This window comes from Triplophysa rosa, linkage group LG9 (assembly GCF_024868665.1).
Source record: "Triplophysa rosa linkage group LG9, Trosa_1v2, whole genome shotgun sequence".
NCBI lineage: Eukaryota > Metazoa > Chordata > Actinopteri > Cypriniformes > Nemacheilidae > Triplophysa > Triplophysa rosa.
The window spans coordinates 5,979,280-6,267,637 of NC_079898.1; the positions used below are offsets into that span (position 1 = coordinate 5,979,280).

Consider the following 288,358-nt stretch of genomic DNA (forward strand, 5'->3'; position numbering starts at 1 on the left):
TGACAAAAACTGTGCAGAAAACTGTAATGTATGTTAACAAAGTGTACTAATGGCTATAATATAGAACAGTTTACTATAATAAATACTAAAGCATCCTACTGGGTTTTTCATGTGGGATTATGTGTGTGTGTAACTATAGAATGTGTGCGTGCGTGCGTGCGTGTGTGTGTGTGTGTTGTTGTAGAGGTGTATGTGTAAGTGGCAGAGGATCGCTTTCATAGAAAACTTCAGAGTTTGTGACATGAAAAGAACATTTGTTCATACTTTTAAAATGTACTAATGTTACTTTTGATTTGTTGGTTTACTCTATATGAAACTCCTAACATGTTTGTGTAGTTTTCGTTATTTTATGTAGGCTTTCTTTACTTATGTATTTGTGAAAGTCTCTGCATTTCTGAATTTCAAATGCATTTATTTGTAAATATTTCTTTGTAAAAATAAGAATGTGCCCTGCCCACACCAAACCTTCCTCAGTGTAAACGGTTATTAACCCTCACACTGCTTGAAGTAAATATTTGCGTCCAGCAGGAGGTGCTGTTGCTTGTCATGTGCACATGCACTGACTGACGTATACCGTGTTAGTGAAATATAATATTTTCTGCGAACTTGTGTAAATATCTGGTTCTGTGAATCATGAAGAACTTCAACAAACAGAGACTGACGCATTTATTTCTGTGGTTTCTGTAATCAGGTTAAGTAGTACTGTTTGAACTATTTTAATATCTACACTGTAATCCTTAGAGGATGCAGTCTAAGAGTTTCTTCACAATGTTTATTTACGGAGTAGTATTTGCTGTACACCTGTGTTACCTTAATATTTTACACCTGTTTACTCAATCCATATTACTCCATGTGTCAGTGGGGACAGTGAAGATGACACATAAAAGCAAGTGTTATTTTAGGAACAAGAGTCAAGGAGAGATTTGGAGGATTATTGATAGATCTAATGGGCTATATCTATGCATGACTTCCGCGTTTCACCGGAAGAACCCTAAGCATTATTTCGTTATAATTTGGCCTGTCAAACGATTAATCGTGATTAATCGCATACAGAATAAAAGTTTGTGTTTACGTAATTTATGTCCGTGTAAGGCCTACTGTGCTAATTCATTTTGTAATTATGAACACATACACATAAATGCATTTTTTAAGAAAGATATAACATATAACAATTAATAAACATTTATTTAGAATTTCAATTATTGGTAAATATAAATTAATACATTTCAATATTTCCTAAATATATAGAAAAGTATGTGTATACAGATTTATTTTATGTAAACACAAACTTTTATTCTGGATGCGATTAATCGCGATTAATTAATCGCAAAATGACTGTTTTAATGCATTTACTTATTATGAATGATATATTATTACATTCTAAAGAGAAAAGAACATTTGCTTTCATAATATTTTCTATTTTGGATTATGAAGCCAAACGTTTTTTTTTAACTATGGCTTTTTCGATAGGCTTTCTTTAGTATATTTAGATGTCAATATATGCTTCGTTAAAGTGGTGGTGTAACTTGTAATTGTATGTCAACATTTGTTTTATGAACCGAGAATGCTTTTTTGTGTGCACAAAAAAAAACGACTTCATGTAACAGATTTCTCTCTTCTGTGTCTCCAATGAGCATTCATGAGAGCACATAACGTGTGTGTGGAGCTGACACTAAACATTTCTATTTGCACTGGTGGGCTCATGATTAAATACATAATGCGACACGGTTAAAACGGCTTGTCTGACAAAAGTCAGACAAAAATCAGCACGCAGCTTTTATCATGTTTTTACTTGATATCATGCACTGCACAATTCCTTTGTATGTATTACATTTATTTTGCTTTCAGTTTCGTTATTTTTAATAACTGTTTATTCCATTCTAAAGTTAGGATATTTGGGTATGCCTTCTAAGATGAACGTACACTAAAACATAATAAATATATGAAACTTGCTGTCCTATATTATTTTATTCTCTTCTCATTTAAATACACCAACGTAAACATTTAAAAGTAGACATTCTTAAATAATCAAATTAAGGGATTAAATTAAAAAAGTTAAATATTAATCAAGAAAAATATTTTCATATAAACAAATATGAAATGAGGACAGTAACCCTTAGAATCATCATGTAATTTTAACAATCTTTAGAAAAGTTAAAAAGGAGGAATGATGGAAAATGTGAGAGACAGAGAAAACAAGAAGCTTTTGAATGTGTGTCTGTTGAAGCTGGACTCATTAGAGACATAATCAATAAATCCAGGCTCATAACCAATTGTGTGAGACTTGATCCAGTTCTCATATTTAGACACTCTTGTGTACACGCCAGGACACGACGGTGTCCCACAGCCTTCACCAAAACTCACAATTCCAGACTGGATCCACTGGGAGCCCTTCTTACTAACCAGTGGTCCTCCGGAGTCACCCTGAATAGACAACAACATAACATTTACACTTTTACAATAAAAACAATCCACTGTAGCTAAACCAGACATATACAGTAAGTGCCCAACAGATGTGGAAGCGATGAAGTCATTACATAAGAGCTGTGTCACCAATGACCACAGGATCAGGTATGTAAACTCACTTCCACCTGAAATATCTCTGTTGGTACTTAAATAAAAAATGAAAGGAATGTCTGATATTGTACCTGACAAGCATCTACTTTTGACTTATACATCTCTCCAGCACATATCATGTTGTCTGTGATCACTTTGAAACAGGAATTTTTTCGGCAATCACTGTCATCAACGATTGGTACGCTCCCCTCCTGCAGTGTGGGGGCATTGGCGCTGGCTATAAGAGCATAATAGTTTTATTAGAAAATAGTTTTTTTCTCTGAAATTGCTGTGATGCTTTGAGGTGAGCTTTACAAACCAGAACATGTTTTCAACTTGTGTTTACTCACATCCATATTGGACTGCTCCCCATCCTGTGACCCGACTCTCAGTACCTGCAGCAAATGAGCTGTTGGCACCAGCCAGAAAGACGGGTCTGATATAATCCGTGAAATACACAGTAGAGGAGAGCTGCACTAGAGCGATGTCGTTGTCTTTTGTAGAACTGTTATAACTATGATGAGGGTACATGTCACTCACACCTGTGCTCATCTCATTTGGGTTTGGAACTGTTTGACCTTGATGTCCCAAGTATACCTTCATGAATGTTTTCTCAATGCTGTAAATTAATTAAAGGGTTAATTCCTCTATAATTGCGTATACTGTATGTCTTTATTTAAGCTTTAAACATCATACCCTTGGAGGCAGTGAGCTGCAGTCAAAACCCATCTTTCACTGATGAGACTTCCACCGCAGTAGTGCTCGCCGTCGGAGAATTTTCGAAGGCTAACTTGCCAAGGCCAATCCTTTTGTTTCGCATTGTTCCCTCCAACAATTTTTGGTCTGATGGGGGCTGTGCCACACACAGATGAAATACGGGAAAGTGAAGGTTCCTTGTTGAAATGCCTCACAAACACACCAAAGCATTCTGTGTGAAATATACTGTAAGTTTTATGGTATTTACAAGAGACTTACCATCCAACTGACAGAGAGAGCCTGTGAAAACACCCAAAGGACATTATCAATAGAGCAGGTGATGTTGATGAAAATGATTCAGGAATCAGTTACAAAAATAATAATTCAGTTAAGATGTCAAGAATTAAACAGCAATATGGTTTTATTTGTATATAATTGTTTTGGTAGATGATCTTACCTGTTATTAGTATGACTCCAGCAACACACAAACACACCGCGTTAAACCTCATCTTCTGGTGTCTTCCGTTCTTCAATTTGTTTGTTATGTACCACCAAGGGTGTGCTCCTGAAAAGAAAAGTTTTGTGACATTTTGTTATCATTATTATCTAGCTTAACCCTTTAATGCTTGTATTTACAGTCTTTTACAATTGCTAGAATAATACTCAAGTCACTTTTTCACAGCACAGTCTATGTGAGCTAAACTGTGGATCAATTTTCATTGTTTTGATCACAAAATGTTTTCATTGACGATATCTCTCAATTTACGTAAATTCTTTTCTCACTTAGACACAAACACTACCAAAACTTGATGTGCTATGAAGGCCAGTATGCAAATGTATATATACTCTTTTCAAAACTGTTCAACTTGAGTTCAAAACCAACCAGGATACAATATGAATAAGACAGAAATGTGTAACATTCCAACAATACAATAACACCACATTGAAATATATTCTGCTTTTAAAAAATCAAAGACTATCAAAGCAGTTAGATGTAACTCAACAATTACACAAGTTATAGTTTTTTAGTTTCATTACCATACAAAAGGTGAAAGTGTGGGAATAATTTTGTACTGTGATGTAAGCATAAACTGAATTCTAATTTTGTTCCTGTTTTGTTACAACACTTTTACAAAAGAAAACACTGTGTAATGCTGTTGCTAGTATTATGGAAGAATGACTTGATTTGAGTGTGAATGGAGTGTTTTGATAGTTTGAGTGCATTTTGAATGTCAAATGAACTGCTGTGCTAAGTTGAAAGTTGGTATGGAGAACTGTGTGAAGAGTTTTGAAAAAAATAACCCGATGTCACGGCTGCGATGTCTTGTTGCTTTTCTGCCGTGTTCTTTGGATTCCGCCTGCGGGCGTGGTGTGGCCACTGCGGGAATGGTCGGCCGGGTTGGGAGCACCGGGGCATGGGAGTGCCCGTGCCTTTAGAGGCAGTTTAGATTCCTTCTGAGGGGGGCATTGATCTTGAGACTCCTGGCGTGCGAACATTGCCGGATTTACTCTGGAACGAACGAACAAACAAACAAACAAACGAACAAACAAACAATCCTCTTGGTGTCTTTTTGAATCGTTGAACTCAAAATGACTTGGTGGCCTTTAAATAAAACCATTTGTTAAACATCTCTTTCTCCCCTCTTTGTTTTGTTACTCTCCCTTCCGAGGGCGTAACACCCGAGTACTGAGAAATGTGTCCTAGCGATTGTGAAATAAACTGTAAGAACCTCAGAATGTGTGTGCATGCTTGTGTGTGTTTCCTCATGTAAAACAAAAACAACATTTATAAAAGAGATGTGTTGTTTTTCTTTACAGAGATACAGTATGTGTTGTGACCATACGCGTAATGTCCATATAGGTTTAATGACATCTTTCAATCAGCCATATTGTTCTTTTGAATATAATTTATATATTTCATTTGTAAAATATACATTAAATACTGCCATTAACTTCTAAAAAATGTACTTTTAACTAAACATTTTACTAAAACTGAGGGCCTGGTTTCACAGAAAAGGCTTAAGCATCTGGATAGCATCCTGGATAGCATCCTGAAACATCTGGATAGACCAGGGACTATCCAGATGTGAGGATCCTGTTTGTGGACTTCAGCTCCGCTTTCAACACCATCATCCCATCACTGCTCCAGACAAAGTTAACCCAGCTATCTGTTCCTGGCTCTATCTGTCAGTGGATCACCAGCTTTCTGACAGACAGGCAGCAGTTAGTGAGAATGGGGAAACTCACATCAGCACCCGCACAATCAGCACTGGCGCCCCCCAGGGGTGCATTCTCTCCCCACTGCTCTTCTCCCTGTACACAAATGACTGCACTGCCCAGGACCCTTCTGTCAGACTTCTGAAGTTCGCAGACGACACCACACTCATTGGCCTCATCCAGGATGGTGATGAGTCTGCGTACAGACAGGAGGCTGAGCAGCTGGCTGTCTGGTGCAGTCATAACAACTTGGAGCTGAACACGCTTAAAACAGTGGAGACGATTGTGGACTTCAGGAGAAACCCCCCTGCACTCCCCTCTCTCACCATCATGAACAGCACTGTGGCAGCAGTGGAGTCATTCAGGTTCCTGGGCACCACCATCTCTCAGAACCTGAAGTGGGACAATCACATTGGCTCCATTGCTAATAAAGCCCAGCAAAGGTTGTACTTCTTACATCAGCTGAAGAAGTTCAACCTACCACAAACTCTATTAAAACAGTTTTACTCAGCTGTCATAGAGTCTGTCCTCTGCACATCCATCACTGTCTGGTTTGGCTCAGCCACTAAGTCAGACATCAGAAGACTACAGAGGACGGTTCGGACTGCTGAGAAGATCATTGGTGCTCCCCTGCCCACCCTCCAAGGACTGTATACATCCAGAGTGAGGAAAAGGGCTCAGAAAATCACCCTGGACCTCTCACATCCAAGCCATCAGCTCTTCACAATGCTGCCGTCCGGTCGGCGCTACAGAGCACTGAGCACCAATACAACCAGACACAACAACAGCTTCTTCCCTCAGGCCATCTACCTCTTGAACAGTTAAATGTTTTTACACACCGTGCAATTAATAACTCTGTGCAATAAATAATTAAGTGAAATATTAATTATATCCTCCAGATAATACACTATCTATTTTTTATACAACTTTTTCTGTAAATTATATTTCATTCATTCTGCTGTATATAGCACATACCTTGTACTACAATAGTCTATTCTTATTTTTTACTTGTACATATTTACATACATACATAGCTTTACACTCTCTATATCTTTATCTTATGTTTATTGTATTGTATTTCTTAATTGTTTATACCCATACGCCCTTATTTAAATCATTGTGTACTGTATTCTATTGTGTTATGGTCTCTGTGTACTGTTGTTGCTGTTTCTGTGTTCTGGATGCTCCTGTCACCAATACAAATTCCTTGTATGTGCAAACATACTTGGCAATAAAGCTCTTTCTGATTCTGATTCTGATTCTAAGGGTAGTCCTAAACAAAAATGAATGTGTGACCTGTCTTATCTGAATATAACTTGCCCTTAAACATCTTAAAATATATCAGTGCCATTGTTTTGTCTCAAGATGCACACTAGTAATGTATTCTTCAAAGGCGTTTTTATAAAAGCAGCGACATAAATATTTTACAGTAATTCAACTAAGCAATAGTCCTGGCTTAAGCTAAACCGTGTATGTGAAACCGGGCCTAAATGTAATATGTAATTAAATCTGTTGCACATTTTTAGTGTGTACTGTATTTAAGGTTTTTTACAGTTAACCAACTAACAGGTTTTTACCACTTTAAGGCAGTGGTCATCCTCACTGAATCTCTACTAGAAACAGATGCATAAACTCACCTGCTAGGTTAATCTGTTTTGATGTTCCCAATTGTTGAACAGACTGATATTGTCCTGGTCCGGACTAACTTCATTTTATGTAACAATGTAAAGAAAAACAAATGAAGCAGACTCATTTCTGTCCAATGTCTCCTGCATTTCCATATTGTAACACAGATTCACATTGGAAAAATATAGGACGTTTGTCTTAGTACATACATTAACATTCATAATACATATTGAAAACTACTGTATGCTTATTTAAAATACAATCACTTGACTTTATGACTTACAAAGATGCTCCACCAGACCCTGCAAACAACTCGGGTGGCGGCTTCATCTGTATTTTTCTCTTCTAGTAAAACAACAAGTAAGTGAAAGTGAAAGTAGTTGCCTGTGGGTACTGTATGCAAACCCATTCTTGTCTAAGTCAACTCTTCCAGTGAGTAGTGAACACACGCACTGCAAGTGGTGAACACACACGAAGCAGTGGACAGGCATCAGTGCAGTGCCCAGGGAGACACTGGGGGGAAAACTGGGGTTCCTTGCTCGAGAGCACCTCAGATGTCTGGGCACCTTGCTTATAGGCTCTCTAATATACACTCACCTAAAGGATTATTAGGAACACCTGTTCAATTTCTCATTAATGCAATTACCTAATCAACCAATCACATGGCAGTTGCTTCAATGCATTTAGGGGTGTGGTCCTGGTCAAGACAATCTCCTGAACTCCAAACTGAATGTCAGAATGGGAAAGAAAGGTGATTTAAGCAATTTTGAGCGTGGCATGGTTGTTGGTGCCAGACGGGCCGGTCTGAGTATTTCACAATCTGCTCAGTTACTGGGATTTTCACGCACAACCATTTCTAGGGTTTACAAAGAATGGTGTGAAAAGGGAAAAACATCCAGTATGCGGCAGTCCTGTGGGCGAAAATGCCTTGTTGATGCTAGAGGTCAGAGGAGAATGGGCCGACTGATTCAAGCTGATAGAAGAGCAACTTTGACTGAAATAACCACTCGTTACAACCGAGGTATGCAGCAAAGCATTTGTGAAGCCACAACACGCACAACCTTGAGGCAGATGGGCTACAACAGCAGAAGACCCCACCGGGTACCACTCATCTCCACTACAAATAGGAAAAAGAGGCTACAATTTGCACGAGCTCACCAAAATTGGACAGTTGAAGACTGGAAAAATGTTGCCTGGTCTGATGAGTCTCGATTTCTGTTGAGACATTCAAATGGTAGAGTCAGAATTTGGCGTAAACAGAATGAGAACATGGATCCATCATGCCTTGTTACCACTGTGCAGGCTGGTGGTGGTGGTGTAATGGTGTGGGGGATGTTTTCTTGGCACACTTTAGGCCCCTTAGTGCCAATTGGGCATCGTTTAAATGCCACGGCCTACCTGAGCATTGTTTCTGACCATGTCCATCCCTTTATGACCACCATGTACCCATCCTCTAATGGCTACTTCCAGCAGGATAATGCACCATGTCACAAAGCTCGAATCATTTCAAATTGGTTTCTTGAACATGACAATGAGTTCACTGTACTAGAATGGCCCCCACAGTCACCAGATCTCAACCCGATAGAACATCTTTGGGATGTGGTGGAACGGGAGCTTCGTGCCCTGGATGTGCATCCCACAAATCTCCATCAACTGCAAGATGCTATCCTATCAATATGGGCCAACATTTCTAAAGAATGCTTTCAGCACCTTGTTGAATCAATGCCACGTAGAATTAAGGCAGTTCTGAAGGCGAAAGGGGGTCAAACACCGTATTAGTATGGTGTTCCTAATAATCCTTTAGGTGAGTGTATATCCTATTTTACAGAATTGTATCGTATTTTGAAATAATGTTATTACAGAAATAGACCCTTTTTAGGTAACAAATTTACAAGTCGGTTTAAAAAAAATCATTAACGGCCTATTTACTTTAGTGCACAAGTATTTTACTGTGTGTAGTATAAACGGTGACCGTGATATTTGTAGTAAAAGTACACTGTAAAACTTTGCTGTAGTTTTTGCAGCTGGTTTGCCAGTACCTTACTGTAGATTGAATTAGTACTTGATATACTTTCCAATTAGTCGTTTTTCAATTACTTTAAAGCACTTTTGAGATTCAAAATGAGCAAGAAGAGACTGGCATTAGTACAGCAACACTACAAAAAATTGCATTTTTCTCTTGTTTTCAGTAAAAATATTTAAAACGTCTTAAATTACGATACATTTACATAACAAGAAAAGTGACCCAAGATATTTAGTCTTGTTTTATGAAAGAAAAATATATAAACTAGGTAAGTTTATGCATAAAACAAAAATGTACATTAAATCTACAGTAAGTTACTGGCAAACCTGCTGCGAAATTACAGCAAAGTTTTACAGTGTACAGTATGACAATGCAGATGTTATTTATCTGCCAAGAAAACCGGGTTACTATAATAAAACCAATATTAGTTTTTCATAAGGGTGTCAGCAGTTGACACCACAACTTCACTTTGACCTAAATTAACGTTCATTTGTTTGTGAATATAAGAACCCTATAGCCAATCATCTAGCGCATGGGGGGGGGTTTCTTGCCAAGGACCCCCAAATTTGATAACCTTTTGTTAGGGACACCTGTTTCAAAAATACATATCCATAATTTTAGGTATGGACGGTTTCAAAGCGACAACATAAACAGGAGCGTCATTTGTGTATGGCAGGGGCTGGCGGCTGCCACACCATGGCTGTCTGGTCAGGTCAATTCAAAGTAATATTTTATTGCAGGAGCATGGGCATCGGAAGCACGAAAAAATGTAGGTGGTTTATTTAATAAAATTATTATACAATAAAATAATAATATTAATTAATATTAACATAAATTAAATAAAATATGAATAGTTATATTATTAGACACTAGACAAACACAGGTTTACTGCAGTCCAGGTGCACGATGAAACGGTCTATAAAGAAGCATTTAAGCTGTTAGAAAAATAGTAAGTGTGATACTATTAAGGCTATAAAATTTTACAACTTTTGGGGACCCCTTGCAACATTCTGGAGGCCAGCAGGAGGCGCTATTGTTTGTCCAGTGCACATGCAATGATTTATAATACCTTACTATAATACAATACTACTCGATCTATATTAAAAATATATAAACACAAATGTACTTTATTTTTATTTAATTGACATTACTTTTGTAGAAAGCTGTTTTCACTTTGACATTAAAGAGTTTGTTGTATTTTTGTCAAAAATCCAAATTACACTGATTTGTAAAATCAAGAAAAGGGTTAAACATCCAAGGGGGTGAATACTTTTTATGGGTAATGTATGTGTGTGTGTGGGGGGGGGGTATCTGACTGACAGCACTAATGATAGAGCACTCATCATATTAATAGCTGGTGTCTCTCATGTCAGCCAAAATGTAGTTTGTACAATCTGCACTTTTGATGTCAGTGATATTACAGTTGTGTGATAAGCAAATGTGTGACTGCAGATTCAATAACAGAAAGCTCTTTTATATAAAAATACAGAAGAAATTTATATTTAGTGTTTAAGAAGCATTGAAAACATAACTGAAACGTTTACCGGATGGAACTATTACCATTTTTCCAATATATTAGAAACCTTATCAAAGTGTGGCAATCCAGCATTACTTTACGCAATCGTTATTACCATGATTAACATCATTTCACGTGACCATGCTCATTTCAGTCATAGGTATGAAACAACAACGCGGCAAACAGAATTGGTTCAGCTGAGAGTCAATTGCAAAAACTGCAGAAACACAATAAGCCCAAGTAGATAAAAGCATTGTGTGTAAAGAAGAAAACCGTGGTCTTTATGTCACATAATGTGAACTGCAGATAATGAAAGCAAGAGAGTGGATTGCAAACAGGGATGGTGACTCTGATTCACAGAGAGAAGAAGAGATTGGAGGTGACCTTTAACCCGAGCACCAGTCAATGCTTTGCTGTCTGCTTGATCTAATCACAGGTCAAAGTCTCTTCCACGAATCACTATCAACACTGTCTGTTTGAGCTGTCTTTTCACCAAAACCCTTCGCTACTATTCATCTCACCTTCTCCTCGGGCCCTTCAGATCGTCTGGGACCCTCGGCCGCATCATGTTGTCCCGTGTTCTGGTGCTGTTCCTGGTGTGTGTCTCCACAGGCCTGGCCGCCACGCTCATCCAGGCTGCTGTGGATTCACCAGCTGACGGGTCTGTTTCACCTGAACCGCAGGCAGACGGGAGCCCAAATGTAGACCATGCTGGGGAGTTTCAGTCAGAAGACGTTATAAAGGGAGATGCCCCTGTTGAAGAAAAACCAGCAGAGACTCAAAGCGCTACTGAGGAGTCTGAGGACGATTCATACTGGGGACTCGGCTCCATCAGAGACAGCTTTCAGTCGGTCAATGGATACTTTGACTCTGTACTGGAGCTGATGGGAGGTCGGGATGGTGTGTGTCAGTACCGCTGTAGATACGGTAGGTGAAACACCACTGCGGTCATTTTAGGAAGCGTTTGGCACTTTGTTTACTGCACATTTGTGACCCTGGACAACAAAACCAGTCTTAAGGGTCAATTTTTCGAAATTGAGATTTTTACATCATATGAAAGCTGGATAAGTAAGCTTTCTATTGATGTATGGTTTGTTAGGATATAGGACAATATTTGGCCGAGATACAACTGTATAAAACTCTGGAATTTGAGGTTTTGTGATCCAGGGTCACATTTAGTTACATTTTATTAAGTTATTTGACATTGAGTGATGTTGGCCAAGATTGTGACCATACTGACAATGGCTGAAAAGACAATGTACTCACTCTCATGTCCGTGTGATTTTCTTCAGAGGAACACAAATAGACAAATTCTTTATAGAATGTTTAAAGTGTTTTTTTGTGACCATGGCTGTCAAAAATAAAAAAATGAATCACATTGAAAAATGCTCATATTGTACATCATGTGCTCTGTATTTAGTTTTTCTAAATATATTAGTTTTGTGTGAGGAAATATTAGAAATGTATGTTGTTATAATCTTATATAACAGTCCAATGAAAATCCTGCAGAGAATTATTCAAACAGATAGTATAGCTAATGTACTACAGCTTTTGGAAGATTTGTAATAACAGCCTACTATGTATTGTGTATAATACAAAATATCCTTTGTATATACAGTATCTTTTCATTTTTTGTGTGTTTATAATTTATTTAAAAACATTTGAATTGGTTAAATTAAATACAAATTTCACGCGACCATGCTATTTTCATCTTTAAATCAAAGCTGTTTTTATCAAAAACTAAAAACAAATGGATGTGGATAGTCAATTGTAAAACTGTTGAAACAATGAAACCATGACCTAAATTATATATATTGTATATATTATAATTATATTTTGAAAACAAATACTGTATATATATTCCCCGTTTTCTATATTGTTGTTGTTCTTTCTATATGTACTGTATATTTATGGTCCATTTGTTTCACAATGTGTTTTCAGTACATCTGCTTTGCAACAACGCAAAACACTATAGAATGCACTATAGAAATGAACTTGGCTTGACCTTCACCAACGCATTTTTTTTTAAAGAGCTTGGCAGCCATACAGCCATAGTCACTGTAAACTGCTGACCTGTATGGAGGCATGAAAAAATGACAGTATTTTATTTTCTTGGGGAACTATTTCTTATGAAAACATTAATTGTGCTTTGCAATAGATCTTTTATGATTTCATTTAAAAACAATAATTTAATATTTCTTAAAAAGTAGATTTAATGGTTTGATAGTGACACTCTTTTACTGACCTTATGTTTGATGTAATGATTTCCAATGGAATCCAGTGTTTCCAGGTGAAATGAATCAATGTCAGGACAGGGCCCTCAGTGGCCTCAGTTTTCTTGTTGACAGAGGCTCAACAGCTGATCGCAACACGCTCATGAATCTGAACGTTTCACAATCCAATAAGAACTTTTTTGGCTTTATCAGTGACCATGTCCTTTGAACACCAAAATAAAGTCTTTTTTTGTTTCTACATTAAATAATCCTACATAATGTAAAGAACATTGAAAATATAATCTTGATATCGTTATTACTTCAAAACAATACATATCTGCCTAGTTTTACCCAAAACAAACAGTCTATTACTTTAACCTTTATGTGTATGTGAGTGTACGTACCTTAAAGTCATATCTTGTGGAGGCCAGAAATTGTTTAAAGTATTTCATCCGTTTATGTCTACAGTACAGTTTGTCATTGTACATTTATTTCTGTAATAACTGTATAATAAATGTCATGCAGCATTTAAATGCTGACTGAACATATGGCAGATATCAGATAAGGGATTAAAATAGGTGTAGCATTTAATCTTGCATGTACAGGGTTTTTTCTTCCAATGACAACAGGGATGAACCAATAGGAGCTTTGGGATGTTTTCTCGTGTGCTGGTCAACCTGTGGTCTGACTGACAAAACTAAAATTGGATACAAAGTAAATAGTCAAAAAGGAATTTAAAGGGAAACCTTGATCGTAGCTCTGAATTGCTTAAGATATTGGACCTGAAAGACATGATACTGTGCATTAAATTCATGCTACCAAAACATTTACACGTCACCAGCACCTGTTCAGAAAAAGTAATGTAATATTGTGGAAAAAAATAGATAACATTATTAAACAACAGAAAAACTAATAAGAGTAAAACATTGGAAGATTAACCAAACTTTGTTTTGTTTTTGGCTGTTTGTGTTGGGCAAAAATAAGCAGTTCAATTTTACTTTTAACAAGGTCTCTGGTCATTTCAAACATCACTTTGAATTGTTTTTGAAGTGATGTGACAAGTACACTTTAATAACTTTTCATTTTTCAGTATGTTTATGTTTTCATGGTACTGAAAGGTTTATAAATGCCGATCATAATTGATATGTATTTATTCTCAGGTAAAGCTCCTCAGCCTCGTCCTGGCTATCAGATGCCTGAACCTGATGGCTGTAGCACCACACTGCTTGGCTTCCAGGTACCGGACAGCGTATGTGTCTCTTTCTATCTACTAACATAAACTCTAATACTTTCTTTACATCCACCCCTGTGCATGTCAGAAGATAAAGGGGTCGATTAAAAGAGTTGTTTACTCAAAAGCTAACATTACTGTTCTGTATGTCATCATTCACTGACCCTCATGTTAATCCAATTCTGGGTGATTTTCTTGCATCTATGGAAAACGAGAATTATGTTTATACTTTTTTTTCGTGGTCACCAGGGGCTGTTAAGATCTATAAATAAATTAGTGCTTAAAAAAGTGAAGGGTGTAATTTTCTGGTGTCAAGTTATTTTCTCCTATCCCAGTTTTTTAATGTGCAGTGACAACTATTAGTCAGATATTCTGCAATTTACTTAAATTTTGCAATTTATTAAATGTGGCTTTGCAACAAACTCAAAGCTCTACTTTTTAGCTCAACAATAGCTAAATAATAGAGCTTTATAAAAGCGGTAGTGTGAAATAATCTCATTGCCATCAACTGAAATTTGGGCCAAAATTTGCCATAAAACATTGACGTTAAAATATATTAACAGGATGTGATTTTTGCAGTTGGGTTCGTTTGTTGCCTCTGAGTTACAGTTTTAATGGTTTCAGATAACTTTTATAGTAACAGTCATATTAACTACTTTAATGATAGTTTTATGGTGTTCAATTGGAGCTTGCACTTAGTCACCCTTAAGGTGTCCTAAGCCCTATATTAACATTGTCCCTAACATCCAAAAAACACATTTAAGCTTGGAATATCACAAAATGTAAAGAATTTTTCTTTTTATTGTACTGTGTTATTGTGCATTCAGGCATTTTTTGTGTGGTTTCTTATGTTGTTGTTTCGTGAATAAACTGCAATGTGGTCCAGACCTTAGTTAGAAATCAAACGTCAGGCCAGGTGAGACTAGTATTCCACAGTTTAGCCAAACTTACAACCGAAGAGGTTAGACGTTAGAGCCTGAAGAGACGGTGAACGTCTAATGGGTTTTAGTTAAGCCGATTGAGAAAGTCTGATGGCGACCAGCCAAGCAGCTGATGGGAATGCTGTCAGGATAAAAGAACTCAAATGAGCCAATTAAGTTCCACACAAAGACTCAAAGACAGCCCTGTATGCAATTTAAAGCTCTAAAATAAATTTGGCGTTTAAGGTGTCCACTCAGAAAGCACTTAATAAAGACTATATATCTGTATCCTCCACTAATATTGGCTGCAAATGCAATCGTCTGTTTCACCTTGAACAAATTACGATCAGACTCTAACCTCCATTATTACATTCCATAAATAACTGATGCTCTGCACAATAGAAACATTTATTATCCAAATGCAATAAATTATTTTTGTAGTAGCTGAACTCTTCCCATATGAATTATATGCTGGCAGAGAGAATTGCCTGGCGTCACCGTGTCTGGAAAGACAAATAGATCATGTGCTGTAGATGAACATGTTCTGTCATAATATTATTTTAAGAGATGGAACGGTAATCTCAGCACAAGATATCCAGAAGACCCCATTGACTACCATAGTAGGAAAAATGAGAATGGTAGTCAAAAGTGCCCCAACTGTTTGCTGTCCTACAGTCTTCAAAATATCTTCTTTTGTGTTCAACAGAACAAAAAAAATAAAGTAATTTTTCCTACTATGGTAGTCAATGGGGTCCAAGAAGTGTTTGGTTACAAGCATTCTTCCAAATATCTTTCTCTGTGTACATCAGAGCAAAGAAATTTATACAGATTTGGAACAACTCGAAGGTGAGTAAATGATGACAGAATTTTTATTTTGGGGTGAAGTATCCCTTTAATATCCATTGTCTACAGTCTACATGACACTGTAGTGACCTGTAGATTTTGCTACACTGTATTTTTGACACGTTTGTTTTAATGTTGTGAAATGTGCTGTTTCTCCGCAGTTTGATATGGGTGTTCCAGCCATGACCAAATGTTGTAACCAGTTGGACATTTGCTACGACACCTGTGGATCAAACAAGTACCGCTGTGACACCAAGTTCCGCTGGTGTCTCCACAGCATCTGTGGCGATCTCAAGAAGAGTCTGGGCTTAATGTCAAAGGTTGAAGGTGCGAAATGCTCTCAGACCAACACACCTCAACTCGGTTCCAAAACCCAGCAAGCTGCCTGTTTTTAACATTTACACATGTTTTGAAAGAGTTGTTTTAAGAGACCAATTTCTTGGGAAGCATTGCAGGTATTCGCTGTGCATTGCATCAGGTTCATTACATAATGATGCATAAAAGGGGATGAAGCAGGAGAAATGTCAATTATAATTTTAATTCATCCTATACTAAAAAGTAGATTACAATTCTAAAATTAAAATACACTGTAAAAATTGATTTGTTGTTTCAACTTAAATTATTAAGTTATGCTGCCTTAAGTTTTTGAGTTAATTCAACATAAAAAAAATATTAGTTGTTACATAAATATGTTATGTTAACTAATGTTTTTAAGTTGAATTAACTAAAAATTTTAAGGCAGCCGGGTAACAATTTTTTTTAAGTTAAAACAACAAATCATTTTTGCAGTGTACAAGATTTTAATATTCTATCCATTATTTGTATTATTTTTATGCTTATTAGAGCCTAATCACAGAATAAACATAAGAAAAAAAACTAGGGCTGTTAAACGATTAATCGCGATTAATTGCATCCAGAATAAAAGTTTGTGTTTACATAAAATATATCTGTGTACAGTGCATATTAATTTTGTATTTATAAACACAAAACATACACATACTTTTCTATATATTTAGGAAATATTTAAATGTATTAATTTATATTTACCAATAATTTAAATTCTAAATAAACGTTTATTAATTGTTATATGTTATATCTTTCTTTAAAAAAAGCATTTATGTGTATGTGTTCATAAATAGAAAATGAATTAGCACAGTACACCGACATAAATTACGCAAACACAAACTTTTATTCTGGATGCGATTAATCACGATTAATCGTTTGACAGCACTAAAAAAAACATAACACCAAAATCTGTTTAGATTCATTGTAGGCAGCTTTCGATGTTCTTTAGAACAGAGGTATTTTTCTATTGTGGCATAATTGTTTATTATTGATAAAAGATTCAGTGTGGATTGTTATTGTAATAACCTCTCTTCTTGTTTATCTTCAGCATGTGAGACGTTTGCAGACACCATGTATAACACTATATGGACTCTGGGCTGCAGGCCCTTCATGAACAGCCAGAGGGCAGCATGTTATTGTGAAGGAGACGAGAAGGATGAACTGTAGACACCTGCGCAAAAACACACCATCATCAACACCTGTTCACACAACACCACAGCAGGCATCAGTATTAACATGAATACACTTTCCAGTTCATATTTCACTACAACATCTCTCTTTTCTCACACACACTTTGTCCTTTGCATAAGATAAATTAAGGATATTTTAGGACCATTAGGACAATTTTGCAATGTGTGGTTTTCATGACAATTAAGCATATTTTCACATAATAGTTGTCATTATATTCACATTACTGTAATGCGGTTATTTTGAAGGTTTTTTGTTTTTAATCACCATCAAGTACAAGTCCAAAACAAATGCAACACAAACCTTAAATTTCAATAATATATCAATATATTGTTGTGAAAATGCCACAGTGCCGGTTTGTTAATTTAATTTTGTTCAAGAAATTGATCATTTCTTATTAGTCTTTTTTCTTCTTTTGAATTGTGTCTTGTGAAAAGTGAACATGTGAAGTGCGTGGATTGTTGAAAGAAAACTAAAGAATTTAAGTTAATATTGTATGTATGAAAGTGTCTGTCACACATATTTGCATTGTGTGCAGTTTCTACCTATGAGAGGACAAAATATCCATCATTATTCCCAGTCCAGGTTACGTGAACATGGGTGCCAAAATGTTTGCTGTTGTCATGATTTTTGCTTTGAGTTAAGTTTTCTTTTGTTTCGTATATGTATAATTAAGACAATAATAATAACTTTCTTAAACCCATAAATACAAAAAAGTTGTTATGCTTTTTAATAATTAAACCTCAAATTTATATTTTACCTGACTGAACGTTAATAATAAAAATGCTTACGACACTGTGAAAGGTAATAAATGACACACTAAAAATCATTTGATTGTTGGCAGTTTTTATCATTTATTTTTTTCTTAGTAAAACGGTGCCGAACATATTATAAACATTTAAAGGATAGTTGAAATCTGCTATCAATTATTACCCTTATGAGGTTCACCTGCATATGACTCTTTCTGATATGGAACACAAAAGAAGATATTTTGAGAAATGTCTCGGTGGTTTTGTGTTTATACAAGGAAAGTCAATGGGGGTCAATGTCGTTTGGTTACCAACATTCTTCTGAGAACACAAAAGAAGATATGCATACAGTCATATAGGTGTGGAATGACATGAGAGTGAATAAGTGATGAAAGAATTTTCATTTGGGTGAACTATTCCTTTAAACCCTTTTTATTTAAGACCCAGCAATTTCACAGATGGTGTCTTGTTAAAAGCTTTATTGAAATCCTCAGGTTTATTTGTGAACGTTTTGTATTCAATTGTGAAAGCTATACAATAAAAAATTATATGTTTCTGTGCTCACATTGGCAGATATGCATTACTATACACACTCTATACTTCACCTAGATTTTCAGAATGAGTTAGAATATGTTTATAGTCTCTAAAGGATTTGTAAATGTTGTTTCAAAAGCAGTGGAAAGCAAAAAATCATTGCAGAATAACAGATATATGATCAGCACGGCTCAGTTTGACCTCTGGGGTTAGTTAGTGAGTAAATGAGTTACTGAGTCAAAATGAATTTCTGTGTTTTTTGTTATTATGCCACAAATGCTTAGAGCTTATCTTTTTAAGGATTGGGCAACTGTGCCTTGTTACTGATAAATGCCAGATTACTGCAGTTATACTGTATGAATGTGTGTATATAAACTTATAGCCTGTAGAGGGCGCTGTTATGTTTGTGTGGCTATGGGTTATTAGCAGTAATGCATGTTGGATGGTGGTTGTGTCTCATGGGTCTGGCAGTATGTGAATGGGTCCACTTGACAGAACGTCTTGCTTCTGGTGCTGATCGACCCAGAGATCTCTCCTCAACCGCTTTCGACAGCCCTGTGTACAACGAGTCTCGCCTTGAGCCTGTCCACACACCAGCACACGGCAATGCAGGAACACCTCCTTATACACACACGTATAACACACGGAAATGTAGACAAAACCATAACTGTTGTAGATTCACACTGCTTATACAGAGACAGGCTAGCACATTATCACCCGAAAGCATGCACGCATGACACAGGAGTCAGCTGGATTTCCCAGCATGCACCGCTTACTCACTTTGTTGTCCTTGCCAATGAACTTGAAGACAGGGACCTGGTAGTGTTTGGAGAGCTGGTCTTTAGCTGAAAGCTGACGCACGGTTTCATCTGAAATGCAGCTGAGAAACATATGGCCATTAATACACAAGAGCTTCCAAATATAGACTCTGCTTCTTTTTAAAGGCGCTGTAAGCTTTTTGTTTTTAAATGTCAGAAATTGTACCTAATACCTAAATATCATATTACAGGAATAGGTGTTCAACGAAATCACAATCCTAAAAAAATAAGTAACCTGGATGCCTTAAAATTTTGAATAGATGCAACTTAAAAATATTAGTTAACACAGCGAGTTTGCATGAAATTCATTAGTTAACTAATATTTTTAAGTTGAATGAACTCAAAATTTTAAGGCAGCCAGGTTACTTATTTTTTAAGTTTACCCTAAACATTTTTTTTTTAAAGAGGCCCTCGAAAGCAACCTGTGTTCTTTTAGCCAATCAGAGAATTCTCTCTGACTTTTACATGCTTGGATTGGCTGACATGTCCTTGAAGGGTGGAGCTTTGGGGAATTCAACCACTACGTTAAAGCTGCAATCTGCAAACTTTTGGAAGGGAGGGTAAAAAAAAAAAAAGTACATGAAAAGGTCTCTTTATCTTAACCCGATTCACAACAGTGAGCTTATAATAATGATTTTTATTTTGAGTTGATTTCACTGGAAGTTTGAAGAAAATTACTGCAAGCAACCTGCAATGTTAGGTTTCAAACAGAGATGGCGATAGAGAGGCAAAAGTTACAGATTGCAGCTTTAAGCAGAAGTTAGCAAAACAGCTGAAAACTCTTACAGCACTTTTAATGGAGGGTACACTATCGAATTAACATGACCTGATTGCTTGCGTCAGCAGATACAACTCTCTCAATACATACCCATCTTTAATGAGGTAGTATTTTAAGGCCTGGTCAGCCTTGCGGCTGGGTGTTGCAAAACAGCTTTCAACAAAAGCGCTGAGACCATCCACCCGCTCTAGAGGTTCCACGCCAAAGTAGAGCGAGTCACGCAGCCGCAGTTGAGGAGGTTGGCTGTAGGGTTCGGAAAACTCAGCGTTTTTAAAGAGCTCCAGAGTGAAGGGGAAAACTCCTTCACTGTGTCCTGCTAACTCGAGTGCCGTGTTGCGTAGGCTGGGCAGGTAACCGTCGGACACTTCGTATTGACGTGGAAACTCGCAGGTAATTGGCAGGAGTAGTTTACTGGTGCGCACGATCAGGTCCCCATTACTGCCAGGACTTGACCTCGGCAGCCCTGTCACCAAGTTAGTCCCAACAATTTTATCATCAGTGACCTGGAGAAGAGAAAAAAAGGTTAGGGTCAACATGAAATAACATTTGTAAGAATCTCTAGGCATTTTACTAATGTGATGTATTCATACAAAACCTACAATAGGAGCCTACAACAATGTTGAAATATGATTTGTTTGTTAATTAAAACTGCAATCTGCAACGTTTGCCTCTCTATCGCCATCTCTGTTTAAAACATGAAATTGCAGAGTACCTTACGTACTTATAAGGTTACATTTTGGTTTCATGCTGTGTTTAAGACTGAAAAGAATTCAATTGCAGGAGTTTGTGCCCCATAATGAATGAATTTCATTACACCAAAGACTATTTTTAGACGCACAGTATAAGTTTTACCTGCACTACAGTGCCGCAGCTCTTCAAGCTAAAGCGGAGGTTAATGTGGGTGCCATTGGAAACGCCACGGCAGGAGGAGTTTGACAGAAAGAGCTCCAGCCCTCCAACCAGATCTTTGGGAACTGAGACCTCTATGGAGCTCGGATCACACTGGACAGGGACTGCGCACAGAACAGTGTTTATGTGAGATCTACAGATCCAAAGAGTAAGAATGTAAAAGATGTGAGTGAGCGAGAGACTGGTTATCTTACCCTGACAGCTGCGTTTGTCATCTCCCAGCGTCAAGCCCCGTGGACAGTGACAGTAATACGAGTCGTCCCCTGAGGAGCATCCATGACTACAGCCTCCATTCACGTGTTCACATCCAGCAATCTCTACACAATACCACAGATGTCCACAACGCATAAGTAGATTGAATGATTACTCACATATACTGTATGCTTTACTCACTGCTCTTACCCTTACAGCTCTTTCCATCCACGTCCAGCACTTTACCCCGGCCACACTCACATCGGCGAGAACCCTTGGTGTTGATGCATATTTCTGCACAGCCCCCATTCTCCTTCTCACACTCATTTACGTCTGGCACAACACACACCAGAGCCAAGTTAAAGACTGATGGGTAGATGGAAATGGAAACTGTGGCTCTGTTCCAAAACCTAGCGAGCTGCCTTGTTGTCTACATGGGCAGCATCCTACTTAAATCTGATTTCAATAGAGTTTGGTGTTAGCATGTTGCGAAGCTAACATTATGATACTCTAATAACCATAAACATACATTGCACAGACAAATATTGCTTTAATATTAAATTGTTTTTCAATGACTACTTACTATAATTAAAATCACACTTTCACTGAACTTGGCACAATGCATTCTGGGATTGTGTCTTCCAGAGAAAATGTAAGCTCCTTATAATTCATAGTAATGATTGACATTAAAAAGATTGAGAAACACTACAATAATCACGTAGAGTGTATAATAATCAACCATCATGTTGTCGACCTTCATGTCAGGGGCCTTTAAATACTCTCTATAGTCAGTTCTGGGTTTTGGAACAGAGGCTACTGACATCGACAAGTAAAGTTTACTTTCATTAAAAAAAAATGTTAGATCCAACTGTACATCCAACTCCAAGTAATTGACCACACATCCATTAAATCGCACTAATTATGTTCTCTTGATTGTCCTCCTGTGGCTTTTTCCTCTTCTACATAGGATTCAGTTCTTACATGCCTAAAGCAAATATAATATATTACATAATAGAAAAAGTCTGTGTCCAAAATTAAAGACAACTAAACTGCCCTGCTGCCTCACTGTCAAGACAGTCGATTGTTTTTGAGGCAGTGTTTGGTTCCTCAAAACTAAACTGGGTTCAAACAAGTGTGGTTTAGACGAAACCTCAGACATTTTGAAACGTTACACTGAAACCAAGCCTTGTTTGCGGAATTCTTGGAACTTGGCCAATTTAATGCTCTGAAGAAGTGGTTCGTTGTTATATTGTGAAGCTTTGAGGAGCAGTGTTTCGAAAGCGCCAATCAATATTGGCAAGAATGAATTTTAACACACATTATGTCATATAAACATTCATAAACACTCAAACAAACATTAAAAATGATTAAAAATAAAACAATTATTTAAGTTTTTTATTTAATTAACTTCTTTTAAGTATTTCATACTTTTATTGTTATTTTATATATTATTTTATATTATATGTTATTGTATCCAAAAGTGTATTAAGTATTTCATTAGTTTATTAGTTTATTGTTTTGATATATTATTTTGATATATTATATATTTATTTACTTTTTTAGGTTTTAGATACATACATATAGGTAGTGTTTATACCTCAGGAAAGTTAAACAGGGTTCATACTTATTATTATGTTTAGCTTGAAAAAATAACATTACATGAAATACCAAAACGACATTATTTTTGCATTATGTTTCGATCTGTAATGTTGTCTTATATTCTAGAATGTATACAAATGTATTCTGAAATACAGTATACTCTATAAAATAATGTCCAAAAACGTTTTGCAATCTTTGGAATTCATTTTCCTTATAACTGAGGTTCATTACAGCCAATATTTAGATGATTCAAACTCAGCAAAAGTTTTTAGTTATTACAACTCTTTCACTGGAAAAATGTAACTTTTGTTTTTTTAGTGTTTAAAACTCAGAATGTGTTTCTGAGTCAAAGTGACTTAGTTTGATAGCAGAGCAGGTTTATTTTGCGCAGGCCTTACCCAGACACGTCTGTGCATCAGTTCCCAGAACAGTCCCACTAGGACAGCGACATTCAGGCTCAACAGGACAGTCAGCCCCATTACACTCCACCTCATCGCATATGTCATAGAAATCTGTAGAAAACACACATCAAACCAGTCATACACAAAACTCATCAGAAAGACCCAGTGAGACATGAGGAAGACTTACGGCCACAATAGACGTGGAAACAGACGGAGGGCTGGGGAAGGCGGTAGACGTAATAACCCTTAGCGCAGGCCTTCACGTCCACACTAGCGGTCCAGTGACAGCAGTTATTATTGAAGCTGGCACACGCGGGCACGGTGACAATGCCGTCACGGAGCAGTGGGTGGCTGCCATTCAGCCAAATGGGGGCATGAGTACCACAGTGATTCTCTTCAATACAGAAGGTGGGCATAGCATCGCCGGCCATCCCCGTGAAGCGATACCATTCTCCGGCCACATGCCGGTCACACAGAGGGACTCCCGCTGAGTTGTTGACGTGGTAGTCGGTGTTTCGCCAGGGCTCGTTCAGACTGATGTAGGCCGAGCAGGGATCTATAGCTGACCACGGTAAAGACAGGGGTGAAGACAAAAATATGTTGGTCTCCAAATTGTGTTTTTAATGTTTAATGTTTTCATTTATGTGCACTCATAATCTTAATTTCTATCAATATCTTGATTCAGTTATAAGTGTTGTTGGTTGTATTTTCTTACATTTACATTTAGTCATTTAGCAGACGCTTTTATCCAAAGCAACTTACAAACGAGGTAAACAATGGAAGCAATTGGAATAACATAAGGACAACAAAAAGCATAAGCACAGTAAAACTGGTCTCATATAGCCTACCACAGTATACAAAAAGCCAAGGATTTTTTTTCTTTATTTTCTTTTGTAAGGATAGAAAGACTAGAGAAGAAATAGAAGTCAGTACTAATCGGTCAGGTGTTGACGGAAGAGATGTGTTTTCAGACGATTCTTAAAGATGGCTACAGAATCTGCTGATCTTGTGGCAGGGGTCAGATCATTCCACAAAGGAACAGATCCAGAGAAGGTGCGTGAGAGTGATTTTTTTCCTTTTTTGGGATGGCACTATAAGACGTCATGCGGTCGCAGAGCGTAGGGATCTGGCGGGTTCATAAATCTGTATTACCGAGTGAAGGTATGGGTGTGCCGAACCAGTGGTGGTCTTGTAGGCCAAGAGCAGAGCTTTGAATAATAACTTTCTTATAGTCGGTTTCATCTTAACAACATAAATGCGCATGCGCACTTTTGTGACCCCAACTGAACTCCCGGTACACATTCACAAACAATAGAGTGCCTGTAGATTATTTCTGATAACAAGCTAAATAAACCGAGAAGAAGCGTTACTTGGCTAAACTTGTCTCTCCAATATTTTAAATTTAGACTGCGATACCAAACTCAACCACTAGATGTCAGTGTATCATACGGTTTGTTTAAATGCGTCGAAACTAAAGGACCCATTCAACAAATTGTTTATTTAATCAAATTAACATACAACGAAATTCAACGAACCGTTTATTTAATACAATTATTATACAATACAATAATAATATAAATGAATATTAACATAAATTAAATAAAATATAAATAGTTATGTTATTAGACACTAGCCAAACACAAACCGGAAGTTCACTGGGGGTCAGGCGCACGCGCGTCCGATGAAACGGTCTTTTATGTTAAAAAGTGAAGAGATAATTTGTAAAAAAACAGATAACTGTGTTTAAAAAATTTTTTTAGAAATCATGATTTTTATTGTGCGTTTCAATTCATATCATACAAATTGTGTTTGGGTTTTGTTTTGATTAAGTAATATTAACTCAAACATGATTTTTAAATATTTGTAAATCTGTTTTTGCAAATACACTCTTCAAGTGTTTCTGGACCAGTGTTGTTTACATCTTGCAAAATGGTCTATAAACAAGCCATTCATTGATTCCATGGTACAGTAGATGGGGAAGAAAATGTTCAAAACAGTCTTAACATTTGTCATTTTCTTTGATTATACTATTGGCACAATATTGACACTTCACTTTTTATTTTAACTAGCGAATCTTTCTCAGCTAGCCAACATCACAACAATAGAACCGGCTTTACCAGTTAAGTTTTGTTGGTGAACAAGATGTCTTGCACCCTGGAGTAAGAGAGAGCTTGGTCTGTTTGTGGAGAACCTGATTCACCTCAGCTGGTTGACAGAGTTAAAGGGAAGTCTCTGTTCAAATGGTGCTGAGTGATCAATACCACACACTGCACCCTTTCTCTCACATTCTCTATACACATAATTAGATCTTAATTTAAAGTTGGGCTGCTCTGCCGGACCATAATACGGACATAAAAAATGATGAAGCGTAAAGCGAGAATGAGCATTGGTCAGGAGGTGTCAGCCGGATGATGAGGCATAGAGGGGAAATCCTTTCCACAGTAAATGATCAACAGGCATAAAAGAAAAATCAATGCTGGCAGCAGCACGCTGTTCCTCATACAGCACACATCCAGGTGAACTCACCTCATCATCTAAACTTAAGATGTTCAAACGGAACAGACCTTTTGGTTCAAACACACTATTGGCAAGTGGATGAACGCCTGAAGAGTTTGCTTCCTAATGAGATAACTGCGCTTTAAAAAAATGTTAAAAAATCTTGCTTTTTTATTGTGCATTCCAGTTAATATCAATCAAACTGCAGTTGGTTTGTTTTGAAAAATACAGCTAACTAACACAATAAAAACATGATAACATCATAAAAAACATGATTTTTGAAAAAATGTGAATGCAATCTCATTTTGGAATCAAATTCTTCACTTACTTTCACATATTCTCATCTCACAGTCTGTGAATGCACTTCAATGTGAATTAGATGTTCATATTCTGAGGAAATGGTTTTCACAGTGCTGATGTGAGTTTGACCCTAGTCAGAGGAGACCACCCTTAAGTCTTTGTGACGTACTGTCCCCTGGGCAAGCCCTTAAGAATGCTGATGTGAGGTATCGTTCATGCCCATCACAGAAACTGTGAGGGTTGAGTTACCAGCTGAAGTTTAATAAGGCAGGTTTGGGGTCTAGATCACGAACCTAAAGTGCGAAGATTTGTTATAGTGATGTTTGCCTTCGCTCTGTGAATGTCAGAGTGTGTATGAATTTTAATAGCATTGAATCACAGGGCTCTTGGCACAGACGGACTATAGATAGGTTTATCTTTTAAGGATGTTCAGCTGATACAAGAACAGCCGGAGGCCAAGGATAAGCGGATGTTCAGGTCAAGACTGTTTGCTGTAAACACTGTATTCCTGGACACCGCTACAATAAATCATCTTCGGTTGCTTCAATCCACTTTTTTATTTGCAATTAAGAATGTTTCTTAATAATTATGCATGGATTGGTAATGTGTTTTTAAAAACGCAGTAGAACAGAATAACAGCAGGACTCTATTTATTATAGATTGAATATTATTCACTTTTCTTATTTGCTGAAAGACAACGTTAACATGAGATTTTGTAAAAAATTCTTCAAGAGTTTGGTTCCAAAATGAGATAACTCCGTTTTTAAAAAAATTCATAAATCATGTTTTTTTATTGTGCATTCCAATTAATATCAATCAAACTGCAGTTGATTTGTTTTGATTTAAGGCATAACAACTAAAAAAAATACTAACACAATAAACACAATAAAACACAATAAAAACATGATAACATAATAAAAAACATGATTTTTGATTTTTTTTTAAAATTTTGTTATCTCATTTTGGAACCAAACTCTTCATATATTTAAGGAACAATTACATATTCATTCTGATCGTATTCACACGTTTTCCAAAATCACTTACGGTATACTGCATACCAGCCATATCGTTTACATTGCTCGTACTGTTTTTTTCAGGCAAGCATCATTAATATTTGGACAAACCTCAAACACTAATAATACGCTATGTTGAGGTGTGCTATTAGTTTTCCAACTGATCAGACTGGAGGCATATGACATACATCTATTTCGAAGGAATAGAGAATAAAATATCATAGACACTGTATCTAGAATAACGCAAGTACTTTTGTGCCAGTACCACCCATAAGACCCCACATCACAGCGTTTTCGCACAAACACTTCCACACTTTGTCTTTATATTACCGTATATTAAAACAACAACTCCTCAGTTGTGCAAAAACTGTTGACCTTCTTTAAGCTGTATCAGAAAGAAACATAACTGGTGTCTTTAAGAATGACCATTATTATTTTAGCAGAACACAATGTATGCTTACCCAAGGCCTTGGTTTTACACACAGTATGTAGAAGAATAAACAGGGTGAAAAACATGTCCAGTGGTCGAGAGGATCGTACAAACGTCAGAGTGTGTTTGTCAAATAAAAGCCACGTGAACATCTAGTCACTCCAGTCTTGACACTTCAGTTTGAGGCGAAGAGTTTTCGGGGTTTTTTAGTGTGGCATGTTATCTATGCTAATATGAAGGATGGGTCTGATAATGCAATACTTGTAAATATTGTATTTATTGTTCATCTTATGGACCGGACAACAGTCTCACCTTGACCTTTTCTTCTGTCCTTTGTCTGAGAAACATTCCCGTCCGGATGGAGACATGATCATCCTCTCATTGTTTCTGGAGTCTGGCTTATCCAACCCACCCTGATATGAGACATCCCTGAAGGTTGCAACATCATCAGGTTGACCAATTAGAAATAAGCTAGTGGGAAGAAATTACTACATGTCAGAACTTGCACATTTTACATCTTTATAATACATTTCAATATAATTCATTTGTTCATGTAAACCTGGTATCGTTGTAATCAGCAGGGTCTCTTGTTTAATGTGATGTGTAACAAATACAGTATTTTTATTCACATTTTCAACATTGATTTGAACACTTCTTTCTCTACTGGAGCAAAAAAATGTTTCATCTTTTTATAAACATTACCCTGCACTTAAAACTTAAAAGGTTCTTCACGGCGATGTCATAGAAGAATCATTTTTTGGTTCCACAAAGAAGCATTCAGTCAAAGGTGCTTTAAAGAACCACCTCTTTCTTACCTTTTTATAATCTGAAGAACCTTTTGTGAAACAGAAAGATTCTTGGATGTTATCGTTTCTTTATGGAACCATTTAAACCAAAAAGGTTCATCTATGGCATCGTGAAGCCCTTTTATTTTTAAGAGTGTGTATGTATTTTTCATATATTTGTTCTGTATTTGCGGATTTCTTTTCGATATTTGAAAATAATATGTAAACAACATCAAAGAATATGTTTCCTATACATTATACATTATTTCCAATAATATAAATGAAAGTACTGAAAAATGAGTTTACCTCAAAAGTGCGATGTTTAATATTAATGTTACAGTTAAAGGGGGGTCTTTTTTTGTACTTGACATTACTTTAATTTATAGAAGATGTATTGTAAACATCATTTTGTCTTTTTACTTATTGTTGGATCTTAACCCTTACGCGAAGCAACTATATTTTCCCATACATTGACTGTCAATATATCAAATCATGTAATATAATATAATATTGAAAGTATATACAATAATAAACAATATATTGCAATAAAACAATAATGCATAAGAAATCGCAGCTTATCATAGATTGGCCCAATATGGAAATGTATTATTTAATATAGGCTATTGCATTTCCAGCCTATTCCCGTTTTTTTTTTTCTTAAAGCAACACTTTGTGATTTTTAAAACCTTAAAATAATTCGACCTTAAAATAAAGTCTCTAAAATGATTTCAGTGGTAGAACTCTTAACTGGATGAATTCTGCTGCCGCTGCTACCCGAGCAGCGTCGCGGCTACAACCACACTCTGTAAGTTCTGTGTTCGGGTCGTTACACACAGCCCCGCCCTGCGAAAGAGTTTCCAAACGACGTTTCTGCATTTGTTCCATCGTTTCTGTTCCCTCAGCTTAGTCAACAAATTCACGTGTATTGCACTGACCACGGGGAATTTATATAGCGACAGTATTTACGACACTAGTAACAGATAATTGCGCTTATCAACCACACGAGCAAATATTCCATAGTGTTGCTTTAAGGTAATGATTAATGCTCCCTGCTTTGCAAGTTGCCTTGGATAAAGGCATCTGCTAAAAGCATAAAAGTCGAATGCATACGCGTTAAGTATTAACATTAAATCTTGACAAACAGCACAAAAATAGAAACTGAAACAGAATTCCATTCATCTCAAGGAATCTCATCTAAGAGTCGATATTATTTCTGGTAATTTAAGTAGGACAACAGACGACCTGTCCACCAGTCAAACTTAGCTTTGTACTTTTTCAAGTTTGCTGTCCTTCACAGGAGCACAGAAGAGACAGAACAATGTGCTAATCATTGATATCATTAACACAGAGTAAAGTATCTGAAGGTCAGCACAGGGACTCAAGTTATTTACATGACTGTCTAGAGGAGATTGAAAATCTCACAGTCGCTACTGGCCTTATTTTTCAAGCCGGAGAACCTGACAGGCATAGATATTTCAATCTAGACGGAGGGAGATTTCTTCTCATTTAAGTAAAGGAGTTAAATGGATGGGAACGTGTCAAATGCCGTATAGAGTAACGGAGCTGTCCACTAATCCTAAACCGTTCTTTATGATCAGTGACAGAATATTGGAGTAAATGCAGTGCAGGGAGGAAAACAGTCTAGTTTTCAACTGTGAAGTGCAAAAGAGTATTAAGATTGAGAGTACTGGATTGCATAATAATGAAGTTGAGAGTGTGCTGCTGATACACTCCTATCTTGGGGGAAAATGGGAAACAAAGCGTAAGGATGTAGAGATGAGCAGGTCAAGGCTGTAATGATCAACACTATTGAGGGAGTAAACATAACTTGAGTTCACTTAAAAACAAATCCTTCAATATCACAATATACACAACGACATATAAGTCTGAGACACATCTGGAAATAAAGTTTATGAATAAATATAGTTATTGAATAAAAAAAATATTTGAGAAAGATCGAAATTTCCTGAAACAACTAAGCACATCTGTGAGATTGATTGTGTTCACTACTTTGTACAAACTGTCAGTGTTTTGATTTCATTAAAGCATATTAAAGTCAAAGGGGGACTTAATCAAGACTAATCAATTCCCTAATTTTTACTTAAAATATTATGCTGCTAGTATAATTAATAATAAAAATATTATAATATATATTTAAAAACGTTTTTTGAAGAATGCAGCCTTCTACGTGCAATAACAATAATAACGATAATAATAATGAACATTATAATAATAAATGAATGGATAAATAATAAATTGACAACCATTTCCAAAACTGGATAAGTATTTATTGATAATTGAATTACATTTCTCTTTTATACACATTTCATAAATGATACAGGATTTTACATTTTCATTTTTAAAGTCTTCTAACATTACAGCATCCGATGGCATTGAAAAAATGCACGATAAACAAAGAATATGAATCAAGAAAAAATGTTTCATGTTTTCCATTCAACATCACTCTTATTTCCTTTTTCCCCGAAATATAATTTTCATTTTAAGTGCACATGAAAAACTTTAATATACCTATCTAAAAGGCAATCAGTGTGGGAGTATAATGGTGAATAAAGAAAGACAGGAAAATGGGCGGAGCAATGATGGCGTTTCATACTCTGTGTCATCTCAGGGTTGAGAATAAAGGCATCACTGCAGCTCTCTTGACCAGACACGAGTCATCGAGTGGCAGTTTTGAGAGATGAGACCGCCGGGTCGTGGAGGATTGGAGCAAAATTAAACTCTTGATGATTTCATTCCTCTGCAATCAGCATTCATAATAATCTTTGCTTTTTTGAGTCGTTTTTTATATAATTTCCCCATGTAAACATACATTCATGCAACACCCGCTTTAGAATAAGTCCCATATATTTGATATATTATTATAAAACCCCTGAACAAACAGAAAACCCTACAAATGAACTATAAGAAAAACTCATCAGATAATGATCAGGCCCAAGACCTGAGAAATAAACAGATAACAAGTTATTGAAATGTCTAAGAGAGAGATGGGTGAGTTTTTGAAACCGCAGTGCCCTGCACTAACATTTCTGAGTGTTTGATTTTATGAAAAGTGATTCATTGATTTGTGAGCAAATTTTGGACTGGGCTGCTGTTAAACTATCCATGAACACAAAATTCATGAGCATCTATACTTCGTCAAGGTTAAAAAAGAGGCTTTGCACCAAAGATGTATGGTATAATGATTGTTTTTCAAATGAGGACATCTTTAACGGTCCTGGAACAACATTAAGATCATCCAATCAGATTTTAGATCATCCAATAACATTTCAGGTCATCCAATCTGATTTTAGAACAATATTCAGATCATCCAATAAGATTTCAAATCATCCAATCCAATTTTAGAACAACATTTAGATCAATCCGATTTTAGAACAATATTCAACTCATCCAATCAGATTTTAGATCAAAACTCTGATCATTCCATCAGCTTTCTGATCATTGAATCAGATTTCATATCATTCAGTCAGATGTTAGATTTTAGAACAAAATTCAGATCATTCAATCAGATTTTAGATCAAAACTCAGATCATCCAATCAGATTTTAGAATAATATTCAGATTATTCAATCAGATTAGATCATTCAATCAGATTAGATCATTCAATCAGATTTTAGAACAACATTCTGATCAGAAGGCTTAGGTTTAGTTTGGGTACATGGCTGGGGAATGCTGTTCCAGGACCAACAGCAGATATTGATCCTGAACATTTGGCAACACCACAGTCATACACTGCGTCCATTCGCTGTCTTCATTTGTTTGATCAGACAAACTCAGATTAAGCAACATCTCTACTTCAAAGCTGCTGGGTCATGTTCTCTCGAAAATCACCTACATTATAAAGCCTTGCAGTGTTAAATGAGTTGAGGGCCCTCTTGAGAGGCCTTCAACACATCACATTCATCCCAACACATTCAGTCAGACATGCAAAATGAGATTCTTGATCATTTTGCTTTGAGAACAAGGGTACATTTCACATCACTCTGAATCGAAGGTGACCGTTTCTCTTGGAACAAAAGAAAGACCTCTCATACTGTATATAACTGTAATGTTACATAATCAATGGACTGAAGATGAAGCGAGACAAAACTGTTGAAAAATCATGTTGAAATTGATGCTGCAAAGGCCTTTCTGCTAAGAACACCACATACAGACAAAGGATGCGACAATCTCTCTCTATAGCATGCCACAAAGTGTGCAAAACACACGCTAAATCTAGGGTCTAATATATTACACGTTCTCGGCATGGTCCAAAAGACTCTTGGCATATTGAGGCAGATACAGTATATGCAGCTGAAAACGCCACACCATTGATGGAAACTTGACAAAAATGATTTAAAAAAGGATTAAAATTGTACACAGTGACTTTTGCATTGGATCGGGTCGATAAACAAGTGTTTGATCACACAGATGATGTCAGGCACTGTGGGAAAATGTCATTGATGAAGTTTAGAATCAAAACGATTAGTAGAGAAAAAAACGTTTTACTGGAAAACAAAGTAACTTTGGTTAGTAAGGTTACTTGTGTATTATCATTAGATTCGTTTTTAGACAACGTAGCTTGTTTTGGGTATGTTTTTCTTACTAAGCATATATCAAATACAATTTTGAGATGTTTATGCCTAAAAAAAATCAATGAAACAAAAAATAAACTCAACTCAGGATACTTTTTTTGAAAACATGTCATATACAGCACAGTTATTATAGTTTTGATTTTTGTTTTATTCATGTTTTCAATTAGCTTCAAATTTTTAGATTTTGATGTTAATTTTAGTTAAAGGTTTTATCAATTTTGGTATATGCTTTTGTCATTTTATAATTTATTTGTTTATTTTTTATATTGCTATATAAGATTAATTCATTGTTTTGTTTATTATTATAATTTTAGTGCTTTAACATTTCAATTTTTCATTTAGTTTAAGTTTTTCCAATCATTTTTAGGTCAACATTTTATTTGATTTTAATGAACAGAAGCGTATTCAAAGTTTTAATTGTAGTAAACTAAAATAACCTTGATATGCAGTTTTGCTCATTTATCTTGATATTGATTAAAATGTGACGAAGGAATCTAAAAAAATCAAAACAAACCTTTGCACATTTTGCAAAGCATTCACGTGCATGTGTGTCTCATCACAATGTAAACTAATGGTGTGTGCGTGTGTGTACATGTGACAAAGTGACCATTTGAGCTTCACTTGAGGAATAAAATAGCAGGGCATTGCAGGTGAAATGTTGGGTGATTGACTAAAAACAAACAAAAAAATCATTACGTTTCATCACCGTAATATCAAACATAATATGGCTTCAAAAATAAAAAGTGCCAAAATTTCTTTGATTCTTTTTTTTGTATTTGGAATAAGAGAACACAGTGATATTTCAGCTGTTAGATCTGTCTTCAGCTTTATCAGGTCCGTACAGAAAGCGAGAAGGGAAGTCAGGAGGGGTTTAGCTTAGGCTGTTAGGTGCAGGTGTCGACGTGGCGTTTCAGCCGTAACAGGACTGGTTCGATGGTAAACACATCTTTCCCGAGCTGGAAAAGAGCAATGCATCCAAAAATCTCTTCTGCAAAATCAGGAATATCAGAAGTACTCCAATGTGGAAAAAACTGTTCAAGGACAGATGGTTTGTAGACCTCAGAGTCATGCAAGACGTGGAGGTTGTCATCGTCTCGAGCAATGTACCGTCAATGTCCCAGCTTTCTGCTCAGTAGCAGGGAGGTTCTGGAAGCTGCGTGTCTCTCTGCGGTCCTGTGGCGTTATAAATGCACTCTGACTAGCAAGCTCAAGTCATCAGCATTCTGTCAGGGATGTCGTTTTTCTTTCATTTAATGGTGCCCCCTTCTCCTCTGCATAGACTTGGCAATTTAAAGAAACGAGAGAAAACAATCGAAACGATAATATAAAACTCCAAAGCTTGCTGTGATTATGGTTTTACACAAAGGTGGCAGAAATTAAAACGGTAAAGAAAAGGAATCGAGAGGAGGGAGATAATGAAATCAAGGTGAGAGCTTCACGTTGTCATCAGTCCTCGCTGGCATCGACTTGCTGGATGGGGAGATTCAACTGCAGCGGGTCCCGTAGACGCTTTAGATCCAACTCCGTCTGAGGAAGAACAGCAAGAAAAGAACAAACATGATTAACTCATCCAAAAATGAAAGTAAATGACTTATCATCATTCTGAACCCGCGTGGAAAATAAGATTGTTTTGACAATGTTCACCCTGCTCTTTTCCATTTACTAAAAGTGCACAATGACCCAGGGCTGCGCAGCTCTAAAAATGACAATTAAAAAAGAACATGAACAATTGGTGCACTGCAAAAAAATTCTTGGAACTGTTTCTTGAAACATGAAAAAAAATACTATGAATTCTTAAATCAACATTCATTTACTAAGGCAGCAAAACTACTTAAAATATGACGTCTTGTTTTCTGAGAAAAATATTAAAAGTTCATGTTTGTTCTGTTTGCATTTAAAACAAGAAAAATATCTGCCAATGGGGTAAGAAAAATAAAGTTGAAGTTTTTTATGTCTTTATTAGGTATTTAATTCAAGTTTCTTACTCTGTTGCCAGATATCTTTTCTTGTTTTAGCCGTAAACTTAATTTAGCCTTTCTCCAGAAAACAAGGCCTTAATACCTTAGGTCATTTCGCTTCTCGAGCAAATGTATCCTGATTTCAAATTCTGAATACTGAAAAAGGGACAAAATACCAAGTTTGTGCTGTATTCTTAATATATTTGCTCTATATCAACATCGGTTGACAAGCATTGACATGTCTTTCGAACTGTCAATGTAGCGCAAAAGTCACGTGGACTACTTTTATGTATGTTTTTCTTGTCCTTGCAAATGTCCGTGATGTACTGTATACACACATCACATTAAATCAAAATCATTCATGGTTTACTGACTTTTTGCGGGCAGTATAATAGCAAAGCTTTAGTTGCAGACTAATAAGGCTTTTGAAATTATTGTGCCATCTGTAACAAACATACTGTAAGTAGCATAGAAAAGAGAAATGTTTCATATAAATACACATGCTGGAACAGTACACAAGGACAGGCAGCAACAGGTTAAAATAGATTGCAGATGGTTAGTGTAAAACACAAGAATGTGTGCTAAAATAGACAAAAAAAGTACTGTACATATATTTTCATCAGATCAGTAGGAAATGCTGCTCGCAGTGCGAGTTTGAGTCACTTATAATGTGCATTTTAAAAAGCAACACCCGTCACACATGATCATTATAAATATACTTTATTATCATAAAAATACCTGATGAGGCTTGAGTAACAGTGATAAAAAGATGGCCATAGGCATTTCCTAGATTCTAGAACGTGTTATGGTCTTCTTCAGCAGTGCGTATTTGGAGTTTCCGCACGAGAGCGCCCTCTGGCTTTGGGATGCAGCAGCATTTTCCCATACTTCACTCAAAAGCTGTGCATAAATCACGTGATATTTATCGTCGGTTTATCGCGACAGCCCTAGGTACGCCCACCTTACTTGCGTATACATTTGGGCGGTCTTAGTCAAATCATACCAAGAACTGACGTAGATTTGTGGGGGTGTGGTTACACGAGGCGTTTCAGGCAGGTCTGGGTGAGCATTCGCTTTTAGATAGAATGCATCTTTTGTTCCCACACTTTCATTTGTGCAATTTTACGTGTCTAATACATGCATGAGCAACTTATAACACACCAAAGACACAGAAAAACACGCATTCGTGCCATACGACCCCTTTAAGAGAATGTAGTACAAACATGTGTTCATGAGCAAGCTTACCTCAGCAATGGTATCCTTCAGTTTGTTGTACTTCTCAATGTCAAAGCGTGTTCTCTTCGCACCCTTATGAAAGAACAGCAGATACTGTCTGTCTCTGGCGTCTGGGTAAAGATATTCCTGTGTGATGGGACAACAGCAGAGGTCAGAGAGATATCTTCCCGTCTGCTATTCATGGCGACCTAATGAAACTTCACTCAACTTCAACAGAGATTAAAAAGTGTAAAGCCGCTCACCTGACGTGTCAGCACAAAGTAGGCGTACATGCCCATGGCTGTGCCATAGGTGATAAAATATGTCACAGGCTCCATGATATCCCATGAGTACTCCCACCAGGTCAGACGTGCCAGAATGCCAAACTGTGTGGCCATGTAGGCCATGCCACCCCAGAGGACCCACGTGGTCCTGCGTTCTGCTTTCTTACTCAACTCTTCTTTAACCTGGTGAAGAGATTATCAATAAACATCCCAGTAAACGTGATATTCACAGCGTGCAGCGCAGTTATATAATACACTGAAAAATTTTGGGGGAGTGCAAACCCCGGAAGCAAGTTAGCATTTTAGGACTTCCGCTTCCATCGCTCCAAAGTCTATGGGTTTTTTGAATGGGTTTTTGGTATAGGTCTGTGGTAAACAAAGCCTCTAAATATTTTCACGTTTTATTCTATGACACAAAACACACCAATTATAACCCGCTCTTGATTTTTTTAAAGCCTTATTGTGTCTTAAAAACGGTAGTTTCTAGCAAGTTGCTGAGAGCAACTACTTCCTTTGGCAGGGATGTAAGACGTCATCGCGCATATAAAGCTCACAAATAATGCAACATGGGCACAAATCTCTTAAAACATAGATGCGGATTCATCCACAGAGTAATTATAATTTACAAATATAATAAAAATATTTTATTGGGTAGAAATTTTGAGTTTCTTTGAGTGGGAGATAGGGGGACCCTTTAAATATTGTTGAAAACAGGGCCCTTGGAGTCGAACAGGTTGAGAACCCCTCGCCAAAAAATTTGAATGCATAGGAGACAAAGTCTACAATGTACAACAAAAGACACCAAAGTTCCATTAAATAAACACCATTAGCCCAATATAAGCACAGGCACCTTCTCCAATGGGCGGAGCTGAGAGTTAAGGTCCTCCAGTCGTCCAATCAGCTCTCTCTCTTTGTTCAGCTGATGGTCTTCTATATGCAGAGTGGTGTAGAGATGCTGCACTAAGAACTTAACATCGTTCAGTCGATCCGCATCCTCGTGCGGGAGCAGATCTGTGATGGACACCAACGGAATATTAAAAACACAGCACAGCGTCACCGCTATGTCCTGCATGTAATGACCCATAATGCAACTGGCCACACTCACCTCTCCTGGGCGGCTGCACTACGTACGATGTGTCATTAATGACTAGCTTAAAGTTGTCCAAAAGTAAAATATCAACTCCTGTAGAGGACGCTATCCTTGCTCCGTCTATAGAGAGAGAGAGGGCAAGAGAGATATGACAAACAGGCCTAAGACGGAAGATGCAATCCTTTAAACAGCAATGCTCGTAGGGAAAAAGATCAAAGATATGAGCGTTAATCTAAATGCTTATCACATAAAGGTTTCTTGCACATTACAAGTGTGCCCACCAAGAAAAACTGAAGCATTTTCCTATCCGAGGTGAAACAAAGTGAAGTAAAAACAGCACAGAACCTCTCACATCTAACACCAGACTGCACTAACCAGTATGGTTCCTGAATAACAGTAATAAGATTAACTATCAATGAAATACTTCAGGTCAAGCTGCAGGTTTGTGTGTGATTTGTGCATTAAATCAAATATTTGATAGCTTTAATTGTACAACTATAGCTGCCAAAAAATAAATGGCTTTATATGAACCACACACAAGAACTGTGCATAAGGGAATAGTTCACAACACCAATGATTTTCCTTCTTCTGTGAAACACAAATGGGGATTTATACCTCCAAGCTACAAAAAGGCACCATTAAAGCATCATTAAAGTAGTTTATGTAACTTCTGCTATATTGCAAGTTTTTTGGAGGCACATAATAACTTTATGTAAAGTACAGAAATGTAGGTCTTTATTCACAGATAATCTTATCCTCTGCCGCAGCTCTCAAATTTTATCTGCGGTCACATTTTTCAAACTTGCTGATTCACGATTGGTGACGTAGCACAAAAACCAATGGCACATCTGATGTCAATTAAACCTGGTGTGAGAATGGGAAATCAGAGGATATTGGCTTAAATATCACATTTAATGTCCAATCAGATTTGTTCCCCAAACACATCTGTTTTATCCATTTGAAAAATGTTGTGCATATGGATTACTTTTATGCTGTTTTGTTTGTTGTTTTCTTGGTGGTACACTCATTTTTCACAAAATAATAATTAAAAAAACATTAGAATGAGATGAGTAAATAACTGACAACATCTTCAGTTGAACTATTTCTTTAATAAGCCAATTATTTATAAGGTCAATGTGTAAATGTCTTAAGCTCTGTTCTTTTATCAAGAAAAGGTCAAAAACAATTAAGGCAAAATCTGACTGACCTCAGATTGTCCATATTTCCCTGCTTCTGCATTTCATGTAAATGCCTTTACTGACATTCAGTACATGCACAAGATATTAATAAGACAGTTAGGGCGAATTCACACTGATCCAACAATGACAACAAACACCAACAAACTCTAACAAATGCCAACAAACACAAATGAATACCAACAAACATTAACAAACACCAACAAACGCTAACAAATGACAAAAAACATCAACAAACTCTAGAAAATACGAACAAGCATCAACAAACTCTAGCAAATACCAACAAACATAAAAAACACCAACAAACTCTAACAAATGCCAACAAACACAAATGAATACCAACAAACATTAACAAACACCAACAAACGCTAACAAATGACAAAAAACATCAACAAACACCAACAAATGACAACAAACATCAACAAACTAGCAAATACCAACAAACATAAAAAACACCAACAAACTCTAGAAAATACCAACAAGCATCAACAAACTCTAGCAAATAACCAACAAACATAAAAAACACCAACAAACTCTAACAAATGCCAACAAACACAAATGAATACCAACAAACATTAACAAATACCATCAAGCTCTAACAAATGCCAACAAACATCAACAAACGACAACAAACACCAACAAATGCTAACAAACACCAACAAACATTAGCAAACACCAACAAACTCTAAAAATCCCATCAAACTCTAAAAAATGCCAATAAACATCAACAAACACCAACATTATAAATTCTCATCCACACTGAGCCAACAAACTTATTTACTGGATCAGATGAATAAGCCTTTATAAGCAAAGACAGTGAAGTCGCAAACAATGTTGTTGCATTGTTCCTTTTTAAATTTATTGATAATTCTAAACCAGTTTATAATCTTAAGCCAGATAATATTTATGCTTATCAGCATTTTGCATGTAAATGTGCTGTAAAAAGAAAAGAAATTCATAATGACAGACATCTGTGTGTTTGTGTGAGAGGGGTTGCATTAGTTTACCTGTAGAGTAGATGGCGACTCTATCGATGCCTCTGTCTTCTGCCTGCAGATGCTGAAGAAAAACACCCACCGTGTCAGTCAGGGGTTTGAGGGTGAACTGGCAGCGCTCTCGTCGGGACGGCAGGCGTACAGAGACCACCGGCAAGCCGTTCTGATACACCACTGTAACATCTGTGAAGAAAGCCAAGCAAACAGCCATCAAATGTAGCCAAACCTCACAGTCATGTTATCAACCCTGAGCTACTGCATCCAGGGCCGGTCTAAACACAAGTACCTTATGAACAGTCCAGTGACAATAAACTACAATACCAACAAGTTACAAAGTTTCCTCATTCTGCCTGCAAGAACTGTCAAACCTGTGGTTAACTCACTGCAAAGACACCTGTGATATATTTTTGGCCAGCAGGGGGCAGTATTGTTATTACAGTAAATGGTTCTTTTGCATGATGGGAGATTTCATCATCGGGACTGCAGCACTAGGACAGTCCAACCAATGTTATGAATGATCCTCCATAGCTAACGGTCACGGTGGGTAACTGGACCTCGCTGTACACCACAATGACACGTTTAATGTCCATGAATCTACTACGAGCTGTCCCGCACACCACACCGTTCTTGTCTGTGTAGCTGTCGAGATGATAAAGACCGTAAGAGTGTCACACAAACACATTTTTACAGAAATGGTGCTAAGGCCACTCAGATAGGAGATCTGAGAACAAAAGGCATTCAAAAAACTGCTTACAAGATATATCGGAAACTTAATTTCAAATATAAAGTAATGTTATTTAGCATCTTTATGCCAACACCATGCCATGTCCATGCAAAAAACCACTTCAACATCAACAAATATATCAGCCTGGCTAGAGACCAGCAAACCAGTTTATTCTGGTTTCAGCTCATTTGTTGAGCAGTGTGGCCACAAACATTAGTGGTTTTGTTTTATAGACCACCACATTCAGAACTGCTTTTCTGTAATGAAAATAATGATTTCATAACGGTTTCGTATTCAGTTATATACAGTAAGAAATTTTAAAAGACAAGTGTAAATAAGATTCTTGGTCCTTTGTATACTGTAGCTTTAATGTAGTTAAGAAATGGTCAGGCCAGCATGTAGTCCCACCTCACACACTTTGCACACCATTAGTAAAGCTAATGTTGCCGTGTCTGGATGGATGGGACCATTAACACAATCAAAGCAATGTTTTAATAGTGCCACAGAGTCACTGCGTTTCCACTTTTGTGCAGAATTTAAGTGGGACAGAAGGTCATAATCATAAATCATACCAAACGATCTTACATTGTATTACATTAGAAAACAAGTCGTTTCTGGAGATGTGTAGGTCTTGAGCAGGTCATGTACACAACAGCACATCACAGACTGATATTGAGAGTTTGTATTACTGGCCACTCTGATGCACGGTGGGATATTATCATCCATCTTCAGTCTCCTGCCAAATCTTCTTGTCCTTGTTTTAAGACAAATTTCCTATCTTACTTCCTCTGCAACCCAGTGTGTGATGATCAGACTGTCATAATGAAACTGTTATTAAAATCTACAGTGAAGTAAATCACTCTCTACAGTTGCATATATTCTCTCTCTCGCTCTCGCTCTCTCTCAGCCCATCTGAAGTATCCGAGCATCATTTTCTCCTCAATGCACTGAGGTCAATTCCTCTCCCATCACCCATCCATTTAGACACCACTGTGATCTATTCCACAGCCCTTGGCTAGAAGCAACAGAACGACATTACCTATAATGCAATGCAAGCGGTGCATTCCAGGGCGTCTATAATATTAGCATTCCCATTCATCTTAATGGCAGCTGCTGGGCTTGCACATGCTGCCCCATAAGGCTTGCATACTGTACGTTGCTATTTTTGCTCATGGCCAGTCATGACGTATATACATACGTACATTTATTTATATTGAAACAATCAGATTCAAATTGAATTACAGTATTTTTATATCTGACAGCATGTACTTGCACTAAGGCAGTGGTTCTCAATTCAGTTTTGGGGACATACTGGTACGCAATAGCCGTGTCCCGATTTAAATAGCCGTGTCCCGTGCTAGTTGCATCACCTCCTGCTCCTGCTGCGACATCAAATTAACCAACTTAAGGATTTGAACCATTGTGTGTGTCAATCACTTCGAATAAAATCACCTGCCAAATGCATAAATGTAAACGTGAAAACTTCCAAAACCGAGGCTGCTGAAAAGAGTTAGAGGTCATTGCAGAGTTGTATAGCTGGCAACGCATCTGAGGGATGCAAAAAGCTCACACGCATTTGCATATGTTCAAGTAAACAGTGAGTACACATGACCACTCACCTTCTGTAGCAGCGGGTGAACACAGTAGTCTTTGACCCTGCCATGACGGAGAGCCTCTCCAGCCCTAGAGAGAGAGAGAGAGAGAGAGAGAGAGAGAGAGAGAGAGAGAGAGAGAGAGAGAGAGAGAGAGAGAGAGAGAGAGAGAGAGAGAGAGAGAGAGAGAGACAGAGAGAGAGAGAGAGAGAGAGAGAGAGAGAGAGAGAGAGAGAGAGAGAGATCATTTGTTTCGCTTAAAACAAACATTGAAATCTACCACACTGCTTACACAACATACTCGGTTCAGAGATCGAGACATTCTCAGTTTGTTCAGGCTTGTTTGTTTGCAGTGGCTGAGGTTTGAAAGCATTCCACACATCTTTGCATGTGATCTGCAATAATAATTTTGGCCATAGCAAGAAATGTGTGCTATTGCAACACGCTATACACTCAGACTGAGGAGACAGAGGAATGAATCATGGAAACTTTGAAGTGATTGACCAACGTTTGATCCACTTCTATTTTGCATCGACTCAGAGCAGCGATACAAATTGTGAGCGAGTGGCTGAGCTTCATCCCGCCGGGTGAATGAAATCTAAAAACATTGGTTGTTAAAAATGTCGACTGTATTCTTTGCTAGGATAAATACTTTATTGGAATTAGCCGATATCTTCGCTTGGTCGGTCAGGTCTGCTTTTCTACTGTAAGAGGAGTTTTGTAATTCATACGAACGTCAGCTTTATTAGACCCCAGACCAGCAAAGCTGGGTAAGATGTTATTTTCAGCAGGCACATATTTGCAAATGTAATGAACACATCAGTATGCAAACGAGAGTTTGACGGAAGAAAACGAGTACTGTAACCTGATGGAACGCCCTCTCCCGCTCCCCGTTGGGCGTTTCTCTAGTGAAAGGCGGCCAGACGGGAACCACATGTTTTGAATTTGGAGAAAAATGCTTCACGTTTTCCACAGTGCCTCTGGGGAGGATTCTGACCACAGACAGAGAGATGAAGCGAAAGAAACGGGCTAGAGAGAGGATGACGGCACAAATGAGTGGCGTTTCTATATTGAGAGCATGGGAATTCGAGGGAGGTTTGCCTTACGCAACATTACAAACACGCTGAGGACAGCAGTAACAGTGTTTGCGTGTAGAATGTCCAGAGATGTGCTGCGTGGCTGTTTTAGCGTACACCTGCTGTTGTGGTGAACAGGTCCGATCGGGACTCTTCTGACAACATGTTCACAAGCCGCCCCAGTTCAGTCTGAAATGGAGCATTGCATGCATCCGCCCACCCGTGGCATATTCACACACTAACTCCCGCACACTCTGTTCCACAAACCTGACAGCAGTCTGAAAATACTCCACGGCAGTTATGAAACGTTTACTCGAGCCGGGTCACACCGGTACACTTGTGACGTCCAGTAGGAGGGAAAGATCTGGGTTGGGATGAGCAACTGACAGCACTGTGTTCTTAACCTCAAGGACGCTCCAGGTGGACTTCTCAGGGAATAAGTGTATTGTAAATGGCTTTGGCTAAAAGCATCTGTTAAATTACTACGTGTACTATTTACTGTCTCTAAACATCTGAGTGCAGTTATGCATCTGATCCTCCTGTAAGCAGATGAGTGACTCAACGTGTCCCTGATACTTGGATGCGAAACACAAGGAAATGAATAATGATTACGTAATGAGTCGTACAATACCTAAAATATGAAGCCTACGAACTTCAGACGTCATTTTAAACACTGTGTGATGGTCCAAGATGTCCACGTTCAATGTGTAAATCAACCCTCCTGACACACAAGGACAAGTGACGTGGCAGAAAGGATGTGTGAAGTTTTTAATGAGTGAGTGGGTCGAGCCTGAGGGGCGATTGTGAGGTCGCTTCAGTTGTTAGGTTGCCGTTTAAATGTAGATTTCAGACGAGGAGTGTCATTCATTAGTAATGAAGAGATAATGAGTCAATTCTTCCACAGAGGAGATGTCTGATTTCATTAGTACAGCTGAAAAAGGTGTCGAGGGCACTGCAGGTGAAAGTGGCTTTACACAAACACACAAATGTGGTGAGTTTGAACTGTACAAACCATACGATTGGTCACCCCATCGATGTTTTAAAGCGGCAATGAGTAACTTTTTGACCTTAAAATAATGTCTCTAAAATTATTTTAGTGGTAGGACAACTTTTAACTGGACGAATTTTACTGCCGCTGCTACCTAAGCAGCCTCCTATTGGCTGAAATTGCACTTGTAACTTTGGTGTTCGGGGCCGGTACAAGCCCCGCCTATCCCCTGCTTTACGGCATACATCACGTTTTAGTCGTAGCCTGGGAGAAGTTGGCCAACAGCAGAGCTAACAGTAAGATGAAACTATCCAAAACATCACCATGGCAGAGCTAGCCAAAAAAACAAAGAGGGTATTGTCGGAGGAAGCAAAGAAAAGAAAGCAAGAGAGTGATCGGACACGAGGCCGGTCACGAATCAATATCGGACGGGCTTACACTTGGTGGCGCGAGCAGCAAGAGGCAACGGGTTGCAAAACGGATGCAGACCTAGCGGTCCTGCTCCTGGATTTGTAAGTGTTATTTGTACATTTTTTGTTACTGTCCTGTACTTTTGAACGTATTTGTTATTAGTCTGTGTCATTGGCGCAACACCGGTTCACACTTTATAAGCATAAGGTAGCTGAGAGATAATATATGGTTGCCGGTGTCGATAGCTAGCATGTTGTCGTGTCTCGTCATGAATGTGTGTAGTGCTTGTAAATAAAGACTAAACAACCACACTTAACGTGTTGTGGTAAAAAGTAGCAGATTATTTTGTTCAGACCAGTAAACTACGTGAATGTTGAACAGTTCAGTCGTTGATTAGGCTAATGTTGTCGTTATATATATGTACATGCTATGCTCTGTTTTCATACCGAGTTGACTGTAGTTATAACATATTTTACACAAAGCCTGGTCGCGATTGTGTTTAGTGACTTCCGATATAATAACAAAAGAAAAGTACTATAGGTTACAAAACACATTCAAGTGTTGTGTTTCGGGTAAATACAAATGTTCCATGTAGCTAGCACGCTCTGTGCTAACTTCTAACAATCAGCTGCTACCCCCGAGTCTACTTTGAGGTTGTAGTATATAAGAACATATGGTAACACGGACTACTTTACCTGATCGGTGGACATAGTTTGAACGACGTATCTGGGTCCGTCGGCTTAGTAAACAAACTCACGTGTATTGAGCTGCCAGCGGGAAATCTTTGCGACAGTTTTTATGACACTGCATACAGACAATTCCGCTAAACAACCACGTGGGGCAACAGTAAGCAAAAGTTACTCGTTGCCGCTTTAAGAATAAGTTGACAGCATATTTGAACACTTTCAAAACTCAAATGGCCTCCAGACTATTTTCTTCTTTGAAACGATGTACATGCAATTTATCAAATAAAATAATAAAACAAAACATATGCTTTAAAACGCAGGTATGTTTCTACAAAAATACAAAAAAGTTTTTGTAACTTTGTCAGAAGAAAGCAAGTCATACAGGTTTGAAATGACAAAAGGGTGAGTAAATGATGACAGAACTTTCATTTTTGGGTGAACGATCACTAGTCGAAAGGTTTGCTATTACAGTGTTTCTAAGGTTTGTTTTCATCAGAATTGTTGAGGAGTTGCTCCCACACAACAATCCTTTTTGGTTTAAGTTCATTTATTTAGACTCTTGTTTGTTAATTACAGAGGCGGGCGGACTCCGGTGCACAGCTATCATTGACTAACTGCTTAACAAACAATTAACACTGACACACAAGTGTCCTCCCTCATCTAAAGACATGAGTAAAGATCTGCATCCACCAAGCAAACACACAGAGAGGGCACACAATCTCTTTTACCTTGTACCCATCATAGTGTCGCTTTTGTCATGTCCGCAACATGGGTCTACTATACATTCCTGCTGTAACCGCAGGCACAAATCACAATACATTAGAAGAAACACATCCCTGTTCACCTACGCTCTTCTTTGTACCACCGAATTCTCTCTGCTTTTGGTTTGCCAATCAGCTGTCAACAATGCCGACTTGATTTCTGTCTTTGCCAGTAGCTCAATCCTCAACGCATCCCGATAATCCATGTCACAGTCCTCTTGAGCTTTCTCCACCGGCTGTCTAAAGCTGCCTTTTAGGACGAGGGCTGTAATGACCCATCAGTCTGGATCTATACATTAATCAAATATCCAACGATACAATATCAATGAAATCCGTACACGTCAATGTTGTCTTTTGGCTGTCACATCCATAAGCATTTCCAATTCCTCTTTAAATTGGCAACAAATGTCAGGCAAAGCAGCGACGTTCTAATGATTGATTGATTCCCAGATTGAAGACTATACTATAAATTCTACAACTTCCTACTTAAACGTTCATCCACAGATAACTTGTACATGTTCTGAAGATAACTGGAGGTCAACGAATGAGCAGCTGGTGGTGCCATCATTGCTTCAAACCCGTGCAACCCCTGTGGACAATAGTGGTACTGCAGGAGGGCTGTGGCTTAGGATAGGATTGATTTTTAAATAAAAATATCTCATATCAATGAATCTCAATAGATACACCCGCACACACACACAGCAGCAGAGTTATTATAGTTTTATTTAGTTTTACTAATATTCAAAATTAGCTTTTATTTTTTATGTTAATTTTAGTTAAAGTTTTAGCAATTTTGGTATATGCTTTTGTTATTTTGTAATTTATTTGTTTATTTGTTATGTTGATATATAATATTAATTCATTTTTATTTTAGTTTTTGTTAATTATTATAATTTTAGTGCTTTAAACTTATTTCAGTTTATTTTTGAGGAAACATTTTTTCAATTAGTTACATTTTTCCCCATCATTTTTAGGTCAACATTTCATTTGATTTCAATGAACAGAAACATTTTCAAAGTTTTAATTTTAGTAAACTAAAATAACCTTGCAAAGCAGTGCATGTGATCTTATAATAGGCTCAGTTAACAGTTAGACAGCATGAAGTGAAGAACAAACGGAGATAAAATTAGAGCCATGTTCAGATGCTGCAGTAAGAGGCATTACAATAATAACCGGCTACACACACGCACACACACAGTTCTTTTGGGCTCAGCAGCACTAAAGACTGGCATCACGTCCTCAATCAGTTTAAACCGTCAGTTCTAGAAATAAATAAACCACTGCTCAGCTGGCACAGACACAAACACATTGAACCTGCATTATACATTGAACCTGCATTATACATTGTAAGGAATCGATGTCTCTTGTGTTGGTCGGTTACAAGAACAGCTTGTGTTAGATTAAATAAACAGACCCGCGTTTATGTGGTGTGGATGTCCTGAATACAGTGTTCAGTGTTCCTGTGTAGTGAATGTGAGGGGAGCAGAAAACCCCTCCTGCCCGCCCGCCACAAACGACTTCACACACCAGCAGATACCCATACTCAACAGAGGGCTGTAGTCAATAGCACAGCAACTGCAGAATCAATGACATTCAGATTGAAAAGAGAGAAGTAAGAGAGGAAATGTAGACAAAAAGACACAAGGACAATTCAACATAAAATCCAAATTGACCATAGTAAACAACAACAAACACCATTTCTCACAGGAAAACTTAACGAATTTATGAGGTGGTTTTGTATGAAATCATACAATGTGAATTGTACAAAAATGTATGATTATTAGATAAAAGCAGAAATTAGGCCAAACCCCTAAATCTGTCACTGGGGTGAAAGCAGATAGTAGCCTACTAAAGTGCACAAATGCATCACAATATTTCAAACAAAATGTTAAAAAACTGAATTCGATTAACAGATTTTTTCCAAAACATAAAAATTAACATTAATGTAAATTCTTTAAGTATTCATCAAATGTAATGTTAAATAAAACCTCCTAAAAAGTGATTTTTCACACACACACACACACACACAAAATTAGAAAAGAAAACAAACTAAATTCTAATGGATTGCTTCTTAGCTTCTAAAAGCACCAAATTAAAACAGTACATGTTTACGCAGGTGATAAGTTTACAGCTCAACCAAAAGGATTAAACAGATGTCATATCACGAAACAATACGCAGAGCTCTAGGATGAATTTTTTTGGGTATCGATACACCGATATATTCTTACACCCCTAACTCATATGAATTCATCGAACTAGTCACCTTGTAAAATAGTCACGAAGTGCCATGAAATTACACATTTATACACATTTCAGGTCACATCATGCACAATTTATCAGTGCACGTTTTTTAAAACAGTACAGTAAGTTGTCTTTCTTATCTCTTACAAAAATGTAACAAATCGCTCTGCCACTGAAAGAGCTTCTTTGCTTTAAAAGCCCTTTTATTTTTCAAACCCCTATACTGTATACCACCCACTATTCAAGATCTACTCGATTCAATTTATTTTTTCGCACAAGATATCCTGTTCCACTGCGCAATACATCAGATTACTGGAGTGAAATGGGTTTGCGAACGCTATTTCATGTTGACTTTAAATACAATACAACTCTGAAAATCATTGTTCCATTTTATATCCATTCCTCATTTCTGTACGCAATAACACGTCTTTTGTGAATGGCTTGTAACAGCAGAGGCAGAAAAAAAAGAGTAAACCCGAGCGTGAGGTAACTGATGGCGAACACGTGTGTGTGAGCGTGCACGCACGATCTCAGACTGCAGAAAGAGCCGATTACTGCAGTGGTGGAATCCCTCGCGTGGAGAGCAGGGTTACCCCCCCTCCCTCCCTCCCTCTCCACCGCTAACCGGTATCCCCTCCCTATTAATGCCAGTGTTTCCCTGTTTGATATGCGACGACGCCCCCGTCTTCCCCCGCACTGCGCTGAAAGAGCTCAGCAGAACGCATGTCTCACGCTGTGCACGTGCCTGCATGCGAGGATTTCTGCACAGGATGTGAGATTTCTGTGGTTAACATGTTACACAAAAACGCATGGCATAAAAGCACCTTGACACAATCGGTCACACATGTTTGAGTGTGTAGAGTTAATAAATCCCTGCCGCAGCGTTTCAGAGTATTACTGCAACCGTGGCCATCTGGGTTTCTCTCACGCAACATAAAACCGTCACACATTTTTCACTGCTGATCATCATCATGAACATTAAGAGGCATGAGATGGTAATGCCATCATTAAAACATACAGCCCCCCAGGCATTTGGTCTGCTGAGAGTCCACACGCACGCACGCACGCACGCACGCACACACGCACACACACACAAATACTGGACCCTTGTCACATTGATTTCTATTGGTCATTGTATTAATGATAAATTACTCCAACTATCCACTGCACAAACACACACTCATTCTCATACTGTAAGCAATATTTACATCTTCATCATAATAATACAATAGACTGATGTTGGTAATGCGTCCGAAATGTCCTAGTTGAGGTTTCCCTCTATTTGTGTGGAGTTAAGATAAAGCATTGAAAACAATCACATTGCTGACTCAGTCTAAATCCATTCCTGTTTAACTCTCTACACATTTAGTGAAGCAGTGAATCACACAGTGAAGTTATTATGTCCATTTAGTGTCAGTCTTCCATAAATCTTATCACATCTGACAGTTAAATGTACTGTAATATTACGTATTACTCTGGAATCACATTATTACCAAAACTCTATCCCGCTTTATCTATACATTAATTGTAAACAACTTACAAAATGACTACATTTACGGTCATCACTGTAAAACTAATATACAGTAATGTACTGTATGTGTGCTCTAACTGAAATAGATTTTGAGAGCTTTCTTCACTGCTTGTTACTTTTAGTCTTTTTTAAAAATATATATTTTATGTTAAATTCTGTTCATTTAATTCAATTTTAAGATGGCATGAAATCAAACATGATAATTCGAATAGTTTTACACAGTGTTGCAGTATTTATTATCAATTATTTATCCGTGCACATCATTATTGTTTTTTAATTCATTTACACTTCTAATCTTTCATCAAAAACATTAACCTACTTCCCTCCTCGAAAGACCTCTCTTCACTTCTGGTCAAGAGGAATGCAACAACTGATCTATATAAATGACTGGATTGCACTTAGAACGCTAAACCAACGGCAGGAGGCGAAGCCACCGGAAGCGATTGCGCCGCCATCTTGGTATGCCCAACTGACAGAGAGCGCCATTGACTTACAGTCAAAATGACGATCTAAAATAACAGGTTTTTCAGCGTATTAGGCGCGCGATAAGTTTTTAGTTCACATGTGTGTTTAAATTAATTGTTACTTCTGATGTTTTTCCCATGTTTATTTTGGGCAGAATACTGACGTATAGAAATCAATGTATAGAATGCGAGTGTGTATTGCACACTGTTGTAATGGCACATGTGTAAATGTTTAGAAATGAAGCTTCATGACTTACAAATAAATACAGTCTGTACATGTTCTTTATTTAGATTTCAGAATAAGCACATTTGTCATATGTTGAGGTGTCTTGTTAGTCTGCTGATCTGATATGTACGCTACTGTAATGAAAATGAACGTAACTCACTCTATATCTAAAAAGACGGGAAAATTCCGACTTTAAATAATTAACCATTTACATGCTTAGGGTATTTGCGTTGTAAGAACTTACTGTGAGACTTTAGATATAAAAACGGGGACTGGTAAGTTACCATTTTATCATTAATATGTGAACGTTTGGGCATACCAACATGGCGGCGCGGTAGCTTCAGTGTAATGACGTCATGAGCAGGCCAGTCATTTATATAGATCAGTGAATGCAACGCTCAATATGGCCACTTGAAAAAGGTGATTTTAGCTCTATTAAAGCTTAGCAAACCAAAGTTATGGTACAGTTCATGTCAGGTTTAATTACTGATCGCAAATATTCTATTTAATTCTGAATTTTGCCAGCGATTTTATAAATATCATCCTGTGGTCTTACTATGACATTAATAGCTGCCCAGAGGCGTTGCAAACATGGATGCCGACCTACACAACTTCTACAACCTGACTTTTTATGAATTCATACGAATTAGCTACCCTGCAAAATAGCAACAAATTCCTGTGAGATCAGGCTGGGATACATGTATGTACGTATTTATATACGGATGTGTGTGTATCAGTCTACATTAGAAGGCATGGTATAAACACACTTGAGTTGTCTAGCAATTTTTGACTTTTTATTATATCACTTATTTCTTCTTTGGAAGATAATATTGTCACGATGCATGAACTTTAGTATTTACAGACTTAGCACTACATTGCAGTCTTGCAGGCAGATATAGTTTTTCTGCATTAGATTTGGTTTCAAGTCAGTGCTGCTAAATCACCCTGTGTGGACCAATTTACTGTAATGTTTCACTTCTGCTTCTTTCTGCAGGGAGATATACGGTAGTGAAATAGAAAGGTACTAACAGTACAGCTTTCTGTATCCCCAAGATAATATCACAGATATTCATTTTCACATATTCACCTACAGCGAGACACCCACAACACTGGCTGGTCACCATTAACCAGAATCATTGTGAAGAGCTCTTCTCTATCCACAAATAACCAGTACTACAGTTTCAACTAATCCACAGATAGCATCCACCCACGCTGTAATGAAACGAACTGAATGGATTTGACAGCAAAATATAAACCACTCAAACAACTCCAGCACCTCTTAACCATCTGATTCTGAACCTGTCACAAGTGGAATTAATAACACTACAGTACATCAAACCAGTGATAGAGACTAGAGAGTATTATTGACATGATGCTTGTGTGGTAATTGTGTTTATTTGCATCACTCAGATTCAGACGCCACTATTGTGATTAACAGATAAATCTTTGAAAATAGGTATATTGTGTAGAACCATATTTTTCACCACAAAGTTTTTGTTACTGAAGCATTTTTACATTATTTTTCAGCTAAATTTCAGAACATTGTTGAAAGTGGACTTATTTCACAAAAAAGCACCAAACATGTGGCGCTGTTCGGGGACTATTGCCTTTTTTCACTTTGTGAGTCTCTTGATCACAATGCATTCAGAATGTAAAGAAACTGAATTACATTTCATTGGCAAATGAATCCGATTTATTCACAAATGGTTTCACAATGCGTGAAGTCATATTTCTTAGTTTTTAATTATGAAACAAAGCATCGGGAAATGCAAATCCCGTTATGACTGATTGATGCGTACTGACAGGACATCTGCTGCAGATTCAGACTGTTCTGTTTAATAGAAGAGATTTATGACGACTGCAAGTTGAGAGACAGACTGCAAAAAACACACTATTCAACACCAAACGGACTGATGATTTTGCATTCATCTTACAAACTCACTGAAAACCAAAACCACTCAAATGCTATGAGAGCAGCATCCCTGAATGTACAAACATAGTGAATTGAAAGTATATACAGTACAATGAATGCTTGTTGAAGTGAACATAGTTGAGAAGTTAATGTAGCATTATGAATTTCATAATTTAATTTGTTGATAAATAACATAGACTCCACACTGTAAAAAACTTTTTCTCTTTTTTTTTACAGATTTTTTATGGTTTTTTAAAATATGGTAAAAAATGTCAAATTAAAGAAAAAGACCTCATATTTACCAAAACAATGGGGGGATATGCAATTTTACAGGCGAAAGCTGTTATTTTACCTTTATTTCTGGCGTCCCCCTTGCCTGAACATTTTTGAAAAAGATTTTTTTGTTACAGTTTATTTTTGAAAATACATTCAAAACCGTAAATTCACGAGAAAAATGGGGGAAACATGTAATTTTACAGGGAAAAAAATATATTTCATGATTTATTTCTGGCGACCCCAGCTACCAGAAAATGTATGGTTTTTTTTACGAGATTTTTTTGTTACAGTGTGTTGTAGAAAGGGAAAAGGGATACAGACATTTATGACTGGTTTGCTAAATGAGCTGATAAAAAAACAGCTGCCTCAAAAATAGCTGTGGACATTGGTTACTGCACATTTTAAAACCAAATGAAATTAGACTTCACCAGTTCATTTTGTTAAACGACCCCTGGTCACAAGCTGAATAATTAATCTCTCCCTCATTTATAGGATTCACGTTTCCCATAACCATTCTTTACTGCTGTCTGTTGTAGCTGTCAGCTATTGACTGTACGTCTCAATGTGTGTTTTCTCTATAATGTTTAAATGGTCATATGACACGGCTAAAACGAATATTATAGTTTGTTTTAGATGTAATGCAATGTGTACAGGCATACACGATTTAAGGTTCAAAAACGCTGTATTTTCCACATACTGTGCATGTTTGTATCTCCTCTTTGCCCCGCCTCTCTGAAACGTGTGGATTTTTTACAAAGCTCATCGCTCTGAAAAGCGAGGTGTGCTATGATTGGCCAGTTAACCAGTGCGTAGTGATTGGTCGAATACTGCAAGCGTGTGACGGAAATGAAATGCCTCTTACCATATTTGGAACATCAGGTTCCAGAGCAATTGCATTGACAGGTACGCCCACCTTACTTGCGTATACATTTGGGCGGTCTTAGTCAAATCATACCACGAACTGACGTAGATTTGTGGGGGTGTGGTTACACGAGGCGTTTCAGGCAGGTCTGGGTGAGCATTCGCTTTTAGATAGAATGCATCTTTTGTTCCCACACTTTCATTTGTGCAATTTTACGTGTCTAATACATGCATGGGCAACTTATAACACACCAAAGACACAGAAAAACACGTATTCACGCCATATGACCCCTTTAATGTAAAAACATGTAACAGTGTTAATGCATGTGTGTATGAGATTTGCCCACCCGGTGTGTCAGGGTCTGATTACCTGCAATGTTTACTGCACCACAGCAAAAGAAATAATAATTTACCCGAGTTGTAAGCTTGTGGTCTAAATTGAATGTCATGAGATAGCTAAGTGAGCCCTGTGAATTAATACAAAGGCATTGTGTAGAAAACACATCTTTTTTTACCGCATCCTTGCTGACTACACACAAAGACAGCATTCAGTGTTACCAATGTGGTCTACAAATAAATGAACTAAATCTTTTGTAATGACATGGTCAAAAAGATCCAAAAGATAACATTTTCAGTTGTAAATAAACTTATAGAAAGAAAAACAAGAATTTATATATGTGCAGTGCACACAAAGGCAGGCCCACTTCAAACACCCCGGAAAATCGATACAACCCTGACCCTTGTCTTTCTTTTTTCCTATCGTCTCTATCCCTCTCTCTTCATCTCTCTCTCTCTCTCTCTCTCTCTCTCTCTCTCTCTCTCTCTCTCTCTCGCTCTTCTTCTCCCTCTCTCTCTCTATCTCTCTCTCTCTCTCTCTCTCTCTCTCTCTCTCTCTCTCTCTCTCTCTCTCTCTCTCTCTCTCTCTCTCTCTCTCTCTCTCTCTCTCTCTCTCTCTCTCTCTCTCTACATCTCACTCTCTCTCTCTCTCTAACTGAATGCTGATGTCTCCAGAGTCAGAGCAGGGTCTGTGTGGAAGCGTCACGCTGGCAGGCACAGCTGGGCTGGAAGGGTGGGAATTGGCCCTGTCTTGCGGTCCCTCTGTCAAAAGTTCCCACTGCCTGTCTAACTTCTCTCTGTGGCTCGGGTCCCCAGTGTGGATTTACTGTAACAGGCCTGAATAACAGCCAAAACAATGGACAATCACAATATTTTTGAGCCCTTTTAAGATATTTATGTATTTGTACTGAAATGGGCTAAAATGTTAGTTTTCTAGTCATGTCAAACAGTTATTGTAAATTTATTCAAAATGTAAATGAATCCAAAAATAATATGTGGATAGCATAAAACTAAAAGAATGAGGGAAGCAAAGATGCTAAAACGAACTTTTTGTTTGTTTTTGTCTTTCTTCCTGTCAAGCTGCTTTAACATTGTATAAAGGGCTATAAAGTTTAATTGAGTTATAATCTATAAGTGTAATAAATGTTTTTTTATTAATTACTTAATTTAATGGAAAATTTGGGATTTCCATGGCAATTCTTAATGGAAGTTTTCAATCAATTCACACACAAAAAAAATGGACTGATCCACAGAAATGAACTTAATCTAGTCTAAACATTCCCATACTTCCAAATGACCAAACAAAGAAACATGGCCGAACATGGTCGAACATGGTCGAACTAAACTCATCGCAATATTTTAGATGCTTTTAGTCCTCCAATAATATAATCACACCCAAACCAAACAAAAGCTTCTCGGAGAGACGCCGAACAAATGAAAAACAAATGATTCGCTGAAGTGAATCAATGAACACACAAAACCACACAGGTTTGGAACGCAATCACCCATGAGTAATCTGTATACCCTTTGTCCCCCAATACACAAGCATTGTGACAAATGTTGCTTTTTACTAGCTCAATGAAACCAGGAGCAAAGATTAAAATGTCAAGACCGGTTCAAAATCAATATTCCTCCAAATCTTCAGCTTCCCTGGATCACTGTAGCTACAGTAGTTTCTATACGGTTGAATGGTTGCCAATAGCTCTTCTCTGCACTGAAGAAGCTGATAGTCCACCATCTGAAAACGCACAGACGCTACAGATGGAAAATATACTTCCCACTGTAACGCCAGCCAAACGATGCCATTAAAATAAAAATCTTATCTTTTCAATTCGCAGTCGTGGCCTACTTCCGTGAATCACGCCGTTCCTCTTCGGCAAACACGCCTCCCAGGAGATCCGATAAAAAAATTCCGCCTTAACCAAACAGAGCAAGACTGTTTTCGAGTGTTGAAACTGTACCGTCCTCCTCTATGAGTGAGATGATGGTGCCACTTCACCAGCGGCTTCATTAAGGACTCCAGGAATGTCCAAAGTGCAGCACCAGTGATTTGGTACCGTTAATACAAAATAGCTTCAGAGGTAGCCTGTTAGGAATCGAGAAGGTCACCAACTTCATTGGTTTGTGATGAGCACACACAGGGTGTTTATCAGTCCGCCGGGACAGTCATGCTTACAAGGTACAGGGGTTGAACAAGAGCTTTTGAGAATACAAATGATCAGTGGATTTGCCGAAGCTTCACTGGATAAGATGAAACATGGACCAGATTGGATTCCATTGAGAGATTAAATGTGGTCAAATTTTGTAGTATTTGATGTCAACTATTCTGGTTATCATATGCGCTTTATGTAAGTATCTAAAAGCGATATCAAATATGTGCATTATGTCTTGCAGTACAAATGCAACCAAACGACCTGCCAATGTATGTGTCATTACCATTGATCTAATAACAATACTGACAAACAAACAGTTACTGCTCTTGGCTCAATGACTTACTGTGGGCTAAGCAGTAAGTAGTGAAACTGAACTCTGAATCAGAAATTGAACACAACATTAAGCCTAAAAGCTAGAAACTGTACAGCTCATTTTTAATAAAAACTTGCTTCTCAAAGCCCAACAGCATTGTATCACTATTCTGTATATTAGAATTGTATAATTTTTCAATTTATGTTTAATTGAAAAACTTCAAGCACTGTTTAGTAGTATCATTCATTACTCTATTGTTTTCATTTCTTTTTCAATTTCACTTGTCATTTATTCTTCTGCTTTCGTTTTTCTTTTTGTTTATATTTCTGTTTATTTATTTTATATAGTACATTATATTACTATTGCTGTTTACTTGTTTCGAAAACACGAAACACTGAAAATGCTTCAAAGCTACATGCTATCGTTTTACCCTCAAGTTGTTCCAAATGAGTTTAAGAACGATATTTGGAAGAATGCTTGTAACCAAACAACCATTGACTACCACAAAGGAAAAATTGCTTTATAAATGTCTTTGTTCTGTTGAACACAAAAGAAGATATTTTGAAGAATGTAGGAAAGCAAAGCGTTCTGGGGCACATTTGACTACCTTTGTCATTTTCCTACTATGGTAGTCAATGGGGTCCAAGAACTGTTTGGTTACAAGCATTCGTCCAAATAACTTTCTCTGTGTTCTTCAGAACAAAGAAATTTACACAGATTTGGTAGTTGAACAACTAATGGGTGAGTAAATGATGACTGAATTTTTATTATTGGGTGAACTGTTCCTTTAATCAATTTGTTAGTTGCACGATATGGCGCTGGTGAGCTTTTGGGATGCCAGAGTCGGCAAACTAATTTCTGGTCGTATAACACTGTATGGGAAAAGGAGGATTTTTGGCTGGCAAATACGGGTGTTTTTAGATAAAAAAGAACAAAGTAATATCATATGACAGATATGAAAACACAACTCGATAGTGTTATATGACCGTAAATTAGTCTGCCGACCCTGGCCTCACAAAAGCTCATCGGCACCATCTTGTGCAACTAGCACATTAAAAAGCTAAATATTTATATAAATTTGAACAAGTAGTGTGTCAAACATTGGCTGCTTTTCTATCCAAAGTTACAAATTTTGGAATATCACATGAAACATTTGCAAATAAAGCACAAAATCGTAACGTCCCAATAGACTGTCAGCAAATATCACTAAGGAAAATAACATTTTCTGCCATAACCCACAGTTATGATAAATATAATATATAATAATTATATATAAAATACATAAATAATGTCAAATTACCTGTGCCTCAGACCACATAGATGAAACACAATAAACAATGCTTTCGGGGGCGGATTCCTATTCTTTAGGAACGCAGTCGTGTAAGACAGTTATGGGAGGTAATACCAAACCACTTTCATGTCAGACTTTGGCTGAAGCACTTCAGAACCACATTCCAGATGCTGTGCAACCAGACCGGACCTGGTTAGTACAGTTATACCAACCACTGAGGCAAAGTCACGTGACTTTTTGATGCGCATCAAGGAATTTATTCAGTAAAAATATTAACATCAGATTTTTGTGCATTTCTTCTTAATAGATAACTACAAACCCGATTCCAAAAAAGTTGGGACACTGTACAAATTGTGAATAAAAAAGGAATGCAATAATTTACGAATCTAATAAACTTATATTCTATTCACAATAGAATATAGATAACATATCAAATGTTGAAAGTCAGACATTTTGAAATGTCATGCCAAATATTGGCTCATTTTGGATTTCATGAGAGCTACACATTCCAAAAAAGTTGGGACAGGTAGCAATAAGAGGCCAGAAAAGTTAAATGTACATATAAGGAACAGCTGGAGGACCAATTTGCAACTTATTAGGTCAATTGGCAACATGACTGGGTATAAAAAGAGCCTCTCAGAGTGGCAGTGTCTCTCAGAAGTCAAGATGGGCAGAGGATCACCAATTCGCCCAATGCTGCGGCGAAAAATGGAGCAATATCAGAAAGGAGTTTCTCAGAGAAAAATTGCAAAGAGTTTGAAGTTATCATCATCTACAGTGCATAATATCATCCAAAGATTCAGAGAATCTGGAACAATCTCTGTGCGTAAGGGTCAAGGCCGGAAAACCATACTGGATGCCCGTGATCTTCGGGCCCTTAGACGGCACTGCATCACATACAGGAATGCTACTGTAATGGAAATCACAACATGGGCTCAGGAATACTTCCAGAAAACATTGTCGGTGAACACAATCCACCGTGCCATTCGCCTTTGCCGGCTAAAACTCTATAGGTCAAAAAAGAAGCCATATCTAAACATGATCCAGAAGCTCAGGCGTTTTCTCTGGGCCAAGGCTCATTTAAAATGGACTGTGGCAAAGTGGAAAACTGTTTTGTGGTCAGACGAATCAAAATTTGAAGTTCTTTTTGGAAAACTGGGACGCCATGTCATCCGGACTAAAGAGGACAAGGACAACCCAAGTTGTTATCAGCGCTCAGTTCAGAAGCCTGCATCTCTGATGGTATGGGGTTGCATGAGTGCGTGTGGCATGGGCAGCTTACACATCTGGAAAGGCACCATCAATGCTGAAAGGTATATCCAAGTTCTAGAACAACATATGCTCCCATCCAGACGTCGTCTCTTTCAGGGAAGACCTTGCATTTTCCAACATGACAATGCCAGACCACATACTGCATCAATTACAACATCACGGCTGCGTAGAAGAAGGATCCGGGTACTGAAATGGCCAGCCTGCAGTCCAGATCTTTCACCCATAGAAAACATTTGGCGCATCATAAAGAGGAAGATGCAACAAAGAAGACGTAAGACAGTTGAGCAACTAGAAGCCTGTATTAGACAAGAATGGGACAACATTCCTGTTCCTAAACTTGAGCAACTTGTCTCCTCAGTCCCCAGACGTTTGCAGACTGTTATAAAAAGAAGAGGGGATGCCACACAGTGGTAAACATGGCCTTGTCCCATCTTTTTTGAGATGTGTTGATGCCATGAAATTTAAAATCAACTTTTTTTTCCCTTAAAATGATACATTTTCTCAGTTTAAACATTTGATATGTCATCTATGTTGTATTCTGAATAAAATATTGAAATTTGAAACTTCCACATCATTGCATTCTGTTTTTATTCACAATTTGTACAGTGTCCCAACTTTTTTGGAATCGGGTTTGTAATTTGAGCGCATAAGTATTTTTTAAATTTATGCACATATCCAAAAATGGGCATAAAAATGGGTGGGTGGAAACATAACTAGTATATCCAGTATATTAAAACTGTATACATACAGCAGTAAAATTTCATGAATTTTCTAACCAGTGAAATGTTGTTACCATGTGAAGTGTGATTGGTCACAGCACTGGTCCCCTCACACTTGGCCCATCTGTCTAACAGCACGACATTGGATCTCCATTCCGCCACTCACTTTCATCTGTGAGTTTTGATTTCAGCAGCGGCAAGCAACATTACAGCCAATGTTTGTGTGTGTGCTGCTGAGGGTGTGTGTGCTATATACCTGTGATGGGTTTCTCATCTCAGGGGGCCAGAGACCATTATCTTCCAGTTTTCCACGGGGAGAAAGAGAATCTCCAGACGACTTTGATATCACAAACACAGCCTGAACAACACCGCTCATCTTCATCACCACAAAAACAACTCTTTGACAAAGCATCTATTTACAGTTTCAAGTGTTTTCTTCAGCTCTAAGAAAGCAGAAAGCACCTTTCTGACACAAGGGTAAGATCGTGTGTAAGAAATCATTAGCGTTTTATTTATAGCAAAATAATGGAGAGTTTCCAGCTCATTTAGAAGGTAATTTGTGTCTATTAAGGACAGATAAGAAACAATGTAATGATCCTGTTCCCGATTCTGAAATGACTGTGGGAAAGATTCCTCAGAACGTTTGAGGAAAACCATCTAGCTTTGTTTGGAAAGCATCATCACACTATCCCCAATAGCCAGCTGTTGCAACGTTAGAACATTTGTCTCTGTGGTTGAGCACAAATATGTCCTGCCGTTCATTCACATGTGACTGGCTGAGACCAAACACAAGCCGTGTTGTAACTTGTAAGTACAGTGGAGTACCAATTGGCACCAAATTATAAAACTGAACTGGTTCAAAATGATTCATCTTCAAATTGGAGATCATTAGATTGGAAGCTAGCAGATATAAGCCGGTCACACAGCCTGACAAACAGTATCCTCACTGCAGGCTGAGGGAAGCGAGTCTTTAGTCAATGTTCACATCTACTCGCTGTTGTCACGACATGATCAAACTCAGCACACACACACACTGTCTGGGGTTGACTCTTATTCTGTTTCCGCAGCGTTGCATCATTGGCTTAATCCCAGAGGAACGGTCCAGAGAAACATTTTCTGATTTTAGCAAACTGCAGTGTAACCAAACCTCATTAAACTCCATAATATATAACAAAGAGACTTCTGGTGGAAAACAATTACCAGAGGTTCTTCCTGACAACAGAGCGTGCGTTAAAGTTTTCCAGGAGACAACAAAAAAGGTCAATGTAACAACAGTTTGCTTTTTGTGTTATTAACAGCAGGGGTATATAAAATGTAAATATAAATGTGAATATATAACTGGAATGTGCCAAATGAATATACCTGTATGTCACTGCTGTCATTGTGAATTATAACTTTTTGCCATAAATCATTATTAATCACTCTTTATGTTTGTCTCTGGGTTTTGCAAATATCTAACCACTAAAAACTATTAAAAAAAGTGTTTTTTGAACATCCAAGACTTTGGAAGGACAGTGTATTTTTTTAATGATTCATGTTAGGATTTTTATGCACGACGTGGAGGCAAAGAACCACCCGACAATAAAATCCTTTAATGCACGGCTAGCTGTGAATTATCCCGCTCATACCATGGTCCTTTGCCAAGTTAAAGCTGTTATTGATGTTTATGTGACATTTTTGATCAGACAGGTGAAAATGATGGTTATTATTGCACAAGATGGCGCCGGTGAGCTTTTGGGATGCCAGGGTCGGCAGACTAATTTCAGATCGTATAACATTGTATGGGAAAAGAACGATTTTTGGTCAGCAAATATGCGTGTTCTTTTAGATAAAAAAGAAGGAAGTAATATATCAGCGACATGACAGATCCTCTTTACATTGCTGAGCACTTCATTAAGTAAGGGATAATGTACATGCAGCCAGTTGTTATCGCAGAAATAAGCCCCGACAGTGTGATCGGAGCGGAGTGAAGCGGAGGGTCTTGTATCACACTGAAGGGGCTTATTTCGCGATAACAGCCAGCTCCCGCTTACTACACGGCTACTTGCCACATGAGAAAAAACTGGACATGAAATGTGACTATTGAAATATTTTATTAGCTCATTTTTACCGAATGCAGACCTTCAAAAATTTGTCAAAAAACCTGTCAAAATGATTTGCTGCATCCGGTGTTATTAGTTTTGAGCGGTTGTTATCTGGGAATAACGAACCTGCAAATGTCACGACTGGCCAATCAGAATCAAGCATTCCAACGAGCCGTGTAATGAGCCAAAACAACTCGATAGTGTTATATGACCGGAAATTAGTCTGCCGACCCTGGCGTCGCAAAAGATCACCGGCGCCATCTTGCGCAACTAGCCCATTTCAAATCCAACTGACTGGAACTAGTTCAATGCACACTTTCCAGCCAATCAGAATCGAGTATTTAAACAGACCATGGTATAAGATAGAAATGATTAATCCTTACAATTTTGCTTTAGTTCTACAATAAACAAAGCTCATTTTTTTCAACAGAATTTCGTTCCATTGTAAAATGTCTTAAGATAGTTCATTTACCACCCCGATTGTTTGAATAAATATAAATGAGCTGTTAGATTAATGATTCAGTCAAATAACTGAATGAAATAAAGAAAATCTCGTAAGAAGTGATTTGTGAATTGGAACAAACTGCTCATGATTCTTTCACCGAGTTAAACAAATCACTTCATGAATCAGCCATCTCTACAAGGAAACACAGCCAGATTCACTCCAATGCTTCAGAATGACGAATGCTGACATTCATGAACCACAAACAAAAAATAAACATCATAAAAACTCATTCAGATCCAATACTAAGAAAAACACGGATGAATAAGAACCGGTTCTCAATTTCCACTCCTACTATCTAGTATAACACAAGGACAGAATGTGATGCATCACGTCTCTTAACACACACCCCCACACTCCAAATGTCCCCTTTCTTATTTGTGTTACAGAAACTTCTCGGAGGAATTCAGGACATCTGTAAACAACAGTTCTCCTGACGTGTCTCAGACTAATCTAATTGAAGCAGATGCAGTGAGCACCACGAGGAATTGGATTGTCAGAGTCCTCGTTTCATTTAGTTGTAGTAACCCGTTTTTCTCAACTGCTCTTCGAGATGGGAAAACCTCATGACTCTGCTGTCAGTAAGATCATCGATGCAGCGTTTGTAAGCGCTATCCTACATGTGGCCTTCTGCTTTTCTACTTCTGGGCCACAGCTATACGAGCGCTTCACAAATACAGGTTCATACAGGTTTGGAATGACATGAGGGAATAAACGATGAAAGAAATACTCATTTCTCTCTCCATTTTCTCTGTAATTGTTTAATACGTTTGTGTTTACACACGAGTAGCTATAGCAGAAAAAACCGCAGGGCTTTTTGATCAGGCATTACAAAGGGCCACCCAAAGGGTGGCAACAATTTCAGCAGGCTCTTGAATTTTGCAGAACTCATCCTTCACACACTTGTTATTGGGTCTCATTCATGAAACACGAGCGGAACAAATTTTTGTGTAAATCGTTCGTAAGGTCATTCTAACATAAATTTTAGGATTCATGAAAATGTTTGTACTTTCAAAATGTTAGTTGGTACGAAAGAAATGTACACCTGCTCCATACCACGTGTAAATAGTGCCTAAAACCGCACGTGACATTCTGAATTATTTTAGACAAACTGATGACACTGAATTTTGCTGCACTATGTGTATTGATATTTAACGAGTTCTTTTGCCCTGTCTTTGATCAATTTTTACTTTTTTACACAGCCGTCCAATCACAGTGAAGAAGAGGCGGGACAAGCATTACATTGAGCAACCATCATACACAACAATGGAGAAGTTAATATTAATGGTTACTTCATTTTCAAATTAAGTAATATTCTTCAAAATAAGATGCTAGTAGCAAGTAGGCTAACTGTTGCGTTTATTCTAAATCACAGCAACCAACACATCTCCGAAAAATAACGCGCAGTGCCTCCAAAGCGTTCTCAGGCGCCACCAGCTGGTCATTTTCAGAAGAGCACCAGGTATTATTATTATTTTAGCTGGATAAAAACGGTGGACACAGCTTCGGTGGACACAGGTTACGTGATTAATTTATTGGTAAGCATATAGCCTATTAGTATCTTGTGCATTTATGCAATATAATGTAGCCAAGCCAGAGCATGAAGTCCAGAGGATGCCAGCATTCTTAGACATGTAATTTGCGTAGCAGTAATTCATAGGCAGGGATTATGCTAATTGTGAACGAGCGTGCATGCGCGCCCTGTTTAAGAATGATTGGAATTCATTAACATACACACATTTTACTATCAAATTTGAAGTTTATGAAGTATTTGTGAATCTGGAGGAATGTTTTCGGGAAGGTCTGTTTTACGCGCAAATTACTCGGAATTTACACATACATATATTTACGAATGTTTCATGAATGAGGCCCATTGTTTGCAGCGAATTAAATATCACATATACACTGACTTAAGTCGACAAACAAACACTCAGATGCCTGAGACAGACAGACAAACAAACAGCACTGCCACAGCCAACAGTGACACAGTTTGCAGGGTCTGAGTCTATCACATGTGAGATATACTGTAATAGGATCCTATTAAATGATCGGTGCCTGATAGGTAAGCTCTCTCACCGGGCACCAGACACTACTGCAGCGTGCCTGCTTATGGCAAAAAACTCCCGCAGGATGATTGAGAGGCCCGCTGAATGAGAGCGAGGGTTCTTATTAATATCCCGTTTGCCAGCGTGACCAAGCATCTGTGTGTGCGTATAAAAACCGAAATAGACAGAGCTCAGAAAACACAGCTATGAAGAGCTTTCTGTGAGGTGAAATTTTCCCTCAAGTCAGTTTCTAATATTGCCCCCCAGCATACAGAAAGAGGTATGTGCAGAAGACAGACTGATAAACGTGTAGAAAACAGCTAGAAATTAAACAAATCACATTTCCGAGTGAAATGGAATTTCTAATGAGAACAATAGTGGGCGTGGTTTTCGTCTGTCTCTGCGATTTGATTGGATGTATAAAATAGCCGTTGCATTTTGAAATGGAACTGGCAGTAGACTGACAGTTGAAGGGGAGGAGTTAACGGACGCCCCGCCCAAGCCGTCTAACATACGTTATTTAAGATGGATGGTCAATACAGGACGGAAGTGCATTTTCAGATTTTAACTAAAGATTATGAGGGCACACAAATTTAAAAAAGAAAATGACCCACATTGATAAACTATTTACAATAAACGCTGCAATATTTCATGAAAAAATAGGCATTGTAATTTTTTATTTCACTGGGACTTTAAGATGGATAGTAGTTATAGGAAGGAAGTGCATTTTCAGATTTTAACTAAAGATTATGAGGGCACACGAATTGTAAAAAGAAAATGTCCCACATTGATAAACTATTTACAATAAACGCTGCAATATTTCATGAAAAAAATAGGCATTGGAATTTCTAATTTCACTGGGACTTTAATAATTGTGGCAGGCAGAAATTGTGAATATAATTTTACAATATCAGAATCAGTTTCTGGAATTCATTCAAGAATTCATTTGCAAAAATATATTTGCTTGCTTCTGGTCACACTTATAATAAAATGCGTACACTACAATGCATTTTTCAAAGCTGCTTTGTTTGTCTCTGCAAGAATCACAAAGATGGTAATTTATTCAATGCATCCACAGCAGACAAATGCAAAAGTTGCTTGGCGCACAGAAAGTTTTGGTTGTAAATCTAACACAAAAATAAAAAACAGAACATTAAAGATGCCATCTCATATTGTTACATATAGTTACGGTCGTAAACAGGTGCTGTAAACTGTAGTAAATTCATGTTGGTACTTGTGGAGATGATGCAAGAACGACAGAAAAATGAGCAATGGACAACCTTTAGATACTGTATATAACTACACTTAGTAAGCCCCCTGGTGTGCAGTAAAATATGATAACAGACAGGAACATTCTGTACGGATCTGGATCATGACAGCCAATCACAGATGGAGCCAAAATGACTGAGGAACCTCGGGCCGGCCATATCTGGTGCTGCCATAACTGTTCATAAGGAGTAAAGTCGGTGTGAGAGAGTACAGATGGGAAACTTCGCTCCGCCAGTTCCCTAATGTTTATAGTCAATCAACCTAAATGGGAGATATGGGTTATAAAATTGCTGAGCAGGGTTCATAAAACCAGACAGAGGAAAAACATGCAAGTCCAGAGAGAGACTGTTTGACGTGAATACACAAGAGCGCAAAAGTTTTAGTCAGTTCTCCTGTATAAAAAGAGCAAATACAATATCAGGTGGGGAACGGGAATTGTCACAGTGAGGGCTGAAAAATCTGCATACAAGATTCAAGATTCATATTAAGATTTAATAATCGAAAAAATACAGTGTGTACCCCCTGTGGGTACCATCAATATTGCATTTATACAGTTCAAGAGATGAAAAGTATTAACATAAATACGGAGAAATAAGAAAGTGCTTTTTTACATTTTAAATAGTTAAAACTATGGTCATTCTATTTTTATATCGTTTCACATTTTAAACTTGCTCAGATTTGACCCGGGGTTGAGTGTTAATCCTGTGAATTTATAATCTGTTATAATTTTACTGTACATTACCAAACCCTGGGTTAATGTTCTTATTTGCATATGCAATGACTGGGAAAATATCGTTGAAAATATGGGTTGAAATATCTGTTTGCCAAAAATGTCTCCATTTAAATTCATGTTAGTTGTTTTAACCCTCCTAGGACCTTACTAATCCATTTTACACGTTTTCTGCCAACACTTGACATGATGTTTTTGCTTTTCCCATAAATGCCTAAACAACCGTTTACACTGAACTGCTTTCATACTTCCTCCAAGCCCACAATACCAGCAAGAACTCACGTTAGAACTAACTAACTAACTATAAATTTGGTTGTTGGAATACATGTGGTTTTCATAAAAAAAATAAAAAACGAGTTGTCATATACTGTACTTCAAACAGGTGGGAAGGTGCTTAGTGAAAAGTCAATAGTCTTATTGTCGCACACAGTCTCACGGTCCACCTTCATCACCCTCTCCTGTCCAATCCCATCTGACTGCAGCAGTTCACCAATCCCACATCCCTCCCAGAGTGTCACGCTGTTTGCTGAGGTAATTCCCCGGCCCTGTGACTGTGTGTGTGCGAGAGATAAATCATGTCTATGTGAGAATAATGCTGAGTACAGCTCTCTCTCTCTCTCTCTCTCTCTCTCTCTCTCTCTCTCTGCTGTTGCTGCTGTTATAATAGTTAAATAAACAATGGCGCAAAGAAGCGTCTGATGTGCATTTCGGGTTAAAGAACGTGTTTCTTAATGTGACAACAAAAAATCAACAGACTGATGAAAATGCGGGACATTTTCTCAATATGCGACGTGTGGGACAAGGGGTGAAATGCTGTGTGGTACAACGCAAAGCGGGACGGGTGGTCACCCTAGATGAGAGACAGTAAAAGAAAGTCAGAGAGAAATGCAGTCTTACAGAAATGAATTAATTTGGCTTTACAAGGAAGCAGAACATGAATTTTGTTGAAATATTGTCTAAAATGTGGCACTATAAGATATAAAAAATCCTGATATATTACTGCAAATCCTATTCGGTATTTCATCTGATATGACAGAACTCTTAGTTTCTTGCTAACAGGGTTTGACTCGGCACACACTTCATATTAATGTCATTTATTGTTTGTTTTTCAATCTTTAATTAAGGTAACTTTTGCAGAAGTTAAAAAAAAAAATCTTTTCCTTTATAGATAATTTTGAACGACCTTCACAAACCGTTTTAAGACGTTTGTTGCTCGAGTACCTCCGAATACACTACAGCTGCTCTTTTCATAAAAAGCTCAACAAACATTGTGCATTGCAGAAACGCAGCCGCAGTTTCAGAACCACAGCTACAGGACTGAAGTGAGGGGCGGAGTTATTGACAATGAGATAATGCGGATAGCATTTATTTGCTAAATATAGAATTTGTGCGTTTGTGGGGTTGTTTTTCTAGAAATGTAGTAATAAAATGGGTCTAAGAGTGAATTGTAATTGTTATTTAATTATTCGTTGTATAATGTTTGATTGTTTCTTTTTAAACCATGCGGTTTGCTTTTTTATACAACCTAGTTATATTTAAGTTATATTTGTATTAAAATTTCTGTTTTCATATAGAAAATGCATGCTGCAGATGCCCATAAAACAATTAAACTTGATACAAAATGCCCACAAGTTTAAAACATTATTTCTAATATCAGGTACAAGAACACATGGGCTAATAGAACAAAACACATTACATTATACAATAATATAGGGTATATGTCCAATGTCACATGACTAAACCGTTAAACAGGTCTCATCCGCTTGTTGGAAATAGTGTTAACAGCAGTATTAACTATCAGCCATGTTTCCATTTTTTTATGCGTTTTATTCTCTTCTATTCAAATTTCTTTGAGAAGAATTTTTTTGTTATACATAAATCTGTTTATGTGATGGACATCGATTTTGATCATCTTTGGTTAACTCATTTAAAGGCATTTTGAGTAAAACAGATGGCTCTTACGTAATGAAGCGCATACAAAAGACTTAAAACCGGATGCAATGAGACCTGTTTTCAGCATACGCGTGACGTTTGGCATAAAGCCTATTACACAAGATTAATGTTTTATAAAGCCCTTTGTACTGTCCCGTAATGTATTACTTTAACTTATACATGTACGAACTGAAAAGTGGCCTTATGTAAAAGTACGAATGTTTGCGTGTTACAAAAGCAAATCCCAAGCTCCGCCCCACTGTTCTGTGGCTGCGGTTCAGAAACTGCTGGAGGAGCTGCGGCGCTGCAGCTGGATACTATTGGTGCATTCAGCAGCAGTACAAGATGAAAGAAAAAATGAAGACCAGCGGCACTCGTTCTACTGTCCTAAAGAGGCTGATAAGTGTCGGTTATCTGCTCCTTCATTAAGTCTGTCGTCTGGGAAAGAGAACACACTCAACACTCTCGAAATGGGACTTTTTTTAAAGGTCATACCACTTTTTTTTCATTTTAATAACCAGAAACACACACACACACACACAAGCAGCTGAATGCTAAATGTACAGCCAAGAAGATAACAAACATTCAATACAGCAAATATTCACCTCTGACCATACATTTTTCATGTCCCATGCAGGGGCAGGGAGAAGATACACATCCCTGTTTGAAAGATGTGAACGCTTCACCTGACAGGGATGTTTTTAATATCGTATGTATGCCTCGCTGGATGTGCCAACCGAACTAGCGTTGCAGAGAAAGCCAATCCTAATGCTGCTCAGGGCAGATTTAACAGAATTGATCTCCCTGTCAAAGGGAATTACACTGTGTAGACACTGAAAAAATGGACATACGCTAAAAAATACTACCAGTGAAGGCAAAAGATTGAGTATGCAGGAATTGCTTTCCAGGAACTAAAATGAAAAATGCTGAATCGCAACGCTCTGGGAGTCTAAATAAGAGTAAAAAGATTGATACACAAACCAGACAGTACAGCTTTCTGGGTTTTTTTTCAATGTAAGATCAATATAAAATGTAACTACTGTAATCTAATATATTTGTGAGTAAGACGGGATGAGATTTTAAATGAGAAAACAAACAAAGGTGCTTGACTTTTTTTATCAGGTAATCATCGAAAGTCGACCCTCGGTATTTGACACTCAAAAATATATGTTTCTAATAATGAAGGACGAATGGCCAGTAAGGAGGACAAGAAATGACTTTAAGGGATTCGGTAGTTCACCCAAAAATGAAAATTCTCTCATCATTTACCTACCATCTTTTTTTTAACTGCATGGCTTTCTTTCTTCTGCAGAACACAAAAGATGTTTTGAATCACATTGGCAGAATTTTCATTTTTGGGTGAATTATCACTGCACGTGTAAATAAATATATACATGCATTTATACCTTATTAACGTAAGGACACATAAATATAGAAATAAATGTAGAAATGCCAAAATAAAATGTAGAAATACATGACAAAAGGTACAAATAAATGCAGTATTACACAAATGGTACAAAGTTGATATTTTTGACAAAAGTATTTACAGTATGTATGAATTTATTTATTTATTCAGGCATGTCTTTATTTTTTTAGGCGTGAATTTATTTGTTTATTTATTTAGGCATGGATTTTTTATCTACTTATTTATTTAGGCATGGATTTTTTTATTTATACTTAATTTCCCATTCTCTATAGGCCAGCACAGTGAATAAACAAAGTAAATCCACGGTAACACTTTAGTATAAGGACCAATTCTCACTATTAACTAGTTGCTTATTAGCATGCCTATTATTAGCATATTGGCTGTTTATAATCACTTATAAAGCAAATATTCTGCATGACCATATTCTACATCCCTAATCTACCTAAACCTAAACTACCTTACTAACTATTAATAAGCAACAAATTAAGAGTTAACTAAGCAAAAGTCGTAGTTAATAGTTTACTAAAACCGAGAACTGGACCTTAAAATAAAGTGTGACCAAATCCGCTGCTTACCAATATTGTTTTTACTGTCATTTCAAAGCTTTCGACTCATAAACTTCATAACCGGTTAATGAAGAAAACTTCATAACTTCATAAAAACAGTTAAAAAAGTAAGCCTGGTTACTATTGCTTGGCATCTTTACAAAAACATCAGACAAATAAACAGAAGAACGTCATGTAACAAACCACAATGTCTTTGCAAAACTCACTGGAGCACGGTGAAAGATTTGAAGAAAAAAACATTTCTTACGACACAGCCATGTAGGTTGGGTGCAGAAACACGTTGTGTTATGTTGAAACGATGGCCCATGAGTCTACCAGTCCGCACTATATTACATCACTAAAGTATGGACTCAGAAGAACACTGCAAGAGCTGAAGACGGTGTTGAGAAGATTTAAAAAGCTAAACGGTGTCAAGTGTAGCTTTGCACGGTACTTATACTAAAAACCTCTTGGCTAAGCCTATAGTTGTAACTAGCAGAGGTGGGTAGTAACGCGCTACATTTACTTCGTTACATTTACTTGAGTAACATTTTGGAAAATATGTACTTTTTAAGTAAAATTAAAAGTGTGTAATTTTACTCTTATTTGAGTAAATTTGTAATAGAAAATCTGTACTTTTACTTCGTTACATAACTTACATTGCGTGACGTTCCTTCGTTCCTTCATTTTAAAATATGCTTTTTAAAACGCGTTGTTTATTTCAAGGTTGTCGTCTCTTTTTACGGGCATTCCCGAGTGATCGATTCTTTTGAGTCGATTCTTTTGAAAGCATTAATTGAACAATGGGCAAAACCATTTGAATAGGCTAATGAATCAGTTCAAATGATTTGTTCAGTTCGCAGCACGATCTGAATCATCTGAAGCAGGATTACTCACTCCTCGTAGCGCGAAACTTAAGAACACGCAGAACACAAAGAGCGTTGGATGAAGTGGATATTAATCTATATCTATACAGTCAAAACTGCAAATGTGTCATATTGTTTGCCAGCAATGATAAATGCCCGCCATATGCGCGCACCCGCGCGACCTTTTCGTCAGACACAGCAACATGCGCGTTACCTGTCAGACACAGAGACGTGGGCTTGCAGAAATATACATTTGAAGAACATAAGGAAGAAAACGTGTTGATGGGCGTGTGGTTCACTGTTTACTGTTTGTTTACAAGTAAGAGCGTTTCACAACACACACGTGACACAACACGAGAAAACATGAACTTTGTTCAAAAATGTGCATTTCATTTAAGAGAGCACTGCAGATGTTCTAGATCATCTTAGGAAATGCTCTGAGTTTAGTTCATGCTTTAGTTTGACATGGTCTAGTATTCTAAATAAGTTGTGTAAACTACATTGACATCAGGACTAGATGAAATTTACAGAAATGCTTGTCTCTTCTGTGTTTGTCTATTCTTTAGTCTCTCTAGTATATTGCAAAGATATCTGCTTATGATCATTAAAAATATTGATTAAAATGTAATATTAAAATATTGGCGTTAATATTAATTCTGTGTAGTAGGCCTATATAATCAGATACAAAGTAACTAAGTAACTAACTACTTGAGTAGTTTTTTCATTGCATACTTTTTTACTTTTACTCAAGTAATTTTTAAAATAGTGACTTTTACTTTCACTTGAGTAACAATTTCTCTAGTTACTTGTACTTTTACTTGAGTAAAGATTTTGGCTACTCTACCCACCTCTGGTAACTAGTATAATGTGCGTAAACACTGACCTGGGCTGTCAAAGTTTTCACACCATGCGCTCTCCTGACAGTCTGGTGACCTCCAAGAGGAATAGATAGTGCCTCCTGTAGGGATGGAGGAAACATGGGATATTAGTTACAGGCATAAAAGGTTGTGTGAAGTTTCTTTATTTTTTTGGAGGCAGAAGTTTCATTTTGGGTAAGCTTCAAACACAACATGAGGACTAATATCTCATTTCAAGCTTTTCTTTCACGCGCCGAACCTGGAAACAACAACCCAGTGAAACGTACCGTCCTCTTCTGGTGTTACGCAGCATTCTGCAGCTGTTCTCTATTCAATAAAGTCCATTTACACTCGCTACACAATTAATTATGCAACAGCTCAATGACAGAGGCAGGTAACATGTCGCATCAAAGAGGTAAAGAGCAGCAGGGACAATGTGTGTGGGAGTATGTGGGCGACGTTTAGCGTGTCTTGCACACGGTTGAGAGATCATATGTAGACAGGGCTCATAAGAAAGAACAATGACTGATGAGATCTGTTTTTAATCTCAATTATTTCTCCTAGACATCAATGAGATGAAATGGAGAGCAAATGGAAATATTTGCTTAAGTCTCTTGTGTCTCAGATATTTCTCCTGAGAAAAAGACCCGGAAATATCACAAACGTCGAGTTTCAGATGAGATCTCAGCTATGTCACAAACTGAGCTCAGATGAGTCAAGTCTGCAATTAAAAGTCAATATTATTAAAGATCTCATTTAATAACAATCTACATTTATTTTACCTTAGATTTTAACACAGCGTCGCTGTCCTTCTGAAACCTTGTATGTCCAAATTCTCTGTTTTTTATGGAAAAATGGAAAATGGAAAAAACTGTGTTGTCAAAGTTGACAATCACTTTTTAATATTTTTTATTGGTTAGAAAACCCAGTGGCAACAATAAAGGGTGACTAATAATAATGGTATCCTGAAATATGGAGATACAAGGTTTCAGAAGGACAAGAGTTGATTGTCCCATTTATTTCTATTTTAATTTCCCCCAAGCAATTTTAGGAGAAACATCTATGACTAAGTTGATATTTAATGGGGTCATATGAGATGGCTAAAACGAATATTATCATTTGTTTTAGATGTAATGCGATGTGTATACACGATTTAAGGTTCAAAAACGTTGTATTTTCCACATACCGTGCATGTTTGTATCTTTTCTTTGCCCCGCCTCTTTGAAACACGCAGATTTTTTATAAAGCTCATTGCTCTGAAAAGCGAGGTGTGCTATGATTGGCTAGTTAACCAGTGCATAGTGATTGGTTGAATACTGCAAGTCCGTGATGGAAATGTAACGCCTCCATATTTGGAACATCAGGTTCCTCTTCAATTGTACTGACAGGTACACCACCCACCTTACTTGCGTACACATTTGGGCGGTCTTAGTCAAATCATACCGCCAACTGATGTATATTTGTGGGGGTGTGGTTACACGAGGCGTTTCAGGCAGGTCTGGATGAGCATTCGCTTTTAGATAGAATGCATCTTTTGTTCCGACACTTTAATTTTTGCAATATTACGTGTCTAATACATGCGTGGGCAACTTACAACACACCAAAGACACAGAAAAACACGTATTCGCGCCATATGACCCCTTTAAATGAAACACAACTGAGAACTCTTGAAAATCCCTTGAGTTCAGCGTTATAATTCTAAGGCTCTGACTCCCAGAGTGACAGATAAACGATGTTCACTCCATCAGAAATGAAGAGAAGGAGGTAATAGAGGGAAGATAACAGGCCGGCAGAAGCCGAGCGAGACATGAGGTCTCAAACACGTTGTGTCACCAGAGTTTGAACAGTAAGTAGTGGCAGGTCAGTCCATGAGAGTAACTAAATCATTCTGTTAAAATGACACAGGCTCCAGACATCAGTGAAGCTCTTGACAACTCAGCCATGACAGTAGCAATTAGTCCTGCGTCACCTGTGAGGATTTACTTCTTCACCAACTCACAAAAACGCATCAAAACTCCATTAAATTCTATAGTTCTGTAGCATTTTTATAGGAGAGTTTCTCTGTCAACCCCACGGTCCATTTATAGGCCATGTGACGCATGCCACACAATAAAATGTAAAGCACTTTCTCTCTGGGCTGAGAAAGAGCGAATCACTAGAAGAAGCCTTCAAGCCTTGCCGGAAAAACAAGCCTCAGGTTCACATGCAGCCGAGGGATAACGGAAGCTGGACATTATTGTTAATAGCGCTGTCAATATGGATTTCTCTTAAACACATCGATTCCCTTCTGAAGACCTTTGTTAAGACCACGGAGCCATGTGTCGAGCAGTTCTTTGATCGATGGATGCACTTTTTGGAGCTTCAAAAAATCCCCCCCCCATTCACTCCCATTCTACCGCTTGGAATATAAAGGATGCATGGTATTATAACTCCGACTGCATTATTCTTCAAGAAAGTCATTTTCAGTCAGGATGCCTTGAGGGTGAGTAAAACATGGGGATGTTTTGTTTCTTGCCTGATATATTCCTTTAACTTCCGGTACACATTTGAACATAATAGAGAGCCTGTAAATTATTTCTGATAACAATCAAAATAAACTAGGGCTAGGCGATATATATCGCGATCCACGCTAATTATACATGTCTACGTCGATTCCGAAATCGATTCTGTTTTATGCACAGCTCTTCCGTGAACTGCGGCTCTTTGATCAGTAGGAAGTACTGCTCGATCTAAAATCACTACGAGATCGAGTCGTTTATAACGTGCATTTGAAAAAGCAACACTCGTTAAACATCATCATTATAAATATACTTTATTATCATGAAAATACCTGAAAAGGGTAAAGAACAGCGATAGAATATGACCATTGGCATTTCCTGGAACTAATCGTTCTTCTTCTGTTGCCCATATTTGTAGTTTCTGTGCAAGAGCGCCCTCTGGCTTTCAGATGTAGCGGCATTAACTGTGATTCATTGAGAAATTGAGAGCATAAGAATCATACGATACATCGCCCAGCCATACCGAGAACAACAGTTACTTGGCTAAACTTGTCTCTCCAATATTTTGAATTTAGACTCCGATACAAAGCTCAACCGCTAGATGTCAATGTACCATACGGATACACGGATTTACATGCGATAAAGTTTCAACAAATTGTTTATTTAATCAAATTAACATACAACAAATCATTTATTCAATACAATGATGATTGCACAATAAAATAAATTAATAATAACACAAATTAAATAAAATATAAATAGTTATATTATTAGACACTAGCCAGACCGACAAACAAACACAGACCGGAAGTTCCCTGCAGTCCCAGCGTGTGCGTCCGATGAAACAATCTATAGCATAAGTAGGTGAATTGGGATGCTGCATTTGTCGTCACTAAATGTATCCTCAAAATACTTGAATACAAATTCAAAGATAAATCTGGAGGTGCATTGAGAGTTCAAGGCCTGTTGGAGATGACTCAAAGGTTTTAAGTTGCATGCGGGGTAATGGAGCATGTAGGTGTGGCGAACCTCTTTTGCCTGCTGTTCAGTGTGGGCAAAGATCTTGTGGAAATTCAATGTAGAGCCATGAGACTCCAATTAACCCGGCACACTAGCGGTAATTGTTTACGGTGACTTGAGGTTAAAAGTGCACGCTTGGTGTGATATGGTAATTGTACCCTGCGGATTCATATGCAGGAAAATAAAATGAACAGCAGTGTAGTATAGGGGAGAACTTGAAAAAAAAGAGATACTAATAATTTAACTGCTACAAATCAAATGACAGTTACACTTCCAACTGTGTCTACAGAGCCAGATATTCTGCTCATCATTGCAAGAGACTGCTACAAAAAGCCTGACATCCTCAGACTCTGGGGGGTATCCAAGAAACGAGAAGTTACAAAGTTATCTTTCTGCAAAGTGTTGAAACTTTATTATCACCCTCAATATCAAGTTTTATGGTCATTGCTTTTGTACATTTTCATCTGTGGAGTGTTGCCATCTCTCTTACCAAGACGCCAGTTGTCATAAAGTAACTGTGTGTGTGTTACTATTGACTGTCCGGAGATGAGATGTCCATAAAATTGCTGTCATTGTGCCGAGGAAAGAAAACCTGACGCATGAGTTGTTGTGTTGTTGATCTTTGGGGGGTATCTTGCTGTTAAACGTGACAAGATACCCCCCAAAGATCAACAACACAACAACCCATGCATCAGGTTTTCTTTCCTCGGCACAATGACAGCAATTTTACGGACATCTCATCTCCGGAGACCTGTAGACACTGTGTCTGTGAGCAAAGACTGACAGACTCGAAATCTGCTGTGTAACTAAACATTCACAAGTTCAAAACTTTGTTGGGGGTTTCAAAATAGCTCAAATATATTTCTATGCTCATGTCAAGAAATCAAACTTTTTCAACTTTATTTGAAAATATATCACACCAACACAACAAAGGTTACATTTCAAACACTTGGCATGTGTTTAACGGCTAAACTACTTCCTCTCCTGTCTTAGTTATAGCATCTCGGACACTCCTATTTGTCACTGAATAAAGCCACAAGTAGCTTGTATCCGGACAGCTGAAAGAAAACAGCTGACAGTTTAAAGACAGTCCATTCGTTATAAGAAGAGAGTTATTTTATCGCTGCAGAAACTACAAACCACAGGAGAGTCGCTCGCGTTAACTGTGTCAGAATGTGAAGTCGTAACTTATGCTTTAGTGACTGGCTAAATATTGATGTGTAGGTTGATTTACTAGGGCTGAGCTCATCAGGAATTGACACGGCAAGAGACACGCAGTGAGAATTTTCTAAAGATGCCTTAGGCCCTCTATACACCCAACTGTCTCTCTTGCTAATGGCTTCTATACTTTTTATATAGAAGAACATTACAACTTCTAAATTCTTCCCCTCCCAACCCTGTCATGTTTTGCCATTAAAGGGACAGTTCACCCAAAAATGAAAATTCTGTCATGAATTATTCACTCTCTAGTTGTTCCAAACCTGTATCCATTTCTTTGTTTGGTTGATTACAGAGAAAGATATTTGGACGAATGCCTGTACCAAACAGTTCTTGGACCCCATTGACTCCATTTTCATTCTGGGATGAACTATCCCTTTAAAGGGGATATTTCACTCAAAATGAACATTTATTTATCATTTACTCATCCTCATGTCATTTCAAACCTGTATAAATGTCTTTCTTCTGCAGAACACAAAAGAAGACATTTTGACAAATGTGGGTAACCAAACAACACTGACCCCCATTGACTTCCATTGTATAGACACAAAACCACCAAGAATTTCTCAAAATATCTTCTTTTGTGTTCCACATAGGAAAGAGTCGTATGCATGATTTGAACAACATGAGGATGAAAAATTATGGCAGAATGTCTATTTTTGAGTGAACTATCCCTTTAAACCAACTGGTCAACATCACTTTATGAAATTGACATGCCAATACATGCCATTATCAATGTAGGTTGTCAAAAGTGTTCCTAGGATTGACACAAGGTTAGTTATGTGCAACAAAAACTAAATACAAAATAATAAAAGAATCACAATAAAAGATGACAGTTTAAACCCTTTCGTCTCTCAAATAGACTATTTACACTTTAAGAAATGAGATTCTCTATGGTCCTGTTCTCTTATAGAGATGAATAACAACCTTAAAGTTACCATACGGTCACACACAAAACACAAGCCACACAAGTACAACGAGTACAAACAAGTACACTATAAAGGGCCCCCTTGTGGTACACGCGATCCAAAGTACAGCATTTCTAAATATGGACGCATGACTGGGAAACACGAGGAGCGTAACGCAAATAAAGTCATGCAGCAAGCTAGTAAACACCCATTAAGACTTGGACTATAGCACTGGACACACACACACACACGAGACGCTCCAGTCTCACTTGCATTAGCAGTGAACAGGCCTCAGCATCATAGAAATCTCAGCGTGCCTTTCTCCGTATTTAAGCTGGAAATCGAATTAACTTTCTTTTCTCCATATGGTGTGAGACTGTGACTACTGGAGTGTGTGTGTGTCTGTAAGAGGAAAGAAACACTTAAATCTTACATTCAATGCAATCTCGCTGTAGACAGCTGCTGGAACAAAGAGTCCAAAAATCAATGTAAATCTCACTGCCTGCTGCATGAGGGATATGAATGAGGGATAGAGGCGCTTGAGCATACACGGACTAATGAGAGAGAGGGTCAGACAGGTACGCTTTGTTGGAAAGTTGAGCCCTCTCCAAGCCATCAGGCTCCGTTTTGTTCCTGTTCTTTTAATAGCGGGATTGCGAAGGCCTCGGCATGGGGATTGGAACAAAACCCAAACTCTAAGTACTAGACGTGGGTGCTTAACTCAGAGTTTGTTATGGACACCTCAATGTGGCCTAAAGGGATACTTCACCCGAGAATGAAAATTCGGTCACCATTTACTCGCCCTCAGATTGTTCCAAACGTATACATTTCCTTGTTTTGCTGAACACACGGGAAGAAATTTGGAAAAATGTCAGATCTCGCCCCCCATTGACCCCCATGGTAGGGAAAATAAATACTATGGGAGTAAATGGGGGGCGAGATGTGACATTCTTCTAAATATCTACCTGTGTGTTTAGCAAAACCAAGAAATGTATACAGGTTTGGAACAATCTGAGGGTGAGCAAATGATGACAGAATTTTCATTTTTGGGTGAACTGTCCCTTTAAGGGAGAATTTCGCGCTCATGGTGCCCTGCGGATTTGCACTGTAATGTCTTCTAACTCGACTGCTTTTCCATTGTGGCGCCACTCGTTTTCTTGTTACGCTTCTTACCGTCTCCAGTGCAAGTACTTTTCCTTTGCATCACATAACCGACTTGAGATGGACACTTATGAAATGCACAAACGCATGTATTGCACGCTCAACAAGAGCGACATGAAAGGAGAAGTGAAGGAGAACAAGGGATGCATGGTGAGCAGGGAAGACCGAGTGGATAGAGAGTAGAAGCGAGCAGGCTCAGTGGGAATAAGTGTATGTGTACATGTGCAGGAGAGCTGAGGGAGGCCGGCTCAGCGAGCAGCAGAACAATAGTGTGGCAGGACTCGTGAAGGGATGATGTGAGCTCTGCGATTGAATTGGAAATGAAGGGATTCCCTTCTTTTCAGCTTGTTGTTGTAGGGTATGGAGGCTTGTTAAGTGGGTATGGAGGACACAAGCTGTGTAACAGTAAGCCGCAAATACAAATATGTCAAACTCATACAGTAAATATCCTCTGAAATGACAAAACTGGCTCACTGAGGAAGCCACAAGGTTTTCATCAGAGTAGACATATTATACAACAAAAAAAACCCGGAAAACGCAAGTAAAGTCAATGTGATATGTTGTCCTGTTTTATCTGGGTGTGGTCCTGTTGTACCTTCATTGTTTAGCAGGAAGAGGAAAGGACGGCATCTAATCATTTTGTAAAGCCACAGTTCATTTGTTTCCATTACGCAATGTTTAAGGTTTGCCATTGAGAGAGAGAGAGAGAGTTGCGACAACGGAAGTTCAAAAATGTTGTGTGTCACGTGATTCACGGAGCCTTCAGATAGTTCCAGGAAGTTTTTAAGTTTAAGTTCGTTTAAGTTTACCTCAGTTGGTCTGTTTAGCTTCAGCTCGATGCATTTGAGAGGCTCCATGAATGGCCATTGCTGTGAAAAAACTGTTCTCTCTCTCTCTCAATGGCTCTGAATTTACCCAAGTGAACTTTTTATGTATTTTAGCTGTTCGTTTACACCGTGGTGTTTTAAGAGTCACTCATTTTTGAAAAAAGATTTTGTGAGTTTTTTTCCGAGCTAAAAGGATGATTGGTAAGATTGGTTATAGGAAACTGCACGTGCTCCTCCTGAACTTTGTTAATAAAACAACATCATTTATATTTTTACTACATTTTGTTATGTTAACATACATTCGTAAAAGAACGATAATATTTCAGTACTTGGGCCGTAAAATAACAAACATAAAATAACATTGTCGGGAAATAAAATTAAAAATGTTATTTTACGTACGACTTGAAAATATTTGCAGTCTATTTCTGTATTTCGGCATTTTTTACCGCATTTCAAAAATACGTGAAACTTCGGTGAAAAAAAAGCTAAATTCCACAAAATTCAACTTTTCTCCGTGTACCCTGGAATATTGAATAGCACGTTAAAAGACTGCCGTTCAAATCAGAAAAGTAGACTCTATGATCAGACTTTTTACGTATAAAATAAACGTTTCACAAACAAACAGAATAAACAGTTGTGCACGTGGATATTCTGTTTACCTGCCAAGTGCCTTAAACAAAACTGATCTTTATAAAGATCTTGATGCCATCAGGCACATTTTGATAAATCCTTCTCAAAAGTCATTGTTTCAACAAGATGCTGAAAGATCAGAATGGGTGGTGGTTATCACAGGGTTACTAAACATCCTTATGCTCTCTGAGGCAGAGACTACATCTACTCTAACTAAGGTCTACATACTAGCGCCACACACTTTCTCTGCATCGCATCAATCAATATCAATCTTTCAATGCAGAGACTCCCACCACAGTAGTGTGGTGTGTGGGTTGCAGGCTCAATGACAATGCGGTAGCTAATCTCTCAAACTGGCTGTCTCTGAAGAAGCCGAGATGAATGGCTTTCACTCTTCTTCATTCATAATAAAAGACCTGCAACATGGCAGCCGTACAAATAGAGACACGGCACGCGATTAAGCAGATAGGCATTTCATCTACACTCCTAACGTAGCGAAGCATTATGAAAGGCAGATTATTATTCATATTTACAGCTGTTGTTCGCACTAAAGTCCTCTCAAAGGGGGAAAATGGGCACATGCTGTGCGAATACTGTCGCTAAAAGATCAACAAAGGCAGCAAGAGCCCAGTAAAGCTAAGAAGTCCTTACGATGTCAATATATTCCAAAGGACTTTATAGCGCTTGAAACGATGCCTCTGCTCGTTGTAGCAAATTACCTTTTACTGTCTTTTATTCTTTCCGCTTGGCCCTTTTCTTGGGCTACGGTTACCTGACATTTTCCGGATGCACTTTTAGAAAGGAAAAAACAAGAGCACGGTTGCCAGGACGTTTTTCTTCCGTCTCAGCTTTCGCACCTCAATGAAGCAGGTTAGCCGGGGAATTACAGTAACCAGTGCACATGAAAGTCAAAATTTTACTATCGAGCGCCATTCCTTGTTCTAATGAAACTGCACTGGTCACAAAAAAATGCATACATGTGACGTCGGGCATCCCAAACTTTCACGAGGTATGAGGTAAAGCTGTTTGAGTCGTGACAGGATTGTCTTCGATGTGACTCCTGCACATCAGCAACCGACATTCATTTTTACACTTCAATTCAACACCGTGTATTATGTTGCATTTCCTAATAACGTTACCGGACAACTGGCAAGTGACTTCATTTTATTTACTCGCCAAAGCCATTTTTACTCTCATTTGGCACTCGAATGTTATTTTAGACCTTGCGTAGGTGTGTGGGGGTTAGACAGACACACACACAGACGTATTAGGCAAGAGAGAATCATGACAGATGGCGAAGAGATAGGTAAAGGAAAGTGCCAGTAAAGCGAATGACAGCGAAAAGCATCTCTGCGTATGCTAAATGGGGAATTAGACGCTTCACACCCCTGAGAGTCTCTTTACCACCTCATTTCCATTCAACCCCAGTCACGCATCTCATCTATTAGCAGACCTCGCTTTGTCAAGACTGAAGTTGTTCCAGCAGAGGAACATTAGCCATTGCTATCCATACAGGTACATGTATGACCCTGGCTCAGTCCATTTTCAGCGTGTGACATTTGACATTGAGGAGATCCATAAGAAATGTAAAGGGTTGATGAGGTTTCCATGGTAGACGTCTTTCTAATAGACACACATCTACTTCATAAGTCCTGCACTGCTGAGAGCTCCAATTATATTACTGGTCACTGGATAGTACTTACCACGCTGAGCCATCTGAGAAGCAAATCCACACCATCAATGCACTGCAGTCCTGAGAATTAAACCACATCCTCTTTGCTTGAGCTATATTTATATTGTGATGCAACTCCATGTTGAAACACCAAACATATAATTACTTATAACTACTTTCTGACATGTTCCTCACACATTTGTATTCTTTTTGCAAACTAAATTGTACTAGTTCCATCAATTTATTGTAACATTTGCTGTGTCCAAAATCGCATAGTGTGACAGTACGTAGTACATTTGAATAAGTACCTACCGATCAACCGTAAGACAGTACGTTCTATGTAGTATGAATACCAGTGTTTCCCCTACCATTACCTTAGGGGGACGCGCTTTCGGGGGACGCCTATGACGTATTAACACCAACCTGTACGTTGGCGTTGGTAAAAACACAATTTCGTTTTTTTGGTACTTGCATATGAAAATGGACATCCGCCTTAGTACGGAAGTAGGTGATTTCGGACGCAGGGCATGTCTGTTACCAGTTTCTAAGGGATGTAACGATTCACTCAGCTCGCGATGCGATTCACGATACTGATCTCACAATACGTTTTTTTCCCATTCTTTTTTACAAAATGACTCGACAATCTAAAATCTTTTTTTCTGAAGTGAACACAGCGCCCCCTGCTGTTCAAAACGATTCATTTAACATCTCAATCGACTTGAATCGTCACATATTACAGTATAATCGATTTTCAACCGGCTCACGGTGAATCGTTACATCCCTACCGGTTACTGTACTTTTTGTTTCTATTTTGTTGTGGAGCTTAACAGCCGTAAAAAATCCTGCGTGCCAAGCACTCGAGCCGTTCTATGACATCAAAACTCAATGCGTTTTATTAATGCGCGGCCCCACACAGCATACAATCAAATCAATCTGAAAAAACATCTGATATGAGCTGAGCAAGTCAATACATGAGCACATTAGTCTGGGACAGTTGAACGTTAGAGAACACCTTGACACGACAGCTCAGTTCATTGCTGCTAGTGCTTTTAATGGCATGTGTTAAGAGTTCTCCAGCTTGCTGTAACATTTCACGTATCACACATAAGAAAGGAAGCGTGTCAGAGTGGGCACATTCAGCAGGGTGAATTGGAACTTCTTGAAAAACCCTTGCGTTTCCACAGCAACTCCATGGCGACTGGCAGAAGTGTGAGGTCATATGCGCTGTGAATGCCATCGCCGTTTGCTCATCTGAAAGCAGCCTGACCTGAATGCACACACTTTCCCCTTTCAAACTGCTCGTGGAAGACTTCAGTCCAGATTTACATGTCTTTGTGGAGTCGCGCAAATTGTCTGTGAAACAAAGCTTTGTGCTCGTTGACAGATTTTTTTTACCAGTGACGGAAAAATCTGAAGGCCGTCCGTCATGTTGACGGATTAGAATAAGGGCGATTTGGAACTCCACGTTTTGTCATTTCCCTTCATTAGAGCGTGATTGTTGGCTACTACCCCTGCCCTGAACACGCTCGCGAAGGGACGTGTGTTTCCCATTCATTAGCTTCCTTACAATGCCTGGTCCGTTTTGGAAAACGCGTGCGCAGTCAGCGGAGAGTCTCGGTGCAGATGCATCTGTCACAGACCCCCGCGTCGCGCAGTGGAGTGGTGTTTACAGAGTTGTTTCCTTCAGAAAAGCGACTAGCGTCTTTTTGGATAAACCTTAACTCTCAGTGAGTGGAAAAATGCCTCTCTTGGCGTCTTCTCTGTTCAGTGAGCGACAGAAGCAGCACATTCATGACCAAACCGCAGCTTACTTGTGAGTGAGTGAGTGAGTGAGTGAGTGAGTGAGTGAGTGAGTGAGTGAGTGAGTGAGTGAGTGAGTGAGTGAGTGAGTGAGTGAGTGAGTGAGTGAGTGAGTGAGTGAGTGAGTGAGTGAGTGAGTGAGTGAGTGAGTGAGTGAGTGAGTGAGTGAGTGAGAGTGAGTGAGTGAGTGAGTGAGTGAGAGTGAGTGAGTGAGTGAGTGAGTGAGTGAGTGAGTGAGTGAGTGAGTGAGTGAGTGAGTGAGAGTACAAAACACCATTTACAAGCACCTGTCATTGTTACTGACTGGACAAATGAACATAAGCATTTGTCTGTAATTATTATTTTATGTCTGACAACAGAAATTTTAAATATATAAATGAATATAAACAACAACGGCTTTATTGGGCATTCCGTTGTATTAAAATACAGCAAGTTCCGAGAGTAAACGCAAGTACAGCGTGATGATGTTATGAACATGCTAATTACTAGGGCCGGAATATTCCGTTACCGCGGAATAAAATGTCAACCGTAAGAGATTTTTCTATTCCGTGTATTCCGCGGAATGTAAATAAGTAGGCGTGGTTAACTCGGCGCTCTGCAAATTAGGCGCTATTCTGAAAAAAACGAATGAATTAATCCACCCGTAACAAATGAACGTTTTCAAACATTCTTTTGACCTTCTTTCAGTCTGTAGTTTAGTGATCCGCTCCAGTCCGGCGCTTCTCTCACCCGCAGTGCTCGTGCAGGGATCTGTGCCAGCATTTAAAAGAGCTCATTCTCAACACGTATTTCAGAAGTCAGGTTGTTTTGAAAACCTGTTAATAGTTTTATAAAGTTTAACTTCAGGCGAGCCAAGGTGAAACTTGCGTTGAAATGCGCGATGATGCTCGCGAGCGCGTGAGCGCTTTGATGTGACGCGCTTCTTGTGTGAGGAGTCACCAGAGACTCGCAGTGCAAAAACAAGCCCGAGAATAAACAAACCTAAAGACAGAGAGTCGCAACACACTATAAGTGCTCATCTAATAGAGAGTGAAGAGCGATAAAGACCTACAGTACAGACCCCATGAACACCAGTTTAGTCATATACTGTACTCTCATTGTTTGTGCATATTTATACTTTATTGTTATATATGTTGTCTATCTTCCTACTGTATACATATGATATAGCCAGAAGATAAATATGAATAAACAATACATCTGATTATCAGAACTTAATTTGATATCTTTAGTAGGCTACATTTTCATAACTTGCCTACATTTTAACTATGGTGAGTATTTAAATGATTCTGTAATGAATAAATTAGTTAAATCAATCTAAGAAAAATGAGGTATAAAATATAGAATTATAATGGGAGATTGTTTCATGAAATATATCGTTACCGTGAAATAAAATTACTCATTCCGTCAAATAGATTTTTGGCCATTCCGCCCACCACTACCAATTACCACGTGACCAGTAAAAAAAGATTATGACAGATTTTTTATGAGCCTGTCCTAAAGTCTAGCGCAACCTTTGCCCTCATACTTTTTCTTTTCACGGTTTCCACAGGTGAAGTATGGGTATCCATGAGAGCGAACAGTCATCAGTTTTAAATTAAATCTAATTGGTTCTTATTTTGCTCTTACCTCCACCTTCCCTTTTGTTTCTCTTCTAAAAGAAAATGACCAGAAGACTGTAGGGGTACCAAGAATTACCCACCTCTGCTCTCAGCCCATGAAATATGATATACTTCAAAGATATGTGCTGGCAAACGGGTCTATTCTCAGTATCAACCCTGGTGGACTTCATAACAGCTTTACCATATTTTCTTAAAGGAACAGTGGCAAATATCCCCCAGTGAAAGACTGCTCCAAGCGGCTCAAAGCTACAGTATGTCATTTATGAACCAAAAGCAGCAACTATAAAAATCAAATGGTCCCTCTGTCTCCACATGTTACAACATCACACCACTGGTTAAGCCAGAAGGTAACATGTCGGACCACTCATTAAAAAATATATATATATTTTGGATGCTTCACTTCGGGACGTCAACCTAAAAATGAATTTCTTTGTTCCATATTTTTTGTTCTACATTTATTCAGTTTCAGATATAATCGTATTACAGTCTGGAGGTGTATCAGTTGCCAAGGAGACCTGATGCGATGCTTCTGCACCAGGGTTACCCTCACACACTCTGCTCTGCCTACTTACACCCACCGAGGACTCAAAAGCCATTAATGAGTTTGCTAAGATTTCCTATACCCTGCCTTTGTTACATTTCCCTTGAGGCAGACAGAATATCCTCAATGCATGGAAAACACTGCGAGTGTGTATTTTATTAGAGTGGGGTTTAGTAGCCCTTCAGAAAAACACTTAACTGGTCTGTAAGTCAATATTTATCTTGCGTACAGGTAAATGACTCATTGCACTCCATGAAGCCTCAGCTGGCTGATGTTAAGTTAAGATGATGCAGTGACATCCATTGTAAATGAGCAAGTTTCGTCATATACTGTAGTATTTTTGCAGGAACATTGTGAAAGTTACCAGGTTTAGGTAGGCTTTTACCAGTGACCAAGTTGAAAAAATGTATAAATTCACACAAACAGGATTATTGTTTAATTATCTACTGTCCAATAAGTTAAACCCAGAACAATCCTTTAAGGCTCTCTCATTTGTACAATGAAATCTCATATTATTACACAAAGACATTTCAATTATACGGTACATAATAAAACGTTTCCAGTTGACTACATTCTTTAAATGTTAAATACTATGTGCCATGCTAAAATTGCGCAATGTAATATAGTCGACGAAAGTGAGAAAGCTCACAGATGGTAAAGTGTGTTTATTCGTCAGTATTGTTGAGAAAGCCCGTATCATTTTGACAGCACAACGCTGGAGCACGGCTGCAAAAATCCTGCCACAACAGCCACGGCTGACAGATCCAGAGCCGAACTTCCCCATCAGACAGGCCATTTTCGCAGCTGACAAACAACACAGACAGCTTTACTTTAATGCCTGTGGCATACTTCTTTTTTTCACGTGAATGTACAGCCGAACGCACAGCCTTGCAAAGTATACTGCTTTCGACTTGTACGCGTACACGCGGGTATTGACGCAACTAGGGATGCTCATATTGACCGTTTAACCGTTAACTGATCGTTAAAATTTTGACCGATTAATACTATCAGTTAAACGATTTAAAAGGTATGTTTATTTTAAGTTTAATAATATTAATAATATAATAATAAAAATAATTTAATAATACAATTTTAAATTACTATTAAATCGTACATGTTTTTAGTTTTCTGTATGGTGAAAGAAAAACATGCTAAGCATTAACTCACAGAGCGTGCAGACGTGTGCGACTAGGTGTAAATGCCCTCCGAAATGTTTTCGAGACCGATTAAAATCCGATCACGCAAGTCACTTGACGAAACAGGACACGTGTAATTCATCTGATTGTTGAGGCCACCTTTGTCAGGGCTTTACTCCTCCAAACGGAGTGCCACTGGCAGCCTTGCTCAAGTTCTTTGTTTTAAATGTAGACACGGGACAATCGCGCTCACAATGCGCTGTGACATTCTCTGTCCTCCCGGCGTGTCTACGGTTCAGCAAAGCTAATAGCGGAGCTACTGCAAGGGAATTTCGGTGCTAGCCATCAATTTATCCTTTACATAAACTTATCTCATGGATGCTTAGCATCGGCTGCCTGTGCGCTTTGGAGAAGAAAATGGCACGACCGGTGGTTTCCCTGCCTTCTTTTAGACGTGACGTAAAAATACGAATGTGAAATATGTTTAGCTAAGGGCAGTTGTGGCCTAATGGTTAGAGAGTCGGACTCGTGACCAGAAGGTTGCCGGTTCGATTCCCAGGGCCGGCGGGTAACAACTGAGGTGCCCTTGAGCAAGGCACCTTACTCCTACTTGCTCCCCGGACGCTGCAGTGATAGCTGCCCACTGCTCCGGGGGTACGCGTGTTCACTACTCTCTGGATGGGTTAAATGCAGAGGTCACATTTTGTTGCCTTGTACCTTCGTACATGTGCAATGACAATAAATTGAATCTAAATCTAAATCTAAAAAATCTAAATCTAAATCTAAGACTGGCTGGTGGAAAGCAAATGTGACGTGCTTCCCGAGGCGTTATCTCTTCATTCCCAGGACATCCGTGCCATCTGAAAGGGTGTTTTCTGCCGCGGGTCTAATTGTCAACAATCTCCAGACTGTCACCACAACACATAAACATGTTACTTTATTAAAAACTCCAAGCTTTGGATTGAGGTAGGCCTGCTATTTTTATTTGATGAAAAAACTTTCTGACGGATATAAACTTTGCCGGTTCTTCTGTGTTTTCGTTTTGTCATATTTTGTTAATTAATTCATTTTTTTTCTTGCCTGTTTATTTTATGCTTTGGATTTATATATTATTTTAGTTTTTCTCCATTGTCCAAAATGCCGCAGGTTCGTGAAAATGTGATAATATGTGAATGCAGGTGCTGTTGTTAATGTATTCGTTATGCTGCTGTTTGCATGTTAAAATAAATCTGTGAAAAAAATGTTTGTATATTTAACGTGTCACAGACCCTCGTCAACTGTAGCTGTGTCTCATTTCGAAGTCTGCGTCCTCCGGATGTCGCATGTGAAGGCGTATGCGGTGGACAAACGCGACCTCCGGAGGACGCAGCCTTCGAAATGAGATGCAGCATGTATTTTTTAATTCCAATTTATTATTAGAATTTTATCGGTTAACGGTTTATAACGAGTGTCGGTTCTCGGTTAAGGAAATTAACCGAAATGAGCATCCCTAGACGCAACCGCATTGCGACATATTGCAATACGTCTCCGGGCCTACAGGGGTCAGGTTTTATTCTACTACCTTGAATCAATGCCTCCAGGACACTGTTGCCACCTGGTTGGTAAACTAATTACTGCGTATGTATGCGAATGCGCGACATGCGCGTACTATGTACGCGAGGTAACAAAATTCCGGTGGTGCGTGTACTATTCTGATGACGAAATTTGTATCACACGCACGGTACGCTGTCCCTCGCGTACATGTAAAAAGTAGGGATGGGCATTTCTGATCATATTTCATTTTGAGTACTGGACAGGTTTGAAAAACGAGTACTCGATTAATTGTGGGCGGGGCATTAGAGGGGGCGGGGCGTGTCCCCCATACCATGGTGACAATGAAAATATTTTAATTACAACACTGATACGAAAATTTATGTTAATAAAACTATAAGATTGAGTAAATAATTAAATCGACACAGTGAATTTTTAATAATCTAACAATCAATGTTTTTGAAAACAAAGTAAATATTTAAAAGAAATATCTGCATGAGATGAAACGTCATCTCTGCCCTGTCACATTTCTGTCTGTCAGTGTCTGACGGTAAAGTCTCTTATGCTCGTCTGACAAGTCTGTCTGATAGTAGTGGTCTCACCTGACATTTTGTCTCCAAATATACTGGTGCGGAGCAGGGTGAGCGTTTTTAATCCATTCAATTTCTTATGAACTTCAGCGCACGTTCACGTGACGCTCGCGGAGAAGAGGAATACTCGCTTTGCTCCGCGAGCGCAACGCGAGCTCAGCTTCCATGGGAATGGATTGAAAATGCTCGCCCTGCCCGCGAGCGGCGCGAATACAACAAACAGAAATTCTGTGCACACTGGATGCAGCGCAAAGAGACGCAACAAACGTCCAGTTTCTTTTTTACACGGCGCGTGCGGTGTAACGTTAGACAGAGTGTAAGATGATAACGGATCAAACTTGTAGTAGATTTGTATGTTTTGTATGCTGCTTGGCGCCGTACATTTTGCACTAGACTGTATTTTCGTCAGGTTTATCAAAGTGAAACCAAGCATCGCTGTGCGCTTTCAATATGCCCTTCTGTGCTCCGGACTTGACTCTGGACTGCAAACTCTTGCAACGCAACAATCAAATTTCTGGGCACAACCCGAAATGCCAGCATAACCAATCAGAAAGAAAGAAAATAATTAAAAACTGTATTTAAACCCCCAATCGATCATCGTTTTCACTATCGATCGTCGCTGTCGCGTTCGAGTACTCCAGTAATCGAGTACTCGTGCCCATCCCTAGTAAAAAGGGAACTATACTTCAGCCTTAACCCTCCACAAGCCTTGACACACTGAGCAACCTCACACTCTCCCTGCTATTATAAAACATCAATTCATTGACAGTGAGGATTATGTGGGGTTCCAACAACTTCAAACAATCTTCAAACAAAGATTTTAAATTAAACTTACATTTTGGTTGGTTCCTCACACAAAGCTCTCATAATGACATGTAAAATAATGTAAAAGACATATGGACCCTTTAACTAGCTACTCTCATTTTGGTGGTCGACAGCCACATTACAGTCTAGGACAGCTGTATCGCACACCGGACACATACAGTGGCTTGCAAAAGTATTCATCCCCCTTCATTTTATTCACATTTTGTTAGCTGCTGCCTTATCTTAAACTACTTTAAATGATTATTTTTTTACATTAATCTACACTCCATGCACAATAATGACAAAACAAAAAACTGATTTTTGACAGTTTTGCAAATTTATTAAAAATAAAAAACAAAAATAAGTACATTGCATAAGTATTCATACCCTTTTCTGGGACACTTGAAACTTAGCTCAGAAGCATTAGTTTTGCTTGTTGATGTTTATACAGTTCGAGTGGAGTTAACCTGTGCCAAATTCAATTGAATAAGTATGATTTGGAGTGGCACATACCTCTCTATAAAGGGTGCAACAGCTGAAAATGCATATCAAAGTAAAAACCAAGACATGAGGTCAAAAGAACTGCCAGTAGAGCTCTGAGACAGGATTGTATCAAGTCACAGATCTGGGGAAGACTTCTGAAAACAATCTGCTGTATTGAAGGTTCACAGAAGCATGTAGCCTCCATTTATCCTCAATGAAAGAGGTTTGGAACCACCAGATCTCTTACTTGAGCTGACCTCCTGTCCAAACTGAGCCATCGATGGGGAAGCGTCTTGGTTAGAGCGGTGACCAAGAAGCTGATGATTACTCTGGTTGAGCTCCATGATCATATATGGAGATGGGAGAAACTTACAGAAGGACAAACATCACTGCAACACTCCACCAATCTGGGCTTTATGGCTTAGTGGCCAAACTCAAGCCTTTGCTCAGTGAAGACATGCACATGGAAACTTGAAATATGCAAAAACGTACTTCAACGAATCTTTCAAACTGTCAGAAACAAGATATTCTGGTCTGATGAATCTCAGATTCATGCATCATGTCTGGAGAAAAACAAGCACTGCTCAACACCTGTACAATACCGTCTTAACAGTAAAGTGTAGTGGAAACAGCATCATGATGTGGGGGTGTTTTTCAGCTTCAGGGACTGTACACAAAATACGGAGATAATGATCATGAAAACCTAGCCCAGAACATTCAGAACCTCGGACAGGGCAGAAGGTTCATTCTCCAACATGACAATGATCCTAAGCACACAACTGAAACAATGCAAGAGTGGCTTATGGACAACTCTGTCTATGTCCTTGAGTGGCCCAGCTAGTGTTTGAACCCAACTGAACATCTCTGTAGAAACCTGAAAATGTTTGTCTACTGATGATCTCCATCCAACCTGACAAGAGTTTGAAAGGATCTGAGGAGAAGAATGACATAAAATAGCCAAATGCAGATGTGTAAAGCTTTTCACATCATACCCAAAAAGATCTGAGTCTGTAAAGGCGCTTTAACCATTTTCTGAGTTGAGGGTATGAATACTTATGCAATGTACTTATTTTTGTTTTTTATTTTTAATAAATTTGCAAAGCTGTCAAAAATCAGTTTTTTGTTTTGTCATTATTGTGCATGGAGTGTAGATTAAATAAAAAATATATAAAAAAATAATAATTTAAAGTAGTTTAAGATAAGGCAGCAGCATAACAAAATGTGAATAAAATGAAGGGGGATGAATACTTTTGCAAGCCACTGTATACTATATGCAAGTGGCACCAATTTTAACTTAGCCTATTTATATGTTATTTTTATTAAACAATATGTTATTTAATGAATAGGCTCTTTATCACGTTGGTAAATCGGTTATTATTGTTCTGTGTCTGCCATTAATGTGGTAGAATTAAGTAACAAATAAAGCTCTGTATTAATGCGCTATTTTTTCCGTTATTCCCAAACAGATAAATATATGTTGCAATCTCTGTCATGAATTTTATTTGTATAATAAAGACAATTTTGACAAATTACATTACGTACGTGGCGCTCTGTGGAGTCCAGAGTTGCCACCACAAGGCGCTGCATAGCAGAGCTGGTGGACGTGTGTACAGTTACAGATAACATAAGGTAAGGTAAGGTTTTATTTCTTACCATTAGTTACCTACATTACTAGCATGACCAAAATACTTATACAACATTTGTTCATCTTACAACTGTTATCAAACAAATTAGACAAATTGTCTTTGATCACCATTTCTTATATATTCAAAGCATTATGCTTTCTCCTCTTCAGAAATGATTTTTATGTTATGTGTAAGCAGATTACATATACTGGACAATTATATTGAGATATAATTGAACGTAATTTTAAACAAATATGTTGATATGGCACAGTGATTACCAAGACAAAATTAAACGGCATGCCATGTCAAAAAGGTTGCCGACCCCTGGGCTAGAGAGTCGAGTAATGAAACAGTGGGAAGCGGAGTCATCCACATCAGAAGCTCCATTACTCAGCACAGACACAGCGGCACATGTTGAATTAAGAATGAGAGCACGAAACACAACTGGCCTTTATTATCTAACTCACTCTGGTTCAACCAAGAGAGCCTTTCAGTTCTCATTTACTGGCTGCATTTGCCTCGTATAAGCCGAAGGCGAATTAAGACGGGTAGTAGAGAGCCATGCAGAATCCAGAAAGAAAATCACAACCACACAGCCTTAATACAATTAGCCTTTAATTAAATGGACGTCATGTACAACCAGTCCCCCAGAAAGACACATATGTTAGCAGAAGAGGTAACTCATGACTGACAATACCAATTAGAGAATGTAGAGGATCTCTATGTTTCAACCAAACCCCCCCCTCGACCACAATGACCTGAAAGAGACTATATCATGTACAACGACAAAGACGCCAATGTTCGACTGACAGCAGATGAATTAAAAGCTCATTCTGTGATGATTTGAGTTAGTGTAACATTCACTGTAAAACAATTAATTTGAGTGAATTTTACATTTTGATTTTACAGAATTTTCACATATGTTTATGTCAAATTACAGAAATGTACTGCATATTTACAAATTGGATGTAAAATAACATGAAAAATGTGTCATTTTACTTGTTTCTTTAAGATGCACCAATACTATATTTCTCAACCGATAGCTAATTTTTCAGAGTTATATCTGCCAATAACAATTCTGAAGATTAAATTAATATTTCTTAACTTTCTGAATGTTATTAATTAAAATAATGACTATTAATATTGAACATCAAACTGGTGAGGTTTCTTTACATTTTCAATATACAGATCACAAATTAATTGCGTTTTCATGTCCTTTTTTGACTGACAGGATATATATCGGCCCAGATCATGCATGAGCTGCCATCATCGGTAGGCGATAGTGTGAAAAATTGTATTAATCACCCGACTGCGATAATTGGCCGATATATCGGTGGATCTCTATTTTTTTTGTCGCCCCAGCTCCCAGATTATTCCATTGTTTTTACGGGTGTTTTTACAGGTGTCACTTAACATGGCAGTCACCTCTTAAAATGGTTTAGAGGCAATGGGACGATGTCATTTACATAACCTGTGCTGTGCGGACACAATCATTCATCAATATACTATTCTGTTATTCCAGATGGTTCATTGAAAATTTCAATCCGTATTGATTTTTTCCTACTGTTCAAAATTCATCCTCTTGGATTCACTCACATTTAAATTCCAACATTTGATGCTGGTTTTTGTGTGTAATTTAATTGACATACGTATCATGATGTGCACTGCATCATTATGTTAAATGGGAAATTAGCTTAAGCTAGTGTCTCACTAACCAAACAACTACAGTATATTTCAGTAAAGCATACATCTTTCTGCTTGTTCTCTTTTGTATGAGGTCTGTCACAGTCACAGATTAAGATTAGAGATACGGTAAAACAAGCGACTGCCTCTGACATCTCACACCGACTCTATCACACAAAGCTCACCAGAATAAGAACAAGCTAATGACTAAAAATCGGCAAGTGGGCGACAATATCAGTCACCTCCTCAATGGTAGATCACAGTTTCAATCCATTACAAAGCTGTTTACCTCACCACGCCATACAGCCGAGCCTTAGTTTTCCAATGCTTCTTCTTTAGAGAAGGTTGGAACGTGAGGTTGCTTTGTTACAGTTAATAAAATCATGCCCAAAGGTTAACCAATCAGATTGAGGAATGGTTTGTTGTTTTGTTTCTTCACCGAGTTTAATTTCCCCCATTCTTTCCCGTTTCCACAATTACCTTTTCTCCCGCACAACCTCCCACTTCCCAACATGCTTAGCTGCTGTATAATTATATCGATTTCCTGTTGTGACAGAGCTTAAGTGGACGAGATCAAGCCCAGTGAAGCCTGCCTCCCCTCCTGTTCGCTTTCATTCAGCGGGAGGGGGGTCTTGGCGCAGAAGCCGTCGAGAGCTTGGCGACGGGCCTGCAAGGGCGAGGAATCAGATGGGAGCCGCTAGGTTTTTTCAAGATTGCGTCCTTGGAACAACTGGGACGAATACATACGCACAAGCATACGCACACACAGAGATCAGATAGATGGTGTGAACCAAATGAGAAGCGCGTGGTTTGGGTTGGTGTTTGTCCGTTGTATGCTGGAGAAACGGGCAGTCGGGTAATCGAGTAGAAACACAACAGAAGCTATGTTAGCACGGCAGCTGGTCAGAGCTGGACTCATGTGTGTGTGTTTATGGAGTTTTCAGAGCGCCTTCCAGTAAATTTAGCATACTGCTGTTGTTGTGGTAACTAATGACAGTATAAACACAAATTACAGGCCCTTCAAGTGTGGACAGACACCCAGGCATCTTCAGGCCATTTTATTAGCCATAAATTGCCATTATATTATGCAAGTCAAGATTTTCTTTAATCGCTCTGTCACTGACTTTGTTTACATGTGCACCAATAATGCAATTATTTCCAATTATCAGAGTAAGGACTTTATCGCAGTAACATGTTTACATGACATGGGAACACCCCTTTGCGCTGATTTACATGAAAGTTTTATTAGTCTGATTATTCGCTATAATACACAGCACAAGTGATGATCTCAGATACAGTAGATGTGTGTTACTGGCTATCGCTTTATTATTTTTGCGTCAAATGCAAATCACCATTATATGGACGTATTTTATGGTTATTCGTCGGCATGATATAGAAATGTAATGGAAAATACTTCCGCAACAGTGGTATACGCTGTCATCGCGTTCACGTTGTTTCTGTGTGAAAATATGGACCAGAGACTGCTGACAGCGAGTTGTGTTGACGGTAAAACTTCAGACTGTCGAACATTCCCCTAAAGTTAGTTTTTGGTTCCCTTTTGGTTATTTTTTGGGAACCAAAAAATAACGTTCTAAGAACGTTCTTTTCAGGTTTCATTTTTGCAACCAGAAAATAACGTTCCAGGCTGGGGTTTTTTAAATAACCAGAAAATAACCAGAAAGTAATGTTCCCTGATGGTTGTTTTTTGGTAATTTTTTTGCAACCAGAAAATAACCAGAAAGTAACGTTCACTGATGGATATTTATTGGTATTTTTTTTTAAACATAAAATAACCAGAAAATAACGTTCCCTGATGGTTCTTTTTTGGTTACGCTCACGTCCCTCGTGCACTTTCTGTGTATCTGTATGTATGAACATTACTGTTTCTGCTTGTTTCCGTTTCTGATTTTTCTTGCGTCTCTGCATTTGTCCTCATATAGTTCAGGTCAGTTTTAAAGTTTTCTATCTCCATGTTGTAATGCAAAGTTGGAATGTGTAGAGAAAGAAGTAAAATTACCAGAGAAAAGGACTGACATGAAGCAAAAGATGTAATACTTCCTTCGAGTTTAATAAGGCTGCTCACAGTCATCGGCATACATGCAGATTCAAGCTACAAAACACACTGTAAAAGGTATCCAACTTCGGTCACAGAAACAGAAGCCGGCGGAGCAGTTCTCTCATCTCACGTTAGTTCTCCCCCTTCGTCTTGACATGCCGTCTCACGCATGCGCAGATCTTTATTACTGTAAATACATGAAGTGACCGTACACTGTCTACCCCGCACGCGAGCAGCACGGTGTTGGGTTAAGAGCAAGTGTATGACCCAAACATCAACAACACGTTCGTTCACAGAAAAATCGCCAATGTTAAAAATGGTCAAATGAACTCTCACAGTGTATATATAAGATATTGCTGTGTTCGGATATAAAATCACACCCCCACCATATTTTCAAACATAACTCCGGTTATATTGCAGCTATAAGGAAACGTCCGCTTGATGACATCATATTACTGGTATTTTGAGACAGCTGTGTGAACGGTCTTACCGGTAAATTAACAGAATGCCACTGCTTGTGTGAACAGCACATTTGTGTATTTACTATAAATTTACCAGAATGACTTTACCAGTCATTTTCCAGCATTGCTGTGTGAAAATGAGCGTGCAATCTTTGTCAGTGTTTTCAATTGACTAAAACTGGCTCGATGAAGGTGACTTACACAAACTGTAGAAGTTTGTAAAGAGCTGTTTGCACGCTTCACTGACAAGCAAAATTCGCCCCTTGAGGAATAAATCATCCATAAGTGAATATTGGACATCAAAGCTAATATTGAGCTCTATCCAAAAACATACATGTATCGCAAAACCTGCAAGGTTAGCGCCAGTCACTTCCTCTCTCATATCCCCTGCTGACCTCTCACACTAACACTTTCATTGACTTTGGTACTTCCACATTCCCTGATGTCTGGGTTTCATTAGCATGACCTAACAAACTGAGATCTTACAGAATTTCTACTACTAAACAAATATACGGCTGAAAATGTCAAGGTCCTGTGCTGTTAAGCCCCACATCGATCATTCCGGTCATGGGGAAGCCCTCATACGCTTAGATCTCAATCCAGATGTGAAACACAAAGCATCTTTGTACACCAAACCCTACATTAAAAACAACACACCACATTTAGTTACACATGAGCAGGGGTGTAGAAGTAAAAATGGGCGGGAGGAGCTAGCAAGCTACACTGTGACTATACGGCTGCATGTTCAAGCAAGATAAGCAAACAAAATATTTTGATAAGAATGAGAGACTGGAAATGCAAACAAGCTAACAAAGTAATCTTAGTCATAACCTCAGTGCTATGCAAACATTTATTACACCATCGATTTGATAAATCTGTACATTCCCTGTCGCTGTGTGAAACAACACTACTGTTACTTAACAACAGTCTGATGATGTCATAACACATCCAGACTTGTGTAAGAATAAAACGAGCAACGAGAAAAGCATTAAAGAGATGTTGACATAGGCAAGGGGGCATTTACACTTACATTCACATAAACTTACAACACGCATATTAGAAATACATTCATAAAACCGTTGTGTCATTGTCCGTTTCAGTGAAAAAATAATCAGCTCTATTAATTTCTTTTAATAATGCCACGCTTTTGTTTTCCAGTCTGGACACTGAAAGAAGGGGTTTAAAATTTCCAGTAGCCTATGCCAGACAGGCAATCCCTTCATTCATCATCAACATTTCACACACTTGCATTACAGTTCGAACAGGATGGTGTTTTTTCCTGAACTCTTTATGATGCTGAAAATGACTACTTCAAATCACATCAGGCATACCTCATTTGATTGTTTTGAAATTAAATAAATCTAAATAATAAAAACAACCAGAAGAGGATAAAGGTCTAGTAAGAGACAGCAATACGCAAAAGCCAGATGGAGAAGTGAGGGGTATAGTGTTGGCATGCATCACACGTTTGGAATATGACCTCCAACGACCAGAAATATACATACCTGCATAAACACATTTTAAAGCACTGCTTGAGGAGTGTGTGGTATAGCCAAAATAGTTTCAGGGTATGAGTTACTGTATATCATGCACTGTAAAAAAACAGAAATTTCTGGGCAGCTGGTAAAATAACTTTTTCCCCTGTAAAATTACATGTTTTCCGTGGTTTTCTTGTAAATTTGCAGTCTTTTTCTGTAATTTGACATTTTTTTCCATATTTAAAAAAATACATGAAAAATCTGTTAAGTAATATTTTTTTTTTAACAATATACTACAACTCTATTATTTTTGCTGTAACTCCATTGACAAATTGTTTATAATAAAATAAACAAGTGCCAATGTCTTTCTAGGATAATCCAGTGAATTGCATTTGTTACAAATAAAAGGTACTTTATCTTATTTGACTATTTCTCGCTCTCTTCATCTGGAACTTAATGGATATAAACTAAGAGATGGGATTATTCGTCAAAATAAATGATAAGCCAGACTCAAAAACAGTTTTAAATTATGTAACGCTTGAGTTAAAAACAAATGACTCAATGCAGTAGACTCAATACAAAATACATCGGACAAGCCACATTCAAAGTTGTTGACCTGTGATAACACGTATCACTTAAGAGTCGCTGCCTTGATCATACCTACATTGCATCATATGCTTCACATATAAAACTACATGCAGACAGAGTTATAAACCCAAATCCACATTCATTCTGCCCCTTTCAAATCTATAGTGAACAGCCATTATAGCGCAACTCTCTGACTGGGATCTCATATCACGGGTCACCTTCATCTAAAAGTTTAGATGAAAACTTCATTAGTCATCTAATTTACTGAGCTGATGCAGATTCTCAATGGAGAGAGATTTGTTTTCCTGTCAAAAGTAATAACATCCATGGTGCGTCCGATAGTAACTAACCAATGAGAAGGCCGGGTGTTTGTTACAGTCCAAGAATCCAAGGGAAACATCAGGGGAGAGACGTAACCAACCAGCCCCTCATCCATCATCATAGTTCTCTCACCGGCCTCCATTATCAAGGATGACTTGCACCTACGGGCAGTCGGAAAACACAGAGAGATGCCCGGTGCGACTGCAGAGGTCGACTCGTGTACGTTCACTTATACCCATCGCAGGTCTAGTAACTCTTGATCATCTGCTCATCAACATTGTCAGCTTCAGTTAAAAAAATCAACACTGTCCGGTCCACACTCAAGATCTGCTGCAATTTAATCCACTTGAGCTGATTAAGTATTGAATAGATTTGAAGACAGCTATGAGACAGTATTGCCAATGGGGGAAAGTGGAAAGAGCCTTACACTGTGCGTTTTCAAACGGAAACTTAAATCAAACCTAATCTCTCTATTCCCAAAAATAGAGAGTTGCCTATGTAGGTTGAATTTTAGGGTATAATAGTAATGTAATTCATTTGATAAATTGACTATTTACTCGATATTTCTATGTGAGCACTATTGTATGCTCAAAGTTGCCGGCTGTTTAGAAAATTCCAACCCGGTGACTTGTGGGATTCCATTTCAGGATGCAGCCCAAGACAGCAAGGCAGCTGACTGGACTTTGGAACAGAGTCCACATTCACATATTAATATAATAATTGAATAGAAGTCAATGTAAACAGGCTAAACCCCCAGCTCTAAGTGCCCCCTGGACTTTCCTTAAATTTCATAATGACTAGATAAAAGGAAGAGTTGGGGTGGAGGAGGAATGAGGAATGCCAAATGAATGGCATCATCATGTCCTGAAAGAATTGATTCATGAGTATGCTCCTCCCAAAACCTTGTTGGAAAACCCATGAAAAACAATGAAACCTAAAGCACTTCTAGGAGCTTACACAGGAAGAAACGCTTGAATAATGTCATTGACCTGCTCATGACTAGTTGGGAATCCCTCGGTTTACATATTTTGTGTTGATACATCTATAGGGAAAGATACACAAAGACAATGTTGAGCACACACACAGGGTTTTTCCTGGCTCAAAATGAGGTGGAGGTGGTGCCATCCTGATCTTTTACACACACACATAGGCCTACCAAAACCAAACCAAAGTGACTTTGAGTTTGACATTAAAAGTTCTAATAAAATTAGACAAAAATGACAATTATTAAGTTATATAAAACATTACTTTTATTCAACCAAACAGAAATGTTTTTTTAATCAAATAAAGCTTTTTATCATTTTCAAATAACTTTTCAGCCCACAATAGACAACTGAATTAACCAGTCTTTCTAAATGAGCATAGCTCATTCACATCTTGCATTCTCTGTGGTTCACTTTAAATGATTCAAGGATCTCTTAAATTCGCTAGTGACTGAAAAGTTCAATAGTTTAAATGAATCGGTTCAAATGAGTCATTCGTGTGCGAGTCGTTCTGAACGCAATGTGCGTTCATACTGGCGAACTCGCTGTGTACAGTATACGCTGATTCAACGATCCAACTGCACAGCTAAAGACATTGCAATGATGTACGTCATGTTAATTTAATACATTTCAATAAATTAAACGTACTTGGATGCAAAAACAAACAGCTGTGAAACACAGGCTGGCTCTCGTTCTGGATCTCTTTTTAGCGCCCAGTGTGCTGATAACGAAACAGCGCCTCCACTGTGGCGTAATGTCGCAACTGCAGTTACAAATGACAGTCTGTTAAATGCACGCAGCATTTCTTGTGAAGACTCACAACATAATTTTGGGAGAGCCTGAGGCGGCACGACAATAGATGGAGGCGGCCGCCTCCAATTTCTCTATGCAGGAAAAACCCTGCACACATTTAACCAAACCCAAACATATGCTATAGAACTTTGCATTACTTGAAGGATTTAGAAAGATTAAAGGCACAATTGTACCGACTACCGAGTCATAATTATGTGCATTACCATGAACACTAAACCAACAGATCCTTACTCTCTTTATTAAACACAACGGAACCGTGTTGCATAAGTTTAAGCTTATTATTCATCCAGCTGTTTGCCCTTAATGACATTCCTCCAGGCTGAATAAATGACACCATCCATTGTCAACTCAGAGACCCTCCAGTTAGTAGACTGATCATTTACCATAACAAAAAAATCTAAAACCCTTTCATCTGTTGGATTAGCATCGATATATCTTGATTATTGGTTTTTAAAACGACATGCAACACTATTACTGCTCATCTGTATACAAAAGAATGTCCATCTTATAGACTTTCATTAAAAGAAGAAACCTGAGCTATATCTGATGACCATACTATCATAGAGACTTGGTGATGAGCTCTTTTGACCTGGGTCAATATGAAATCACCTACCAACTGCATTCTAAAAGAAACGGAATGCTTCTATGATCTCATAGCAACAAACCCAAAATCCAGATACATTTAAAAACTGTGTTTTCGCTCTTTGTCCAGTTTTTCCAAAAGCTCCTAATCCGCCTTGAAACGTCTGAAAACACTTACGTTTATGTACTGTGCATGAGTAAAACGTAAGACACTTTGACGTGCGTCAATTCTGTCCGGGGTATCTTTCTTTCGGACTCATTGAAATTTTGCGGCAATGTAAAAAAATGGCCCAAAGTGTTTGGAAAATTGATGGAAAATGTGTTGTAACACAAGACTATAAAGTGGCAAATGTAATTGTAAATATTAATACACTATATGCACATAGGGTGATGATGTACTTTCACTAGAATCTCAGCCGCTAAGCCACTTCCACTCTCATAGCACTGAGGTAATTTGCCACCAAACATTAACAATATGTTTACTAAAAAAAAACGTTCACATTCCAGCGAACCGACAGCTCTGCAGCTGAGCATTGTTGAGTGCTTCTGTGATCAAGCCTCGAGTGAGTGCAAAAATTTACTTACAAGTTTTTGTCTATATTTGTGAATGCAACTTGAAACGTATAGCTTGAAGCCTTGGTTGTCAAATGTAGTGGTTTGATAATTTGTCTCACATCTTTGACATTGACAAAACGCGAAAGCGATCGTGCATATAGTCTATTGGCCAAAGCAAATCAAGTGAAATATTAGACTACTTTTAAGTAACAAATTAAATAAATGAAGCAATAGTGGTGCATCATGTGACCAAAATTGTGTCATCGTTTTCTAAAGCATTAGTTTTCACTTTTTTGTTTATTTATCCAGTTTGGAAAGCGTTTTCAAAACGTTTCATTTTAGTTGCCAAAAAACAGACCTCGGTGTGAACGAAAGGCTAAAACTGAGAGAAAAAAGATGGCCCCACACTGGCCCCGGGTCATATAGTTCGGCAGAGAAACAACGGTCGCATTTTATTAGTTCCTCAAACAATAATGCACAACCAGGCACAGTTTTAACTTGTCAACATTCTTGTCACAGCAGTACTCTCTCATCAACAAAAGATAAAAGAGAAACATTCAAAAACCTGACAGAGAACAGAAGAGAAAATGGTTTACGTTGCTGTCTAGAGAGAGACAAGCAGACTCTAGATTTAATACTCGATGGCAGAGTCAGTATTAAGCTTATATAGCCGTATAAATCAGACAAATACAAAGTCATCCTTAGTCACAAGAACACGTCAATCCTTTTTGATGGCTGCAGAATCTGCAGCTCCAGAAGCATTACATATTCAGTCAAAAATGCATAAAACATGAACACGTTCAAAAGCCGGTGTTCAGGTCTGTTCCAGAAACAGGACAATAAGAGGTGTGAATGTCGACTCACGCTTTTCCTGCTAATCCAGATCACTGAAGCCGCCCAGTCAATCACAGGCGCGTTTAATTGGTCCATTAACATGCTGATTGGAATAAAACGCCGGGTAGGGCTGAGATCATTCACAATCGGTTTCACTTAAACAACGTTCATGCCATTCAGATCTGCTAATGGTTTCTTGAACATCTGCATTCTTCTACCAAAGCAGATGGAACACTACTATAAAGACTTGAAGCTGTGTAATCAAGATAATAAAAAGACAACATATTTTATTGCGTTGTCTTCATTGGTTCCAAGCAATAACATACAGCATGACCAATGTGGTCTGAATCACAAACGAACACGTTTGTGAATAAATCAGTCAAAACAACTCACAAATGAGTTTCAACCTCACTGGATCAATTTACCCAAGTTAACACTTGAGCCCTGATGTATTCACACACGCATCAGAATTTATAGAAATTATGTCTTGGCTGTGTGCGCACACTTTAAAGGGACAGTTCACCCAAAAACGAAAATTCTGTCATCATTTACTCACCTTCAGATTGTTACAAACCAATATAAAAAAACAACGGAAGATATTTTCAAGAATGTCAGTAACCAAACAGATCTCATTCCCCCCCTGACTGCCATAGCAGGGTTTTCCTGGCTCAAAATGAGGCGGAGGTGGTGCCATCCTGATCTTGTACACACACACGAAGGCCTACCATAACTTTAAGTGGCTTAACCAAAGTGACTTTGACATATTGAAAGTTCTAATAAAATTGGATGAAAATGACAATTATTAAGTTATATAAAACATTACTTTTATTCAACCAACAGAAATGTTTTTTTAATCAAATAAAGCTTTTTTTATCATTTTCAACTAACTTTTCAGCCCACAATAGCCAACTGAATGAACCAGTCTTTCTAAATGAGCAAAGCTCATTCACATCTTGCATTCTCTGTGGTTCACTTTAAATGATTCAATGATCTCTTATATTCGCTAGTGACTGAAAAGTTCATTAGTTTAAATGAATTTGTTCAAATTAGTCATTCGTGTGTGAGTCGTTCTTAACGCAATGTGCGTTCATACTGGCGTACTCGCTGTGTACTGTATACGCTGATTCAACGATCCAACTGCACAGCTAAAGACATTACAATGATGTACGTCATGTTAATTTAAGACATTTCAAGAAATTAAACGTACTTGGATGCAAAACAAACAGCCGTGAAACACAGCTAGCTCTTGTTCTGCAACTCTTTTTAGCGCCTCAGTGTGCTAATAACGAAACAGCGCCTCTACTGTGGCGTAATGCCACAACTGCAGTTACAAATGACAGTCTGTTAAATGCACGCAGCATTTCTTGTGAAGACACCAGACATAATTATGGGTCGAGAGTCTGAGGCGGCACGACATGTGACGGAGGCGGCCGCCTCCAATTTCTCTATGCAGGAAAAACCCTGCATAGTAGGGAAAATAAATACTATGGGAGTCAATGGGGGGTGAGATCTGTTTGGTTACTGACATAATTCCAGATATCTTCCTTTTATACAGGTTTGTAACAATCTCATGTAAATGATGACATAATTTCCATTTTTTGGGTGAACCGTCCCTTTAAGAGCTAAATCTATACAGTTTTATACATTGGGCCTGTCATCTGCTAACTAATCCATAAGTCTTTACAAAATATCTAGTAGCGTGACAGTAAGACACACTGGAATGAACTACACGGTGTGTCTCTTATATATCAACGCTGCCCAGACTGATAACAGATCTATGCATGGACCCCAGTGAGAACCACAGAGATCTCCTAGAAGATGATTTACTTCTTCAGATATTGTGAATGTTTTGGCATTTCTCCTCATTCAAATAGGAAGCTTTTATTGAACAGGTGAGTCAATAGGGAGTCAACATGAGTTAAGTATTTACCTCAAGAGTCCAACAACAGATTCACTGTGTGACCGACATTTCAGAGCTGCTTTTGCCTTATAATGACTGGTTTCAGCCAAGAATTATTTCCTGTATGCGACTAAAATGTATTTATTTGTTTGTAGTTTGGACAAATAATCTTGGTCAAACAAATTCAGAATGGTCGTTTCTCAATTCCAAGAACGAAAAATGGACTGGGAATTGGGATGGACGCACCGCAGCGACTTCAAGTGGGTTCAGTACATGCAAGTCTCCATTCAAGAACCTCATTTCTATACTTCATAGTCATATTTTCTCAAACAGTGAAATGTGGGACGAAGTTTTACCAGGAATTTAGAAAATACACTGTAAACAATCAGTCCTTAGTACAATCAAATTGGAACCAACTTGGATTTGTGTGCAGTGTGAACAAAGCAAAAGTGTTTTTAGGCAAAGTGAAGCCTTGTTGGTTTTGCTGAAGTGCAGTATTTAGGGAAACTGTTGAGGAATAGCAATTGGTTAAACACCTCACATCTGCTCTCTGCATGTTTATGATAGAACGGCGCTTTGAGACTCGGTGCCCCAGAATGAACAGACGAAGGCAGCACGGCCTTACTGTCAAAAACCTGTCACTGCTCACTACCAGTTTGACAGGTTTGTGCTAAGCATTGCAAGTCCCCACGCAATGTTGGTTTGGGGAACACTATAAATGCCAACAGGGCCACAAATACTACTGCCCAGAGGGAAATAAATAGATGACACACAGAATTCATGATCAAACTGAGATCGTTTAATCCACAGAAAGGGTCGGGGGGCAATTCACAGAGTCCGGTGGTGCGAGTCTTATCGCAATCTAGTGATACGGTGCACCGCAAAACTAAACGATAATTTATTTGCATCTCATCTAAAGCAAATACTAGGAGGAGCTCAGGCATTACATTTCAAATCACTCACATCTGTGCCAAGACAAGCCTTACAAATAAAGCCTGCGGGTTTCAGGTGCTATTTTGATATATGACAATATACTATTGGATGACCATATTGACGTTATATAAAATGTATACTGTCAGGAACTTATGAAACTGTACTATCGTGTCTGAAAAAATGGTATTTGTCTGGTATTTTGTCCACAAACATGCTAATACTGTACCAAAGTAGTTTTTAAGGGTGGATAATAAAAGTACTGCATAATGGTAGTTTAGTATTCACTTTTTTTCATTCCCTAATAAATCCAATAGGTAAAAAAATGGTATTACCACAATAGCTTTGTATAAGCACACTGAAGTGGACAATGAATAAAGTGCATCTCTTTATTTGTGGTACTGTAAGGTTCTTTAAAGCATTCAGTTCTATGGAAGTGGCATGCTGTATTTTGCACCATAGTGCTAGCTAGTAAGGGAACTCCTTCACTCTCCCTCTCATGTTCATTTCATTCTTGAGCAAGTCATGAATGTGTGACAAATGAAAAGCTATGACACAAAGGAGCTTTCCCAAACATACTGAAGGGCTATTGAGCAATGCGCACTGGAGTTTGTTTGAAAGGAAAACCCGGAGGCTTGCCCCTGGAAACGGGAAACACCCGCAGAAGGAAAGAGGGGGTGAGGGAGTCAAGAATGACATAATTACTCGAAGAACACAAGTCAACGCGAGATCGAGTAAATCCCTCATTTCCCACTGATGGGGAGGCCCTGAGTTCACACTTAACGCGTTTGTTCCGTCTGTCCATCTGTGCTGTTTTTCAACATACGTTTAACGTACGTACACATGCGTCAGGCAGACGTCGCGTCGCGGGCGTTGCGTTTTAAACACGTCGCGTCAAGTTCAGAATAGTTCGACCTCGTTCGGTGTCGCTGCTGTGAACGCCCCTCAAGACCAGAGTTTTGCCGCACTGTCACTCTCTCACCTCGCGTACGGTCTCGCACGCGTTCAGTCGGACACTGCAGAGAACCGCGGTCCGTCCGGTTTGGAAAAGCCTAGGAGAGCACGCGCTCAGCGGCGAATTCGTTAAAGTGATTCAGTGCCACGTAATCGATCGCTCAAAGTGGATGAAATCGGCCGTGTGTCAGAGTTGCGCGTCTAGTCAGCGTTAAAGTTGAGACCACTGTTGCTTTCAAGGTTATTCTGGAAATGGAGCGCGCGGAACCCACGAGCGCGTCCGATCGCCCGCGTTTACGCATGCAAACTTGAATTGTAAGTGGGATGATCAGACATTGAATAGCTGAGCGAAGATATCACTACACCGTACACGAGTAACGTTAGACGCCTTCGGGACGTCTCGTACCGATGGCACACTGGAAGTGCACCGCTTCATGATGCAGCACTGCCGTTCTTCGCTGTACAATGCGGAAAGAAACGTCCCAAAAACGATGCACGCACGACACTTCCTTATCGGGATCTTTCCATCTTATCCTTTCCAGACAGAGAGGAACCCAACCCCCTTATCGCTCCCTTAACAACCCTCCCCTTGCCCAGAAGCAGCAGCCCGTGCTCGGTTTTCATTCCGGGGACTCACCGTTCTTGTGCTCCGGTGATGTCGATGTGAGGAGACACCGAATGCGGGAAAGGCAGAGGCTACGGCTCCGCTGCTCCGGGATAGGAGGAGGACCGATCTACACGCTTTCGCAGCCATCTCTGGAGTGAAACCCGGCCGAGGGAACGCAAGCGCTGCGGGCGAACCGACTGAGAGTGTTAGAGGAAAGGGAGGGGAATAGGAAGGGCTGTTGGGCTGGGCTAATATTTCATACACACACACACTCGAGCACACGACAAATGTTTAAAACGAAAGCTCGCATTACTTCCGCATTCGATGCAAGGCTGAGACTACTGCTTTTTAACGAGTGAAACTCTGACACGATTTTTTTGGGTCTTCTATTTCATTTCACACTCTGAAATCGGCAATATAAGGAAGAATGAATAACCCAGTCGTTGGGAAAACATGAAAGTTGTGTTGTGATTGGTCTAGCGGTTACCTGCTGGCAACGCTTGAACACGTTCCATCCAATAAGAAGACGAGCAGTTCACTCGTTGAGTTTGACAACTTGAAAAAAAACTTGAAGACGACGTCAATTATACGCGATTCGACCAATCAGAACGCGCGGGACGCTCTGGGCACGAGTGTGTATCTGACGTTCACTCTTAATGAAAGAGAAATAGTACATAGTTAGTATTTTATTTAACCATACTCCTTCCGATTTATAGCATAATGTCACTAATTCATTTGTATTCTAAAATATTCTAATGTGTGTATGTACAGTACCAAGCAGTGTTACATTATTGGAATTAATTAGGAACTACAGTATTAACAAATACTGCACGAGACGTATTTTGCTATCAAACTGTCTGTACCTCCATGGTACCATAACCGTATTTTTAATAAAGGTTATACATTCTTCAAACAATGTACATGAGTAGAAATGCGTCTTTTACCGTCACCTTGACTAGCTAACGCTCCTCTGTGTTACTATGTAATTTATTTCTTTGTCTTGGCAACTGATCTATCGTGTGCATTATATAATTATATCTCTATTATTAGTTTGTCCTTCAAACAATTCTCTGAAGGTAGGGGATGAGAAAATGTCAATGCACATTCAATACAGTCTCTCTAGACTTCAAATAATAACAAAAAGCACACAGGAATTCAGTGTACTAATACATGCACCAAAATTGTTTCTCATTTTAGGACAGTTTTAAGTCCATCTGTGGGTCTTGTTGTTTGACCTCAAAAAGACAGCAAAACACAATTGATTATTTCAAATATTGTTTTTGCTCAAAGGTTGCATAAGTGGGGTCACACCCTGTGTAGCTCATATTTGCTACATGTTGCTACACATTACAAAGTCCAACCAATAGACGGTCTTTAGCTGTGTGTGTCTTTAACACAAACGATTCTATACTACAACTTCATTGCAATTCAAAAGATCAATCATCTAATTATTTAACCATTGAGCCCAACAATTACTATTATTACGATCTAAATCATCTTTTGGGGGGGATATAATTTGTTACTTTTTCAGAGCTTAACTCTGATTTGTTAAATTATGTGTAAAATGACATATTTATATTTAAATTCTATGAAGAGTCATCTGTAAGCAAGCCATGTTACTGTAAGTTGTTGTGAGTGTAAATACAATAGCTAGTTGAAGTTTTCAAAACATTGCACTGTTTGTTCAAAGTCTACATGAGCGGGAAGTTGTTAGGGACTTCAGTATTGTTTTGTGACCTATTTTTGAGTGAATATGGAATGAGAAATGGGGGCGTGGCTTGTTTGACTGGATGTAGAAAATAAATGAAGCTGATAGTTGGAGGGGAGGAGTTAGCAGATGACTTGCCCAAACCATCAAACTGAGGTCATCATGAAGGATCCCCATTTCAGAGCGGAAGTACGTTTTCAGATTTAAGATAAACATTTTTCTTCACCACAAAACTGGTAATGTGAGCTAATGAAATAAACACATTTTGATTTCATCGGGACTGTAAGAATCCCAACCAACCAAACTGTCTCAACCAAAGTCTTGCGCAGTACTATTCATATCGCCAACCAATGGCAGATTAGAGTAGTCCTTTGAAAAAGCTGTTAATTTTTGCAGTTCCATATAGAGGCACAGAAATGACACAGCATTTACACATCTGTCAGAACATGCTGATTGTTGTTGTTCTTCGTTAACAATTTCACAGACTGTAGACCATGAGATGCATACATCAGATCTTGCAGAGTGATCAGATGAGGAGAACTACAACTACAACCGATTGTTATTCAAGAAGTCATTCTTCAAGGTATAGGTCAGAGGTGACCTGTATTACCTTTGAGCTCTGGTTCCACCCAAGGTTTCTCCATAACACCAAGGAGTTTTTACCGCCACTGTTTGCCTTTTGCAACAAGCCATACATAAATAAAACCAAACTGCTGCCTGTAAAGCTGGTTTTTTAATTTAAATAAAAAAACGTTACAAAAAATTGAGAAAAAAGTGAACTGATGTGTTGCAAAGTTCAGTTTCAACTATATAAATTAATTTACTTTTAATGTTTAACCTTATGCATGACAACAGTAGGTTGAAAAGTTATTTTCATTGTTTTATTCAATTAGAAACTATAATTAAACAAACTTGATCTATAATTTGATCTATATATTGAACATTTACAGATGGTCATTAGTGCTGTAGAGCAAAAACAGCATGTGCATTCAACAGCTGTAAGACTTATGCACATTGTTAACTTGAACCATGTGATTGCAGCAGAGGCTAAAAAAGGCGCAGTGAGTTTATTCCCTCACACCTGTTGCTCAGTCACACACTGCAAAAATGACATACTAAGTGTTTTTGTCTTGTTTTGTAGTACAAATATCTAAACATTCTTAAATCAAGACTAAATATCTACGGTCACTTTTCTTGTCAAGTAATTGTATATTGATTTAAGAAGTTTTAGATATGTTTACTACAAAAAGACAAAAATGCTTAGTAAGAATGTAATTTTTTGCAGGGCAGATTCCTAAAGGCCCATTCCTAACAACCACTGCTGCCTGAAAACAAGCTTGACATGCTGATTCTCTGCCTACAACTCTTTCCGGGCTGTTCCTCTGTTGCTGCGGGAGTGTACATTTTGAGCCGGTTCCACCTAATGAGTCTTATCAGTGAATCAGCATGATTAACATGAACTTCATATGAACGTTGACAGATACGTCAAACAGATAAAACAAAACGTCTCTGGTTACTGTCGTAACCTCGGTTCCTTGAGAGTGGGAACGAGACATTGCGTGAAACGCTAGGGCAATCCCCTTCTCCAAACCTTTACTGAGTCTTTATTGCACAACGCCAGTAAAATGAAAATTGTAACTGGCCAATGCTGGTCAAGATGGCGCTTAGGGGTGTGGCGCCACCCCTATATAACCCGCCGCCTGGACCGCATTCCTTCAGAATCTTACAACTGAACATTACAGCGTGACGATCTGAGAACGGCGGTTTACGCAATGTCTCGTTCCCTCCTCTCAGGGAACCGAGGTTATGACAGTAACCGGAGACGTTCCCTTTCGAGAGAGGTCTCTCCACATTGTGTGGAACGCTAGGGGAACCGAATAAAATCACGCTGTCGTGATCGTGGCAGAAGAACCCAAATGCAGGCAGGCAGTGAAGGGGTTAACAGACAAGACTTTAATAAATAAAGAACAAACAAAATACCCACGAGGGGGTGACACGAAAACAAACTTGAAAATAAAAGACTTCCCACGAGGGGGACAAAACGAAAACAAGAAAAGTAAAAACTAAACTAAAGGACACGACCAAACGTCTTAAATCAAACACACGACAAGGGTAAAACACAACACTCACGGAACACGGGCACGGCTAGGAACAAGGAACACTCGACGAGGTAAACAGAACATACAAAACGTAACATAGTACATCCAAGCGACATGGTACAGGGATACATACGTAATACACGAGCACAGGACAATGAAACATGAGGGTATATAAAGGGAACACAAACGAGGGATAACGACAAGGGGCAGGTGTGGTTAATCAAACACTCAGGGAAAGATTACGAGGAAACGAGATGGCGGGAACAGAGACGAGACACTGGAGAGAACGCATATTATTGTCAAAAGGACAATAATATGTTTCTCTCCACACATAACCAAAGACTTTGCCATGGCTCTGCTACAGGACCAAGAAAAACATGACTAAAGAAGCAGAGCCATGACAGAAGCCCCCCCTTTAATGAGCACCTCCAGGTGCTCACCAAGGGGTAGACGGACAAGACAAGGCAGACTGAGACAAAGACAAGACCAGACAAAACATGGAGAACAGAATCAGTGGAAGACAAGACAAAATAACAATGGGACTAGGGTGGGACATCAAAAATAACAAACATGGGAGGGGGGGTGGGGCCAAACAAGGGCCCATAGGGGGCAGTCCATGGGAGTGGGGAGAAGTCCCAGTCCCCGGCTGCGCTCGAGGGCGCGGAGTCCTGGGGGACTTAGGGGGAGTCCTGGGGGGGACAGTGTTTGGCCCTGGGAGTCTCCCAGGGACTGGCTGGAAGGCCAACTGGAAAGGGCTTGACGCCGGCTGGAAGGCCGGCTGGACAAGGCTTGACGCCGGCTGGAAGGCCGGCTGGACAGGGCTTGACGCCGGCTGGATGGCCGACTGGATGGCCGGCTGGATGGCCGGCTGGATGGCCGGCTGGAGGACCGACTGGATGGCCGGCTGGGACGCCGGCTGGAGGACCGACTGGATGGCCGGACTGGACGCCGGCTGGATCACCGGACTGGACGCCGGCTGGAAGGCCGGCTGGACAGGACTTGACGCCGGCTGGAACACCGGACTGAACGCCGGCTGCACCGGACTGGACGCCGGCTGGACCACCGGACTGGACACCGGCTGGACCACCGGACTGGACGCCGGCTGGACCACCGGACTGGACGCCGGCTGGACCACCGGACTGGACGCCGGCTGGATCACCGGACTGGACGCCGGCTGGATCGCCGGACTGGACGCCGGCTGAATCGCCGGACTGGATCACCGGACTGGACGCTGGCCTGGACGCCCGCTGCACCTGACTGGACGCCGGCTGCACCAGACTGGACACAGGACTGGACACAAGACTGGACACCAAACAGGACGCCGGCCGCACCGGACTGGACGCCGGCTGCACTGGCGTGGACGCTCCTCCGCTGCGCCTCTCCCTCCTTCTCCGCACCACCTGATCCATAGCCGACCTTGGCGAATCCGTGGGGACCGGAGGGAGTTCCGCAGCGGAGGAATCAGCCGACGTCATCCCCGGATCCCCTCCCTCCCGCTCGCTACCGGCGTCACCAGAGTGAACGGGGACCGTGGAGCTCAAGCCGGAGGGTACCGAGTCCCCCCGGGCAGCGGCAGTCAGGTCGAGGCCCTCCGGCGTGATCGACCGTGATGTGGAAGTCCCACGTGGAACCCCACCCCCGGGATCGTCCCGGTTGGCCACGAACCTGACCATTGCCGCGAACCCTAGGGGACCCAGCAGCCTCTTCTCAGACGGGGTGAGGCGCTGAGTGAGGCAGCAGTTGAATATCGTCTTCAACTCTGCCTCGTTGAACTCAGCCCTCTCAGCCACCGCCGAGAATGCCCCGGCGAACTCCCGATTCCCGTAGTTCCCCTGGCGGAAACCTAACAGCAAGCGGGCTTGAGCGGACCGTGAGGACGACGCCGTGCCGTCCATCTTGCTGCCTGCTGGGTTCTGAATTGGCTCGTGTATTCTGTCGTGATCGTGGCAGAAGAACCCAAATGCAGGCAGGCAGTGAAGGGGTTAACAGACAAGACTTTAATAAATAAAGAACAAACAAAATACCCACGAGGGGGTGACACGAAAACAAACTTGAAAATAAAAGACTTCCCACGAGGGGGACAAAACGAAAACAAGAAAAGTAAAAACTAAACTAAAGGACACGACCAAACGTCTTAAATCAAACACACGACAAGGGTAAAACACAACACTCACGGAACACGGGCACGGCTAGGAACAAGGAACACTCGACGAGGTAAACAGAACATACAAAACGTAACATAGTACATCCAAGCGACATGGTACAGGGATACATACGTAATACACGAGCACAGGACAATGAAACATGCGGGTATATAAAGGGAACACAAACGAGGGATAACGACAAGGGGCAGGTGTGGTTAATCAAACACTCAGGGAAAGATTACGAGGAAACGAGATGGCGGGAACAGAGACGAGACACTGGAGAGAACGCATATTATTGTCAAAAGGACAATAATATGTTTCTCTCCACACATAACCAAAGACTTTGCCATGGCTCTGCTACAGGACCAAGAAAAACATGACTAAAGAAGCAGAGCCATGACACACGCCGTGAGAGCAGCAAAGAGCGAAAACCCAGCGCTCCCCCGCATGATCAGGATAAAAAGAGGAGAAAACCCCCTCAACCAATGGGCATAGCCACGTGCATGAGTATCAAGCCCATTGCATGCCACGCAAGCGGGAGCCAATCCGAATGGTCCTAAACTTTGGCAAAAATTTGCATACCCACTCACATTTAATGCGAGCTGAGCTGTGTTGCCGCGCTAGGCTCAGGGCGGCAGTTCACACAGCAAAGTGAAATTGTTATTGGCAATAGATAGCAGTGCACGGTGTAGCCGGGCACTTGCTAATAATAACTACCAGCAGGCAGGTTTGCCCCCCTCCGGCGAAAATTAGGAGACCTAGTAGCTCGATGAGGTGAATTGAACGGGGCGAAAACAAGAACCGTTCACTCCGCATCACCGTCCCAAGTCGCAATGCATCACTGATCCAAGCGATGCAAAAAGCGAAGACGTATTCTGCGTATTCTGCGAAGACCAGCCCGCTGCCGCACAAATGTCCTGAACAGACACCCCTCTCGACCAAGTCCATGAAGAGGCCACAGCTCTAGTAGAGTGGGCCCTAAGATCGATCGGGCAGTCCTCACCCTGACTGGTGTATGCCAGCGCTATCGCGTCCGTTATCCAATGAGACAACCTCTGCTTTGAAACGGGACGTCCCTTTGCTAGTCTGCCGTAGCAAGCGAATAGCTGGTCATACTGTCTAAACGAGGCAGACCGCTCAATGTAAATCCTCAAAGCCCGCACCGGGCACAGTGCGCGCTGATCGTCATCCTGCAAGACTGGCGGCTCCGGGGAGAAAGCAGGCAGGGATATAACTTGAGCTCTAAACGGTGTCGAGAGCGACTTAGGCACATAACCCACTTTCAGTTTGAGCATGACGCTGCAGTCGTTAGGTCCTAACCGCATGTAAGCGGCGTCGATAGACAGGTCCTTAACGCCATCCGGGTTAGGTTCTTCCCCGTCCAGAGAACGCAGCAGCTGAGCCTGGAAGACCTGGAGGACCACCATGGTGTGTAGAGCAAAGGCAGCCTCTCCATAGGCGGCATACGCCTTCTCTGCTATGTGGGCGGTCATCCGGCATGGCTTAGACGGCAGCACCGCCTCGGACCGCAGAGATGACGAAGATGGGCCAAGGTGCGCCGCAATCGCTTGCTCGCGAGAGGAATGCTCGCATAGCCATGGGCTTCCGCCCCATCCACCAGGGTGAAAATGGCCGATCCTGAGGCATGGGAGTGACCCGACTGGGGTGCAGTCCACGCTTTCATGAACTCCTTGTGGACATCGGGGAAAAAAGGTGCGCGTTTCTTCTAGGCGGCGGACGGCTGAAGAAACCACGTGTCCAGCTTACTCCTCGCCGGCTTGTCAGGGGAGTCCCACTCGAGGCCAAGGTCTTGTACAGCCCTGGTGAGGACACGGACAAACTCCTCGTGAAGCGCTGGGGGGGCATCCCACTCCGCCCGCTCCTTCTCTGACTCCGACAGATCCCTGTCCGAAGCCGCCAATGACATGAGCTTGTCCTCATCTCCCAACATGCCAAATCGGACCACCTCCACGGCTTCATCAGCGGGACAGAGGCTCTCATCCGTGAAGAACACAGGAGACCCGGGGGGCTGAGAGCGCTGACGGCGGTCCGGCTCTCTATCTCCCCGGGGGGGAGGGGCGGCGGGACGCTGCCTAGCAAAATCTTTGAGGGCTGCGACTCTCTGAGCCTTCAGCACCCGCACCAGAAGGTCGTCGCAGTGCAGGCAGTTAGACTCTGAGGGAGCCCCCTCTGCATGGGCCAGACCCAGGCAGAGAACGCAGTATGCTCATACTGCATGTCCTGGGGTCGATGGGCCCTGAACATAAGGTACAATTCGGCATCCCGGAACACACGAGCAGAAGGATCCGATGAATTCCTCTTCTCTGGGGCGTATCCTCAACAGTATGCAAAGGTGGGTGAAGGAGAAAGATTCAGAGGGAATGCGGTCCATGCGGCGGGTTATATAGGGGTGGCGCCACACCCCCAAGTGCCGTCTTGACCGGCATTGGCCAGTTACAATTTTCATTTTACAATGTTGTGCAATAAGGACTCAGTAAAGGTATGGAGAAGGGGATTCCTTCGTTTCATGCAATGTAGAGAGACCTCTCTCGAAAGGGAACCCAAGCTCTGTTCTTAAAGCCCTTCAGTAATGTCAAGGGATTGTATTTTGTTGACAATAAACATACACATTCAGTATCGGGGACTGAATGTAGTATGTGCTCTAAGGACGTTAGACTAAGACTAGAAGAAAAGAAAACATCTCCCCTCCCATGTTAAATAAGGGCAGTGCTCACTCTAACCCACCCTTTCATATGCACACACACAGAAAACTGCTAATACAACTAGAAACATTTCCTGTAGGAAATACTAATGTTTACAATGTCAGAAAATAGTATTTAGATAAGCTAAAACAAAGAAAAGTTTAGCTTTCACGTTTGACACAGGTGCTCAAAAGGTTCTTCACGGCAATGCCATAGAAGAACCATTTTTGGTTCCGCAAAGAACCATTAAGTCAAAGGTTCGTTAAAGAACCATCTCTTTCTTACATTTGTATAATCTGAAGGACCTTTTTTACCACAAAGAACCTTTTTTGAAACAGAAGGTTCTTCAGATGTTGAAGGTTCTTCATGGAACCAAAAGACTCTTTTATGGCATCAAAGAATCTTTTGATGCACCTTTTTTTTAAGAGTGTATGCAAATATTATTATCACTGACTGTGAGTTATTTCTGAACGTTTCCAAAAAAAGCCATGTCACATCAATCTTGTGTTCAAATATTTCAACATTACATTCATAAATCTGCATATAAATGTATTTTGGCATTATTAGCATTGCCATAAACAATTATGTCATTTGTTAACATAAAATAATGTTTGAGAACATCATTACAGCGTTGCCTTGTAAACATTTTTCTTAAACAACCTTGGCACAGTAACGTCCCATTTCAATTACGCTTAACGCCCCATTTCAAGGTCAAGTTCCAAGCATTCAGTCAGGTTTGTAACCACAGCGACACAGACAACATTTGTCAGCACCTGTATGCACCACTCCTACAGGTCACAACAGAATCAAGAGAGGGAGTGAGCACCGGACATATTTTGTACTTCACTAACCCATGTAAAAAAATCCATACACACCAAGGCACAAATATTTATTAGAACAGGTTGCAAAAGAAGATATTTTGAGAAATGTCTCAATGCTTTTGTGTCCATACATTGGAAGTCAATGGGTTTCGATGTTGTTTGGTTAACCAACGTTCTTTAAAATATCTTCTGTGTGTTTTGCAGAAGGATGAAAGACGGGCCCAATTTCATAATGACATGGGTCAATACATTTTTTTTGGGGGTGAACTATCCCTTTAACAGGCACATGTTTTTAATGACTTGTCTCTCTGGTATGGATTCCACACCTGATGACTTGGCTTTCCTGTCATGCCAAACAGGACAAACACGCGTGCCGACGCAGTGATCGGGCAAGATAAGCAGAAATCTGAACCTGCATTACTTGTTGTGTAGAAACAAACACACACCTTCAATTAGCACTGTATGTCTGGGCTGTAATCTGAGTCTTGTTCTTTCATTCATACACACACCGATGAAAGATAAAACAGCAACAACTACTTCTCTACCGCTATGAAGATAATATCTGCTGCAGAGCTCATGTTGACTGGTTTTTAAATTCTGAACAGAAGCGTTGCACCTTTGTCCAAGAGTTTTCAATTGGTCCAAACATTTATAATTCAGTCAGGGCACAACCAGTTCTCAATGAAAAATTGGACTTTCTATACATTGAATTAGAAATATACGTATAGGATTCAACTGATAACAAATGACTGATAAAACGGAAACAAACTATGAACTACTTAAAACAAAACAAATATACTATAAATAATCATATGCTTATGCTAACACTAATATACTCACACTTAACAAATTTAAAATGAAATGTATCTTTAGTGTATCCCAGTAACGTAATGTATGTACAGTATGAACAAGACAGAACATGCATGATCATCAACATCACCTACATGATACAACCATGTGCTTTTCTCTACGATATACAAACATCCAAACAGATGATCAACGAAAGGCATATATGCCACCAATATGGCTAGCTCGGTCATGCTGTAGGCGTATGGTACTGAATAGGTCTATTGTGATAAAGAAAACTTGCGTGCAGATGTTATCAGAATGCCCACTCTTGCCTATGGCTTTCGCTCTAAACGCCAGCCAGAAAGACCCTAAACTCTGAGGAACCAGACTTTATCTCATGGAAATGCAACATTAAAATAAGCTTGGGGCATACAAAAAACTGCTCCAAAATCCCAAATACATTTTAAACATCAAAACTTCTTTGCTACTTTTTAAAGAAAAGAATGTCCCTGTACATTCCCTGTTTACAGACGTTTTGTATGCATACCGTTTGACAGTGCAAAACAAAAGATCATATTTTATTCTAGCTGTAAGCAGCCGCTTAGAAACTCTTTATGATTTGAAGAGAGATTCTGACAGCCTGACATCAGAGAGATTAGATATGCAGAACACTGAACCAGTGATCTATTACTGATAGACTGAAATAGTCTCAAATATAGCAGTAAGTTATTATTTTACACATTATAAATGGCTGACTTGCTCTCAATGGATTTGAACTCAGATCTCAAAATTGAATGAGACGATTTATAGACATACAACAAGAAATTGGTAAAAATTGGGCAAAATAGAGACGTCTTCAGTCTGGCTGTACTTTCCTAAATGAATGTGAGAACAGTCCGTTTTTTCAGTATCAGTGCTGCAGTTATTTTTGCACATCACTGATACGTACGCATGAATAGATTGCAAGTGCACTAAACACTGACTATATTATGCTTGGCTATAAATATTAATATATTTGCAATAACTGCAAAATATTCATGATTTAAGGCCATGCAGAGGTGATCCAGTATATCTCTTATATGCTGTGTCATCATCATATTACATTCATAATGTCTCCCATAATAAACTTTGGTTAAATGTGTTAATCAGATAACTACAGTGAATTTGTTTTTGTTTTTTTAATGCCATGAAGCTGTTTGAATTTTTTTTTTTTGCATTTGTTAAAATATTGAAAAGAGGAAATTTTTGGGCAACACGCAGAAAGAGCCATCCTCCTATTTGATGACCAATATAGCCTTTAGTTAAGGTGAAAGCTGAAAAACCATGCATTTACTATCTACTATTGTAAATCTAAGAGACAGAGTGCTTTATAATACCTGGAAAAAGCTTTCTGCTAACATTCATCTCAATGACTGTTGCTCAGCTGATTGAATTCAAATCGATTTCTGCCATCCAACTCATGGGCAGTTTTTTTTCGGTGTGCTCTCACTGTCTTCATAATGTCAAAAAGCATAAGTATCCATCATGAAATTAATTGGTTGTGACTCCAGTGGTTAAATAAATGTCTTCATAAGCAAAATAATTATATTTATAACTATTTCAACTATAAAAAACTATAAAAAGTGTGACTTTTGTCTGAAGTGTGACCTCAATTTTATTTAACAAAAAAGATTACATTACCATTTAGACAAGATGCATATTTTATTCCAATGTCTAGGAGAAGGCTTTACATTTTAAATGCGTTTACAGCTGAATATTTCCTTTCTCAACTTGTAAATTAAATCTAATTCCATTCCATATGGCCTTGGGTTTGTTCAAAAGATCAATAGACCTGAAGCACAATGTTTAGTGAACTTGTCATACAATATTTCATGTGATTATTTAATAAAAAATAAATGCTCATGTTCAGTCTGCATTTTATAAAACTAAATTTGTTTTTCAAATATATCTGTGTCTTCAAGATCTTCCAAAATAGAATGGTTTGCATGTACGAATCATCTATTCAACCAGCCTGCTCAGATCCTGTTTCACGGTTGGTTGATCCAGAGTGGAAATTTGTCAAAGTGAGTCTATTTTGCAGGGAGTGTGTACTATAACACCAAAAGATGATATTGTATCAAGAAACACGACAGAGAGGGAGAGTGAAAGAGATGATTGGGGCTAAACAAAGAAGGAATGAGAGGAATTTAGCAGGTTCATACATGTCGGGGTGACCCCAAAAAATAAAAACATTTCTGGTTCTCTTATCATACTTTCTGCTCTTTGTAGTGTGCTGGCAGAGATGCATTTCACTTCTTAAATTATTCTTATATCCATCATAAACAAGAACGTTTTCAAGATACACAAAAAATCTAATTAACTGAAAATCTGAATTAAAACAGGATAGGGCCAGACATTTTATGCTTATTAGAAATAATGAGTACGCTCTTGAGTGTGTAAGGAGTTACAAGAAATTATAAATATTACCAAAAACAAACCTCAATAAGATGAAAATTCATGAATAACATTAATTTACTTAATATAATATTACAATGACACCATTGAAAATGTATATCCATCCATTATTTAAATCACATTTACGACCTTTCGTAAGTAATTGCTCTTATTTACTACATATACTCTAAATAAAACACTTCATATCTGACCAAATCTACACAAACTCCAAGCAGCTCGGTCCTGAACCAAACGAACTCGCGTTGCGCAGACCGATCGGTGTATGATACTGAAGTATCGCGAGAAAGCTGTGCTATCCAAGTGCTCTCGCGATACTTTGGCGATCGGTCTGCGCACTACGCAGCACCTCTTGTGTTTACTCTCGTGTGATCGGCCTCCGTAGACGCGGAACTTTAGCGGAGAAAGTGAGCACGGCACTTATTCAAGGATAATCGGAGGTAAATCTACACCATTTGCCGGAGGTATAACCCGTGCAGGACTTTATTTGGCATCGCCGGGAGTATAAAAGTGAGTACATGATCTATACCGATCCCTTTAACAGAACTGACAGCTAGAGACCGAGCATCTGCAGCTAGCGTTTGAGTGTAGCCGATGCCTGTCTGTGTTCAGATACCCGGGCTGCCCTGATGTCAGTTGATTCCAGAACCTTAATAATCGCCAAATGTACTGTCCTTAGAATTCTCAGAATACGGTTTAACATAATGGAGGATAACAACGATTAAAGCGGGGCTAAATGTAGCTCAAGCTAATATTACTGCACCGCTTCTCTGGTGATCGAGATGCTGAATGTAAAATGTAGATGTTTGCTGTCTGGATCTCTCATAATGTCTTATAATATTGCCTACTTATTATCTACTTTTTTTTAAAGGTTGTTGTTAAGTTTGTGTTAGAGAGGGGTTTAGAGGTCGTTTTACTGACATATTTTAGGTTGCATATCAAAACACTAAGGTAACAGTGTTATCAGTTGGCAGTACCATGGTACTTTGAAGTACTTTGTGAATACAGTAGTGACACCATGAAACGATTGTGGTACAAAAACAAGTTAGAGATATTTAAATCGTTAAGTTACTGTAATTTGTTAAATAATATCCGTTGTTATTAATAGACGAATTACTAATCTGTCTACCTGTCTTGTTGATGTGGCGTGTTGCTTTTATTTTGATCTATTTCACACAGTATTCATAAAACTGCATGGTTTACTATAGTAGCCTATGTTTATGAAATGTTCATAGTAATATTTTAGATGGAATGACCTCAAGATGGAGAGTTATAGCATGTTGTGTTATTACTTTCTACTCAAACTTGAAGTTACTCTACACATTGTGTATACTGTGTGACAATTTTAGGTTACAATACAGTATGTCTCCTAACAACCTTTCTGGGTTTATCTGGCTAATGCAAAAGTATATGCAACTGCAATAAGTAAGGAACATTTGACAACACGGAAAAGGGTAATAAAAACAATAAGGTATGTTTTGTAAATTCACTTGAGTTCACTATGGGCCGGTTGCCTAAACTGCTTAGACTGGTCTTAGAAGTTAGTCATCTAAATGTTTTCTTCAAGACTGGTCATAACTTCTTTAAATCAGTTTAGGGATGAAACGATTCCTCGAGTAACTCGAATACAAAAAAATCATCGAGGCAATTTTTGTTGCCTCTAAGCTTCGTTTAATCCATTTAACTACAGTACACACGGAGCACTGCGTTTCCCCACGGACCGTTATTACTGACGCACAGCCCGCTAAACTCTATTCATGTTACAGGGCTCTCAAGTCTCACGCATTCACCGTGAGACACACGCACTTTAGTCTGTTCTGCGTGTCTGAGTGAATGAACTGAAGTTTAACGTGCTACACGCGTGATGCTCATGAATTTGTCCGCGTCTGTGCTGAATGAGGACATGAACACATGAACTTCACCCCCAGAGTTGCTCTGAGAGTTTATTTCAGAACATTTTACTGAGTGAAGCTAACACTAAAAAATAAGCGTCTTCCGACGACCTGCCAAAATAAAAGTCGGGTTAACTCGGTATTTTTATGCGGACAAATATATTACTATTTAAAAGTAAAAAAAGAAACTAAAACCAATTTAGATAAACTAAATGCATCATGCATAAGCTGAAGTTAGTTGTTTACCTTTGAAATTATTCTTTCTATTTTTATTAATGTTTCTTATTTATACATTTGTATTAGGCCTATATTGCATTTTGAATGTAATATGGCAATAGAATGTACTAAATGGGTTTAGTTTTCACAGATATTAATGTATGCAATTTCAGCAATAAATATAAATTTTCCTAAAAAGGAAACAAATTAGTTGTTCATTTTAAGAGACCTGTCTTATTTTCTCTTGTATATTTAGTATAGCTTTTTATAAAGAAAAAGTATTTATTATCCGAATACCCAATTAATCGATGGAGAAATCAGTAGAATACTCGATTACTAAAATAATCGATAGCTGCAGCCCTAAATCAGTTACATAACACGGTAGATTGGGCTACATAACACGGTAGATTGGGCTAACTTGAAATATGAAAAGTAAGACTGATTAGTCCTAACTAGGCATGGGCTGAATACCGGTTCCACGGTATACCGTGGTTTGGGGAAAGTCACTGTTTAAAACCCACTAAAAGTTTCTGTTATACCGTTCCAAAGGTATGAGCTGTTTTGTGCAGGAATCCATCATATTTTGTTTATCCTTAGTTAGTTGTTTGCTCATCTGCATTTAATTTATTTATGTATATGTATATATGTATGAATGAATGCATGTAAGTTTAAGTACTGGAAATGCATTTAAAAGAAGACTAGAAAGGGGTGCCATGCTTTTAAAATGTTGGGGAAGTACTGATTTAACCTGACATACTGTTCATGTTTACTAATGTACGAAATATTTTGTGTTGCTTAAAAAATCAAATCTATTGTGTTCAATGTTTTTTACTCAGACATTTAAAATAACACATTTAAAGCTGCAACCGCAATACCGCGAAACCGTGATAACCTTAATCCAAACTATCATACCATCAAAATCTCATAATGGCCCATGCCTAGTCCTAACTAATTACTAGTCTGTGAGACTTGTTAAGACGCAGTCTTAACTTGGTGGCTAAGTTTATGCAACTGGGCCCATGTCTAGACTCTACAGTGAGACAGTATTTGACGTCTTCATTTTTTAAGTACATGATTTCAACATACTGCAAAAAAATTGGGACAATCAAGTTTGCCACTGGTGAACATCTCGTTTTATTTAATAACACATATTTAAGATTCAAGTTCTCAAGAGACATGTTCAGCAAGCAGAATTTTCCTCTGTTCATCATAATTTGCTTTTGTAGACTTTCTTAGCTGTATTTTTTTGTCTTCGTAATGCACTTTGCATTCTTATTTGGAAGCATCAACTACCTGTGTGTGTTCTGCTTTGCATAGTGGCCTGAACTTGGATCTGTTGATGCAGCAATGAATGGTCTGGACGGACATGGGCTGTATTCTTGAGTCCATGTCATGATATCATTACAGCTGATGATGTTTTTCACATCTGTGCAGCCTGTACTGTTATTTGGCCAGTTTCCTTTCATCTCTGAGCAATTTTGTGCACCATAGAGGGTGAAAAGCCCCAAATCCCAAAAAATCCTTTCAATTAATTTTTGGGGAACATTGTTCTCAAGGTGCTGAATTATTTGCTGATGCATCTGTTGGCACATAGGCGAGTCGTGACCCATCCTTGCTCTTGAATGACTAGACTTTTTTGGAGGCGCACTGATACACGATTGCTTCACCCGTGCAGCATCACCTGTTTTACGTCTTATTTCAACTTTCAATTGTACAGCTTGACTGCACTGTCAGCCCCTTTAGGTAAAAGCATCCAGATCATAAATGTAAAATAGAACACATGTAACAGACAATACAGAGCCAACTACAGAAAAGTACTTGTAGTACTCTGTGTGCCCCAGGTATTTCAACCGAGCAAAAGTTTAACACAGAGTGTTGTGATAAAGCCATCTGCCAATACCATTGTTAAAACATGTTCCGACTACTTGTGACAATCCATTCTGTCATTGTAGAAAATTGTATAAAAGTCATACATCAAACATGTGCCACAGTCATTATAAGTTTTATTTGTGCTGCTGTAACTTGCTTTTGATGTACACCTGAGATCATTTATTCTGCTTTTTTTTTGCTGGAGGTATTGTCTTACAAGTTGAGAAAATGGCATTCCACAACTTGAGGTTATTTACTCAGGTGTCACAGATTTATTTCACTTTATTTGATGATACAAATATGATTGCAGATAGGGACGAGTGCACCTCCTGTGATTCACGTCTTTTTCTAAATGTACTGTAGGATACAATTGAAAATCAGCCTAAACCACATGAACACATCTCATCTTGTTCTTCCTAAAATAACAAAAGCATTAGGGATGTACACTGAAAAAAGGTTTTCATTCAACCAATTAAAAAAAATTAGGGTAAGGATTCACATCTATATTTTATGACTTGAGCCAATGAAAAATAAATAACTTGACCTAAACAATATTTTCTATGTCTATGAAAGCTATTTTATAAAACCTGGCACGAAGTATATTTTTCTTGTTGAAGAAAGTCAATTAATTTAAACTCTGTTTTTGGTCTATAAACAAAAATATATAGATTTAATCAAAACAAAAATTCTCATTAATATTAAAAATGATTTGTTTTTTCATATCAAATAGATATAGATTTAATGAAACAATTGTTTCTCATTTAAGAAATATGTATCAGAAATTATTTGCTTTATTATTTGTTTTAAACAAAAAGATATGGATTCAATAAAATATGATACCCATTAGTGCTGGGCGATATACCGGTTTATACCGAATACCGGTGTGTATTTTCTATTTTTGTTATGATATGAATCTTTAATATACCGCATTACCGGTGTATGACACTTAAACAACGTGCGGAACGTGGCGCAGCACACTATATCATCATTTTTCTATATAAACATGCCTTAAACGGAGGCCTTTGGATGTTCGCATGCGTCTCGCATGAATGCTAACGTTACATATTCCGTTTGCATTGCATCGCAATACAGCAGATGACTGTAACACAGGTTTAGCAATTGCAAGTTCGCATTACGTTATATTAAATACACTCACGAGCAAACATCTTCAAAAAGCAATCGTGTTCCCCTCATACCTGCTCAACATAAGCATATAACATGATGTGTTTTTAGTTTTAACTTTGTCTCTCTGTATGCTATGATGAGAATTTAGGGTCAGTAGTAGGGGTGGGCAGATACCCTGGATCGGTATCGGTATCGATTTTTTTGCTGAATCGGGTATCGGAAGTGGCGGGACGATCCAAAATCCGATCCTGTGCTGAATAATATTATCATGCTTTAAGAAGGATGAGCTATTAGGAAACCGCTGTAAGAGTTTTCATGCGCTAAATTTAACATTTTCTTCTGTCATGCGATAGTTTTATGTGAGGAGAAACCTCACATAATACCTCACGGTATCCACGGTATCTAGTCCGGTGCAGCCGGTATCCAGTCCGGTGCAGCCGGTATCCAGTCCGGTGCAGCCGGTATCCAGTCTGGTGATCCAGCCGGCATCCAGTCCGGTGCAGCCGGTATCCAGTCCGGTGATCCAACCGGCGTCCAGTCCGGTGATCCAGCCGGCGTCCAGTCCGGTGATCCAGCCGGCGTCCAGTCCGGTGATCCAGCCGGCGTCCAGTCCGGTGATCCAGCCGGCGTCCAGTCAGGTGATCCAGCTGGCGTCCAGTCCGGTAATCCAGCCGGCGTCCAGTCCGATGTCCAGTCCGGCGTCCAGTCCGGCATCCAGTCCGATGTCCAGTCCGATGTCCAGTCCGGTGTCCAGTCCGGCGCCCCAGCCGGCGTCAAGCCCTGTCCAGCCGGCCTTCCAGCCGGCGTCAAGACCTGTCCAACCGGCCCTCCAGCCGGCGTCAAGCCCTGTCCAGCCGGCCCTCCAGCCGGCGTCAAGCCCTGTCCAGCCGGCCCTCCAGCCGGCGTCAAGCCCTGTCCAGCCGGCCTTCCAGCCGGCATCAAGCCCTGTCCAGCCGGCCTTCCAGCCGGCGTCAAGCCCTGTCCAGCCGGCCTTCCAGCCGGCGTCAAGCCCTGTCCAGCCGGCCTTCCAGCCGGTCCCCAGTCCGGCAGCCAGGACGGCCCCTGGGAAACTCCCAGGGCCAAAGACTGTCCCCCCCAGGACGCGTCCTAAATCCCCCAGGACTCCGCGCCCTCGAGCGCAGCCGGGGACTGGGACTATTCCCCCCAACCAGTTTGGACTGCCCCCTACGAACTCTTGTTTTGCCCCACCCCCCCTCCCATGTTTGTTATTTTTGTTATCCCACCCCAATCCTGTAGTCTTGTTGTCCTGTCTGCCCCTTGTCATGTTCACCATGTTTGTCTGGTTTTTGTCACTGTCTCAGTCGGTCTTGTCTCATCCGTCTACCCCTTGGTGAGCACCTGGAGGTGCTCATTAAAGGGGGGGCTTCTGTCATGGCTCTGCTTCATTTAGTCATGTTTTTCTTGGTCCTGTAGCAGAGTCATGACAAAGCCTTTGGTTATGTGTGGAGAGAAACATATTATTGTCCTTTTGACAATAATATACGTTCTCTCCAGTGTCTCTTCTCTGTTCCCGCCATCTCGTTTCCTTGTTATCCTTCCCTGAGTGTTTCATTACCCACACCTGCCCTGTGTCGTTATCCTTTGTTTGTCTTTCCTATATATACCCTCTTGTTTCTTTGTCCTGTGCTTGTGGATTGTACCGTGTATTGTATTCATGCCTGTTCATCTTGATTCCGTGCCTAGTGCTGTGTGTTCCTGTTCCGTGAGTTTAGTGTCTGTTAGTTTTTTGTAGTTTTTTTGTAGTTAGTCTTTGTATTTTAGGTTAGTGAGTTTATGTGCCTGTTTTGTTCCTCCATTTATTATCGTGTTTTGTTCCCCACTGTGGGTTTTTGTTTTGCGTGTTTTGTGTAAAAACAAATATTTCTTGTTAACCCCTTACTGCCTGCCTGCATTTGGGTTCTTCCACGCACCAGTCGTGACAGCATTCAAGTACGTTCATTTTCTTGAAATTTATTATATTAACATGACGCACATCATTGTAGTGTCTTCAGCTGTGCAGTTGGATCGTTGAATCAGCGTATACTGTACACAGCGAGTTCGCCAGTATGAACGCACATTGTTGTCATGGCTCTGCTTCTTTAGTCATGTTTTTCTTGGTCATGTAGCAGAGCCATGGCAAAGTCTTTGGTTATGTGTGGAGAGAAACTTATTGTTGTCCTTTGGACAATAATATACTTTCTCTCCAGTGTCTTGTCATTGGCCCCATTCCTCTCTTTTCCTTGTTATCTTTCCCTAAGTGTTTGATTACCCACACCTGCCCTGTGTCGTTATCCCTCGTTTGTCTCTCTCTATAAATACCCTCTTGTTTCTTTGTCTTGTGTTCGTGGATTGCGTTGTGTATGTGTTCATGCTCGTGTTGTCGCCCGTGTTCCTGTTCCATGCCTTGTTTGAGAACTGTGAGTTTTGTGTTTTTGCTTTAGTTTTATCCTGCCTTGTTTTATTTAAGACGTTGTGTCGTGTTTTTTAGTTAGGGTTTTGCTGTTCTTGTTTTTCCTTTTGCCCCCACGTGGGAAGTCTTGTTTGTTTAATACAGATTCTTAGTTTTGGTTTTCCCCCATCGAGGGTGTTTTGTTTTGTGTTTTTTTATATAATAAATACCCTTGTTAACCCCTTCATTGCCGTTGCCTGCACTTGGGTTCTTCTGCCAATCCGTGACACATTGTGTTCAGAACGACTCGCACACGAATGACTCATTTGAACCGATTCATTTAAACTATTGAACTTTTCAGTCACTAGCGAATACAAGAGATCCTCGAATCATTTAAAGTGAACCACAGAGAATACAAGATGTGAATGAGCTTTGCTCATTTAGTAAGACTGGTTAATTCAGTTGGCTATTGTGGGCTCAAAAGTTAGTTGAAAATGATAGAAAAGCTTTATTTGATTAAAAAACATTTCTGTTTGGTTTATTAAAACAATTTTTTAAATAGTTTTATATAACGTAATTATTGTCATTTTCTTCTAATTTTATTAGAACTTTTAATATGTCAAAGTCACTTTGGTTAAGCCACTTAAAGGTACAGTAGGCCTTCGTGTGTGTGTACAAGATCAGGATGGCACCACCTCCGCCTCATTTTGAGCCAGGAAAAACCCTGCCTAAAACAAACTAAAACTCTTCCATGTTTCTGTGCTGGGAGTTGATTGAATTAGAAAATGCTGTAAGTTGACTGATGTATTTAAATTGAATCACATTTATCACTAAAGTGAATCTTCATGATCTGTGAAGGTTAATGTTGAGTAAAGTATTAGTAATTAGTCTAAATGAGGCATTTGGCCCGGCAACTCATATATTATCATACTGTAACTGTACACAAATGTGTCAGTTTTGCTTCATTAAAGTTGGCAACCTTGAATGAGTTGTGAATGAAACTTAAGTTATTTTTAAGTGAAAAACATTGCCCGCAGCGCTAAAAGACCTTACAAGGTCTTTTCTGTGTTTTTAGCATGGTAATCTTGCGTAAAATGTCACTAACTTTTGAACCACCATAGTTGTAATGCTTATGAATGCCATACTACATTGTTTGCAGAGTATTTTAGGTGTAAAACTTGTTTTCAATTTCTTTTCACACCCTGATATGTTTTCAAATGTAATTCCATTAGACCAGCTTTGACTCCTGTTGGATTTTGAATGCAAAGCTCATCATAATTGCAGTTGAACTACACAAATGCACATCATTAACATTGTAAGAAGTTATAACCAAAGCCTTATTTGAATCTGAAGGATATGAAGTGTTTGTCAAGAAAGCTTGGACCACATGCAACACTCTGATAAAACCCACTTATTTGCTGGGCAAAGGCAGTTTTCACTCCGTTTGAACAGTTCCACACCACTCCCAGCCAAAGTCTGACTGTCCAGAACCCCAGAGACCAGAGTCCCCATAGACTTCTATGTCACGCACAAGTGCACACTTCAATTAGCATGTAGCGCTTTCTCTCTCATTAAGTTGTGCTGAATCAGGACCTCAGTCAAACCACAGTCAATATTGAAGAACAGACAGGTGGCTCTTTCAGTCTCCACGGAGTGTTTGGCTTCCCTTCTAAAGAACAAGAAACAGCACAGAGGGATGGTTCGTCATTCACTGCCTTCGGTTTGATGTCACAAGATGTGTGTGAAATGATAAATTGGCTGTTTTTAATGGAATATGAGCAGATGCTGGTTCAGGAGGGGACTGGAAAATTGACACGAAAGAACATTAAAAATCTGAAAAGTCAATAAATGATGTTGATTGTACATTATCCCTGGTTTTGAATAATAAAACTTTACTTGTATATTCTTTGAAAAAATAACATTCATTTAAACTTTGTACTTTAAAGCCTTTGTGGAATGGGTTGATGAGTAAGCTTTTTTGTGTACCATATGTCCTGTTGAAACAGGAAGGGGCTATCATTTTTTAAGTAGCCAATAGCCTTTGGTTTACGGTCCAGCCTTGAATCTTGGTTGTTGCAAGTGATTGTGAGTAACTGAATCCCTTCGTGGAAGCCTTTATTTTGTAATTGAGTTCAGCACTGTTTAACATTGAGTGGAATATTTCGTATTTATTCTATTTTAAACTTTTTACAATTAATTGTTTTTTGACCTGTTTTCTAGAGTTATTGATTGGTATTGGCAAAAAAAATGCTTTCTTTTTCCAGCATTCAAATTATTTAATGGTTTTAAGGACTTCGAATACATACATTGTTGTATTTTGATATATTGTTATATATCACATATTGCATTATTTAAGCTCCAAGCATACCTCGCATGTCCATGTTCTACTCCGGTGGTCCATGTATTTCTGTATTTAACTCGGTGTGAGGAACACGAAAAAGAGAAGTATACCTCTACACGTCTAGAAGTATAACCAAAGTCCTTTTACGGAAGTCGTGCCACTCGGCGGCCATGTTTGCAACGCCTCTGGGCAGCTATTTACGTCATAGCAAGTCCACAGTCCTATCTACTTGAATGGGGGCAGGCAGATATTTTTTAAATCGTTAGTAAAAATCAAAATTAAACGGCATATTTCTTATTAAGAATTAAACCTGAAATGAACTGTACCATTACTTTGGTTTGCTAAGCTGAAATTGAGCTAAAAATCACCTTTTTCGAGGTTGTTTCATCTACTGCGCATGCGCACAGACTGGCAAGCGCCGCCGAGAGCTCACGAGAGCCCCGCCCCAGAGAATAGTGATGATTGGCTCGTTTCACTGGAAGGCGGGACTTCCTTGGCTAGAGCGGCCATATTGGGCGTTGCATTCCTCCCCATTCATTGTAAGGGAGTGGCACATCTTGTTAATTTTAATATCTTTGGTATAACTAAAGGTAGAAGAATACATTAAATGATTGAGATTCTTTCATTTTTAAAGAACAAGTTTTCTTCAGCAAGTGTTTTTAGCAACTCATGTAATGATTTGATATAGTTGCATAAAGATCTGATATACAGTATGTGTTATACTTCTTTATTCTTGGACCTTATGAAAGAAAATTCTTAAAGGAGTAGTTCACTTTCAAAATGAAAATTCTGTCATCATTTACACTTTTTTTTACACTTTCATCTTTTGAAAAATGTTGGTAACAGAACAGCACAGCCCCACATTCACTTCTATTGTAACCAATGCAAGTGAATAGGGTGCTGTTAACGACATTCTTCAAAATATCTGGTGTTCTGCGGATGAAAGAAAGTCATGCAGGTTTGAAATGACAAGAGGGTGAGTAAATGATGACCGCATTTTCTTTCAAAGGTGAACTACTCCTTTAAAGTCAAGCTTTTTGGGGTTTTTTTTGGGGGGGGGATTTGCAGGCTCAGGGATCAGTCTACAGTGTCAAGTATTCTGAACAAACCCAGAACCCCCATATAGCGTTTTACGTTTAGACCCCCAAACATTTTAATGTGCATTTGACATCATCCTAAATATACTTCGGCAATGTGGTGTTACAGTATGAGGTAATGAAAGTATATTTCCCTCCCCTAAATATTTGCAGTTATTTCTTATGTTAGCATTTTATTTGTGTTATGGTGCAATCAGTGAACCATTTGTATGGGAATATAATTGATGTTATGAATTAACCTGTTATTTCATAGTATTCACTTTCTTTTTCTCTTTTCTGACAGTATGTACCGCTTGCGGGCACTGACAGCTGCCACCGTCGGTATGGTGCAGTTGTCAAGACGGCATCACAGCGGTGCGTTCCGTTCCCATCAGCGGCGTAGAGTGATGCTGGCCGCCCTGGCAGGAGTGACGGGCATCACGGCCAGTGCTGGACTAATGTGGACGAGGTACAAATCAAAGACTGCACTCAATCATATCAGCAGCTGTCATTGTTTTATGTCCATTAGTTTGTTTGATAAAGATATTACCTGAAATTATTGTCCATTTAAAAACCACCACAAGCCGAACCAAATGCATTTGCGAAACAATAACCGTCTCCCATCAGGTTTCCCAAACACTTCTACTATAGTCCTATGGAGCGATTTTAGTCTCATTAATTATTCACGCGTAAAACAAGATACACACATGCGTAAACAGTTTCACATGAACAAAACCTAATTTACGTGCACAAAGTATACATATACATTTACAAAAAGCAATTCACGTGCGTAAAACAAAACTATTTTCTCATAAAGTACGTTTCGCAAACATACGACTGTGCGCAAATATTTCGAAAGTTTAAAATGTACACGTTTATCGTGTTATGTGAATGTGCAAATCGTCACTCACGTGTGAATCGGCTTGGATGTGTGTGTGTGTTTTTTGAGACTGTCCTGGCAGCGCAACCCCTCCCACATGGGTTGTCGTACTCTTTAGCCAATCAGATTCAACCTTACCATTCAACGAATCATAAACGCGGAGAGAACCATATCCATATAGTCCCGCCCCGAACTCTTTTCATTGAGCAATGTTTTGAAAGCTGCACGATGTTGCAGTGTTCACAGGTGAATCGCACACTGAAGATCTTAATATTTTGTGTAAAGTCGTTGAACCTTGAAACCTGTATATGACTCGTTCTTCTGTGGAACAAGAAAGAAGATATTTCGAGAAATGTCTTAGTGGTTTTGTGTCCATACAATGGAAGTCAATGGGGGTCAGTGTTGTTTGGTTATCAACATTCTTTAAAATCATCTTTTGTGTTCTGAAGAAAAAAGAATGTGAAACAGGTTTGAAATGACACGAGGGTAAATAAATTATGAAAGAATTTTCATTTTTAGGTGAATAATCCCTTGTATTATATTCTATTGTATTATACCAGAATGTTTTTTGGTAAATCACATTCTCATTTTCAAGTTTTCCCTTGACATTTGAGTAAATTCACCTGTGGCCTCAGCTTACGAATAGCTTATTTCACTAAAGGTGTTTTAACATTGATACACTTGACCTTTAACACAAACGTTTGTAGAGAGCTGAAATCTGCATAGAATCATCTGCAGTCTGGGTGATGGCCAGTCCAGCGCTGGATGTGTGTATGAGTAGAGGAGCTGATACTATATCAGCGATGCGGTGAAATGCATCTGGGAGGTGATCTATAGAATGAGGGGGTTATGGGATGAGGTGACGTTTCAGTGCAGTCATTTTCCTTATGTCTCATTAAATTGAGTTATTTGACACACCTTCAACACCCATCCCATCACATCAATGGCTGGGCTTTTTTCAATTACTGCATTGTGTCCCGAAGATATTGACCTGGCTGTACTCTTCATTGACTTTTAGCATGAGGAACACATCCATAAACTAGATAAAAACACTCAATGACAGATTTAACTCTCAAATATAATGGATTTCCCAACAAAATTCAGAGTGTGCTTTTAAGTCAGCATACGATCAGAAAGGACCCTATTTTGCTTGCTTAGTGCTAATGGTTCTGGTCTTTTATGTCTAATTGGTATGGTTAACACAGTCTGTGTCCTGATTGGCAGAGCATACGCTGAGGCGGGGTCTTCAGTCAAGCATGATAAACAGATGCGGGAGGAGGAGACTGTTGACGATATGGTAGCAGAGGAGGCGGAGCCAGAAAACGCAATCGAGTCGAGTAGCGGGGAGGAGGACGAGGAGGCGGGATCAGAAGGGAAGAAGAAGAAACCGAGAATCGGCTTCCGTGACCGCAAGGTAATCAATGTGTTTATTTCATATAAATCTCATTGGGATGAGGTCAGTCTCATTCACTCAGTCTGAATTCACAATGTGCAGATGAGACACGTGGGCTCATCCCGTCACATCACCATGCAAATCACAGGGATGAAATGAACCTGCATATTTCTAAAGCGGATTTTATATGACGTGCCATCAGACGGAAGGTGGCAGAGCAACAATAGTCGACTTAATGATTTGCAGCTGACATTAACTGTGGGGAAAACGTAATATGAAGGAATAAATGTAGAAGTCAATAGCAAAAATCTTCCCTTAAAAGAGGACATATTACAGCATTTTTTTTATTGTAGAAGGGTTCAACTTTCTTTGTAGACATGCTGTAATGTTTACAACCAGTAAGTGTTTTAAATTAGATGAATCATTTTTTACCAAACAGTCATTGTTGCTATTGAGGACCAAACCAGCGATAATTATCAATAACTAACTTATTAAATCATAGGGAAATAAATAAAAGAATACATGACTCGATTAAACGAATACAAGTAATTTTAATTTGTTTTTGTATTACATTGTATCTGCTTGTTAAGTCATGAAATAAGGAATACTGTTTCCAGTTTCAACCCTCCGCACATTTCAAGCACTTCGAGCGCTTTTTATACGTATCACACATTTACGTGAAATGTTAATAAACCCACAGTGCTTACTAGTGTCTCTCAGAATCAATATTTTAATAAATTGTAAAAATGAACGGTTTCGTTATATGGGGATAAAGGTTAGAATCGTGTTTTTGTGATAGTTTTAAGCAAACCCTCTGTGTATATGAGTATTTATTTGTTGTTTGCCTATGTCGTTTGGAGCCGGAAAGGAATATGACCTTCCATATATGGTGGTACGTGACGTCAGGCTTAACAAGCGGATTATGTTTCATTTTTTAAAATAATGATTGTTTTCTGTATTTAATTAACTTTTTATTTATGATGACATCAAGTGGATTCGCCAACAATTAAATAAATACAATTCTACGATCAAAATCAAATTCTACAATTACAAAATTACCAAATGGCTTTTTGGGATTAAATATTTGATATGTTTAATAGGGCTGTGTATTGGCAAGTGCCTCCCGATACGATACATATCACGATAGATGGGTCACAATACAATATATTGCTATTTCGATACGATACACATTTGCGATATATTGCAATACTTTAAATAGAAAATGTCAAAAGTAGAGCTAGAAATACAACATGCTGTGCACCGCCGGGGGTTTTCTGTAAGGATAAGTGTAAAAACATCCCTTACCTCTGCAGAGTGGCCATGATGTGCGATGCATGGACCTTTAGATCAGAGGTTTGGGATCTGTGGATTGCGCTCCTCAAGTGGGTAGCATAGGGGAATAAGGTGGCTCACGCAAGTCACTTGGCTGTTGTGGTGCATTACAGTTAAAACACTGAACATGGGCAGTATAAACCCCTGCTCCGTCACATCCGTGAAAGCACAATAAAAGTCATTGTTACTTTTCTTAATAAACTTTTTGTCTAATGCACTGCAGTAGTCAAGTGACTTGTGTCATGACTTGCAAAGCCTACAAACAGCATTATTTTATATAACTCATTACTCCATTACTTATTTTGAAAACCTAAGCACACCCACACATCAGCTCTGAGAGCTCCAAGCGATCTTATATTTTTCACCATGCTCGCTTCCACTTGCTTTTGGCTGTATGCATATGACACGATTTAAAAAAAATTATCAATAGTAGAGGTATCACTATCGATACACTATTGAAAAAAAAAATATTGCGATAGTTACATGTATCGATATTTTTGCACAGCCCTAATGTTTAATATATCTTTCGGTGCACGTTGTCATACATACATACACCATTAATACTCTGCCAAATTCCCCCTGAGCAGATTCGAATTGTGGCATCATTATTTGTGTTGTCTAAATGTTTTTATAGCGTGGTCTGTCAGAATGCTCCATTGTGATTGGCTCGAAGGTGTGCATTAAAACCGCTTTGATCACCATTTAAATTAATGCGCTTTCTGTAAACATTTCTACCGTAATCATATTACACACACAGATTGGAGAATGCACTGCCTGCATACCTGTCAACATTTGGGTATCAAAATCCAGGAGACCTGTGCGTTCGCATTCTGGGAGAAAAAACGGGACTTGATTATTTTAATGCACTTCACTTCGCGTCGGGTGGTTCTTCGCCTCCACGTCGTGCATTAAAATCCTAAGGCAAACCTAGCCATGGTTTATCCCTCCTTAGTGGTTTTGTTTGTTGCGTGCCCTGTAAACCGCTGCATCGGTAAAGCCAAGCCAATTCATCAGTGTTATTGACTTTGGCATTTACACATTTATGAGGATCATGTGCTGAATCTGATTGAATTTCTTATTTGCTAAGCCGGACTATGTTTAGTGTGAATATGTTTTTCATAAAAGGGCAGAATTTGACAGAATGATTTATTTTTGCTACGATCCGCCCTGTAATAGCCAGACGTGGCGGGAAAACCAGCGTGTAGGTGTGTTTATCACCACCCCTCTATTCCTCATTTTTAGTCGACCTAAAAGCCGGGAATTACGTTTTTCCTATAAATTATGGATGCAGCACTACAATAAACAGCATAAATCATACCAGCAAAAAGTGAAAATTGACTCTCATGATAGGATGGCGGGACTGTGCCTGTGATGGATGAGGTCATTCATCATGTAGCGGCTACATTAGACGGCTTGTTTGTGTTTTGAGTTTGTGTCGATATAGAAGCAAACGTTTTGGACTTCGTTGTGAAGTGGGTTTTGTTGTTTATGGATGCTTTAATGTTGGTTTTAATATTTAATATTCATAAGGTCATAGGACACTGATGTCTGGTATTACACAACAGAATTAGTTAAGTTGTTAAATAAGTTAAGTTAAGTTTTTAAATAAAAAAAAAAGTATTTAAATGAAAAACACAATGTTCATTTATACCAATTGATCCTCCTGACTAGGGTTGGGAATCGAAAATCAATTCCAATTTGGAATCGGAATCGAAAGGCTAGGAATCGGATCGAAATCGAAAGGAATAGGATACTTGAGATTAAAATTTGAATTCCTCTTATCAATTCCTATGTGCATATTTTCAGAAAAGTACACGCGTTGCATGATCTGCTGATATCTCAATAAAAGCCCTTATGAAAATTATCGATATTTTTTACTATAGTAAGCATAGGTTAGCTATAGAATTTGCATTAAAGCACAGGAATCACAAATTAACCATAGTTGCATTATAGTAACTGCAGTTTAACCATGATGTAGTTCAACCATGATAATACAAATTGTAATAAATCAGAAAAGGTGTGTTTCTATGTGTAAATATACACAAAACGGTGCTCATATATATATATATACTGTATATATATATATATATATTGCAAACAAGTCAATAAGCAGGCTAAATGACCATACAGGTTGATATCTAAATGTTTTACTTCAACTGTGGAATCGAAACTGGGAATCGATAAGAATCGAAATCGATAAGTAGAATCCGAATTGGAATCGATAAAATTGAAACGATTCCCAACCCTACTCCTGACCCGTGGATTATCAGCATCACTACCCTGCGCTAATTTGCGCAATGTTTAGTAGATTGCGTTGGTCATTATGGGAATGAGATATTGCGCCTGTGTTTTTTAATGTGCGCCTTGTTAGTAAATCACCCACAGAAATTTCCACTCCCATCGGCGAGAATTTTGTGAGACTATGGGGGCTAAACATATTTTCCTCTAAGGGGGTCCGGGGGCATGCTCCCCCGTAAGAAAATTTAGCATATTTTAAAGGTAAATGCTGCAATCTGGTGCATTTTAAGAGCAAAATTAAGTGACTCAATCTATAAGAATACAATAGCTATAGTAGTAATTTAATCATTGGCACCATAGATATAAATGGGGATAACACATGGTAAAATGAGAGTTCACAAACAAAAAAGTCAAAAACATGTAGAGCATGAGCCATCAAAAAATGAAGCAAAAAAGTGTTTAACAGTTGAAATAATTTATATATTACCATATATTAAAACGCAGGCCGGGCATCAGGCCTTTTTCACAGTGCCGTTGTCCCACTCCCCCGCATGGCAGTAGGCCTATCACTTTACTATCCGGACCAGAGCATTCATACATTATTATGATGTGGCGACTGTTTAGAGTTAACCCGTAAGAAAAGCACACACTCTCTCAGCACAACAGAGTAATGTTAAGTTTGTGATTTATTATGTTTTCAACTTTATGCGCGCGTTGCGCAGACCTAACACGAGAGCAATTGATGACAGACGCCTATCGGTGTGAGCAGCACTGCTTGATGTCTGACAAACCAAATATATTGACACATTTTGGACTTGGTGACACACAGGGCAGCATGTAATCGTGTGTGGCGCGCCCCCGTATCATTTATTTTTCTTACGGCGACAGCCGAAGCTAAAGGAGGGATTTAAGCAGACTCATGCCCATCATGCATTCAAATCATTAAAATTGGCAGTTGGCAATCAAACTACATTCTGTGCCTGAGCAACAAACAAATATACTCAAAACATTTTTCTAACCTAATAAAGAAACTAAACGAAATATAACCTTTGAACTGTTTATTTATTCTAAACTATTTTAACAGTTTAAACAGTGTCATTCACATCATTAATTCAAATTCGTGCTCCAGCATCAAACTATGCCTTCTGCACGTGAGCCACAAACAAGAAAATACTTCAAACATTTTTCTAAATTAACTTAATATCGAAATGAAACGAAACATGAATAATTTGCCATTAAAAACAAAACGGAACTATTTTGGCGATTTGGAAAAGGTTTCGAAGTGCTTTTGGCACTAAATAAGGACGGATATTAGAGATCTAGTGCCAAAAGATAATCATTATAAATGTCATGGGTGCGCGTGCTGCGTACAGCTCCGTTGTGTAGACGCGCTGCTCATTTTAAACGACAGAAATGGTGTATGTCAAATGTCCCTATATGCAGACTGCTATTTTAGCTGGAAATAATATGATGCTGAAGCTGAACATAATGATGTTAACGCCATGAGGTAATGCTATCTGTTTGCTCTGTCGTACACTGATAAAATCATGTTTGTACTGTGGATAACTGCAGTGAATACTGAAACATTAGATTTTACTTCCCTCAAACGATGTTGTATTCCGTATGGCTTGGCGACGTTTTAAATCCTGGCCAGTTGACGTGTCTGCGTTTCAACCGCGAAAGCTGAAACAGTAGCGAGCGAGTGTGCGTTCGTTTGTACAGTGTGTTTCTGTGTGTGTGCTGCGCACATTGCGCTGAAGCAACAGAGAGGGGGATGCATTTTTAGCCGTGAACAATGGCACAACAACGAAACAGCGGTGCAGAATTCAACGTTACAAATAGTTATGTTGTTGTAAGAAAAACAATTCGGCTCGTTTTAAGACTGTGGCGGAACAAAATAGTCTATGGCGGGCCGCCATAGTCTCGTCAATGAATGGGAAACACTGCAGTAGGTCCAAAAATTTTAAAGCTCCATAAAGCACATACATCTATCATAAAAGAATTGCAAATCACTCCAGGGTATTAGTAAATGTCTTCTGAACATTGTGTGTTAATATCATGAGCTTATTTAGCAAACTGAAAATGAAAACAAACTCATAAGAGCGCTTTGGTAACTTCAAATGTCATCATTTTGGGTGAACTATTTCTTTAAAGAATGGTCAACATGAATGGATGAAACTGCTGTTTGGTGTGTGTAGCTACAAGCAAACGTGTACAATGATACAATGGGTTTGATTCACAGAAAACACACGAGCTAATAAAATGTCCACCATCAATGCACTGTAAGTCACTGTGCGCAAAAGCATCTGACAAATGTTATTTTACAATAACTAGAATGTACAAGTAGTTCCACTATTCAAGACACAGCATTGTGGTGTCTATACTTCATTAAGCATCAAAGCCATTTTCAGCTGTGCTAGTAATAGGAAAAAAGGATTCTCAAGATTAGCACATTTGAAGGATTTCCTGAGGATTATATAACAGTGGTGTTAGTTTGACTGGAGTTGCTGTTAGAACAAGACTTTTTAAACAACATTGGTAAACAAACGCGTCCATTTCTTTCACAATGTCTAGTGATACCAAACATTTGAACGATACTATGAATGTACCAGCTGGCATCAATAACTGCCCACAGTGAGTGGCAGATACATCAGCCAGTTTCTATGGCACTGACAGTGACACAAACACATCTCTTTCTGAATGATGTCGTGTATATTTTTCAGCATGCTCTTAGTAAACTGAAAGGCGTGTGAATCATATTCTCTTTCCAGTTTTGACAATACACATTTGAGCTTCCCCCACAAATGTTTGCCTGAACAAGCTTTTTATCATTGTTATAGCATCTTCTAGCTACAGGCTATAGAGAGTCACGTACCCTAAAGATAAAAATAAAAGCTTGATTTATACATTTTAGGTTTACAGATTTTTTTAAACAGGATTTCTAAGATTTCAGATTTATTTCATCAGATTCAAGTATTTCCTACTTCCTACTGCTCGCAGGCCAAATACGATTCTGGTGTGAAAATGACAATCACCTGCTGTTATGCATGAGAATCAACACGGCACTGTCGTTGCTGTGTAGACCGTTTCATCAGACCCCCAGCTAACTTCCTGTTTGTGTTTGGCTAGTGTCTAATAATAGAACTATTTATATTTTATTTCATTTATGTTAACGTAATTTGTATTATTATTTGACTGTATAATAATTGTATTAAATAAACGATGTGTTGAATTTTGTTGTATGTTCATTTTATTAAATAAACAATTTGTTGAATGGGTCCTGTAGTTCGGTTGCATTTATACAAACTGTATGGTACACTGACAACTAGCGGTTGAGCTTGGTATCGCAGTCTAAATTCTAAATAATGGAGAGACAAGTTTAGCTAAGTAACGGTTCTTCTGGGTTTCTTTTGATTGTCATCAGAAATAATCTACAGGCACTCTATTGTTTGTGAATGTGTACCGGAAGTTCTGTAAAGGTGGCGCTTGTGCGTGGCTGACCTGAGTTCAAGTCCAGGGTTACAATCTTCATCTTAACATGCCGTTTGAAGAGAATTAGAGCGCATTCACACAGGATGTGTTCTTGCTTTCAAAACAGCCAAGACCACAAATGAATTTAACAGAAGTCAGAGGTTAACCTGCTCTTGACACATCACCTTTAAAACACTTCTTTCTCAACACCAAAAACAAGATGTGCTACAGCGGTCAACTGTAAATTGACACATACAGACCAACAGTTAGATTAGCACAGATGTGCACCAAACCAAAGTCCGTTTACGGAAGTCGTGCCACTCGGCGGCCATGTTTGCAACACCTCTGGGCAGTTAATAGCAAGTCCACAGTCCTATCTACTTAAATGGGGAAAGGCTACTTGGGTTTGCTAAGCTTAAATTGCGCTAAAAATCACCTTTTTCGAGGTCGTTTCATCTACTGCGCATGCTGGCAAGCGCCTCACGAGAACCCCGCCCCAGGGGACAATTGGCTCGTTTCACTGGAAGGCGGGACTTCCTTCGCTAGAGCGGCCATATTGAGTGTTGCATTCCTCCCCATTCATTGTAATGGCAGTGGCGCATCTTGTTAATATTAATATCTTTGACCAAACCCACTATAGTACACAGTGTATGATAATGACAGAAATATGATTGACCTGTAACTTGATGTAACTCAGGTCAGTGTTTGATTGACAAATAGAAATGTTATTAGAGTCATTACGCGTAACAGATGTTCAATATCCTAAACTTCAAATCATCTTGCAATTACAATCACTTCTGTCGTCGAGCTGACAGTGAATTAGCATAGAAATTAATACAGTTGTCTGCATAAACAGAAACACTCACAAACATGAGCATTTGCTAGAGATGAAACATCTGCAGCAGCTGCATGGATGCTGCGAACAATTCACTTAATGTTTCCGAGTCAATCCCTAATAGAAAGTTTGGGGAGAAATGCTCCTCAGGCTATCAATAACAAACATTTATACTGCTCATAGTTCATAACTCTGAGCGACACTTTGTGAGGATTCATAATGGGTTAGAGAGTCGGACTCGTGACCAGAAGGTTGCCGGTTCGATCCTCAGGGCCGGCGGGTAACGACTGAGGTGCCCTTGAGCAAGGCACCTTACCCTACTTGCTCCCCGGGCGCTGCAGTGATAGCTGCCCACTGCACCGGGTGTATGTGTGTTCACCACTTGCTGTGCGTGTGTTCACTACTCTCTGGATGGGTTAAATGCAGAGGTCACATTTCGGGTATGGGTCACCATTCTTGACAAATTCACTTCACTTTACTTTACTTTACTTAAATGTCCTGTCAAGACACTTTTCTTCAGTTTGGCACTCCCTGTCTGTCCAGCAGGCTTTTATATATTTACCTGGATCAAATATCACCATATTCAATATGCAGAATCACAAAGTGCAATGTTGGTCACAGTTTAACTATGTGTTGATCTTCTTGTTACTCTGAATTTCAACTAAACACACGATTCAATATAATGTTCTTTTTCATGTAGGAGAGAGCTTGGTTATTGTCAGTGGTCTCTTGGATATACAGCTTTACTCACAATGCTGTAATTTGATTTAGTCACACCACATTGCTACTTGTAGATAAAGTAGCTCATCACTGTAAAACCTTAACCCATGCTACTGCCAAACTACCTTCACGCTACTGAGAAATGTGGTTTATTGTTGGTAGATGAGCTTCTTTTGGTTAATTACTCTTCTGTGTGTTTGTGTTATTCAGGTGATGGAGTATGAGAACAGGATCAGGGCTTATTCCACCCCAGACAAGATATTTCGCTACTTCGCCACGCTGAAGATCATCCATGAGCACGGAGAGGTGGAAGTGTACATGACACCACAGGACTTTGTGCGCTCGATCACGCCCAATGAGAAACAGCCGGAGAGTGAGTATCAGCCCTGCTCTCTATCTCTATCACCAGGGTTAAGCAGAAATAAGAAGTCACACTCTATAAGTGTAAATATATGTTTTGAATTGACCCAATGCTGCTTATGCTGATAGAAAGAGCAATTAATTGAATTGCAATTACCATAAATTTTGCAGAATGAGATTTCCGATAAATTCCAAAATTTTTACCAGTAAGATACCTCTCACACGCCATAAGATACCATTCACACCTAGCAAAAAAACAATAATCTTTGTGATAGCTTTAACAGGAATTTTAAACGTCTAAGCAGCTGCACAAGCGCTGGTGTTGGGTTATTATAGTGAACTAAAACTAAAATAAATAAAAAATCTGTTAATTAAATAACATGCGTATCAGCCTAAAGATTATTTGATAAACTTAAACAGAAGGAAAATTAGAAATGTTGCCAAAACTGAAGTATAAGTTGAGACACTCAAATTATTAACTGAAAATAAATAAAAGTTAAAATAACAATTGATTACATTGATTAAACTTGTATAGTAACATAAAAAGAAACAACTAAATAATAAAATCTTACAAGGACACACCATAGTCGCTAAGATTAAACTAAAATGAACATAAGAACAAAATACTAATGAACTACAATAATACTGAAAACCAAACTGTGATAACTCTGGTCTGCAAACATAGCGAAAGATGACTTTGTATCTGAATATTAGCATTTTTTTGTATTCATTTTTGTGGCAGATCTTTAAATTTATGGAGTTGCTGTCCATGAACTGTGCAAAGTCAACGCATCATGTTATGATTGGCCCAAAGCAGACTAAGCATTCTGACCGTGTTTGTGTTCATACTGGTAATTTACTAGTAATGCTAGAACTTCACATACTGGAAAACTGCCAGGACTAATGCTGCCTTCACGTGCTCTCAGAAATGTTATAATTCCCACTTCTGATGTCATGATTCCGAGCTGGTTGTGTTCTGGTGCTTTGTTGTTGGATAGAATGGAGGACGCCAGATTCATGCTTGCATGTGTCTTGGGAAAATGTTATATGGTAATAATAGTTTTCAACCGTACATCTTACTGTATAGTTTTACTAGTCAGCTTGCTTATTATTCTGGAATATTGGTGAAATACATGCTATTTTCGCAGTGTATAAAACATACATGTACTAATTTAACGACAAGACAAGGCATTGGCGCTGTTGCGGAAAAATGAATAAATCATATCTGTCACAGCAGAAATCCTTCTCCCATCCGCCATGTTGATTGTGTAAGGCCTGCCCATCTCAGCAGGTATCAAAATTATTTCCCAACTTCCCAGTGGGAAACGCGACATCAGAGGGCGTTTAAGTGCAATTTTTAACTCGGAAACTCATATTTCCGATAATTCCGAGAGCACGTGAAGGAAGCATAATATACTGGTGTTTTTGACATGGCGTTCAACACATGATCTTTTACCCATCATTTAAATTATTCTCATCCTGTTTTTCACTCTTGTATAAAGCACATTTTTCTAAAGTAGACATGTTTTCCAACTAAGTTCAGTGCTTAACTACCAAACAGATTTAGATTTTATCATATAGCATAGGATTCTCAGTTCAGTTCTGAGTGGCACACACACTCATAAACACAAACACACATCAGTCATGTTCATTTCCTGCTGAGCCTTGTTTCTATATCTGTAAATAGCTGCAAGCTTGGCACGCTCATAAATACACTAATAGCCACTGGCCTCTAGCTCACTTCTGAGTCTGCGAGTCTGTTCCTGTGCGTGTTAAAGCCGTGATATGTGATTACTGTACGTCATGTGTCTAACACATTAGGCCGTGTTCACACTTGACTTCTTTTTTAAGCTACTAGCGTCTGTTTTACATTATAATCCTATGGAGTAAACCGTGTTTTCAAAAAAGTCCTGATTGCTTTTTTAAACGCCAACGCCAGCGTCTTTTCCTGCAGCTCAGAGCGTCTTTTGAGGTTCAAAAAAGTTCAACTTCTAGCACCTTTTTCACAGCTAACCAATGACAGAGACCTGTCGTTTCCATAACAACATGCGAGGAACGTGATTGGTCGAGAAGGCTCAAGCTCGAAAAAATAAAATGCTGGCCGAAACACCCGTTGGAGCATAGTTTTGTGTAAATGTAAGTTTAATTTTCACTTTCATTAACTTCTGATTGCATTTCTAGCGAGAAATTAGTATTGTAGTCTTTAAATATGTGATTGGTTATTGCAAAGACGCTCTGTGTTTATAATTCAAATAGACTTCTGTTACGCTGCCTATGAAGCCTGTCTCTCTACAGGGTTTTTCCTGGCTCAAAATGAGGCGGAGGTGGTGCCATCCTGATCTTGTACACACACACGAAGGCCTACCGTAATTTTAAGTGGCTTAACCAAAGTGACTTTGAGTTTGACATATTAAAGTTCTAATAAAATTAGATAAAAATGACAATTATTAAGTTGTATAAAACATTACTTTTATTCAACCAAACAGAAATGTTTTTTTTAATCAAATAAAGCTTTTTTTTATCATTTTCAGCTAACTTTTCAGCCCACAATAGCCAACTGAATGAACCAGTCTTTCTAAATGAGCAAAACTCATTCACATCTTGCATTCTCTGTGGTTCACTTTAAATGATTCAAGGATCTCTTATATTCGCTAGTGACTGAAAAGTTCAATAGTTTAAATGAATCGGAGTAATTCGTGTGCGAGTCGTTCTGAACGCAATGTGCGTTCATACTGGCGAGCTCGCTGTGTACAGTATACGCTGATTCAACGATCCAACTGCACTGCTAAAGACATTACAATGATGTGCGTCATGTTAATTTAAGAAATTTCAAGAAATTAAACGTACCTGGATGCAAAACAAACAGCCGTGAAACACAGCCAGCTCTTGTTCTGCAACTCTTTTTGTGCTGATAACGAAACAGCGCCTCCACTGTGGCGTAATGCCGCAAGTGCAGTTACAAATGACAGTCTGTTAAATGCACGCAGCATTTCTTGTGAAGACTCACAACATAATTTTGGCGAGAGCCTGAGGCAGCACGACATTTGACGGAGGCGGCCGCCTCCAATTTCTCTATGCAGGAAAAACCCTGTCTCTCAGCTGCCTTTGTGTACAAATGCTATCTTTGAACATTGCTTCGAACATTTCTTTGAAAAGCCCCATTTTTTCTTTTCAACTTTTTCTTGTCAAAAAAGAAGTCAAGTGTGAACACGGCTTAGTGAAGAATCATGTTCTCCTACAGACAGGTGCCACTGTCATGTGAAATTCAAGCTCTTGTTACAATTTTAACCTCCTTTGAACCCTTGACATGATATGATGATATGATATTATACTTAATTGTAAGACGAGTCTGAAATTTGCCTTGATGACAAAACCATATTTGCACAAGTCGACATCTGCAGAAACATTAGACCTACACATAACAATCTTAACAGGATATTACCATACAGTAACAACATGTACCAATACCTTCACACCATCACAAATATTTCCATCACAGTGACATCTTAAACCTTTGTTCAACTCTGATATTGCTTGGTATACAAATGAGTGTTTAAGCCTCAGTTTGTTGAACCTGGGAACTCTGTATATTTAGACATTGCATTGGCTAAAGGAACGTTTTGGCTTTTCTAAATCCATTAAATCCACTGGGGCAGTGATTCAGTAAAGCAGTTGTTGTATGTTTAGAGATGATGCTGACCTGAAGACAGACAGTCAGTCACAGTCAGAGGTGAAGCTGATGGGAGAGATTTGATCAGTGGCCATGGATAACTAAAAGAAATGCTGATGGTAGTAAATTTGTGAAAGCATACACACTTTAAGTTCCTTTTTGCACCAGTATGCAGTATATATTGTTTTAAATAGCTCATTTGAATAATTTACATGATGAACTTGATAACGCACATCAATAAGGTTACACATTTTTTTATGAATTACACAACTCTGCGAATTACACAAGTACATATTCTTATAGAAAGAACTTTTGCTGGTCCTGTAATGTCATTTCTGTAGACAGATCATTGAAGTTTGAAGTTTACAGAATTCTCTTGGTGTGTCCTTTGAGTAAGCGCCTAGAACAACATTACTGTCGACCAATCGTTTTCTTTTTAGTTTAGATGTAGATTTAATGTCAAGGCTGTGATTGGTTGGGGAAATCACCTTGTGCTGTGCTTTTCTGTAAGGCATTAAATTCAGATTTGCCATTAGCACAAGCGCTGTCAGGAAGACCATGTAAAGAAAAATGGACACTATTACAGCACTGGTTATTAGAAAAAGCCCTCTTAAATAAGCACTTTGGGGCATATTTTTACTGGAATCGCACATTCACTGTTCTGGCATATCTTTCTTTTTTAATAAGGAACTCTTATCTTCTTTTGTTGAAGTCTAAATAACGGTATAGTGGAGGTGACCGGCTGTGAATACATACTGCCCACCTCAGCACTCCTGAGATTTATCCTGAGACCTTCATATTCTAACACGATCTCATGGCATTTCAAAACTTTTCACAACAAAGCAAATACGATATATGCACACGGGACGATGACGTACTTCCGCTAAAATCGCTGCCAGCTAGGTCACTTCCGCTCTCATAGCGCTAAGGGCATTTTCACAAAGTGATAACGATGTGTTTAGTAAGAAAACGTTCAAATTTCGGTGAACCGACATGACATACGGGATAGACTCAAAGGGCCCTATTTTCATGATCTAAACACATGGTTTAAAGCGCACGGCACAGGCGCACTCGGGGCGTGTCCGAATCCACTTTTTCTAATTTAACGACGGGAAAACGGTCGGCGCGCTCGGGCGCGTGGTCTTAACGGGTTGCCCAGATTCTCTTCATGAGTAAGGGGTGTTTTGTGGGCCAAACATGCAGTAAACCAATCAGAGTCTCATCTCCCATTCCCTTTAAGAGCCAGTTGCGCTCGCGCCATGGCGGATTCGCCATTTACACGGCGGAATTCTCCAGGAAGGAAACGCGTCTGCTCGTGCGAAAAGTTAAAGCGCGCAAGCAGACCGTCTACAGTACAAGCCGGATTTTTATCTTTGTCCACAATAATAATATTTTACATTGTAATCCATTTATTTGTAATATTTGGCATTATTGTGTGCTGCTGCGCGTCCCTCTGTGTGTAATAAGCAGAATGTACGAGCGCTGTGCACCCGCCTATAGGCACATATTCCTAATGCACTCTTCAGGTAACTAAAAAAAATATTGCGCCATTGATTTTAGACCAGGTTTGAGTTGGTCTATGGGGCAGTCTATTTTCAGTTCCTCAAAATAGCAACGAGCCAACTGAGCACACCTCTTTTTTAGACCGCACAAATGAGCGCAAATGAATTTGCTATTTAAACAACGTGGCGCAGGACGGGAAAATGAGAACTGCATCGGGTGGAAACTAGCAAAAACACTTGCGCCGGGTGTTCAATAGGGCCCATACTGTAGACTCACGTTGTTGATCGTAATCGTATATGCATCCTGAAGCGAAACGCCATTGTTCCCTATGGTGCTGGATGTAACAGAGCTGGCATAGATTTTAGTGGAAGGACGTCGTCGCTCCGTGTGCATATACCCCATTGGTGGCAGATTTACATGACATGTACTGTACATGTACATTTACATTTATGCATTTGGCAGACGCTTTTATCCAACGTGACTTACATTGCATTGTACTATACATTTGTTATACATGTGCAATCCCTGGGTTCAAACCCATGACCTTGGCGTTGCTAGTGCCATGCTCTAACCACTGAGCCACAGGAAAACATGAATATTTACGATTGCATTCATATGTTTTTGCTTCTCCTCAGTGATGGTTGTGTTTAGTGAAGGGCATAGGGATGGTCCTTCATACTTGCTTTTTCTGTATGATTTACATTGTTTGAAATAATACCAAATCGACACCTTATGAAAACTTTCTCTGTGAAATCATGTAGTGTCTGTCTCTCTAGTCAGTCTCCCCTCATCTGTCATTCTACCTGGCTTATATATAGTGTGTTATTTTTTGCCTTTAAAAACTTTATTGCTAAAGCTCAAAGTTTATTGATTTGATTCTGAGAAAACACGCATACTGAGAAAATGTACCTTGAATGCACTTTTAGTCACTTTGGATAAAAGCATCTGCAGAATATGAATGATCTTTTTTCTCCATAACGCAATAGTTAAACTTGACAAATGGCCTCTTCTTTTACATGTCAAGGAAATTCCAACAAAAAAACACTTGCATGTCAAGATTTATAATGATAAAAACACATTTTAAAAGTGACCCATGCTACTCATGCGCTATTATGCGGCAAGTATTTTAGCATTGTATGCTTTAAAATGAATAACAAACGTTTGGAGACCACACAAAGATGAAAAAGAGTACTCTCTCAGAATTTGTGTATTGGACTGCAGACATAAAGTGAGTACAGCAAAAACTGAGTAGAAAATGGCATGAGTTGGATGCCAATTCATGGGCTCTCCACCTAACCGAACGCCTTTATTAGAGTTCACTGGCTCGTTGAGCTTGAATAAAGAGTTCTTCTGTATTCTCCTCTGGGTGACACGTCCAAAAACAAATAATAGTGAATAAATAATTGTTTTCTGTAGGAGCTTTTGAATAACTTGTGGTAGGCTATATGAGGTGTGCAATAACATGGGAATTTTCATAAATTCATCACAAAGCGCTGCTGTGGTTTAAAGAATACCACTGACTGTTGTGTAGATGTGTTGTGTCATTCATTTGTAGTATCATTCATTGTAAGAACACAGTATCTTCACTGTCATTTAGAAAAATTTAGGCTTTTATTTCTGCATTTGTGGATGGGATGGCAGGACACACACAGCTTGCTACAGAGGCGTGTGATGGCAGTTAAATAACTTTAAAGAGTCTGGCTTCCCTTTAGGGAGAACGAGAAGGGACGTGAACATAAAATGTATTATTCATCTAGCTGCGAGGAAAGCTGATCCATAATTCAACCTTGTTTCAGCAGCAGAATTAGAGAGATACGCTCGGCTCAAAAGCAGTTTGGGTCGGGTGGAGTGGAAAGTGAGAGTCAGGCCCGGCTCTTTGTCTCTTATCTCTTTGCTGGTGCTATCTGATTGTCCAAACAAGGCAGACGGTGTGTATTTTGGGGAAAATGTCTCCAATTTCATTTTTATAACCTCATTCTTAGTATATGAAAAGTATTGGTTTTAATTTTCTTAATGTATTTAAATTATGCTATGACCATTAGCATGACGCTACCAGTAAGCTGTTTTTGAATTTCATACTCTGAACCCACATACCAGCTCGTTTAAGAATCTAGTTAGGGGTCAACGCGCCGTTCAATCACTTAGAAACTAAAGAGGAAAGTATAGAGACAATCTGACCCCGGATCAGACACAGATTCCATTCGGCTTAATTCAACCCACTGACCCTTAATATTAAACTCAGCCCTCTGTTGTAACACAAGATTAATGTTGGAACGACTGGATGCTCAGTGATTCTGGCATTTATTTGGGCACTCTCTAAAATGGAAATGAGTGTGTAATAGCTGATATTAATCACTTGAACACATCAGTAATGGCCTAGTTCCTGTAAGGACGTCTAAATGCTAAAGTCACTAGTGAGATGCATGCACAAATAGGCCTGTTTATGTGTGATAAAAGCTCTGATTCAAAACTTTACGCAGGACGTCATTGAAGACATCATAAATTCTAACCTAAGGCAAATGTTCTGTTTTCATCTTTATTTTGACAGAATTTCAAGGCAGCATGAAATGTTTTTCTGTTGTGCAGCTGTCAATCCCATAATGCATTGTGACTGGCTCGATAAATAAATTCATCCAGGGTGGTGTGAGAAAAAAGTCAATTATGAATGTCATTAAATGTTAGATTGTTAGTAACCTTCTCTCTCTCTCTCTCTCTCTCTCTCTCTCTCCTCACAGACCTTGGTCTGGATCAGTTTGTGGTGAAACGCTATGATGGAAAGGTAAGCAGTGAGATGTGGGCGAGTGAGTGGGAATGAATCTTTACTTTGCCATTGTGCAGCTCGATAGAATGACGCAGGATGGAGCCATTTGTTTTTATTCAGTCATCATGAAGTCTCTCTCCACAGAAACTCATCCACTTTAGATTCTTCTGAGCTCATTTTAAGACGTTCTCTCTTTTACAGTTCACCAGGAAAACTCTCTGCGCTCTTAAACCGTTTTGCAAATACCCTCATCAGGGACAGATGTCCTTATGTGTTGTGTATTGTCTGTCATGTGCCAACTTTTGCTTTGCGGTATCATCTCTGCTCTTTGTTATCATCTCTCTTAAAATACTCCCCCGCCGGGGGTATCTTTAAACATGTCTGTCCTTGCTTCACTAAACTTTTCTTTTTCAATTTAAAATATGTGGCTTTTTAAATTTCTGCCGATATTTACAGCCAATATTTATGTTTTTTGTGATTAAAGGGATACTTCACCCACTCTCTCATAATTTACTCACCTTTGAGTTGTTCCAAATCTGTATAAATGTCTTTCTTCTGATGAACACAGAGAAAGATATTTGCAAGATTGCTTATAACCAGACAGATTTTGCCCCCATTGACTCCCATAGTAGGAATAATTACTTTATCTTTTTTTTGTTCTGTTGAACACAAAAGAAGATATTTTGAAGAATGTAGGACAGCAAACAGCTCTGGGGCAATTTTGACAACCATTGTATTTTCTCCTACAATGATAGTCAATGGGGGGAAAAATCTGTCCGGTTATAAGCATTCTTCCAAATATCTTTCTCTGTGTTCATCAGAACAAAGAAATTTATACAGATTTGGAACAACTGGAAGGTGAGTAAATGATGACAGATTTTCTGCCGGGATGTTTCAAATGATCCTTGTGCATGTAAAGTACAGGTGAACCTTGAACATATGGCTGATCTTTGTACTGGGTTTGTCACCTAATCTGTGTTTGTGCTGTTTCCACACACTTTATGGGACTATTTGTTAGCACATTAATAGTAATGAGTTGGTTGAACACACTGTTAATCAGCCTCTGGTCAGATGCTGAAACACTCTTCAGTTTCTCAGTGTTAAAATCCAACAGCTAATCGAACCAGGTGAAAAAGATGTTGGTGGTTTAATACATTCAGGGTTGGACACTTGCTCCAAAATAACGCCAAATGACACCCCTAGTGGCACCAAACGGAACTGCAAAAATGAATTGTTTCCAACAAGTCCTGCCCCAGTGCCATTGGTTCAGCCAGAAGTGGGATCCTGGCGATAAATGTACTTTAATTGACTGAAATATTGGAATATAATTTGCTGCTTGCTGAAAAAAAAACGTTTTATATGTAAAGAGGCTTTTTGCCTACTTCCCCATTAGTCACCCTACAGTGCCTGTCTGAATGTAGCACTACTGTGCATCCTAGGGTTGGGCGGTATGATGGTATACACCTTTGCGTCAAATGTCAGTCGCAACGGGTTTTCAGTATAATGCGGTATGTACATTTGTGGGCGTGGCTAACTCACGTGCATCGCTTTGCATTTTAGACCAAGTGAGACGCTTCACGTGATGAAAAACCACACAAATCGAGTGCACAGATAACTATATCCTGATCTTATTTTTACACAATATCTGTGGTACTGTGATTTTTATTATTACCATAAAATTACTCGTACCCTGAAACAGATTTTTAATCATACCGCCCAACCCTTACCACATCCTTTCGGTGTTATTTTCCCATTAAATTTCTTAAATTTTCCTTCTAGTTTATTTACATTTCTCTGTTTGTTTTCTCTGGAGGTTCTCAGCCAGAAGGATGCGGAATACATTTCTATATTTCTTCGTTTCCATTCCATCTGAGCTTGCTCTTGGATTACTCTACAGTATACTGTCTCCCGGCAGGACTGTTGGGACCATCTTAACCTTCTTCCTTGTCGCCATTAGCCACTGAAGTCTAGATTTTATGATATAATTCCAGGAAGAGTATTTTTAGCACACAAGCGCGCTATGCTAATAAACACTGGTGTGTAATTGTTTTGTGTTGTGAGAGTGTGAACACACCAGCACTTTTAACCTTCGTGTTTATCATACATCAACAGTAATTTGCAGGTCATCGCAGCTGGTGCTTTGCAAGTGTGATTTTCACAGCTAAATCTGGTTGTGTGTGAGAGAAGGAAGTGTGTGCGCTCACTTCAGTCCACTTTTAATGTGCACGGGTGTTTTACACATCTCATGTTTTCTGCTGTTTGACAGTCAGTGTCGGGGAAGCTCATTTAAAATGTGTCAAGAGAAATTTAAATTCAAATTTTTTAACACAATTTTTCATCGTGGCATATTTTCATAACAATTTGGCACGTTTTCCACCAAAAACATGTTTACTGTAATGTTCGCAGACTGTTTACTTTTCATTATTCTCAGTGGTGGGTTTTATTAGATTATCATTACTGTAATAAAGTATGTGAATGAATTACAGTAAAAATACTGCAATGCATAGTTTGTTTGAATCCGAGTAAATTAAATGCAAAGATGTTAATAAGAGTTTTGGCTGCTCACTGAGGGGTTGTAAGGAACTATTTGGCGAGTTAATTAAAACTTTTTTTGTGTAATGCTGCTTTGAAACAATGTGTATCATTAAAAAGTAGAATTACATTAAATTAAAGGCATAGTTCTCCCCCTCACCCTCAGATTGTTCCAAACCTATAAAAATGTCTTTGTTCTTCTAAACACAAAGGAATATATTTGGAAAAATGTCAGTAGTCAAACAGATCTCATCCCCCATTGACTCCATAGTATTTATTTTCCCTACTCTGGCAGTAAATGGGGCATAAGATCTGTTTAGTTACTGACATTCTTCCAAATATCTTCCTTTGTGTTCAGCAGAACAAAAGACATTTATATAGGCTTGGAACAATCTGAGGGTGAGTAAATGATGACAGAATTTTCATTTTTGGGTGAACTGTCCCTTTAAGTTAGAATTACATTAAATTAAAGCTACTTTAATATGGTGCATAAATGCTTTGTATTGGTAAGAATATGTACTTTTTCCCCATTGAAATAATGAGAATTGGGGATGATTCTTAAAAATATATTATAAATAATAGCTTTTCTTACTGTATGTCTAAGGGGATGTTAAAATTAATATAACATATTAATATTAAAATAGTGACACTTTTTTAAAACACCTTACACTTTTGTCAGGTAGGTTGAGTTCCCCAGCTCTGATATGAATGTTGAATTCATATTTGTATGGAAATGTATAAATTGTATATCAATGTTCCATCTTTTCTATGTCTCACTTAACACACAAATTCATTATTCCTCCAGGTCTCAAGATGTCCTACATTGTTGTTTGCATTTTTTAGGGATGTGATACCATCGTGTCGTTGTGTTGACTGTTATTAATATGTGCTCTCGGCTCTTTCATGCGTCCCATCTAACCAATGACACCCGTCATTCTCTTTTCTGCCATCTCTTTACCTCTCCATCCCCCCTTGGAACCCTCTCCCCCTTTCTGTGCGCCCCTCCCTCTCCGCAGGACTTCTGGCAGGTATGGGGCGTGTGCCAAGCTGCATGGGTCTACGTATGCGTGTACAAGCGTGATTTAGCTTCTTTAGCTACTGAAAACTTCTCTAGACCTCTCCTCTGTCCTCTTCTCCTGCGCTCTCAATCTTCTTGAGTTGTCAGAGTGAAAATCCGCCGGAGTTCCCGAGCGCGGAGCTCTGGCCAAACAATGCATTAAATGGCTCTAAATTTCATTAAAAATCACTGGATGGGTAATAAAACTTGCGAGCACGGCCAGATGAGCGGAAGAGAACTTGAGATCAGCAGAAAAGAGATTTGAATAGAGGAAAAGTGAAACCGCATTCTTACTGACGGTGCATTTTCACGGCGATCATAGCAGAGAAGCTGATAGTGTTTGTACTGCTAGAGAGAATATCGTGCTGGATCAGATGTCTCGGTGCCAGACGTGGCATCGGTGTCGAACCAGGCATTCCCTTTTTAACGAATACCTTCTCGGGTTCATTCGTGGGGTGTGTTCATTTTGCGGATGACTGACATGCTTGAACGTGTCTTAAAGCTGCTGTGTAATTTTCTGCACCAATAGCAAGACCAAATAAAACTGTGAGAACAATGACAGACAGGTTTTCCCCCAGTCTGCCATTGTTCATTACAAAACAAATAGACCCGCACTAAACTCGCCCTATTGGTTGAAACAACAGTGCTGTTATAAGTTTTAATAGCACCAAAATGTTGCTTTTCAGGTAAATCGACCTATGACTGTCGTATTTGTAGTTAACAAATGACACTCATCACCTTTAGGGCTAGGGTAAACAGTGGTAAGTGGGCGGTATTGATCTTCACTCAATGGTTAAACAAGGCACACCCCAACACACACTGCATGATCCGTGAGGCTAGAGCCGGTGCGTTCAGGCATACAGTATATGCATACTCAACGAAACACCGCTTGTACAAGACGTTTCTTGTGCACGTTACTTCATATTAATCTAAATCGATCTAGACGATTCTGCCCACGCGCTCTTTATTACCAGCACCTGGGTCTAATGTTTGCACATGTGCAGTAGGGCTTGTTTTGTACAGTGTGGAGGAAAGCCAGCTGTCGTCTCTCCCCGTTGAATTATTGAGCATCGAGATTCTCCTTTTGTTTGTCCTACAGATAAAGCAAGAGCGCCTGTTCATCTGTGCATGCATGTGAAAATGCTTATGTACATGAATAATGCAGCACAGTCAGGGGATCAGAGCAGTCATCCATCGGTACATGTTTGCTTAATACTGTAGACACACAGAATGTAATGTCATTTGCATGAACCGTGTTTACACTTAATTGGTGGATACAGGCTGCTAATTACCAATGTATTTAAGACACAACAATAGACATGACAAGAGCTTGAGGCAATGAACAATTGCAGACTCGATCACAGCCTTGTTTTCATTCAGGTCAAATGAAATATGGCATAGACCCTAACTGAGGTCTACAGACTAGCCTAATTGGAATTAATATCAAATTCTATCATCATTTGTTCACCATCATGTTATTCCTAACCTGTATGACACCAACGAAGATATTTTGAAGAACGTCGCTAACCGAACGACATCGGACCCCATTGACTTCCATTGTATGAACACAAAACCACTGAGACGAAATATATTCTGTTGTGTTCCACAGAAGAGTCATATGCAGGTTTTGAACTGCATGAGAGTAAATAAATGACGAAAGATTCTTTATTTTTGAGGAAACTATCCCGGTGTGCCCCAAAACATTGACAAAATTCCCATCTAGAAGATATAATCATTCAAAACGTACAGTCTCTCACTTCCGCCAATACAAATCAACAATTTTTATGACATCATTTTGCACTTCAGCTTCTCATTAGATTCCATACTGTGGGGTAAAATAAACGCTATGGCTATTTTAGAAAGGGGAGGAGCCACTCAGTATACTCCGTCCTCATTGGACGTTACATGAATGCGTATGCGTTTCAGTGGGCCTTTAAAATGCCCAGATCAGTTTGGAAGCGCACTGTTTGCTGCACAATGACATGCACATATACCTGGTGCGATAACGATGAGTTTTTTTATCTCTGGCAACTCAAAAAGATGAATGTTCCTTCTGTCTCTCTCTTTCTCTCTGTTGGAAGTAGAGACCCGTGCCTGCGCTTTAGATCTCTGTGCATGCCCTGTGCTGCATGCCTGCGACTGACTGGCTGCAGGACAGGCTGCTAGTGGGACGGGATAGAGTTGGCGCCCCCTGCCTGTGCAAGGTGACAACAAAATTTGCCCTTGACCTAGGAACACGTGCACCGTTTCTTTGAATCTCGGCTCACTGGCCCTGCATGAACAAGCACACAGCATGAGTTGACTAACTTTGGAAGAAAGTTTATGATTGTTTATGATATAAATTCCTGCGGGTGCTTCTAGGTGCTGTACTGTGATGTCATTGTAATCATGTGATCATGATGAATGGGTGGGAGGGAGGGAGGGGGTGGAGTTTGATATGTGTGTGATGCTGATGGTACTGCGTCCATTGAAACCAGTTTGACGTCCTGTGGATGACCTTATCGTGACCTTTCAGTTTTAGCAGGTGCCTTTATTGGAAAATCTAGAAGTGTCGTGTTGTGTAGAGACCTCAAAATTGGAAGTCTTTATATTTTTTTGACCAAATTTAGTTTAGAGCCATATGTCCATCTCTAAATAATCAGCAAGCACATTAACAATGATATAATGTGAGACACAGAAACACAATACACGCACAAACAACAAAGCGTATGTGTGAACGTGTTTATTTGACATTTGTAATGCTAGCTTGAATGCGTGTAGTCTGTGTGCACAGTGGCTTTCTCTAAAGTCCCACAGGAGTGTTGTCCAATACGGAGCTTTGTTTGGCTTTGTTTATTGGGTTGTAGCTGACATTTAATATTTGCATATGGTTTGTTTTGTATGGGAAATATTTTCTTATTCACCAGCTGTGTGTGTTTATGAAAAACAACCCTTCAGATCCTCCCTCTTGCTATCTCTTTTTCTTTCTTTTTTTGAGGCACGTACAGTGATATATTATCGCTCATGTGGTTGTATTGTTGGTAGTGGGCGTTGACCCACTACTGAACATTTGAAAATTTGATCACAAATGGGATGTGTAGCCGATATATGTAAGATGGCGTGCCATTTGACAAGAAATCTTTCTTGCCGTTAGTTACTGATATTCTGAAAAGGAAAGTGTTTGTATATAAATTGCAGTCGTGTGCAATGCATCATATGATGAACAAGATGAATCATTACCAGTAAATAGATCAAACTCACTTATAGTGTCTAACACGGTTAAAAAATTCATCACAGGATCATTAAAGCTGCAGTCTGTAACTTTTGCCTCTTTACCGCCATCTCTGTTGAAGTCAGGTCGACATTTCCTGCAAAATCATTACATTTACATTTATGTGTTTGGCAGATGCTTTTATCCAAGCGACTTGCATTGCATTATGCTATACATTTGTATCAAAATCATAACTCAAATTATTAATTATTATTATAAGTTTACTGTTGTGAATCGAGTAGGACAAGGAAACAGATTTTTTTTGTACTTGCTCAAAACTAATTTCAAAACTCCAATTAACATATATTAATGAATATCCAAGATAAATTAACTTTAATGGTACAGTTTGTAGAATCCGCCGCTAGAGGGCGCACATTCAAAACAGATATGTTAAAAACAACAACAACGGCGTAGCTTGATGACGCAGTGAAGGAGCGTGGAATAATGGGAACTGTCGTCTTCAACTCCACCGCTAATAATCAGTCAGACGTGAATGAGAAATCTTGTTTATGGATGATGTAAAGTAATAAAGTTTTACAAATGTTGCGTTTGATGACGTGATTTTATTTCATTAAAATGAATTAGACGCATTAGATGTAATTCATAAAATGAATGGATTACTATTTAGTCAGATGATCTAAAAACTATTACTGCTTGTTTAGTAAATATATACATTAGGGCTGTGTATTGGCAAGTGCCTCCCGATACGATACATATCACGATAGATGGGTCACGATACAATATATTGCTATGTATTTCGATACGATACACATTTGCGATATATTGCAATACTTTAAATAGAAAATGTAAAAAGTAGAGCTAGAAATACAACATGCTGTGCACCACCGAGGGTTTCTGTAAGGATAAGTGTGAAAACATCTCTAACCTCTGCAGAGTGGACATGATGTGCGATGCATGGACCTTTAGATCAGAGGTTTGGGTTCTCAAACTGTGGATTGCGTCCCTCAAGTGGGTAGCACAGGGAAATAAGGTGGGTCACGTGGCTGTTGTGGTGCATTACAGTTAAAATAATGAACATGGGCAGTGTAAAACCCCTGCTTCATCTGTGCTGTAAATGCGCTGGTGTCACATCCGTGAAAGCACAATAAATGTCATTGTTACTTTTCTTAATAAACTTTTTGTCTAATGCACTGCAGTAGCCAAGTGACTTGTGTCATGACTTGCGAATCCTACAAATAGCATTTTTTTATATAACTCATTACTCCATTACTTATTTTGAAAACCAAAGCACACCCACACATCAGCTCTGAGAGCTCAAAGCATTCTTATATTTTTCGCCATGCTTGCTTCCACTTACTTTTGGCCGTATGTATATGACATGATTTATAAAAAAATATCGATAGTAGAGGTATCACTCTCGATACACTATCGAAAAAAAAAATATTGCGATAGTTACCTGTATCGATATTTTTGCACAGCCCTAATATACATGATGTGCTAAATTAAGAAAAAGACATTCAAACAATAAGACTAACCTTGTTGATCGATACAATAATCATAAGTTTAAAGTCAGTAAAGGAATCTAACCAGTTGCTCACCTGTCTAGTAATACACATGCAAGATCAGCGTCTCTGTCTAGTTAAAATTTGTCGCGTAGCGCTCTCCATTTAGGAAATGCCACACCGATATTGATCCTAGTTTGATCTCTCTCGACTATATCTTCTTGTCCCAAACTCTTTTTGGGTCATTTGGTTTACCCGTATGTCTTTGTTAACAGTACCGTCTGCAAACGGTAAAGAATAATTTTGCTCCATAACGACTGCGCAAAACAATATAGTTGCTTAATAGACGCTACAAACTAATACTTTCACATTTGTCTATGAGACTGTGTTGTCATGGTTTCTACGGCAGTAAAGGCGTCTCTGGCGGAAACCGAGGGTAACGCCAGAGACTGTGTTATTAGGGAGATGCAAGGTCTGAAGAAAGCGAATCATGTGAGGCACCTCAGCCAATCATATAACAGCCTCTAGTCTCCTTTCCTGCATTCCGCTGAAGGTTGTGGGCTTTCCATCTAGTGTCTCTGATAACGTGGATATGACACCATTGACAGGCGACTGCCAGACACGGTCCGTAAAATGGCGCTTTTCTCATGATTTACAAATAGTTGGAAACATTTGAGATATTGTAAGTACTCAACTGAACAAAATATACAGCACTGGTCTAGAGGTTTTAGGATATTTTACTGCAAAAAATGTTACATATTATACCTTTAAACACTAACAAGCTGTCTTTTCTGGAAACACATCAAATAAGTTAATTTCAAAATGTACTCTCCAAATTCAGTCAAGCATGCTGAACTGAAAATCGTGTTGAATTAACGTGTTTAAATTAAGTTCATTTAACTCAAAAACAAGAATAAGTCACAGGAATTCCACATGTTTAGGTTAGTACAATGTTTTTATAAAATCAGGTTTACGTTATTTTATGTATTTATTTAGTTCTAGCATTCAGGCATCTAAGATTCTCTGTTGTAAGGACACCCAGTTTTTCACGCTCAGGTTAGGAACACCCATTCAGACTTGACTGCTTGGTCTGAACCAGAGTTTGATTCCAACCACCTTCCCCTGCCCCAAGATACATTGCAAGGGATGCGAAGAACATGAGCTGCACTCCAGATGCAATTTATTTGAGACAAGCATCTATCAGAGATGCATTATACTGTTATAAGTGTGGCCGAGAGCATGGCACAATTATACATCATTTGTCACAGTTCGATCATCTCTCGCCATTGTGATTGGTGCCCTGCAGTCTGACCCCTAACTGGAGCGGTGGCACGGTACTGAACAGCACTGGCACTGTGTAATGATGCCCTGAAAGAGAGCCCTCAGGGATGCCACACTGAGTGGGTTGCCAGATCTGCATCCTGAAGATATGACAGCACATTGCAGGACAGTTTTTCACACTGTCTGTAGGGCCTAAGTTACTGCGAGACCTGCAGGAACATGTAGAGTCATTGTAGAGCCCAGTGTGTCTGACTTCGCTCTCCCTGTCACAGTCTTTAAAGGAACAGTTCACCCAAAAATAAATTCTACTCATCCTCTGCCATTTCAAACCTGTATGACTTTCTTTCTTCTGCAGAACACAAAAGAAAGATATTTTGAAGAAAGTTGGTAACCAAACAACATTGGCCCACATTGACTTTATGGACACAAAAACACAGAGACATTTCTACAAAATATCTTCTTTTGTGCTCCACTGAAGAAAAAGGCATATACAGGTTTTGAATGACATGAGGATGAATAAATGATGACAAGATTTTGGTCGATGGCAGTTTGGGTGAACTTTCCCTACCTGTAGGCGCTTTCCGACCGGATAAGTTCAGGAACAACCTTCCGGAAAGTGTCATCCGTGAACTAAGTTTTCCCTCAGGCCATTTCCACTTTCGCATTCGCACCGGCAAAAGGAACTATTTAGGGACGTAAGCCGGTCGACAGCAACGTCATATAAGCATGGGAATTCATTCAAAGCGAGCATCACGATAGATGGCTAGCAGCTAGCCGCAAGTGTACATCGGTTGTACACTTGTTATTATGATGCATCATGGGATTGAATGAGTGCACTCAATAATGTCCACTATGAATTCGGACACCACTAAAAATGGAAATAGTGCATTATATAAGGGTATAGGGGGCTATTTCGGAAACAGCCCCTGCCTCGGAAAAGGAGCTAAAGTGTTCCTCCAAAAAGGTTCCCCTGAACTAAAATTACGGCTGGTTCCTGCGGTGCGAACACAGCAAAAAGCTTCCTGGTAATAGTTGCGGAACTACGAAATCGTTCCTGCGGCCCGAAAGCCGCTAATTTCTGCAACTAGGCCATATCGCTTTGATAGAATTTGCACAGTTGATGTGCATCAATAAATGAACATTGATTAAAAACATTTCTCAAGATGAAATATTTATTATGACTGATTTGACCTGCACACCACCGAGTGATGCACGCAGAGGGGCACTGTTTTTAGGATTTAGGATGTTAGGATTTGTTTTTGTTCAGGAGCTGTAAGAGAGTGTTAATGTCAGCATTGTTTTATATGTGGAAAGGATTGAGGTCTTTCGATTAAAATAAGAGCTTATTGATTTAGTTTAGTCAGCCTGCTGTTTTATTTCAACCATTACTCCTGATCTGAGACTTCTATAAATATTAGGCTAACTACATTAAAACTTCAGTTGTGCGATGCAAAACTATTTAGTAGTGCTAAATTGTAAATTAGTGGCCCTTTACTTTAAAACTTGACTGAATTGTAATCCTGAAGGTGTGGAAAACCACTTTCACATCGGCTTGTCAAAATCAAACCTCAAACATGCACATATAGATGCACCAGCTTCATTTGATTCAGATGCTCTGTTGTCATCGCTCAGAAAATAAGTGAAATGTATGTGTGCTGGGCTTCGTTTTCTTACAGCATTGTTTAAACAGTGTTTGTTCGGCCAGATTACAATCTGAAGGAGTTCTGAGACTTGGGACTTGTTCGCTTTCTTTACACTGCACACCTTATCTGAGCCCTGGCATTAATGGAGCAGAACTGCTGATAATTTGTAATCAGGTTGTTAACTTACAACACTGCAGATCAGGCTGTGCTACACACACACACATTACAAAACACGTGGAGCAAAGGTCTGGTGCCATATCTGAAGCATGAAACCCCCTGTGTTTCAGGAAACAGGCACCTGTGAAGAGATTCCCACAGAGACAGATCTTATTACCTTAATGCCGCAAAAGGTCTCCTAAAGCAGGACTTAATAGGAAGAAGCAGAAGGTGAAATTAATCAGAAAATCAAAAATAATCCTGTGTACATAATGAACATGTTATTGTTAAAGGTAAAGAATCCAGTTTCTGCACGAGTGGCACCAAAGAGAAATGCAATAGATTGCTTTCAGCCACGTTTAAACACACTTCCGCATTGGCACCATTAATGCATAGATTGCAAACTTCTCCTTTAATTGGTACGTGTATAAAAATAATAAGAACTGGAAATAGAAATTTGTGTTTACTTCGCTCAAATAGCACCAGGGCTGGACTAGGACCAAAAAGGAGCCCTGGACTTCTTTGCCAAGAGGCCCGTCGGTTTCGTCTGTGCGCAATTTCGTTCTGGGTTTTCCGGCTCCTTCGCAACTAGGTTCAATCTGCAATTACGTTCCGAGCCGTACGCGACTGCGTTTTGCGATTCTAGCTCTTAATGTTAAACAGGGTTGTACCAACACCTACTATGTTGGACTACTATGTCAACTGGATACCGGTGCTTATTTACAATATTAGCATATTTTGTATTATTAGCACAATAACATCAGTTATTAATATCACAATTATAGTCAGTATTTTGGATCTATATTGTTTGACTTGTCGGTGAGCAGTCTTTGAGCTCAGTCTGATGTACTAAGCGGCCTGTTATACTCGACCGGGTCTGTCTTTACTAGCTGCAGGCTTTCCTTCCGTTCACATTTATCCTCTCTCCATAGGCCTACTGCCTAACGCTTATTGGCAGACAAGGAGGCTTGTTACCTGTCTGTGCTTTCTCTCTCCATCTTTTTCACACACATGGACAGCTCTGAAGATTATTATTATTCATCTTTAGAGGAGCTGAACTAGAACAGAAATGATGGATAATATCAGAACCTCCTTTAAAAGAAGGTTAATGCAGCGTCCAAATCTCTCAGCTACATTCCACTCCAACAAAACCATTTTTCAGAAGCTCAGAAAGTCATTTGTGTGTCCATATTGACAACATACAGTCACATTATATCATTCACTGTAAAAAAAATGTAATTTTTGCAGATTTTTCACTTATAATGTTTAAAAAAGTTAATTTGAGAACATTTTTATTTTATTATAGAAAATTATAGAAACATTTATATTTTATTTACAGATTTTTCACATAGTTTTTTTTAAATGCGGTTAAAAAACCCGTCAAATTACAGAAAAAAACAGGGAAAACATGTCATTGTACAGGAAAACTTATTTTTCCGGTATATGCTATCCCAGCTGCCAGAAAATTTCTGTTTTTTAATGGGATTTTTTACACTCTTTTTGAAATACGGTCAAAAAACGTCAAATTACAGAAAACACCGCAAATTTACAAGAAAAGTAGAGGAAAACCGTGTAATGTATTTTGGAAAAATTTCCTTTTTCTACGGCATTTTTTTTTACAGTGCAGCATGCTGAACAGTTATGTGTATCAAACACTTAAAATTAGGGCTGGGCAAAAAAAAAAGTTTTTTCAAATGCGGTCGATTCGATATCGATTCTCAAAAGCCGCGAATCGATTTTCTTTCTTTCACATTTCCACAAACACGGAACATTTATTAACGGGAATGTCATTGCTACTACTTTCCACTAGATGTCACTTTTCTTTTTACAACGGGTGGATGTTACAACAGGGAGCGTATCGTTCATTCACTGCTTCATTAACATGGCGGATGCAGGTGTTTCGTCGAATTTAACATCACCTTCACATAAAACTCTTTACAGCTAATTTTGCGACATTTTGTTGTTATACTGTCTCTTAAATGTAAAATAACCTGATCCTGTTTGATCGAGGTATGCGACTGTTCTGTTTCAATATACCCAAGTGTGTTTACAGTTTTAATATTCAGGTTTGTGGCTCTACATTTCATTTTTTAATTCACCATTGTAATCTTATGTTTACTGATCTTTTTTTAGAAATATCTATAGGATTTGTATTAAATCTGTAATCATTGACTCGAATCGAGAGCTTGTTAATCGGAATCGAATCGAATCGGAACATCCGAATTGATACCCAGCCCTGCTTCAAAACAGATTTCAGGTTTATGTCAATGTGAGACTCTTGGTTCTCCAGCTACAGATTTGAAGAACTCATCAGTAGATCAGAACTGACTGACTCTAGTGTTTTTTTTCACATCTCTTTCTTTCTTCTGCACCACCCACCTTCTTTGGTTCTGTTTTGCAGAGGCTGTTCACCTCGCAGGCTTCGCTCTGTCTGTGCCCTCGGTGTCTCCACAGAGAGAGTTTAGCGTGGAGTTAATGCGTAGTGTGCTGCACGCTCTATCTGACTGTTAATGTTGCTGTTGGGCGTTCAGATCTGAGACGGCGTCTCCTGAGTGTCTCTGGAAGGTGACGGCAGGGACATAGTGAGCCTGGAGCTTATTAGCCCTTCACCGCTCCTCCTCACACACACTGCTGCCTGAACCTATTCCCACTACTACCAGTTTCAAAGCCAGTACAAAAATAATGTTCACTTTGTCCCAGACACACAAAACCCTTTACACACTGAGAGAAGAGCAGCAATGCTAGATTTGTACATTTTTGATGTGCATGGCCTTTCCAGAGTCGATGCTGGGCGGTTGTGGGTGGCTGCCAGGGTGTTGCTGTGCGGCTGCTAAGGTTTCATAAATGGTTTCATTTAACACATTGCTATACAGTTGGAAAGGATTTGCTATGCTAGGTCAGAGCAAGGTTGTTGCTAGGGTGTTTACTGGGTGTTTCACACCGCCCCATCCCAGAGTCTCTATGATATTCTAGTCTGTATAGATATCAGTCTGGTAAGTTAAAGGAACAGTTCACCAAAAATGAAAGTTCTGTCTTCATTTACTCACCTTCGAGTTGTTCCAAATCTGTGTAAATTTCTTTGTTACACAGAGAAAGATATTTGGAAGAATGCTTGTAACCAAACAGCTATTGGCCACCATTGACTGCCATAGTAGGAAAAATTACTTTATAATTTTTTTTATGTTCTGTTGAACACAAAAGAAGATATTTTGAAGAACGTAGGAAAGCAAACAGTCCTGGGACACTATTGACTACCATTGTCATTTTTCCCACCATGGTAAAAAAGTGAATATTTTGAATGTGTTTAAGATCGTGTTAGACTTTGAACATGTAAAACAATGCTAATGGTGGTAAATTACACGTGCAGTAGGATTGTATGCAAGTAAATTATGGATTCAAATTAATTTGGGGGTGAACTATATGTTTAAGTATTGGGGCTGACCTGTTTCAGAAACTTTCAAAATCAAGTTTGTGTAGCTAGAGGCATGTATGTACTGTCATGTAGAGCAGTGTTTCCCAACCCTGGTCCTCGGGGCACACCTTCCAGAATGTTTTAGATCTCTCCCTATATGAAACACCTGATTCAACTCATCAATCAGGTGTTTCATATAGGGAGAGATCTAAAACATTCTGGTAGGTGTGCCCCGAGGACCAGGGTTGGGAAACACTGATGTAGAGTATATTTGAGACGTAATATAGTATATAGTATGTGCAAAAATGATAATTAGGGATGTAACGATTCACCGCGAGCCAGCTGAAAATTGATTATATATGATGATTCAACTCGGTTGAAATGTTATCTGAATCGCAATACATGTTTTGAACAGCAGGGGTCGCTGTGATTATTACAAATTCGGAAAATGGATATGCTGATATTTCTTAAAGTCCCCGTGAACCGGAAGTTGCGATCGTTTTCACTTCTGTATTTTGACGCATTTCCGAGTGAAATGGAATTTAGAATGAGAAAAATAGTGGCCGTGGCTTTCGACTGTCTCTGCGATTTGATTGGACGTATAAAAACAAGACGTTTTATTTTGAAATGGAACTGGCAGCAGACTGACAGTTGAAGGGGAGGAGTTTACGCATGCTCCGCCCAAGCCGTCTAACATACGTCATTTAAGATGGATAGTCATTACAGGGCGGAAGTGCATTTTCAGATTTTAACTGAAGATTATGAGGGCACATGATTTTTAAAAAGAGAATGACCCACATTGATAAACTATTTACAATAAATGCTGCAATATTTCATGAGAAAATAAGAATTGTAATTTTTTATTTCACTGGGACTTTAAATGTAAAAAAATCTTAGTTTGTTTATATTAAAGCGACTTTTGTATTGTTCCTTTTTTATTTGATTTGGAATTTGTTTTAAATTTGCAGTTTAGTTTTGTTATTTCACATAATAGATATTTTTATTTGACATACATTTTTGCATGTTGAGATGCAGAACTGGATGAATGTCATCACAGTGGTGTGTTTGTGTGTTGTGTTCAGTCGGCCTGATGTACTGCGTGATGGTCAGGTTGTTTTAACCCATTCTTTCTTCCCCTTCACACACTGATGGGATCCCCTCAGACTGAGGTAACACAATATATGAGCAGACACCGAACCCTAGCATGCTACATACTGTATATGTGTGCGTGTCTCTATTCCCACAAGTGATAGTGTTGATTCTGTGGCACCTGTTCTTCAGTCGCTGTCTTTCTACATCACAACACGGGTCAACTGTGTTCACGTTCTCATTGATACTTGTATAATGTGAACCAGTTTATTGCAGAAGTATGCAATACAGGGTGATGTTGTGATTTGTAAGGTGACATTCGAGCAGTTGTTTGTTGTTTAGTATAGACTGTGTATGGCTGTGTAGGTTTTGAAATACAGCCGTAAAAAGAGTGCTGTTTAGTAATAATGACGTTGCGTTATAATAACATAGTCTTCATGTCCTTTGCTCTTGTCTTGTCTCTTGTTTGAGTATGCAACATTGCATGATTGTATGTGTCCGTGTTAGCATGCTAGTGCGTCTATCTTCTGCTCTGTTCAGACTCTATGGAGCTGCACTGTAACAGAATGCTCCACCTAGTGGTCAAGAGAAGCACTGCTGACTCTCTGTATCTGTGTTTCTGTGTGCGCACCTGCAGAAGATCTCTCAGGACCGGGAGAAGTTTGCTGATGAGGACAGTATCTTCTACACGCTGGGGGAATGTGGACTCATCTCATTCTCGGACTACATCTTCCTCACCACCGTCCTCTCCAGTGAGTGTGTCTCATTGGTTACTAATGTACTTATATCCCATTCACAGATGTATTTGGCACCAGTGTTGGGCAAGTTACTCTGAAAAAGTAATGAATTACTAGTTACTAATTACATATTCAATAGTGTAATTAGATTACTTTACAAATTACTCTCTCCAACAAGTATTTAATTACTTATTACTAATTACTTTCTATATCCTACATCAACCTTGATTTGTTAAAGGGGTCATATGGCGGAAGTACGTGTTTTTCTGTGTTTTTGGTGTGTTATCAGTTGCCCATGCATGTATTAGACACGTAAAATTGCACAAATGAAAGTGTGAGAACAAAAGATGCATTCTATCTAAAAGCGAATGCTCACCCAGACTTGCCTGAAACGCCACACCCCAGCGAATCTACGTAACTTCGTAACATGATTTGACTAAGACCGCCCAAATCTACACGCAGTTAAGGTGGGCGTAATTGTAAATCTCATTGTATCGTCTGTCAGTACAATTGCTTTGGAACCTGATGTTCCGAATATGGTAAGAGGCGTTACATTTCCGTGAAATGCTTGCAGTATTTGACCAATCACTACGCACTGGTGAACTGGCCAATCATAGCACACCTCGCTTTTCAGAGCGATGAGCTTTGTAAAAAATCAGCGCATTTCAGAGAGGCGGGGCAAAGAGGAGATACAAACATGCACGGTATGTGTATTTTTTTACTTTAAATGGTGTATACACATTGCATTACATCTAAAACAAACAGTAATATTCGTTTTAGCCATGCAATATGACTCCTTTAAGTGATTCAAAGAAAGACATGAAACGGCTCTTTTCATTCATTCAAATAAATAATATAAAACTACATAAAGTAGTATTCTTAACTGACCAAAGTATTACAAATGTGAGAATTATACATTAAAGCACGGATTTTAAAGTTAGACTTTGAATTTTGATGTCCATTCCTTGCACACACACACATATATTACACTGAGTATTTAGTTTAATTACATCAGAAGTAACTAATTAAATTACAGAAAAAATTAGAGTAATCCCTTACTTTACTTTTTCAAGGGGAAAGTAATTAAATTACAGTAACTAATTACTTAGTAACTAGTTACACCCAACACTGTTTGGCACCCATACAGAATGTATTATATATAAATAGCTCATAAATGCTAGCAATATTTCCTCACAAATTGACAGTGTTTTTACTGTAGTAACTCTAATGTTTTAATACGATGTTTTGGAAAGAAATTAGCTGATCTTCACTTATTGATGTACTATGTCAAATAAGTCATGACATCATATGGTTTTACACTAACTCATCTAAATAACTGAAGAACCTTTTAATAAGTTACATTTTAAGTTACATACTTAACTCAGTTTCTTATCATTCTTAATCAACAGTTTCACTTAAATGTTATCGCAACGGGATTGGTTTTAAATGTAATTGTATTAGTAGTGATATTGAAATCATAGTTTGAAGAGAGGAGAATGGCAGATTTCAGCTGTGAATATTATGGTCTTAGTCTAAACTGTGGTTTAATACACAAGCGTTCCGTTTCATAAAAACATGAAAGCAAGTGTATTGCTTTTTTGAAAACCAAGTCCAGCTGTTATGTTGTCATACCTGTGGGTTGCTGATAAGAGTGATCCTGCTCTGTCCTCCTGCAGCTCCTCAGAGGAACTTTGAAATCGCCTTCAAGATGTTTGACTTGAATGGAGACGGAGAGGTCGACCTCGAGGAGTTTGAGCAAGTAGGTGAACACAAAGACCTTCAAAGACACCTTTTAAGCTCCTGTGGAGAAGAAAGGGTAACCTTGTGGGAATTTTTAGGATGCTTGTTGTAAACTGAAATTTTAAAAAGTAATAAAAAGATGTAAAAGTGGTCAGATGACACAATTTGCCCCATGTTAAGGGTAGATTGTGTCATTTCAAGAGGTAAACTGATAGGATTATGGAATACTTGAAAGGTTTTAATTGAAAATATAAACAAATGAAAGATTATTCCAAAATTGTATTTTCTTCTCATATTATTTGCACATTAATTTAATGCGGTGATTTTTACTTGATAATATTTGTAATTTTATGTTTTGCATTTGGAGGCAATGATTATCATATACTCTATGTGTGCATTTTGCAAATGTGTATTATCATCTGTATTTTTTCAGTTTGCCTCCTGGGCTACATTTACCTTTTGTTTCCAAAGTCATTGAACATCCGTTACCTGTTTAAAGTCTTTCACAAAGCATTATGGGTACATGCACTGTTTAACAGAGATGATACCACAGTCACATCTAAGAGAATATGTTACTCTGAAACCATCAGTAAACACTTTTCAGCTCTACAGAACATGATCAGTTTTATTAAATCACTACGGGACTTACGGTCATTTTTATTAAGACTTTTTGTATACTACAAAAATCTTGTCAGTTCCTACAAATCCATTAATTCATGAATTATATTACTTTGGAGAAAATTTGTTTTTTAAGTGATCAATCCATTAGTCTAAAGAAAAAAATGTCAAAAATGTGACTCTGGATCACAAAAGTAGCACAGGAATATTTGTGGCAATAGCCAACAAAACATTTAAAATATTATTGATTTTCTTTTATGCCAAAAATCATTAGCATTTTGTAAATGTTCTACCGCCAATTTATCAAACATTTATTTTTGTGATTAATAAGCTATGCTAAGGACTTCATTTGGACAACTTTAAAGGTGATTTTCTCAGTATTTATATTTTTTTGCACCCTCAGATTACACAGTTTTGAATAGTTGTGTCTCAGCCAAATATTGTCCTTATCCTAACAATTTATCCAGCTTTCAGATGATGTAAAAATCTCAATTTTGAAAAATTGATCGTTATCCAGGCTCACATAAAAGAACATATATGAGGCTTGCTGATCATTTTTCACATTCTCCGATTTATGCCATTTTACAGAAAAACTGTGCCAGTTGCCATGACACCCCATGATGTCACATGCTAACTGTAAAAATTGAGAAAAAAACGTTGGTACCAGTGAACTTTTGTGTACACAACACAAGGTGTCTGAACCATTTTTAAAATGTTCTTTAAATGTGAAGTCTTTTTTCACCAAAAACAGTATTTAGACGTCAGCGAGCATCAGTGACCTGAAGCTTGTGTGTCTTGTACAGTCATAGATTTGAAATAGTTGTGCTTAGATTTTAAATGCATCAGAATGGTTTGATGTTGAAATGCTTCATTAAACATCAGGATATCTACAGTCAGTGATTTATTGATGCTTATCTTTAGCTGGCGTCCAAGAACCCCTCATAAATCACTGCTTAACAACACACTACCCTTATTCCCAGAGAACCGGAGGAGCTAAACGTCCTTGATGTTTTTAGACAGTGACCCTGTTCCTGCTGAACCCGTCCTCCATCCCTCGACACCTGGACATTAAGACATTTACCTTTATAGACCTCCTACGGTTTCTCTCAGAGCCTTTCTTTTTTCTCTTGTGTCACTCTCAACATGTTTATGGCGAAGAAATATGAAAACCTGAAGTCTCGGTTCTTTTATATTGATTTTAACTTTTGTCTTATCATCATTTTAAAGAGGAAAGAATGACACTTTTAAAGGATTTTTAGTGTTAATGAACTACAAATGTAAGGAATTACAAATTACTCTTGGTGTTTTTCCAGGTTCAGAGCATCATTCGTTCTCAGACCAGTATGGGAATGAGGCACAGAGATCGCTCGACCACAGGAAACACTCTGAAAACCGGCGGCTGCAGTTCGGCTCTCACCACCTACTTCTTTGGAGCCGATCTAAAGGGCAAACTCACCATCAGCAGTTTCCTGGAGTTTCAGAGGAAATTACAGCACGACGTGCTTAAACTCGAGGTACGGCGCAGACAGCCGAGTGGAGAAAGAGAGGAAAGATGGAGAAGTGTAGACGATGTATCTGAAAGGAAAGAACGATAATTGAAGTTAAGAGTTCCCTCGGTCTCAAGGGAAGCCCAGCATTATTTACTTGTGCAGCCACATTCCACACAGAATTTTTTGTGCTTTCCTGGAAATAACAGCACATGAATCCTTGTTTAGTGTTGAGTGGGGTTGAGCCATGAGGAGAATGAATGAAACCTTATTGAACAGCAATGCGGCTGTGCCACCATGCTACTTTTATATCGTCTCTGTCAGGCTTAAAGTCCCAGTGAAATTAAAAATTACAATTCTTATTTTTTCATGAAATATTGCAGCATTTATTGTAAATAGTTTATCCATGTGGGTCATTTTCTTTTTACAATTCATGTGCCTTCACAATCTTCAGTTAAAATCTGAAAATGCACTTCCGTCCTGTAATGACTATCCATCTGAAATGGCGCATGTTAGACGGCTTGGGCAGAGCATCTTTTAACTCCTCCCCTTCAACTGTCAGTCTGCTCCCAGTTCCATTTCATAATGCAACGGCTGTTTTTATGCAACCAATCAAATCGCAGAGAAAAAAAACAAGCCACGCCCACTATTTTTCTCACATTTCATTCGAAAATGCTTCAAAATACGGAAGTAAAAATGATCGCAACGTCCGGTTCACGGGGACTTTAAACCTCGCATCTCCATATTTTATGATTTTTATTTGTATATATTATCATATGATATGGTGCATTCATGATTTTGTGGTGATCTGTCCCTTTAAATGAATCTAATAGCATCATGCTGATGCATTTTATGGAAAAAGCTCTTCGACTTTCGCTGTCAGCTACTTTAAATCTGCTAAAGCCATAATGACCTAGCAGTGCCATAACCCACACTAATGTATTCAGTCGAACATGCATTGTAAATTGTATTGAGCAGCTGAAGCTAATGTTAAGCACTTCGTGTTTGTGTGTGTGTAGTTTGAGAGGAATGACCCGGTGGACGGCAGGATCTCGGAGAAGCAGTTTGGAGGAATGCTGCTGGCCTACAGCGGAGTTCAGTCCCGCAAACTCAAGCTGATGCAGAAGAACCTCAAACGGATGTTCAAGGACGCACAGGTGGGCAAAACACTAATATGAAGAATATGTGTGTGTGTGTGTGTGTGTGTGTGAAAGAGAGCATATTAACATTTAACACTGATGAAGTAGCAATGACTACAAGCGGGTACAAAACTGACACCAAATGCGAGAACAAATAAGCTTTGGGAGTAAACAGAGTGGAGATTTGTGTCAGTTGGAAAGAGGAAGGAGTTATGAAGCCAATTAGTACATATGGGGATGATTAGGAGGCCATGATGTATAGAGGCGAATGGGAGAATTTATTAGAATCTAACAAAACACAGACATGACGCAATAGGCACAAATATTTGCTTCATTCATGCACGTAAACACACACATGGCGGTAAAAAAAGTCATTTCGTGTTTAAAAATGTTCTTTAAGCAGAGTATAATTTCTTATTCATTTGTATGTTGAGGTGAAAAAGGAGGCAGAAATGCTTTTTTAACAGGTTTTGTAAGATTGTCTGGCGTCAATTACAATAAAAGCATGCACATCTACCCTGAGCTTCCACACACACACACACACACACACACACACACATGCTTTCAGTTGCCATGGCTACAGAAGAGCGGCTAAATGTTTTCCAGAACATGCGATATGGTGAATTTTGTGTCAGGCACGTACCATGAGAGTCAAGAGAAATCCAATAGTCTCACAACTGACCAGTTGTAGTGATATGGAATCAAGTCAAATGAAACATTTTTGTCAAACCATTTATTAATTCAATCCTTACTATCTCTGATTCTTTGCTCTAGTGCACATTCTGAAACCAAACAGAGGAAAAGTTCACATGGTAATTGCTTCCAAAAAACCCCCAAAAATCTGCCATTAAAGAATATTGAATGCACTGTGAGCCACTTTGAGTAAAAGCACCCGCCAAATGTGTACACGTAAAAGCAGAGAATGGAGACAAGGCCACATTCTGTGAGTGTAGAGTCTTAATGCAAAGTGTATTTCTAAGAAAGAACAAACAAATCACATACACAATAGCAGTTAAGAAACATTATTGTACATATCAAGAAAAACAGCTGGCATTACCACTCATTTATTTTTATATAATGCATTTGGCGGATGCTTTTGTTCGAAGTGATGTATTGTGCATTTGGGTTTATAAACCGACCATGTTTTGCTTGGCTAAAGGCTAAAAAGCAACATACTGAACTCTACCTTTGCTTTACTTCAATTCGCATCACTTACATCAGTTCAGCTACATAAAAAAATAAGGAAATACGGAGAAATAATAATTTTGTAATAAGGGTGGCATTGAACTGAACTCGGGAACATTCCCCCATTATTTCATAAAAATGATGTGATGAGAGTACTGCAGCCCTCGCGAGTTTAAAGGGGTGGTTCATCAGTGTTTCATGCATTCTGACTTCTTTACAATGTTAAACGTGCAGTCTTCTCATGCTTGGTCAACTTGTCAAAAAACGAGTTGGGTGTATTACGTAGTATTTCTGTGCTCGATACACTCCCCCAGCGATCGTACAGGTTACGGAAAGTTTTCTTCGAACATATAAAACTGTTTCGTAACAATTTTTCTTAGTCCCTTATTGGACAATTCTCCCGGAAAAGCACGCGGCAGCAAGGAGAGCACGAGAAGGAGCATGCGCAGACATCACTTTCACTTGTGTGCTGGCGAGAGAGAGAGAGAGAGAGAGAGAGAGAGCAGCAAGGAGAGCAGGAGAAGGAGCATGCGCAGACGTCACTTTCACTTGTGTGCAGGAGAGAGAGAGAGAGAGAGAGAGAGAGAGAGAGAGAGCATACGTTCGCGAAGTTCAGGTGTTTGTTTGTTCACTGCATTTGGGTGATGAATGTTATATAAACGGTGGATATAATGCTGGATTTGGAGATCGTTTGAAACTGATAAAAGATGCCGGACATGAACCGCATGCGGTGAGTGAAACTGATGTCTGTGTTTTGTTGGCAATGGGTGCTTTATACGTTCTTTAGTTCAGCCTACCCCACCCCCCCCCCGCCCGCACCGTATGCTTTCGGAAATAATCGTACAGCTGTATCTATCTTTTATAAATGTGATCAAACTAAATACTCTTCGAAGATACAAAGTATGCAATACTACTAATGAGATAACCGCGTGTGATAGGGCCGCTTTAACAACACTTCTCTTATAAAGAGATGCTCTCTCATCCTCTCTTTCTGTAATCATGCTTGTTAAAGAGATAATAAATTACTGTCCACAGGCTCTCAGCATGTTTTCAACATCTCTGTTAAGAGCTCATCATCTCTCTTTCATTTCTGAACTGAATCAACGAAAGTGTTGTAAAAGAATTTAACAAAATGAATTGCTGTAGTAATGGGAAGTGATTTGGCTCTGTCTCTGTGATTGTAGGGTATTACGTTTGAAGAAGTGGAGAACTTCTTTACCTTCCTGAAGAACGTGAACGACGTCGACACCGCGCTGAGTTTCTATCATATGGCTGGAGCATCTATAGATAAAGGTATACCAAACCTATAAACCTTGACCTAATCTAGAAGCTTTACTTTCAGCATTTTCAATAAAGGCAACCAGTCAGTCTCTCAGGATCATCATGAAGCGGTCAAGCCACGCCCTAGCATCCATTTACAGAATCTTAGCAACCGTTTAGCAAGACCTATATCTCTGCATCAGAACATCGTAGAGACACAGGGCTTGGTTTGTTTCACTCGTGGCTTTAAGTATCACGTTAACATCATGTTAGCAGAATGCTATTTGTGTTAAAAAATGTTAATTGTGTTAGTATAATGCTACAACACGGTAATCATGTTAACATCATGTTAGCAACACGTTAAATGTTTGATCATCATGTTAGCAAACATTCTAATCATGTTAGCCTCATGTTAGCATCCAAGTTTTGCCACGGCAAGGACCACTCATATTTTCTTCAGAAAATGTACATATCTAGTTTATACTTACTATTTTGGATAGGCTCATCCTGTCCTAATCGCATAGCATACACAGATTTTATTCTCGAGATCAGATTTATAAGCCCATAAATGTCACACAAATAAAGGCGATCAATGTTCTAGTTACTCGGATGGTCTCGGCCTGTATAAGGAAAGGGCTTTTGTCCAGAATAAACTGCTAAGTGTCATGCCTATGGTCAGCGGTGGCTCTGCAAGATTTTGCAGTGAAGCACTTTTGACTCATTTCCATATTGCATCACCAATATCTGGTCTGGCCTGCCCATCAGCAGAGCGGCTGCGCTGTTAAACACTGCCAGATGCATCCCATTTCACTGCAGCTGGGGCTCATCCCAGCAGTGCTTTAATAATCTTCTTCATCCTCGCTGACTCTTCTCACACACTTGTACCTGTGCACTTTCACACACTGCTAAAAGTCTCCATCTTTAATTGTTCATCCTACACTCTCACCTTTCTGTCCTTCAAACCCACGCCAGCTAAAAGCTCTGTGAGATTACAGCTCTCAGTGTACATCTACAGACAACACTAGATTCAAACATCATCTGTAGAAAAATGTGAGATGTGCTTGTCTGTGCAAAAGAGTGTTGTTTATTGCGTGCCGTTTGTATAACGAGAGTGTTGCTACCATAGATGCCTCATTGTTTCTATTGTTTCACTGTTTCTATGGACCGCTACATGTAAGTCATCCGTCATATTAGATCCGTGAACACATGAAGGTCCAGTGTGTAGTTTTTTGAAGGATCTATGGACAGAAGGTGCAATACATACATATAAATAACTAGAGGTGTATAAAGACCTTACACAATGAAGCGTTATGTTTTTGTTCTTTTAGAATGAGCTCTTTCTATCTCCATACACCGCGGGTCCTCTTGCATGGAATTCATCATGTTGTTTCTACAGTAGCCCTAAACAGACAAACTACCCTACAGAGTGCGTTTTGTAAATACGTTATCTCCTTCGGCAATGAAGCGAATAGTCGCCATAGTGCTTCGAAAGAGAGTGGTGAGAGAAGTGAGCCGTTGATTGCAATTCACAATCTCACCACTAGATGACACAAAAATCTCCACATTGCAAGTTATGTTTAAAACAAGCAAAACGAATCTGCCAGGAAAATATAAACCTACTTAAAGTAAAAAGGTCGAACTAAATTCAAGTTTATTTTTCTTACCTCACAGATTTTTTTTGCTTGTTTTAAACATAAACTTACTTATTTTCTTTAATAAAACAAGACTAAATATCTCAGGTCACTTTCCTTGTCAAGCAAATGTATCTTGATTTAAGTACTTGCTAGACAACAAGACAAAAAATGCTTAGTAAGAAATTCTTTTTTTAAATTCCCATTTCTTCAGGAATTAAAATAAAAAATTACAACCAGAGTCTTCACGATGTCGTGTCTCTGCAACACCTCTCTATTGAAATCAGTGGATTTGCTGCATTCTGTAACTCACCACTAGTATCCAGGGACCCTTATACTTACTGTCACTTATTCAGATAAGGTTGCGCAAGAGTAATATTGATGTTTGATAAATCTAGAGTAGTGCAGTGCAGTCTGTGTGTGTGCAGCTCGTACATGTGAGTTCGGTCGTGTTTAAATCCACAGCGGGCTTATCACAGGATTCATGTCACTGCAGCTCAGTGTCGCTCCATCTCATCTTTCACCTTTAACACTGTACTTCTGAAGCTCCTCTGATACACCTCTCCTCATGAACACCAAAGAGACTTTCTATCAGCCCGTCATCTTTTACATCACTCTCATCTCATCTGGAAGAAAGCCAGACTGTGATAGATGCTCTTGTTTTTCTGTGGCTGCTCTGGTTCCTCCTCACCCTTAATGTCCATTGAGTTCTGTCCAGTGAAACACACTCCGCAGGCTGTTCTTTCTTTCTCTAGCCATCTTTTTCTTTCTTTATAGCAGGGAACGAATGTCCTGTATTGATCAAGTCCAGCAGTATACAGGACAAATCTTTAGAGTTGAATAATTTTCTCATTCCGTCTCTTTCCAGCAACTATGAAGCAGGTGGCACGCACGGTGGCCAAAGTAGAGCTGTCGGATCATGTGTGTGATGTGGTGTTTGCACTCTTCGACTGCGACGGTGAGTGAACGGATACTTTCCTTTTTGGACTTGCAGAAGATATTTTGAGAGATGTCTCAGTGGTTTTGTGTTTATACAATGGAAGTCAATGGGGACCAGTGTTGTTTGTGTGGAGACCGTTACCAACATTCTTCAAAATATCTTCTGCCGAAGAAATAAAGTCATACAGGTTTAAAATAACATGAAGTTGGCCGTATTTACCATCATATTACTTAATCTCTTTCTCTCGTTTTCTGTCTTTTAGGTAACGGGGAGCTGAGTAACAAGGAATTCATTTCCATCATGAAACAGAGGCTGATGCGCGGGTTGGAGAAGCCCAAGGACATGGGTTTCACGCGGCTGGTGCGCGCCATGTGGAAGTGCGCCCAGGACACCGCCTGGGACTTTGCCATGCCGAAACAGCAGTAACTCTCAGAGAGCCGTCCTCTGTATTTACGCTCCGTATGGACTTTCATTAATCATTAAGGAATGAACTCATTAGGATGGCACATCTGTCGCACGTGTGCTGCAATGGCTCATGCATCTTCTACTTCCGTGCCATGTCTTAGACGCCTACCGACAACTTTATAAAGAAATCATGGTTAACTTGTGTTTATTTGATGTTGTTAACTAGCTTTGAAGTTGGATTGTGTAATTCTGCATACACTAGTTTGACGATGGCATGTGGCGACAAAACAGCAAGAGGTCACCAAAATAAAACGCATCTCTGTGTCCTACAGCCAGTGCTATGAGTTTAAGGGTGTTGGTGAATGTTTAGATTTATGTTATTCAGCTTTGATTTAGAAACACTTGCTGCCACTACTTGGGCAAAAAGCTCTCTTGAGAAAACCAAAATACAACCCAAATAATTAAACAAGCCATTTTCATTTAATATAATTTACTAATAAGTGAATGACTTTATAAGTGATGTTGAAAATTATATTATTAAAACATTTTTATGCTACTGAAGTCTGTGATGTATTTATGTGTTTGTGCTTTAAAGCTGTAGTCTGTAAATTTGCCTCAACCGCCATCTCGGTTTGACACACAAAATTGCACGTTTCTTTATGTACTTTTTACATCAAGCTGAGGCTTCCCACCATCTTTACAGGGCAGACTGTACTTTTTACATATAACTATACATCCCTGGGATCAACTAGCAACCCTTTGTTCATTAAAATAGGCTTTCTGCACCCCATAAAGACTATTGAGATATGAAATGATATACAGTCCTATATCCTGAAAGCGTGCTATTTTGGTCTTCAAAGATCTTTATATTCAATAGTCATATTTTGTCAGGTAAACAATCTGTAGTATTATCCTGTTGTTCCTGATCATGTTGGGACTTTTATAGCAAGACTAATACACAAAGGCAGAATGTGTCCCTATTCTGTTAATGTACTTGCATTACATTATGAATACTGTAAATTTGAGTTTGTAAAAGTTCAAAGTGTGTCAATGGATAAAAGCATCATTAAGCTAATTTATAATAATTGGCAACGAGAGGCTAGTGTAATATTTCAGAGTTGCCAGATGTCAATGTGCCCCAAAACGTTTCATTTTTTAATTTTAATTGGTTGTTTTGTTAAAATATGTAATAGGAAAATATATTTCATAACTGCAACCTAATGCCTGATGTACAGCCATAAGGACAAATAAAAAGAGGCAGTATATTACAGTAAACTGTTATTTATATTAATGAATGAAAACACGATTCATGTCCTGTACTGCAGACACATGGGCACTTCAGAGGCGAGTTATTTGAAGCCAAATATAATTTAACACCGCTGAAGTATGATAAGTGTTTTAGCTATCCACCCCAGGGCAGCAGTACATTAATACACAGTGAATGAACACTTTTACCTCCTGCTTCAACGTCTTTTTATTGATAGAAAGTGTAAATGTATTAAAGAAACAAACACAAGTACTTGTATTACTTTCATTTGATAAAACACTAGGCAAGATGCTGTCGTCTTCCTCTTTGTTAGGATCTCTTTCTCTTATCTAGTATCGGTTGTGAAAAGAAAAGCCCACCCCAGAACCGAATGGATGTCTATGTAGACGTTGTTTAACCTCATTATTGTACCTACCAATCCAAAGATGCTGCAATCCTGGGTGGTTATATAAGTTAGCTGCTGCTGATCATTGTCTAATAAGTTATGATCATGACACATCAAACATGCAAATGTCCTTTTCAGTGACACTGTACCAAAAGGTTGGATTTTATTACATTAGTTATTCCATTATCTAACCTTAACGATACTTCCATGACTTTGATTAATCTTTATTCGTGTTGATTTCACAGCCTGTCCTCCAAGTAAAAACGACTCAATTGTTTTGTTTGTGCACGTAGTTTATTACGACAACAGTTCAAGTTTTAAATTTAAGCGCCCTCTAGCGATTGTTATGAAAACGACCAGTCAGATAAGACGCATTTATTTTTGCATTTGTAAAAGTATTACATTGTATTATGTATTGTATTATGTACTTTGTACATATGTACAAAGTATTATTGTTTTAATAAATGTTTATAGATTCAAAGATATTTTAAGAGCACCTAACCCCAATCTACGGTGGCCGCTAGGTGTCACCGCGCTGCAACGCAAGAAAACACATGCAAACAGAAAAAACACCAGCAAATTCAGAAAGCATCTTCATTAGTTTGGCGACACATGCCCTGCAAATACTCGCACCACCAACAAACACAGAAACACGCTGCAAATCCCCACAACACAAACAAACACAGAAATGCGCTGCAAATCCTCACAACACAAACAAACACAGAAATGCGCTGCAAATTCTCGCAACACAAACAAATACAGAAAAGAAAGTGGCACAAACAACAACGGAAGTGTTTCCGGGGGACTCAAAAAATGGATACACCATGGCTGGGATGTGCTTCATTTCACTGTGCCCACATTTGTAGGTGGAGAAGAACTTATATTGGGGTCCTATTTTCTTTGTTGTTGATCATGTTAAATGTATTTAATAATTGATTAAACGATATGAAACTTTTTTGTCCTTCCACGTTAGTGACACTTGTGAAAGCATGTCGGGCAGCTAACACTACATTTCATTGTTTCTTTTGTTAAATTGTTCAAATCGGCCGGCTAGAATAGAAAAATGCATAAAAGCAGCGTTTAAACCCCACGCGGATCAAACGCATAAAACAGAACATACAAACAAACTGACAAAACAGAATGTTTATTGACAGTCTGTGGTATAAGGTTTTCTTTTGTATTTTGTTTACATGTTGTTGATAAGAAACCAAGCGTAAAGGCCTATTTTACTCTGGAAAGTCTGTTCCTCAGCCTGTTACAGTAAAGCCGACAGCGGAGAAGACTCGCTGTTCTTCGTTTTCCCAGTGACAATAGCCAGACAAGAATATCTATTTTTATCATTTGTAATCTGGATAAAATAATAATAAAAAAAACTTGAACCTCCATGCCGACTGTATAAGTTAAGATCCTAACAAATGCCCCTCAACTAAGACTGAGCCATTTGCCTGTTTTCCCGTTTATTAGTGACCGTCATCTGAGGAAGATACTAATTCTACTGATCAGTGATCACCACTGCATATATGTTGTTCTCTTTGTCGTTTTTGTCAGTGTCTGTCTTATTTAGCTCTGCATTGTATAATAAAGCAATAAGCCCCAAGAAGCAGTGGGTTACAGTGCATTTTATAACAGCTAAGGGCGTTGTGGCACGACGCGAAGCGGAGTGCCTAAAACCCGTAGCTGTTATAAAATGCACTGTAACCCACTGCTTCGCGGGGCTTATTGCTTTTATAAAACGGTTATTCCATATGCTTAGCAAGGTTTCATAAAATAAAGTAAATAAAATGATATTTAGGCTATGTGGTGCGGTCAGCCGTTATATATTGAGGTATTTTATAACGGCTTAGAACTCCGCTCAGCCAATCAGAATCAAGGATCAGAACTGACCGTTTTATAAATAAATAAAATCAACTAAGGTAACAGGAACTACAGCGCGTTTTAAAATGAAAAAAACATCTGTGCAAATTTCAGCTACAAATTAATTTAAAGGCTATAACTTGAAGTTCTTTGGAGGAAAATACAGGTTTTTGGGTAGGCTATGGAAAAAGGTACCAATCTTATGCTAAAGCCAAATTCAATAGTCACTGTGAAATGTATACATTTTAATGTTTTAAGCTTAAATTAGCATTAAGTTGCTGTATTTTAACAAACGAACATGAATTTAAAGAACAACAGTTTTTAAGTTATGGTAATAAATAAAATAATTTTTATTTAATATTACGTAGGTGTTTTTATACATAATGTATTATGTTAACGAATTCTGTGGCTCACCAGTTTACTCTATTTTGTTGTATTATTATTTGGTGATGTGACCAGAGCATATCACAGTACAGGTGTGTTTAAATATTTAAATTAACTTGCTATCTGAGTGAACAAAGATAGGTACATAGCTACAAACGATTAATTTATGTGTATTATAAAGTAATTAAAGATGAAGCAATGAAAGTCATGCACACCCCTATAATATACACGTAACAGGCATAATCAATATAATCATAATAACACAACACACGAGTAAAAGTACAGTCACATGTATTTATTCCATAAAATTAACAAAACAGTGTAAACGTGTTACAAACAAGTCGCGTTGCAAACCTTCTGAACTGAAGCAATACGATAACTTTATACGAGGAAGGAACTCTGGGAACGGACATCAACACATTTAAACAAACCGGAACATTAAAATGACGTAATCGGGAACGAGAGCCAATAGCATTTCACACTCAACCCTGACGCAATAAGCCTTTTTCACATGAATCGGAAACTACGTCCCGCAGATTAAAGCAACTTCCCCTAAACTATGTTCTGTTGATCTCTTTCAGTCGAATTCACCACTTTGTCCAAAGATACTAATAGTTTAAAGAAAAAACAGGATACAGAGGAAAAACTGTCTTTGTATCAGACAGAGACTTGTGAACAGTATTCCAACTTGAAAAAAACAGGCTATAGTTTGTCTACCCAAAAGCATTGATATTCACAACAACAGCATTGATGCGCACAAAAAAGAGCAATACTATGAAGCTTAAAAGAAAACCGACTGTGTCCTGTCATTCTCTGGAGACACAACTTATTACCTTGCCACTCTGTCAGAACCTTTAACCCAGAGGCCTTACCTCCAGTTTAGGGCATTTGAATTTAGAATAGGGATAAAGGTTAGGGTAAAGCCTTTCAACGATGTGAGACTCCATGCATTAATTCAATTGTACAAACTTGGAAATGTGTATAATTATGTGATAATGAATTGGTGATGAGTCTTTTATAAAGACTGGAAATCCTTAAAGGTTGTACCATTACTTATAACCAGTAAACAAAAATACATAAAAGTTGTGATGTCTGTTACCAAGGCCGGTGTTAGCTATGTGGAATTTATAAAAAAGTTTATGTGAATATTCTATTCCAAAAATTAAATTAATTTAGATTTATTACTAATGCACTTTTATAATTTAGCATTGTTCCAAAGCAGCTTTACAGTGAATGCATATTAGTACAGATAGTAAAGGCAAAATAAAAGGTATAGAAATATAGGAAAAACATGACCATTACCTATAGCCAAGACTGTTATTATGTCTAGCTGTAGCCTATTTACTGTATCCTAATTATTTTTGAACGTGTATGGCTGAAATCATTCATTTTCTAGTACATAATAGGCACGCACCCCAGCACCTGAAAACAGTGTGTAATAATACACTGTTATTTATTGTGATTCAATTTGAAAAAAGGTGTTATGTGTCTTGAATGCACAATGAAAAAAAGTGTTAATGGATCCACTGAACCTTGAAAAACATTGCAGACCAATGCACAATGATATCTCAGTATACCAGCTTCCAATACCAATAACGGGAGATCTTCTGTACACTGACCCTGGATCGAGCCCCTTCTGGGACGGAAAGCCTTTCTGTGTGGAGTTTGCATGTTCTCCCAGTGTCAGTGTGGATTCTGTACACCTAGCAAATCATCCATACAAAACTGTTGCTTTCTTTTTTGTTTATTTAACAAGCAAACGAGTCATAAGTTAATTTGGCTGTATGGTCATCAAAAAGTTGGCCATCCTGTTGCTCACCCCTCCATACCTAAACAACTAACACACTGGAAATAAAGAAGACAGAGGTGAATGCCAATATGTGATAACAAATAACCAATAAAAACATTGACTTCGTTCCACTACACACAGATGGCCTTTATAAGTCTTAAGGATGTTATGAAAGTAGCTCACTAACAAAAAATGAATGCATTGGGGTTGACATATGAATATTGATATTCACTTACTTTTTAACATGTCAGTAAAAAAACTTGTCTATAGAGATGTGCTACAGTTAGGGCTGTCAAACGATTAATCACAATTAATCGCATCCAGAATAAAAGTCTGTATTTACATAATGTCTGTGTACCGTGCATATTAATTTAGTATTTATAAACACATACATGTACACAAACGTGTATATATTTAGAAAATGTTTAAATGTATTTATTTATATTTGCCAATAATTTAAATGATATGTAAATGTTTATTAATATTAATATTTTATTTTTTCTTAAATAAACGCGTCTGTTTTTATAAATACAAAATTAAAATGCACAGTACACAGACATACATTATGTAAACACAAACTTTTATTCTGGATGCGATTAATCGTGATTAATCGTTTGACAGCCCTAGCTACAGTATAAGTGTTTGTGAAAATGTTATTTGGAAAAAATATGCAATTAAACTTACACAATTTATATGTTGATGCTGAAAATGGCCATGCCATTGAACGTTTAAAAAGTCAATTTATACAATAGTTGATTTTTAAGTATCATTTAATCATTCTATATAGTTGTAGACTACTTATGCCCTCAAAATCGTCATACCAGACCAGGGTCTCGCGCTGGCTTTGCACGCGATTAAAGCTAACCTATTTTAGGTGTAATACATTTATTTTTGAATCATTAAAAATATTTATATCATCACACTTGCGTTGTATTATCCTGGCATAAAAACACTGCAAAGATCTGCTGTTTTATTAATTTAATTATTAATTCATGTTTTTAGTTTGCAGAAGAATTATTATTCTTATAATTATACTGTATACATAATTTTTTATAATAAAATAATAATTTTGATGATAACAATGTAAAATTATGAGGTGAGGTCAGTAAAACATGAAAGAGATGTTTCCTTATTTCCTTATCTATTAAGTCGTGAATGAACAGAAAAGAGATGCTGAGCATTTAATGAACATTGGGTTTGTCCATATTAGTGTAAAAATGCACCTACACAAAATGAACATTATAACTGATTCAAGACACTAATTTTTAATAGAAAAAGTTAGTGGTTCATTATGGTATTTTAATGGAGACATTAGACTTTAGTTTCTGTTGTTTTTTTCAGCAGGGATATATATTCTGCATTTGTATATAATTTTCTAAATATTTTGGACAATTAATATAATGGGAGTTCTGTTATAACCCTAACACAATGAAAACCAAAGTTTGCATGAATAAAAGTCCTGCTGTTGTGATACAGATTTGATACTGATGTCATAACCCTGTTAAAACAACAATTTAAACCATCACAGAAAATAGTTTCCATTAATTATTAAACTATTAGCTTTTCCATTAAACCATTACAAAATGACTTTTCGTAGTGTGTTTGGGCATTATTGCAATAGGATTTAACAGCGTTATATTGGTTCCCTGCAGAGCCAGACTGGGACACAAGTTCAGGCCGGACTCGCACTCTTAAGCCTGTGGCATACATTTTTTTACGTGTACAGCCGAACGCACAGCCTTGCAAAGTATACTGCTTTTGACCCATATGCGTACACAATGGCTTTTACGCAAGCGCATTACGACATATTGCAATATCTCTCCGGGCCTACAGGGGTGCAGGTTTTCTTCAACTACATTAAATCGATGCTCCCAGGACACGGTTGCCACCTGGTGGTTACTGCAAGAAATGGAATGTGCATGCGCAACCTGAGCGTACTTTCCGGCGCGTACTATTCTGACGACGAAGGGCATTTTCCTAACGGCATTTATGCGCCCCATTTGTAGGGGCGTTCCAAACAAAAGTGAACACCTGAATCCCTTCGCGAAGGGCCCTTTCAGAAGTCCATTAGCGAAGGGCACATGCCATGGTCATTTCAAGGAAGTGAGTTCCGTTTGTGATCAGTGATCTTGGATTACGAGTTCTCGCAACGCATTTTGAAGCAAATATGATGCGAGATTTTGAAGTTACCTACAAATGTAAGTACAATCATTTAGTTTGTAACACTATTTTCATCAGTGATACATATGATTTAACATAGTTAAAATATAGTAAAAATATAATTTAGTTTATAGGAAAGTATTTTTAGAAATAGCTACTTGTTTATAGGTTTCCTTTATCTTATATTCCCTTTATTAATACCAAACGGAGTGAAAAAACAAAGTGAAATGAGACATAACTACACAATATTTAACAAGAAGTATTAAAAACGTTGTTTATTTTCAACAAACGAGCGCTGGATTCAGAGTGCACGTGCGGCATTGTCAGGTTACATTTGGCCAGTCATTCCCTTTGTGAAGGGAGTTCCAAACGCATTCACGAGAGACAGTAATGCCCTACACCCTTCGAAGGGAGTAGGGCATAGGGATGCTCACTTCCGTTTGGAAAATGCCCGAAATTTGCGTCACGCACACTATATGCTGTCCCTCGAGTACGCGTAAAAAGGGAACTATACTCCGGGCTTTAAGAGTAATCCAACTATTGTTACCAGTTCATGGTATTTATTGGTAACAAATGTCAGTGTGTTTCTTTCGGCTCCTAATCCTGTGTTTTAAGGTGCATTGCTTTTAGACTACACTTCTATGAAATAGTGACAAGTAAAATTGTGAATAGAAAAGTTACTAGACAAGTGCAAAACAAAATTGATGCCAATCATACCTTTATACACACAGTAGCATTTCTTAATTTTCAATGTACTGATAATATACTGTAAATACATTTTGTAATGTACCAAACATTTTAATGTTGTAAAAGGAAATACATGTTCTGTCACGTGTTTTGACTATACTTTTAATTGAACATTGTACAATTATATTTTTAGGACAAATATATTCGCCTATCTGCGGACGGCCGACCACAGACACAGGTACCAAGCAGCGCCGCTGTTCGCAATGATTTCAATTCAACTGTCCTCAGGAGTTTGGTTTTGAGAAAGAACTTTACCTCTAACCTCTTATTTTGTGAACCCAATTTATGATAATGTTTAATTGTACCATATTCTGACATGTAAAACCCATAGTCAAAAACCACATCAAGGTCAGTTGAGGTCCATCAGTCAAGGTTTTAATTAATTAAAGATTCTGAGTGATAAATTACACAATCCTGCTTAACACAGATCTGAGTGAATAAAACAAACTAAAACCTAAGAATAAGAATAAATGAGTCGTATGCCATTTCAAGGGAGATATTCCAGTGTCAGTGAAACTGAAGTGGGCGGAGTCATTACCTACATGGCTTCAAATCATAAGATGAAAAGGTTCAACCTAACACGACCATAAAAATTACACTTAAATCACTGTCATGACCAAAGCTCAACATTAATCCCCAATTATCCCAACGAAGGGATATCACATAAAAAAAGATGACATATCTAGTACAAAATCAACAAATGACCGTTAGAACAATCATACATAATTCTGTCAAAACCAACTTCAAAGCCAGTTGTCTTTTTACATGGGAAATAATCAAAAGGCTTTTAATGACATAACGCGATGAACTGGCGCCACTGTGTGGTTGCCATGTCTAACTTCATGAAAGACTGAGCATAAAATGTATGAACAACCGTCGATCCGACCACAAATCTCAGTCCACGTTTTCAACTCATGGTGGTGAAACATACTGACTGCAGAACAGATTCAATAGAGCATCAACAGAAGGAGGGCTGAAAGAGCAAATACAGCAAAGAAAGAGACAAGTCAAAAGTAGAGTCCTAAAAGTCTGTTTCGTTTGAATCTCAGTCGCTGTCGAATTTTATGGAGTTGACCGAGGTGGAAATGGCGCCGCCTCTATAACTGCCGCGCTTCTTCTTGGTCTTCTCGTGCCGGAAAGATTTCCCCTTGGTGTGTCTAAGAATGTCATTGGCTTTCTGGCCCCAGTCTCCATTGGCTCCCATCTTCAAGTAACAAATGAAAATTAAATTAATTTTACACCGTGACAACCAGGGTTTCTCATGCATTATTTTAAGCAAAATTAATGAATATATCAGCACAGCAGTGTGACGAGATTCATATTAATATATGATAATATCTTACTTTTGCATCAAAAGAGTTGTTCGCTAGACGAGGGTCCACTTCAATCTCCTCGTCTCTTATTCTACGGAAAGGAGCACTGCTTGCCTTTAGACGGCACAGACAGAAAATGCATTTAAACAGAAGTGCATAACCGAACAGCACTGACATTGTTGAGCTTGCTATTATGTGGGATCAAGGGTTGACTGGCTTTAAAACTTTTGTGTGTATGTACAAAAGTATTTTTGAATCCAAACAAAGATATTTTGAAGCAAACAACATTGGCCCTCACTGACTTCTGTTGTATGAACACAAAACCACGGAGACATTTCTCAAAATACCTTCTTTTGCGTTCCACAGAAGAAAGTCATAAACAGGTTTTGATTGACATGAGAGTGAATACGTTTGATTTTTTTGGTGAACTAAAAACTAGGGATGTGCGAGACTAATCGACCAGTCGTTTAAACGGTAAGCTCCTACTAGTCGACATTGAGAACAACTGTCGATTACATGAAAAAAAATTACACAAAATGGTATCATTTAAATGACTTTCATTTTAATGTTTTGTTTAAAACCCTTTTAAATTACATACTAAAACAATGTTTGAAAAAATAATTTTTAATAGTCTTTAAAAGTGCATCAGGAACGAAATGTTTTAATTTTAGGTCAGATCTAGCATGTGTTTTCTTTGTGCCAATTGCAGCACGCTCAGAAATGACCACTTGAAAGACGAGTTGTGGGGGTGTTTTGAAGGAGGAAAACGGGTAGGTTAAGCAAATTATGTCATATCAAAGTAGCATAATAATAATTTCACTGGAGCCATGCGTAACCATACTGTATTGGGTTCTTATTGACGCGATGCGGAAAATGCGGACGGAATGCAGGCATAAAACAAAAAGCAGATCTAAAGCTACATACAGTTATGTTAACAATTACTTCATAATAAATTTCAATATTTTAATATTTAAAACGCATGAAAGACGGATTGACGTTATTTGATGGCAGTATGAGCTGTAAATACGGTGAACGCATCTTAAGCACACTCAATAAAACTGAGATGAGAATATCTCTGCTTCTAGATTCACAGAACTTTGACATGGATTTGATTTGAATGTTTATCACAAAAAAAGCGCTTGAATAAACATGATCGCTTTGCACTGTTATCCGTGTGTCCGTGCAGAGTTTGTGCAGACTCCTCAGATTAGGGCTGAACGATTAATCGAAATCGAATCGCAATCGCGATGTGAGACGTTGCGATTTGCTAATCGCAAGAGGCTGCGATGTGGAAGCGATGTGAAAAATAGGAAACGCGTCTGTTCCAAGCCCGCTTTGAGTGGCATTCTTGCTAACCAACTGAGTGAGCACACCTCCGTTATGCCTAATCAGCACTGCCCCAGCCAACTGCGTAAACGTCCGTCATTAAAAAAACAAACATACAGAAGGCAGGAGAGAGAGTGTGTGTGTGTGTTATTATGGCATCTGCAGAGTCAGATCGATCATATTAGGCAAATAAATACTAAAGAACCGTCCAATTCAGAAGACCGCACACACAGCCTGTGTCATACTCGCGCGACTCTTCCCCGCGTTGTGCGTCTCGCGGACGAGCCGTTTAAACTTGACGCGCACACACTGCCTGTCATACTCGCTCGTCTCTGCCCCGCGTTGCGCGTCTCGCGGACGAGCCGTTTAAACTTGACGCGCATACACTGCCTGTCATACTCGCGCGTCTCTGCCCCGCGTTGCGCGTCTCGCGGACGAGCCGTTTAAACTTGACGCGCATACACAGCCTGTTTCGTAATGACGTTTATAGTACTTGAGTCCGGCTCGGGCATCTGGCAATATGGACGAGGCTTGACGCACGCGCGCACCCTGTGCACCCTAAACTCACGCCTAGCTCCGCGTTTCAAACAAATGTAAATTCTATCTAACTGTTTTGCTAATATCACTTGGATGAAATTAAACATTCAGCACATTTTTTACTTGTTTTAAAAAATCCCACATACTTAAACAATAATAAATCAGCCTATGTAAACTATGAACTATTTTAATAATTCACTAACACAATAGAAAATGTTATGGATTTAAGGGTTACAATGGGAGTTGTATTTGTTTTAATAGAAACTATACACTGGTATTTGGATTCTATTGGTGTGATGTAATCTGGAAGTTGGGAACCAATTGAACAACAGTAAGCCCTATTTGAATAATGCCCAAAGCACACTACAAAAATTAATTTTGTAATGGTTTTAATGTAAACAATTAAATGTTTTTATTTTTGTTGTTTTCTTTCAGGGTAACTATACCCATACTGTGCTCCACACAACAATATTGAATTGAAGCTTGAATTAGAAAAGTTAAAATCGCAAATCAAATCGCAATCGCAATGTCTGTCAAAAATATCGCAATTAGATATTTTCCCCAAATCGCACAGCCCTACCTCAGATGGAGCTATTGTTCACAAACATTGAGCCGACTTTCATCCGAGCATAACAACGGCATTTCCTCAACAAAAATATGTAAAATAATATTAACATCATAATCGCATGCAGACTCAAGTGTTTAGCCTATGTATGTTCTATAAATTAGCTAATATGGGCCGTATGCTTTTACATTCGCTCTGCGCGAGTCCGCAAGATCAAATGCGTTCTGTAGCTTGTTCTGTACTTTTTGTCCATTGCTTGCTCTTCGCTTTTTTGTTTACACACATTGCTTTGCTTTATAAATAATAAAAACATGATATAATGTAGGCTATCTTGTTTGTTGATATGCTATAGGCCTACCCTAATTATTACTTGTAGACTACTTCAAAATTGCGACAATTAAAAAAGCAATATTTTTTTCATTCAACATCATTTAAATAAACAAATAACGAAACATTAGTTTTTTACAAAATCTTTTAATTAATTGTTGTTAGATATTTTAAGTTTCATGATTTCAGTGTAATAGACACACTTTTACTCAAATTAAATTTTATTTGATGACTAAATTTTTATTGAACTTTTAGAGTAAAAAAACAGACTTAAAGGAGAAAATAAAATAGATTTTGTATAGGCTACATATTTGAAGCCAAGCAAAGCAAACAAATGCTCATCATGTCACTTCTTCCAGCCGCTAAAACCATCCAGTCAGTGTTGGCGCATCAGCAAATGCAGAAATATTACTGATCATAACATAAGGAAAGTGGAACACATATGCCTGTTTTAGCTACATTAAATATTGGATATGAACGATTTGATTAACAGCCTACAGCCTGTATTTCATAGGCCCTACGCAAAGTTTTTGGACCGCCTTCTGGGCCATTCTTAGTTTCAGACTAATCGACAAAACTTTAGTTATGTCAAATTAGTCGTAGCGCACATCCCTACTAAAAACATACTGTGATTTATATTCACTGCTGCTGTTTGGTTTATGAATCAATAAGAATCAGAAAAGTTGATCGATGTAAACGGTTGAGTCTGTGAATATCTAAGCCTTGCATCTGGTTTGGATGTGTTTGAATATGCACTTTACATTTTGCATATACATATAAGGGCCAGAATCAACACAGTGTTCCCACTTTATAAATTAATGTAATATGAAAGTCATTGATAATTTAATCAAGAATGCATAACAAGTAAAAGCATTAAAATCTGATCATTCCAATAATTTTCCGTGACTGTGGGAACTCTGGGTTCATAATGCACAGCCCCTTTACCTTCTGTTTGACTTTAGGAAAGGTCTGAGGTGTGGAAGTTGTAATTTTCTCATTCTTGGGTGTCTTCTGTTCCTCTTTGTTGCTCTTTTTGCCTGTAATGAAATGAGAGGGAGAGAATTCAGAGCTTTGCACTTCTTCATACACTGAAACAGCAGCACGAGACGTTTCAGAGCAGCATGACTGACTCCTAATTGTGTTTTTATACAATGAGTAAATGAAAAACCACTGTACTGCAACCAAAAACCCCCAACGGCCTTAAAACAGAGCTGAGGGCTTAACACTTTACAAGAGCATAAATAAACATGAAACTATTTCACACCAACTTGGCAGCATCTATTATATATTCACAGTGTCCTTTTACTTCATGTCACCATCCTAACCAGGTGCAACACAAAACAACGTAAGAGTTTTTACAGCAGTGTTGGGGAGTAACTAACTGAAGTAACAATGCTACTAATGGTTTCTTCTTCAGCAATGTGACATTAACAAGAAAAGTCATTTCTTTCCACTAGCTGGAGCACAACAAAATTCAGTACTTTGGTAAAACTGTTATATTCCTCAACCTTACAGCAGAATAAATCATTTAATTATGAACAGTAATTTGTTTAAGGTGCAGCAAGTGATTTCTGATGATGAGCATATACATCCCTATTGTGTGTTCTGGTGTTGGTTCAATCCCATTCAATAGTTTTTTGCCTTTACACAGACAGAACTGTGCGCAAACATAAAAGTTTGGGATTTCAGTTTTATTTAACTATTACATAAATATGAACTAATCATTTTTTTTTTACTTTCTATGTCGTCACACAACGTTAATTTATTTAAATGGAAATGTAAAAAAGCTGATCAAAATTTGCATTTTAAAATGCTCAATGTAAAAACGCTTGGTGATAGTTCACCCAAAATGAAAATTCTGTCATCATTTACTCCCCCTCTTGTCATTTCAAACCTGTACGACTTTCTACAGCAGAACACAAAAGAAGATATTTTGAAGAATGTTGTTAACTGGCCCTATTCACTTGCACTGGTTTTGTGCCATACAATAGAAGTGAATGGGGGGCCAGTGCAGTTCGGTAACCAACTTTCTTCAAAATACCTTCTTCTGTGTTCTGCGGAAGAAAGAAATTCATAGAGGTTTGAAATAACAAGAGGGTGATTAAATGATGACAGAATTTTCATTTTTGGGTGAACTATCACTTTAACGTTAATTTTTGCTTGTTGCATTTGTTCTTGGCTCATAAAACCACCTGCTCATAATATACTTTATAAATATACTTTATTTATAAGGTGCGCAGTGAATTTCATCTTTTAATATCACTGTCTTGATGCATTAAGCATTTCCTTATAATTGTGTTTTATGGCCAAACTTGTGTTCTATGGATTCCTATTCTGGGCTCATAAGATAACTTTTTCATAGTATGCCTTATTTAAAATTATAAAACGGTCAGTTCTAGTCCTTGATTCTGATTGGCTGAGCGGAGTTCTAAGCCATTATAAAATACCTCAATATATAACGGCTGACCGCACCACATAGCCTAAATATCATTTTATTTACTTTATTTTATGAAACCTTGCTAAGCATATGGAATAACCGTTTTATAAAAGCAATAAGCCCCACGAAGCAGTGGGTTACAGTGCATTTTATAACAGCTACGGGGTTTTAGGCGCCCTTAGCTGTTATAAAATGCACTGTAACCCACTGCTTCTTGGGGCTTATTGCTTTAATATCACTCTTGATGCCCTAAACTTATTCTCTTTTAGATAGAATGCATCTTTTGTTTCGCCACTTTCATTTTTGCAATTTTACGTGTCTAATACATGCATGAGCAACTTTAAACACACCAAAGACACAGAAAAACACGTATTCGCGCCATATCACCCCTTTAACATTGATTTAGTTCTAAATGTTGCATTTTGTTCGAACATTCCTTTTCAAATGTGATTGATTGACTAATCACTATTTTTGTTACCATTTAAGATAATCTTTAAAAAATCTTTTGTTTCTGGTAGCATTTACTTGTAAGATTTAGGCCAATATTTCATTTGATTTATAATATGATATTACCTTGTGTGGCAGGAGTTTTGGCTGCCTCCTCTTCCTCAGATGAAGATTCCTCAGATGAGCTGCTCTCTGCTTTGTCTTTAACAGCCTGTGCTTTCTTAGCAGCCTGTGCTTTCTTAGCAGCCTGTGCTTTCTTAGCGGGTGGAGTTTTTGTAGCGGGCGGAGTTTTCACTGGCGGTGTTTTAGACACCTGCTCATCTTCATCAGAGCTACTGTCACTTGAAGATGAAGACTCTGCAGGCTTTTTGGCTGGGGTCTTCGCTGCAGAGGTGGGGGTTTTAGTTGCAGCCTTTCCGTTGACAACTGCAGGTTTGGCAGGAGTTTTTTTGGCCTCCGTTTCAGAATCTGAGCTATCAGACGATTCAGAGCTACTACTCTCAGCCTTCTTTGCGCTAGCTGGAGTTGAGACGGACTTGACTACAGGCGCTGCTGCTTTGGGAGTTGCAGGTTTCTTGACCTCCTCTTCATCTGAACTGTCTGAATCGCTGCTGCTGGACTTCGCCGCTGGCTTTTTGGCCGGAGCAGGTGGTTTGGCTGCAGGAGTAGAGCTCTTTAGAGGAGCGCCTGCCGGTTTAGTCATCTTAGAGGCTGGAGTTTTATCCTCAGAGTCAGAGCTGTCACTTTCAGAACTGCTCTCAGCTGGTTTAGCTGGGGCGGCCTTAGCTGGGGTGGTCGCAGCTTTCTTTGGAGGTTCATCATCTTCATCTGAGGAGCTGTCAGAGTCGGAACTGCTCTCAGCTGGTTTAGCTGCAGGTTTCACAGCAGGTGACTTAGCAGTCATGGTCTTTGCAGGGGCAGTTTTAGTAGAAACAGCCTTGGCTGGAGTTGTTTTTTTGGCTGGCTCCTCATCCTCAGAGCTGGATGAAGACTCTTTCGCAGCAGGCGTGACTTTAGCTGGGGTTTTCTTGGCTGGCGCAGGTTTAACCGGTACAACTTTAGCAGCCGGTTTCTTCGTCTCCTCTTCAGAGTCGTCAGAGCTGGAAGATGAAGAGTCAGCTGCAGCTGGGGTGACTTTAGCAGCCATGGCTTTAGCATTTGCAGGTGTGGATTTAGCAGGTGTGGGTTTTGCAGGTGTGGGTTTTGCAGGTGTGGGTTTTGCAGGTGTGGATTTTGCAGGTGTGGATTTTGCAGGTGTGGATTTTGCAGGTGTAGCTTTGACAGCTGGTTTTGCCGCTTCGTCTTCCGAGCTTGAATCTGAACTTGAGGAGTCGTCTTTCTGAGCGGGGGCGACTTTAGTGGGCACTTTCTTGGCTGGAGCTGCCTTAGCCGGGGCGGGTTTGGCCGCTGGCTTCTTTGCATCTTCCTCTGAGCTTGAATCTGACAAACAGAAACTCATTAGCATTTCTAGTCACAGATAAAACAAACAAACAAAAAAAACACACAACTGGTAATAATCAGGCTGTACCAGAGCTTTCTGAACTGGATGAATCCTTCTTTGCAGCAGGTTTGGGAGTCACAGTCTTAACTGGGGTGGCTTTAACTGAAGTAGCGGCTGTCAGTGTTTTCGGAGGTGGAACAGCACTGAATTGTCCTGAAACACAAAGTCACTTTAATTTTACACCGATTTCTTTTTTAGAACTTATCTCATAAAACAGATGAATTTGACCAGGGAAAGAATGCAGTATTACCAGGCTTGGGTTTCTTGGTAGGCGGAGCCTCCTCCTCATCGGAAGATGACTCCTCACTGCTGGACTCTGCAGCAGCCGCAGGTTTGGCTGGAGGGGTCTTCGCTGGGACAGGTGCTTTTACTGCTTTCTGTGATGCAGAGAGGAATACAACACTTATATCAACAGCTATTTTTTTCAATAAAAAATGAACTACAGATAAGACAAGACCAAATACCTTAGCTGAAGCATCGTCCTCAGAATCACTAGAGCTGTCCTCACTGCTGCTGCTCTCCGGCTTCTTCTGAGCCACAGATGCTGGAGTGGACACTGGCTTAGAGGTCCCAGCCACAGGTTTGGCTCCTGAGTACCACACATCAATGCTTTGAGTTACATAACCACCCAACAATCCACACAAATGCACACTGATGTCCCAGCTCACCTTTTGCAGGAGTCTTGGCAGGTTCCTCGTCTGAATCGGATTCTTCGCTGCTAGAGCTGGCGTCTTTCTTCCTGGCTGCCACTGCAGGCTGAACGGCAGGTTTCTATGTGACAAATTAACAGGTGAAGGGAAGCAGAAACCCAGTGATGTCGCACATGCTCATGTACACGTCATCACCTTTGCTGGAGTTTTAGCCTGAGCTTCATCCTCTGAATCACTGGAGTCCTCAGAGCTGCTGCTCTCTGCTTTCGCAGCTGCTGCGGTCGCAGGCTTCTTTGCAGCAGGAGCCTTTACTGTAATGTAGAAAAAGAAGAGAGTCAATGTTGCTGACTGTATGTAGTTACAACATACAATGCTGAATCCTTAGCCCTTACTTTTATCATGTCAAACCTATACTAAACTAAGAACAGTTTCCATGCTGCATGTGCTTAATATTTGAGAATTATTGATTCAGAGCATCAGATCGGTTACGTTTCATGCCATATTTTTGTGAGAAACAAAATCATAAAAATTCCTTTTATTTACCTTGCACAACTTTCTTGGCAGGTGCAGCCTTTTCCTCCTCACTGCTGGAGTCTTCGCTGCTTGAACTCTCAGCATCTTTCTTTGCTTTCTTGGCTGACGGACCGTTGGCCGCTGCTGGGCCATTAGTGACCGCTTTGCGTTTTTTAGTTTCAGGGGACCTTACGCAAAAATACAAAATAAAGGCCAGCGATGAAATTAAAAACAACAAAAGCAAGCCACGTGAACAAAATAACACAGGGTTTAAAAGCTTGTACATACTTCACCCAAAAATTGAAGATGTCCAGGAGACGGTCCTCATTCTGATCCTGAGGTTTCTAATCAGAAGAAAGTGCATCAGACGTAAGCCAACGTTATAATTTTATTAAAATTGTTAAAGTGGTCCAGTGACTCGTTGATCAGAACATTACACGTCACTTAGGAAACTAAATATTACTGCTTTTTACGAAATTTTTGTGGGTTAAGACAGACTTCAATCAGTAACGTTACATTATTACCGATTAATGTTAACTATGAAGATTCAATCAAGACCGAAGCTGTTAAAGTATTTGTAATTGCATTTTAACTTAAACATTTATTTAGGCCATTTGCCTTGTTTGTAGTGATAAAACAAATAAAAACGGTGATAACCCACGACCTGTTGCAAAGGTCCATAACAGAAAAACCTCAATGGCTATTCATATAATATGACATCACTCAAACGTAAACCTAAATAGATACACAAAAAAATAGATGTACTTAAAAATACACAATAACGAACAACCGGCATGACTTAAACGTCTCTAAGCACCGTAAGTTCAGCAATGAAGTGAACACGTGTTTCACACAAACTGCGTGTCATTTCCCACGCGTGTGCAGAACGTGTGCGCCGATCGGCACACTACTACACGCGCGCGCGAATCTATATAAACTGCTGGAGCGCTCACCACTTTAGTCTGCTTTAAAAACTCTTTCGCAGCTCTGGCGAACTTGTTTTCCACGAGAAACGAGTAAACATGCTGGTAAAGATCGCTAGGCACCGAACTCTCCTGCGCCATCTTCACTGCTCTCGTGTTGAAGAACAACGCGATTGGCTATTTCAGCGTCACGAGGCGCTGAAGGTAATGGCGCACAGTAAATGCGTCATTATGTGTTTACCAAAGACATTTTACCATAGTCAAATATTAAATCGACCTGTGGCATAAATTGCTTTTCTAAAATCAATTTAAAAAAATTGTAATTGTGTTGATTTGCTTCTGTACATATTCTACATTGAACAAAAAAGGTTACGGAACGAGATCAGCTTTAAAAGGTTTATTATTAAATAGGAAATGGTTCTTTATTTTTTTATTTAAGAACATAAACAGGCAACGTAGTTTTTAAATCACGTGTTTGCCTTGAAAAAGAAAGGTCGAAATGTCATAACCCGTATCCATGTGTAATACTCCAATACTGTAGGTGGCGCACAATAGCCACTTATATGTGTTACGATCTGTAGGGCAAGAGGACGCATGCTGCTCAGATCTGTCGTCTCATAGGAGTTTGTTCTTAATATTAATTTATGTAAACTCGCTCTATAGTTATAGAAAGATGCCGCGGTATGAGCTGTGTTTGATCCTGAAGGCGATGCAGAGGCCGGAGATTGCGGCTGTCCTGCGGCGCACGGTGGAGACTCTGTTCGAGCGGGGCGCGATCGTGAGAGGTCTGGAGAACCTCGGTGAACGGAGGCTGCCCTACAAGATCTCCAAACATGACTGTCGACACTCACAGGGTGGATACTTCTCCATTGACTTTCACTCTTCGCCCAATATCATTAGCGGCCTGTTAGAGTACCTTGAACGGGACATTGACGTTTTGCGGCCGACAGTTCTTAAGAAAGACATTGAGATTTCCAAAACACAGTGCTGTGGCTCATCTCCAGAGAAAACCAAGCAAGCCTCATTGCATTAACTGTGAGTCTTTATGGTTTCATTATTATTTTTAACATGCGGCATCTGTATTTACTTGACAAACAGAAAAAGGAACAAGGTGTACTGATTAAAATTAAGTCAAAATGTTTGGACACTGTTTGGTTGTCAGATGTTAGTGGCACATGTCCATTTAATTTCTGTGAATTATACCTGTGAGAAAAAATGTATATTTGAAAATCATTTGTAAATATAATGTCTTGTATGTTATTAAAAGACATATTTATATTTCATTTGTCATAAAAGCCTGTCAAAATGATTTGCTGCATCCAGGTTACCGTGTGTTATTAGTTTTGAGAGACTAGGCTTGTTCGAGCTCATGCGGCGCTTTGCAGACCGATCCAAGTACATCTCGCTGCGACCTGCGGTGGACGTCCAACCCATCCCACATCCAAGTGTGATGTCATAAGCCACGCCCATGTCCATACGTCACAACAACTGTCCCGCCCCAGAAACCCGGTTAAACGTACGCATGTGCAAAAATCATAGGTAGTTTAGATGGTTAGTGTTTCAGGTAACACAAACAATAATGTCTATTATCGCCACCTACTGTGTTGGCGTCTTACTGCTTCAATGTTAATGAGAATGTGACGTATTTTGACATGGGCGTGGCTTATGACATCACACTTGGATGTGGGACGGGTTGGACAGCCACTCGACCGATCGGCGAGATTAGCCGCTTGCAGTAGAGGGAGGAGTTGAAAAAGGAGCAGTCAAGTCGGACACGTGCTGCGTTCGCACCGTGTTTCCTTTTCAAAGTGCGATTGAAGTGGATTAGAGTAGTGGGTTTGTCCAATAAACAAACGTTTAAATTAAAAAGTAGCAACCATAAACTCTTCATATTGCAAATGTTATGTGCTGCTTAACACTGTGTGCCTAAAAATCATGGTAAATTATAAGCATATATTATTAAATTACCAACGGAGTCTGTATTCATTTCATTTTTATTTTATTAAACAACACAAAATAACATGTTTATTATATTTGTACGAACAGAGATTTAGCTGTTTTAAAAACATGCATTAATAAGTATTAGTTGAACTGAAGGCGTTATAATAAACCCGAAACGCACGTGATCGTTGTCTAGCCCAATCATGAAAAACTATGTCGTTATCGCAGCCGCTCCTGAGATGCTGCGCCGGCTGAGCAAGACGGCTGTTCTCGAAATGCTGTCGCGGTACTTTGATGCTGTTATAGCAACCTATAACTGTTAAAATTGTGTGTACTGTCATATAACAATGTTTTTTTTTCCTGTCCAGGACATGGAAGATTTTGTCATCTGATGGATTATGACACCACTTCTGCAACCAAACTAATAAATATCGGCATCATGTTTATACTTGGAAAAAGTGTATTTACTTGATATATATGTGATGTGTTATTTATGACAGAACAATTACTTTAGAAATTCAGAATACTTAAATGCTATGATATTTTTTTTTTCTCACACTCAGGCCTCACAAACTTTTTAACAGAGCAAGTTGGTCCAAAATAACTTGTATGTCGTCGCTGTCCTTTTTGTTGTAAATCATTATAATTAGTCACCCTTTATATTTGTCAAAAATCTAAATATTAAAAAGTATGTCAACTTTGTATACCGTGTTTTTTCCCATTTCCTTTAAAAACTGTGAATTTGGATATACAAGGATTAAGACAGTGACGATGTATAGCTAATACAATGTGATTGTTTTAAAGGGACTTTAAACAGCTAGAGGAAGCACTGTTCAATATGCAGGGCTTGGAAAAAGAACAATCCAATCTATTTCTTTTGGAGTCGATAAAATAAACTAATTAGAGATGTAAAACACATCAGTTTTCACATTCACGGGTTGATTAAATCAAGTTAAATCAATGCAAAGCTGTAAAAAAAAAAGCTGCTACTAACTATACAAGGTCCATATTTTCTTTGTTTCTTACAACAGTTCTTTGTTTTAAAGCCCTATTTATAGGTATCTAAGCTTGTTTCTTCTGTAGATTTTGGTAGGCCTTGATTAATGTTGTCAGCACCATTTTTTTATTGACTGGGGTTTGTTTTTAAGAAGTCTCTAATAAAGATGTTAGACTTAGACATATTACAAGCATTCAAATGCTGGATGTTTTGCTCTAGACATAATGTAATAGACTCATTAACATTTCATTTGTGTTTGATGAGGCAATTGTACAGTATAGCAACATGTACACATGTAATGCATGCAATCATCTTCATGTTCAGACAGGCTGATTTCTAAATAATGTTTAAGCAGTGTAGCTGTTAAAAAATATGACACATGCATACAAAAACACTGCAAGACAAAACAAGCATTTATACGATTGGACTTTTGACTCAGAATCCTATAACTGCTGTGAGATATAGCCCACGTGACAACTAGCCCCTGACTGCACTAAGTAATAAACCAAACAACTAGAGGAGAATACCAAAGCAAAAATGTATATTAAAGAAGCAATAAAAACATTGTAAACACGTAGTAAACAAAGAAATATGGCGCGTTGGGCTTATGCTGCGCACACCAATCGGCTATGACATCCAAATAACGCGGGACCGGTTCGAAAGTTATACTCTAGCATGGATCTCGCGCTATTGTGATGTCATACATCGATTGGTTTGCGCAACGCCGGATTAAGTCAAACGTCCCAGTCACGTGTGTCTTCAGCAGTCAGCTGACAGTGAGATCAGCATAAAGCCTCATCACACGACATCACTGCGGCATAAAAACCTTCATTTGACACAGGCAACACCTAACAAGAGTAAAGAGAAGCCTTTTCATCTACACACGATGCTTCTCACGCTGCTTTTTATTTCCACAGGTAATATATACCTCTCTTTTGCTGTCTTTCATATGATTTTGCGTGATGTTTTGTCACATAAGTGTTCAGTAGCTGTAGTTAATGGCGCAGGCCCTGTTTGGTAAACATGTCATGTAGGTTAACCTCCGAGAGCGTGCTTAAAATAAAATTGTTGCTAAAATTACGCATTTTTCAATTCTTTATACTACAATTTACAGTAGGTTTTTATAGTAATGCAACTACCCGTGTTAAAATGAACGGGGTCCCTTCTAGGTTAATTTCCAAATTTGTCGTACCGCTAGCAAACTAGCTAACTTAGGTGTCATCTAAAAAGAGTACCAACATTTAATTGAGCGTGTGTCTTATTCAAATTATGCCTATTGCGTTTTCGCAGTTGTTTTTTTACCAGTCACTTGATCCCGTTAAAGTCTGTTTTGACCAGACGTCCTCAATCATTTCCTTGTCATGACGCATCATGTTAACATTTATGAAATCTCGTTTGATCAAATAAAATTCAATGGTCTATAGATTTTTCATTAATCTTACCTGTTTACACTAAAAGAGTTGTCTAAATCCTGACAGTGTAAATGAAACCTGTTTTTCAGGGTTGCCCCGGTACAAATATACCCAGACTTTTTTTGAGACGTCATACCCCAAACTGTATTTTTATTTTTTCGGGTATTTAAATTTCTGTTCTCTTCAAAAAAAGCTCACTTCCGCGTTTTTTTGTGTCAGGTCCACTTGTCATTAGACTGTAGCTGCTTTGGAGCTTTCACATCTTCTTTGTTCATCAAAATGCAGAATTTCTTCAAGAATCTACAAGATGAAGATGATTTCTCGTTTCTATTTATGATTTCTGCATTTTGCAATCACAACTTCTCTTTTAATAGAGCTGTTGTGTGTTTGCAGTATGCTCATGTTAAAGTCCCAGTAAAATAGAAAATGACAATTCTTATTTTTCATGAAATATTGCAGCATTTATAGTAAATAGTTTATCAATGTGGGTCATTTTCTTTTTAAAATTCATGTACCCTGATAATCTGCAGTTAAAATCCGTTTCCAAACGATCTCCAAATCCAGCTCACTCACTCTCACAAGTGAAAGTGACGTTGTCTGCGCATGCTCCTTCTCCTGCTCTCCTTGTTGCCAGTGGGCGTGCCGCGTGCTTTTCTGGGAGGATTGTCCAATAAGGGACTAAGAAAAATTAAGAAACAGTTTTATGTTCGAAAAAAACTTTCCGAAATCTGTACGATCGCTGGGGGAGTGTATCGAGCACAGAAATACTACGTAATACACCCAACTCGTTTTTTGACAAGTTGACCATGTTAAGCATGAGAAGACTGCACGTTTAACATTGTAAAGAAGTCAGAATGCTTGACACCGTTGCACCACCCCTTTAAGGAAAAGGTCTTCTGACTAAAGAATGAAAAAAAAAGCAAATCTTACAATTAGTGAATGGACTTAAACAGCATCCATAACCTTTACGTAAATGTTTTGTATGAATTATAGCATCATGTGCCACTGATGTGTTTTACTTGTTTGACATCCATTAATACTAGTTAATAGCCAATTTTTGTGCTCTGCAGATTATGTAGTCTCATCGAGAAAAAGATGTTTATGGTGTGTTGAGCAAAATAGTCTCATAACATCAATGCACAGGTCATGCAGAACTGTAAATGACCCACTTTTACTGCTAGTTCTTTGGCCATTGGTTTTTTGGTTGAGGCTCATGACCCTTTTAGCTTGCACTTTTGGTTTTACTTTTTTATTGTTTCAGTGGCAACAACATAAAGAAGTGTTAAAGTTCCAGTAGACCTCTGCAAAGAATCAACTCTTCGAGTAGTTTATATTTAAATGAATATACAATCAAATATTAATGTAAATTAATATTAACAGAAATGAAATAAAAAATAAATTGTTATAACCAACAACGTACCTGGAGTTAACTTCGTGTGTGTCTGATTAAACGGTCTATAAGGAACAAGTTTACTCTGTTTGTTATACCTGAACCAACTATAAATAATTTCTGAAATGGCTTTGATTTTTGTTGTCAACTAGGAGACTGACTGATTTGGTTTCTTACACAATTGACTTCTGGATTATAAGAGGTTGACTCATCATTGATGGGGTGAAAAAAAATTTTATACCCAAAGTTCATAATTCATCACATTATAATGCAGTGTTAGTGCCCTTGACTCAATTGACCTTCATTTTCTGGGTTTTGTGTTGGCTTGGCTTTTGTGATGCTTATTTGGTGGAAACTGTGACTGAAGTCATACACAACACAAAAATCTGGGGTCCAAAGCATATTATGACACTGCTTGTGATTTGGATTGAAATGGCAGTTTTTCTGCCATCTCAACATAATGTTAGGAGAACTAAATGTTTAAAGAAGGTAATTGAATGTCATTTTGGTATCAATTGTCTGTTAAAATTGGTACTTTCCAGTTTGCACAAGTTCTGGGCTATTTTTTAATATCCGTATAGGTTTTGTAACTTGATATTCTAAAATGTCTCGCTGTTTGTTCCCTTTTGTGGTTGTAGCACTGGCAGATAAAAGACTGTGGCTTAAACCTCTCATAGACTCAATAACAGCTCAGGGTTTGAAAACGGGTTGTGAAGTATTTAGTTGTTCATGTTTTTGCAGCTAGATCAAGTTTTCCTTTAGATTAGTTGCGTTTCAACATTGCGTTGACTCTGTTCTTGAAGCAATTAATTGTGGAACAGCCCTAGTTCAAAGGTTTGTGTTTACATGATATGTGTATGTGCATATTCAATTTGTTTATGAGCACATACACATGTATATATTTAAGAAAATACTCTTTTATACTACATTTACCTCAGATTGTTTCAAACCTGTATAAATTTCTTTGTTTTGCTAAACACAAAGGAAGCTATTTGGTGGAATGTCAGTAACCAAGCAGATCTCGCCCTCCATTTACTGCCATAGTATTTGCGTTCCTTACTATGGCAGTAAATCCGGTGGCTAGATCTGCTCTTCCAAATATCTTCCTTTGTGTTTAGCAAAATAATACATTTATACAGGTTTGGAACAACCTGAGAGTGAGCAAATGATGACAGAATTTTCATTTTTGGGTGAACTATCACTTTAATTCAATCCATATAGTAATTTTAGAATAACATGCTGAAACATATTAATATAATAAACATAACAAAATTACGGAACATATTATGAACATGGTCGATCTTTTTGATCTTTCTAGCTGTGGCAACTCCCTTGCTGGGTACAGAGCAGTGTGCCCGTGGCCCCCCCTACTGGTGCCAGAGTGTCAAGACTGCTTCTGTATGTGGTGCGGTCCAACACTGCCAACAGAATGTGTGGAACAAGCCTCAGATGGTGAGTGGACTTCATTCTCAAATGTGCTTTGGTCTTCCAGTGAATAATTCATGAGCACTAAGTGTACAATACCTCCTTGTAGAAATCTGTGCCATGTGACCTGTGCAAAGAGGTGTTGACTGTGGTGGAGCAGCTGCTGAAAGATAACAGCACCGAAGTATGTTCACATGGTGATGCCGACGGTTTAAGGTTTTTTTTTTTTTGCAGTCTAAACTGTTGTGTTAAATCTAGGGTGAAGTCCTTGGCTACATGGAGAAGGCCTGTCAGCTGATCCCTGATGAGGGCTTGTCTGATCAGTGCAAGGAGATTGTGGACACCTACTTCCCCGTTATCATGGGCATCATCCAAGGAGAGCTGGTGAGCTCAACGTTCTTCTCTTCCTCTTTAACAGTTTTGTTGAAGTTAGTTTCTGTTGGAAAGCAGTACTGAAAGTGTACTTCAGCTCTCCCACAAGTTGCTCACGAAGGTTTAGTTAATTGTGAACCTCATAGTGAAGCTAATATGTGTAGTGGACAGAGCAAGTGTCTTACAAAGCAACCCTTGTCAAAGCTCATTTTGGAGTCTTTTTAAAGAGGATTATGACTTCGGTCTGTGGTTGTGGCCGAAGATCTTGCGTGCGTGTCATGCTTTACAAACACTGCTTTGTTCGACTCTCACAGGACAACCCTGGTGTGGTGTGTGGTGCTCTGGGTCTGTGCGTCTCCCAGCAGGAAGCTCTGGCTAAAGCTCAGCTCATGTCCAATGAGATTCCTGAAATGGACCTGACCCAGCGTGTTGACCCTTTCCTGCTCAATATCCCTCAGCTTCTCTACCCCCAAGAGAAAGCCAAGGAGCCCCCAACACCGGTGAGGAGTCATAGCGTGAAGAGCGTGTTTGTTTTTCAGATGGCTCAATTGTAGTCCAGCTGTTTTGATCAACTTTTGTTCGTCTTCATTCTGCAGAAGAATGCTGATGTGTGCCAGGACTGTGTTACATTCATCACTGACATTCAGACTCAGGCCAGATCCAACTCCTCATTTGTCAACACTCTACTTGCACAGGTTGAGACCCAGTGTGATCTACTGGGACCCGGCATGTCTGATTTGGTAAAAACATTGGCAAAACACTCTCACTTGGATACCTTGAGCTCTTCCACTGTATTTGGTGGTGATTCCTTTTTACATGTTTGACTTATTTTCGGTTTCAACAGTGCAAGCAGTACATCAGCCAGTACGGCCCACTGGTCATTCAGCAGCTCATGTCTATGGTAAGTGATTTGTGGCTTACTACTGTTTTTATTTGTGAACCCTTTCGTTTTCTGAATGAGTCCCTGACTTGTCCTTCTTAATACGCCAAAGCAAATGGTTTTAATGTGTAGACCTTGTTGCAGTTTTTGCAGTCAGGTGAACAAAGCTTCCGTTGGTGGTGCTTCTGTTAAGCCACTCTGCCTGTCTGCCAGCTTAATCCACTTCTCTAATCACTTGTTTTCTGTTTTTATTCCCACCCTCATTTCCTATCTCTCTGTTTTTGTTTCCTCTGGTCTACAGGAACAGGTGGGTCTCTTTGAACTGCTTGTTTCGTTTTATCTTAATCTGTCCGTCGTTTGACTGATCATCTGTTCTGTCTACTAATCCGAATGCTGTTTAAATAAACCTAACTCTTAGGGCGGTTTCACACCCGGGTTCGATTAACGTCAGAGTTCGGTTTGTTTGGATGATGTCAACACTGCGCACCCGCGAACTGTACTTGAGTTTGCTTAAAAAGGGAGGTGTGGGTGCGGTTCATGTGAACACCAGTACGGTTCGCTGCTGATTTGAATGCAATCGTACCAAATCGCTGAACTGAACCGCTATTAATGACGTATTATTTGGTAAAATGTGTGCTTGTGTATGTTACACTCACTTTTCTGACGAGTGTGACTGACGTGCTCCAAGCGGGGCGCTGTAGAGTCGTAAGACAGACGAAAGTGCCGTTATGAAATGAAGCTTTGTAAACAAACTAAGGAACTAGGGTTCGGACCAGGCAATCAAGCTAAATGTGAAACCACCCTTAGATGTAGTGTTCGTTTGGTTTGTTGGTGTATTACAAGATTAATCATTCATAGTGCTCACATCCCAAATGTAGGGTTTGGAATCTAGGAGAACATTGTAACTATTTAAAAACAACAGAAATGTACTGGAGCCAGATGTTTGACATTTGGGTTTGTTCAAGGTTCTTGAACATTAGATCATGCATGTGGCCAGTGTATTGCATGTGTCAGACTGGCAGGGTGGTTAGAGACTCTGAGCTTGAGTTGAGATTTATTATTGATAAATGGTTAGTCAGAAGTGTGACGCAATGGATACTGCATGGCATCGTGGAAGATGTTTCACAAAAGTGCCAATCGGTGCATGTCTGATGAATATAGCTTGCTTTACCTCTGGAAGAGAAGTTGAGGAAATGTGAAATGCTGACCTTGTGTCTGTGTCTTGTAATTCCATTGCAGCAACCCAAGGACATCTGTTCTCGTTCTGGTTTCTGCTCCTCGGGACTCAAGTCTGCACTCATGGAGATGCTCATCCCTGCCAAATCCATCCCTGCTAAAACGTTCCCTGCAACCAAGCTTGAGAAGCCTGCTGTAGGCAAGCCAGCTAAGGTACAGTTTATTTTTTCCATTCCTTTTTTACAAGGACTCTGCATCTGACATTTGAATTAAAATAAATGGAGCAGGTATTTGAACGTACGTTTTCTTGAAGTATGTGGTTTTGCTTGTTGGCGTCAACAGGATATGAGGCGCGTGCGTGATTCTCCTCAGTGTGCCATCTGCGAGTTTGTGATGAATGAGCTTGAGAGTATGGTTCAGGATCATACATCTGAGGTACGAGGCCACCTGTGACATCATTCTCTTATTTGCCAGACTACCAGAACAAATGTACTGAAGACTTGAGCTCATCCTCATTTTTTCGTTATCAGCAAGAAATCGTGCAGGCTGTGGAGAAGGTGTGCGACATCTTGCCCTCCACCCTCACCGCTCAGTGCAAGGACCTGATTGAGGCCTATGGACAGGCCATCATTGAACTGCTCGTGCAGGAGGCTGACCCCAAAACCATCTGCACTTTTCTCAGCCTCTGCAAGGCGGCCAGCCGCACTTTTATCTGTACGTGTCAACAATACATGCCTGCTTTTTTATCGCAGTATTCTTGAGATTCTAGTTAAGGATTGAATGAGTCGTTTTGCCTTTGCTATTGCAGCTGTAATGGACAAGACCAGGTATGAGGCGGGTGGTTTCTGTGACGTGTGTAAGATGGCCGTGCGTTACGTGGATGGCATCCTCGAGCAGAACGCCACTCAGGCTCAGATCGAAGAGGCCGTGAGGAAGGTCTGCGACTTCCTGCCTGACACTGTCAAAGACGAGGTGCCCATTTAGAAAAACTTCCCTTTGCATATTACACGTCTGCATATTACACGTCTTGCTTGCCACATGAGTAAAATGGAGAATATTGATGCAAGTTTTTTTTTTTTTTTTCTCATGCCAGGTTTGAACTTGTGAGCTAACAAACATGAGCTAGCAATAGCATAGTAGTATTATAGAAGTACTGATCTGGTAAATGGAAAATGACCAAACGGAACTATATAATCCGACAGTGTGTGACTGACATGTGTGCTCTCTCTGCAGTGTGATCAGCTCATTGAGCAGTATGAACCTCTGATGGTACAGCTGCTGCTCCAGACACTGGATCCTGACTTTGTCTGCATGGTGAGAGGACTCTCTCATGCTCTTTAACATAGTATCGTACATTTTAGAGCTCTGTCTGACTTATGCGTGTGTGTGTTGTGGTGTATAGAAGCTGGGCGCGTGTCCCGAGGCAGTGAAAAGACTGCTGGGATTGGAGCAGTGCAGCTGGGGACCAGCATACTGGTGTAAGAATGTGGAGACCGCTTCACGCTGTAATGTGAGTGTTCATATTGTATCATATCATCCCTACAGTGCTAGTCAAATCATGATTAAATGCATTTCCAATCAAATGTTTGGTTTAAAAGCATCCTGCTTTGTGTGTTGTAGGCATTGGAGCACTGCAGGCGCCACGTATGGAGTTAAAGGATGGCGGAACGTTCCAGAACTATCTTGGGAAATGAAAGGAGAATTACTGTAGCTCTGCTTTCCTGTTGTCAAATCAATACTTGTTTTTCGATTTTAATTTTGACAGATTTAAATGCCATCATAGCTGATTTAAAAACCTGTTGTCAGGGACTGCAAAGCTTTTATTGAGAAAAATATTTGGGGGAGGCAGGGGTTTAAAGGAGTGTGAGTAACAGGTGAGGCTATATGTGAAATAATTGCACTGAAACTGGCATTTGTGCTTTCTAAAGGGGATGTTTTTTTGTTTTAAAATGTTGTTAGTTGTAAGATGTTACTTCAAATATGCACAGAGAGTCTTGGAGATAAAGTGGAGTGACGTAGTTGGTGCCTTTATGATGAGAAGGGTCTGAGGAATGAGACTGAAATGTGTCTGACATCCCTGCCTCCTGAGCTAATGTAAACCGAGAACACGCGTGCACCTGTGAGGCCACTGACTTTTTAATGGATAACATTTTTGATCCTAATGGTAATTGATTCTCTTTAACTTGTCATTGTTGTGCCTGATATTAATGAGCTTATGGGCAAAGTCTGACTTATCTCTTCTGCCCTTCATACTGATTGAAAGATCATCGCTCACTAAATGTTTTAAATAATGGTCCAGTTTTATTTTGTGCTTCACATTGAACATTGTCTTCTGTTTTAAACAACTGAAATTAAACTAACCTAAATCCATTTCTTTGTGGTTTTGTTTTTATATACCACCTTTAAGTCTTAATGCTAATGCTAAAACTTGACTTGCTGGGGCCCAGGTCAGGGAGCAGACAGTATGGTTTAACCAACTGTCTGCTTGCCATCTCACGTCGCAGAATACACAAAATGTACAACATGTAGTAATCCGTTCTCCCAAACATCACAAAATAGAGACCGTGTCTGTCCCCCGGATTAGCAAACATAAAATAATGCGTAAACCTCTTGAAAGTAATTTAATAAACGTTAAACAAACTAAACATGAACAAAATACAGATAATCAACTGTTACGACTCGGATTGCTAAATATTAGATCTCTCTCTAATAAAGCACTTTTTGTTAACTATATGATAACAGATCATAAAATAGACATGCTCTGTTTGACAGAAACATGGCTAAAACCAGATGATTATATTGCTTTAAATGAATCTGTCCCCCAAGATTATTATTATAAACACGAGCCTCGTCTAAAAGGCAGAGGGGGAGGTGTCGCAGCACTTTACAATAACTCTCTTAGCATTTCCCAGAAGTCGAACTCTAAATATAATTCTTTTGAAGTCATGGTTCTTCATGTTTCAACACCTAATACTAAAGATAAAACACTTTTTAAATTGATTCTAGCTATTGTATATAGGCCTCCAGGGCACCACACAGATTTTATTAAAGAATTTGGTGGGTTCTTATCAGAACTAGTACTGGCCGCAGATAGACTCCTTGTCGTTGGTGACTTTAACATCCACGTAGATAACGTTACAGATGCCTTAGGAATGGCTTTCAAAGACACTCTTAACTCCATGGGCATTAGTCAACATGTGTCAGGACCCACTCACCTTCGTAATCATACTTTAGATTTAATACTGTCTTACGGTATAAATGTGGACGACGTTAAAATCCTTCAGCAGAGTGAAGACATTTCGGATCATTATCTGGTATTATGTTTGCTTCACTGGCCTACGGCTGCAAATAAAACTCATTGTTACAAATATGGTAGAACAATAACTTCAACTACCAAAGATGCGTTTCTCGATAATCTGCCCGAATTGTCTCAAATCATGAGAAATAACGTTGAAGATCTTGACATTACCACTGAAAATTTTAATTCCACCTTCTCGGTAACGCTAGACAAAGTTGCTCCACTACGTTTAAAGAAGATTAAAAATGGCAGCCCCACACCGTGGTATAATGAACACACTCAGGCTCTAAAGAAAGCGGCCCGAAAAATGGAGCGCAACTTTAAGAAAACTAAATTAGAGGTATTTCGTACAGCATGGAAGGATAGTATTCGAAAATACAGGAAAGCCCTAAAAACTTCTAGATCCGCCTACTTTTCATCACTAATAGAAGAAAACCAGCACAACCCTAGGTTTTTATTTAACACGGTGGCTAAATTAACAAAAAATAAATCGTCAGTGACTTCTGATCCTGTATATCAGCATAGCAGTGATGAATTTATGAACTACTTCACATATAAAATCCAAGATATTAGAGAAAAAATTATAACAATGCAATCAGAAGTGAAACCCGCTGAACAAACTAACTACAGCGCCCTTAAGGAGAAAATGCAATTATTTTATACCGTAGATCAAGATGAGCTGTCTAAAATTATTAGATCATCTAAATCAACAACATGCATACTAGACCCTATACCTACAAATCTACTGAAAGAGATGCTCCCAGAAATTATAGATCCTCTTCTTGGTATTATTAACTCATCTCTGACATTAGGACATGTGCCTAAAGCATATAAGGTGGCTGTTATAAGGCCCCTTGTCAAAAAACCCCAACTCGACCCTAGAGAACTAAGGAACTACAGGCCTATATCGAATCTACCTTTCATATCTAAAGTTCTGGAAAAAGTAGTTTCAACTCAATTATGCTCCTTCCTCCAAAGGAATGACATCAATGAAGAATTCCAGTCTGGATTTAGAGCATGTCACAGTACAGAGACTGCTTTGATCAGAGTTACAAATGATCTGCTATTGGCGTCTGACCGAGGTTGTATCTCGTTATTGGTGCTGCTAGACCTTAGTGCTGCATTCGATACCATTGACCACAGCACACTCCTACATAGACTCGAAAATTATGTCGGCATTAAGGGAATAGCTTTGAAATGGTTTAAATCTTATTTATCCGACCGTTTTCAATTTGTAGCAATAAACAATGAGGTGTCACGCAAATCGCAAGTCCAGTACGGTGTACCACAGGGCTCAGTCTTAGGGCCTCTGCTCTTCGCATTATACATGCTACCTCTAGGAGATATAATAAAGCGACACGGAGTTAGCTTTCACTGTTATGCTGATGATACTCAACTTTATATTTCCTCGAAGCCTCATGAAACACAGCAGTTCCATCGAATAATGGAATGCATAGTCGATATAAAAAACTGGATGAGTAACAACTTTTTATTACTGAACTCGGACAAAACGGAAGTGTTACTTATTGGACCGAAAACTGCTATAAGTAACAACCAAGAATACTGTTTAACTATTGACGGATGTTCCATAAAACCCTCGTCGTCAGCAAAGAATCTTGGCGTTCTATTCGATAGTAATCTGTCATTTGAGAGCCACGTCGCCAACACCTGTAAAATTGCGTTTTTCCATTTTAAGAATATATCTAAACTACGTCATATGCTGTCAATCTCAGATGCAGAGAAGTTAATTCATGCATTCATGACATCAAGACTAGATTACTGTAATGCACTGTTAGGTGGTTGCCCTGCAGGCTTATTACAAAAACTCCAATTGGTCCAAAACGCGGCAGCTCGAGTTCTTACACGTACAAAAAAGTATGAACATATTAGCCCGGTTCTGTCAACCTTGCACTGGTTACCTATAAAGCATCGCGTTAACTTTAAAATCTTGCTTATTACCTATAAAGCCTTACATGGTTTAGCTCCTCAGTACTTGAATGAACTCCTTTTGTATTACAGTCCTTCACGTGCATTACGCTCTCAGGCGTCCTGTCAGTTGGTAATACCTAGAATTTCAAAATCAAGTGCAGGTGGTAGATCCTTTTCCTATCTAGCGCCTAAACTTTGGAATAGTCTTCCCTGCACTGTCCGGGAGGCAGACACACTCTGTCAGTTTAAATCTAGACTAAAGACGCATCTTTTTAATCTTGCATACACTACTCTTCCATAATATAAATCTTCAGAGGGTTTAGGCTGCATTAGTTAGATCAACCGGAACCAAAAACACAACTGATGTACTTGTTGCATCAAAGAGTACAGAACAGTACTCTACTCTCAGCCAGTCTTGTCTCATTGTTCCAAGGTTACCACAGCGAGCAGGATGCAGTTCATGGCCTGACCTGATGGTAGAGCGGAGAATGGGAAGTGGGGACCTGACAAGAGCTGAGATGATAGAGCTGGATAAAGAAGGACGCGGTCTCTTGACATGTCTTCACCACAAAACTTCAAATGCTATTAGATTATTAATGATAATCTTAAACTACAATTTATTTTATTATTAAGTTTATTTATTTTATTTAGCCTTGTTGTGCAAGTTCTCTGGAGCTTGTGCAGAGGCAGCAGCTTTTGCCAGAGGGGAACTGGAATCCCCTGGTTGGGCCTGGGTTCTCCTGAGGTTTTTTTTCTCGATTAGAGTTTTGGGTTCCTCGCCACCGTTTGCATACTGTTTTTGCACTATCTGCCTGACCGGGGGGGCTGCTTTAGAATTTTAAAGTTTTACTTAATTAATATTGCATATAGGAATTTATTATCTGTTATATTTGACCTGTGCTTCTCTCTCCTTTATCCTAAATGTGTGCTCTCACTGAGCGTGTGTGTGTGTGCGTACTTGTCTGTGTACGTACGTGTGTGTGTGTGTGTTGTGTGTGTGTGCGTGCGCATCCGTGTGTGTGTGTGTCTCTGTGTCTGTTGGTGCGTGTTGTGTGTGTGGAGTGTTTTGTGTGTGGGTGTGTCTGTCTTCTGTGTTTTCAACCTTTTCTTGTTTTTGCAGGTACAACTTTGATTGTTTTGCTTGTAGTCAATGTGTCTCATGTGCAGCTGCTTTGTAACAATGAAAATTGTAAAAGCGCTATATAAATAAAGTTGAGTGAGTTTACATTGTTTAGGCCTTGTACAAATGACATAGATCTCTACATCTCCCTAAATTAACAAGAATGTATATTTAAAAGCTTGCAATAAATGAAGATCTAGGGATTTGTGCATAAAAGATTCGCTTAATAGGACTAGTTGTTATAATCCCACTATTTCAGCACAGTTGAATTGCCCAATAGACCATTTCCTACGCTTTATGCAGGGGGCAGCAGTCAAGAATATGAACAGAGGAAAGGAGGTCTGAGGTTTCACTGGTTCGTCGGGTAGGCATCCTCGGTGTTTGGGGGATAAATGATTATAGAAATACATAGCATACTTACCATTCCTTGCTATTATCAGAGAGACATCTCATGAGTTGTGTGTCCGATCCCACTTTCATCACATCCATTATCCTGGGTGAAAGATGCCTGTTGGTGAGGTGCTGCATACAAATGCCCTTTGTATGGTTCCCATCAATGTGACACATCGTCAGTTGTGCACCTCAGCCTCATTGGGTGTTTCAGTCCTTTATCACAAGACACCCTCAGCCAAGGGAGGCCCACCGCAGGTTGATCAGACCTGGGTGTGTGTCGCATTGTTACAAGGTCATTGGCAGAAGCAGTGGGCAGCTATCACTGCAGCTCAAAGGCAGCAGTCGTTACCCGCCGGCCCTGAGAATCGAACCGACAACCTTCTGGTCACGAGTCCGACTCTCTAACCCCCGGTCCCATATGGCATAACATTACAAAATATTACCAAAATTTCAATGCAACCATACATGCCAACCCGTTGGCTAAGGCTGTTATAGCCCCACTGGCTCCGTTAAGGCATGCTCAGTGTCCCTGGTCCCGTATGGCATAACAATACAACACACAATACCATTTTAATACGTGGTCACTTGGCAGCCCATATTGCGTCCTTCCGTTACAACCACAGCCAGTGGCTGCTTCTCTCAGCAACAGTGGCAAGTGCTTTGACTACCGTCTGTTGGGCCTGTCCTCTGATCCCCACTTTCTTAAGCAGGCTTGTAGTGGAATTGGAAACAAAGCCCCTGCAGCCCACTTCCACTGGGAACACTTTCGCTGTCCATCCCCGATCTTCAGCCTCCGCTGCCAAGTTGGTAAATGCTTCATTAATGGCCTCTTCCCAAGGTACAGTCAACTCAACTATGAGGACTGTCCTACTGGAGCTGGACCACAGAACCATGTCCGGACGCAGGTTGGTCGCTGCGATTTCAAAGGGGAAAGTAAGTCTGTGGTTTAAATCAACTCGCATTTCCCAGTGCCTGGCTATACTCAGCAGTCCTGAATCTGGGGTTAAGGGCTTGGCCCGCGGTTTCTGCCCCTCCCGAATAAAGGGTTGGCTTTTTAGCGAGTTAGCCTTGGTGTTTTGGGGGATGGCATTAGCTGCCACTCTCTTGGTCTCTACTGCTTGCAGCCAAGCTCTTTAGTACTATAAACACTTTATACTGTATATTATCCCTGAAGTGTTAAGTGTCATATGGTGCGCATATTTACAGTAAGTATTTTTTGAAAATCCCATTTTGTGTGGAGAATTGTGCACACAGCATTTATATTTCATAAATACCAGCCCCAAAAATACCAGTCTGTTCACATTGATCAATGATAGTCCACTACTTTGTACAGCATTTTCAAGTTGTTGTGACAATTCATGGTGTCGTGTGATTTTATTTTATTTTATTTGGCTGCTGTTTGGTTTAAAGCTTTATTAGAGAATTTGTTTTGCTCCTTATAAAGAACATTAAAGGAGAAAAAGCACAACAGCAACAAATGTGGAGTGCACTGCCGACATTCATTTGATGTCAGTGCTTCACTGCAAAAAAAAGTGATTTGTCAATAAAGACAGCGATCAGTTCTAGCACCACAGACGTTTACCTTGGTACAATCATGTACATTTGGGGCTGGTTTCCCAGACAGGGATTGGATTAGGCCTTTGTTAAACTGGGACATTTAAACAGTTTTTACAAACATGCCTTACAAAAAGAATGTGTGCATTTTGAAACAAAACAATGGCACTGATGTATTTCAAGATATGTCCGTTGAAGCGGTTTTCACAACTTAAACATTTATTTTAGTCTAGGACTAGTCTTAAGCTCTGTATTGGAAACCGCCCCTATAACCTAAAACCCATTGATAAATTGCAAATATTTTGTAGGCCAGTGTTTTTGGCAGTAATGGATTGGAAATGGCTTGACACGTCTCACAAATATACAAACAAATTTATTAGTCCAAATAAAAAGCACATAGATGTAACATCTTAGCATCTTCAGCTTCTGTATTCACTTTACAGTTTATATAAAAAATGAAACGTTTAAAAAACATTCCACAAACTTTGCACATTATAGATTCAGAGGTAGAGGGTTTAAGATTCAGATTGCACACGCGACTGTAAATACATGACGCATATCTGTATAGCTCATAATGTCACTTCCAGCGATTGATCCGCCGTAGCTGCACGTAAGCAAGAATCAAACACGTGCACATGATGCCTGCCAGAGCTACCTGATTCTGCCAGAAACCCCATGTGCTGTAGTCAATCTCCTGATGATCAAGGTACATTTCACCAGTCATCCTGCCAACGACACAAGCACCTTCATTTACTTCAGTCACATACACTGAACTTTGATTTAGATTGACTTCAGTAGATGGTCTTACATGGTAAAGTTACTGGTGAAGACTTGATCCTTTAGCTCATTGACAGCAAGTGCCTGATGAAAAACAGTTTAGTTTCATTAAATGACCCTGCAAATTCCCACCATTAAGACATAAAATGTGTTTTCTTAATGAATAAAAATTCCGTCACTATTTACTCAACCTAATTATAAACGTTTGGAACAACATGATTTTTGGTGAGCCATTCCTTACATTGTAGCCATATCGGAACATACTGGCCCACTTTAGCCATGACATCCAGCTCAACATTGAATTCAGATTGACTAGGAAACCGCCAAACACCTGAGAACACACAGAGGTTAGTAAACATCTGCCGGGATGAACTGACCTCAGATATTGCTGCTGGCTTTATACACTTAGCATATGACACAAACTGCTGGGTTCATTTGCAAAGGGATGAATAAACTCACCATCATAAAGACAAATGGAATAGCAATGAGGATGTTAGCCATGGCGAAGGAGCCCACGCTGGCACTGACCAGAAAGGCCAGACTCACGGCTGACAGACTGATCAGACTCATAGTGAGACAGTACAGAAAGAACGCCTCCACATCCGCCTTCAGACCTGCACACGGACAGACCGGTTTTCACTTGTTAGCGACAAAGATGGGACAATAACCCATCTTCAAATAAAGTGTGAAGTTGAGGTCAAAGTTCACCGCTGTACGCTCGGTCTCAGCACCGCTACTCACCCATCATGAAGTACGGGATGGCAGAGAAAATGAATACAGGAAGGATGCGGTTTGGAAGGAGGTCAGCGAACACCTTAGACAGGAAGTACACAGATGTGCGGTAGTATCCGCTCGAGTTTTCATGACTGTGGATGACAGGACAGAAACATTTTTAAAGATCTCACTCTTAGTCTAAATATCAGACTTGTCTATACAGACTTACATGAAGAGAACTCTCTCACTGATAAACAGCTCGACCGCAGACAGATTGCCAAACACCATGTTGATGACCAGAAAGAAGAACGCTCCTGTTCTGAAGAGAGAAAGCCAATACATTATGCTGTGCCTTGACAATGTCTTCATACAACGTTTCGTAATAACTGCTTGAACATGTTGCTTTGCTGTGTATTACAGTTCATTTGTGTGTGTGCTCGAGTTTACATTTACATTATGACTGCAACATTTATTAGCCTAAGTTATATCAATGCTTAAACGCAGCATTTGGAATTCTTGATTTTGATTTGTCAGTGTTCTCTTCATACATAACAAAATAGTTTTAAGTATAATCAACTTTAAACCGATTCCGCCACGTGGAGTTTTATTGGAAAATGACACTTGCCCTTGACCGGATAAGAAAGATGTGGAGGCAGGTGCTCACCTGTTCTGAAGCGCCTCGGGTAACGTGTGTGGAATCTGGTAGTAGATCAGTCCCACCAAAATACCAAAGAAAATGTTGAGGAACAGTTGTGCATAGGAAGTCTGTGGATTCCTCAAGATGTTTCTTACAGTTCTGCCGCTGACTAACATAAGCTGCAACGTGGACAAATGTTTTATCCCAAATGTTTCAAAGGCCAAGCATCATAGATCATTAGCTGTCATCATCTCTATATACTCGCCAAGCTTATCTAAACCGCTGCTTCTGGGTACCTGATAGTAGAAAGGTGTAGCGTAACAGGCCCTGGTACCCGTCGTGACCTCAGGATCCATGTCATCCGACATCTGTGTAAGCTGGTCTTTCACTTTAATGAAATAAGGAGACTGTCTGTACATCACAGAGAGATGATTCTCATGTTCCTCTGTCACATCGCTGCTGCTGAACTTCTCTACAAACACATCAGTGACATGGTTAGATGAGTACAGAATAACAACAGAACACTTACAGTTCAATCTTATGTAAGGTCTGCTTTAATTCGGTTGTTTTGAGTAAGTTACGTTTGTCACCATCCCATAAAAAAGAAAAATGGACCTTTTTATAGTTCTTGTACAATTCTGTGGTGCTAATTATTGTGGTAATATTTATTTTCATTTAGCATCAATGTTTTAGTGTTTATTTAGCTCAAGTAAACTTTGAGCTTGTATCATTACTTATGATATATCGGTATATTTCAAATAAACAAAAACTGTACAAATTAAAAAAAAAAAAGATTTTCCAATTGTCACTGTCAGAAAATTCAAGACATTTCTGTGGCGCAGGAAAGGTGGGATGAAGCGATGATGGGTTCTTGGTTCGTATTAGTCATAAAAGACAAAAACGATCAAATGTACACTTCTGAACGTTTGGACGACTCATTTTTAGTAGTTGTTATGTTAAACAGTTGTTTTTAGCTCAGTACCTTGTCATTTCTGCGGACGAGTAATATTACTGAAATGTATAAAAGTGTGAAGATATTTTTGTGAGTACCGTTGATGGAAAAAAAAAGATTTTCACATTCAGCATGTTAAACTTCACAAAGCAATGGTAAAAATTAAAGTGAAACACAACTTAAAACATTTTTTACATTGTGTTATCGACCTCAAACCAAAAAGGATTTTTTTCTGTGTGCGAGTAAAAAATCAAGAAAATGTCTATCAGGTGACAACAGCGGTGCTCCAGACACAGCATAACAATCGTGATACTGTATATATCACCTGTGTGATTGGTGTGATTTTGAGGCGGGATGGTTCCATTTATAACATCCAGGAAGAAGTCTGCTGGGTTGTTGAACGGCTCGCACTTGTAACCTGTGAACAAGCAATGACGCAGTTAGAGAACCACTGCTCATTTTTTGGGTGATATGTTTAGCACAGTGTGTCCGTCAGTACCCAAGTCTTCAAAGTAGCCGATGGCTTTGTCTGCAGACCCAGCGTAGATGATTTCTCCTTTGTTCATGAGTGCGAGGTGATCAAACTGCCTGAAGATGGAGTAGCGTGGCTGGTGAATGGAGAAGATGACGGTCTTGCCCCTTTTGGAGAGCCTGGACAACAAACAGTACGTGTAAAAACTGGCTTAAACATAGTGATATAAATAAATAAGTACATCGCACAAGTGACTGAAAGTCATATGTGCCGCCGGAAAGTGAACACGAGACTGTGCTTGACATTCAAGAGCAACAGAGAGGCACGGGTGACTGATCTCCTACTTCTGCAGCAGTTCCATGATGGAGTTGGCAGTGTTGGCATCCAGACCTGTGGTGGGCTCATCCAGGAACAGAAGAGAGGGGAAGGTGATGAGCTCCATACCGATGCTGCATCGCTTCTTCTCTCCACCAGAAACGCCACGCAGATACTCCGTCCCAATCTGACAGACAGCGAGACGATAGAATGTCGAATCAGAATGGAAGTGGGTTAAAGACTGCAATGTTGTTTTTCTTGACATAGTTTTGGTGTCACATGTGACCTTGAACCAGTTTCTCAACACACTGTACACACAGAGCATAAAAACACAGCTTTCAAAATTCTTTTAAATGTAATTCGAGTTCATTACCTTAGTGTCTGCGCAGTCTTTCAGGCCGAGCTCCTGTATGACGGAGTCGACCCTCATCTCTTTATCCGATGAGGAATACTCTTTCATTGACAGACGGAGATTGGCGGAGAAAGCCAGGTTCTCCCTTACGGTCAGAGTGCCCGTCAGAATGTCATTCTGAAAAACAATGCAAATACTATGATTGATGATATAAAACACTTAAAGGGATACTCCACCCAAAAATGAAAATTCTGTCATGAATTACCCCCCCCCCAAAATTGTTCCAAAAATGTTTAAATGTCTTTGTTCTGCTGAACACAAAGATCTTTGAAAGAATGTTAGCAACTGACATTTCTGGGACACCACTGACTACCATAGTAGGGGAAATGAATCAAAGGTGCCTTAGAACGGCTTGTTTTCTTAAATTCAGACAAGCAGTGTTTTCTCCCACCTGAACAACATAGGCAAAACAGAGCCTGAGGTCAGAGGTCACAACGTTGTTGTCAACCAGAACTCGACCTGATTTTAAGCCCTTTGGATCCTTCCGTCCTGCGATGACATCTAGAAGTCTAAAAGAAATGTTAAATGACTTAATACAGGCATATAACTCATATGCGTTACATACCATACAGTTTACAATCTGCACTTGAAAGACACATACTGAAATGTTTTTTGTATTTGTAAATACTCTCTTTTTTTCTTAATTCTGTTTTCAATTTTCTCTTTATATTTATTTTCGATCTTTATGTTTTAATATACGGTACTGCTGTAGAACATCGAGCATTCAATGTACAAACTGTCACTGACTGTACACTTGCAAAATGTAAACCCGAAACCTAAAATACCTTAAAAGTAGGGCTGCAAAGACGCGTCGACGTCGTTGATTACGTCGACTACTAAAATACGTGAAATGCGTCGAGGTGTCGTATTATTAACGTTTATCTGCTGTAATAGCAGTTTCTGTTCCCGGGCGTGTGTGCGTTAATCAGCAGAACAAGAGAAAGTATAATACACAAGACAAACAGCGAGCGAGAGCCTCGGACGCAGTAAGTTAGTGAATGGACGGAGGAATTCCCCCTAACGTTACCCCCGGAATGCGATCATCACAGCATGGACACGCAATCACAAATGGACGGAGAGGGGCACGTAGATGTAGACTTTCATAATAAATTACTTTATTTGAACACTACGCTTTACATTAATGAGTTACATTAACGCTATTGTACTAGTGTAAGTTAGTGTATGTGAACCTTTGCAGATTGTGACCCTGCTTAAATTACTCTTAAGCTTATAAAAGGACTAACTATCATGAAACCACCAATGCACTTTTTATGTCATTCGATAGCTTTATGCGAGGAATAAACCCAGGGTTCGAATTGAGGGGGGACTGGGGTGGTCCCGGACCCCTCATAAGCCTTAAGGGACCTCTCATAAGGTCTAAAATAGTGAACTTGGGGGGTCCCCTGGTTTTTCATTAAAACTAGACAACTAAAAACACATTTTTTTTTACAAATTATCATGCTAAAACAAAACACTTTTGTCCATTATTTGTACAAATTTCATGAAACAAAATGTAATTTTTATCTGAAAAATCCATGCATGCTCAAGCGCGCCACACAGTGTTCAATGAAGACATGTACATCGATGTCGTGGCTGCGTGCGGATCCTCTCATATTGAAAGCGTCTTAAAACTTTACAGTTAGCCTAGTATCATTTTGATGTGCAAGTCTTTCTTCATGTACGATGTTATCTCACATCGTCAAAACAGATGTGACGCGGTACTGAGCCACTAAAGGAACATACAGGTGGTGGAAAAATAGGAAAGGGAGTGAAAATATTTTAAATATTTGCGTAAATAATTTGCGTTCCTTTGCAAAACTTTTGCGTATCCCCAAGAATATTTCTCTTTCCCTCAGAAAACTTTTGCATTCCCCAGAGATTATTTTGCGCTCCCTTCTGCAAACATGAGCTCCGACTTTGACCAGAAGGCTTCTGCTTTTGCCCACAGGAATGACATTCGTTTTTCTTATTCTACATTGGTTCATATGGATTATTTCATATACTTGATCTACATTATCAGGAGTTGAATCACGTTTAAAACGCTCATATGCTTCTGCAGGAGGTGACGCATCCTATCCCTCAGTGGCTCAATGATTTTTTTAATATTCCAAAAAAAGGAAAAGGACCGCATTACAATAATATAAAGAACAAGTATGAAAGGACAAGAAAAAAATAAGGAAAATAAGAGGACAGGATAATCTCAGTTAGTAAGAAAATGTTATCATACATTTTGAAAAACTTGTTATTCTTATTGCTATAAATAAGTTTAAGATATTTTACAATGAGTGAAATCTCAGCAAGAAAGACATCAAACCTAGGCAAAATCTTATTAAAAAATTTAGCCTATATGCAAAATAAAAAATTAACAGTAAGATCGATAGCATGGTCACTGCAAAAAAACAAAGAAATATGTCTTTTAATCTCTACCTCATGTGGATCTCTTTTAATGGATTATGAAGAAACTCTGACCTCCGCTGTGCTGTCTGTCTGATTTCCAGTCAGCATGCGTGTGTACGGTGACGGTCAGGACGCTACTCTTTCCAAGATGTTCCAATGTCTTCATTATGACAAGATGATAGTCTATGGTTTTGTTTAAAATGTATTTTGCTAGAGACTGTGAGTTAACGTTACTCGCTGAGTATAGCTTAGCTTATTAGAAGCACTGGAAGCGGTCTGAATATTTTGCGTCTTCATACGAAATAACTCTTTTTAAACCTCTGATTTAACTGTAAACTGTTGGACTGATGCAACGCACTATGTGTTAAACATGTAACATATCGTCTCTTCTCGTTGTGTTCTAACTATTATTTACTTTGGGGAGCAAAATGATCCCCGGGACTTCAGAAGGAGTAGGTGCTTTAAGCGCATCATTGTGTGTCCGGGATGCGCATAACTGTCGTTAATAATAATCGTTAGATTAGTCGACAATTAAAATAATCGTTAGTTGCAGGCCTACTTAAAAGTAACAGAAAAAACAGACGCAACACAAATATGTCTGCAAGTATAACTGTAATGGTAGTAAAATGGTTATTTCAGTAGCATCATACATGCAGACATAACTGAGAATGAACTTACGATGTCTTTCCACTTCCAGTAGGACCCATTATAGCGTTCATTCCAGGGTTCAGGATACCACTGCAAAAGAAAGAGCTTACTTTACCCTCACATAAAACATTAGTCAATACACTCAATTCTTTTTAAACATCGTTTTTGTCAGTTGCACACATTACCTGACATCTTTGAGGACCTGCTTTTCCACCCACTTCCTGCTGAAGATTCCCTCCCGCTCCCGCACGCAGTATGTGAGATGCTGGAAGGTGACAGTGGGACCCGGAGCCTGAAAACACGCCACTGACTCCTCCAACATGATGTCTGTCTCTGAGACACCTGCCTACACGAGATAAAACACACGCAGCTGTGCTATTACATTACATCTGTATCAATTATATTGTGGAATCGATGCGACTCTCCCAATGTATGCGTAAGGACGGGGAAACGTAAACACTCACTGCGGCAAGCAGCGTGATGGCGTCACAACTGACGTTACAGCGCGTGTCTCCATCCAGCGGTGCGCGAGAGCATGAACATTTAAGAGGATAACGTTGCATTACGATAAAACCACCCAGTTGTTTATTAGGACGAGGTATTTGATGAAGGATGCAACTGTTTTTCCAGGACGATATCGAGTAGTATTTTCCTCAGATGTGTCAGTAAACAGGTTTCTATGGTTTCCATTGTAGCAGCGGCGACAGTAAACGATAAACGGATCCGATTTTTTCGCACTATTTACAAGCATAAATCAGATCAAACCGAGTTCTCCCGCATTATTTACAAGCACAAAACCAGATAAAGTTACTGCACTTGACTTTCGTCTGTTTGTTAATATTATCGTTTGAACAATAAAACAAATCCAGCACTTCCCCCTTTTCCTAAGCACGAAAGCTACATGTTTTTCATAACGGAAGCATGTGCTTGTTTTTCGGCGTCGTACCGAAATCGGACTCCCTTATTTCTCCTGATATGGCTGAGGGTAACGTTAGCATTGAACTTTAGAAGTGTAACTGTTACGTTAAAAGTTTTAAAGTGCTTAACGATTGTCGTCTCTCTCGTTAAAAACACAGAATCTACACCATCCACGACAAACTCTGAACATAGTTTACGCCACACAGACATTAAAAACACATATAAACAACACAACTGAAGCGTGTATTCACGTGACATTCAATATGATCTACATTACATGCGTGTCCACTCGCACATTACACGGTCATTTCCTTAACAACGTGCTCGCGTGGTTTGTGTTATATCTGAGAAACCGCTTCACGCTTACGCCATTAAATAAGTGAAAGTTAGGGCGAAAATGAATGTCCGTACCATTTTGTTGAGAGGAGATATCCTGCAGTGGGATAGACTATACACCACCCGTGAGGGTCCTGCCTTCGGTGGGCTGGATTTATTCATAGGACTCACACCCCCACGAGCATCTCAAGACAACACAACTGCATCTCTGTATATTTCTTCATATATCTGCACATCCATGCAGGTCACAGCTTAAAATTCACACAGAGCTGCTGCGGGATCAAATTTAGGGATGCACGATAAATGATCGGCCACATCGGTATCGGCCGATAAATGGTCATTTTTAATGTTATCGGCCGATAATAAAAATGTATGCCGATATATTAAAGCCGATAAATCTTAAATCATTTCCTATGGTTACACTACTTCATCTGCACGCTGCTCACAGTTAAATACAGTACAGTACTGTCTTTCTGTCATGATCATTCACTTACTGCTATTATCAAAACATTGCTGATAGGTACAGTATGTAGATACAGTATTTATGATGTGTATATTTATCATTTCAACGTGTAAATTATAGGAACAAAAGCATATTGTTTGAACCAGACTGCTGTCTGAATGCTTTCTGTCTTGAGACTTGTTTGACATGTGGCATAAAAAGTTTGAAGGTTAAAGAATCGTTAAGTAGTGTAAAGTAGGCTTGGTGCATGATTTTCAGGGAAAAAAAAGAGAACTAATGGTTACCTTGTTTTCCACGGTGAATGTTTTCAAATAAAAGCAGTTGTCCACTTTTTGCTTTTTGTTTCAGTCTCAGGGAATTTTTTATCAATATTTAGATACTGTATATCGGCCAATATATCGGTTATCGGCTTCCAATGTTAAAGAATTATTGTTATCGGCAAAAATTGACATATCGGTACATCCCTAATAAAATTACAGAGGAATTTACAGGGTTGTCTGCCTATGAAGTGTGTGTTTGTGTACAGGTGATCTACAAGGCTAATACTGGTGTCAAAATGGAAAGGGGAGGCGAGAAAGAGGTGAGAAATATCAGGGATCTAAACCTCTGAATTACATTCTGTTCCAGTAGGAACAACAAGTGTCAAGTGTTATACTATACTCTTTTGGCTTTCAGTCACCCTTCACTATCCATTCAACTTATTTATTAAAAATAATCATGCAGACACAATTTATATCTGCACTATTAAGCATGTAAACAAAAGACTTTACATATGTTTTAGAATTGTGTGACCCTTTTTCATTCAAGTGTATCTAAACTTTTAACTGATAAGAGATGGCCTCAATGTAAACAGACATGGATTAAAGGTCGCACAACTCACATCTCAAACTCAAAAACACGGGTGCGTTTAAGAAGGCAGGGTTTGGTAGTTTTAGAACTGTGCTTTATGAAGGAAGCAAGGTAATGCTGCTCCAAATGTTTTATTATAAAAGACAAAACTGAGCTTAAAATCATGTTTTTCTTCAAAGATGACATTCAAAAGACTGAGAACAGTCACATTGTTTTTAAAAGTTATTAAAAGGTAATCAAAAATGTTTGGCAATAGACATTGTGCTTGGATGCTGTAGTGTAAACATTTTTCAAACAGTTCTCATAAACAGTAAACAAGCCCTACAGAGAAAGCCGATCCGGCAGCTAGCCCAAGCGTGAGGAAGAAAGACATGATGACGCCTGCTGGCTCGGCCAGCTCCCGTGGCACAACTTTGGGTCCGTAGATCATAGGCAGCGTGCCCAGATACCCGTTAGAAATCCCCAGCAAGCAGACGAAGACCACAGGGAAGAGATCATGTGCAAAAAACACGTCGTGCAGGTGATACCGTGGCTGGTAGTTGCACAATATGAAGAGCGGAACCAAGACGGTCCTCAGGAACACCAGCAGTGGCAGCATGCGGCTGGTGGGGCCCGGCACCTGTAGCCAGGCAGTCGCTTGGCGGCCGCAGAAATCGGCAATGTTGTACAGTAAAAAACTAGTGAGGGGTACGAAGTATGTGGTGGTCCATGGGTTTCCGGGGTCTTTATTCATCGACTGGATTCCAGAGGATACGGCAGGGAAAATCATGATGGAGATGAAGAAGACGTAGAAGACGCAGCAGCCCAGCACCCATGTCTTCTTCAGGATGGGTTTGAGGGGCGGTACAGAGTTTGAGCTGCTGTTGTGGCTGTTCGACTCACTGAAGGGTGTCGCAGCCATTTCCATGTAGTATCTGAGAGAGAGAGATTTATATGATCACAAAAAAGAAATACACTATGGAATAGGCACCAGGCACTGAATAGAAGGCAAATTACCAAAACAAAAGAAGCAATTCACAACCCTCAGGTGATCGACAACAGCTTCTACAAATAACTAATGCGTCACATCAGGTTGTAAACAGCTAAGCATTCTTTGGATATGCAAACAATAGCGCAAGTGTTTGCCAAATTGATAAATGTAATGTAAGTGGGATTGAATAATGCGTGATACATACCTGCAGAATACATAAGCACACTAGATGCTTCACCAAAACAAATGTTTTCAACATGTTTTCAATTTCTGCTGTGTCAGTAGGAAATGTCAAAATAAAATTTCAAAACATTCTTTGCCATTAACTATAACCAATAATCAAACGAGACTTTTGTAAGAAAAACATTTGATCTCTTCATCACTGAGTAGTTTCCAGGCAGTTTGTTTCCGGCATCTTGGAGATGTCGCCACACTTCTTGTGGATTTATGCTGTCTCAGTTTTTGGTCTCGTAATCTCAGACTCAGTGATGAATCAGATCTCTATGTGGGCCATATATTCTGTTATATTGCAAAAATGTCACTTTTTAAATTGTTAAATTCTTTCTGTCAAAGAAATTGAAATCTTTCAAATCTATTTTGACATTTCTACTGGCACAGTAACACAAAACTTACAAAAAATATATATGGCTTTTCCTATCACTGCTATGCGGATGACACACAGCTCCCTGTCATTTCAGCCTAATGATCCAACGGTTTCTGAGCGCATCTCGGCATGCCTGAATGACATCTCTCTCTGGATGAAGGACCATCACCTGCAGCTGAACCTTGCAAAAACGGAACTGCTCGTGATCCCGGCCGACCCGAAGACTCAGCACGACCTTTCCATCCAACTAGGTTCATCAACCATTCCTCCTTCCAGAACGGCCAGAAACCTGGGAGTGGTAATTGATGATCAGCTGAACTTCACAGACCATGTTGCCAGCACCACCCGGTCCTGTAGATTCATCCTCTACAATATTAGGAGAATTAGACCTTTTCTGTCTGAGCATGCTACGCAAGTTCTTATCCAGGCTCTCGTCCTGTCCAGACTGGACTATTGCAATGCTCTACTGGCTGGTCTTCCAGCTTGTACAACCAGACCTCTTCAGATGATCCAGAATGCAGCGGTAAGAGTGGTCTTCAACGAGCCGAAGAGAGCGCACGTCACTCCTCTCTTCTTTATGTTTCATTGGCTCCCTATAGTCGCTCGCATCCAATTCAAATCTCTGCTCTTGGCCTACAAAACCACCACTGGTTCGGCACCCCCATATCTTCACTCGCTAATTCAGATTTATGTACCCGCCAGATCCTCGCGCTCTGCAATCGAACAACGTCTTGTGGTGCCGTCCCACAAAGGGAAAAATCACTCTCAAACACTTTCTCCGGATGTGTTCCATGACTCTGGAACGATCTCCCCCTTGCCACAAGATCTGTAGAGGTCTTTAAGAATCGGCTAAAAACACATCTCTTCCGTCAACATCTGACCCATTAGTACAGTCTTCTACTTCTTTTCTACTTTCCTATCCCCCCAAAAAAATTTCTTAGCTTCGTATACTGTGATAGGCTGACTGAGACCAGTTTTTATTGCACCTATGCATTGTTGTTCTCTTGTTGCACAAATTGCTTCTATTGTTTTTCCCCTTCTTTGTACGTCGCTTTGGATAAAAGTGTCTGCTAAATTACTAAATGTAAATGTAAATATAGTATATAATTTAATATAATAAAAATCTAGATTTTTTCTTTTCATCTAATCTTAAGCCTTATTTTTATAGACAAACTTCCCAGAATGCACCTCATGAATGTTGTTAAATGTGAAGTTTGTCTTTAGGTTGTTAGAATTTTGCTATTTTTATGTTTGGACAATGGCACCATATACACAGTCGCAGAAAAAATTAAGAGACCGTTCAAAATGTTAATTTCAGATCAGCATATCTAGATGTATTGTGGTCATTCCAGTCCAGTGTCTGTTTCAATATAATCAAACCTCAGGAATGACATATAGTCATCCTACAGCAATGTGAAAGACAGCACGACAAGACACATGAAAGCTGTGATACATATCCAGGTTATTAAATTATCACTATCACTATGGCGCTCCCTAATGGTAACTGCGAGTTCTACATTTGACTTAGGACAAACCATTAATTTTAACATAAAAACACCATGAGGCATTAAATTGTTAACATTAAAGTTGTCCAAAGTTGTGTGCTACTGTACTTTGAAGTCTTTTGTACTCGTATGTTTTATGTGACAGTATTTAAGTAGCTATTCCCTGAAATATGCATTAATAAAATATTTAATACTGTGGCTTTCAACTGGCATTAAAATGTCACCATATTCAAGCTGACGCAAGGCCAAAATAACAAACCAATCTGACACAGATTTAATAACATTTAGAATGAATTAGTTTGTTACTTACAAAAAGCTATTGTATGGCTTCAGAGGTCGTGGAATATAGAAATAGGGCTGGGCAATCGATTAATCGTTTTTTTAAAATGCGGTCGATTTAATATCGATTCTCAAAAACTGTGAATCGATTTTTTTCTTTCATATTTCCGCAAGCACTGAACATTCATTAACGTGAATGTTATTGCTACTAATAGATAGATAGATACTACTGGATGCGGGTGTGTCGTCGAATTTAACATCACCTTCACATAAAAGGCAGCGGTTCATATGATTGCAGCCTCTCTTTACAGCTAATTTTGTACAATTTTGTTTGTTATATCTTAAATGTAAAACAACCTGATCCTGTTTGATCAAGGTATACGACTGTTCCGTTTCAATATACCCAAGTGTACCCCAAAATACAGGTTTGTGGCTCTTCATTTCTTTTTTTAATTCATTATTGTAATCTGATGTTTACTGATCTTTTTAAAAAAAATATCTATAGGATTTGTATTAAATCTAAAATCATTGACTCGAGAATCGAATCGAGAGCTTGTGAATCGGAATCGAATCAGAACATCAGAATCGATACCCAGCCTTACATAGAAAGATTTTGAATAGAGCTCCTTTGACTTTTATGGTGATTTAATGATATTTTGAGGCTGGCCTGTGGAACAACACGGGGGGAGTAAATCATTTTACAATTTTAAGGTTTGTGGGTTTTGATGAACTGTGCCTTTAACACCAGGATGAGCAACAGTAACCTTTTATCTTCAAAGGGTGGCAGCATGCTACAACTATGCCACATCAGCATCTGCTGATCTCTACATCCCATGTGCGTCATGAAACTGTGGTTTGACCTCAGACTGCTGATGATACTCATGGATTCACTAGCAGCACCACAGTTCCTCTTTCAATCTCCTCTCATCAAACAACACACTGTCCAGATCATGTGCTGTGGTTATGAAGGAGCTCCTCAAATCAAATGAAAGAGAAGTAAGTCTCTCTTGTTTGATGTACTGTTTAGTGTAATGGTCACTGTGGTGACTTCGGGCTGACAATATACACTCTGCAACAGTATAAATGCCTCAACCGGCAGAGATTTTGCTAGACAATTTATATCACAGCAGATTTAAATTCAGATTGAAGTAAGATGTGGGATTTGTGGTAGATGTGAAGAAAACATACCGCGAGTAATCCAGTTTGGGCAGCAGCAGGTACATGCCGATACAAAAGAGCGTGAAGATGTCAGCAGTGAGGAAATACACCAGTGCACTGTTGGTCACATCATTGGCCACCGCCAGATCCACTATTGAGGCCACAGCGCTCAAAGTGCCACCCATGGCTTGACCTGACATGACAAAGAAACAAGCAGAGTAATGTGGCACATTTCAAAATGTGAGAATTGGCTCCCATTTTATTTTGTTTCATTTTGGGGCGGTTTTCCGGACAGGTTTGCATCTTGAGACAAAACAACCACACTGATATATTTTAAGACATGTCAGTACAAGTTGTTTTCGATCAAGACACCTCTTACATTTACGTTAGTCTGGGACTAGGCTTAAGCCCTGTCCGGGAAACCACCCCTTTAACACCCTAACGGATGTTAAATTAGACTTTCATTAGGAATGATTTAGTATGAACTAAATTGCAATAAAAATGCCAGTAACACGACAGAATGAAATTTAAATTCATATAAATGACCTTCTACTGATCAGCAAACGTTTCTGAAGAAAAAAAAAAAAGAATCCCCAAATATAGTGTCATTTATAACTGAACTGACTTCAGATGGTGAATTAAATCAATAAAATTCAACAATACCTGATATGAGTGCCTGAGATATCCTCATGGGAAAGTGGCCACTGATACCAAACATGCTGCCAGAGAAGATGTTAGACATCCCGCTCACCAGCGCTACACTGGCCAGTGTTCCTCCAAAGAACTGCATCCTACACCCAGACACGTCCACTTTCACCAGCACTGTGGTCACCACAAACACCAGCAAGATCAAGATCAGAGACACCAAGATTCGCACCCGCGAGGAAAACCTGACAAAAGTACACAAAAGATTGGATTATGCAATCAATTTCCAAGTGCATGAAGATATTAAAAATGATAATGTACGGCTTTGTTCCACAGATAGCCAAATGAACTATATAACTTGGCGTAAGATTTGTTTAACTCAGTTATCACTATTACGTTCAAATGTGTGACCTTATTTTCATCATCATCCTAAAGCAGTTCGCAGTGGGTTTATCAGGCACGCTAATGTTTCATAACTGCTGGCTTTTAGAACACAAAACACAGCGAATCTCTATTCACAGAAAGACAGGAATTGGCAACAGTTACAAAAGCACCACAGTAGACTTGAAAAGCACTCCGTGTTTGCCAACTAAATTGCCTAAAATGCTTTGCATGGGCTGTTGTAAACACTATCATCCAACAGAAAGAATCAGAATCTCCAACTCTTAAGCTTTCCTGTGGCTCGGTGGTTAAAGCATGGCGCTAGCAACGCCAAGGTCATGGGTTCGATCCCAGGGGATTGCACATACTTAGAAACAAATGTATAGCACAATGCAATGTAAGTCGCTTTGGATGAAAGCGTCTGCCAAATGCATAAATGTAACTCGAAAGATGTCTCTGGAATCGGAAGTGAACAAACTACTACTTACATTTATAGCATCTTTCCATCACTCAAATTATTGTAGCAACTTAGAAGTAACTGTCCCTTCTTGACGTTCACCAAATGAATGAATAAATAAATAAAGAAAGAAGGAATATCTTCAAAAATGCCATTTGTGCTTGACTATATGTGACAACAGATTTTACTTGGATGACATCTTATGCCATTGGTTGTCCTGCCAGGAATATGTCAAGGATGAGACATGGAGAAGAGTTAACAGCATTTGACCTGAATGAAACATTGACACTAGGAGGGGTATTACCTGTTCACCAGGAGGTAGTTGAGGATGAGACACAGCACTGATGGAACAGTTGAAGCAATGGCAAGATAACTCTCAAAGTAGTCCTGATGACCAAATGAAGAGATAGAAGCTTACAAAATATTGAAATGTGTGACCTGCACTCTTTTTTGCATGTAGGCTATTTATGTAATCAATTTTCACATAGATAAAATTACTAAGACTATTATCGTGGTACACAGTATTACCACAGTGTAATGTTTAAATACATTCACTGTTGTCAAAACCAACAATTCTATATACTATTGACACCGTGTAGCTTTCCATTAAAAAAAACTAAATTGCATTAAAAAAACATCAGCATGTTTAAAAATAAGGTGACACGTTACAATAAAGTTGTATTTGTTAATGTTAGTAAAATAGTTGTTCATGCTAGTTGGTTGTGCATTAACTAATGTTAACAGATACAACTTTCTAGCTTGTACACACACGCACGCATTCACTTTTTCCTGTCCTTTCATTTTACAATCTGGAAGTGGAAGTGAGAGTGACAAACATTAAAGCATTAAAATGAACATGCAGTCAGCAAGTGGACAAAATCAGATCAATCTCAGAAGGAGAAAGAGAGACAAACACTGCACGTCTAATCACAAACCAAAGTTCACTATTGACAGAGATACAGATTCTAATGTTTATTACATCCATTTTCTAGTTTTTACCTTGTAGATTATGGAGCAAAAGTGTACTTCAGTTCTCCAATGACTTTCCAATGAAAGGATCTCTCAGATATCACAAGAACCTTCTCACGCACACACTGATATACACACAAAGACACACACACTTACACTGATGTCATTCTGAGTGTCTTCGTGGCCTGAAGGGCTGGAGCTGTTACTCAGCTTGTAGAGCCAGTATTGTTTGGCTGTGATGAAGAAATTCCAGGGCAGCAGAGAGCCGATGCCCATCAGGAAAAAGATGAAGTACACCATATTGTAGGAGTCATCCGGCGGGCGACGGTCTGCCAGTGATCCAGCGGGCTGCTGCCGGGGGAGCAGCGGGGAGGTGTCGCCCCCCACAGCCTCGCCCTCAGAATGCTCTTCGTCACATGAGATATCAGAGGGCATGTAGGTGGAGTTCAAGCTGGGCTGTAATGACTGATTACCGTCCATTCTTACACAGGAAACATGAAGAGAGCGGAGGGAGGTTGTAGATATGGGAAGCTTGACCAGGAGGAATAAAAGAGGAGAAAGAAAAATGGGGGTACTTTATAAAAACAATGCACATTTCCTGACAAAACACGATGCTTGTCACTTTATTGCATGCCAACGCCTGGTGAGGACATGGTGTTATGCCAAAAATGATATAATATTTAAGTTATGGTAGAATTTGTTGAAGTGCATGAATAATTTTGATCATTAATTATGCTGCTTTAAAAAAATAAATGCAGTGTTTTACTGTATTGTATAAAAATGAAAACTTTATTTCAGTTATAAAAAATGAAAATACAATTGAGGGTTGAGTTTTGAAGTAAACACCTGAATGCCATTAATTGTCATAACATCAAAAAATATTTGTATTTTTATATCATATTTTCTTAATGCAAATGAATTTTTATGCTCACAAATATTTTGCGCTTTACAAATCATCTACAATTTGATGCCTGGTTTTTTCGAAAGCGCACATGTAATAAATTGCACAATCTTTACTCCTCAGGGTTAGGTAAACACTCGTAACATGAGCAAATAATATATAAACCTATTAATAAAGAAATTGCAAAGATGTCATCCTTTAAAACCTTTATAATGAAACAGAACATCGCACACACAAAAAGGAATCGGAGTGCATTCATCACGCTTACCTGAACTCTACCTACTTCTGCTGTAAAATGACCATCAGACTGTCATTACAGTAGCATTCTGGATAAGAGACACTTTCCGCTCAGAACACAGGTGAGAGATTAAGACGCTGCAAGAGATCCAGACAGAAGAACACATGTGAAGATCTCCACTGGATTACTCCTACACTAAATTTCACACCATCTAAAGAAGAACACACACAGATCTGCTGTCTTTTACAGAGGTCTCTCTTGCATCTGCAGCGCATGCATCAGTCAAGGAACTGCTGATGCTTTATTTAAATGCATGGATCACACCAATTACAGCCAGCTCACATGCTTGTGTTTGTGCTCTGCTCAGGATTTCTGCTGCTCGATCACATGACACCACAGAAAAAAGACACTGAGTTTCCTAATAATATACAAACACAGACACAAAGGCTTTCTCCAAAAAAACAAAAACAAATAAACATTATGTAAGATCAAAAGTTAGTTTCCAGCCAGCTGCATTTTGGGAGTAATGAATCCAATGACTGCTGTCTAGGTAGGCATCTTATTAGGTTTTGAGACGCAGCCCATGACAATTAGATTAAAAGGGAAGTGTGTTTCCAAATGACTGAGAAGGCAGACTATAGTGCCCAACATTCTTTAAACTGTGTAACAATATGTTTGACACGTCCAACAGAAATCCAATAACGGCTAGTGAGTTAAATGAACTGGGGTTAGATCTAGAAAGTTAACATATGGTTATATAACTTATGTATTAAATAATGTAACTACGCAGCAAGAAGAAACAGCTGTTTTGGAGAAACTATGTCGATAAATCTTGTGTAACGTAACCATGATCAGGTGGCTGTAACTTATATAGCATTCCTTAACACGTGAACCAACTCCATTATTATAATAACGCTACTACTAGCGATTATTTATTTATCAGTTAGATACTCACCGAAAGTTTGTGTTTAGCCGATTTCATTCTCTTTATATCTTCTGGCGCAGGCAAAAAATATAAATACCGTGCGTGTCAGTGCACGACAACATTAAATTGCATCTGAGTGACTGGACAACAACATCTGCTAGAGTATTAGGAAATGACGGTAGTGTAACAAACAATCAGTGACACGATTTCAAAATAAAAGCTTCGTGGCTTGTTAAAAGTCCTGCACGCAAAATAAAAGGGAAGGGAAATTATACGGTAAAGTGTACGATGGTTTGAGAGACCATTGTGTAGACCTTAATATCTTATAATAACATGAGTTCGTGTATAGTAACAGCCAGTACAAAAACAGCATTCACTCTCAGAAAAAGACTAATGCCTCGATCTGCACTGATCCATCTACACATACCTGTACAGTGCTTTGATATACAGATGTCTGTATTATGTTAAAAGTCCATTTTATATGTATGTATATTTCTTGTTTTTCTTATTTTATACTTATCCTAGCACCTTGTTTTAATACCACTTAATTGTTTGTTGTATGCACAATCATGTCAAAACATATCTTTAAAACGAGATTTTAGAAATCGACATTAATGAGTAATATTATACTTTACATCAAATTAAAAATTGAACATTCGTTATTAACTCTTTATTTCTGAATTTATTTTAACCAACTGATAAGTAGAAACTACTATGACAATTAGTACTACTATTTTAACAATAATAAATACCGTTAAATGCTCTGTGCTTCTATCCTTGAAAGTAAAGGGTCTTTTATTGTGAAATCCTTTGGTTGTACTTTTCTCTGTGCTCATAAACGAAGCTGCAGTGTCCTGTGTGATTATAGGTGAAGAAGAGCCTTTAAATAACATCCATTTAACATTTAATTGTAAGTTTTTATTATTGTATAGAATGTTTAAATCCATGTGTGTAGCGATTGTCGTTGTAAAGCGGGATTCTAAAATGCGCCTCTATAACCATGTGAACAACTCACGTGGGTACAGCTGATCTCCATACTGGTGGCATTTATGTTTAATCCGTTTTTTCTTTAGAATATAGGTAACAATAGGTCAAACTGTAGCGTGTTTTGCCCCCATTTTAATTCCCATGATAACCATTGAATTCAATAGAATTTCTGTGAAGGTTTGCGTTTTTCAGCGTTACTTTGGGATAAATATAGAGTGTTGATGCTTTTTAGTGTGTTGACCGATGATGGCAGATGACGGTCCAGTTGAGGATTATCCCACTGAAATCGAGGAAAACCTGAATGAGTTTGATTCCTCTGTGACTTCAGTTCAAAACATGGTCCAGAGTCTCATATCTGCACCCAGAAGCAACCATCTGGTTAAAGTAAGCAGCACATAATGCACAAATCAATGTTATGAGCTGTCACATACCAATGGCTTTTTTTATGTAGTGCTTTTGTATGTTTGTTCCTCATTCAAGTTGAATCCTCTTGATCAAGCTAAATTGGACCTGATGTCTGTATATGCACTCAACTCAATGTTCTGGAGTAAGTTTTTCAACGCATTGTTTACTTACCTTGTGTGATAACATTTTTTATCGGTTATGACAACTGACATTCAACTTTTCTTTGTAGTGTATTTGGTGACACAAGGAGTCAATCCTAAAGACCATGGGATCAAACAAGAATTGGTAAGGGAGAGTCAGGATTATCTTTTTACTTGCTGCAATGTTTTGGGTTCAATACAATTAAGTTCAATCCACATATGGTTACAATAATGCACTTGCCATAAAGGTCGAAATGGGTTTAAAACAAGTGAGGGTTTAAAAACAATTTAAGGAGTAGTTCACCTTCAAAATGAAAATTCTGTCATCATATACTCGCCCTCTTTTCATTTCAAACCTGTATGACTTTCTTTCATCCACAGAACACAAAAGAAGATATTTTGAAGAATGTTGTTAACAGCGCCTCATTCACTTGCATTGGTTACGATAGAAGTTAATGGGGGGCTGTGCTGTTCTGTTACCACCATTTTTCAAAATATCTTCTTTTGTGTTCTGCAGAAGAAAGAAAGTCATGCAGGTTTGAAATGACAAGGGGGCGTGTAAACGATGACAGAATTTTCATTTTGAAGGTGAACTACTCCTTTAAAAAGGTCATGGTTGCAAATCATGGATTTTTTGTTGTTTTTTATTTTCATTTAAATTCTTGTGCATAATGCATATCATGTACATTTTTATTCAACACTCCTACCACATTTGTCTTTTGTTAACCTGTGTAATACTTGTATTGTCCGTGCTTTATTGTATTTTACAGATACACTTTTTTCTAACTTTTGATCCCAGAACATTACTTTAATAAAATATGTTGGGCACTTTTTGCAGAACTGAAACAGAAATGTTTTAGTTCACGAAGCACACGTTATAGTAGTCAATGACAGTAATTCAGAAATGAGTCTTCCTCTTCACAGGAGAGAATCAGGACTTGTATGAACAAAGTAAAGGAGATCGCAGACAAAAAGAAAGCTGCCCGGCTCAACACAGACGCAGCCTCGCGGTTTGTTCGAAATGCATTGTGGGATGCAGAGGACAAGAAAGGAAAAGACAACAGTGAGCATTCACACAGAGGAAAACACAAGAGGTTTTAATTGACTTGAGTTGACTGTTTAACACACACACACGCTGTGCAGTTTGTGTTTTTTGACAAACGTTATTTTGCTGATTTGGGGATTGTTCAGGAGAAACGGCTTTGGAAGCTTTAGATATGTGACTTTTTGTGCTGCCATATGTTGAGCAGTAATATGTTTTCCACAGGTTGACTTATTTGAAACTAAGGAAGAAACTCAGTCTTTTTATTGTTTTATTTTTTCCATTTGTTTTTCATAGTCTTGCATATGTTTTATATCTGGGGTTATATAATCTAGAATGTGGATCGTTCATACAGCTGTCCCATTAAAACTTTTAAAGCCTCTGTTGTCATTTGAAGTTTTTTGGTCTTTGCCAGATACATTTGAAACATTGAAAAAACATATTTTGAATATATTTGGGTGAATTAATAATTTTCTAGAGAGAAATAATTTTAAAGCCAACTTTAGCTTAATAAACATGTTTACATGATTTAAACACGTTTGTCATTTGTACTATTACTTTAGTTTTTTTTATTGTTGTATTCCTATTTGATGATTTGATGATTTGATGAGCTTTAATTCTGCTTTAGTAGTGTCTAATACTTTGTCAAACCAGCTTCAGGCCTACAGAGGACAGTACAATGTTTGTTCCGAAAACTGTTTTGCTGAGATTTGGCGCTTACCTGTCTGTTCAGCAGAGCTTTGGGGCATTTGTGGCAAGAATTGGCAGTGACGTTTCATATGTTCTGAAAGGCAGTATATACGTGAAAGGAAAACTACAGGGTCTAGGAAAATAATGAAAAACTTGGTAAAGAGATTCATATTTTTCATATTGGCTATTGTCGGAAGTGCTTCAGGGTATAATTATACTGCCACGTGTCTCATGATGTGATGTGGGATATTGCATTAATATTGAAACCAATCAGAGTAAGAGACAAATAAGTTAGCTAGAGGAATAACTGTTGTCTTAAATATGAAAAATAGAACAATTACATTGAAAAATAACTTGTCTGTGCTTCATAATCTGTTTGGGATACAACATGCTTACAACAATGTACCTCTACCCTTATGCTGCTTTCAAGTGATGTAGGGGTGTGTAGCTCCACAAAGTTTTATTTATCAGTGGGAATCCCAGCTCTCTGAGTAAAGCTATGATCTGTATAATACCTCTCTATCACCACCTGTGTTTAAAACATAGAACTGCAGGTTATACATACTCATCTTAACGTGGGTTGAGGTCAAATGACACCAAACTAACATTTCCCACGAATAAAATAAGACGGCAGAAATATTAGATGCCTATATCGTTGTGAATGGGGGTAGGGTATACAGTTTTCAACACAGATTTTGTATGTACCTGCTCAATAACAATAACTTTATTTTTGGCAGAAGCTAATTCGTATTGATCAGAATTATTAAACTATAATCATTTGTTTTTACTGTACAATTTAGTGCGTAAACATTTTCTGATAATAAAGCATTTCAATAAGGCGCACCGAAATGATTACTTGCACTAAAAACCTTTAATTTGATGGGATTTTACTGTTTTTACAGAATTGTCACATATTTTTAAAATACAGTAAAAATGTCGGGTGTACAGTAAAAATTATAACAAGTCGGGAAAAAACCTGAAAAACTTTTTTACTTTACAAAAAAATACATTTTACAGTATTTTTCTGGAGCTGCTGGAATATTATAGTTTTTATTTATGGGATATTTTTTACAGTGTATAGTTAAAGTGGCAGTGAACTGCATTTGCCATTCTCTGGGGCAGCACAATAATATACAGATAAAACATTCATTCACAAGGAACTTTTGCTCTAAATTGTATTTAAAGCAAAATAATGTTAAGAACATTATGTGAGAACATATTCTTGATATCTTTAATATTTACTGAGTAAGGCCATGTCAAAGATCGAAATCATAGTGAAATTAATGACTGAAATCAAACTTTGATGCCCATTATCTTATTATCAGATCATGGGACTTTAGTCTGGTTTACACAGATTTAGTCACAAAAACATTGAATTGGTCCGTCACAGAACTTTTTACTGCGTGTGGTAGGCATGCGCTGTAAAACCTGATAAGTTTAGAGAACCATTTTAGGAAACCGATTGCCAAACTTGACTCGTAGTATAACAATTATTAAAATGGCTAAACTTTTGGCAGTCCATTCAAATAATGTGTTCCTAGTTAAATCATTGTATTGGAAATGCAAGGTCAAGTCCAGTGCATTGCATTGTGGGTTACGATATTATTCCACGCAGTGTGCTCTGAACATTGGAATACTGCACAAATGATACAAGTAGTATACCATTTCAAATAGCCTGTGTGATGAATGCATGACTGAGGGAATGGGAAAAGAACAGAGGAAGTTGTGGGAAGAACCCTTACCTCCCCTTTACTCCCAGTCTAATCACCGCTCGTGACCTCAGCGGTGCTGTTGTTGGCTCCAAATAAATGATCGGGGCCTGGACCCTAGAGAGGCCGTCCCTGCCGTGAGTGATGGAGTGGAGTCTGACCCAGGGGCTGTTTACACAAGCACACCAAACATTCTTCTCCCTCATTTATGCCACCTTCTATTCACCTTGTTGGGTGTAGAAGGATAGATTAATCAAGATAAGAGACTTTTATTTACCCTCGCTGGGCTGAGTGGGACAAATTGCTTTTGAAAGTCGGACTCTGTCCCCACCGCGGAGCCTAAAGTCTCCCCCTCTCGTTTTCTCTTCCGTTTCTTTTTCCCCAATGCACAGGGGTTTTGCATTAAGAGGAAATTACAGCATGCTGAAGGCACTCGTGCAGGTTTTTGATCAGAGTCTTGCCTTTATGGCTACGTGAACGTGCTTCATGGATTATGAAATGATATTTTGTGAGAAGGTGTTTTGAAACACCTTGACTCAAGTCTCGAGTAGGCCTAGATGGCATATTTGAGTGAATCTTGTTGGAAAAATCAGTAGCTGCATTTTCTTTTTTCATTTGGGATAGGCTACATACCAAAATTCAGTATGTGAATATTGAATATCTAAATAATAAATGCTAGATATTGTTAAATTTTGTATTGCGATAAACTTCTATTTACATCAGCATGAATTAAATCCTACATAACATACAAAAACTTTTATTTAAATTGCATTGTGTAACATTTTACTTAAAGCCTTTATTTATAATGTGTAATAAAGGGTTATTAAAGGATATGATGCATTATAATTGTTCATAATGTGTGTTGTAATACATTAAATGTTGTTGTTAAGAATTATAACCAAATTTTTAACCAAAAATGCAAAGCGTAACAATGAATTGGTGAGTGTTATAATGTATTAACTGTGGTTATAATTAATCATGAGACTTTACAATGCATTTTAAGGTGCATTACCGGGCATAATTAATACATTAAAACTACTTTTATAATGCATTATACATCTGGTATGTGCTTTAAGTAAAGTGTTACCAAAGTTTTGTATTAAAATGATGAGAGTGAGGTCATCCATATGACACAATGCCAAAAATCTCAATGGTTCCAAAATAGGCTATATTTTCTTTAAGGAATTTCTTTTTGTTAGAGTGAAATGTGATCCGTACCAGGAGCCTCGTTTTCGTTCACGGCACATTAAACACACCGTCTACTCAGGCTTATGGATGCAAGGGACTTATTTCAGATATTTTCATCATTTATCCTTTCAGCAGAGTGTAGACAAATTTGTTAAATTTAAGAGCAAACCTGTGTGAAAGTTGACTGAACGCTTGTTAGGGTTTTGAAGTACTTGCCAAGTATTAAAAGGCCACAAACTCTCCAAAGGTTCTTCTTCAGTGATGGATCTCACACACTGAGGTGCTGTGTAATGGATTTGAGCCAACACAGTGGTTTATTCAGCAGTCATAGCGAGAGCAAACCACAGCTGTCGCTACATATATTTCCTGAAGAATGTTTCAGACTTGAAGCTGACGGCTGTGAATTCAAATTTCTCCCCAATGACAGATTATAGGTTTTAAGGATTGTCTGTATACATGCACTGTGGAGGAAAGTGTGTGTTGTGCATTTGTAAGGCAGATGATCGGGATCAGATCTGCCCTGTAAAACGACAGCTGGCATTAGCACCGCAGCTGACCAACATTTGTCCTGTGGTCATTATCATTTAATGTCTTGGACATGTACGCCGTAGTCTTCCATCTGTAGGAACTGACTGTCTGAGAGGCTTTTAATGGCATTTGTGTCATTGTTTTTTAGCACTTTATTTTCTTAGTCCACTGTACACATTCTATTAACTATAAGTAACTTACTCTCATTAATTTGCAACATGTCAACTAACTCTCATTAATTTGCAACTACATGTCAAGTTACTCTCATTAATTGGCAACTACATGTCAACTAACTCTCATTAATTTGCAACTACATGTCAACTTACTTTAATTAATTTGCAATTACATGTAAATACACGCTCATATTTTGCAACTACATGTCATCTTACTCTCATTAATTTGCAACTACATGTCAACTAACTCTCATTAATTTGCAACTACATGTCAACTTACTTTAATTAATTTGCAATTACATGTAAATACACGCTCATATTTTGCAACTACATGTCAACTAACTCTCATTAATTTGCAACTTACTCATGAAAGTCGCTCATAAGAGTATTTGTGCTAGAGGTTAAGGTTAGGAGAATAAGTTGCCATGTAGTTGCACAGTTTGACTAAGATTTGACTTTATAATTCCATAGGCAGTAGAATGTCTTTTGTGGGTCCATCAAAATAAAGTGTTTGCAGATATTAAGCAGACAGTCTACTAATACTCCAATATGAAAGAAGTTGCAAAGTTACGTTTAGTTAATAGAATGTCTAAAGTGGACTATAAACAGTATAAAACATTTTAAGATGTGTTAGCAAAAAAGTACCAGAGTACATTGCAATGTTTAGTCATTTTAACAGAAAAAGAAGGTAAAATGCTACTGTAAAGACATTATAAGTTACACTGACCATATACACAGTGCAAATTTACATTTTATTTTAATCTCTCTGCATACAATGATGACACTGGCACAGTTTTCTTTATCTAAAGTATAGTAAAGTATCAAGAGGGATGTTGGTTTTTAATGGCTGGTAGAGAAGTTTAAAGGTTGTGAGGAAGGGTATTGGAGCCTCTTTCTTCCCTCCAATGAAATAAGTGCTTTATAGAATGTCAGGGGAGGCTGTCTACCCTGTGTCATGTTTTATGACTGTATGTGGGGAGTGTGTATGTAGCACACTCAACACTGATGTGAGTTCACTGTAATGGTGGTTAAGGGTGTAGTAAACTCTGGGCCCTTCACTTTTATGATCTGAATGAAGTAGCTGAAAAACAGCCTCAGACTCTCTCTTTCCAGAATCCAATACACTGGCTGACTGACTGGAAGTATATAACCTTCAAGCACCCTGTCAATGGTGGTTATACATTTAAAACAACAATACAAACATGCACCTTTTATTTTCGCCTTGAAATTGTAAGGCTATCTGCATTCTCAGCAGTTTTGAGATAATAGCCCGGTTTCACAGACAAGTCTCAAGACTAGTCTCAGACTAAAATGAATGTGTGACCTATCTTAACTGAATATAACTTGCCCAGAAATATCTTAAAATATATCAGTGCCATTGTTTTATGTCAAAATGCACACCAGTAATGTATTCTTCTAGGTATTTTTATAAAAGCGACATACATATCTTAATCTAACTAAGGCATAGTCCTGGTTTAAACTAAGCCATGTCTATGAAACTGGGCCAATGAGCTTTAAAGTTTTTGCATTCTATGTGACTTTGTTTTCTAAATAAAGTCCCAAAATGTACATAACATAAAGAAGAAACATCACATAATGTAAATAACTTGTCACAGACTGAGAATATGTGAATAAGTTTGACCAAGATTTATCCGTATAATTCCATGTGTCCTGACAGAGAACAGAGATTAAAAAATAGAAATATAGAGAAAAGTATAATTCTTCAATGAGGTTTTCACAGCTTTGTGCTTACTTTTTCAACACTCATTTATCATTATAAAAAGTAATCTTTCATCTTTTTTTCATCTTTTTCCTGCTATGAGTTTAACAAGGTTGCACAGGTGAGTTTGCAAATTTTATAATAGGGACTCACCATTACATATTTTCTGTTTGATCATTTTAGATCATTTTAAGTAACTCAAGAGAAACAAATTGTCTTGTGCATTTAAATCATATAACATGCAATATATGTTGTCGACATCGTCAGACTTTCTTTTTATCTGTATTCCTTATTCATTATATTGAATGCTAGAATTGTCAGTAGTATTAAATTTCATTTAACAATAATCTTTTATTTTCGCTTTTAGGATTTTGTGAGCAAATAGATGCAGAAGGTTATCTCATAACTTAGAAGCTTTTTAAATTTAATTATTATTTCAAAATAAAACCTGCTCTCTCCTCTTTGTTTATCGTAAAGTTAAAGATCCAAGTGCTAAGAATGCAAACTTTACTGTGTTGAAAATCTGTAGCATGAAATGAACACTAGGTGGCGCTGTAAGACTGCTTATTTTTACCAGCTCAACACGCTGCCATACTGTATGAGGATGGTTTGCATCTAAACCTCGAAAAACTGCAAACAAACTAACACTGAGTCTGGTGACAATTATACAAATTACAACAAATAACAACACAAATGCCAATAATATTTAAAGCAAGCAGATTCAAAGGTCTAGTAGTTTAGTAGACAGTTTGATATTTTTCAATTTCTACCTTTTAACCTTATCAATGTTTTACTTTACAGAGAAACTTTGATTAACCACACTTTCTTGGTATTTTGCATATAAGATGTAATTTTAGATCTTTACATTTCCTCAAGAAAATGAGACAATGCCTGGGTACAATATAGCCGGTCATCAGGGCTCTGTTACAGTCAGAAGAGCTGACCTCAGTGTAAGTCTTTATTTTATTTTATTATTTTCCTAGACAAAAAATATTCGGACAAGTCTGACAAACCAACACATCACAAATGATGGTTTGCGAAATGTGTTACTTAAATATTTAGGTTGGGTAATTTTAATTTTTGAAAATTGCATTTAAAAAAGAAAATAATAAAGGTTATATAAAAATATATAATATAAAACGATTTAATATAAAAACATGATACAACACAATACAATATAAAATGTATTATATTATTTAATGTAGCTAAAACACAGATAGAAAATAAAGACTGTCATATATCATTTCTTAACAGTGTCACCTGCAATAAGAGCCCTATTATCAAATTTCACCTTTCTAATAGTGCTCTTAAACTTGTTTGGCCCCCATATGAGTTTTAACAGGTGCTTTTTAGCACTTCTATGCCTGAAGCGTCAATGCCCATGTTTGCTTTAAAGATCATTTTGATGGAATGTTTCTGCAGGGCACACGGCCTTATCTTCCAGCAAGCTATGCAGTGAAAGCCATTCTCCTCTGACTGGGCTTGAATAGAGATAGATGATTGGTGCGTGTAGGAGGGAAGGATGTCTCCTGTGGAGTTTTGGAAAAGCTGCTGTCTAGACTGTCACTGTGACATCATGGTCGTGCCCTAGGGCCACAACTGAAGAGGAGCACTTGACAAGAATCTCAACTGACCCTCACGGGCTGTAAGTTTATATGCTCTTCTTTAAACATCCTATATGTGTGCAATACCTGCTTCTGTAGCAAAAACAACACGAGGCAAAAAGCTCATGTGACCCGTGAACCCACCACCCCTAAAAGCAAAACACATATTGTGGGACTGCAATGCATGTGGCCATAATATCAAAGGTCCACAGTCAATTATTTGTTAACAACAAATTTCAAAAACCGTAAAAGATTTCATAATTTGCAAAAACAAAAGTGTCGGATGGCTTAGATTGACAGTCCAATAGGTGGCCGGTATAGTTGCTATATAGTCGCCCGATATACTCAGTTTGAGTATTCTCATGAAGGCCATCGAACAAAGAACCAATAGAAACACAGCAATCGATGATGTGTGAGATAACAGGTGTACAATTAATCTTTTCACACAAAGCGGTCCTACAGTGACAGCGATTCAAAAAGCATTTCTCGTGTATGCATAGGTTTTGATGACTAGTTGTACATCACTACAGGGAACATTAGTATCATCATAATGACAATCTGTTGCATGTGGAAAAACATATGCACAAATATGGGAAAAATATGTGTAAAAATAACAAAACTTAATATATGAAATAGTTAAAATGGTACTAAAATTAAATGTTCAAAATGAATATCTTACAATGATCACTATTAAAATATAAAAATATTTCCATAATTTGTGATTTTTATTTTTTGCCTTGATCATTATTATAGTCAGCCTTTATGTTTGTCACTGGGTTCAGCAAACATCTAACCAATAAAAAGTATTAAAAAGTATGCTTTGACAACACAGCATTTAATCATTTAGAAAGTACAATGTGTTTTCCATTTCCTGAAAAACTGCAAATTTGGACATCAACACTGTACTGTAAATCATGACTTATGTACTGTATAGATTTGTAAGAGTAGAGTTCGACATGGTTGCATACGTTGGCTATTACACACACGCTTACCGACGTCATATCTTACAATCCGACAAGCAAACATTGTAAAGAACAGACAAAATGAATGCTTGAATTAAGATGGTTTGCTGGTTTAAGGTGGTTTAAACGGGTCTTTCAGCCTGACCAAGCTTTCTTAGCATTTCAGTAAGCTTCATGTCTCCAGACCTGATCAGCTGACTAGCAGCCCGTCCTGTACTTTAAATAATCGTTTGTATTAATGTATTTCTACAGCACATTTCACAATTTTGCATGACTGCAAAGCAGATTTACAGTACATATTAGGACAAAAGTAAAAACATGAAATTATGAAATACATAGAGTACATAGACTAAAATTGCAATTTTTTCAGTAAGATGAATATTGACAAAACTATAGCTGATAATAATTGTAAGTTTGTAATTTGACCATTATATTTATTATATAATGTGTATCATATTTTTCATAAGATGTAGGCTATGTAAGCATTTTGTCTGCGAGAAGCATCCTGTCTGCCAAGGTAGCTGTAGCTGTACTGTACTGGACTACCAGCTGTTTGTTAGCAAAGGACTATTGAACGTCCTGCTCTGCAAGGTCTCCTGTGGTGGAATGAATTGCCAGCCTCCACCCGAACTGCAGCAACTTTCAAAAAACAACTAAAAACATACCTGCTCCGCATTTATTTGACTAACCAATAACTGTCTGTCTTGTGTCTTAAAAAAATAAAATATTGTTGTTCATTCTCTCCCTTGCTTACTCCAGCTTTGATCCTCCTAGAAGCATGGCCTTGTAAACTAACAGTACTGTGTTGACAAAATGTAAGTCGCTTTGGATAAAAGCGTCTGCCAAATGAATAAACGTAAATGTAATAAATGTAGCGATAATAACGGTAAAAAATATAATTAAAAAGCTGACTAAAGACAACTACATCAATATTTCAAGTCACGGACCGGCATCAGAAATACCTGTCATTCCATCTGAAAGCTATTTACCTCAATGCTTTATGAGAGGACAGCATATGAAAACATATAATTTACATGAATTCCTTCAATTAGTGATATATGACAGGTATCAGATTGCCATTCCATCTGAAATGGACCAAAATGGACTGTAGTGAGACTATTATATAAAAACAATATTAACATAATTGAAACTCCTAAGCCTTACATCAGCAATCTCCCAGTGAGCAAGCCAAAGGCGACAGTGACAAAGAAACCCCTCAAGGCAGTCCAGCTCAGACCTGCAAACCATCTCGTGTCAGGAAAAACTAAAGAACAACCTTAAGACAAATCCGTTAACAATAATACCATATGCTGTGTTTGGACTCAAAACTTCTTCCACGATAAAATTCAGCCGATTCAGTCCCAGACCAATATAATGCACTGTAAATAAAGACTGCCAATCCAACTGTCACATTCTCAACCTCCCTCTTGTTTTCCTGCAACATGTGCACACCTATTTAAAGCGGACCGCTATTAGTAGGAAATAGCACAGCCCATGTGAGCTGCCTGAGTGGCTAATGGTGATTATACTTGATTTAAGCCCAACGTGTCATTAACTAATCGAGCTGTATTCTCCCAGTCTGAGAACTTCTGCCCCTTCAAAGGAGCCCATTATACTTCAAGAGAGAGTTCCTGAAACCCATGGTCTCTGGAGTTTAAAGAAACATCATCTATCACCCGGACGGGTGCCTGCAGGTGTGACCTCGCTCTCACAACACAGCTGACACCGAGGAGGATGATCAGCCTGATGCTCAGGTCAAACGAAGAGCATGCTGGGATATCCGTGACATGGCACCATACTCCATTTATGACAGGCAAGAAATGTACTCTACGCAAGCACAGACGCAAATGCTTGGCCAATGCAACTCCAGTTTTGATTTCCTTTAAGGACATTCAGTAGCCTATGCTAGTGGGCACAGATGGTGGAAATGTACATGCTAACACTCTTGGCCATTGATTCATCATTCGACTCCATGTCTTTGCATGCCAGTCATGAGAATGTTCCAGTCATGCGTGCATGGAACAGTTTTTGTTTGTTTTGTTAGGTCTTGGGTTAATAGCGCAGAATTCCATGGAATTCCATGCATGTCCCTGACACGAAAGCCAAGGTGAAACCAACAAGGTGCCCACCATCTTCACACAGAATGGAGGCACCTGCTGATTCAGTGACACCAAGGCCAAATAGTTCCCTGCTAATATTGACTCAGATAGTGGAAAGGATATTGATGGGCCTTGTGTGTACACAGGAAGAACAGTGGCATTGTGCAGTGTGAAGGGAGCTTGTGTAAAGTTGGTTTTCTGATAACAGCTCATTCCATGTGCGGAGAACACCACAGCAGATGCGATGTTAACATATTTGCTTAAATGATAAGCCTGAAACGGATGATGACTTAAGTTGACACTGACCTTCATTTTGTTGTGGAAACTGTTGATGACATCACTTCCTAAGGATTGTGAACAAATCCTTTACTGAATGTAATAGCATTATTACCAAACCATGATCCTAAAACACAAATGTTCTTAAATGCTTGGGTTAAAATGTGACCTGGGCACCATGTTGAAGCTTATTCTTGTGGAATTAAGATCCCAGACCTGATCTGTCATCAGTTGAATGTAATTTAATTATGTGGCAAATTTCCACATAAAATTATTGCATTGATATAGCTTTATTTGATCATGTTTGTTGGATGCAAACTCAAATTGTACATATTAATCCAATACCTATACTCTCATTAGATGCACAACATGGACAATTTATATTTCTACAATGAAACAAAATCTGTTTATGAATATAATTGACCTAAAATGAGCAATTTATGGTCATCTAATAATTGCAATATTGGGTTTCGGGCATAAACTCAAATTTGACTAACCTTTCTCTCATTATGTGCAACCTGGACAATTTTACATTTCTTCAATGAAACAAAATACGTCTATTTGTAAATGTATATTATTTCCATTCACCTAAAATGAACTATTTATGTTCATCCAAAGAATGGCCAAAACGGTCATTTTTGTGAGTGTATACTGCAGTATATGGTGGGACGGTCACTTGTGTACATGTATGACCCTCCAAGGAGCAAGCCAAGCAACTGCCAATGAGTTAAAGAGGAATGCTTATGAATAATTCTATCTCTGTTTGTCTAATGAAATTACAAATCTTCCTGGTCTAAACAATGGTTTGGGAAAAATGCCATCTTTAATAATGTTGATTCATTTAGCGACGTCATATGGCCTAGTTGATTATTAATCAGATGTCTGTTTTAAAACTGAACCAACTTTTAATTCCACAAAATGAGTAGAATGTCGTTCCTCGAACTCTTTTGGGAAACATTTGTACGTTTCTCTCAATGGCTGTCCATGAGTACCGAGGGACTATATTTAGTCATCATGGGGCCCATGTGAAGTTCCACACATGCACACACACACACACACGCACGCACGCACGCACGCACGCACGCACGCACACACACACACACACGCACACGCACACGCACGCACACACACACACACACACACACACATGCTGAGAAAACAGCCACTAATAACTAACCAAACAATAGTAAAGATGAAAGGACGTGCCAATGCACACAAGCCTTGGCAGAATAATTGTGTGTAAGTTGTTTGAGTTGAAAACAGTGCAATTTGAACTCTTTGTCAAACACGCTTGTGTAATTAACAACATGTGTTAAGAGGGAAGGGGCTCCGGCCTTTTTTCTTCTTCCTCTTTTTCTTTGAGTGAACGCATTATTTGACTCTCCCATCAGTTATGATGAAGTCGTGAGAGTAAACTTTACTGCGCTCACTGCGTTTGTCAAATGATGGTTTTGAGTGGGTTTTATTTAACTTGACCAGTCCTTCGCAATTTCATTTTTACAGCACCCGGGGTCACTGATTGTGTAACTGGATCTGTCATAAAGAGTATTTTTATTTTTGGTCAGAGCACATAACCCTTGGAGATGTCACAGTACATTATTATTAAGACTGACTGTCTAGCATACACTTGTTGTGTACTAAAGATGACAAGTGAATAATAGCAAGTTTGGGCTGTTCTCACACAAAGCTACATAAACAGTGTTGGAAAATAGTGCTGTAGTGCATCATATGGACCATATTTATGATATATTCATTGTGTTCATATGTCCAAAATATGACATAATAATAATACATAATGATAAAATGTGCCTGTGAATTTACCCCAAAAATAAACCAAACTGATGTCATGTTCATTTCTGATAATGCAAAAAAAGGTGTTAAAATTGGATAGTTTTTATAAGTTCATTTAATTGGTTAGAGTTTGGTTTGGAGGGTTGAAATATTTCCATCTAGATGCGGCACGTCGCAACTGCATCACTCCCTATTTACACTTAAAATAACGAACTTGCACGCTCAAAAGACGCGAAATGTGAATAACCCCTTATGTTCCAATTGCTTTTATTGTTTACCTCCTTTGTAAGTCGCTTTGGATAAAAGCGTCTGCTAAATGACAAAATGTAAATGTGTTTAGGGGTTTAAGGTAAGGGTTTGGGTATACGTCCACGGAAAGTCCACACAATGTATAGAAATGTGTGAGAAACACATTTATCTTTCAGCCATCTTTCCCATCTCATTGTGTGGTACGGTCTCAGCCCATGAAAACAGCTGTGGCTCAGACTGAAACACTAGTTTGAAGGTCACTCTGTCCATTAGCTGCCCATTATCCACTTTTGTAATTTCCATCGTTCTTTGTGGTGATTCTCAAAATCAAAGAAAAAACCTATGAGTTTGTTTCACATTGGCAGGTGAGTTTTTAATCTCATGTTATAAATCTTACCAATGAGAAATGTTTCTGCATGGATCTGTGGCGGATTTATTGTACATAAATCCTGATGATGTGGAGTGTTGAGAGTGATGTATGTGTGAGCGTCTAAGACCACCCACATCCTATAAAACTAACAGCTGGATTCCCAAAGGCCCCCCAAATCCCTCTCCTTACTTTTAAAGGGATACTTCACCCAAAAATGAAAATTCTGTCATCATTCACTCACCTTCGAGTTGTTCCAAATCTGTATACATTTCTTTGTTCTGATGAACACAGCGAAAGATATTTGGAAGAATGCTTATAACCAGACAGATCTTGCCCCCCATTGACTCCCATAGTAGGAAAAATTACTTTATCATTTATTTTGCTCTGTTGAACATAAAAGAAGATATTTTGAAGAATGTGGGACAACAAACAGTTCTGGGGCACTTTTGACTACCATTGTATTTTTTCCTACTATGGGAGTCAATGGGGGGCAAAATCTGTCTGGTTCATCAGAACAAAGAAATTTATACAGATTTGGAACAACTCGAAGGTGAGTAAATGATGACGGAATTTTCTTTTTTTATAAAAAAAAATAATTTTTGGGTGAAGTATCCCTTTAACTTTCTGTCTCACATCCACACTGCAAGCATTTTCTTAATCAGTCTTGTTTCATTAAACATATTTATGCATCTTTATAAGTTTATGAGATGCAAAACGCTTGGTATATATGACCAAGCATACAAAAAAAGCTAAGTAGACGTAACTCAATCGTCCGAGTAATAATGAAATTCTTAGACGTTTCACCTGCTCTTTTCAAACCCTGATCAGACAGATATTTACTGAGTATATCGCCGGTTTAGATGACACTTTTTGAAAACACGATCAGGTCTCGAGGCGCAGCTCTCTTCTTTTTACACCCCAGGTCCCAGCGGCCCACATTGAGAAACACATAAAAACAGGAGATTGAACTGATATGGCTGGCATCACGAGACCGGGATTTCGTTTTTCATCCTCTAAGAACCCTAAGATATTAGTTTTAATATCTGTCACGGCTTTATTCGGCAAAGGTCAGCTGTCAGCTTCGGTCGTGGCCTCTTCTGTGTGTTGATCCAGTGCAATGTATTGGCTACTTCACTAATCCACACAGCACTTGTGCCTCAGGTGTGAAGGAGAGAAAATGTGTCACCTATGGAAGTAGGTTATAAGCTCAGGGTTAAGTCTTATAGATTCATTTCTCTCCCTCTGCTTTTACCGACTGTATTGTTACAGACCTGGCTTCGCTCCAGCGCTTCAATTCAAAGAAGTTTGTCTTATTGAATTTTATCCAGGAGAGATATCATAACCTCAAAAGGTAACGTTACCCTTAGGCTCTCCCTTGAGGCTATGATAGTCTCTCAATACCCTTTTTTGTCTTTTTCTGTCTGAGAAGAAGATAACAATGACTATTTGACTGCGACCTGTGGAGACGCCTCCTTCAGAAAGTTGTTTACATAATTCACTCCAAGGGTACAACTTCAGGAACTCAACGGTGGCTCTCAGGTGAGTGTCAGGTGCAGGTGCACATGCCAGGATGAAATCACTGCCAGAAAGTAATTTATAATATCTTTAAAATTTTATTATGATTTATTAAAAAAAAACAATAAAATAACAAAAAAATGAAAACGCGAATTGGTCTATATTGCAAATGTCACAGTAGCACTACAATTACTTTAGTAAAACCATGGTTAATTTTATTAGATGTTTTGTTTGCTTTAAAGGGACAGTTCACCCAAAAATGAAAGTTCTGTCATCATTTACTCACCTTCGAGTTGTTCCAAATCTGTGTAAATTTCTTTCGTTCTGATGAACACAGAGAAAGATATTTGGAAGAATGCTTTTAACCAAACAGTTCTTCGCCACCATTGACTACCATAGTAGGAAAAAATACAATAGTAGTCAAAAGTGCCCCAAAACTGTTTGCTTTCCTACATTCTTCAAAATATCTTCTTTTGTGTTCAACAGAACAAAGACATTTAGAAAGCAATTTTTCCTTCTGTGGTAGTCAATGGTGGTCAAGAACTGTTTGGTTACAAGCATTCTTCCAAATATCTTTCTCTGTCTTCATCAGAACAAAGACATTTATACAGATTTGGAACAACTTGAGGGCGAGTAAATGATGACAGAATTTTCATTTTTGCGAGAACTGTCCCTTTAATGTTGACTAACATGTGACAATGCTCATGTTTATATTCACTTCAGCTACTAAATATGTTTTTATTCGATAAACCGCTCTTCTTCAGTTTGAAGGTCTTTTGTGTGACATCAGCAAGCTGAAATATGTCATGACTGTCTTCATTAGCAGTTATGTGGTGTTGCTCAGCAGATGGAGGTGTTACCCCATCACTCGAACCCTCACTGAGAGAAGAGCGTGCTCGAGTTTCACCCTCCCGAGTGGCAGTCTGTTCCCCCATTGACTGTTTCAGTGTGCCAATGTCAATTGGTCTAAACATTAGCTCATAGGCTAACGTGTGTTTTTAGCACTTAGCGTTTCCAGTAAGCGCCTACTGCCCATGTTGATATTAATAATGCATGCAGAAGAAAAAAGCCCTGCAATTTCTTAGCCTGTGATGGGTATAAAAGCCATCAGCATGGTGCCATTAAATCATCAGGCAAGCTACTGTATATGTCTAAAATCAAGCTGCATAGTTTACCCAAAAATGAAGTTCCTGTCATCGTTTATTCCCATCGTCTAGACCCTCTTGTCATTCTAAACCCGTATGACTTTCTCTATTCTGCAGAACGCAAAAGAAGATAGTTGGAATAATGTATAACCGAACAATGGCGGTACCCATTGACTTGCACTGGTTTTGTGTCCATACAATAGAAGTGAATGGGTACCGGCGTTGTTCGTTTCCCAACATTCTTCAAAATATCTTCTTCTGTGTAAAGCAGAAGAAAGAAAATGATAAAGGTTTGAAATAACAAGAGGGTGAGTAAATGATGACAGAATAGTTTATAATTTTTATTTATAATGTTTTATTAACATTATTTTTTATTAATGTTTATTATTATTTTTTGGGTGAACTATCGCTTTAAATATACTGACAGAAGTTGCCCTTTGCAATCAATTGTAGTGGCTTTGTTCCAAAACCTAGTAAGGTGCCATCATAGGTACAGCACGTGAAGCTGCACTTAAGCAAAGTAAATATAATAACTTTAAATATATTATTTTTTTATATATATATTTGAAAACTTGGTTTCAATATTTGCATGTGTATTATTTTGCATTATATTTTTCAGTATATTCCCATTAATTTGTGGCCAAATGTACTGTGCATGTATCCTGTGCCGAAAATGCAAAAAAGGTGTATATCAGGGCATCGTGGTATATTACTATCACTGTAAGCACCATCACAGTTGGCCTACAGTACTTTTTGTGAAAAAAGAGCACATGTTCTCTGTCTCTCAGTGAATGAAGCACAGTGAATGGAAGACTAGACACTACAAACAGGTGCCATGACAAATCTGTGCTCAGAGTCAGATAGAGGATTGTGTGTGTGTGTGTGTGTGTGTGTGTGTGTGTGTGTGTGTGTGTGTGTGTCATTACAAACAACAAAAGGAGTCATAACATTCAGACACTGCAGTCCAGCCCATGTTTTGGCCACCGCACAATATCCTGTGGTGAAAATGTCAGAGGTTGAGTCAGCAGAGACACGCTGCCGGTCTGCTGAGAAAGAGGAGATTTACAGATTGAATGAGACGAGGGAAGTGTGTACGTGTGTGTTTGTCTAGACGTTCATCCAAAACAATTCTGACATTCTTAAAGAGGAAGGTGTGTCATTCACACCTCAACAACACCAGTGGTTGAGCAAATCTTGTACACTGCAAAAAATGACTTTCTTACTTAGTTTTTTTTTCTTGTTTTCCAGTAAAAATGTATAAAAATTCTTGAATCAAGATGCATTTTCTTGATGAGCAAACTGACCTCAGAAAATAAGTCTCATTTTTAGTCAAAAAATATGAAATTTCAGTGAATTTGTGCTTAAACCAACCACTTTTACTGGAAAACAAGAAAAAAAGACTAAGTAAGAAAGTCATTTTTTGCAGTGTAACATCATTAAAAAAAAATGTTCTCAAATGCTCTTGCAAAAAGAAAACCCAAGATATAATTCTCAAAACATACCTTGAAGGGAAATTTTAACTTAAAAATGGTGTCATGTGTAAAAGGCAAACTCCGCCTGCTGCTGAAGTGAGAGTTTAGGAGCTGCTCGTCTTCTGACTGCTTGAGCTCTTTTAAAGGTGCAGCTCATGCTCATGGTGGCTGTAATGAATCTCTGCTCTTTCTCCTCACTTCACAGGAGGTCATCATCTGCCTCTTTGATGTTAACTAATGACCCTACCAGCAGGCCATCTCAAATGCTGCCCAAGAGCAAGACAGAGAGAGAGAGAGAGAGGGAGAGAGGAGAGACATACAGTACACGGACAAAAATACTGACTAGACACTAAACCTTCAGCATGAAAAATGTTTCTACGGCACCCCGCACACATTTGGTTCGGCAACAGGATATGTTTGTCATTTGTAGGTCGATTTGGATAAAAGCATCTGCTAAATGACTAAATGTAAATGATATCACGCGCCAAGGCTTTCAGATTTTTTATTCACACATCATTCTGACGCATGGGATGTTATTGTTAATTTTGTTATTTTAAAGCTGTATTGTACAAAATGGGATTCTGCAATACTGCCATTATCAGTGTTTTCCTATGGGATGAATTTAATATCAAAATGATTAACAAATGCATGCACAGTCATCCGTGAACGTGATACAAGTTACACTTGTATTTTAGTATTCACAAACAAATGCCGTATGATTTGAATCTGTGAAATTTAGATTGTAATAAACATGAGGCGATTTGTACAAATAGAGACAGATTTGTGAATACAATGTTTTATTTTGTGTTCATGTATGATCATTTTGCGCATACCAATGAGTAGTTGTGCATTTGTGTATCCTGCATCGCGCGTCCATTCATCCTGTTCTGTGCATTCGGATTTTGAGACGTTCTTTACGCGGTTTTGCATTGGACAATCCACACACAAACAACTTCAGATCCACGTGCATAAACTACGGCCTACCACTAGATGGCAGTCGCACGGAGCGACGAAGAGGTTTGCGGCAGAGGTTGCGCTAGACTTTTTCATTGTCAGTCATTTTGAACAACGTTATCGTTGTGTTAATATAAAAAGTGTAAAAATATTTTCAGTTCGTTTTGAAACTATGGCGAAACAGATTAGATGGTGGTGAGACGGCATAGTCGACTTGTTTATACACGAGTCTCCACTGATCCCGTTTTCCTGAATGGGCGAGAGTCATTTGACGGATTACAATGAGGGCAATTTGCAATTCCCCTTTATGTCAAATTGGTAACCATTTCCTTTCATCAGAACGTGATCGTAAGTGACCGGAGGAAAGGGCGCATGTTTCCCCATTCATTACTCATAAACGTATCGCCCATTCAGGAAAACGGGATCAGTGAGACTCGTGTATAAACAAGTCATTTGACTATGCCGTCTCACCACCTTCTAATCTATTTTGCAATAGATTCAAAACGAACTGAAAATATTTTTACACTTTTCATAATAACACAACGATAACATTGTTTAAGGATCTTATTCTGCAATGCATGCATCTGTCACTTAATCAGACCCCCGCGTCGCGTGCTCACATACACACAGGCGAGCACAGTGGTGCGGTGTTTACAGACTTTTTTCCTTCAGAGAGAGAGATAGCGACTAGCGTTATTTTGGATAAACCTTAACTTTAAGTACGGGGAAAATGTTTCTCTGTGTCTTTTCCGTTCAGTGAGTGGCAGAAGCAGCACATTCATAACAAAACAGCATCTTAAAGTAACTTGTAAGTAAATTAATAAATGATTAAAAAACAGCGTTTTCAAGCACCTGTCATTGTTACTGTTATGATTATAAACATTTGTCTGTAATTATTGTTTTATGTCTGACAAACATTAAATATGTAAACTACTTTATTGGGTATTCAGTTCAGTAAGTTCAGAGAGCAAACGCATGTACATAGTGATGATGTCACAAACATGCTAATTAGCACGTAACATCAACCTTGGACCATAGTGACGGGTAAAAATAGATGATCACGGATTTTTTATGAGCCTGTTCGTCAAAATGACTGACAATGAAAATGTCTACCGCAAACCTCTGCGTCGCTCCGTCAGACTGCCATCTAGTGGTAGGCCGTAGTTTATGCACGGTTGTGCGTGGATCTGAAGTTGTTTGTGTGTGGATTGTCCAATGCAAAACCGCGTAAAGAACGTCTCAAAATCCGAATGCACAAAACAGGATGAATGGACGCGCGTTGCAGGATACACAACTGCACAACTTCTCATTGGTATGCGCAAAATGATCATACATGAACACAAAATAAAACATTGTATTCACAAATCTGTCTCTATTTGTACAAATCGACTCATGTTTATTACAATCTAAATTTCACAGATTCAAATCATACGGCATTTGATTGTGAATACTAAAATACAAGTGTAACTTGTATCACGTTCACGGATGACTGTGCATGCATTTGTTAATCATTTTGATATTAAATTCATCCCATAGTTTTCTCCATCTTGGATTTTCTGGAACGGTCACATTGTGATGTTTCAATCTTCTATTGATCGCGCAACTTCATTCATGATATGAATTCACATGTCAGAATTCACCAAACCTGGGGCCTCATTAAAAAAGTGTACGAACGTACGCACAGAAAACTCGTGTACGCCTCTCTATCAGATGTGAAATCTATAAATCGCAAATGATCGTGAAATTGCGCGCGCAGTTTCAGATCTCCGCCTTTTAAAGGGGTCATATGACATGGCTAAAACGAATATTATCATTTGTTTTAGATGGAATGCAATGTGTCTACACGATTTAAGGTTTAAAAACGCTGTATTTTCCACATACCGTGCATGTTCGTATCTCTTCTTTGCCCCGCCTCTCTGAAACGCGTGGATTTTTTACAAAGCTCATCGCTCTGAAAAGCGAGGTGTGCTATGATTGGTCAGTTAACCAGTGCGTAGTGATTGGTCGAATACTGCAAGCGTGTGACGGAAATGTAACGCTTCTTACCATATTTGGAACATCAGGTTCCTCTTCAATTGTACTGACAGGTACACCCACCTTACTTGCGTATACATTTGGGCGGTCTTAGTCAAATCATACCACAAACTGACGTAGATTTGTGGGGGTGTGGTTACATGAGGCATTTCAGGCAGGTCTGGGTGAGCATTTGCTTTTAGATAAAATGCATATTTTGTTGCGACACTTTAATTTTTGCAATTTTACGTGTCTAATACATGCATGAGCAACTTATAACACACCAAAGACACAGAAAAACATGTATTCGCACCATATGACCCCTTTAAAGATGTCTAACTAATGTCATTGATATACGTATACGTCCAAATCCAATACGAGCTGCAAGAATGACTTATATTTCCAAAAACCTGCAGCACTCGGACAAGCAAAAGTGCGCACATTTGCTCAGACCCTGACGTGGCGCTAAGCACTTTTCCACGTCAAAGACCAGTTTTATAAATACGCACGCACATTTTATAAATGAGGCTCCTGAACTTTTGAATGTAATGAAAAACTTCTTCACGTGAGGTCACCAGTCTCAAGTGGTCTTCAGCATTTGCATGCGTATGAATTGGAGTCAATGGGATGTAAAGTGTAATGTGACTACCCATAACACTTTTTTCTGTTTTTTTGCAGTCAAGATCTGCTCTTCACCATCAATAATGTTCACTTTTTAAATGTTAGTTTGTTAGCTGTTTTGGAACAGCTTTCGAAGCATAGCTGCGTGCAATAAAAAAATTGAAAATCAATAAAAAATGAATTGAAAAATACGAATTGTGTACACCACAACTAAGAAAACAACAAACAAGTCAGTTATGCAGAAAACGTAAATACAAATATAGGTAATATTGGAGTTCAGTGCACTGGCCTTCAGTCCTTACATCACTTTATTTATGGCTTCACTTTTCAGCTAAGAGGGCATGTTATTTCCTCAATATTATACTGTTTAAAAATCCCTGTAATACCATTGGCTGAGAAATCTGGAGTCAGAATCTCAATCCAAACATGACCAGGTTAAAACCCGAACTCTGTTGAGTGATTCTCGTGGATTCGGTATTAAACTACGACCTCAATCACTCACCGCTCGTAATGTATACATTAAATCAAATGGTTTATATCAGCTCAGGAGACGCGTGGCCTTTGTTCCACCCAGTGAGATGTTTACATAAAACTCTATTGATCGATAAAACACAGTAAATGAAGAGATTCTAATGCCACAGAACCCGTGATGCATTGTTTATGACAAGTATATGTGACTATGGATATAATGAACAGTCAATGTATCCATCTTTCAGTAAGGTTGGAAGGGTGTTTAATATTCATCTGAGCCTGCCGTTGTTTTGGGAGAGCTACATATGGTGTAATTATGTGGGTAATTTATACCTTCATAAAGCAGTGCCTTCTGGTCCTATGTGAGTAAACTTTAATGCGAAACAGACAGTGGGAGCGCTTCAGCGGGGCTGTGAGAGAGCGTGACTGCACTAACTGCTCCCCTGAGCACGCTGGAATCTCGCTAACTCTGCCACTGTCCACTACACACACACACACACACTTGAGGAACCTATATGTGTGTACTGAACTTTACATTGATTGTTAGTTAGTAGGTTTAAAAATCTGTATAAAAAGTACAAACATCTGTTTAAGGTATTAAATGTAAAGTGTGCCATTTCTACACCAAGGTGAAGTGTAAAAATAATGGGCCTTGTGAATGAAATACGATGAGTATAAATTTCAGTGTAAAATGAATGTAGTGACATTTCATTCAATGAGACAATTATTGATGGACTATGGATGACATTTATGTAGAAATGTGTGGCCCAATGCTTTGTCAAACACACTTATCCCCAGCGACCTACTTCCCATCCACACACCACATCACGGGCTGAACCAGAAGTGTTTTTATTTTGTGTTTAGGTGGTTTAGAACACAAAATGATAACGGTGTATTTATATTTGTCACTGCAAATGTTTACCTTTAAAAATTACACATTTCACCTACACAGAAACACAATTGACATGACTAAACTCCATGACTAAACTGATTTTAGAAAAGCCTGTACAGCTTCATGTGAGCTTAGAAATGCCCAATTATTGACTTTAATATTTATGTCCAAGTAGAAATGTATACAATAAGTTAAATATACAGTATTGACCAAAAGCGAAATCTGTAAATTTATTGCTTTTAGTGCTCCCCAATGTAGAATGGAACCAAAATATTTTTGGCCAAATGCAAATTAGAGTGACTCGGTGAATGTGGGTTTTATACTATTGTGTAGGCATGGGTCTTGTCTCCACAAGATTTGCTCATGTGTCATTTTTTATCAAGCCTCATGAAATTCTGAAAGCTGAGCTTCAATTTTATACTCCAAGCAGAACTACTGTATGAAACACCCATGCAACATTTTAATTGTGACTAAAAAGTGAGGATGTCAAAATTTAACATCACCACTCAATATATATTTTATTAGTTTAATTGTATGCTTTTGTCAGTTCTGCTCATCATTTATTTCCCCCCCAACCACGCAAATTGTAATGCTGGGATGCTGCCTTAAAATGTGTACTGTAAAAATAATCCTGCGCCTTGTTAGATTTAATGAAAAGAAATCAGTAAATATACTTAAAATAATTGTGTTCCTATTTTTTCCAACAATAATTTGAAATGCAATAACGTAAAAACATTAGGAATAAAATCGATAGATTTTTGTTGTTAAGATTTACTTATTTCGTTGGAGTAATTTTAAATGATCAGATGATCGAGTGAATCCAACTCAACTTTATGTTCAACCAACTTAAATTTGTAAAAGTTAAGTTTACTTATTTATTTTGTGTTGAGACTACAGAAATAATTTTTGTTTTTGTTGACATTAAAGTTGGGAATCAAGGGATTCAAATCATCATCTTCCGTTGTACTTGTGGGACAAGAAAGTATCAAGCTACATGTTTTGTGTAATATGTTCATCATTTTAAATGCAAATGTTAACTCACATAATGATAATATCTAGCAAAATATTTGTAATTGGCGCTCTTCTGTGTTAAGCGTGTTACAATAGCAGGCCTTGTTGCCTTTCAGACTTTGTATATTCAGATTTCAGACAGTTGATCACTTTGGGTACTTAAAACCTGGGTAAGTAAAATCTCTCTGGTCCAAATCCCACAGGACAGAGTTTTAGTTTAAGAGCCTCTGATTCTCTACACTTTGTTATGTTGTGTTAGGTTATGTTAAACGTATTTCACATAACAGTGTCAAGATAAATGATGTTCCATGAATTCAGAGTCAAGCACACAGTGTGTCCCTGCACAGGTGGCGTCTGTGTGCGTGTTCACCGCGAGGTCATGAATGCATTGACATTTCCTCCACTGTTACGCCTCCAGAGCGAAGCCAAGAAGTGCACATAGTTCATATACTGTTGGCTCATGTGGAGAGAGTAAAGAACAGACCATTTCTACAGCTAGTCACTATTGGAAAAAAACACAAACTACACAACCCAACACACATGGGCCTCATCATTTACTGACTCGCACCAGGTCAAGAAAGAAACGCTCTTTCATGGCAAATTTTCCTTCTTCTGTCATAAATTCACGAGAAACAGTGAGCTTTGTTGTAGGAACAGCCAGACTGCTCCAAATGAGATTAGAGTTCAGAGTGAAAGAGAAGGACATTATTATTATGACTGTAAATCAGAATGAACGAATGGAACGTCTTCATGTCCTCACGTAATATTTCCTGTCCTGTGCTCTGCTCGGCTACTGTACATTTTCAAAGATTTGTGTCACCATGGTTAGACCAACATGCTACTATACTCTGTTTATTCTGTACTGCAAATTTTCTGTATGCACGGAATATTCTGATGATCTTCTACATTTGGCTAAATGTGCATTTGTTTTAACTGCAGTGTATTGTATCCCACAATGCAATGCAATCGACCATTCATTACCAGTTCAGTGGAGCAATATCAGCCATTTTTGACACAAAATTTTATTTGAACCGGAAAAAAACTTTTTTAAGAGTTATTTTAGTTTACTAAAATGAAAACTCTGAAAAAGTTTATTTTTATTTAAATCAAATAAAATGTTGGCCTAAAAATTATTGAAAAAAACGTAAAAAAAATTAAAACAGTATTAAGTTAATATTAAGTCAAAAGCACTAAAATTCTAATAATAAACAAAAACTAATATAAAACTAATATAATTTTATCTTTAATAGTAACAAAAAATAAACAAATAAATAAAATATCAAAAGCAGAACATAATTGCTGGAGATTTAATTAAAATTAACATAAAAACAAAAAATTGAAAATTAAAGCTAATTTAAAATATGAATAAAACTAAATTAAACTAAAAGCAAAACTATAATGAGCAGATGATAACTGGACACCTGCTGAATTAAAAGTTCAATGTGGTCATAGTGTAATGCACTAAATTTCCTGGTGCATAATGTGCGTCTGTATCAAGTTGTACAACTTATTTAATGGAAATTATTTTACGAAATATTTTAAGAAATTGTGTTGCAAATAATAAACAAAGAAAAAAAGAAAGAAAGAAAGAAAACTGCAAAAACTTTGGAACATGGAATATATCAAAGTACATGATATTATTGTGCCATTAGACACTTCGAGTTTAAAATGCGTCACCATTGGGTGGAAATACGCTACTGTTCGGATCATCAAACGAGTCAGAGTACGCTGAGAAGAGATAGTCGACAGATACTGTTATACTCTAGAACAAACGCCCCAGCCAGTGTACGACAGAAGAGTGGTCGAACAGGTCAGCGTGAAGAGAACGAAGCCATCCGATCCATCCGGAAGCACTCCAGTTCAAACATACATTATCGAATGCAGATAGTAGTAGTTGATATTATCCAAAAGAGAAAGTCACAAAACTCAATTTGCGCATATAAAGCCTGCTGCAACACCTCCAGGGCCCCCCTCAGTCACTGTTGAATCATAAACATTCAATTTAAGAGAGAATTTACCTTCTCATTAACCCCTACGTGAAAATAAATAACACACCTGTAGCCAATGACTCACACCACCCAATGCGCTCGACGCGTATAAGTTAGAGGTCCACAAAAGTAAACAGTCGTTCCATGTGTCTGTATTACTCCTCAGCCACACTGTAAATTAAATGAGTCTCCATTTACCCTGTTCAACAAGAAATATTCACAATGCAAGAATTCCACCAGTAGCTCTTACCCAGTGGTGCCCCGGCTCCCCCCAAAAAGTCATTGGCACCCCATTGGCCTCCCAACCAGAATGAGATTTTTTAAAATATATGTAACCCCAATATAACTATAGTCCTATGAGGAATTGGGTAAAAACATTTATTTCTGAGTTTTGCTGATTGTTTATTATCTGTATATTCATTTGTGTTTTAGTCTCTAATTTAGAGATAATGTTTAAGTTAATACGATTACATTTCTACGCACAATGTTCATTATGCCTTTCTACGTAAGGTTTGGTAGAAATACACATGTGGAAAATGTGTGTGTACAATCAAGTTTGCTGAATGTCATGTTATTGGTTGCCTAATAGATTAAACCCGCCTCCCGGGTGCATGAATGTAATGCTATTGGGTAGTGAAGAGGGAGTCAAGAGAGACTGCAGGAGGAGAGACACGCCAAGTTTGTCGTGGGTGAATAACTTGCGATTTGTAAGCAAACGTCGTTTATTTCTGTTTAAAATTGAGTACATTTGTTATGTGACTTCGAAGCTAAAGTTAGCTCAAGATATGGGTTAACAGTTAGTACCCAGGCGTTTGGGACATTGCTGCCTTTACACGAGACGGCGCACGCCTTCAATTCATGGATTGGTGCGTTTAAACATAAAATTGCGACTCTTTGCTGGCGTTTGTGTTCTGCCGTGGTTCGATTCTCGGTGAGATGCGGGAGATAGTACTAAGCGCATTTGAAACCCGAAGTGCAAGCAAGTTTCTATTTACGAGGGAGAGAGCTACGGACATAACTGGATAGCGCACCCAGCCACCGGAAGCGTTGGGTGTTCCTCCGGCTACGAGGGACGATCGGTGCTTTCCGGGAGGATCACAGTGGGCGATTATCCGGGTGCCTTGGATTATAGAGCCTAGGTACTGTGTTTCTTTGTTTTGTCTGCTCACGTGAGCGAAGCGGCCAGTTTAAGTTTCAAAGGCCTCTACGCACTCCAGCAACGACACAGGCCTGCATCTGGGGGTTATGTGAGTACTGTTGTGTGTGTGAGTGGGCCCACTTGCTTAATTATTGAGTTTCATTTTATATTCTCTCACGTTGTGTGAATGTAATACCGTGCTCTTAACATTCTGAAACCGTATGTATATATTTTGTGCATGTAAAGTGTATCATTTCAGTGCTGCACAAGTGTGCATACATCTCCCAGGTAGTTCACTTGGTGTTGTTGTGCCCTTGTAACGGGTATAGCTATCGGTTATTTCCTCTGTTTATTATTTTTCTGTTATAGTATTATCAACACATCTGTTGATGGGAGCACAACTTGGAGCTGTTCCTTTGTTAAATCCTTTTATTTCTTGTTGTTTTCATAGTTATAATATTTTCTAATTAAATACCTTTGAAGTAATACTTACCCTTGTTCCTTCATTCACATTGCCTAAGTTCGGGATAGTTGTATCAGAGTTGTGTATATATATTTTTTTAATGTCGAGAGACAAAATAGTTGAACCTGACGCCCGCCCTAAAGCAAAATTGGGTAACACACACCAGTTAGGGTAGGGGGCGCTACATAAAGTGGGGGCTCGTCCGGGATCTACTCCTCTCTGATACATAAAACTCCCTGAAAGACAAGAAGAAAAAAGTGTTCAATTACATTTCTACAGTATATTTGAAGTGTCATTGGTAAAATAACCACTCAACATGGCTCTAGGAAAACACCCTTCCTTACAAGTGGAGTTGGCCAACTGGTGTAAGGATGTGGGCCTTTTCGAGACGCATGCTGTGATGTTGTTCAATGTACCTGCAGATACTGAAGTAGCAGTTATTGAAGATGTAATGCAGACTGTGAAAGCACTAGGAAAAGTTCGTGTAAGAGACACAAGAGAAGGACCTACCTCACATGCCATGCTGGTGTTGTGCGAGTGCAAACAAGCTGTTGACTCAACACGTGTACCCCTTGAAGTGACTCCTAATGAGACGGGTGAGCCATGGACAGTCGTAGTAGTGTCTGCAAAAGAAACCTCACCTGAAACAACCTCTGAGGGTTTTACCGAAAAGCTTACAAAGTTTCTGATGGCAGAGGGAAAATCCTTAACAGATGTACAAGCTCTGTTTACTACACGCAGCTCGGCTGATGGTTCCCCTGAATCCATTATACGTGCAGTGGGCGAGATTCTGGAAAAGACTGTAAAGCACCCTGGAGATAGCAGCGCTTACCGAAGACTGCGTACCCTTTCTGCCACAGTGCCAACACCCATGGGAGAAGAAAGTATGGAAAACTGGATGGAACAAGCCCGTCTAATGATAACTGAGTGTGAATGCTCCGAAAAGGAAAAACGTCGCAGAATTATCGAGAGTGTCAAGGGACCTGCTTTGGAAATCATACGAGCTGTCCGTTTCTCCAATCCTGAGGCAAGTGCAGTACAGTATTTGGAGGCCTTAGAGAGTACTTTTGGATCCTCAGAGTCTGGCGAGGACTTGTACTTCAAGTTTCGCTTGATGCGTCAAAATGCAGGCGAAGCTCTGTCTGAATTCCTGAGAAGGATTGATAAGGCTCTCAACAAAGTTGTAGAACGAGATGGATTATCCTTCAGCTTGGTAGATAAAGTGCGTGTGGAACAGCTGATAAGAGGCGCTGTACATTCAGATATGCTGCTGCTACAGTTAGGACTTAGAGAAAGAAAGAATCGTCCTCCCACTTTCCTGAGTCTGTTAAAGGAGATACGTGAAGCTGAGGAAAATGAAGCAGCCCGACACCGGATGACTGCAAAAGCAAAAGCCATACAGTATCGTGAAGATGATAGAGTTTCCCCTTCTGTCATTCAGGAGCTTAAGTCTGAAATTCAGGAGTTGAGGACACATCTAAGGGGTGGTGAGTTCAAACCAGTAGCTACTTCATCCATGGTGCTAAAAACTAAAGAAAAGTCATCTAGGCAGAGCGAGAAAGCTGATGATTCAGAAGTGCCAGCGCTGAGAACACAGATTCAACAGCTGCAGCAACAGTTGGCAGCTATGAGTGTCAGTCAAACACAGCAGTCACTCCAAATCCATGAGCAACGGCCTAGACCCTGTCAGTCCCAAGCTGTCTCTGCCTACTCTAGAGTTAAGCCGCCCAGAACTAAAGATGACTACTTCTGCTACCGTTGTGGCGAAGATGGCCATATATCCACGAAGTGTCATGCTGCACCAAATGCCGACCAGGTGATTCAGAAGCTGATTCGTTCCTTACGAAAGGCAAAGAGCGGAAAGTGTGAAGAATCGGGTGACCATAAAAAGGATTCGGACCAAGTATGTTTTTCAAAAAGGAGCCAAACTGAGGTCTATGAGTCGAGTGTTCTTCCCAAAGGACTTGTTGGTCCTGCCTCCACTGTGGAAGTGAAGCTTAATGGTAGTGGATGTCAAGCTCTGTTAGACAGCGGGTCGCAAGTGACCATCGTGTTTGAAGACTGGTATTCCAAGAACCTGCCTAATGTGCCCATTCATCCATTGACTGGCCTATCCATATGGGGTCTCAGTTCTTCCAGTTACCCGTATAAGGGATATGTTGTAGTGGATGTCACGTTTCCTGCTTCGGTCATTGGGGTGGAAGAGTCCTTGTCCATCTTGGCGCTGGTATGCCCAGAACCTCAGGGTCCTACGCAGTTGCCTGTCATAATTGGTACTAATGCTAGCTTCTTTACACGTCTTGCTGCTCTCAGCCGCGAGTTTGATGGATCCAGTGTTGCCCATGCTTTGAGAATACAGACTTGTCACTCAGAAATCTGCATTCCACAAATATCTGAGAATAAAACTCTTTCTGACACATATGCCGGAAACATAAAGTGGATGGGGCCTGAGGATTGTGTTATTCCATCACGAGGAGAAGTTTGCACCCTTTGCCAACTACAGACTGACAAGCCGCTGCAGAGAGAGTTCTTTGTGGTGGACCGACCTGTTGGGGATAGTTTGCCTGCTGGACTTCTAATAATTCCAGTGTTACTGCCCTCTTCTGCTATTGAGGAAAAGACCATCAAAGTGCTGATGCAGAATGAGACCTCAAAAGATATTCATATCTCAGCTGGCACAGTAATCGCCAACGTGTATCCTACTGACACGGCCCTTGCTACGTTTGGAAGTCAAAACTCAGCTGTAATAGACCCTCAACTGTTTGATTTTGGTGAAGCAGAAATTCCTGAGGCATGGGAGAAGAGGCTGAGACAGAAGCTGTCAGTTCGAGGAGATGTGTTTTCTATACACGAATGGGAGGTGGGATTAGCGCAAGGGGTGGAACATCATATTAGGCTTCACGACAACAAACCATTCAGAGAACGCTCCAGACGCCTTGCACCTGCGGACATTGAGGATGTACGACGACACATCAAGGATCTATTGGCAGCTGGAATCATAAAGGAATCGAGGAGCCCATATGCTTCCCCAATAGTAATTGCACGGAAGAAAAATGGGGCAATCAGAATGTGCATCGACTACCGAACCCTTAATGCACGTACTATTCCCGATCAGTACACCACACCTAGGATCGAGGATGCTCTGGACTGTTTAGCAGGCAGTAGGTGGTTTTCTGTATTGGATCTGCGCAGTGGATATTATCAAATACCCATGGCGGAAGAAGATAAAGAGAAGACAGCCTTCATCTGTCCTGTTGGCTTCTTCCAGTACGAACGCATGCCTCAGGGCATTACAGGAGCTCCAGCCACGTTCCAGCGGCTAATGGAGAAGGCCGTTGGTGATATGCACCTCCTTCAAGTAATCGTTTACCTCGATGACATCATCGTGTTTGGGAGTACGCTTGAAGAACATGAGGAAAGGCTGTTGAAGGTACTGGACCGTTTGAGAGAGAGTGGACTCAAAGTGTCGATTGACAAATGCCAGTTCTGTCAACCACAAGTACGATATGTGGGTCATATTGTGTCAGCCGCGGGAGTGTCACCAGATCCTGCCAAAATTGAAGCAGTAACTAAATGGAAGATGCCTACTGATTTAAAGTCCCTCAGGTCTTTCCTTGGATTTTGTGGATTTTATCGGCGGTTTGTAAAGGATTACTCCACCATAGTACGGCCTCTAACGGAACTTACCAAAGGTTACCCACCAACATCTGGGCGTACCAAGAAATCTGCAGATGGACCTCCGCACTTCAAGGAGTCTGATCCCTTTGGAACCCGCTGGGATGATGCCTGTACCACAGCTTTCCATAAAATCATTCACTACCTCACCCATGCACCTGTGCTCGCTTTCGCAGACCCTACCAAGCCGTATGTCTTACACGTGGATGCCAGCTTGAATGGACTTGGGGCTGTCCTGAATCAAGAACACCCCGATGGGTTAAGGCCAGTAGCCTATGCAAGTAGGAAGCTGAGTTTATCAGAACGACGATATCCTGTACATCAACTCGAGTTCCTGGCATTGAAGTGGGCGGTGGTGGACAAGTTCCATGACTATCTCTACGGAGCCCAGTTTGTGGTAAGGACGGACAACAATCCACTCACCTATGTTTTGTCAAGTGCCAAGTTAAACGCCACAGGCCATCGGTGGTTAGCTGCCTTAGCTACGTATAACTTTAGCTTGAAATACAAACCTGGTCGTCACAACGTTGATGCAGACCTGTTATCCCGTCATCCATGTGAACCACCCCAGTGCTCTGAGTGGAAGGAGATCCCCAAGTCTGCAGTTCGAGCCATTTGCCAATTAGCTCTTGTTCCTGAAGGGGAGGAATCCTCTAGATTGGTGGATCATCTAGGACTATCCCCGCAGAGCATTCCAGAGGCTTATGCCTGTCCTACTGTGCTGAGTCTAAGTCCAATGAAACAACTAACTAATGCAGATTTGATAAAAGCGCAAGAGGAAGATCCCATAATTGGTGAAGTAAAGCGAGAAGTAGAGACAGGGAGACTACTTACCTCCAGGAAAAGTTCCAATGCTTCCATTGCTCTTCTGCAAAGACAATGTTCCAAGTTGAAGATCCAGAATCATCTGTTGTACCGTGTTACTTATAGCGCATCTGGGAGAGAAAAATTGCAGCTAGTCCTTCCTGAAAAGTACTGCTCCCAAGTATTATGCTCCCTGCATGATGACTCAGGACATTTGGGAGTTGAGAAAACTACTGAACTCGTGAAAGATCGCTTCTACTGGCCAAAGATGTCCCAGCATGTAGAGCAGTACATAAAGAGTTGTGGACGTTGTATAACAAGAAAGACTCTGCCAAAGAAGGTTGCTCCGTTAAACCACATAACCAGCAGTGGGCCATTTGACCTTGTGTGCATTGATTTTTTGGCAGTCGAGCCAGACTCGAGAAGTATTGGAAATGTTCTTGTTGTCACGGACCACTTCACACGCTATGCACAAGCGTTTGCCTGCAAGGACCAGAAAGCTCTGACGGTGGCTAAGATCCTTTGCGACAAATTTTTCATCCATTATGGTCTACCTTCTCGTATCCATTCAGATCAGGGCCGAGATTTTGAGAGTGGTCTCATAAAAGAGCTACTGAAGATGCTTGGTATTTGAAAATCCAGAACATCACCGTACCATCCGCAAGGGGACCCACAGCCCGAGAGGTTCAACCGAACGCTCCTTTCTATGCTAGGGACGCTGAATCCAGGTGAGAAAAGCAGATGGAGTCAACACATCAATCGCTTGGTACATGCATACAACTGTACTAAAAATGAATCAACTGGGTACTCACCATACTATCTTTTGTTTGGACGGGAGGCTCGTTTGCCAGTGGATGTGTGCTTCGGAACTTCGCAGGGTGGAAAAGGAGCCAGTAACCATCTACAGTATGTGGAAAGGATGAAATCGGATTTGCAGAGAGCGTACCAGCTAGCAACTGAAACTGCCCAGAAAAGTCAGCAGAGGAACAAGCGGTTGTATGACAGACGAGTAACACACCAGACTTTGGCTGTAGGAGACCGTGTATTGATAAGAAATCTTGCTGTGACTGGAAAAAACAAACTTGGAGATAAGTGGAATTCTGTTCCCTACCTGGTAGTGGAGAAGTTGAAGAACTTACCTGTCTACCGCCTAAAACCTGAACGAGGTATGGGAAGTGTGAGAACGCTGCATCGAGACCATATCTTACCAATACGACTTGATGCGAGACTGACTATTTATGAGAATGCAAAAACCGCTCTGGTGCCGCCGGAGACAAGAGCCCGATCTGTGAGTGGAAAACAGAGACGAGGATTAGGAGGAACAAATGGGACAACCATAGATATGGGCAGTGACTTTGAAAGTGAAGAGGAGTTGTGCTACTTTTACCCAGACCGGGTTGAGAAACAACCACAACTAGAGTACCATGACCAGTCTATGCCTGCTGTGGAGGAAGAGGCTGTGTATGATGTAATTAACTCGCATAGCACTCCTGTGAATGAGACTGTACCGCCGATTACTGAAGAAGCCCTGGAAGAACCAAATCCAGCCGAAGCTGGAGATCTGGAGTTAGAAGGTGGAGAGATTGGTACAGAGAAATATCCAAGAGATGTGGTAGAACATGTCCCTGTAGGCCCCAGAAGAGCAATAAGGCCTGTGACAAAGCTCAGCTACGATAGACTGGGTGAGTCCTCTAGCCGCCCCTTAACTTTAGTGCATAGAGGGATGGTAATAAATGTTGAGGACCGGTTAAAGCTAAGGAAAAATGTATGCAACACAGTGTGGTGTCACCCTTTAGCTCTATGTTCCCTGTGTGCTCAGTTAAATGTTTCTTTGGAGCCCAGGATAACTGTCCCTGTTTAAAGTACACTCATGGGGGCATGAGATCGGTCTAGAAGGGGGAGAGTGTAACCCCAATATAACTATAGTCCTATGAGGAATTGGGTAAAAACATTTATTTCTCAGTTTTGCTGATTGTTTATTATCTGTATATTCATTTGTGTTTTAGTCTCTAATTCAGAGATAATGTTTAAGTTAATACGATTACATTTCTACGCACAATGTTCATTATGCCTTTCTACGTAAGGTTTGGTAGAAATACACATGTGGAAAATGTGTGTGTACAATCAAGTTTGCTGAATGTCATGTTATTGGTTGCCTAATAGATTAAACCCGCCTCCCGGGTGCATGAATGTAATGCTATTGGGTAGTGAAGAGGGAGTCAAGAGAGACTGCAGGAGGAGAGACACGCCAAGTTTGTCGTGGGTGAATAACTTGCGATTTGTAAGCAAACGTGGTTTTATTTCTGTTTAAAATTGAGTACCTTTGTTATGTGACTTCGAAGCTAAAGTTAGCTCAAGATATGGGTTAACAGTTAGTACCCAGGCGTTTGGGACATTGCTGCCTTTACACGAGATGGCGCACGCCTTCAATTCATGGATCGGTGCGTGTTTAAACTTATAATTGCGACTCTTTGCTGGCGTTTGTGTTCTGCCGTGGTTCGATTCTCGGTGAGATGCGGGAGATAGTACTAAGCGCATTTGAAACCCGAAGTGCAAGCAAGTTTCTATTTACGAGGGAGAGAGCTACGGACATAACTGGATAGCGCACCCAGCCACCGGAAGCGTTGGGTGTTCCTCCGGCTACGAGGGACGATCGGTGCTTTCCGGGAGGATCACAGTGGGTGATTATCCGGGTGCTTTGGATTATAGAGCCTAGGTACTGTGTTTTCTTTGTTTTGTCTGCTCACGTGAGCGAAGCGGCCAGTTTAAGTTTCAAAGGCCTCTATGCACTCCAGCAACGACACAGGCCTGCATCTGGGGGTTATGTGAGTACTGTTGTGTGTGTGAGTGGGCCCACTTGCTTAATTATTGAGTTTCATTTTATATTACTATATTATATTATATTATTTTATATTATATTTATATTTATATCATTTTTATATTACATTTTATGTAATACCGTGCTCTTAACATTCTGAAACCGCCTGTATATATTTTGTGCATGTAAAGTGTATCATTTCAGTGCTGCACAAGTGTGCATACATCTCCCAGGTAGTTCACTCGGTGTTGTTGTGCCGTTGTAACGGGTATAGCTATGGGTTATTTCCACTGTTTATTATTTTTTCATACAGTGAATTTATAGTCATTTTGTGCTGTACACATCTGTTGATGGGCGCACAACTTTGAGCTGTTCCTTTGTTCAATCCTTTTATTTCTTGTTGTTTTCATAGTTATAATATTCTCCAATTAAATACCTTTGAAGTAATGCTTGCCCTTGTTCGTTCATTCACGTTGCCTGGGTTCGGGATGGTTGTATCAGAGTAGTATATATCTTTTCTTTTAAATAGTCGAGAGACAACATAGTTGAACCCGGCGCCCACCCTAAAGCAAAATTGGGTAACACACACCAGTTAGGGTAGGGGGCGCTACATATATATATATATATATATATATATATTTTTATATTAGAATAATAGTATTAATATTTATTAATTAAAATGTACATTATCGAAGCACTATGTAAAAAATTAACTTGTATAATGTGTTATGTAGAATATGATCTCAAGCCCTCCTCTCCTCGTTTAACCTGCGAAACCGCGACTAATATGCGCACGGCAGCCGCAGTACCACGCACGTGACGTCATGTTTGCTCCTGTTCAGTCAGCACGCATGAAAGGGGGTTGGAGACGAAACTCACAAACTAGTAAGTAAGACGTGGTTTATTGTATGATTGTATCAAACTCTAATACGGCTTGGCTAACTGAGATTAAGCTAGTCGCTAAGGCATTGGATTTGGATTTTTCTGCTGCTCATACTCGCATTTTGATCGATCACTATACATGTTTGGTTAATACATTACTCCATCAGCTGATCTTTAAATTGTTGGATTTGCAGTTTTTGGCAACTATTACTATCATATTTGTTTATAGTCAAATATATGTAGAACAGTTAGCGAATTAGCATGTATCGATCAAACACTGAAAATATTTGTAAATTAAATTAGAAATTAAATCGTAAGACTAGTAATAACTTTATATGATCCCAGTAGTATTAATGGCAATGCCAAAACTCTTAACCATTAGATTCAGGCATAATACATTTTTTAAAATGTGCCACACTAAGATTTGTACTGGCCCCTTTGTGCCACCCCATAAGAAGAATCCTGGGGGTGCCACTGCTCTTACCTCCTGAACAAACAACACGACGCACCGGAAATCATGTCACTTCCGAGGCCTCGTATGCCACGCCTAGTTACGTGTCAGTTCCACCTCCTTTTATACCCGTGGAATGTACCATCTCTTCACTAATGACTAAACGGGTCGATCGCATCACCACATTATGTAAAATCAAATGATGGATTTCTCAAAGGCTATGTGGAATAACCCCCACGCATTCACTTAAAATCGCATCAAAAACAGATGATGTCTAGACAATCAAAGCAAGTAAAACCGCTGTTTGCTCAAAGAGTGTTCAAACATCTGCACACTCTTCATTCATCTGCAGCTGCCGTCTCCTGTGGACAGGTGGAGGTGAAGCACAGTCTGCTGACCTTCCTTACACCTGCTGTGGCCTCTAAGGCTGGATTCACATTTCACGTCTAAAACCGCGTTGAAAACGCGAGCTGCACTGCTTTCTCCTTTTTTTCCAAAGCGCCTGGACTATGCGCTCTCCTGGCGTCTGTCATCGCTAAGCAACCATGGGCAGGATAGCCGCTGAGATGAGGAGGTATAAACAAAGGATATGTGGATTATATGCACTGAAAATACCTTGCAATAACTCTGCTACTAGATTTAGTTATGCTGTGATCATCTCTGTCTCCATCTTCATTGAGCTTGTCTATATTGGCTGGTTGGTTCTTGTCACATTACCTTCTGAAAAGTTGAGATTTTTTCATCTCGATGCGGCGCCGACGTGCCTGAAAAAAAGAGCGCGTCGCCCCCTATTTCCACGCACCTGCTGCGTGTCTACATTTAAAATAACGAATATGCGCGCGGAAAAGACGCGAAATGTGAATCGGGCCTAAAGGTGCAAGACAGAGGAAGAGATTGGTTGAAGGTCAACATAGATTGATAGGGTTTCCCGGTCTCTAGAAATGTTTCACTTACAGTTTCTGAAATTATAATTATGATGTATCATGTGTGCTCAAGTTATATTGGTTTCAAACTTTTTTCTTAAATTTGATCATTTTCGAATTTTATACATCATCTTTTCCCTGTTTGTTGTATTTGATGTCACAGCTCAGAATAGTCACTAGTTAATGTTTTTTTGTAAATTCTTGTGGAGACAGGAATCAGCATTCTCCAGTGTAATCAGTCACATGGCATTTATAGCTCAAGCAATTTGCCAGAAAACCATTGTGCACTGGCCGTATGCAAATCACTTCTGAGGGGTCCTATGTCAGTCGAGCAACAGCCATTGAGATGAATGGGAATGATTTCTTCAGGAGTTATAGACATTCCTGGACAACCCCCAAACTTGGATAATCAGGGCATAAAGAAAATCCCATCCCAGTGGTGGTGGCGTTCATGGGCGCTCATCTCTTAAATGGCTCTCTGTTCCTTTACATGATATGGCCGTGTAGTGCCAAAGTAAGTCTCTATATTTTTCAACAGTCCAGATCAAAACCAGATCAATCCAGCCTCTCTCCTGCTCTCCGCAGTGTCCCATACTCCCCAGAAAGAACCCTTGAAGTGCAGCATGGGAATCGGTTAACAGATGGATAGAATTTGGAGGCTAAGGTCTGGCCAAGCCAGCTGGTGAGAGCTCACATTTCCACTGGCACGAAAAAAGTTCTGCTTATATCATGTGCAATCTGAGGAATTGCATTCAGGTGTTGCAGACCCATCGCTTTTTCTTCGCACAAGGTCCAGGAATGCTTTGGCAACAAAACAAATGCCTCTTTAACTGTCTGGTGCACATGCACACACTGTCACATGTGAAGATACACACATGCACTTGTATGAATCACACATGCACATTGTGAGCTCACTAATAAGCTTTCATATTCAAAGTGTTAGGATTTTTGGACCACTCAAGCAATGCACAAATTCAATTTTATAGGCGTACAATGAAGGTGGAACCCGAACCATGTCTGTAGACTGGAAAATAAAGAGACTCTTGGTAAATAAACATTCTGTGTTGAAAGTTACAACAAACAATAAATGAAAGTTTTACATGACTTCACATATACATTAACTGTACTACATGCGATATAGTTTTGGGAAAATGTAGCAGTTGTCAAATTTGCTATTTTCGCCCAAGCAAAGCTGTCAGTCCATTTAGAAATCGGCTACAGGGGATATTAGGCAATTATGCTGTTAAACTGTATATTTTACCTCAGTGCAATGGTAACCAATGACATTTTTTAACTGCGCAATCCGCCATGTCTGCTGCCAGCTCTTAGCGCTGGGTTACAAGTCTTTACCCTCAGAGCTGCTAAGCCTTGGCTTACCTTAACAATGAGTCTGGGCAGGCCGTTGAATCGGATGTTGGTGAAGTAATGAGGAGCCTGCAGTTTGGGGACAAGGACTCCAGGGCAGCACAGCTATGACCCATGGGAGCTCATTATTTACTATGCAGCCTGGCCTGGAGTTCGGACCCAAGACTTAAGACACACTCCAGCTCGTTTACACGTCATCTCTGACCTGTAAATAACCATGAAAGTGAATTAATGTGGTGCCGCCGGGAACACGGGTCGAGCATGCGCCGTTAGCATGGATGTGCTTTGTTTTACATGGGCTGTGGGAACATGCGGTGGATGTTGTTGGAGAGCGTGTTATTATGCAGCCTTTATTTCTCATGGGTCCTGACGGCACAGGGCTTGATTGAGTTACGGTCAAGGGAGAATTAGAGAGTTGGAGATATTGATGGTTAAACTGATACAGTGCGTACTGAATGCTCTGTCACTTCGACTATAGACAGTCAGTCTATTATAAAGGTGCCTTTTCACATTGGAAAGGGGAATTTTGAAGAAAGTTTTGGTAGAATTTTTTGAATCTCTGCTGTCCTTCTGAAACCTCGTATCTCCATATTTCATGATGTAATGAAGTTGCCAAAAACATGAAACTTGGAGATGGGTCTATTCGCAGATAAAAAGTCTTTAATATTTCAAAAAATCCAAAACATGAAGCCAGAACCAGAAAACATGACAGAGCAACCCAAACAGCAACCAACCCCTAACACATGAAACACTGTGGTATATATACACACATGAGTAGAGACCAACAAGGCACACCTGATGACAATCAAACAATAAACCAATAAGAACAAGACAGATGAAAGAAACGACAATGCCCATAAAACAAGAACTACCAAAACAACTACAAAATAAAAGACAAGACAACATGAACCAGAAACACAACCAAATCGTTACACATGATTTTTTTGGCCTAAATCATTATTATTAGTCACCTTTAATGTTTGTCACTGGGTTTCGCAAATATATAACCAATAAAAAGCATTAAAAAGTTGTCATCGTTGACATCACAGTATTTAATCATTTAAAAAGTATAGTGTTTTTTTAGTTTCCTGAAAAACAGCGAATTTGGACATACAAGGTTTCAGAAGGACAACGGTGATATATTATTCTGTTGTCCAACTATTTTACGATGCATATATGAGTGAATATGTTAAACATACAAACACAACAAATCTCACCCTCAAAACCTATCTAGACTACCTTCTGCTGCACTAATTGCATTTAGTTAAATTTACATTTTCGAATATAAGACTTTCTTATAGTGATTGCTGTGGTGAACTGATACGGTTGAAAATAAAAGGTAAAAGAATATTAAATCCAAAAGATTCAATTATTACCTTGACTACTTTAATAAAATAAAAATAATATACAGTTCATATATGAAATGTTGCATTATACCATGGTCTGTTTGAATACTCGATTCTGATTGGCTGGAAGGTGTGCATTAAAACCGTTTAATGCACAGGTAGTTATAGTCTGTTTGATTTGAAATTAACTGATTGAAAATTACCGTCATTTTCACCTCAAGTGACGCTGTAAACATCAATAACAGCTTTAACTTGGCAAATGACTATGACATAAATTGGATAATCCTCGGCCGAGAACTACCCGACGCCATAGATTTTCCCTTATATGTACATCATGACATACATTTTTATGCAATTAATTTGTTTCTAATGCAGATTGAACATATTTATGTTTTTATAAACTGAGTTTTTCCTTCCAAAAACGCGTCCACACGAAAACGCAAAAACATGCTATAAAGCGCTGTCAAAAGCATGCCAAACCAACAGGTGGCAATATAACCCTAACCATAAAGCCGTGTTGGCCAATCAGAAGCCTGGAATCTGATGTCAAACAAAGGAGATAGCGGCACGCATTCCAATTTCATATGCCAAATCTCAAATATTTCAAAAAATCTTCACCCTGGCCGGAGTTTTCAAAAAAGTTTGGTTTCAGTGACCGGGTACTGCGTTTGCGTGTGGACAAACGGCCAAACCACATAGAAAAAGCTGCGGTTCTGAAAAAACCCGTGTTCCTGTGGACAGGGCCTTAGGACAGAGAGATGCTTTATCAAATGTTGTGGACACAAATGTTCGAATTCATGTAGTGAGTCTAGCGCTAGTCATTTGGGTGAAAAATTCATACAAAGTATGACATAAAGGTGAAATAACAGTACACAAGGGTTGTATGGCTGCCATGTTTGAATTTCCTCTGATTCTCTCTGACTGTGGGCATTTCGACGTCATGAAAATGCCAAAAGCTCAGTGAAACCAAAGACTCCGTCTTGGGACCGCTCTGATTGTGTTGGACTTACCCACCAGTATCTGAACTTTTCCAGAGCGCTGGGTTTGATTTCAATCTCTGTGCTGATTGTTTGGTGGGGGACTTTAATGGAAAAAACAAAACACATTGAAATCTGTAATCAGATAAAAAAAAACACATTTTCTTGCTCCGCAGCTAAGCGCGTGTTCAGCGCCTACCAAGCAGTCAAACTATTTCCCTTCCACGATTCTTCACTGTTTCCTGAAGCGCTTTAATTGAGATCACCTCGAAAGGAAACCACGAGCCCAAGTCACCGGCAATTAAAAATCACATTCATATTGTGCTGGCCAGCACATGGACCTTTTAAAAGAGTGTGATTTTCATTGGAGCGGCCCATCTGTTTGTGATTTTTCCATTCATGCCCCTTTTTTCATATTTATTTAAATGTGGCCCGTCATGAAAGGCTGGTGAATGAAACAATGTGGCAAAATGGCTTTTTGATCATACAAATAATCAAGCGCTTGGCAGGAGTTGCCTTTTTTAAATAAATACCCCATTCACAAAATATTAGCTTTTTTAAAAGTCTGTTTATTGTCCAAATGCCTCGTGCCTAAACCGAGTAAGAAAACACAGAATCAATTATCACAGAATCAAACAGCCGGCTGATTAAATAATGCATTTGACAGAGGCACTGACCACATTTCACAAATAAACTCCGCTTCTCTGTTAGGAATGCGTGGGAACGCGGGGCCCGAACGGGCCGGGCCCTGCTGCATTTGGGGCCCGGCTCTGTCAGGTAATTACCTTTGATCTGCCAGCCGCTTAATAGCAAACCTTATTTGTATAAATGATCCAATTACTACATCCAAAGACAGAGGGGAGACTAGAAAGCCAGCGAGCCGAGAGGAAAAAAACATGTAATACAACACTCCGCTGGAGTCATGAAAATAGATTTTATCGCAGTCTCCGGGACATTTGGTTTTTATTTAGGGCCGTAATGACGAATGCATTTGACGATATGTCTAAATCTAAAAGTAGATGCATATGTCATCAGAGAAACATGTCACGAATGAAGGATTTAAAAAGACGCTCTTGGGATTTACATTTGGAATAATGTCAAAGGAGAAAGACCTTCTGGGAGCAATATGTTACAGTGCGTGGCGGGCCATACTGAACGCTGCTGTAAAATATGATTGATTCAGAGATGTTCTAGTGAACGGTGAATGACAAACTCAAGCAAACAGAGCCTTGACCGATAGCGATGGGGGTTACTGCTTATTTTCTTAATTTGAGCTAAGAATATACTGTTATTTAAGTTTTTGTGACTTCTGGATAGAAAAATAATGAATGCTGTTAAACGTCAAAGAACAAATTCCTGTTTTATATTCATAAAATGTTAGTAAAACAATATAAACAAGCAGTATGAACAAGTATTTAACTTCTATTTTAAAATGGGAAGCATCACAACCTACTGTTAAAAAGTATTTTAAAAAGTTTTCAATAAAAAACACTATGATGTTTATGTCTGGATTGTTGTTCTCTATACAAAATCAGTATTGGATTTTAAATGTTATAAAAAAACAATCGGGCTTGAACCAACAGCTGATACAGATAAACTGTACAAAATGTTGTACCCTGCACAGATAAATACAGGAAATCACTTAACCACAGAGAGCAGGACCATGTAACATCCCACTAGCCTCTCATGCAAACAGGACGTTTCCATGGTAACAGCCATCCTCCTGTTGCTCATCCACTCCTACAGTACAGCACGACTCCGGACTCCAGAAATACAATAAAAGAAAGTAGTTTTGGCACTAAAATCTAAATAAACATCCAAAACCTATAATGCCAATATAAACAACACATCCATAGAGTTCAAATCAGTTAAACGAAGTGCCTGAGAACCACAAAAAGACAGTTATGCTAATAAACTTGATTTGTTTTATAAATGTGTCTTTCTTATAAATTTCTTAAACTCCCATTTCATAATAGTGATTTTACCACAGCTAAGAGGGTTTACTGAGCAACACTTTTTTTACTGATTGCAAAACTGCAATCTTTTTTTTGTTAAAAATAATAAGAAAAAAAGCATTGTCACACAACTGTCTCCTTATCAAGGTTCCTATTAAAACACTATTAAACATTTATTCATTGAAATATAACAAAACATAGGAGTAAATCTAATTTATTTGCCTCAGCAATAAACTGAAATAAAAAATAAATAAATATAAATAAATACATAACTAAAAGAAAATATTACAAAATTAATGATTACAAAATAGCAACATAAAAATAGCAAATACATTATTAGGTGACAAAAACACATAGCAAAATTGCAAAAAATACAGTAATACAATTAAACTGAAAATAAAATGACAATGTTGATTCACAGTGGTAAGTTTATAGTGTGAAAGATGAATGTATATATAAATTATTATGTGAATATACATGATTCATAATTTGAGCTGTCAGGTCACATTTTATGTGAAATGTCAATTTAATGTAATTGGTCTTCAACTCCTATAAAAATACATAAAGTTACACGTAATTTTTTTTAAACAAAGATAACAATACAGAGGCAAAAGTTACAAAAGCTTTAAATTGTAAAATAAAACATTAAGCCATTCAGTGATTTTAAGAAAGGGTTTGCTATAGTAAAACACAAGTGGTTTATTAACCTGAAATGCGTTTATAAAATGTATTTGAAAATACATGGCTCATCCAATCATAATCAAGCAGACAGTACCTGCCAGACGCACGCATGAGATGTGCGAGTAAGTATGTGCTGGTATGTGCTTCACGCTACTAGTTTGTGCCTGTCTGCAAGAGGACACCAGTCTCTCCTGATGAATTACCCTGAGAGTTATTCACAGGGTCACATGTTTGCTGGCCCTTCAGCACCTCAACACTGCACGATCTGCCACTTACCCCAATAACTGGCTTCCATTAGCACCTGCTCTTTGACGTCATGTTTGATCACAGCCATCACGCAATGACGGCCGCGTTTCACGGGGGGCACATGTGGCCCCGCGTTCGTGGAGCAGCTGTTTCCTGTATGCAGGGAATATCTTCTGCCCTGTCAGCTACGCATGCAGTATGCAGTGATATAAATAAAAATCACAAGGAAACAAACAGAGCTGGGAGGTCCTTTCAAAGGGTAACACAAAACTGGATGGGAGACATGGTCACGACTGCCGAAGCCTTGTTTTAATTTACAAGGGCTTTGTGATAGGAAGACAACTGAAATTCATCCAGAAATGTTTAGGGTTTAGAAGGGTCACCGGGCCTTCAAGGAGCGGCTCATTCCAGCGGGAGGTTGTTTTCCGATACCAGTCCCAGAAGCTCTGGCAGGATCAGTCAAAACAAGAGCTGCTGCCGTCATGTGTGAGAAATAAATCATCTCTTAAACAGACAGGTGTGAGTAGTCAACAGCGCTTTACATTATCCTACGGCTCTTCATAAAACCCTCACATACACATCTCGCGTCATTGTTACTAGCAACCGTCTCAGTCCACATAACATCAGTGAGATTACATGAAGTCTCTTCTGTATCTCAGATATGAGGAAACAAACCAAAAATCTCAGAAATGTCTCCATTAGAGTTTCAGAGGAATCTCAACAATGTCTCAAACTGAGCTCAGATTTGTCAAGTCTGCTATCAAAACTCAATACCATTAAAGATTTCAATATGAACTCAAACATTTCTCATTAAATTGACCCAAATCAAGACTATTTTACATCTACATTCACTTTGCTGTACACCTCCATACTCTTAATGGATTTCAACAATTGTCTCATTTGTTTGTTTTTACATCTGAGATCAAATTGACACTTACATGAAGAAGAACTCCATCAGATCTCCTGAGCTATCAAAGAGCGACCTCTGAGCAATAACATTTTCCTCCAGTTTCATTCTCCTACAAAGCAATAAAACGTGTCTTGTTTTTTCCCCTGAGAACGCCAGTAATCTATCCATCTCCTTTCAGAAGAGATTTGATTAGATCTTAAAGTGCACTCAGATTTGCCAAGATCTCTAGGATCTAAGCAAACGTTCTCAAACATTCCTGATTAAACTCTTTCTCATGATCATTTTAGAGAAGAACATATTTAGTGAGACTTAAATGAGGTCACCAGGAAATCCCAAAAGCTTTGCGAGAGCGACCTCTGAGCAACAAACCGTCTCTGGGCTTTCTCCATGAATTGCATAAAGCCAGCCAATAAGAATGCACTCGCTGATGGTTAGATCGTGCTTGTCAGTTTTATCTGTAAGACAGACTACGTAGCGCTCCTCAGGTCAAGATTACTTTTGTTTTCTCAACTTTCGCCTTGACCCTTTGTGCTGAGCCTATAATGAAAAAAAATAAGAATAGGAATAATTAACAAATACAGTACTGCCTCCAAACTTTATGTTTTGTCCAACAATAAAAATGATACTGCTCAGAGGATACTCTATCATAGCTCAGAAGATTTGATGGCGTTCTCAGATGAGTTTCATTTGAGTAACAACTTAATTTGAGATGTTTCACTTAAAACTGCTTGAAGTGAAAGTATTGAGACATTTGTTGAAATCCATGAAGAGTATGGAGGTCTAAAATGAATGTACAGTAGATTGTCGAGGTAAAATAATCTGGATTTGGGTAAATTGATCAGAAATGATTGATTTCACATTGAGATCTTCAATAATATTGACTTTTTATTGTAGATTTGACTAATCTGACCTCAGTTTGTGACAACATTGAGATCTCTTCTGAAGACATTTGCGAGATTTCTGGGTTTCTCAGGAGAAATATTTAGAAACACTAGGATTAAGTTTCCATTTGCTCTCATTATTTTAATGTCACGAATGTCTAGGAGAAATAATTGCGATATTACAAAGATCTCATCTGTGATTTTTCTCACAGAGTGTAACCAAACAGAATAAATAAACGCACTCAGCAGACAGATAATAACTTGCGGCTCGGCGAGCAGGCGGAGTATGTTGGGGTGCTCTATGGGGGTATTGGATGTCGCACCGAATGTGCCGCCTCCTTAACGACATCACAAGTATTGCACATGGTGTCCGGTTGCCATGGGAAACTTGTGGGAACTTGTTGATGCATGGAGAGATTGAAAGAGAAGGTGAAAAAGAGAAACGACAGAAATAAACAGGACAAGGGGTAGAGAGATATTTGACCAAGACCGGGTCAAGGGACCACCAGACTGATGATCAATCCTTCTTACACATCAGTCTGAAGGGAAAAAGATTCAGGGGCGGCAGAAAAACCTGCGCCGATCGGGTTTCCCTCCCTGAGCGTGATGGAGTGAGTGTGTGAAGGAGTTCATCGGCTTACTGACACACTCGACTTTTCTGCAGAATAAGGCAGGACATCAGTAATCTAAAAAATGGATTTAGAAACTGTGTTTCAAATAGATCCAGAGACTTAGTATTGTTGCCTGTTATATTTAGTTTCAACAAACTTTTCAATGTTTCTCAGAACATCTAAAATTCTTTAGGTGTAATAGATACAAATGTTGACATACAGAGTATGTAAGTAGCCTATAAGAGATATAAATTAGCTCTGATCATTTATTCTCAGTCAAGAATGGTTTGTGGTTTTATTGAAGGATCTAGTTTTTGATGGCAGACGTTGGCAAATCTGTGCACAGTTTAAGAGACCATTGAGACTTATTGTCTTTCTCGAATCAAAGAGATTTCAGCGATTTCTCTTTTCTGTGAGTTCAGGGTGAGGCCGTGCTTCGCTGCCGCTCTGATCTCAGATTTCTTTAAGAATAAGTTGAAATGCATGTGGTTTTGTCATCAGCCAAGCACTTGCCGAGACCTGTGCACCTGAGCATCACCAAAATCAATTTCATCTGTGTATGAAAACCCTCCAGGGAAGGATCGGGAGTCACTCTGGATTAAGAGAGAGCCAGACTAATGTTCAAGTTAGAGGTGTATAAAGACTACATCACCCTGGCCAGCGCTGGCCTGATATTGGAGATTAATCCTCAGGCTGGAGGCCAGTGCTGTAAATGAGTAATAGTGGAAGAAACTTCCAAGATCAAGTTCCAAGCCAGAGAGGTGGGTGGAGGAGGGTTACTGAGCTATAGAAGTCCACGGACCGAAGATCTGAAACTGCACTGGAGGAGGAAAAAGGGTCTGGAAAAATCAACAGCTTGTATGAAATGTCCAAAAGTATCCGATCCAGTTTCACAAGGACTATTATTGTAATCCTTTCAGGAACTCAGGACTCCAAGTCCATTTGTTAAAAAAATAAAGTGATGAAAGCAGACATTGAAGCAAGATGATTGTCAGTCTTTCGGTAGCCATGTATGCCATTATAAAAGCATTATGTTAAGGGTGTGGACACATTTCTTTAGGCCGAAAGCGACGTCAGTTGACTGTGGCTCTGATGAGGAGATGAACCGATAATGTTCCGCTCGCAGTGTTTTATATACAAAACATGACCCATTGAGTGAGTCAGACCTATAACCGTATTTGATGAGAAATATTTTAACTCGTATTGAAATCTCTCGCAAACTTTGGTAGACTGGAAAGTCTTAACAGTTTAAAACATTATTGGGTCTCTTTTGCAACTTTAGGAAAGTTGAATTTTGGAGAATTCTTAAAAGAATACTTCCACCAAAAATGAAAACGATCCCACCCACACGTATGCCATCCCAGGTGTATATGATTTTCTCCATGAGGTCAGAGGAACTCAACTATCGTGCAAGCACGCACGCTTAAGACTGTTACTGGAAGTCAACATTTTTGTTTCATTTTTTTTTGTTTCGATTTTTTTGTGTGATGGCAACTTCGAATTGTTCTTTTGATCGGTTCCTCAAATGGTCAGAGATCATTCTGTTTAATGACGGTAGTAGTTTGTTTAGCGCAGGGGTTGATCTTTAATCTACACAATGCTAATGTTGTTCTTCACAATGTTCAGAGATTCACAAAGCACTACAATCTTTTCTTTGTATATTACAATGGTAAAGTCTCAGAATGTACAAACAAAGCCGCGTCAACGGTTTAATTAAAACCGATATGGTTGTCCAGTCAAAAGACTACTTATCAGATGTTGTTTGTCAGACCCACACATTCTCTGCAGGAACGAATCTGAAGTCATGTGACCCTAACACCCACCCGTGACCAGCATACTACGGCAGGACGCCCATGAGTGGCTCTGTTGAAAACGATGCCTGCCGGAAAGCCCCTCCACGCTTACCTCCAGTGTCAGGTGTCAGAGGTGAGTGCTGTCCCACACTAAATGAAGCATCCAAAGGAGGTGACACTTCACAGTTCATATCACAATGCCAGCCCATTGACCAATCACAGCTGAGTGTTAAACAATGATGCGGAATACAATGTAACAGGAGAACAAAACAACACGCAAAGAAGTTACTGCAGGTCAGTGAGTCAAACAAAGCCAGATCAATGATGATCAATAGTAAACTGTTAAAGACGTGTGTCTTTCTAATTCACAAAGGATGGTCAAACACGTACCGTTGAGTATGCAGTAATGCTGTGATACATTCAGCTCGGAAAGTGGGAATTTCTAACTTACTAGAAAGGTGAAAAAGTTGCACTTGACCTTTGAAACATTTAGGAAATTCCAGGTAGAGTTTGCTATGACAATGAGATCGTGGGATATACATTTATACAAAGTGCATGCACTGATGCATTCATCTAAATTTCAGTAGAAATTGAAAACATTATGTTAAACAATATTTTACATTAAATTGTGAACGTGTTATGCAATTATCACAACATTATGCCAATATTATCATAAATTTATGATCATAAAGACGGCTGATTTGACAGATTTTGTTTATCTATAGTAAACCACATAATATGTAACATAGAAAAAATATACATATACAGTACAACAAAGCATACTAGCAGAAGATGGAATGTGTGGAAGAATGTATCCCACAATGCATTGCAATCAAATTATCGATATCAATAACTATTATGTGACATTTAATATAGGCTACACCACAAAACGTCCACCCACTGTGTTTTCATCAAAATAAATAAAAAATATATATTTGTAAATAAATATATGTTTTGAAATATATATATAAAAAAATCATCTTAAAGAAAATTAAATTAAAAGAAGTCAAACAAACAAACTCTAATAATATGCATATAATGTATATAAATGTATATATATATATATATATATATATGCATTATATGAACAGTGTTAAAGAGTTTTATTTACATTTTATTGATTTACTTTTGATTTAATTTTCCTCACAACGTTTGTTAATTCTTTAAGATGAAAAAAATCTTTTTAGAACCCCCCCAGAAAATTCTCTCATAAATGAAAGTTTGTGAAGAATTCTTGAATTTCTAGATACTTATAGCAGCTACTGTATATATGAATCTCTATCAGTGTCTCCAGTTGAAATGTAATTCAGTTCTTAATGAAGCACCACCGTGGTCCATTTCCGGTAAACCAATTCCCCTGCCTTATTATTTTCAGGGCCACTGTAATAATCAACAAAGTAGAGGGCACGTCCTCTCGTAAAATCTGCCACTGGGCAAAAATATCTCTGTAAAAGATGCCTACACACCCCAGAGCTCAGAGCATGCCGGTGCCGGGCCTGCGCTCACACAATAAAACCACAGAACGAAACGGTCACGGTAGGGTCACTTCAGCTGCTTCACATTGCTTAGAGCATTAACAAAAACGGTATGTTTATATTGCCCATCAAAGACATCAGCAGTTTCAGATATAATGTTTCATGTATGTTGGTTCATGCTGTTTGAAAAAAATTACAAACATGTAAGAATCACATTAAGCTCTTCTTTGATGTGAATGGCTTTGTGTGGGTTTCATTTGTCTACAGTACCTGTGAATTTGCTACATGTTTACAGTGCACGAGGGTTTCACAATGTGCTTTCAAGACTGTCAGATAGACAGAAAGAGATGTCAGGAAAACAGGAAAATTGGTCTGTGGATCGTTCCCTCCCACAAGCTTTATGGATGATGGTGGATTTTCTTCCTATTCTCTTGATCTTCAAAAATGAGTCACAGATCTTTTGAAAGGATGAGGGTCTTCACTGTATTCAATGGTTTTCCTGTTGGTTGCAAAAAATAGCTTAGGGTTCTAATTTAAATCTGAATATTTAGCAACAGATGATTGATGTATTGATTCAACAAAATCAAAGAAATATATGAAAGCATGTGAAGAGTTTATTTCCAAAATGAGATAAACAAAAATCATGTTTTTTTATTGTGCATTCCAATTAATATCAATCAAACTGCAGTTGGTTCATTTTGATTCTAGCCAATGCCATAATAACTAAAAAAAACAGCTAACTAACACAATAAAAACATAAGATAATAAAAAATATGATTTTTGACAAATAAAAAAGTTATCTCAAACTCTTCTAATGTATATATGCCTCTAGATGCGTGTATGACATTTTACACATAATAAATGGGTCTTGGCCACCGTTTAACAGCGAGGTACGTCTGTCCTCTGTGGTTTGACAATTCTCTTTATGAGCCTGAACTTTCTCCATTTTTGGGTCTTTTTTAAATACGACACCACCAGGTATATTTTACAACTTCTATTGGGAGGGAGTATGGAAACAGGGAGTAATTTGTGATTATTTGTATCGCAATGCTTGAATCGTTTTAAATTGACTGGTTTTAGTACTGATTGAATGTAATGATTGCTCACCCCAGCTAATTCCTACTATACACTAAATAAAGGTGCCAGGACATTATCTATTCATTTTAAGAACATTTCCATAATCGCAATGCAATAATTCTAATACACAAGGCAATGCACTTCAAAATACAGCTGTAAACAAATCAATATAAAAAAAACTTTCATTTTAATTCAGTATATTGTGGCCTTTTTATGCATAATAAAGTAAGCTCACGTCTCGTTCAAAAGTGACGCTGTCAGAGTATTTTATGGCATTGTTCCAGCCATACACACTTAATGAAAAATAAAAGTGCTTTCACAATCCCATAGATGTACCTTTTTTGTCTAAATGGTTTCATAAAGAACCTCTAACATTCGAAGAACCTTTCTGTTTCACAAAAAGTTCATTGTTGCAGAAAAGGTTCTTCAGATTTAAAAAAATTAAGAAAGAGAACTTTAAAGCACCTTTGACTAAATGGTTCTTTGTGGAACCAAAATGGCTCTTCTATGGCTTCGCTGTAAAGAACCTTTTAAGCACCTTTATTTTTAAGTGTATTGGCAGAAAAATGGTTCAAGGGCCATGGAAGGAAATTAAAACCAACATATCCTCCAACCCATACGACATACAGTACATATGTCATTTGTCCCTCCATCAAATATGACAAACACGAGCGTTTACAAAATAAGTGCAATATTTTGTGGCTGCACGCAAAACTATCACCTACCGTCATTACAAAATGTACATTTTGGGGTATTATTTTGCAATAATAGCATGTGCTGTGGTTTGATTTTCATTTAAAAATGTCGTGATAACTGCATTTACATGACATTACACATAGGCCTACCTACACACATATTCAGGCATTTCGAGCAAGTAACGTAACACATTTATTTATCAAACAACAAAAAACGCATGATACAAAACAGTTAAAATGTTTAAAAAGTACAAATATTCTAAGTGTGCCGAGGTCAAGCGATCGATTGACATGAGGAACAAACGCGAAAGCGATCACCATCTGCTGTCTTCCGGTTTCTGCTGTGTTTCCCGATTTTCAAAACTGGCGCCAAGTTACGTCAGTCTTAATAGTGAAATCAAAATCATTTGGTTTCAGTATTTTTCAGTAAATATTAACTGTTTCTAAATCCCAATCCTATAGTTTTTAATATTTAAATTGTTGATGGAGGCCAAAGTGTATCGTGGGTATTTAGGTCATCGCCTGTTTCTGCATCAGTTTGTGTCATTAAAGTAGAAATTAGAAGAGAGGGAAAGAGACAGGCGCTGAGAACAAACTGAACGTCACCAAAAAAAAATAAATACAGGCTGGTGTTTTTGATGATGGATTCTCGCCTAATCGAAACAATTTGCTTAGTTTCCCAGCTGGCTTTCATGTGCTTTAGATTACTCTCTGCTATTTAGTTCCACAAAATTACATGCTGCTTAATGGGCTTTTAATGGTTATAGGTTTCCCTACTTTTTAATGAGGTTCACCAGTTGGTTGCTAATGCCCTATGGATATCTGGCGCATGTCCAGGCCGAGAACTGATTGAGGCTTTATGTATAGTTTACAACATCGCTTCCTTTGTGGTGTAAAACCTCAACAAGCACTCCGACATTTCTTGGGGCGTTAGATGCACTTTTCCAATCCGTTTTAATTTAGCACCTAATCCTAATCCCAGAATGCAAATGAATCCATCATTTATTGCTTGATCACTGAGCTTCTGGATATTTCCTCACGTCTCATTCATTTAGCATGTTAGCGAGCCTCGCCGGCAAAACGCAAACAAGCGCACACACAAGCGGGTTATCGTCTGGGTTTTACGCCGGCTGTATCCTCTTTTTATGATGTGGCAAGTGTATTTTCACAGCCGCGCTGGATCTCTGGAGTCTTTTAACATGAAGTTGAGTATGAGAAGAGACACGGGCAGAAGGAACACGAAAGGAGGTTCTGAGCTGACCTTAACCGAACCGAAAGCCAGGGCTGGTCATTTGAGCACTGCTGCAGAAATAATGGGTGTTTTAATGGGGACATAAACAGCTGCTTTCCCCTTTATGAGAGCTAACTACGTGGAAAATGGCCACACATCATCTTCTCTAACCAAGGCCCAATAGAGATTTTGTGATACCTATTTGGGACTTGTAGCATAAAGTCCAGTCCAGTTTGCAGCTCATTTTGATCAAGAAGCGACAAAATTGTGGAGATTTGTGTAGACTGCGCATCAAAATTTCTTTGTGTTTAGAAGCAGTGAACTAAGTGGACTATAGAGTTTTAGACATTTGGACAAGACTTTGAACTGTAATTTAATTTAATGACTGTGATGTCATTTCCTGAAATGATGAATTCCATTGCATTGAAGTCAGTTATGTAGCAGCCAGACAATCTGATTGGATCATGGTCCATGGGTGTGAGATCGAAGAGTAAGGGACCCAACCCAAGAAGTGGTAGGGGCTATCCCTATACTGTACACAGGTAAATATCACCCGGAGTACCTCTTATTACTACAAACTTACCAACTTGACAGTGACAGTTCCTCTTAAATCTGTGTTCCGTGATCTCACTTTTTGTGCAGCTTTTATTCATTTATTTTAATTTATTTGGAAATCATTGGTGTATGTTTTCAAGCACATGTCTCCAAGGGTGGCTATTGATTCTATGAAGCATGATTCGCTGTGATCATAAATATGAATGTTCAAAAATATAAAAGGGCTCGCAATCCAAGAAACTCGCATGTTTCAATAGACAAATTCAATGTAGGATTCAAAAGCATTTGCATACTATAAAAACGTCTTTATGTTTGCGTCTGCTTTTCTCTTATGCTGCGGTTTTCATTTTTCCACTCATATTTTATGTGGCTCTCCAGAGCTGTGTCACAGCTTTGAGATTTCGAACAAAGCTCTGCAGGCTTTGTTCAACTATAAAATTGAATGAAAGCTTGAAAGCTCTCAAAGGAGACAACAAAGCCATCGCCTCTATAAGGGAAACTAGAAAAGCCTGAGTTTGTGGCTCTTGGATAGATAGTCCTACAGCTCTCTTTTCAAGCCCTGTACTTGAATAACAACAGTCAGAGTCACTAACCATTATTTTGTTTAAACAGTTTTACACGGTCAATATTTGATTATACCACACTAATGTTTTTTTGTCTTTGCAAATAGATGAAGAACTATGAGTCATTCTGTCTAATTTCATTCAAAGAAACCAAATCCGTCATGAAGAAAACTTAAGAGCAAAACTCCCTGCAATTATGCGACTTTCACAGAGCTTTCCACAGAGCATTCTCTACTGTATTCCTGTATTGTCTTCTGTGTTTCTGTATTGTGTTCCTGTATTGTCTTCTGTATTCTGTGTGTTATATTCCTGTATTCTCTTCTGTATTTTGTATTCGTATTCTCTTCTTTGTTCTGTATTTCTGTAGTCGCTTCTTTGTTCGGTGTTCTGTTTTCCTATATTGCAATAAACAATGAGGTGTCACGCAAATCGCAAGTCCAGTACGGTGTACCACAGGGCTCAGTCTTAGGGCCTCTGCTCT

At 38.8% G+C, this 288,358-nt stretch overlaps 12 protein-coding genes across 17 annotated transcripts; 6 read left to right on the top strand and 6 right to left on the bottom strand.

The window, feature by feature from the left end:
- Positions 1 to 2,054: 2,054 nt before the first annotated feature.
- LOC130559183 (chymotrypsinogen A-like) lies at positions 2,055 to 7,435 on the bottom strand. Its single transcript, XM_057342111.1, has 9 exons — positions 7,379 to 7,435; positions 7,107 to 7,174; positions 4,555 to 4,762; positions 3,710 to 3,817; positions 3,532 to 3,552; positions 3,253 to 3,409; positions 2,907 to 3,175; positions 2,649 to 2,794; positions 2,055 to 2,424 (listed from the first exon to the last, which is right to left on the bottom strand). Exons 3-9 carry the CDS (start codon positions 4,667 to 4,669, stop codon positions 2,155 to 2,157), a joined length of 1,086 nt encoding a protein of 361 aa, XP_057198094.1. The 5' UTR covers positions 4,670 to 4,762; positions 7,107 to 7,174; positions 7,379 to 7,435; the 3' UTR covers positions 2,055 to 2,154.
- Positions 7,436 to 11,200: 3,765 nt separating this feature from the next.
- Positions 11,201 to 17,353, top strand: pla2g12b (phospholipase A2, group XIIB). Its single transcript, XM_057342091.1, has 4 exons — positions 11,201 to 11,561; positions 14,008 to 14,084; positions 16,003 to 16,168; positions 17,235 to 17,353. Exons 1-4 carry the CDS (start codon positions 11,201 to 11,203, stop codon positions 17,351 to 17,353), a joined length of 723 nt encoding a protein of 240 aa, XP_057198074.1.
- A 1,207-nt stretch (positions 17,354 to 18,560) lies between these two features.
- On the bottom strand, positions 18,561 to 28,960 carry oit3 (oncoprotein induced transcript 3). The gene is made up of 10 exons (XM_057342088.1): positions 28,918 to 28,960; positions 27,625 to 27,684; positions 23,542 to 23,916; positions 23,352 to 23,465; positions 21,565 to 21,687; positions 21,357 to 21,479; positions 21,106 to 21,266; positions 20,344 to 20,756; positions 19,438 to 19,537; positions 18,561 to 19,278 (listed from the first exon to the last, which is right to left on the bottom strand). Exons 1-10 carry the CDS (start codon positions 28,958 to 28,960, stop codon positions 19,114 to 19,116), a joined length of 1,677 nt encoding a protein of 558 aa, XP_057198071.1. The 3' UTR covers positions 18,561 to 19,113.
- Positions 28,961 to 30,652: 1,692 nt separating this feature from the next.
- Positions 30,653 to 107,442, bottom strand: mcu (mitochondrial calcium uniporter). Its single transcript, XM_057342090.1, has 9 exons — positions 106,634 to 107,442; positions 71,823 to 71,897; positions 42,051 to 42,114; positions 39,720 to 39,890; positions 37,532 to 37,636; positions 37,277 to 37,437; positions 36,406 to 36,609; positions 36,173 to 36,289; positions 30,653 to 34,496 (listed from the first exon to the last, which is right to left on the bottom strand). The coding sequence occupies exons 1-9, from the start codon at positions 106,748 to 106,750 to the stop codon at positions 34,416 to 34,418; spliced, it is 1,095 nt and encodes a 364-aa protein (XP_057198073.1). The 5' UTR covers positions 106,751 to 107,442; the 3' UTR covers positions 30,653 to 34,415.
- Positions 107,443 to 119,666: 12,224 nt separating this feature from the next.
- On the top strand, positions 119,667 to 176,974 carry micu1 (mitochondrial calcium uptake 1). The gene is made up of 12 exons (XM_057342089.1): positions 119,667 to 119,827; positions 130,530 to 130,694; positions 132,330 to 132,519; positions 141,305 to 141,467; positions 149,363 to 149,406; positions 165,909 to 166,023; positions 167,685 to 167,767; positions 169,680 to 169,880; positions 170,873 to 171,010; positions 173,362 to 173,470; positions 175,937 to 176,026; positions 176,271 to 176,974. The coding sequence occupies exons 2-12, from the start codon at positions 130,531 to 130,533 to the stop codon at positions 176,432 to 176,434; spliced, it is 1,461 nt and encodes a 486-aa protein (XP_057198072.1). The 5' UTR covers positions 119,667 to 119,827; position 130,530; the 3' UTR covers positions 176,435 to 176,974.
- An 8,022-nt stretch (positions 176,975 to 184,996) lies between these two features.
- nolc1 (nucleolar and coiled-body phosphoprotein 1) lies at positions 184,997 to 195,690 on the bottom strand. Of its 2 annotated transcripts, none has more exons than XM_057342086.1 (12): positions 195,569 to 195,690; positions 194,904 to 194,959; positions 194,646 to 194,803; positions 194,298 to 194,413; positions 194,121 to 194,223; positions 193,917 to 194,041; positions 193,703 to 193,829; positions 193,480 to 193,605; positions 192,078 to 193,391; positions 190,013 to 190,104; positions 186,343 to 186,426; positions 184,997 to 186,203 (listed from the first exon to the last, which is right to left on the bottom strand). In XM_057342086.1, the coding sequence occupies exons 1-12, from the start codon at positions 195,677 to 195,679 to the stop codon at positions 186,045 to 186,047; spliced, it is 2,571 nt and encodes an 856-aa protein (XP_057198069.1). In that variant the 5' UTR covers positions 195,680 to 195,690; the 3' UTR covers positions 184,997 to 186,044. The 2 variants fall into 2 exon arrangements, with proteins under 2 accessions (XP_057198069.1, XP_057198070.1); XM_057342087.1 differs by having other exon boundaries at positions 186,089 to 186,203; positions 186,343 to 186,403.
- A 521-nt stretch (positions 195,691 to 196,211) lies between these two features.
- mrps6 (mitochondrial ribosomal protein S6) lies at positions 196,212 to 196,571 on the top strand. The gene has a single exon (XM_057342216.1). The coding sequence runs from the start codon at positions 196,212 to 196,214 to the stop codon at positions 196,569 to 196,571; it is 360 nt and encodes a 119-aa protein (XP_057198199.1).
- Positions 196,572 to 199,210: 2,639 nt separating this feature from the next.
- Positions 199,211 to 207,501, top strand: psap (prosaposin). 2 transcript variants are annotated; one of them, XM_057342123.1, is made up of 14 exons: positions 199,211 to 199,393; positions 202,597 to 202,730; positions 202,813 to 202,887; positions 202,962 to 203,087; positions 203,390 to 203,575; positions 203,672 to 203,815; positions 203,920 to 203,976; positions 205,195 to 205,344; positions 205,474 to 205,566; positions 205,662 to 205,845; positions 205,940 to 206,103; positions 206,365 to 206,445; positions 206,534 to 206,641; positions 206,752 to 207,501. In XM_057342123.1, the coding sequence occupies exons 1-14, from the start codon at positions 199,363 to 199,365 to the stop codon at positions 206,785 to 206,787; spliced, it is 1,569 nt and encodes a 522-aa protein (XP_057198106.1). In that variant the 5' UTR covers positions 199,211 to 199,362; the 3' UTR covers positions 206,788 to 207,501. The 2 variants fall into 2 exon arrangements, with proteins under 2 accessions (XP_057198106.1, XP_057198105.1); XM_057342122.1 differs by lacking the exon at positions 202,813 to 202,887 and having other exon boundaries at positions 199,243 to 199,393.
- Positions 207,502 to 213,778: 6,277 nt separating this feature from the next.
- abcg2c (ATP-binding cassette, sub-family G (WHITE), member 2c) lies at positions 213,779 to 222,205 on the bottom strand. Of its 2 annotated transcripts, none has more exons than XM_057342047.1 (16): positions 222,079 to 222,205; positions 220,935 to 221,095; positions 220,780 to 220,839; positions 218,096 to 218,213; positions 217,666 to 217,821; positions 217,322 to 217,479; positions 217,005 to 217,156; positions 216,831 to 216,923; positions 215,850 to 216,025; positions 215,581 to 215,732; positions 215,146 to 215,235; positions 214,944 to 215,068; positions 214,662 to 214,816; positions 214,444 to 214,533; positions 214,234 to 214,286; positions 213,779 to 214,150 (listed from the first exon to the last, which is right to left on the bottom strand). In XM_057342047.1, exons 1-16 carry the CDS (start codon positions 222,163 to 222,165, stop codon positions 214,003 to 214,005), a joined length of 1,974 nt encoding a protein of 657 aa, XP_057198030.1. In that variant the 5' UTR covers positions 222,166 to 222,205; the 3' UTR covers positions 213,779 to 214,002. The 2 variants fall into 2 exon arrangements, with proteins under 2 accessions (XP_057198030.1, XP_057198029.1); XM_057342046.1 differs by lacking the exon at positions 222,079 to 222,205 and adding an exon at positions 221,214 to 222,034.
- A 113-nt stretch (positions 222,206 to 222,318) lies between these two features.
- On the top strand, positions 222,319 to 227,855 carry LOC130559143 (uncharacterized). The gene is made up of 2 exons (XM_057342051.1): positions 222,319 to 223,046; positions 224,984 to 227,855. The coding sequence occupies exons 1-2, from the start codon at positions 222,882 to 222,884 to the stop codon at positions 225,719 to 225,721; spliced, it is 903 nt and encodes a 300-aa protein (XP_057198034.1). The 5' UTR covers positions 222,319 to 222,881; the 3' UTR covers positions 225,722 to 227,855.
- On the bottom strand, positions 223,296 to 232,509 carry slc29a3 (solute carrier family 29 member 3). 2 transcript variants are annotated; one of them, XM_057342049.1, is made up of 7 exons: positions 232,378 to 232,509; positions 231,453 to 231,559; positions 230,440 to 230,814; positions 229,619 to 229,701; positions 228,495 to 228,721; positions 227,862 to 228,024; positions 223,296 to 224,229 (listed from the first exon to the last, which is right to left on the bottom strand). In XM_057342049.1, the coding sequence occupies exons 3-7, from the start codon at positions 230,761 to 230,763 to the stop codon at positions 223,617 to 223,619; spliced, it is 1,410 nt and encodes a 469-aa protein (XP_057198032.1). In that variant the 5' UTR covers positions 230,764 to 230,814; positions 231,453 to 231,559; positions 232,378 to 232,509; the 3' UTR covers positions 223,296 to 223,616. The 2 variants fall into 2 exon arrangements, with proteins under 2 accessions (XP_057198032.1, XP_057198033.1); XM_057342050.1 differs by lacking the exon at positions 232,378 to 232,509 and adding an exon at positions 231,652 to 232,026.
- Positions 232,510 to 233,141: 632 nt separating this feature from the next.
- Positions 233,142 to 235,303, top strand: c1d (C1D nuclear receptor corepressor). Of its 2 annotated transcripts, none has more exons than XM_057342361.1 (5): positions 233,142 to 233,215; positions 233,567 to 233,718; positions 233,815 to 233,881; positions 233,969 to 234,024; positions 234,804 to 235,303. In XM_057342361.1, the coding sequence occupies exons 2-5, from the start codon at positions 233,578 to 233,580 to the stop codon at positions 234,978 to 234,980; spliced, it is 441 nt and encodes a 146-aa protein (XP_057198344.1). In that variant the 5' UTR covers positions 233,142 to 233,215; positions 233,567 to 233,577; the 3' UTR covers positions 234,981 to 235,303. The 2 variants fall into 2 exon arrangements, with proteins under 2 accessions (XP_057198344.1, XP_057198343.1); XM_057342360.1 differs by having other exon boundaries at positions 233,148 to 233,257.
- Positions 235,304 to 288,358: the final 53,055 nt, after the last annotated feature.

What these genes read in the sequence shown, in the direction of transcription:
- LOC130559183 (XM_057342111.1), bottom strand. Translation starts at nt 4,669, where the DNA reads ATGCCCCGGTGCTCCCAACCCGGCCGACCATTCCCGCAGTGGCCACAC. An exon ending in CATCGCAGCCGTGACATCGG is followed by an intron (nt 3,818 to 4,554) that starts GTTATTTTTTTC and finishes TTTTCTTTTCAG; the next exon opens with GAGCACACCCTTGGTGGTAC. An exon ending in CTCTCTCTGTCAGTTGGATG is followed by an intron (nt 3,410 to 3,531) that starts GTAAGTCTCTTG and finishes TGTGTGGCACAG; the next exon opens with CCCCCATCAGACCAAAAATT.
- pla2g12b (XM_057342091.1), top strand. Translation starts at nt 11,201, where the DNA reads ATGTTGTCCCGTGTTCTGGTGCTGTTCCTGGTGTGTGTCTCCACAGGC. An exon ending in TCAGTACCGCTGTAGATACG is followed by an intron (nt 11,562 to 14,007) that starts GTAGGTGAAACA and finishes ATTTATTCTCAG; the next exon opens with GTAAAGCTCCTCAGCCTCGT. An exon ending in CTTAATGTCAAAGGTTGAAG is followed by an intron (nt 16,169 to 17,234) that starts GTGCGAAATGCT and finishes GTTTATCTTCAG; the next exon opens with CATGTGAGACGTTTGCAGAC.
- oit3 (XM_057342088.1), bottom strand. Translation starts at nt 28,960, where the DNA reads ATGATAAGCTGCGATTTCTTATGCATTATTGTTTTATTGCAAT. An exon ending in GGATGGAAAGAGCTGTAAGG is followed by an intron (nt 21,480 to 21,564) that starts GTAAGAGCAGTG and finishes GGTATTGTGTAG; the next exon opens with AGATTGCTGGATGTGAACAC. An exon ending in GCTGCGGCACTGTAGTGCAG is followed by an intron (nt 20,757 to 21,105) that starts GTAAAACTTATA and finishes TCTCTTCTCCAG; the next exon opens with GTCACTGATGATAAAATTGT.
- mcu (XM_057342090.1), bottom strand. Translation starts at nt 106,750, where the DNA reads ATGGCTGCGAAAGCGTGTAGATCGGTCCTCCTCCTATCCCGGAGCAGC. An exon ending in AGTGCAGCCGCCCAGGAGAG is followed by an intron (nt 37,438 to 37,531) that starts GTGAGTGTGGCC and finishes TGTCCATCACAG; the next exon opens with ATCTGCTCCCGCACGAGGAT. An exon ending in ACTTTGTGCTGACACGTCAG is followed by an intron (nt 36,290 to 36,405) that starts GTGAGCGGCTTT and finishes CCCATCACACAG; the next exon opens with GAATATCTTTACCCAGACGC.
- micu1 (XM_057342089.1), top strand. Translation starts at nt 130,531, where the DNA reads ATGTACCGCTTGCGGGCACTGACAGCTGCCACCGTCGGTATGGTGCAG. An exon ending in TGAAACGCTATGATGGAAAG is followed by an intron (nt 149,407 to 165,908) that starts GTAAGCAGTGAG and finishes GCGCACCTGCAG; the next exon opens with AAGATCTCTCAGGACCGGGA. An exon ending in GGATGTTCAAGGACGCACAG is followed by an intron (nt 171,011 to 173,361) that starts GTGGGCAAAACA and finishes CTGTGATTGTAG; the next exon opens with GGTATTACGTTTGAAGAAGT.
- nolc1 (XM_057342086.1), bottom strand. Translation starts at nt 195,679, where the DNA reads ATGGCGCAGGAGAGTTCGGTGCCTAGCGATCTTTACCAGCATGTTTAC. An exon ending in AGGCTAAAACTCCAGCAAAG is followed by an intron (nt 194,224 to 194,297) that starts GTGATGACGTGT and finishes TTTGTCACATAG; the next exon opens with AAACCTGCCGTTCAGCCTGC. An exon ending in TTCCTAAAGTCAAACAGAAG is followed by an intron (nt 186,427 to 190,012) that starts GTAAAGGGGCTG and finishes TGCCGTCTAAAG; the next exon opens with GCAAGCAGTGCTCCTTTCCG.
- mrps6 (XM_057342216.1), top strand. Translation starts at nt 196,212, where the DNA reads ATGCCGCGGTATGAGCTGTGTTTGATCCTGAAGGCGATGCAGAGGCCG.
- psap (XM_057342123.1), top strand. Translation starts at nt 199,363, where the DNA reads ATGCTTCTCACGCTGCTTTTTATTTCCACAG. An exon ending in TGAAAGATAACAGCACCGAA is followed by an intron (nt 202,888 to 202,961) that starts GTATGTTCACAT and finishes TGTTAAATCTAG; the next exon opens with GGTGAAGTCCTTGGCTACAT. An exon ending in CCAAGGAGCCCCCAACACCG is followed by an intron (nt 203,576 to 203,671) that starts GTGAGGAGTCAT and finishes TTCATTCTGCAG; the next exon opens with AAGAATGCTGATGTGTGCCA.
- abcg2c (XM_057342046.1), bottom strand. Translation starts at nt 221,312, where the DNA reads ATGCAACGTTATCCTCTTAAATGTTCATGCTCTCGCGCACCGCTGGAT. An exon ending in CCATCACGCTGCTTGCCGCA is followed by an intron (nt 221,096 to 221,213) that starts GTGAGTGTTTAC and finishes TATCTCGTGTAG; the next exon opens with GCAGGTGTCTCAGAGACAGA. An exon ending in TGTTCCGATATGGCTACAAT is followed by an intron (nt 214,287 to 214,443) that starts GTAAGGAATGGC and finishes GTTTTTCATCAG; the next exon opens with GCACTTGCTGTCAATGAGCT.
- LOC130559143 (XM_057342051.1), top strand. Translation starts at nt 222,882, where the DNA reads ATGTTAAAGAATTATTGTTATCGGCAAAAATTGACATATCGGTACATC. An exon ending in AAAGGGGAGGCGAGAAAGAG is followed by an intron (nt 223,047 to 224,983) that starts GTGAGAAATATC and finishes CTGTCATTTCAG; the next exon opens with CCTAATGATCCAACGGTTTC.
- slc29a3 (XM_057342049.1), bottom strand. Translation starts at nt 230,763, where the DNA reads ATGGACGGTAATCAGTCATTACAGCCCAGCTTGAACTCCACCTACATG. An exon ending in AACTACCTCCTGGTGAACAG is followed by an intron (nt 228,722 to 229,618) that starts GTAATACCCCTC and finishes TACTTTTGTCAG; the next exon opens with GTTTTCCTCGCGGGTGCGAA. An exon ending in ATCTCAGGCACTCATATCAG is followed by an intron (nt 228,025 to 228,494) that starts GTATTGTTGAAT and finishes TTGTCATGTCAG; the next exon opens with GTCAAGCCATGGGTGGCACT.
- c1d (XM_057342361.1), top strand. Translation starts at nt 233,578, where the DNA reads ATGATGGCAGATGACGGTCCAGTTGAGGATTATCCCACTGAAATCGAG. An exon ending in ACTCAACTCAATGTTCTGGA is followed by an intron (nt 233,882 to 233,968) that starts GTAAGTTTTTCA and finishes TTTTCTTTGTAG; the next exon opens with TGTATTTGGTGACACAAGGA. An exon ending in ATGGGATCAAACAAGAATTG is followed by an intron (nt 234,025 to 234,803) that starts GTAAGGGAGAGT and finishes TCCTCTTCACAG; the next exon opens with GAGAGAATCAGGACTTGTAT.